Source organism: Ictidomys tridecemlineatus, chromosome 2 (assembly GCF_052094955.1).
Source record: "Ictidomys tridecemlineatus isolate mIctTri1 chromosome 2, mIctTri1.hap1, whole genome shotgun sequence".
Taxonomy (NCBI): domain Eukaryota; kingdom Metazoa; phylum Chordata; class Mammalia; order Rodentia; family Sciuridae; genus Ictidomys; species Ictidomys tridecemlineatus.
The window spans coordinates 207,166,059-207,390,091 of NC_135478.1; the positions used below are offsets into that span (position 1 = coordinate 207,166,059).

Here is a 224,033-nt window from a genome sequence, read left to right on the forward strand (position 1 = left end):
GAGTGTCATGAACTCAATAGCTTTCTTCACCACACTCTTCTCTTTTACCATGACTTTTTTTTTTATACCAGAGAGTGAACCCTGGGATGCTTAACCACCAAATCATATCCCCTACCATATTTTTTTAATGTTTTACTTTGAGACAGGGTCTCCCTAAGTTGCTGAAGCAGACCTTGAACTTGAAATCTTCCTTCCTGAGCCCCTGGAGTTATAGGAGTACACCACCACGCCCAGCTTCATCATGATTTTCTACCTCACCTAAGGCCCAGTGCTATAGAGATGACCAACTATGGACTGAACCTCTGAAACCATGAGCCAAAATAAACTTTTCCTTCTCTAAGTTGTTCCTGTCAGGCCTTTTGGTCACAGAGATGAAAAACCTTAATGAAACAAATGGATAAAGAAAATGTGGTACATACACCCAATGAAATATCATTTGCCTTTTTAAAAAAAATGAGGAAATCCTGGAATTTTTAATGTCGTGCATGAAGTTGAAGGACATTATGCTAAATGAAATAAGCCAGGCACAGAGAGATCTCTCTTACATTGGAATCTAAAAAAGGCAAACTCATGAAAGTAAACAGTAAAATACTGGTTGTCAGAGGCTAGGAGAAGAGAAAGAGAAGAAAGTTGTTCACCAAGGGCACAAAATTTCAGTTAGACAGGAATTTTAAATATCTATTTCACAGCAAAGTGTCTATTGACAATAAAAATGTATATTTCAAAATAATTAAGAGAGTTCATTTTAAATGTCTCACCATAAAACAATAAGTGAGATATGAATATGTTAATTAGCTTAATTTAATAATTTTTTATTTTATTGACACACCAAAACATCATATTATATCCCATAAATGTATATAATTATGATGTATCAATTAAAAATGATATTAAAAAAAAAGAAATGCACTCTCAGGCCTTAACTCATACCTACTGAACTACATTTTCATACGGTCCCCCAGTTAGGGGCTGGGGTTGTGGCTCAGCAGTAGAATGCTCACCTAGCCCGTGCAAGGCCCTGGGTTCGATCCTCAGCAAGACATATAAATAAATTAGATAAAGGTATTATGTCCAACTACAACTAAAAAAATTTAAAAAGTATCCTCAGGTTATTTGCATGTAAATTAGAGAGTTAAAAGCACCCAGCACTCCTGGGGGACATAGTATAGGAGAAGGAAAACAAATTGCACAAAATAAATCTTTGTTATGTCCATCCTGATGTTCTATTTACTGGGATTTCCTTAGACCAAGAAGGTATCAGTTCAGGATCTAAGCAGGAAAACAGAAACCACTTAAAGTACTTTCAATGGAGAGAATTTAATACAGGGACTTGACTACTTATGTAATGGAAATGTTGGGAAGTCAATCCAGAGACTAGCAATAATATGAAGCCACTACTGCCCCTTGGCTAGAGGGACAAAAAAGATTACCCATTCCTTGGAGGCTGACTCCATGGGGAAAATCCATCTGCTGTCAGAGACATCACCTAAGTTAGAGAGGTAGAAAGATTTCTCCCTGCTTCCTGCGTTTGAGATTCTCATTGGTGTTTCTTATTGGTTAAACCCAGTCAGAATTTAGCTAACACAGGAAGCTAGCACAAGGATGAATCCTTCTGTATTGCAGAGCAGAAGAATAGCAAGATAGGCATTTTAAGATAAAGAGACCCAGCCTGGCACATAGGCCAAGAGCTGTTCCTCAGAAGGAGAATAATTAGTAATTAATAATTAAATAGGCTAATTAAATCATTTTTAAAAAAGATGTACTTTTTTCCCAAATCCTAAAGCTTGCTACTGTGATTGCTATGGGCTCCATGAAGTATCCCAGGAAGTCCTAGCCCCTTCAAGAAGTGATAGAGCATCCAGGTCGTATGGGCCATGTGCTAGAGCTGCTTTCCATGAGACCTGGGACAGCTAGAGGGCTTTGCTTGCATTGGGTCCCACTCAAGGCTGGCAAAATTTTGGGTTGCCACCTAGAGTAACTTACCCAACTGTGCTATGTATTTCCTTAAAAAAAACCCAAAGGCTCAACAAGCATCATGACTCTTTCTTAGTGAAAGAGAAAGCAAACGACTCACTTTTTACTTTGGAGTTGTCATAATATGCCTCAGACTATTGGCTTTTATTCCCCCAATTTAAAAATTCTTGTGTGTGATGCTGAGGATCAAATCCAGGACCACACACATGGTAGGCAAGTGCTCTACCAATGAGTTATATTCCCATCCCTCCATGCCCTTATATTTTACTGAGATAGTAGTCCCCTAAATTTTTGTGGAAATTATCTCAATTTTCCATCATGCATGTATTTTACCAAAACATCTAGGGTGGCTGCTATTTCCTGGTCTTTAGGTCTGATCAGCACTGTGTCATGAAGGAAGCAGTAAAGCATAGTTCTTGTGAGACAGTGAGATATACAAGGTCCCTGAGAGTGAAATTATAGCACAGAGACAGAAAATTGACATGATCCTGAATCAGATTGTGAAGATGTATTGCTTTCCTTATCATGTAAAATAAAACAGTGCTCCATGTTCTCTACTCATCTGACTGGGGAAAAAAAAGAATGGTTAAATATATAATTGCAAATAAGTGTAACAGCTTGTGTTTATTTGGTCCAGAAAAGAGACCAGATTCTGAATACCAGGTGTGAATGAAATCACCACCTTAAGCTTATGATAAGCCATTTTTATTCTACAAGACACATCTTTTTGTCTTCTGCTCAGATTCCTTTAGTCTTTCTGCTCTGCCATTCTCAAAATATCAGTAACTCCACTCATTCTGCAAGGTAGTTGCCATAGCTACAGGAATTGCCTCCTCACCATCTATATCCAGAGACAAAAAAAAAAAAAAAGTTGAGTCAGTATCTGGTGTCCCTTTCTAACAATGTCTTACAAGATGGGCTCATTGTGGATGTCCACTTGAATTCATGCTGAATTTGCAATGTCCAGCTGGACTGGGTTAAGGAATAGACTTTATTAGGGAAAGGGAGTGCTTATAAGGTCAAGAGAGACACACTACCTCACAGAGAGATGTGCTTGGACCAAGGTGCTGCTGGGCCTGTGGTATAAGTCTGTGTTGCAGTAAAAGGTCCTTTAGTCCTGTGAGTATCTCTGTGTGAGAAAGTAAGAAAGCCCAGAGCATGAGAAGTCCTTAGCTGGTCCAGACTGCAGGGCAAATAGCTCTGTCATTTGACCCATATGATCCAGAGGATCCAACACTTATTGAAGTATTGGCAATTGATTGAAATACTTCAAGGTGAAATACTTCAAGGAGCCTGTGGCAATTAATATTCCTCCTTCCTCTATCAGGAAGGACTATACCCACGTTCAACTTCTCCAGCTCAGTAGAAAAATCCAAAGGCTGCTTGTTTGGACGGCAGTGTGGCAGTTTACAGTTCTCTGAGAATGCCAGATGCATAGAACTTAAAGAATTGAAGTCAAGGGCTGGAGTTGTAACTCAGTGGTAAAGTGCTTGCCTCACCCACCTGAGGTCCTGGGTTCGATCCTCAGCACCACATTAATAAATAAAAATAAAGATATTGTATCCATCTATATCTAAAAAAATTAAAAGAAATAAAGAACTGAAGTCATAGACCAGGACATTACAGTGCTGCCTCGCAGGAGAAGGGATCCACTGCTACCTGGGTGCAGTCCCCTTGTTGGGAGAAGGAGGAACCCCGGATTTCAGCTCCCTTTTTATCCAGACCACCCATATGAGCTCTTGCTCCACAAAGAGTGAGAGAAACTTCTCCAAAAGTCCCTGTGTAGTCTCCCTGTTCATCTTTGGACCAGGCCCTTATCTCATACTCTCTTATAAAGCAATTTGTGGCAGGTAGGATGGAATCATCATGACAGATTAGATTAATCAGTGCCTTTTGAGGTAGAGAAGGGAGAATATATGATTCCTCCAATACCTAAACAAAATCAGTGTTCTGTTAGCAAGATAGGAGAGCAGGCCATGACTCTTATGTGGCTAATTGTGCCTGCCAACCCTCAAAGCCCTCACTCTGACTCGTGGATCAAGGAAGCATGTGGTCAGGAATTAGTGTCACCTGCAGCTAGTTGAATAATGGAGAAGTTTGGATATTTACCTTTCCCAGGACACAGTTATCATGGCGAGTGGTCATTGGTCCTTCAGGAAAAGTTAAAAGGACTACTCCCAGAATGTATTTTGAGGTCACTATGATGATCTCTGGGAATTGACTTAACACTGGGAATTGACTTTGACTTTCTATCATGATGGCTCTCGTCTACCTCGTTTCAATCTTGATGTTTTAGCACTATAATTTTTAAAATTGTATTTATGCCAGTAAGGTAAGATCTTAGTAAACTGTTTCCCTTTACATATTAGGCATTCCAAGATCAATCAGAAACCAGCAAAAATCCTAGAAAATTAGACCAGTCTGATTAGCATGCATTTCTTGCTACACATATGGTAACTCATTTTACCTTTCCAGAGAGTAAAATGCCACTACTTGACCTTGGCTACCTGGAATCCCAGGGTGCCTGCTAAATCAAGAAACTTGTTTGAACCAATACTGCATTTCTAGTACAGTATTCCCTACACCCATACCAGGTCAGTGTTTTCTGAAGTGGGGCTGGGGATAAATTTGATGGTAGAACACTTGCCTAGCATGAAGGAGGCCCTGGGTTCAATCCCCTGCACTGCAAAAACAAAACAACTGAACAAAGAAGCACCAGAATTCCACATGGGTGTGCATGCACATATGTACACACACACACACACACACACACACACACACACACACACACACACATACACCAGTGTTTGAGACAGGAGGTTTCTTTGGATAGTCTGGAAGATCATGATTAGAAGTTGGGTTCTAGAAGTGAGTTTCCCTTAACAAATCTGCTTCTATTTCTTCTCTCCCTAAGTCTTCTGGTTCCCTCTATATGACTCCAAGATATGCTTTGCCAACTTAACTTAGCATAAGCCACTCATTGTCTAGGTTTTCACCCACCAGTGAGCAAGCAGTGATCACCACTTACAGATGTTATACAGGCAAGCTGAAAACAGGATCGCTGATAAGTGCATCAGTATTTATATTATCACCTGTTCTGAAACAATGCTCCTCTCTCTACTCTCAGAATCCATCCCTCATGTCTTCAAGTCTTTGCCATTGTAAGTTAGCAAAATATCCTCAGGGTTCATCCATGTTGTAGCATATGACAGAGTTGTCTTCTATTTGATGTTGAATTATACCCCATTGTATGTGCATGTCCTGTTTTGCTTAGCTGTTCTGTCAGTGCTCATATGGGTTGCTTCCATGTTTTAGCTCTTACAGATAATGCTGCTCTGATTTGGGGCATAAAAATATCTTTTAGAGGGGCTGAGGTTGTGGCTCAGCCGTAGAGCTCTTGCCTAGCATGTGCAGGGTGCTGCGTTCAATCCTCAGCATCACATAAAAATAAATAAAATAGAGGTATTGTATTCAACTACTACTACTAAAATTTTTTTTAAATATCTTTTAGATACCCTGTTTCCAATTCTTTTGAGTATATACCTGAAGTGAGGTTGCTGGATCATATTTTAAATTTTTTTAGGAACTGCCATAGTCTTTTCCACAGTATTTGCACAATTTTACGTTCCTACCAGAGAGCACAAGAATCCAGTTCCTCCATCTCCTTATCGACACTTATTGTTGTCTATTTTTGGACACTAGCATCTAATACGTATGAGGTGATAATTCATTATAGTTTTGATTTGTACTTTCTTAATTATTAGTGATATTGTGCATCTTTTCATATACTTATTGGCTATTTTATGTGGTTTTAGTTAGTTTTTTTCATCAGTGTGACCAAAAGTCTGATGAGAACATTTTTAGAGAAGGAAAGTTTATTTGGGGCCCATGGTTTCAAAGGTCTAGTCCACAGATGGCCAACTCCATCTGGGCCCAAGGTGAGGCAGAACATCATGGCATAGGAAAACAGCTCAGGATATAACAATCAGGAAGTGTGGAGAGACTTTGTGCCAGATATCCCAAAGGCACACCCCCATAACCTACTACTCCTCCAGCCACACCTGACCTGCATACAGCTACCACCCAACTAATCCATTCAAATGGATCAATGCATTAATTAGATTTAGACCCAACCATTTTACCTCAAAACTTTCTTGTGTATCACCTCACATGTGAGTTTTGGGGGAACACCTCATATCTAAACCATAACATATGTCTTCTTTAGAGAGATGTCTATTCAATTCCTTTCCCACTTTTGAATCAGATTGCTTGTTTATTTCTTATTGACTTTTAGGAGTTCCCTGCATATTTTAGTTATTAATCCTTTATCAGATAATGATTTGCAAATATTTTTTTCCATCCTGTGGGTTTCCTTTTAACTCTTTATAATGTCATTTTTATGCACAAAATTATAATTCTGTAAATTCTAATTTGCCTATTTTAAAAAATTTTGTTAACTGTTCCTTTGGTATCCCATCCAAGAAATCATTGCCAAATCTAATGTCATGAACCTTGTGCTTTGTTTTCTTTCTTTCTTTCTTTCTTTCTTTCTTTCTTTCTTTCTTTCTTTCTTTCTTTCTTTCTTTCTTTCTAACAGCTATTCTCTCTCTCTCTCTCTCTCTCTCTCTCTCTCTCTCTCTCTCTCTCTCTTTTTTAAACTGGAAATTTAATTTAACCTGGGGTGCTTTATCACTGAGCTACATCCCCAGTCATTTTTATTTTTATTTGAGACAGAGTCTCAAAAAGTTGCTGAGGGCCTTGTTAATTTGCTGAGGCTGGCTGGCCTTGACTTGTGATCCTCCTATCTCAAACCTCCCATGTTGCTGGGTGGGATTACAGGATATGCCACCAAGCCCTGCTGTGTTTTCTTCTAAGAGTTTTATAGCCTTAGGTCTTACATTTAGGTTTTTGATCCATTTTGAGTTAATTTTTATATATGGTGATAGTTAGAGGCTCAATCTTACTCTTCTGCATATGAATATCCAGTTTTCCCAGCACCATTTGTTGATGATTTTTCTTTCTCCATTGAGTGGTCTTGGCACCTTAGTTAAAAAAAAAATCTCTTGACTATATATGTAAATCTCTTGGCTATATATGTAAAGGTTTATTTCTGGGCTCTCAATTTTATTCCATTAATCTATATTCTGTTTTTACGTCAGTAATGCATTGTTTTGATCACTGTACTCTGGTAGGAAGTTTTGATGGTGTCTTCTTATAAGGGCCCTAATACCATTCATGAGGTTTCCCCCTCCAGACACCACCACACTGGGATTAAGGTTTCAACGTATGAATTTTGGGAAAACATAAACATTTACCAAATGAAAAATGGCCAAGTGAAGGGAAAAAGGAATAATTTTCAAAGTTTCTCCAAAATGCTTGCAAAATGGATCTTTTAGATACTCTATACCTCAGACTGCTGTTTGGCTCTTAAATCAAGAAAAAGCAGAGATGACCCTACTCCCAAACATTGCCACCTCTGTGACTCAAACCACTGCACTGTGTCTTGACATCATTGCAGTCAGATTGTGTGGACCACACAAGACCCTTCAGACCAGTGCTATGGTATCTGTCTTCCCTTCCTCCCTGGCAGTGATGTCCGTGCTCTGCTGTGACCTCAGGGCCCATTCACTCAGCTGTAGAAATCATAAAATGTAAAAGCCACAGTGATCTCCTAAGGTCCCCTAAAAGCTCCTCACTGGTCCTTCAGGATTGGACCTGCTCTTCTCTCCTTCCCAACCTAATCAAGCCTCATCTGTGGTCTCATCCATTTGGCCACCTTTCCTTTGATGTCACTCTCTCCCTTTTCCTCTTGCAATCTTATCAGAAAAGCAAGGTGGGGAAAAAAACAATCTTTTCAACTCATCTGTCCTCTTATAATTAGGAATTTCCCGTTAGTGGCCAATAGCAGTGGGCTGTCTCACCACCCAGCACGGGTGGCGGCAACTTGGAGAAGTTATTTGCTGGCCTCAGCTGCTTTTGTTTTATAACTTGCCTTGTACCTTTGGCAGACCAACCTGATGTTTTTCTAATTATAAAAATAATAAGGCATATTTGGAAAGTATAGAAAAGCCAAAGTAGGAGAAAAAAAATGAAAGAGAAAAAAACATACCAACACCTATAATCCTATAATCCTGCCACCCAGAGGCAGTCCTTATTAACATTTTGATATATTTCCTTCCTGGATTTTAAAGGCATTTTTCTGTAGCTGAGATCATGCTGTATACATAATTTCATGTTCTAATTTTTTCACTTGTTACAGTATTTTCCCATATCAATAAAATTTGGTTGAAAACATTAAATTTTTTTTCCATATTAGTTTTTATTTTATTACAAAAGCAGTACATGCTCATTGTAAAGAATTAAAACAATTCAGAAATATATAAAGGAAAAAAGCAAAAATTTCTCTGTACTCTTCCTTTTTCCTCTCACACCTCAGAGGAAACCACTTTTAGCAGTTTAGCTTTTATCCTTGCAGCCTTCATACTGTTTTGTGTGAACCCTGTCCCTCATTCAAAACAGCTTTAAAAAAAAATGCCTGTACAACTAGCTTTTTCACGTTATAATGCATCTTGGAGACATTCCCTTATCAGTATACAGGGATCCACTGCATTTCAAGAGAGCTCCAAATAGTCCATCTATTCCTCTGTTAATGGACATTTCGGATATTTCTAGTCCTTTGTCCCTCTGTCTGTATGTACATGCGGAAGCATTTCTTGTATGTACTATTGAATTAGTTGGATTTTCCAAATAAAAAAACCAGTAGGATAGATACAGATATATATGAAAGAAGTTATATGGGAATTGGCTTATGTAATAATGGAAGCCAGGAAGTTCCACGTCTGCCATTTGGAAGCTGGAGACCCAGAAAAGCCAGTGGTATAATTCAGTCTAAGTGTGAAGGCCTACAAACCTGGGGAACTGATGGTGTGAATCCCAGTCCAAAGCTAATGACTGAGGGGTGGGGGAATAAGAGGGGAATCTTCTGATATGAGTCCCAAAGTCTGAAGGTTCATGACCCAGGTGCTCTGGTGTCCAAGGGCAGGAAAGGATGGATGTCTCAGCTTCAAGAGTGAATGAAGGGGGGCTGGGGATGTGGCTCAAGCGGTAGCGCGCTCGCCTGGCATGCGTGCGGCCCGGTTCGATCCTCAGCAGCACCACATACCAACAAAGATGTTGTGTCCGCCGAGAACTAAGAATAAATAAATGTTAAAAAAAAAAAAAGAGTGAATGAAAGTGTCTCTTCTCTCTCTCTCTCTCTCTCTCTCTTTTTTTAATCTGTGCCCTCAATGAATTGGATGATGCCCACACACAATCATGAGGGTAGATTTTCTTTACTCAGTCCACTGATTTAAATGCTAATCTCTTGCAGGAGCACCCTCACAGACATATCCCAAAATAAATATAGCCAGGTACTTGGGCATCCCTTAGCCCAGTCAAGTTGACCCTTAAAACCCACCATCCCAGTGTCCTAGAAATGATAATTGTGTGACAAATAATATGTGCATCTTAAAATTGTGATAAATGCTACAAAATTGCCCTTGCGTGCGTGTGTGTGTGTGTGTGTGTGTGTGTGTGTGTGTGTGTACGTACGCTGGGGATGGATTCCAGGGCCTCACACATACTAGTCAAGTGCTCTACCACTTACTTCCAACTTTAGCCCAAATTTGCCTTATTTTTTTAAAAGGATTCTTATAATTATAGCCATACCAATAATGTGAGTTGCTATGAAAATCTACCATAGTGATATGCTGGTGTGTTACTTGATAACCTGGGGGTTAAACTTGGGTGTAGACAGCAGAACCTGGCTTAGGTTAGAATCCCAGCTCTGCCACTGGCTAGCTGCTGCTGCTGTTTTTCCTCTTCCTCTTCCTCCTCTTCCCTGTCCCTCTTTTTTGATGGTACTGAGGATTGACCCTGGGGGCATTTTGCCACTAAGCTACAACCCCAGCCCCATTTTTCATTTTTTATTTTGAGATATGGTTTCGCTAAGTTGCCCATGCTGGCCACAAATTTGGGATCCTCCTGCCTTAGCCTCTTGAATCACTAGGATTACAGGCATGCCACTGTGCTTGGCCTGGCTAGTTATTGTCTTTGTGAGTTACTTAGTGTGTTTATGTCCTGGTTTTTTCATCATCTATAAAATAAAAGTGATAATGATCATAATCCTTTTCAGCTATCTTGAACAATTTTAAAAAATGAAATAATGCATATAAGTGAGTGTACAATAAATGATAATTCATTATTCCTCGAATTTATTAAATCATTCCCCTATTGTTGGCTATTTAAAATTCCTTTTGACACTTTCTTCAAAGGGCTTTAGACATTTTAGGTATACATTGAAAATAATTTGATAGTTTTTTAAAGTTTGGCTATTTATTTCATACTTAAACAATTAACAGTAAATAACACCCATGACCTCAGTCACTTTTTATAACTAAGCACACCTTTGTGTACATCCACACATAGACAATTTTTATAGCAATATGTGCCACCTACATGTATACCCATTGCTTCAGGCTCAATTGCATAGGTATTTTGGGGCAAAGATGGAGAAAGTTATGACAATTACATCACGGAGCAGGCCCAAGGCCACACAGAATTTGAAAAAGCAATATTAACCTGAACAGATTCCATATTGTTTCTTTGCAGTTCCAGAAGTCGACCCAATAGTCTGGGACCTAACATTGACTTCTGGCCCCTTCAGACCTCCCTGATGATTTTCCAAAAGGCCAGTCAGTCTCCTGGACTCCCCCAGTGTGAGTTCCTAACCTCAGAAGAACTGAGAAAGTGCCAACAACTCTTGAATAACGAGAGTGAGTGGCACACAGGTGGCTTCCTGCATTGCCGAGGCTGTTTATGGTGTGTTCAGATTCAGCCCAGAGGTATGGGACTGGAAACAGAAAGTCAGCCTTGGCATTGGGCTGTCCCATAACAGTAACTAAATGGATTGCCAGAGTCACATGTGTAAAAAAAAATAGCCTAGTTTACAAGCACACAGGCAGCCTGGCCTCTGCTTTTTGGCATGCCTCGCCTCAGGCATACGGGTTATAGGAAACCTACCCACACATGCTTGTAGCTGAGCAAGGGCTTCGGGACTTTACAGTATAGGGGAAATTCTCATGTAGTGGAAACATTCTCATGTAGTGGAAATTTTGCCCAAGTAGGAGCCAGGCCAGGGCTGTACTTAACCTATAGCTCAAAAAAGGCAAAGGGCCCCATCTCTCTCCATCAGTCATTCAGATTGACACCTGTGTCCCACTGCCCCACTGTTCAGTGATTAGATCAGTTCTCCCTAAGATGCCCAAGAATTTCTTGCATAATTATTGACAGATACACCATGCAATATACAACATGCATAACTCTGCATCACTAGAATTCAGACAGATGCTTACAAATGCTTTTCTTTCCAAACTTTAATGATACTCAAAGATCCTTCTCTGAAACCATTACATGTCATTGCATTCGTAGGAAATTTCTATACTGTTAGAGCATATTTAAATAAACTAGAAAGGATTTGGGGTCATTGATGTGGAGCTTGGTGGAAAAAATAATTACGTTTTCTTTTTATTAAAGTATAAAAATAAAGATAAAGTAATTATAGAACATATTAAATCCTGTATTTGTATGAAATTTTCCAAATAAAATATTTTCACATTTTTAATGAGAAACCTGAGCTTGCTTCCATGAACACAACTTTTAAAAATATTTATGATGTATTTTATTTAACCTAATATATCCCCACTATTATGATTTCAACATGTCATCAATATAAAATTTACCAATGGGATACTTTCTTGTTTTCTTACTAAGTCTTTGACATCCAGTGTGTGACAGGGTATCCCAGTTTGGACCAGTCATAGTTCACGTACTTGGTGGCCACATGTGGCCATTGGCTGCCTGATAGGACAGCACCACTCTGCAGTGAAAATTGCAAATATAGCAGGACCATAATTTTTTTTTAAAGAGAAAGTGAGAGAGGAGAGAGAGAGGGAGAGAGAGAGAGAATTTTTAATATTTATTTTTTAGTTCTCGGCGGACACAACATCTTTGTTGGTATGTGGTGCTGAGGATCAAACCCGGGTGGCACGCATGCCAGGCGAGCGCGCTACTACTTGAGCCACATCCCCAGCCCAGGACCATAATTTTTTAAACATTCTCTTTTTATATGCTTGGAATGGCTATAAAGAGTTATCAGTAAAGATTTTTATTGATCTATTCAAGTTATTGGTAATTGTTCATCAATGAGAAATTTTGCCCAAGTAGGAGTTAAAAAATTTCAAAGCATTTTTACCCCCATTTAAAATCAGACCACAGTTGAAACTATCTAACAGCTCTTTTTGAAATTTCTTGTGATAAGGTCAAGGTTTTCAAGCCCACTTAAGTTTTTCATATGTACTGTCTTGATAATGCTACCACTCTAATTAGTGGCTCTGGCACATGCTGTTGGAGCAATCACTCCATGGCTGACTTGGATACCATACAAAGGGCACACAGGCACAGAAGGACAAAGTCCAGCATGAACAAAGACACAGATTTGGAACCACAGCCTGCTGCTGCCCCGCAGCTTGGACCTCTGACTTTCATCTAGCTAGATACCAGCGACAAGGGCACTTGGAGCATACTCCAGAATCTCCTCAAGCCTCTTCATTTCCACCTTCTACACAGCCAATTTGTAACAGCTCCTGATATGGACATTCAGGTAGTGGAGAATTTTGCCATGGGGTTCCAGTGCCAGGTTTCACCCATTTTTCTCACTCTCGTTCCAATCTCTCTCTATCCCCACTCGGATGGGGCTACTCTCGGAGAAGCCCAGATGCTGGTGACAAACATGGACTGCCTGAAGGGCTTGCCCACCTCGAGACCTCATCATCTTCAAGGGCTGCCAATGAGACTGAGCCCTGTGACTTATGTGGCCCTCTCTCAGGACACCCAGATTGTGAAAGATCCCTTCTTTGCTGGTTTCTTGCTAACAAAATCCACCACTTTGTAACTTTGTGATCTTGGGCAACCATTGTGATCTTTATATGTTGAGAGCCACAGCCGAGTCCGAATGGCCCTTGGCCCTTGGTATTGGTTGAGAGGCAAGCCGTTAAGATGATGCTGGATTGATTTGGTTGTATATTAGACCTTTACTGTCCCACTCGGCCTGCTACTTTGGAGTTCTCATGTTACTTTGGAGTTCTCGTGGGGATTCCCGGAGAATTCCCATTGGTTGGGGAAGTGCGGGAGGAGGGATTTCCGGTTGTTGGTTCCTGGAGGAGCTGCGTGGCGTTCGGGAGAATTCCCGGGGAGCGTGTGTGGAGTGTGCTGGTGGAGTTCAAAAATAAAGTTTGTTCCTGCTTCAGTGGCTCGTGATTTGTGCTCAGCCAGACTGCGGCATTTATACATGTTGGTTCCTCTCTCTCTCTCTCTCTCTCTCTCTCTTTCTTCCTTCTCTTGCCCTTTCTCTCTCTTCTCCCTCTACTTTCTCTCTCTCTCAATGGTTTATTGAAATGCACACCATAAAATTCACCCATTTAAGGTGTATAGTTCAATGTTTTTTAGCATATCCACAAAGTTTTGCAAAAACTTCAGTGTCTTGTCAAATGAAAATAATTGTATATAACTTCATACAATTGTTGTGAGGGAGAAATGAGATTATTAATATTTACCAGCATATGGCAAACTCTCAATAAATGATCATTAATATTTTCATGATTAGAATGACAAGGATGACAGATAAAGGGGAACAACCAGGAATTTTCATGTTCCTCCCACACCCTCTGAAGCCTGCCCTTGAGGTGCTCAAGCTACCCCAGGATTGCAGTGGGACATGACAGCTGCTCAACAGCTGCTCAGGCTGCAGCACAATTCAAGGCAGGAAGTGGAGAGAAATACCATTTCTTACAAAAAATTCATGGGGAAAGAAATTCAAGTGGGCAGTAGATTTGATCAGCTCCTACCTGGTCTCTTGGGGACCCAAAAAGATTTACTTTCAATATTATTATAACAACAATACTATTATTACTGTTTTATAATCCTCTTTCCAGAGGTAGTATGACAAGTTTAGACTAGAAGAGATTTCGAATATCCTCACCACAAAAAAACTCCTAAATGTTTTTATACTAGTTACCCTAAATAATGTACACATGTATTGGAGCATTAAACTACCCCATGCCGGTTGTGGTGGTGCACACCTATAATCCCAGCAGCTCAAGAGGCTGAGGCAGGAGGATCACAAGTTCAAAGGCAATCTCAGCCACTTTGTGAGGCTCTGTCTCAAAATAAAAAATAAAAAGGGCCAGGGATATGGCTCAAGTGGTTAAGCGTCTCTGGCTTCAATCTCCGGCACCAAAAAAAAAAAAAAAAACAACAACAACAAACTGAACTCCATTAAAATATACAATTATTATGTATCAATTAAAAACATAAATACTAAAATAAATAAAATTTAGACTATATTTTTAGATTATGTATATTTTTGTTGTTGCTGTTTTAAGAGATTATAAGAGTGTTGCCATGTTGCCCAGATGGTCTCAATAGATATTTAAGTTACTTCATAGTTTTTTAAGAATTATTTTGACTGTAGTGGATGTCATCCACAGTCCCCTCATTCTCCTCGAGGACTGAGGCACTCATTACCCAGCTGCCAGCAATTTGTCTGCTGATGTCCCTATCTGGAATCGTCCTCAGCTAGGTGGACTGTCTGGTATCCAATAACTGAACCCATTAATGTGCGTTTGGAGTGGGAAGTTCAAATGCCTGACCCCCTTGCTTCAATGGCAAGATTCCAAAGGCCCATCCCAACTTCAGAACTTTCCATGAGATTGGGTAAAGACTCTCATTGCAAGTGCTTCACAGCTTAAATTTCTCCTAGGGTTCAGCCCCACCTGACAAGTTCAAAATCCCTCCTTACAGGTATTGATAGCATTTCCCAATAATCTTTGCACACAAGTCTCTGTCTCTGAGTCTATTTTCTGAGTAACCTGATCTAAGTATATTTGTTTTAATCTTTTTTTGTTAACAGATTTTACCAGAATTTCTTGATTCTTTTTAGTAAAGAAGTAGATCTTGGAGGAAAAGTACCTTGACAAATCTCCTGGGGTAAGATGTATGACTCACTGGGAGGGAGTTAGCAGGTAGGAGGGGGGTGGGAGTGTGGTGGGAGGGTTGGGGGTAGCCATTTTGCTTAAAGCAAAGGGAGAATTACTGGGTTTGCTCTGGACTAGGGCAGACACTAGTAAGGAGAAAGAGGAGGGCAAAGGAGAAGCCAAAGATATGGAGAAGAGCCAGAGTTCTGGACAGAAGCTGGGGCTGCTGAGAAAGGGCAAAGGACATTTAAGAAATTGGGTGACATTGTGTGGCTTCCATGGAAACCTCTCCTGTCTCCCCTCCACAGTTACCAGTGAACCCAGCTATGTTAACAGCAGCTCTGTGTGTGCGAAAGTCAAAGAAGGTGTTCCCTCTGAGGCGCCTGTGCAGCTGAGAGTGCAGATGAAGACTCAGGATCTAAAGACAGAGGTGGCGTGTGAGCAGGTCCCGGAAGGCTGGGGACTCAGTGGATGCAGGAGGCAGACACGGCCTGAGCATCATCTGCTCCCTGCAGGTGTAACTCTGGTAAGGAACGTGTCAGTGCAGGTTTGCAGGCCTAGGGGAGCCTGGGAAAGGAAAAGCACTACTTTCTGTCATCTCTCTCCCTTCTGGATTCCCCAGCATGAAGGCTGAGATGCTCAAGTGGCATGAAGCACCGTAACATCTAAGGGGAAAGAGTCATCCCGGAATTCAGGGAAGAGTGCTTCATTCCATGCTTCCTTTGACAACTATATTTAGAGAGAACAGCTTCCACCCCATTCACTTAAATTAGCCCCTTGCCTGGTTTGTCTGTTATAGTCATGATTGGCATGTTCCCATGGCCTCAGGTTCTGTTGTGATTATAATCCTGGTCAGTTTTATGCGATACTTTTTACCTTCCTGTCTTCAGAGGCAAAATAACAAAGTAGGTAAGAGCTTGGGTCCTGAAGCTGGATGGTATTGGGTTTCAAATCTACTCTACCTGACCTTCTAAACATTCTGAGCCTCTGCTCCAGACCTTAAAATGGGCTCTGCTATAGTTGAATCTGAAGAGTCCCCCAGCAAACAGGTGTTGAAAGATTGATCCTCTGCCCACAGCACTACTGGGAGATGGTGGAACTCTTAAGAGGTGTCACCTAGTTGGAAGAATTTAGGTCAATGGGAGCATGTCCTTGAAGGGGAGACTGTGATCCTGGTTCCTTTCTCTGTCTTTGCTTCTCAGCTACCGTGAATGAATAGAGCTCTTTTCCATGTGTTCCTGCTGTGGTTTACTGTGCTGCCACAGGCCCAAAGTAACACAGATAAGTAACCATGGACTGAAATCTCTGAAACCAGGAGATAAAACAAACCTTTTCTCCATTTAACTTGATTATTTCAGGTATTTCATCATAGTAACAGAAAACTAACAGGCTTCTAGTAGAATTTGCCTTAAAGGGCAAAGAATAAAGGAGGTAATCTATGTAAAGCATGCATGGACAATATGAACATTCAGCAAATAATGGTTATTATTATTTTTATCCTTTTTGTCTGCCTACATTCCACGGCTTTAATATTCCCTGGTGTTAGACATTTAGATAGTTTCTAGTTTGGGTCAATTAAAAATAATAACCCATTTTGTTAGGTAGAGATTGGCACATAGGATAATTCAGTACTTTGGATTAGATTTTAACTTTGTACCCTTTAGCTAATTGATAACAGTCACATACCTGTTGGTGGTTATGTTAAACAAATTAGTACATATAATGTGCTTAGAGGAGTGTCTGCTACATGACCCACTTTATAGAAGTGTTAGGCAGTGTTATTTTTGTAATTATTCTTCCACTGGTCCTCCTAAGCTTTCCCTCCCACTACTGGGCCCTCTTGATTGGATTTCAATGAAATGCTGATGATCTTGCTGTCTCTGTCAAGTGTCCCTTTCCCCAAATCCTGCAGGGAATGAATCAAATTTACATCATCTAAAACTTTGGCTAAGAGCTGGGAATATAGATCAACGTGCCTAGCATGCTCAAGGTCCTGGGTTCCACCCCTGGTACTGCAAAAAAGGAAAAAAAAAAAAAAAGACACTTCAGCTAATTTGGACAAGAGAAAGAAACCTCCCACAGAGTACTTAAGAGTGCTAGAGCTCCACGTTCAGCCTGAGCTCCATTTCTGCCACAACATTTACACCTGTCATTAATATAGCCTTTGTGCCTGAGAAACAGTCTGATGGTACCTTCTCCCAGAACATTTGTTCCCTGTTCCAGGGAGGAACATCAGGCTGGTACTGAACAAACTGGTGAAACTAAAAACTGACCACAATCCTCTCCTATGGCTGATTCCTTCAGTTTCCCTTTGCTTCTTATTACTGGGGACATCTCAACAGAGCAGGAAACCATAGGCTTCAAAGCCAGACAAACCTGAACTCACACCTGGTTCAGACACCTTCTGACTGGGTGGGTAGTTTGGGCAAGTTACTTAACTTTCTGAAAAATGGGGATAATCCTTACCACCCAAGGTGTTTTTGTTTTAAATTGTGGTAAAACATACAAGATGTAAAATATATTACCTTCGCCATTTTTAAGGGTTCAGTTCAGTGGCACTAAACACACACAGTTGTTTTGAGGATGAAATGAAATAATGTAAGTAAAACCTCCAGCCCATAAACTGGAGCACTGTGCATACTTAATGAATGTAGTCCTCTTCTTTTATGATTTCTCCCACTGAGCATGCTCCACAGGATTGTGGAAATGAGCAGGAATGCCTCGGTCAGTTTGGAGTTTAAGTTCAAACTCTCCTCCTGTCCCTTATGATAGCCCTGATCTGCCCCATCTGTGGCGTGCTCATCCCAGAGTTGGTTCTATGTGGGAAGAAGAGGCAAAGGGGCTGGCAAGCTCAGGAAATCTGTTTCCTGAGAGATCTGCCCCCAAAACCCGTTATCTTCCTGGGGAGGAGGAAGCAGTCATATCTGGGGCTTTCCAAACAGCTGAACTAGGCCAAGGGGTGAAAATTAGAGAGTCAATCAGACTTCAACTTAGTAGAAGAAGGTCATTTCTATCATTTGCTTGTGAACCTATGACATGAGAGGTCACTCTTTTTTTTTTTTTTAAGTGTTTGTTGTTTCTTCTTTCACTTTTTGGTGTTGTCAAAGCAATGTAACATGCAATTTAAAAATAAATTACACTGAGAATCTTTATAACAATAAACAGCAGTCACCATTCTCTTCCCACTCAGCCAGGTTCTCTCTGAAGGGTAAATCGAAGGCTATCAATAGACATCATGGCGTGAATGTATACTGAGCCTATTGATTTACTATGCTTTAATTTTAATTTTGTATTTTTACTGTGCTGGGGATCAAAGCCAGGGGCTCATGCATGGTAGGCAGGCCCTCTACTACTGAACTATACCTCTAGCCCTTGTACTTTAATTTTATTGTTTGTGCAGTTCCCTTCTCTACCCACCCTGAAGTTAATATTTATCTTGGTTTTTCATTTACTTTATCTTCTATGTAGCATATTCTCCAACATCCTTGCAAGCCAATATTTTCATATAAATTTATCAGATGATCTGCTGTGGTTAGATGCTCCTCTGAGTGCAAAAGCAATAATGTTAAGGAAAAAAATATCAGTTATGAAAGAGGGGGTATCACTACATATATGATAGACATGGAAAAGATAAAAATATTATAAGCCACTTTATTCAATAAGTTGCACAACTTAGAGAAAATGGACTAATTTCTTGAGAGACACAAATATTAAAACTTAAGAAGAGGGCTGGGGTTGTGGCTCAATAGTAGAGCACTCACCTAGTATGGGTGAGGCACTGGGTTCGATCCGCAGTACCACATAAAGATAAATAAATAAAGATATTGTGTTCACCTACAACTAAAACATATTTTTAAAAAAAACTTAAGAAATTGACAATCAAAAGCTGTATATCTATTAAAGAAATTGAATTCCTAGTTAAAACCCTTTCCATAAGGAAAACTCCAGCCTTCTCCATTTAAGATGATCTTCTGGTGAATTGTATCAAAGGTTTAAGAAATAAATAATAATAGCAAGTCTATATAAACTCTTCCAGAAAATAAAACACTTTATAATTCATTTTATGAGGGCAGTATTACCCTGAAACCAAAGTCACACAAATAATTTAAAAGAAAAAAGCAAATATTAAAGGTTAATATCTCTCATGGACATAGACATAAAAATACTTAGCCAACTATCAACAAATCAAATCCAGCAATATATAAAAAGAACACTGTATCAGTATTATTCAAGCTTCCCCCCAGGAATACAAGGTGAGTTTAACATTCAAAAACCAATGTAATTTACCATACTAACAGAATAAAAAAGATTACCACATGATAATCTCAATATGTATAGAAAGAGCATGTGCTAAAATTAAAACCCCACTCATAAAAACTTTCACCAAACCTGATAACAGACGTCTACATCACACTGCAGTTTGTTAAGCAGCAATATGAATAGCTCCTGTCCCCTAACAATATGAGTTTATTACTTTTCCATATAATTTAGTGGGATTTGAGATGGGAATAGAAATAAATCTACATGTTTAATCTGCCATGTTGAATCTGAACAAGATTTCACTGCCTCTGATCTTTTCCTTTCTCTACTCCTGTGGTCGTGGGTTAGGCTGTCATCCCTCTTTCTGGATAGTTACAAAAATTCTCTAAATGGTTTGTCCAGTAACATCATCCTCTGATTTCTTCTCTGCCAGGGGGACTTGGTATTAAAATGTGAAAACCTGATTACATTGTTTCTTCTCTTTAAATCCAACAAGAACCCCTCTGCTGCTTTTAGAGTAACTTCTAACAGGCTGAGCAGGGTGGAGGGAAGGAAGAGTTTAATTTTGAAGATTTCAGAACATGGATGATTTCCCAGAGATGATGTCCAGTCACGTCTTAAGAAAACAACCCTCCAAACGTGGCCTTCCTTCAGCTTCTGGCTCTGTCTTTGCATTGCTTCACGTTACAGTCACATTTAAGACAGGTGTCTTCCTTTCCATCATTTCTGCTCTTGTTCATTTCTCAACTTGCTGAATCTGGCTTTTGACCCCACCCCACCAAAGAAACTACTCTACCAGGTTATTCATGAATACTCTTCTTTAAATTTTTAAACTTCATTTTGAAATCATTTTTGAGAGAGAGAGAGAATTTTTAATATGTATTTTTAGTTTTCGGTGGACACAACATCTTTATTTTTATGTGGTGCTAAGGATTGAACCCAGTGCCCTGGGCATGCCAGGTGAGTGTGCTACCGCTTGAGCCACATCCCCAGCCCCTCGTTTACTATTTTTTAATGTTGCAAAAATAGTACAAAGAATTTCCATATACACTTTACCCAGCTTCCCCAAATGACATTATTTATAACCACCATATAAAGAACAAAACCAGAATATTAACAATGATCAAATTATGTTGACTAATCTACAAACCTTAATTCAAATTTTCTCAATGGGCTCACCAATGGGACAGAATGCAGTCTAGGATCATGTACTGTAGCAGATTGTCAGGTCTCCTTAGGTTCTTTCTGTCTGTAATAGTTCCCAGGCATTCATTCTTTCTGTTTGTTTGATTTGATTTTGAACATTTTTGAAGGGTACTGCCCAGTTGTGTTGTCGAATATTGTTGAATGATTTGAGCTTGTTTGAATTATCCATAATTAAATTAATTACTATGGTAGGCAGGATAATGCCTCTTTTTGGAGTGGGGATACTGGGGATTGAACCCAGGCATGTTCTACCACTGTGCTATATCCCTAGTCCTTTTTATTTTTTATTTTGAGACAGTATCTCATTAAGTTGCCCAGGTTGGCCTCAAACTTGCAATTCTTCTGCTTTAGCCTCCTGAGTCACTGGGATTATAGGTATATGCCACTGTTCACATCCAAACCCCTGGAACCTGTAAATATGCTGGGTTCCACTGTAAAAGGGAATTAAGGGTGCAGATGATTAAGGATGCTAGGTATTAAAATGCAACAAAATTTGAAGTAAGGTTTATAGATTAGTCAACACTATTATATCAATGTTAATATTCTGGTTCAGGATACTCTGAACTATCCAGGCAGGCCCAATAAAATCACAAGGGTCCTTATAAGTGGAAGAAGGAAGCGGAAAGGGGAGAATGAAAGTGTGAGATGAAAGTGTGAGAAGGACCCAGCCTGATATTGTTGACTTTGAGGACAGAGGAACAGGGCTATAAGCCAAGGAATATGGGAGGCCAATAGAAGGTGGGAAGGGCCAGGAAATGGTTTCTCTCTTACAGCTTCTAGGAGGAACACAGTCGTGCTGACAGCTTGATTTTAGCCCAGTGAGACCCATTTCAGACTTTTGACCTTCAGCATTATAAGATAATAAATCAGCTGGGATGTAGCTCAGTGGTAGAGTGCTTTCCTGTCATGCACAAGGACCTGGGTTCAATTCCCAATATGGCAATAAATAATGGATCTAAGATAATAAATTTGTGTTGAGTTATGTTTGCATAATTTGTCACAGTGGTAAAATCAAATTGATTTTGATATCTGAAAGAGGAGTTCTGCTGTAATGAATGCCTAAACTGTGGAATTGGACAGTGGGAAGAGGCTGGAAGAATTATGAGGTGCATAATAGAAAAAAACTGGATTACCTTAAGCAGACCCTTAGTAGAAATAGTAATGATTGAGGAATCCAAAAAGTGGGGAGAAAACAGGTATCATTCAGAGAACAAGTCAGTCAGAACAAGCTGCTGTAGAAATGTGGATGTTAAAGAGGGCTTGGAAGGAAATGAGGAACATGTTATTGGAAACTGAAAGTAAGGGAATCCTTGTTATATGGTGGCAGAAAGCTGAGCAGAGCTGTGTTCTGTACTCATGTGGAGAATAGAATTTGTAGGTGATGAGATTGGCCATTTGGATGAGGTTTCTGATCTTCTTGCTATTTCTAGGAAGCTATATGGAAAGAAATTAATTGAGGAAAGAATTTTTAAACAAACAGGAATGAGAATTGGGTTATTTGGGAATTTCTTAACCTATCCAGATTGCAAAAGATGGTAAAATTGACAAAGTATTGTAGAGAAAAATCCAAAGGTGTGGCTGGACAAATTTTGCTTACACCTCAAAAAGATCAAAAAGTTGGAGCACAGTGAGTGTGCATCTGCTGGACATAAAGCCTAAGTGTCAGACTTTTGATCTGACACTTGAACTTAGCATGCAGAGGGAAAGTCTGTCATAAGTCTGTCATGATTAAGTGTGTTTGCAGTGCTTAGAATTCATTAATCTAGAATTGTTTGCTGTGAATTAATTAATCTAGAATTGTCTGCTGTGAATTGATTATGTCTATTGCAGTGCTTTGCATTAAGGATTTTCGTTTTCTTGATTGAGAACTATAGAGGGGGTGGGGCTGGGGCTCAGCAGCAGAGTGCTCGGCTAGCATGTGTGAGGCGCTGGGTTCGATTCTCAGTACCACATAAAATAAATAAATAAAATAAATGTTAAAAAAACCTTAGGTGTCAACAAAGAAACCATAATAAATTTTTTAAAAAGAACCTATAGAGTGAAATTTTATTGAGTGATTTGATGAATAAAACATTGAAAAGGGCAAAAAAAAATGTTGGAGCACTTTATCCACAGAAGACCTTTTAGAGTATGTGAGGCCGTCCTGACTGCCCAGAGCTGCTGTCATGGCGGTCACTCTGTGGGGCTTCTTTTCCATCTTTGCCCAGAGTTTGGAAGTACCCAGGGCTGCAGTCAAGGGATCGAGAGAGAGTGGAGTCAGCCTAAGAGATTGTTTCGAGATTGAGGGGGGTGCAGTTGTTCCAGGGGTGAAGCCTCAGGACTGGATCTGAGTGCTTATAGACAGAGAAGAGCACATCGGCTTTCTTAAGACAGATTGGAGTTTTGGGGTTCGTGATATATCTTCTGGGTCTTAGGTACTGGAAGTTATTTCTCCAGTTTACAAGTTTGACAGAGCTGATATCACTTCAAAAAGAAAAATGAGAGCAATATACATGAATTATATCAAAACATCAGAAGTGGTCAGACTGCCCTATCCTGTCCAGTGAAATCTTCAGGTCCACAAGGGGGTAGGAATGACGATGGGATGAGTTAGACATCATTACCCTAAGTAAAAGTATGAAGACAGGAATGCTATGAAAATACTTTGTGTTCAACTAGTGACTTGAAACATTGTGCTCTAATGTGCAATATGAAATGAATTGCATTCTGCCATCATGTATAACAAACTAGAAAAATAAATAATTAAATAAAGAAAAAAGAAATCTTCAGGTCCACCTTCTTACTTTATTAAAAGGGAATCATGGGGCTGGACAGACTTTCTTATGAATCCAATGGTTATGATGATGGTTCTTCCATTATTGATATTTGTGCTTCTGCCCAAAGTAGTCAACACAAGTGATCCTGACATGAGACAGGAGATGGAGAGTCAATAAATACGCTGAATTCCAACATGAATTGCCTGATATATCTGAGTTCATGACAAGACTCTTCTCTTCAAAATCACCTGGCAAATCTAGCAGTGGCAGCAGTAAAACAAGCAAAAGTGGGGCTGGCAAAAGAAAGTAGTCCGGTCTTTCACAGCAGGCATTTGCACAAACACAGTGACACTGGGTGGCATCCAAGTTTTGAGGGAAAACCATGTGAAGCAACTGGTATAAACTTGAGTCATCCTGAAAGTTGATTTCTTATAACTGTTGTATATGCTAACTTGTTAACAGATGTTTTATACTTGGTACACAAGAAAACCCAACTTTCATTCTTTGTCTATATGAGGTCAATATTGATGTCACAGTGTCCTATAGAAAATGACATTAATAAATTATATGAAGACTATAAAGGGAGAAAGGGAGAGGGAAAGAGAGAGGGAGAGGGAGAGGGAGAGGGAGAAGGAGAGAGAGAGAGAGAGAGAGAGAGAGAGAGAGAGAGAGAGAGAGAGAGAGAGAATGTGAGCCAGTCATAGTTGTACATGCCTGGAATCCAAGCAGCTCTGGAGGCTGAGGCAGGAGGATTCGAAAGTTCAAAGCCAGCCTCAGGAATGTAGGGAGGCCCTCAGTGACTTATCAAGATCCTATTTCTAAATAAAAATATAAAAAGGGCTGGAGATGTGGCTCAGTGGTTAAGCATCCCTGGGTTCAATCCCCAGTACCAAAATAAAATAAAATAATAGAAAAAAATAAAATAAAGAGTATGTAACTCATACATAAATCCTCTCAGCTATTTTGGCAAACACTAAATGTGGAGGAAAGATCAGGGAAGGACCTGTGAATAAGCCTCTTGCCTGATGGAGTGAATCCCCAAGACATATACAAGAGATCCTCTAGCTTCTTGAGAATATTATTCCAGCAGAAATACTGCCAACTTGAATTAAAAAGGACAGAAAGGATAAAGTATTAAGAAGGTTAGTGGATCCCCAAAATTCACTGGTAAGAAATAGATTGATAAAACTACTCAGCTACAAACACCAGCTACGTTTCAACAAAAGGAAAGATGACTCAGAGAGGGCTGAGCTTTGAGTCCCAAGAAGGAAGCCTTGAATTACCGAGGATTATTCCTAAGTCTGAAAACTTAATGTTATTTGTCTGTAGACTTTGAAATTTTATGTGACTGGTGATTGCTCAGTTTCTTCCATTTTCTCCCCATCTTCAGTGGGAATGCCTGCACCTATGACCTGATGCCTGTGTCTCCATATTTCGGACCCAGATAAGTTGTTTTCTAGCTTCAAACATGCACAGGTGGAAAGGAATTTTGTTCCAGGATGGACTAGATCTACAGTCTCACCCATGTTTAATAGAGATGATATTATATGTGATTTCTGAGCTGATGATGCTTAGATGACATTTTGGACTTCAGTATTAGTTAAGAATTTCCGGGACCTGGGAAGTGAGTATCTTGCAGGTGGGTCAGATTGGATCTTTGGGGAACAGAGGGTGAACTCAATTTTGTTATATCAGAAAAGGAATCTAACATAAGTGTCAAATGATACCAACAGACACTTATCCTTTCATTTTTTAAAGCCAGAACATTTATTGGATGGTCAATTGCTGAAACTTCCAAGAGGAACTGGATGCTGTACAGCTGCCGTCTTGGGTTTAGGAGTTGTTCCTTCATGGAATCCACGCCTGAATCTGTGGTGTACAATTTTTAGGTGCCTCATTAGACCAATCCTGGTGGTATTTCCTCTTTCAGCCTTGGCACGCCAGTTACACTTTCTCTTGCACTTGGCAGGGTAGCCACATTTGCCACAGGTCGACTTCTAAACGTGGTAGGCCTTAGAGCCCCAGCGGTGACACAACGTGTGCATCTTATTACGATGTTTTCCAAATGACAAGGTTCCCATCATCATCTCACTTCTGTCACAGAAACCAAAGAATCCAATAGGTACTTTTTGACCTGCAGCCTATGATACCATTTCTAGTCTCTTCCATTGGCTCTTTAGCCCCACATATTCCTTTTTACCCTTATTTTATTGGTACTTCTTCTCAGTCTTTATGGTAATTCCTTCCTCTATTTGTCCCTTGAATGTCAGGACAGTTCAGAATGCAGTCCTGCTCCTTCTCTTCTCAGTGAAATATCATATCTTTGGATAATTCAATCAATTCCCTCAATATCTATATGTACCTCTACCCAAGCTTGTGTCTCCATCCCAGACCACTCTCCTGACCCCTGATCCATTTAATCGTCTGCTTTCAGAGTGTCTCTGTGTGGGTGTTCCAGGAGACATTGCAAACTCATCCTTTAACCACACCCTACTCCCTGCCCACACATCCAGCTTTTGCCTTTCTTTCCCGCCTCCCTCCCTCCTCCCATACTCCTCCCACTCAGCACCTTGGCACCCTCAGTTCTCACTTCCTTGCTGAGCAAAGCCAGCATCCCCTTGCAAACTGCTACTCCGTTTAGCATGCCCTTCTTTCCGTTCTCCTTCCAGGCTGAAAGCTGATGGTCCCTCAGGACTTACTTCAAGGAACACCTACTTTGGGGGGGGGGGGATTGCTCCCTCCTCTTGATATTTCAACCTGGCTTCCTCTTCTGCGTTGCCTTAACAGCCTGACTACATGCATTTACTGGTATGTGCAGCCAACACGAGCATTGACTGAGCACCTCTGGTACTCCTGACACCACACTCGGCTCCAGGGTACAAAGGAGAACAGGATTCTGTCTCCATCATCACACCGAAGTTTAAAGAAGAAAACAAGGACTCAGGCAATGCAATGACACTTGGTATTGCAACTCAAGGAGGGTTGGGGAGGGGAAGGGATGTAGAAGATGGAAGTTCAGGCGGTGATGGATGAAGCTGGAGAAAGAAAGATGCTTTGGGGAACCTCAGGATTCCTCTAGAATTTAGAATGAGGTGGTTAGTGGGGGTGAAACAGGGAACAGGTTCGCAGGTGCCTGAGCAAAGGAGGTGAGAGTTGATCTTGGGGAGCCTTTGCAGGCACTGAAAGGGGGCCACTGTGACTGTCATTAGGAAAACGGATTGGAGTAGTCAAGGAGGGACAGAGATAGAAGTTACAGGTACCAAGTGAGAAACGATGCCTGGTGCTGGAGATGATGAGATATTGGGGAAAATATTGTTAGGTACATATGGATATTGAGGGAATAGATTGAATTATCCAAAGAAATGATATTTCGCTGAGAAGAGAAAGAGCAGGACTGCATTCTGAATTGTCTTGACATTCAAGGGACAAATAGAGGAAGGAATTACCATAATAGATATTGTTAGATATTAGAAGAGAGGCAGAACTTGAGGCTGACACGCAGAGACTCAACATTTTTGTCTCTGCCACTGAGCTGTCTTGTTCAACTTGGCATCCACAGCAGTAAGGAAAATGCCTGGTACCTACTAGGCCCTTGGCAAATATTTCCTGAATTCCATTTTTTAAAATTGTGGCTGCATTTTCAAAATGGAAAATTCACATAACTGATGTAACTAGACAAAATTTGAAAATGAGATTGTACCGGGAAGGCCCAGGTGGCAGTGGTAGCTGTACTTGGGAAATTTCCAGGAGAGTTGTGGGTCTACTATTCTCTTGGCCTCCTCTTTGATGCTACAATGAAAATTGCATTTAATCATCTTCTATTTTTCTCAGAGTGAGAAAATCCTCTTGATTGGTGAAAACAGCTGTGAATTAGCATCAAAAGACCTTCTGAAGTAATTCTAAGAAAACTTCTCTTTTGCCTGAGAATCTTACCAGCAGAGGCCTATTTGGTTTCGTGGGTTCTTGGTATTATCATGAGGAAAGTTTTGGCTCAGGATTCAGACATGGTTGGTATAGATGGGAGCTTTGCAATCTAGTAGAGGGGCCATCAACCAAGGATAACTGGCTTAGAACCCAGGTCAACTACTTATCCTATGAGCTTGAGTAGGTTATTTCATCTTTCTCAAGCTCGTCTATGCAGCAGAGTCAACTATCCCTACCTTGTACTCAATACACCTCCTACACTCACTGTGGGCCCCCTGCAAGATATTCCCACCTTCCTCCAGCTTTAGGTATGGGCAAGAAGGTCAGTTGTACATTTCATCTTCAAATGTAGCTTGATAGGATTTAGTGCCTTCCTTGTGGGGCCATTACGTTTGGGGGTGCACTTTAATGACTAAAACTGTGGATGAAAGCACAGCTCTGAGCTAGGAAATGTTTTACATTGGTGGAGGTCCATGGGGCAGTTGTTATTCCTAAGCAATAATGACATGAAACAACCATGAATAGAGCCGTCTCTCAGTATCTGCAGGGGATTGGTTCCAGGACCCCTGTGGATCCCCAAATCTGTGGATGGATGCTCAAGTCCTTTATATAAAATGATGTAGTATTTCCATAGAACCTAATACCTCCTCCATATCCTTTGAATCATCTCTAATTTGCTTATAAAATGCAATATAAATGGTATGAAAATAGTTGTTATACTCTATTGTTTGGGGAGTAATGACAAGAAAAAAGTCTGTACACATTCATTTTTTTTTTTTTTTTTGGTATCAGGGATTGAACTCAGGGACACTCAACCACTGAGCCACATCCCCAACCCTATTTTGTATTTTTATTTGGAGACAGGGTCTCACTGAATTGCTTAACACCTGGAGATTGCTGAAGCTGGCTTTGAACTTGCAATCCTCCTGCCTCAGCCTCAAGCCGCTGGGATTACAGATATGTGCTACCTTGCCCAGCTTACATTCAATTTTTGTTTTTCTGAAATTTTTTTAACCTATCATTGGTTCAATTTGAAGATATAGAGCCCACAGATAGAAAAGGAAACTGTACTTCCTTTCTATTCTCTAGCACAAATCCCATGGATGCTGTCCATTGACACAGCTTTAATCTCTTCCTGGTATTAGTCAGTGTGGTCAGAGAAGAAGGACTCCGACTAGGTCAAGCACCAAGTCTTAGAACTGTGAATTTGGGAGTGAGGTCTGTTTCAACTGTCCCAGGAGAGGGGCATCAGTGGTACCTTCAAAGGCAGGCAAATAGGGCAGACAAAAAAGCATATGTCACCAATGGTAATTAAAAGTGACTAATTTAATAAGCATTTATTAAACACAAAATATATGTAGCATAAAGAATTAAAGTTTTATAGTTTTTTTTCTTTCTTTTTTCATTTTGGTTTGGTACTGGTGATTGAACCCCGGGGTTCTCTACCCTTGAGCTCCATCCTTAGCCCTTTCTTTTCTTTTCTTTTTTTTTTTTTTGAGACAGGGCCTCACTAGGTTTCTGAGTGTCTCATTAGGTTGCTGAGGCTGGCCTTGAACTTGGGTTCCTCCTGACTCAGCTTCCTGAGATGCTGGGATTATAGGTGTGTGCCACCAGCTGGTCTATCTCCATCATAGGCACAGATCTCTTAAACAGGAGACACAAAACACCATTAAGAAAAACAATTGATTTTGTTTCTCAAAATTCACCATGAAGAAACGGAAATGACCAGCCACAGAACAATCCACATTTATACTACATATAACCCACAAAAGACACATATCTAAGAGGAATAAATAACTCCTAAAAATCAATAGGAAAAAATAAACAGTAGAAAACTGAGTAAAAGGCTTGAATAGAAACTTTGCAAAAGAAGTTATACAGGGCTGGGGTTGTGACTCAGCAGTAGTTTGCTCACCAAGCATGTGAGAGGCCCTTAGCACCAAATAAAAATAAGTAAACAAAATAAAGGTGTTGTATCCAACTACAACCAGAAGATAAATATTAACAAAAAGAAGTTGCACAAATGGTCAGTGAGGATATGGAAGCATGCTTAACCTCTTTAGTCAACATGCAAATATGAATGACAAATACAGGACACTGCACTTGCCACCAGAATGGCTATGATTAGAGACATGATAATACTAAATGTTGACAAAAATGGTGAACCGACCTCTTAGAGAACTGGAAACACTGAATATACGCATGCTTGATGATCAAGCACTTCTACTGCTGGGTGTCTACCTAACAGAGTTGTGTGTTGGTGTACATTCAGAGGAACTAACTAGAATATGCGAGCATCCTTCATAAGCAGCCAAACTGGAAATTTCTCCAATGTTCAGAATAGAAGAAGAGATTAATTGTGGCATGTTTGTAAGCTGTAGGAATGACCAGCAGTTACATATGTTATGGTTATTCTATGTCAAACAAAAGAAACAGGACACAAAAGAATTCATCCCATAAATTTTCATTTATATAAGCTTCAAAACCAGGTAAAACTAGTCTTTGGTGATAGTGACCTTTGGGGAGGATTGGGTAGTAATGATTGGAAGGTGACCTGAGCAAGGGACTCTGGTGTGCTGGTGACATCCTACTTTTCCATCTGAGTGATGATTATCCAGGTGTATCAATTTTGAAATTGGTTTAAATCCTTACCCTAATCAGTGAGTTAATCCCTGATGGGATTAACAAATGGTAAGTGGAGTGTGACTTGAGGAAGTGGTTCATTGGGCTCATGGCTGTGGGATATACATTTTGTATCTGGAAGGTAGAGTCTCTCTCTCTACTTTCTGAATTTCATGTGAGCTGTTTCCTTCTGCCACACTCTTCTGCCATGATGTCCTGCCTCACCTTGAGCCCTGGCAATGGAACTGACTATGGACTGAGACCTCTGAATCTGTAAGCCTCCAAATAAACTTTTCCTTCTCTATAATTGTTTTGGTCAGATCTTTTAGTCTGACCAAAACTTTTTTTCACAGTTGTGAAAAAGCTGACTAAAACAAATATCAAACACCCAACTTAAAGAACATTTACCTCATCTAAGAAATACTTAATGATGCTTCTCTTCCATTCCCTGCTCTCCAAACTCATTAATGACTGGCATTTAGATTTTATAAGATATTGTCTTCAGATTCATGCCTGAAAATATTTTATATAACTATATAAATAGCTGGGCATGGTGGCATATGCCACCATGCCTGTAATCCCCAACTGCTGGGGAGGCTGAGTCAGGAGCATCAGCCTTAGCAACTTAGTGAGATCTCATCTCAAAAAAAAAAAAAAAAAAAAGAGCTGAGATGTAACTTAGTGTTAAAGCACTCCTTGGTTCCATTCCTAGTACTGAAAAAAGTACATATAAGTTTGATGATTCTTTTCCATTTTCCTCTATTTGTAACAAATCTTAAGGAATATACCTTATTAGACTGGATTGGGTTCCCCAGAAGTGGTCCTATGGGCAGGGATATAAGCCCAATATTTTATTGGAAAGTGATCTCAGGAGTCAGACCCTATTGGGAAAGGGGAAGTGAGACAGGTGAGGAAAAGAAGCTAACATGGGATGTGATAGAGAACAGGGCTCTTTTGTGGACTTTGAGGATATATTTTGCTTTGGGAAGATAGTGCAAGACATGCCTCACCTGGTCCCAGTCAGGTGGTTATTCTACAACTCTCTGTTGGTTGACTGAGGGCTACTCTTGGGGGTCTAAGTGTCCAAATTTCTGTCACTTCCTTAGTTAGAGCAAGGCCAAGAGGAAGCCAATACTGATATGTTATGTTATGATTTGTCTTGGAAAATTCTGTCATTATTGCTTTGAATATTTTTTCTCTTCCTTTTTTTTTCTTCTGGTATTTCCATTTTGCACATCTGTACCTTTTGTAATTGTCCCACAATTCTTTTTTTTTTTAAAGAGAGAGAGAGAATTTTAATATTTATTTTTTAGTTTTTTGGCAGACACAACATCTTTGTATGTGGTGCTGAGGATCGAACCCCGGCCGCACGCATGCCAGGCGAGCGCGCTACCACTTGAGCCACATCCCCAGCCTTGTCCCACAATTCTTGAATATTCTATTTTATTCTCTCTCTCTCTTCTCCTTGTTGATTTCAGTTTTGGAAGTTTCTGTTAGCATATCTTCAAGCTCACTGATTCTTTCCTTAGTTTTGTCCAATCTACTAATAAGCCCATCAAAATTACTCTGCATTATCAGTATTATCAGTAGTGATTTCTATGATTTTTTATTCATTTTTAGAATTTCCATTTCTCTGCTTACATTACCCATCTTCTCTTGCATATTGTTTACCTGTACTTTTGTCATTAGATTCTTCTCATCATCATAGTTATTTTAAATTCTGGGTCTGATAATTGCAGCATCCAAGTCTGGTTCCCAGGCTTAGGTGGTTGGAGGAGAAGAGTCCTGTGATTAGATCTCAGCCTTTGGAGGAGCCAGTGCTCCTGGGTCATGACATTTAAAAGTGCCTCTCAATGTCCATTACCTGCCTAGGTATGATAGGAGGGAGAGAGGCTGGAGGTATTTTTTCTCCACCCAGTTACGTTCTGGTTAAATGGTTTCTCTTGAGTGTGATTATCTTCAGGAAGAACAGAATGTTCTGGGCATACTTCAAAATGGCTACTTTCCCACTCCTCCCAACTGGAAGCATGAGAGAATTTCTCTTGTATTTTCATTGTGAGAATTTTGTAGAAGTAAAACTCAGCTGGGTGCGCATGCCTGTAATCCCAGCAGCTCTGGAGGCTGAGGCAGGAGGATTGTGAATTCAAAGCCAACCTTGGCCAAAGTGAGATGCCAAGCAACTCAGTGAGACCTTGTCTCTAAATAAAATACAAAATAAGGCTGCGGATGTGGCTCAGTGCTTGAGTGCCCCTAAGTTCAATCCCCAGTACTCCCCAAAACAAAATAACAACAACAACAAAACATTTTATGTATGAATGGATCTCAGTTTATTTATCCATTCACCTGTTGAAGGAAGCATTGGTTGCTTCCAGTTTGGAAGATTATAAATAAAGCAGCTATAAACAATTACTTGTAGGTTTTGGGGTAGACTTAAATGTTCATGTCAGTTGGATAAATACTTAAGAGCATGATTGCTGGAGCATATGTTAAGACTGCATTTCTGTTTTAGTTAGCTTTTTCGCTGCTGTGACCCAAATACCTCATAAGAACAATTAGTGGAGGAAAGGGGGGTCACGGTTTCAGAAGTCTCAGTCCATACACAGCTGGCTTCATTCGTCAGGACTTGAGGTGAGGCAGAAAATCATGGCAGAACAGTGTGGTAAAGCAGCTCAAGACATCACACCAGGAAGCAGAGAGGGAATCCACTCGCCTGATACAAAATATATTCCCCCAAGGCACACCCTCAATGACCCACCTCCTCCCGCCACACCCTACCTGCCTTCAGTTTCCACTCAATTAATCCCTATCACTGATTGGGTTAAGGCTCTCAAAACCCAATCATTTCACCTCTAAGCTTTTTTGCATTGTCTCATACATGAGCCTTTGGGGAACACCTAATATCTAAACCATAACAGTGTAGCTTTGTAAGAAACTACAAAACTGATTTCCAAAGTGTCTGTATCATGTTACATTTCTATCAGCAGTGCATGAGAATTTCTGTTGTTCCTCAATCTTGCCAGAAGTTGGTATTGTTAGGTTTATACCCATTCTAAGTATATAGTGGTACTGCATTGTTTCTGTGGTTGGTTTGTTTGATTTGGTGGTGGTACTGGGTTTGAACTCAGAGTCCTGTGCCTGCTAGGCATGAGCCATACCACCCAGCTGGATGCCTGGCCTTCATTGTTGTTTTAATTTGCAATTCCTTAATGACAAATAATTTTGAACATTGTTTTATATGTTTGTCCTCCTTTTCTAAATTCATTTTAAATATGATCACTGTTAAAGAAAATAGGATAACGTGTGTGATGTTTATAACATATGTAGGCAAAAACCTACGACAAAATTAACATTTGAAAAGAAGGGTAGGAAGAAACTGGTTTGTATTTCAATTAAGTTCTTATATTAAATATGAAGTGATATAATATCAACTGAAGATAGAGTGATGAACTGAAAATATACATTGGGGGCTGAGGATGTGGCTCAAGTGGTAGCGCGCTCACCTGGCATGCATGCGGCCCCGGTTCGATCCTCAGCACCACATACAAACAAAGATGTTGTGTCTGCCAAAAACTAAGAAATAATAAATATTAAAAATTCTCTCTCTCTCTTAGAAAAAAAATTAAAAGATATAAGATGGGTGCTATGGTTTAGATATGAGGTGTCCCCAGAAGCTCAAGGGTGAGATAATTCACGAAAAAAAAAAGAAAGAAAATATACATTGGTAAAATAAATAAAAGAATAAACAAGAGGTCTCCCTAAAAGTCAATAGTAGAAATAAAGTGTAATCATAAAAGAAAAATAAATTCTCAATCCAAAAGAAGATAGGCAAGTAAGAAAAAGGAACAAGAAACAAATAGAAAACAACTTGTAGGGTTCAATCCTCAGTACTAGGGGGAAAGAAAGATGAAATTATCAGACTAGATGAAAAATGAAGCTTCAACTACAAGAGACACATTTTAAATATAAATACACATATAGTTGGAAAGTAAAAGGATGGAAAATGATATTCCATCCAAACCTAACTATAAAATATTAAATATTTGTTCAAGAAGTGTGATTGTGTGTAGAAGCAAATGTTTGCCGGTGTGTTCTTAAGTGCTTACTTTGCAAAAAAGAAACACCAGAAAGAGAAATAAAAACTAATATAATCAAACTGTTATCCAGAGGGGAGTGAGGGGAGGGGTGAGGTTGTGGGGATGGGAAAGACAGTAGAATGAGACAGACATTATTATCGGTTACATGCATATGGTTACACTACTGAAGTGATTCTGCACCATGTACAGCCAGAGGAATGAGAAGTTGTGCTCCATTTGTGTACAATGTGTCAAAATGCATTTTACTGGTGGGGCTGTGGCTCAGATGTAAAACACTTGCTTAGCACATGGGGGGCACTGGGTTTGATCCTCAGCACCACATAAAAATAAAGTTATTGTGTCTGGCTACAACTAAGTAAGCCAAAATATTTTTTAAAATGAATTCTACTGTCATATATAACTAATTAGAACAAACAAACAACAAAAGACTAGGAATGGAACCACCATATGACCTAACTATACCGCTCCTTGGTATTAAAGGCATCATACTAAAGTGATACATGCATACCAATGTTTATAGCAGCACAATTCACAATAGCCATACTATGAAACCAGCCTAGATATACATTAATGGATAAATGGATTAGGAAATGTGGTATATATACACAATCAAGTTTTATTCAGTCATTAAAATGAAATTATGTCATTTGCAGGAAAATGGATGGAACTTGAGATAATTATGTAAAACAAAATAAGCCAAACTCTGAAGGTTGAGGGTATGTTTTCTCTCATATGTGGAAGCTGGAGGGGGAAAAGGAAAAGAAGGGTGGAGTCAGGATCTCATGAAAATCAAAGGAAAAAGTCTAGAGGGTGGGAAGAGGGGAGGGATGGGGGGAGTGCTGGGGAATGATACTGGCCAAATTTTATTGTTATATTGTGTTCATGTATGAATATATAACAACAAATTCCATCATTATGTACAATTGTAATGCAGCAATACAAAATGTGGAAAGAAAAAAAAACAAAACAAAACATTATCCATGCAAGAGGACAAGGGGAAAGCACCAGACTGGAATAACCATTACTGTGAATACACTGTTTTATTTTTCAATTTTGCAATGTGAATGTTTTGTGTGTTCAAAATAAAACTACATAAAACCCCATGACTTTCCACAGCAGTATGCAGACATTTAATACACAGTTTAAACATAACAGACATGAATGAGCCTAAACATATATCGGTAGAGCCATTACAAGAGAGGAAAAAATATTACAAGTGACCTTACATTATGGTATTTTCTTCAGAGTATGTTCTTAGTACAAAGAAATCTTTTTTCTTTTCTCCTTCCTTCCTTCCTTCCTTTCTTTTTTCTTTTGGTACTTGGAATTGAGCACTCAGGTGCTCTATCACTGAGCTACATCCCCAACTCTTTTTATTTTTTTATTTTGAGACAAGGTCTCCCTAAGTTGCTGAGACTGGCTCTGAACTTGCAATTCTCCTGCCTTAGTTTCTGCAGTCTCTGTGATTATAAGTTTGCACCACCACACCTGGGCAGAAATTTTAAATTTTATTAAATCTTACTGTAAATAGTAATATTGGCATTATTACTTGGAACTATTTTACATACATCATATAATAGAGCAAATAGATAATTGTCTTTTTTTTTTTTTTTTTTTTGGTGTTGGGGATCAAACCCAGGGCCTTGTGCATGCAAGGCAAGCACTCTACCAACTGAGCTATGTCCCCAGCCCAATAATTGTCTTAATATTATTATGAACTAATATTTTCAGTGTAAGAGAAAAGTGATATAAGCATACCATCGGTAAGTTTTTTAAAAAGTAAATAATTGTGAAATTAAATTTGAATTGGAAATATCTGTGTTTTCAAAAAATACTTCATAGCAATGTCCATTGACACCCCCAGTAGTAATGATCACTGCTAGTCTCTCGTTTGTGGTCTATAAACACCATCCCCCCACTAAAAGGAAACTTTTTATAGGAATACTGATTGCTAGTATGGGGTAGGAGTGAGCCTGAGACAATTTGTTTTCTTTTGTTACAGAAAACAAGAGAGCAAGACACATGAGCCATAATGAAGACATACAAAACAAAAACAAAAACAAAAAAATCCAATGCACTATACAATTTAAAATGGTTAAGATGGGGCTGGGATTGTGGCTCAGGGGTAGAGTGCTTATCTAGCACATGTGAGGCCCTAGGTTGGATCCTCAGCACCACATAAAAATAAATAAATAAAATAAAGGTATTGTTTCCAAACACTTCCAAAAAGTAAAAAAAAAAAAAAAAAAAAAAAAGTTTAAAAATAATAAAATAAAATGGTTAAGATGGTGAATTTATGTTATGTGTGTGTTAAAGGTGGATGGTGTCCCCCTCAAATTCATATGTTGAAATCCTAACCCCTCTTGGAATGTGACTATTCAGAGATAGGGTCTTCGTCATTAGGGTGAGCCATAATCCAATATGACTGGTGTCCTTATGAAAAGAAGAAAGGTGACCATGGAGAGACAGGGAGAGAACCAGACATGCCTGTGCAGAGAGGCATGTCACAACACAGGCTCATGCACAACAAGATTGTGTCTATAAACCAAAGAGAGAGACCTTAGCAGAAACAGACCTTCCAGGCCCAGGGACACATGACTCTAATGCGAGCAACTCAGGATGTTGAGATAAGAGGATTGCAAGCTTCAGAACAGCTTGGGCAACTTAGTGGGACCCTGTGAAGAAGAAGAAGAAGGAGGAGGAAGAGGAGGAGGAGGAGGAGAAGGAGAAGAAGAAAAGGAGAAGAAACCAAACCTATTGATGTTGACACCGTGATCACCTTGATCTTAGACCCCAGCCTCCAAAAACATGAGAAAATGAATTTCTGCTGTGTCAGCCACCCAATCAGTGGTATTTTATTATGGCAGCCCCAACAAACGAATACAGTGCATTTTTGCCACAATATCAAAAACAAATACACACACAAAAACAAACAAACAAAAACAAACAAAAACCCTAAATTGACTCTTTAAAAAAAAGAGAGAACCTATCATCACAAGCAAACAATACTACATATTGGCCACAGAGTGTCTGGGAGCTTGTGGAAAGTGATAGAAAGTGTGAGGCACGTCCACAGGTGACCAGCATATCCAAGTGCGTCCTAATCTCAGCTGAGCCCTCAACACTGGTGGGCGGCCCTTTTGTCTATCCTTGTTTGGGGCTCTCTCCCAGACCAAGCCTTCACCTGACCAAGTCCACTGAACTATGTGGACTGCTAGGGCTTTCTCTCAGCAGATAACTTAGTGGAGAAAACAGGGACCAACCAACTTGCATTCTTCTTCCCCTCTGAGCCTTCTACAAACCCTCCCTTCCATACCCTCTCCTATCCTTTCTTCTTTCCCTCTACTTTCTCTCTCTTTTCCTCCCACAAATTTGTATGTGTGTGTGGGAGGGGGGGTGCTGGGAGTCAAACCCAGGGCCTTGTACGTGTAGCAAAGCTCTCAACCACTGATTCATTCCCCAGGCTCCTCCAGCAGCGCCTCACCATGGACAGCCCCATTCTTTGTGGCTTCCTAACCTCCTTAGGATACCTCCTCCATCAATCCCTCCCCTATTCTTTCTCTCTTTTTTATCATAACTTCACCCTCCCTCTACTGGCTCCTTTCAGATGTATATAAATAAGTTCAATCTCCCTCATGCCTAATTCACTCTATCTTGACCCTAAGCTTTCTCCAGCTACCTCAAACTCTCCTGTATTTTCTTTTTATACACCATTCTTAATGGAATCCTCTACTCTTACTCTCTTCTTCATTTCCTATTCACTCGGCTGTCCCATGAGTTCAGTCTTCTGCTCCCATTATTGCACAGAAATCATCTGGCCATGGCCTTTCAAGATCTTTCGCAAGTGCTGGGTGCAGTGGCACACGCATGTAAATCCCAGTGGCTTGGGAGGCTGAGACAGGAGGATTGCAAGTACAAAGCCAGCCAGAGCTATGGCAAGATGCTAAGCAACTCAGTGAGACCCTGTCTCTAAATAAAATATAAAATAGGGCTCAGTGGTCAAGTGCCCCTGAGTTCAATTCTTGGCACAAAAAAAAAAAAAAAGAAAAAAAGAAAAAGAAAGTTTGTTCTTTCACAAGCTGTTGGTTGGCTTCCTCCTCCACTGCTGGGCCTCATCCACCTGTATTCATGGATAACTGGCATCTGAGGCTCAACCCACACACATTCTTTTTTTCTCAAATGAGATTTTCTTCCTGAATTCTTTATTTTTGTTAATAGAGCTACTGTCACCCAGTTATATGCTTCAGTACCATATTTGGGTTTGGGATGTTGTTGTTGTTTGTTCAGCAATTTTAAATAGTTGTTTTCATTAGGCAATACATCCAAATGATTCAAGATTCAAAACATTCAAATTGTAAACACTGAAGAAACTGGGGCATGGTGGCGCATGCCTGTAATCCTAGGAGACCAAGGCAGGGGAATCATGAGTTCAAAGGCAGATCAGCTATATTAGTGAGACTCTAAGCAATTTAGCCAGACTCAAAGTGAAAAATAAAAAGGTCTGGGGATGTGGCTCCATGGTAAAGTACCCCTGGGTTCAATCCTTAGTACAAAAACAACAATAAAAAACTACCACCACTAAAAAAGCTCTCTCTCAACAGACCAATAATGTCATCTATTTCATGTATATTACTCTAGGGATATATATATATAAGTATATATAAGTATATGTATGTATATATATATATATATATAAGTATATATAAGTATATGTATGTATGTATATATATATATATATATATATATATATAGAGAGAGAGAGAGAGAGAGAGAGAGAGAGTTGTGCAGCCCTTAATGACAGAGACAGCTTCTCAGAAATGCATCATTAGGTAACTTTATGGTTGTGTGAGCATCACAGAGTGTACTTAAAACAAATAAGATAGTTACAACATCACTAGGCAATATAATCTTAGGGGGCTACTGCTATGTATGTGGTTTGTCATTGCCTAAAACATTATGCAGCACATGGTGCTCTCTCTCTCTCTCTCTCTCTCTCTATATATATATATATATATATATATATATAATTATATATATAATATATGTAAAATATAAGTTACATATTTCCAGTTTTTTTGGGGGGGGTACTGGGGATCGAACTCAGCAACACTCAACCACTGAGCCACATTCCAGCCCTATTTTGTGTTTTATTTAGAGACAGGGTCTCACTGAGTTGCTTAGCACCCTCCCTAAATTGCTGAGGCTGGCTTTGAACTTGTGATCCTCTTGCCTCAACTTCCCAAATTGCTAGGATTACAGGTTTGCATCACGGCACTTGGTCCTCATTTTGCTTTCAAAGATGCAAGTGATAGTTGGGTATGGTGGCCAAGGCCTGTAATCCCTGCTACTTGGGAGGCTGAGACAGGAGGATCACAAGTTGAAGGCCAGCTTTAGGACTTAGACCCTGTCTCAAAATTTTAAACAATTTTTAAAAAGGAGTGGGGTTATAGTTCCAGGATAGAGCACCCCTGGGTTTAGTCTCCAGTGCTACAGAAAAAAAAAAAGAAGAAAGAAAGAAAAAGGCAAGTGATAACATACTGCATATACATTTCTTTCAGTTGTGTTTTTCACACACAATCTTGGATCACAATTTTTTCAATGATTGCAAAATCTGGCTCTATATTCTCTCCTTTCTTCTTACTGTACCTTTTTCCTTCATCACCTGTATACTTAAGTCACATTCAATCTGATGATGCTAGAACAGACATGGTGAGTTCTCACCTGAGTTTTGTGTACAGCGTTTCTTTACCTCGAGGTATGCAACCATGCCATGAAATCCAAATCCTCCTGTTCCTTTCTTGGTTCAATTCAAATTACTAACTTTTCTGTGAAGTCCTCCTGATCCCCACTGTTGGCTGAGCAAGCTTATAGGGAGCCTAGCAAGACACCTAACCTGCAAACTTGAAGGAGGCGTTCACCCTCAGGTTCTTGCATCGTGAAGTTCTTGCCCTTGGAGCCTCCAAGCATGGGCATCTCCCTAAATTCTGCACCCTCTGTTCCTTGCTTGCATTTCCCTAGTCCAGCCTTGCCATCACAAACCAGGCTTCCTCTAAATCTTGAGAGCTTGACTGGTACATCTCTGATAGGTAGGTTCTGTTTCTGCCTCCTTCTTGGCTATTGAAGTATGATGTTGATCTTCTCACTACAGCTCACAGTTCTCTGGGGGTGGCAGCACCCCTGGCCCTCTCTGATGCCTGACCCATAGCCCTGAAGATGCAGATGGGGATTCATTAGAATTCTTCAGGTTGAAAGGAACTGTCCATCCAAAATCCTGCTCAAAGTTCTTTTCAGCAAAAACAAGGCAATTTATGAGGAGCTACCTAGGAGACTATGAAACCTACAGGCAGGGCTGGGGTTCTGTGGGAATCCTGAGAAGAGGGTGTTTTCTCTCTCCCACTTCCCCCACCCCTAGGCTCCTCTGTGCATCTGCATTCTTCCTCTCTCACTACTGACAGACTCTCTCTGTTTCCTAGTGTGGTGAAAAATGGCCTCTGCCTGTCTGCCTATAGCTCCCAAAGCCACCTAAGTTGTAGCTCAAATTGTGTGTGTGTGTGTGTGTGTGTGTGTGTTGTCTTTTGAGGGGACACGTCCAATTTTAGTTTCAAAATCACCATGAAAGGATCCAATTGGCCCAGCTTGAGCCAGGAACCTGCTTCTGGACCAATCATCTGTGGCCAGAAGTCACTGAAGGTATAGGGCAAACACGGGACCTCAATGATGTTCACACCCTTACCATCATAGCTCCATCAAGGAGCTCAGCTTCTAGTCTCTGTGTCTCTCGGCCAAACATTCTAAATTCCTGGGACAGAGAACACACTGAACATAGCTCCAGTCAGATGAACACCAGTAATGGGGACTGTGGGGAGGGAAGCTCTGCAGTACAGGCATGAGCGGTGGGGGCCACCTCTGTGAGTGGGGGCAGCTTGCAGAGAAGGGGGACTTTGTTGAGCTGGTGAGTTACACCTAAAAGTGACTGTTACGAACATATTTGTTGAACAAATAAATGGAATGATGAAATGACCTCATTTTAAAAAGAGTAACAGGGGCTGGTAGTTCAATGGTAGAGTGCTTGCAGAATATGTGCAAGGTCTGGGTTTGATCCCCAGCACACACACCCACACACACCCACACACACACAAACAAAATATCCCCCCAAACTGTCCAAAGCTTTCAGCTAGGAATTATGGTGTTATTGGAAAACTCATTCATTCCATTATTCTCAATATGCAATCCATCTCTACACCCTAATGAAACTTTCTGCCCAACATTACTCCAATCCTTCTCTCCCCTTTATTCTATTACTCCACACAGTTTGCACTCGGCCTGGTTATTCTGCTACCTTCCCTACTCTTCCATGCTGCTGACATTGCCAGAGTTTGATGTTTTCTATTTTTATTTTTCTATTTCTTTTATAAAACATTGGTCATAACCAACTAAATTACTTTTGTGCTTCATGAGTGGGTACTGTTCTGCCATCTGAAAGCCCCTGGTGATGGTTAAAAGTGTAACTCTGAGGTCAGGCTGATGGCTTTCAGAATGGCTCCATTTCTTACAATCTGGGGTTGGGCAAGTAACCTCTACACGTTCTTGTTTCTCTCCCTGAGAATGAAGTGAGGAGGGTGATAATATGCCTCTTAGTGCAAGTACTGGGTGTGATGAGGAAAGGGCCAAAGAGGGAATGCTTTCTGAGAGAAATGGAATTAATGATGAGACCTTAAAGAGTAGTAGGAATTATTCAGATGAAGGTTCTAGTCGGTAAGAAAGAAGTGCAGAAGGCTGTGGGTAGAGGGAGCAGTCCTTGCAAAAGTTGTGAAGTGGCAGAATTCTTAGACTCATATGACCTGAGAGCATCTCAGTTTGATGAGAAAGATCTGTGGCAGATGAGGTCACCAAGGGGCCCAAAGGCACCTCAAAAGAATTCTAGAGGTTAACTTAAGTGTAATGGGATCTCACTAATCATTTTAAACAGGGAAATAACATGATTTACTTTTTTAATCTTTTATGATTTTTTTGTTTTGTTTGTACTGCTGGGGATCAATCCAGTCTCATCCAAGGTCTTGTGCATACCAGACAAGGACTCTACTTCTGAGCTATACTCCAGCCTTTGATTTACTATTTTGAAAGACCATTCAAGCTGTAGTGTGGAGAATGGATAGGAGAGGGCAATTCCAGAAGCAGGGGGACCAAGAAGAATCTATCCACCAGAGAAGACAGCATCCTGAACCATGGTAAGAAGTGGTAGAGAGAAAGTTTAAAAGCTCAAATTGTCTGGGAGGACCTGAGCAAGAGAGGAAGGGATAATGGATCATTCCCAGATTTCTGATTTGAGCATCTGGGTAGTTGATGGTGACACTGTCTTAGAAACCCCAAGATAAAAGCACATTCAACTTTAAAATTTTCTGTGCTGGGGTGAATGCAGGGTCTTGCACTTGCTAGAAGAGTATTCTACCACTGAGCTATACCCCCAGCCCAATATATTTCATTTTGGGATGTTAGATTTTGAGGAATTGAAATCTTCTTGAAAATGTATGCTTCTTAATTTTGTTAAGCTGTTTTCTGATACCTGTAGGATGTTGAGTCCCTAATACTATGGCTCTTGCACTATGATATGCATAAAATCACCAGGCATGGATGGCTTAGGGATGTTAAAAATGCAGGTTCTTGGCGCAGTGGCGCTTGCCTGTAATCCCAGTTACTCAGGAGGAGGAGGCAGGAGGATGACAAGTTCTAGGCCAGCCAGAGCAATTTAGCAAGACCTTGTTTTAAAATAAAAAATAAAAAGGACTGGGGATGTAGCTCAGTGGTAGAGCTACATTCGATTTCCAACGTGGGGGCGGGGGAAGGGGAAAAATGCTAGTTGGTATCCTAACGAGCCAAGATTCTAACGATACCAATTGGGGAACTACGTTTAAACCACGAGTCTGAGTGATTTTTATGGAGGTGGTCTCCTGCTTACTTTTAAAACAAACAACAAAACTACCCCTCATGTCTCCAAAATCAGGTTGTGCTCCCACTGTCCATTCATTTGTCAGGCACTTGCTTGGGGAGTCCCAATTGCTTCATACAAAACTACATGAGAGCAAGAGCAATGACGTTATTTATTTATTTATTTTTAGTATTTTGCGTTGCTAACAGGTGTATCTTAAGCGCACCCAGAACAACATTCGGCACATAAAGGGCTCCCTAGAAATGTTTGCTGAACGAATGAGTGAATAAATTTCATTATCTTGCTTTGTATAAAAACTTTTGCTTTTAAACATCTGGGTAGGGCTTGAAAAGTCACTGCGAAGAGAGGGTGAGAGTGCAAATGGCCCGACAAAGCGGAGAAAAGTGCGAGAGTGAGTGCCTTTCCGATCGTCCTGACACACTCCGGAGGTCCTAATTCCTCGGGCTGGGGGCGAGAGATGACACTCTTTTCAGATCAGCAACCATTTTATGCTTCATGCACCCCTTCTCTGCGGCGACCACGTTTTGTTCATCCAGTCGCTTTCATGGTTCCGGCCCCAGACAAACGTATGCAGTGACAGGAGACTTCAAGGAGTAGGCGGGGGGACGCCAGAAACCTAGCCGAAAGCCCCCTACCCAACCCGCCGCGGAGGAGCAGCGCCGACCTCCTCATCATGGCGGCCGCGGGCGGGGAAGCCGAGCCGTGCGTCGCGTGCGTGCCTCCTCCCTCCCCTCCCCCTCCTCGGCGGCGGCCGCGGCGGCAGAGGCGGCAGCGCTCGCCATTGCCGCTGGTGGCAGGAGGCTGCGAGGAGCCGGCGCGGTCGCAGTCTCCACGGCGCAGGCCCACGGTAGCGCAGCCGCTCTGAGGTGAGTGCCCTACCGCGCAATCTCCAGCTATTTCAGCCCCGGCGCAGCCGCAACACGCCGCCCGCCCGCCGGCCGGCCGGCCCGCCCCGCAGCCGGCACCCTGCCGCCCCCGGCTCCGGGCCTGGGCCCCCGCTGGATTCGGCCCGCCTGGGGCTGGGGGCCCCGGCCCGGCCCAGTCAAACCGCCACCCCGAGGATGCGCAGGCCGCACTAGGCCCCAGGCGTCCTGGCGGGCTCGGGAGGGAGGCGCTGCCCTCCTGATAGCTCCAGGGTTCCGGCCTGCCCTGCCGCCCGAGGCTCTCGGGGCCGCGGCCTCCTCCCCGTGGTGGAACCCAGAGCCTGGCCTTCCTGCGGGCTCGGGAGCGGGCGGCCCGGGAGAGCGCGCCGGGCCTGGGAGCGGGAGGTGGGCGGGCTGCGCGGGACCGGAGCCGCGGCTCGGCGTTCTCCCCCTGGGCCCTTCCCTGGTCTCGTTCGGTGGCGGCACGGCCCGGCGGGACCGGGCGGGGCGCGGGAGCTGCTGTCTCCTGCGGGAGAAGAGGCTGGCTGAGCTGACGACCTCCGAAGCTTCCCTCCCGCCGGGGTGGCGTGGGCTTGTTACCCAGGTGGACTGGGGGACGCTGGAATATGGCGCGTTGCCCACCTTCTTGCAAGTTGTTAGGAGGCGGCCCAGGCGGCAGTTCGAGGAGGAGGGCGCAAAGTCCTTTTGTACGCAGAAATAAGGAGCGACATTGTGTTTTTTTCCCCAGCAGAGATGTGACCATGGCGGGGTCTCGGTTCTTCCTGTCCCTGGGGTGGTGATCTCTTGGGTAAGGGAGGGGGGAGTGGCGCGCCCCTCCTAAGGAACTGAATCTTTGCCACTGGAAAGACGGGGCTCGGAGATGGTCTTGTGCCTGGTATTATTACTGTATTCCCAGCCTTTTGAGGGAATTAGAGGGTTTGCCATTGCATGTTATGCACTTCACTGTACCGTGATGTCCACCACTTCTCTCACCTGTTGTGTTGTTGCTTCTGGTCCCGAAGTTTCTACTGTGCATCTAACTGTGCCCACCAAAACTTGAAGTTATTTTAAAATCTTAATGTTTTTAGGGCTTCAAATGATATCTGCCAACCATTTGGAGGAGCTGTTGCCTGTTCACCTTCCCTTCTTCCAATCATTAAGTTAGAATACTGTATATTAATTGTTTGCTCTAGAGCTGGTGTCAGTTGTGCTGAATTCTTTTTGTGGTCCTAGAAAAATTCACATATTAAAAAAGCGTTTAAAGGATATCATTGCATTGGGAGAAAGGTAGTGTGAGTGAGCCTGTCAACCTGGACGGTGTTCAATAGTATGGGTACAGCTTTTGTAACAGGGCATCTTCTGTGCTCACAGTGGTCCTTTTCCCGTTCATCTCAGCCTTGTCTCTTAAAAAATTCATATTATTATTATTATTATTAGGCCTTGAACAGTAGGTTATTGGATTCTTCTTCACTCAGGGAAAGCTTTGGAGATGTGTGTGTGTTTTGGTTTCTTAATTCAGTAGTATCCTGACTCCCTAGAATTGTTTGAAAGTTCCTGACAAGTTATCCTATAAATTAGTGAAAAATTGACTAGTTTTATCTATGCATCTGAATGTAATTTCCTTGTGAGTGCAAAAGACAACATACAATTACCATATGTAATATAGTTTATTTAACTCTTGGCTCCTAAATTGTGTGCAGAATTTTTTGTGTCTGGGGACTCCTCCTGCCGCATTTTTCTTTGGTGCTGGGGATCATGCTCAGAGCCTTGGGGCATGCTAATGCTATACCACTGAGCTACACTCCCCAGCCCTGTTTTTCTTCTGTTAGAACACTTTCTTTCAATAAGGTCGTTGACTGAAAACAAACAAAACAAAAATCTGATTAGAATAACTGTTTAGTTAATCCTTTGGCTCACCTTATTTGCAATATCATAGTCTCAACACTCAGCATAAAGAAGGGAAAATGACCTTTTGCTTAATAGTGAGTAGTCCATATTCTCATTAGAGAGAAAAAGGAAAAAAAATCTCACGCAAATAATTTATTGCTGTGTTTTAAGGAAATTTAGCTTCTGGAGTTAGTTATAGTCACCTAAGGGACTATAGGAGTTATGAATGTCCTTGTCCAGATACAGAGGGAATAAAAGCAGAAAGGATTTCAGTTTTTCCTCCCAATTCATGTGTAGTCCAGTGGAATCCAAAACTGGAATTTTTTTTTTTTTTTTATTAAAGCATAGTTATGCAACCATTGCTGTTTTAGTTAGGGTGTTGAAGGCCAACTTCCTACAATTAAAATACGAGTTTACATTGCCTGTATACCAGATTTAACCAGACCTCTGGGTTGTTTTCAAGAAGCATTTTAAGTGAAGTACCCAAAAATGGGTGATTGAGAAATTAAGCTTTTTATCTAGGATTAATTTTTTACAACTTTTCTTATATGTAGTAAGGCATTCAGTAAATGTTTGTTGGGGAACAATAATGATGAATGACAATTATTGAAATTAAGCTTTTTTCATAAGTATTTGAAAAGGCATGATGAATTTTTGTTTGGTGGGAAGACTATGAACCTCAGCCTTCAGAAGCACACACTTCAGGAAGTTAATGTGTATGTCAACTTCTGTCAGATGTCTTTAGACAAGCCCTGTGCTTGATGCTGAAGCAGGCTTATTCATCTACTCCAGGTTGAAGGGTGAAGGGAAACTGTGGGTTGTTGAGTTTCACAAATACCTACTCTAACCTCAAGAGTTTATATGCATCCTTTCTGGGTCTGTAATCAAGGCCAGTCCAGGAAATGGGATATTTGAGAATTGAGATGTGTATGTGTGACTATATATGATGCTTATTAACATATAGAAATAGTATTTGGAAAATCCATTTTACAAAATATCATTCTTTGGTTTCGTAAAAAACATTTCAGAAACTGTTCAATGCTAAGGACATTTTCTTTCAGCTCTTTCATGTTTTCCTTGAGAGCTAAGGCTAGTGTTTTCAGCCTAAGCTTACCCATGAATGTTGAGTAAAATAGCCATGAGAAAGAAACCCACTTGTTAAATTTCTTTTAGAAACATTTTATTTAGTCCAAGTCCAGTGTTTTTTGAGTCTCTGGATACATATTAATTTTTGTGTTATGTATCATATAGTTACTTCTTTATTAACTATGGGGGTACATTATCCACTTTGTTGGGTGTTCAGTTTAGTGCTTTTATCCATCAGTATTTTATGGTGAACAGGCTAGAAGAGAAATAATAAAGGTAAAATCTATTTTGGTGTTTGCAAATTACAACCACATTGAGTTATTGGAAACTTTTAATCTCAGAGTAACAAAAATGCTTTGTTTGAGATTATTTTTAAAAATTTTTTTTAGTTGTTGATAGACGTTTATTTTATTTGTGTATTTATATGTGGTGCTAAGAATTGAACCCAGTGCCTCACACATGCCAGGCAAATGCGCTACTGCTGAGCCACAACCCAGCCCTGTTTGAGATTATTTTATGTAGCATGGACAAAACTTGAATGAGTTTTAGACTGCTCAAGGAAAATAATGGGATTATATATATCTTGGAATATATATATATATTTTTCTAAAGTGCAGTTCAGAGGTAGGCTAATGTGTTTTCAACTTCATGCAATGCAATTTAGTTGCTGAGATATTAAAAAGGTTTCATCCTGTTTTTTGTTTTTTTTTTTTTAAAGCAGGTTACAGGTTTATTTTTTAGTTTTTGGCGGACACGACATCTTTGTATGTGGTGCTGAGGATCGAACCCGGGTCGCACGCATGCCAGGCGAGCGTGCTACTGCTTGGCCACATCCCCAGCCCTCATCCTGTGTTCTTTATGCCTAAAATGTTCTAAATATGTGCATTTATATGATATCAAATTAAACCTATGAACTGAAGAAATGCCAGAAATACAGCTGTTTAAGATGATTGAATATATTAAGGAACAAAATTAGTTGCAGTTGTGGCAGGCCTACTACATTTGTGATCCTTTGAGGCAAATCTGTATTCTGTCACTGATGTCACTTATTTAAAAGAGATAATTTGACCATGAGGGATCTTCTGAATCCCAGACATCTGCTTTGGCCAACCACAAATGGTTTAAAATTCCACCTGCACCAAATCATCAGGCAATTTCTTTAAGAAGCCATGTCTTGTAAAGAAGGTATGTGTGTATTGAGGAAGAGTTGGTGGGGAGAAGAGGGAAAGGGAAAGTGACATCTGATTAAAAAAAAAAAAAATTGGTGGGGATATTTGAAAAAAAATTGTAGTTGTGGATGGACAGAATGCCTTTATTTTACTTGTTTATTTTTATGCGGTGCTAAGGCTCGAACCCAATGCCTTGTACGTGCTAGGCAAGGGCTCTGCCACTGAGCTACAGCCTCAGCCTAGGGTGAAGATATTTTTAAACCTACTTTAATCATTTTGGTGATTTAGAGTATCTCTTGTTTGTGGTAATTGCATTTTTTATTATATAAGCAGTGTATTTAATTGGGGTTTGCTGGTTTCTGTGGTTAGAAATGTGAAAAGTTTGATAATTTAAGTGGACATTATCTTAAGATTTCTTAAAGTGGTGCCTGTTGGATAAACTATATGAGCCTTTTTAAGGCATCTTTGTGAAGGATGAACTTCAAATGCTTGTATGTTAAGACTTTTTTTTTTTTTTTTGAGAGCTTGTATTTTAAAGTCTTTGCTCTTTAGAACTTAGTCTGTTTTGTTGCTGCTCCTGAATGCTAATGTGGTTAGGCTGGCAGCTAAACCTACAAATAACAAGAGGAAATTAGGAAATGTCCCCATGAAACATTGCTTAAAGCTATTAAAGCAGTGGACTAGAAATGGGGAGCTAGGGATCAGGAGACCTAATATTTGTTTTGTGTTCAGAAGAGAGCGAGGCATACCCTCCATTGAGAAATAACCTCCTTATGTGTGTCCTTTTTTTAGAGTTGTGCCATTCATTTACCAAACATTGATTAAAGACATTGAACATTCTTGGCATGTGCTAGGTGCTAGAGTCACAAGTGAACTGGGGGCCTTGTCTAGGAAAGGATAAAGATTGGGCTGTTCTAACTATAGTATAACTTGTTGAAAACCAAAATAGAATAAAGAAAGAGTGGTGTGGGATTGGGAAGAGAGGGAGGGATACCTTTTGGGAAGGGGTCAGTGACAGGGAAAATCGGTGAGGTTAGGGATCACTTTTTTCATGTAGGAGAGGTTTGAGGCCTCTGAAGGAAAAATAGCCGTTTTACTGATAGAGAAGAGGAGGCTACAAGAAGGCCATCAACAGTATAATTTGAGAAATGGCAAGTAAAGTTTACTGTAGTTGTGAGTACTAGAAAATGGAACCAATAAAGTTGTGGCTTCATAGGAAGAGTTTGTAATCGCATGCTCACAAGCATGGATTTTATTCTGTAGGTATTTTGGGGACTATATGAAATTTGAGTAGGAAATCTACTCTGATTTTGAATTTTTTAAAGTAATAACTATTTTTTTGTTGTTGTTAATGCTGGCCATTGAATCCAGGACCTTGCTCATGCTAGGCAAATGCTCTTACTTTGAGATACACCCCCAATTCTTACTCTGTTTTTAAAAAAAGATGATGTGAAGATTGGATGGGATACCTTTGAGACTACTAAATTGTGATTTAAGAGGAGATAAATTCTGGAGATTATTTTTTAAATTGTCAGGTTTTGGTGGTATTTGAGTACAAGATTATAATCTGGTTAAAGGATGAAAATGTATTTAAGTTAGAGAATGTGTAGGAAGAACAGAATTTGAGGAGGAAGATAATAGGGCATTATTCCAGATGTGTTCAGTTTTCGGAGAGAATGAACTGACTGAATCGAATGTAGGGATTAATTAAGAGATTTGCATTCATCAGCATGTCATATGGAAACTGTAAAAATAGTGTAATATTAGAAGTGAGGAAAAAACTAAGGGCAGCCTTGGGAACATCAACATCTGAGGGTCAACTAGAAGAGGATCCTAGAGGGAAGTTGATGAAATTGTGAATAATTAATAGAATGATGTAGGGCTGAAGAAGCTGAGGAGAGGGATTAAGAGAATCTTAAGGGCTGGAGATGTGGCTCAAGCGGTAACGCGCTTTCCTGGCATGCGCGGGGCGCTGGGTTCGATCCTCAGCACCACATAAAATAAAGAAATTATGTCCACCGAAAACTGAAAAATAAATATTAAAAATATATATTAAAAAAAAGAATCTTAAGAGGGATGTTTGCCATGTGAAATACTACCGAGAACTTACTGGGATAAAAATTGGATTTGGCATTTAAGAGGTAAAAGAAATTTTTCAAAATATCCCTATATGTATGTATTATGCATGTATTGTTTTGCCAGGCATCATGATAATTTAGACAATATATTTCTAGAGCATTACTAAATATGGGTAGAAGGCCTTTGAAACCCAATTTAATAGAAGACCAATGCTTAGAAATAGGTTTTGTTTTTCCCTTTCTCTTAGGGGAATGGCAGCTTGAAAGTTTCAGGAGATGACCCCCAGTGGGGACTGCCTAAAAATCTTTTCTCCCCATTGTTGGGCTTTTGTTGTTTAATTTTTTATTAACACCATCTTGAAAGCCTGTTTCTAATTCTGAGAATTAGAATCCATTTGAGTTGCTAGTCTCTTAAAATACAAATTCCTCTTGGAGGATTTTGAGGTTTTATGATATTAGTATGTTAAATATAGGGATTTCATACCTAAGATTTATGGTTCTGGGGTTCAAGAAAATATATTTTGACTGCATGACTCTGAATCTCTTGAAACTGCATGAAAAATTTGTACAAGTACCTGTGCAATAATGTGGGGACAAGGGTTCCTTCTCACTTTTACAAGATTCTCAAGGAGCTGGGCCTCATGGTGCACACTTGTAATCCCAGTGGTTTAGGAGACGAGGCAGGAGAATCACAAATTCAAAGCATGCCTCAGGAATTTAGCAAGGGCCTAAGCAATTTAGGGAGACCCTTTCTCAAAAATAAAACATAAAAAGGGTTAGGGATATGGCTCAGTGATTGAGTGCTCTGGTTAATCCCTGACTACCCCTTACCACCACCACCACCACCAAAAAAAAAAAAGATTCTCAAGGAGCTTTTGACACAAAAGTTAAGGGTCTTTTCACTAACATTAATGATTAAATAAAGTGTTGATTGTGTTAGTTGGCTGAAACCAGTTATCTTTACTAGTGGAATAAATCAAGGGAAAGAAATTTTGAGTGAGTGTCTAGGTGAGGAACTTTTGGAAGACATGAGGCACCTCTTTTTTGTAGGGGCAAGTACCGAGAATAGGGGCACTCAATCACTGAGCCACATCTCCAGCCCTATTTTGTATTTTATTTAGAATCAGGGTCTCACTGAGTTGCTTAGTGCTTTTGCTGAGTCTGGCTTTGAGCTGGTGATGCTGCTGCCTCAGTCTCCCAAGCCTCTGGGGTTACAGGCACATGTCACCGTGCCTGTTTGATTCACCTCTTAGAGATGGGAGTAAGGACCACCAGGAGGAAGATAAGGGGAATGCTAAAATAAATCTTAATAACCAGTTTCAGAATTTTGCCAAGTATTTTATTAGAGTCCTTATTTTTTGTTTATTTGTTTTTAATACACGAGAACTCATACTAATAGATGACTCTTTATGCTCTATTGATCCAGTAGGCTTTGGGGGTGATTTAATGGTAACACATTGTAGTGTTCACATACAAGAATGATATGAATAAATGGGTAATCTTAAACTGAAAACTTGTGTTATTGAATTTGTAAGTAGCTTGTTTGTGGATTACCTGTTTTGACACATAATAATTGTATACGTGTGCTACAGTGTAATATTTTTACTTATATTTTTACAATTGTTTTAAAGGAAAAGTGTGTTTTGAAGGAAACAGGTTACTTCATCAATTATACTCGCAGACAAAATTCATTTTTGAGTTAGGAGTTGCTTATATTTCGGAAAATTTCAAAGGTGTACAAATGTTTCAGTGATATGGGATAAGATAAAGAAAAAGGAAAAACATTTCTTATTTAGTTTTTCTGACCCAAAATGAAAGTACTGTTGAACTATTTTGTAAGGTCTTTCTGAAATACAACAATTATAGAATACCTTGAGATCTAAGGTGATTTAATGGAAACACATTGTAGTGTTCACATTTCTAAAGTCATGAATAAAATGTAGGTATTTAAAAACATTTTTTATAAAATATTCCATACTATAACTTATTTGATTTCTACAATATTTCTTTCTGAAACTTTAGATAATTGTTCATTTTTAGTTTCTTTCTGAAGTCTTTGGATCTTTGAAATCAGATTGTGAGACAGTTTTGTCTGCTAGTCCCTAGTTGCCAGGGCAGTGATCTTCAAACTTTTTTTTTTTCCTTGAGCTATACCATTAGCACAATCTCCACATTTTTAAAAAAAATAATTTTCAGTTGTCAGTGGATTTTTTATTTATGCACATGCGGTGCTGAGGATCAAACCCAGGGCCTCACACGTGCCAGGCAAGTGCTGTACCACTGAGTCACAACTCCAGCCAATCTCCACACTGTTAATTGCTAAACTTATAGTTAAAATAATTAATATCAGTTGGCATTGTTTTGTAGGATATCCTATGAAAGTATTAGTAAAAGCAAGAATGATATGAAATAATGGGTAATCTTAAACAGAAAACTGTTATTTAATTTGTAAGTAGCTTGTTTATGGATTACCTGTTTTGACACATAATAATTGTATACTTGTGTCTACAGTGTAATATTTTGACTTTTATATACAATGTACAATGATAAAATCAGTAATTATCGTATCCATTACCTCATTTATCATTTATGTTGTAAACATTCAAAATCCTCTCTTATAGCTATTTTAAAATATGCAATTAATAAATAACTATAGTGACCCTACTATGCTATATAGAACACAAGAACTTAATCCTTTGATACTATTTATGTACTCATTAGTTAACCTTTTTCTATCCCTTTCTTCCCAGTACTCTTCCTATAGCCTCAGGTAACCACTATTATATTACCAACTTCTATGAGATCAACTTTATCTTCCACTATGAGTGAGAACATTGAGTCTTTTCCTTTGGGCACTTGTGTTTGTTTTGTCTTTCATTAAACAATTATGACAATTTTTGGTAATGTTTCTTCCTTATAAAAGTGGCCCATAAGGGGCTGGGATTGTGGCTCAGCAGTAGAGTGCTCGCCTAGTGCTTGGGGGGCCCTGGGTTCGATCCTCAGCACCACATAAAAATAAATAAAAAAGGGTATTGTGTCCAACTACAACTAAAAAATAAATATTAAAAAAATAGCCCATAAGTCATAGAACCAGCCAAGATTTGCTAAGTAAGAACAATGTCATAGAATTAGCATCTTGACCCAAAAGCTAGCTTCAGGTAGTAAATCCAAAGAAAAAAATAATAATCCTGATATATCACCAATTACATGACTTAAAATTTTTGCCTTTTAAAATTCTTGACTCTAAAGTTTCTCTTAAATAAGAATTCCTTCTATAATCTGAGTCTCTTGTAAGACTATAGACTGTATATTTTATATAGAGACTATAACATTTTATACTATATATTTTTATATATTGTAATTTAGAAAGGCATGTAATATGTGCTTATTGTAAAACAGTAGAAGAGTAATGGTTTTACACAAAATTAGTATTTTAGTTGATTTATATGATTATATACTGTATGTATGCATATATAAAAATATAAAACAAAATAATACAGTGCATACTGTCTTGGACCTAAAATGTCTAAGCACATTTGATATTATCAGCCTTTTTTTATTCTGGAGATTGAGCTCAGGAACACTTTACCACTGAGCTACATCCCCAATTCCTTTTTTTTTTGGAGAAAGGGGCCTACTAAGTTCCTGAGGGTCTTGATGAATTGCTGAAGCTGACTTTGAACTTTGATCCCCTTGCCTCAGCTTCCCAATTCACTGGGGTTACAGGTGTGGGCCACAGCTCCTGGCCCACAATCAATTTTTGTCCTGAAACATTAAAAAAATTTTTTTTTTTTATTGATAGACCTTTATTTTATCTATTCACATGTGGTTCTGAGAATCGAACCCAGTACCTCACTCAGTGCCAGGCGTATTACCTGTGAGCCCTGAAACATTCTTAATGGGGCAGTTACAAATCTATAGTTTAAAATTTTCTCTCAAATACACATTTACTTGAGAAATGCTTGCTATTTATTCCATGCTCTGTGGTTTTGCTGAGGTAAGGATAACTTTGGAGTAAGGGTGTAAAGGCTTGCTAATGAGAGCTTACTGAGTAAATAAAGACTGAAAGCTAAATCCTGGGTTAACCTCAATTTCATTCACATATTAACTTGCTGCTTCTCCACTCTGGCATCATACTTCCTAAGCAAAGATTTGTATTTGCAGGGTAATTTCAGAAGTGAACATCTTATTTCAGTATATTGTTGGTCTTTCGTGTAACCCTGGGACCTTCTGAGTTGTTATCCCCATTGATAATAAATTAAATATTATTATTAGCGGTGGTATAATATAGTTATGTTAAAAATACCTTTTTTGGGAGGTTGGGGTTGTGGCTCAGTGGTAAGTGCTCGCCTCGCACATGTGGGACCCTGGGTTCGATCCTCAGCATCATATAAAAATAAATAAGTGAAATAAAGGTATTGTTTCCAACTACAACTGAAAAATAAATATTTTTTAAAAATACCGTTTTTAGGAAGAAAATCTTTGGAAGCTCAAAAGACTTTATAAAATATAAATGTTTTTATTTCTATGAAATATGTAATTCATATTCCCCCAATGAAGTGATATATAATTTATGTGTGTATATAAAATTCTAATTTTACATATAAAGTAACTGGTCTTTCTCAAAGCTTCCTAAAGATTTTTATACAGTAGAATCCTCTTTAGAACTATTAATATAACCCAGTTTTCCTGACTACTCACTTAATTCTGTATTTAATCCTTCTGATAGCTGTTTAGTTTTTGTACAAAGTGGTAACCAAATCTTGGGTAACATTTTTCATCTAAGTGCAGTCATACTTTGGCTTAACAATGGGGACGCATTCTGAGAATTGCATTGGTAGGTGATGTTGTTGTTTAAGAATACCATAAATTGTGCTTACATAAACCTCGATGGTACAGCTTCCTTCACACCTAGGCTATATGGTAGTGAATCTCTCCTAGGCAACAAGCCTGTACAGCATTTTACTGTATAGAATCCCAGTAGTTGATTATAATAGAATGGTGAATACCTGTATATCTAGATGGAAAAGGGACTGTAAAAATACTACTTAAAAGAGGGTATGGGGTTGGGGTTGTGGCTCAGCGGTAGAGCACTTGCCTAGCACGTGCAAGGTCCTGGGTTCGATCCTCAGCACCACATAAAAATAAATAAATAAAATGTATTGACAACTACAACTAAAAAATTAAGAAAAAGAGGTTACATCTGTATCAAACACTAGGGAATGGAGCTTTCAGGACTGGAAGTTGCTGTGGGTGAGTCAGTGAGTGGTGAGTGCATGTGAAGTCCTAGGACATCACTATAGACTATTTTATAAACACTGTATACTTAGGCAACACAAAATTTATGAATTTTTCTTCAGTAATAAATTTCTCATACTTTCTATAACTTTTTAATAAACTTTTTACATTTTAACTTCCTGACAGTTAACTTAAAACAAACATTGTACAGCTGTACAAAAATATTTTTTCTAGGCTGGGGCTGTAGCTCAGTGGCTTGCCTAGCACCTGTGGGGCACCGGGTTCAATCCTTAGCACCACATAAAAATAAACAAATAAAATAAAGGCATTTGTCCATCTATAACTACATTTTTTTTTCTTTTATGTTTCTATTTTTGTGGAGTTGAAGAATAATGTAAGTTGAACCCAGGAGTGCTCTACCATTGAGCTACACCCCTACCCTTTTTAATTTTTTGTTTTGAGACATGGTCTCACTTAATTTCTCAGGCTGGCCTGGAACTTGTGGTCCTCCTGTGTAAGCCTCCCAAATTGGTGGGATTATAGGCGTGCACTACAGCAGGGGAATCAAATTAAAAATTTAATTTTTTACTTTTAAAACTTGTGTTGTTATTTAAAACAAATTAAAGAAAAAAAACTTGTGTTGTTAAAAACTAAGCCACAAACACACATGTTAATCTAGGCCTATAGAGGGTCAGGATCATCAATATTACTGTCCTATCTCCACATCTTTTCCCACTGGTAGGCCTTCAAAGGCAAGAACACATGTAGAACTGCCATCTCTTAAGATAACAATGCTGCCTTCTGAAATTCCCCTTTAAAGACCTGTCTGTGGCTTTTCTTGAGGAGTTGTCACTCTTTTCTGAAATGTGTCCAGAGGGCTTGCTTGGTTTGTTCCTTTAATTCATCATAGATTTGCGTGTTAGCACCATTAGCATTCCTTTCTATTAATAAAAACCTTTTGGTCTTGGTGTTCATGGTTTTGAACTTTAGGGAACTGGTTGAAGTCTGCAAAAGCTTTAAACCCTTGACTGATTTTTTAATCTTTTAAAGTGTTCTGCAGTTTCCTTTTCTCTTGCCTCTTCTTCAGCAGTGTATTCCTATTCCTTATTTATGCTTGACAAGATATTAACTCAGTGTCTTGTAGATGTAGTGGGAGGTAGAGAATCTGGGAATTAAAAAGTATTGATGTTTTGTCTCAGATTTTGTTTTCAGTTTTTTTTATATCTGAAAAGAGTGAGAGCAGTAGCTAATTTTCACATGAGTCCACCAGGAGGATGGATTGTCATCTCTGAAGTTTTATAGCCAAATGTTACTCAATGTCCTTTAAATAGATAGTCTTTGTTTAATATTAATTTAGTGCTTGTGGTACAGTAGTGATTCTTTTAGATTTGCACTGATTTGAACTTTTTAACTAGAAATAATGATGTTCTTATGAAATAATTGTTTTTCTTTAAAGATAAAAGATTGTGCAAGTGTTCTGCATCAATATGCATACTCAGATTTGGCCAACCATTGGAGATTCAGGATTCTATGTACACTGCCTATTCTTGGATACCTGGAATACACTGCATCACAAAATGAACTTCCTTTTCAAACTTGCCCTGTTCCATTCTTGGTTACCTCAGTCAATAGTGCCATTTCATCCAGTTTCTCACAGCAGACTCCTTGTCTTTCCATATTATATAATCCTGTTCTTTTAACCTTCTAAATAAGCTTAGTCTGTCCTCTTCATTTTTACCACTACATTTCTATCTTAGCTGCTTGTTGTCTTTCTTGGACACTTGCAAGTAGTCACTTGCATCCAGTGTGACCAGCCACTCGTACATTAGTGCAGCCAGAATGAATTGATTTTTCTAAATACATAGGTCTGGACATGTTATCTTGGAATTTAGGATGAAGATGAAGTTGCTTAATGTGGCTGTGCTAAACTTTTGGACCATTTTGTACCAACCATTTTCCCTAACAGATTTTTTTTCTGTTTCTTGACTAGAAAGCCTTTTATTTCTTCTCTATGTAGGAAATCTTATAAATTTTTTGAGTCTCTGCTCAAGCATAATTTCCAAGTTATACTTGATTTCCCTCATTTTTTAGCTTTTTCCTTATGCATTCATTTATGCAATTTTATCTTTATTGCATATTACCCACCAGAATATAAGAGTGGATAATGTGCTTGTGTTCATCTTCAGGCACCAGACTTACCAGGAGATAGTACCTGACACATAACAAGCTGTCAGAATTATTTGAATGATTGTAGAATCCTCACAAAACTAATTTGTATTATTATACCTTATTGTTAGGCTGTTGTGGCACCATCTAACATTTTATAATTTTAGGGACTCATGGTGGAAAGAGATTCTAAGCCAGCTGTGTTGCTTAAAAGTAAAGTCATCAGTCACTCCTTGAACACATCAGTCTGACTAGTCTTTAACACATTTAGGTGGTTAGAAAGTATAATTTCAACTGAAATTTCTCCTTGGAACTTTTATCTACTGATCTTACTTCTTTTTTGGGGGTGGGGCTTCCAAAAACATAATTTCCACTTTCATTGTAAAGTCTTCTGAACTCTGTTTTAGTGTAAATATCCTTATAGCCTCCTTCAGCTTTCTGGGATAGGGTGTGCTTGAAATATGAAGTTTGGGGGCTAAATATAAATACCTTCCTTAACAAATTACAACAAACTTATTGGTTTAAAACAAAAATATATTCTCTCACAGATCCAGAGACCCTTTGTTCAGAATCAAGGTGTTTGCAGGGCTGTGCTCCCTCAGGAAGCTCTAGGGAAGAGTCTGTCTTTAATGCTTTGTGTAGTTTTTGGTGGCTTGCTGTCACTTGTGGCTACATTAGTCAGGTGTTTGCCTCTATGGCCCCATTTTCTCCTACTCTTCTGTCTGTAATCTCCATCTGTCTGAGTTTTATGAGGACAGTTGTTGGTTTGTACCATTTTGTGACAATATAATTTCAGGATCCTTAATTTAGGGCTGGGGATATGGCTCAGTGGTAGAGTGTTTGTCTAGCATTCATGAGGCCCTGGGTTCAATCCTCAAAAACAACCTTATTTGATTACATCTGCAAAGACACTTTTCCCAAATAAGGAAACATTCATGAATTCCAATGATTTAGAACATGGCCATGTCTTTTTGAGAGCTACCATTCAAGCCATTACCAGGCTACAGGCTTAAATTATGGTAATACCACCTACTGGTTTTGCAACCTTGAACATGTTGCTTAACTTTTGAGTCTGAATCTCCTTAAAATTTTAAGTCAAGGACAATAATGCTTTTATCACTAATGTGAAGATATAAAGAAAATTCATGTGAAGTACTTAGCATATGGTAGCTAATGCATTAAATGTTGCCTTCTACGTGTCTAACTACCCAGATTCTACTGTGCTTGGTCAGCATCCCTGGACATCATGTGTGTCCTAGAATCTCACATGAGTTGCGAGACTGATCTGATAAATGCAGGTTTTCTTATGTTATGGACACAATTTAGCCAACTATGATGCTGCCCAAATTTAAATTTAGGATTATCTGTAGCTGCACTGCATCATAGGGCTTTATTGAACTTAGAATTGGTTAAAATCCCCAAGCCTTTTTCATTTATGATTAAATCTATATTGTGTAGTGGAATTTGTAGGTTCAAGTGCATATTGCCAAAAATTACATTGTATATCACAAGTGCTGATAATATCAAGTCATAGTACCTAGTGCATATTGGGAGCTAAAGCTCCCAATTTTTTAATGCTGAGTTTTTTAAAATATATTTTTTAGTTGTAGATGGACATAATGCCTTTATTTATTTTTATTTTTTATGTGATGCTGAGAATGGAACCTAGTGCCTCACACATGCTAGGCAAGGGCTCTACCTCTGAGCTCCAGCCCCAGCCCCAGCCCATGAATGCTGAATTTAATGTTGCTTGTGGTTTAAGAGATATTTAAATTTAGCTCCTTTGTGCTATTCAGAGAGTATTTTTTAAAACAAGTGCTGTGATTAATGTAAAAAGAAAAAAAGTTACCAATGGAGTAGCAACTATATCAGTTAATGTTGGGCAGTTGAATGGCATCACTAGAGTCTCCTGTGAACAAGATGCTCTTCAGGTAATCAATGGCTGATCACTTCTGGTTAATAGATTGTTCTTGATTATGTCTTCAAGTGTGAGATGTGTGTCATTATTAATGTGACAAGTGTGTATCCAGTGATTTTTCAAATCTATTTTCATACTAGCATTTTTTGGCATTTGAATTTGAGATAAAAGACTAGAGAAATCAGTGATGTAGAGATGGATTTTTGAAAATATCTAGTCCTTCCCACCACTGCCTTGGTACAGGGATTGAGCTCAGAGGTACTTCACTGCTGGGCTACCTTCCCAACCCTTTTTAAGTTTTTGTTTTGAGACAGGATCTTACCAACTCTTTGAGGCTGGCCTTGAACTTGTGATTGCCTCAGCCTCTGGAGTCTCTGGAATTACAGTTGTGAGCCACTGTGCCTGCCTAAAAATATCAAGTTGTGAGTAAGTATTACATGCATGTGGTTAAGAAGACAATGTAAAAAGGAATACAGTGCAAAGCGACTTTCTCTTCCATAGTTTCCCTTTCTGGAAACCATCACCCCTATTTTTTTTTTGTCCTTCTAGATAGGCTAAACAAAAATGTTTGTATCTGTCCCTTTTAAAAACAAACATGAAGCTGGGCATGGTGACACACACCTGTAATCACAGCTGTTTTGGAGTCTGAGGTAGTGAATTCAAGTTCAAGACCAGTGTTGGCAACGTAGTGAGACTCTGTCTCAAAATTTCAAATAAATAAATAAATAAATGAAAAGGATAAATCTCTTCTTAGTTAAATTCCCAGTACTGCCATAATACAAAAATTAAACATAGAAATTATAGCATATATACATAAACAAGTGCTTTCTTAAAAAGATATAGAATTTTTTAAAATGTAGGACCAATGTAGGATTTCAAGGGTTTTTTTTGCCCTTTTTTGAGAATCAGGGAACCAAATTCTGTTTACACTATAAATTAGGTTTTGTGGGATCCATTTCCAAGAGAATTGTGAATGAGCTAGCTCCTGTGTAAGAACTCTTTTTAAAAGGCTGACTCAAATTTATTTAGAAAAGAATAAATAAAAACTCACCAATTCAAATTGGCTTAACACAATACCTTATTATTGCTTGGGCCTTTTTCATGCTTACTAAATGAATTACTCTTTTTGATTATATTGACATCAATAGGTCTAGTTTGTCTAGGAATAACTAAAATATCTAGGAATAGAAAGGCTATGGCACACATTCTGCCTTGGACTATTATTTGTTTTTCTCCCTCTTGTATTTTAAGCCAGTAATTCTTTCTTTTTTTTTTTTTTTTTTTTGTTTTTGGTACCAGGGATTGAACTCAGGGGCTCTGGGCCACTGAGCCACATCCCTAACCCTATTTTGTGTTTTATTTAGAGGGTCTCACTGAGTTGCTTAGTACCTTGCTTTTGCTGAGGCTGGCTTTGAACTCGCAATCCTTCTCAGTCTCCTGAGCTGCTGGGATTACAGGCGTGTGCCACCATGTCCAACTAAACCAATAATTCTTTCCTTTTCTTTCTTTTGGGGATTGAATTTGGGGGCATTCAACCACTGATCCACATTCCCAGCCTTATTTTGTATTTCATTTAGAGACAGGGTCTCACTAAGTTGCTTAGTGCCTCATATTAGCTGAGGCTATCTTTGAATTCATGATCCTCCTGACTCAGCCTCTGCAGCCACTGGGATTATAGGCTGTAAGCCAGTAATTCTTAATCTTTGGTCTCAAAACCCTTTTATTCTCTTAAAAATTATTGAGGACTTTAAAGGGCTTTTGTATATGTTGACTACAGATATTAAGACTAAGAAATTTAAAAAATGTTCATTAATTGATTTTAAGATAATAGTAAATTTATGCATGTTGAAAGGTGTTTCTATAGCCAGTGTGGTAGTGCATGCCTATAATCCCAGTATCTTGGGAGGCTGAGGCAGGAGGATCACTATTTCAAAGTCAGCCTCAGCTATTTAGAGAGGCCTTAAGCAACTCAGCAGTCTCTTAAGTGAAATACAAAACGGCTGGGGATGTGGTGCAGTGGTTGAGGGCCCCTTAGTTAAATCCCTGGTACCAAAAAAAAAAAAAAAAAAGATTTCTACAAAGAAGTTTTCTGAAACAAGTTAGTGAGATTTTGTTTTCAGTTTTTACAAATCTTTTTAATGTCTGGTTTGAGAAGAAATAGGTGGATTCTCATACCTACTTTTGCACTCATTTTTTTGCAGAATGTTGATTTGGTTAAAGTAAAAAAAAGATATACCAAATATGTAGTTAGAAAAGAGGAGTATCTTAAGAGCCTTTTTTTAAATATTTATTTTTTAGTTTTAGGTGGACACAATATCTTTAGAATTGAACCCAGTGCCTCACGCATGCTAGGTGAGTGTGCTACCACTTGAGCCACATCCCCAGCCCTCCATTTTAGATTTTTATGCTTCTTGTTCTTTGATGTTATGCCCAAACTCATCAGCAGTGATTTCTCTTTCTTCCTTTCTTAAAAAAAAAATTTTTGTAGTTATAGTTGGACAGAATGTCTTTATTTATTTGTTTATTTTTTTGTGGTGCTAAGGATCGAACCCAGTGCCTCATCTAGGCAAGCACTCTGCCATTGAGCCCCAGCCCCAGCCTCAGCAATAATTTCTTTAAAGGTGAGTTGTAATATGGAATATGAAACCATAACTGTACTCTGTTATGCCCAAACTTACTGGTTTGTCATGCACTTTGAATGGCTCTTTTAACCTATGCATGATTTTGTAATATTGTAGCATTGGTCATTGGAAAGTATTAGTTCACTGAGTTGTACAGATCTTCTAAATGCTGATGCAGAAATTATATTAATATTACCAACTGATTTCATAAGAAAAGCCTTTTAAGTAATGAAAAGCTATCAAGCTCACTGTGGCAGATAAGTTTTCCAGAATTCTAATTATCACTTAAAATATCAAATTTCATCATTGACAACAAATATTGCTAGTGACAGGCTGACTTTTAATTTTTGAGAAAATGTCAAATACCCAGGTCTGATCATATAATTTGTGTGACAGCCACTCTTTCAAGTAAAAATAATATTCCTTCAGGAAAAAAGTAGCTAATTTTAGCTTAATTCAGAGAATGGTGCCCATATTTTTGTGACCATCATCATACTTCCACATGTAACAGAAATACTTTGTGCATGTTCTGTTTGTTGAACAGAATAAGAAAGACATGAACTCAAGGGTGAATATTTAATAAAATTATTAATTTTTATTCATTGAGCCCATTCATAAATAAAATAAACTGCCTTATCCTGCCTTTTTTTGTGAGCACATGATGGTGAAGAGTATAATAGCTATTATATTGTGGTTACTATAGTAGTTAGTAGCTGTTATCTTAAATTGTGCTGTCAGTAGTTTTACCCCACCATTGCTTTGTATCATAAGTGTAAATATAAACACAGTGGGGGGAAGGCAACTAGCTTTTAATTATTATGAAAATGATGTAGATCTCATGGATCCCTTGAGAGTCTGAGAGACACCCAGGGTTTTATGGTTCACTTTGAGAACTGCTATTGATGTTTTCCTGCAGTTCCTGATCCAGAACGTGACATGGAAAAGGTGCTCAAAGAATATTTACTTAATGAATGTGATATGCTGGCATTTAAACATGTCAAAATTTGGTGAATGAAATTATGTAGACTGATGTCCATCCAGGCAGTTTGACTGAGCAGCTTTTCCACAGATATTGTTAGAATAAAGTGAACAAATGGAATGTAGGTGATGTGTTGGCAATGCAAATGATGAAATAAAGAACTCAATATAAGGTGATAGTACCTACAGAGCTAACACTTTGAGCCTTGTTAGGTTGCTATTAGTGAGTCCTCTGCTTTTTTGTCTTTAGTGGTGTAAAAGAGGATTCTAAACAGGATGGATTTAACCTGAAAAGCAAATTTCAATTTCAATAGGTCTCTGCTGTGCTTGATTTTATTTTTTCAAAGTGGACTACAAAAGGTAAAATGTGAACAAATAATTTCATTTTCCCTTGTGAGTTAAATAAATTTTGTTGTTTTTCTTCTAATTCATTTTTAATTTGTTGGACTTGCTTTCTTTTTTCCTCTCTCTTTTTCTTTTCTTCTTGTTGGGGGAAGTTGGTTCAAGGAAACCTTTTTCTATAACTTTTTATATTCTTTGAATTTGAGGAAATTGCTTCCCAAATAAGAAAGTCTGACCACACAAGGTAAATTGTCATATTATTTCATCCTCATGGGAATTAAAGTATAAGATTAGGTTAGGACATTGCTTTAAAACAGGGGTTATTGGTTTTCTGTTCTTTTAAAGGAAATAAATTAACAAAGGGAATGGTCACATCAAATACTTAGAATACCTTTAAAATAGTTTAACAAAACTGTTGTAGGAATTTTGAACTTTGACCTCATTTTTGTCTTAAATGGATTTTAAATCAATATCAGGCAGGGGTGGGGGTGGGGGAGGATGGTATAAACCTGTAATCCCATTTATGTGGGGAACCTGAGGCGAGTTTGAGGTCGGCCTGGGCAATTTAAAGAGACCTAATCTCAGAAATTTTTAAAAAGGGATGCTGGGTTAGCTCAGTGGTAGACTGGCCCTGGGATCAATTGTGAGTACTGAAGAAAAAAACCAACAATGTTAAATGCTGAGGACCAACAAATTATTCATCTTATGTTGAACAACAGCAACAACAAAAATTAAATATCTTTTAGTTGTCAATGGATCTTATTTATTTATTTATTTATTTATTTATTTATTTATTTATTTATTTATTATATAAAATTGTAAAACAGCCATATAAAGACTATAATCCTGGTTTAATTGATTCCTAGTTGAATAAGGAAAGAATATGGATGAATACTGCATATCAGATATACATAGATATTGATGATTTATTTCTTAGTATAGAAGCACCATATAGGTGGCATCTGGGAAGAGGTGGGTCATATTGTTTAGTGTGTCTTAAAAATTAAAGATTTTTCTAATAAGCGTAGTTACCAGGTAGATGACACTTATCTCTTTAAACATTTAGAGCTATTTTGTTTTTAACCATTTTTAATGTAAAAAAATTGGAAAAGAAGCCTATGATGAGTATCATTGTTCTGTTTAAACTGTAATACTATGTACTACTTATAATTTTATCTTTTCTTGTCAACTCAACATCACCATGAAAAGCACTGATGACTGAATTCTGTTGAGATTTCTGTTAGCCTCTTGTGCACCTTTAGTTAGATCTTTATCAGCATTCCATGCCACTGCAAGGAGAGAGTTGGAAGAGCATGATAAAATCTAAAGGCAGTTCTCACCAATGGCAGTAGTGGGAAAGGCCACCAGCAGCCTTGTCTCTTCATTGGATGAAGCTGACCCACCCTCCTGATCTCTTCAGTCTCTTCCCGCCAGTACATCCTTTATGTGCATGTGTTAAACGTTATATGATTATTAACTAAATAATGTACATATTATATGTAAACTGTATTTTAAGAATATACCTATGTATAAACTATTATATATAAATGATAACACTATATAACTAAAAATATTCGGCATCATGGTGAAATTATTGGAAGAGTTCCTGACTACAGTTGAAAAACCTTCTACTCGACATTTACTATGATTTCTAATGGGAACGTTTTAAAAACTCTTTTTAACTTTATATATCTTATTTTTTAAAGTAGTTTTATATTTGTAGAAAATTTTGAATGAAAAATATGGAGAGTTCCCTTCCTATCTATTCTGCTGTCCCCAGTTTCCCTTAACATCTTACTTTAATGTAAATTTGTTACAGTCAATTAGCCGATATTAACTAAAACTCATAGTTTACATTGGATTTCTTTCTTTGTGTCGCTGTCTATGGGTTTTGACATGCATATTATATATCTGTCATTTGTTACAGTGTCATTCAGAATGGTTTCACTACCCTAAAAATCTCCTATACTCTCCTTCCCTCCTTACTTGCAAACCCTTGGCAGCCACTGATCTTGTTACTGTCTCCATAGTTTTACCTTTTCTGAAATGTCATATAGTTGGAATCATACATTTGTAACCATTTCAGATTGACTTCTTTCTCTTAGAAGTAAGTTTCTTCCATGTCTTCATGGCTTGATAGCTTATTTTCTTTTTAGTGCCGAATGTAATGTCCCATTGTATGGATGTACTATGGTTTATCCATTCACCTACTGAAGGACATCTTGGTTGCTTCCAAGTTTTTGTTTTATTTTTTGCAATTATAAATAAAGTTGCTTTGAATATTTGTGTGTTGGTTTTTGTACGGATATAAGATTTCAACTCATTTGGGTAAATACCAAGGAGTACAATTGTTGGATCATGTGATAAGAGTATATTGTAAGAAACTGCCCCACTGCCTTTCAAAATGGCTGACATGCACGTTTAGCTTGCACATGCTTTTCAAAAACACATTTTTCAGGTACATAAAGGAATGATTGCCTTGTGATAGGATGTTGTTCTTCCAAGAAATTGAGGTTAGTGGGACTGGTATTTCCTACATAAATAATACTGGTTGGTTGTACTTTGTTCTTGTGTGTTTTATGTTGTATTTGTCTATCTTTTCCTTCTTCCATATTGTTCCTACTCTCTTTACTGTATTATACTGTTTCTCCTGCTTTGGAAATCGGAGGACTACACTTGTTGGAATAATGTACACATTTAAAAGGCAAAGTAAGACAAAATTAAAGTCCTTCCCAAGGTTCTCTTGGCTGTGTTGTAGATATGGTTGAGATTGCAGCATTAGGTAACACATTGGATTATTAATTTCATGATATATAATCTAAAGAAATAGAAATAAGGGAGTGGTATGTTACTAAAACCTGCTTTCCTTTGTAATTTGTTAATAATTTTTAATACTATGATATAATAGCGTTTTTTCCCTACATTTCTCTACCCCTAAGCTTCTGTTATAGTGAGAAAGAAATCTATAGAATAGCAAAAACCTCTTTATAATTCAAAATTTAGTTTTTTGCCGTTTTATAATTCCTTTTGTGGGTGTATTTCTCCATACCCCTAACTGTTGTAGAATTATGGCCAAATGTCCTGATCCAGTTTTTCTTTCTGTTATAAGCTTGTGGATCTCATGGTTCAGAATCTCCTAGAATGAAATGACTTTGCTATCTTTGTGTATGCTAGTTGGAGCCAGGATGCATGCAAGAGCCATGTCTCCAGTGCCCCCAAGTGGTTGTCTGGTATTTGCATGAAGACATCTAGTGGTGGGAGAACTAATTCACTACTTCTGACAACTCACTATGTCTTCACACTCCTGTTAGAAAAATAATCTGTTCTGAATTCAGCCCCATCTTAACTTCTCATCCATTTCTTTTATTAGGGTCCCAAATTGTCTACTTTCTCTTCCTTGTAGTAGTATTTTAATGAGAATGATCCTTTTCAGGAAGAGTCCTTTCTCTAGATTTAAACATCTCTTATTTCTTCCAACTATTCCTTATAATACTGAGCCTTTTCATAGTCCCAATGAAATACAATGGGGTTTTTCTACATCTTTGAAAAGTATAGTACTCAGCACTAAATACAAGTTGGTTGTTATCCACATTTTGTGTGTGTTGCTTGTAATGCTTCTTTCCATACTAAGTTTAGTGTGAATCAGTTCCCCCTGATTTTTTTCTTTCCATGATGATGACATAAGCTCATCATCTATATTTTTCTGTAGAGACCAAAGTTCAGAAATGATATGTTCATGTCTATTAAAATTTATCCAGCGGCTCAGTGGTAAAACACTTGCCCAGTGTTCAAAGACCTGGGTTTGATCCCCAGCACTGGGAAAAAAAATTATGAGCCAGGCATGATGGCACACATGTAATCCTTGCAACTCAGAAGGCTGAGGCAGGAGGATCACAATTTTGAGCCAGCTTCAGCGACCTAGCAAAACCCTAAAAATAAAAAAAGGGGGCTGGGGTTGTGGCTCAGGGGTAGGGTGCTCGCCTTGCACATGCGAGACCCTGGGTTCGATCCTCAGCATCACAAAATAAATAAGTGAAATAAAGGTATTGTGTCCAATTACAACTAAAAAATAAATATTAAAAATTAAAAATAAATAAATAAAAAAGGGCTGGGGATGTGGCTCAGTGGTTAAGCAACCTGTGTTCAATCCCCTTTACTTTGCCCCCTCCCATTATGTTAGATATTCATATTATTCTAGGCTATTGGAGCCATTTTGGAATTGATTTTATCCCTAAGGGTAGACTTTACTAGTTACCTGTCTACTTGGTGAACATACCTTCACAAACTGCCCCTTGGTACTGTTTTTTTTTTTTCCATCTACCTTTCTCAGTGGGCTGCTTCCATTACCTCAGTGGATATATTTGGCTAAACATGAACTCAGTAGAAAAACATACATCTGCAAAGCCATCAAGGAATGTGATATGCTTGAATCATGTAGAACTTCAAAAAAACATGATTCTTTATTTTTTGACATTTAATAGTTTTTATTTATTAGTTTTAATTATGCAGTATTCTTTTGATATTTTGGAGCCAATTCATGGGTGCTTTCAGTTTTCTGTAAACTCTTTGTATGTATATGAAAAGCTCCAAGGCCTAATGTATTTGTAATTTCTAAGATAAAATGACCTTAGGCTAATCAGTAAGATATCTTAATAGTCTGGGACCCAGTTTCCCAACTGCACAAAGAAGTACTTAATTGATGTGCTCTGTGGCCTTCTAGGAAGTCTCAGCAGTACTGCAGGGGGTAAGGAAGAAGAATGGTCATTGCTCTCCATAGTCCCCATACCCCGCTCACAGGAGAAGTTCCACTTTTATTTATACTTTTGAAGTTCCATAGAGGAGTCTATTTAAAGAAAGAACTTTGTTTAAAAAGAGAAAAAAAAGAAAGAAATTGTTTCCCAGAGGACATTGGGCCACTTTGAAGATCACTATGTCTCTGACTCCCTGAGTTTGGACACCTCAGATTTTTTATTAGGTGAAGAGAAGTGTTTATCTTTTTTTTTTTCTTTCCCAAAACTGGAAATAGCCACTATTAGGAAAGTAATTACATACTTAAATTTCTATCTCACTTTAAAATATTAAGTATGTAATTACTTTCCAAAAAAACCTCTTTATAATCCAAAATTCTATTCTGCATAGACAAAAGAAAAGCATTCTTAACAGTTTCTGTGTATCTTTCTAGATTATTTTGTTCATAGTCATATCCATACTTAAAAAAAAAGTCCATACTCATTCTAGCAGATTTTATCATTGGTTTTTCCATTTTCTAACATTGTGGATATTTTTCTACGTCAGTACGCACAGGTCAACTTTATCCTTTAAGACTTCTGTAGTCGTCTTTTGTTTTAATAATTTGTAGCTTTACTAAAAGCCAATATTCTGTCATACACAATAAAGGGAATCTGTTATAAAGCATAACCCTAGTTTTACTTATGCATCGGTACGGGCATATTCATTGTGTTTTTCAAATGGCCACTCTTTGGGGATATTATGATACATGTTGCTTTTTCCGGTTTCTTCCCTTTCCTCCGGTTTTACTACATACCAACACCCCAGTAAATGTTATCCCAGGCAAGCTACAGATGGAGATAGCCCTTTTCTTTAGGCAATAGCTCTAATTTAATGTTCCCTTTAATAATTACAAGTCTTTTCTGAAGAACAAAATCTTGGCAGCCTGAATTATCCGTGACACTTTTATTCTAGCATATTACTGCTGGTGAGAAAGGCAGTTGATTTGTTTTGACCCAAGTGAGCTTAGTTCTAAGAGACCTGGAAGGTGGGTGACAAGCAGCTTTTGGTTTTTTGACAGCCAGCTGCAGGATGCCCATTGTGGCCAGGCCCAAGTGGCTGCTGATAAATGTATATGGTAAATTATATTTGATGGTCTCTTTTTCCCCTTCTGTTTTTAAGAATTTCATCAAAGATCACATTGAGAAAATGGTAGTGAGAAAAATATTTTTTATCATCTTAGGATAATTATCTTCTTTCCCTTGTACAGTGCTCTATACTTTTTAAAATACATATTCTAAACCAATAAAACATTTAGTTATGGCAGTTTTTAAAATTGGAAATACAGTGTTGTAAATGGATTTAAGCAGTTTTAGTTTCTTTAGAAAACTAGGGTAACATTTTAGCAATCTATGCCTCTTTGAGTTTAGGGATATCTTTTATAGGTTAAACAAATTCTAAAATGGAGATGATGTTCCTTATTTTTGGTGAAGTTGTTTTAATTTTACATTCCTAAATTTCATTCAGTCTTGAAATGTGTGCTTTTTTACTTTTCTTTTCCTTATCTGAAAGTAAGACAGGCACCCCCTCACACTATCCTAAATTTAATATTGTTTAATAATTCAAAATAATTTATTTTAATGAGTTACAAAGTAGATATGGAGATATTAATTTTTTTGAATGGGTACAGTTCAAATTTATATGTCTGATACTTTTCGAAGTGTTTATATCTTAAATCCTTTAGAAAGGTTTGTTATTTACATTAAAGTATTTAGGGGCTGGGGCTGTAGCTGTGTGGCAGAGCACTTGTCTAGCATGTGTGAGACACTGGATTTGATCCTTAGCATCACATAAAAATAAATAAAGGCACTTTGTCCATCTACAACTACGAAAAAATTTTTTAAGTATTTAGGTACTATTTATCTTTGTCTTCACATTTATTTCACATATTTGTTTTCTTGTCCAAGTAGTTTGGGATGTTATAATTTCTCGTTCCTTCAACCCTTGAATATGAGTGCTTATAGTAAGCCTTGAACAGTTCTAGGTATAGGGATAAAACACTGAATAAGACAGAAAAAATCTTTGCCACCATGAGCCTACTTTCTAGTGGGATGAGAAAGAAGATAATAAATAAACAAATTTATACTTGGTGTGATGAGTAATGAGTGCCATAGGGAAAAGGATGTCAGCTTGAGATTGTTTCCATACTGATCAGATGATTAAGCCTCTAAAGTACCAAGGCTGCAGATGGAAACCTGGGCTGGGTGTATAAGGAACTTTTTGATTGACTTGATTATCAATTGATATGTAATTTGAATGGATTTCTCTATTGTCTGTTCTCTTTAACACTTCCAGTTTCACAATTGTGTTTATACCTCTTAGTCTAGTTCCATTTATTATTACATAGTACTTTACAGTTAAACATTTTCACACTTCTTTCTTTCCTTTATTCTTTTATTTTTTTACAGTCCTGGGAATCAAACTCAGGGCTTTTCACATGCTAGACAGGCGCTCTACTATTGAGCTATATCCCTAGCCCTCACATTTCATTTATTTAAAATGGTATAGCATAATAGTCAAGGTTTAACCGTTTGAAATAGCTAATGTTTATTTTGTACCTACAAAAAGTAATTTCACATTGTTTAGTCTAATTCTGTGCTATACCAACTTTGAAAAATAAAATGTGAAAATATTTTAAAATATAAAGCACCATGCACATTGCTAAAGCTTAAAATTTTTTCTGCCATTCACTTCCAGTGTGCCCTAAAACAGTTACTTAACCTCACTGTCATGTCGTGTGTCACCATCATAATACCTCACAGAGTTGCAAATATTACATGAGATTGTATATGTAAAAGTACTTAGAATAAGTGCCTAGCACATAATACCTCACAGAGTTGCAAATATTACATGAGATTGTATATGTAAAAGTACTTAGAATAAGTGCCTAGTACATAATACCTCACAGAGTTGCAAATATTACATGAGATTGTATATGTAAAAGTACTTAGAGTGCCTAGCACATAGTAAGGGCTCAATAAATGTAAGCTGTTACTACTATTACTACCCTGTAAGACAGACATTATCATTCTCAGTTTCATAGATGAAACGAGCTCAGAGTTTATGTATTTTCCCAAGCTTTTATAATGAGAAATCAAGGGCTGGGGATATAGCTCAGTTGGTAGAGTGCTTGCCTTGTACACATAAGGCCCTGGGTTCAATACCCAGTACAAAAAAAAAAAAAAATCTTTAATGAGAAATCAAAAGCAGACATTGTTAACTCCAAGTTCTGGCATTTTCCCCCTTCTGTTTACAATACAGTTATCTCTTATAAAGAAGGAAGGGAACACCAGGTTCAGTGGTGCATACCTGTAATCCCAGCAGCTCTGGAGGCTGAGTCGGGAGGATTACAAGTTTGAAACCAGCCTCAGAAACTTAGTGAGACCCTGTGTCAAAATAAACATTAGAAAGGGCTAAGGATATGGCCAGTGGTAAAGCGCCTCTGGGTTCAATCTCTAGTATCCCTTTGCCCCAGAAAAGGATGGAGGGAGGGGGAATATTTTTATAGTAATTTGCAGAGCACGTTCTTTAATCTCTCCAGCATTTGTGTAGCTACCTTGTTTTGGTGGACTGTCTTGACATCCTTAAAGAAAATAGCAAACAAATAAAATATGTAATTGTGATCTAGTGTTTTTACCATAAAAAAAGTTAATAGTGCCCCCTGCATCCTGGTACTGGGCATTGAACCCAGTGCCTTACCACCAAGCTGCATCCACAGACCTTATTTTTTGAGACAGGGTCTAAGTTGCTGAACCTGGCTTCAAATTTGTACTCTTCCTGCCTCACCCTCCAGAGTCACTGGGTTTTATAAGCATGCACTACTGTGTCTGGCAACAGTGATAGTTCTATAAGTGATTTGAAAAACTAATGATCCTAGATAAAGTTGAACTTAACATTTTTCAAAATACAAGTATAATTCTTTTTTTTTGGGGGGGTGGGTACCAGGGATTGAACTCAGGGGCACTCAATCACTGAGCCACATCTCCAGCCCTACATTGTATTTTATTTATTTAGAGACAGGGTCTTACTGAGTTGCTTAGCACCTTACTGTCGCAATCCTGCCTCAGCTTCCAAAGCTGGTGATTATAGTCATGCACCACTGCGCCTAACACAAGTTTAATTCTTAATTGTGTTCTTTAAAACAGGGCCTAAAAGTAGCTAGGAAAAACAAAACAAAAATAAGCCGCCAATTCACATTCTACTCAGCATTTCCATTTAGATATAGTCATCTAGTCGGCATCTAAGCTGTTTTTCTGACAGTCATTACTATCTTGGGAAAATGATAGATCTACATCCAGTTGCTCAAATCAAAAACTCTTTGAGTCATTCTTGACTCCTTTTTTTCATTCTGCCTTTCATTCAAATCATCAGGAAATCTTGGCATCTCTATCTTCCAAACATGCAAAATATCAGTGGTTTTTACCACTTCTACTATTATTCCATGGTCCAAGCCACACTCATCTTTCAGTAGCTTTATAATTTGTGTCTGCTTCCACTTTCCACCCTCCCTTAGTCTGTTCTTATCTACCACCCTAAGTAACCCTTTAAAAATGTAAATCAGATCATATCTCTCCCCTGCTCAAAACTTTCTAAAGCCTTTCCATCTCATTCTGGGTAAAATCCAACAGTTTTAAGTGACCCTCAAGGTCCTACAAGCCTGACTCCAGGTATTGTCTCTGACCTCACTTGCTACTCCTCTCAAGCTTAGTGCCTTCAGGCACAAGATCCATTTTGCTGTTCCTCTGTCACTTTAAGTGCACTCCTGCCTCAGTGTCTTGGCATGTAATGTTCTTGCTGCCAGCAAGAACACTTTGCCCTAGTATTTCATGCTGTCTCTCTTACTTCCTGCAGATTTGAGTTCAGATGGCTTGTCAGAAAGGCATTCTCTGACTAGTACCCTTTCCTGCCCTGTCTCCCTAATACAGCTTCATTATATTTTCCCTTGGCACTTATTGCTCCTAAAAAGACTATTATTGGTGTGTTTGTAGTTTATTTCCCACCTGGCAGATATAAAATACAAGAAGTCAGGGTTGATTTTTGTTCACTGCATCAATGTTTGACACACAGTAGGTGACTCTCATGTATGTGTTGAGTGAATGAATGAACTTCTTGGCAAGTCATTATTTCAATTCTTTTTCTTCTTTCACTGCATTTGATCTTGTTGACCTCTCCCTTTTAGCTTCAGGACACCGTTTCCTGCTTCTCCTCTTTCCTTTTGACATCTCCATTTTATCATACTCTTGCCTTCGATATATCCCTTTGAATATTCCCCAAGTTTCCTTGCTTTTGTTATTGTCACACTTTACACATTATTCTGGTAAATTTTATTCGTGTTCTCTGCTTTCATTACCCACTTCTGTTGATGAGTGGGCAGCTCCTGTAAAGGACCATCAGGTACTATCTTCCAATGCAAATCTGTACTTTTCTTGTTTGTAGCCTGGTTAATGAACCAAAGTCAGAAGGTAGGAGTCATGCTGAACATAACCTTTCCTTACTGTTCACATCCAGTTCACCAAGTCCTTGGGGGTTTTCACCACCAAATAAACATTTCACTGGACTTTCAGTTTCCATTGTGTTCTTTCAGCCCCCTATTAGTCTTCTTCATGGACTACTGAGTTAGTCACCTGACTAGTTTGACTGCCTGTAGACTCAATCCTTCCTAAACCATTCTTCACACAGTTGGAATGTTTGCAAAACTCAAGGCAGTCATTCATCCTTAGCAATGTTTCCATCAGGTAACCATGAAGGTGGCTGGGAGTTATTCAGAGGGCTTTTGTGACCTGTGGTTGTTTACAAGTGGAATAGGTGGTGCTGTCTCAAAAGCACTGCTTACTAAGTTTCAAGTTATTTGTAATATACTCTTCTCATTATTGTTTTTAATAAGTACAACTGTCTTGTAAGGTTACAAGCAGTCTTTTTTTTTTGGCAGGGGGTGGGGATACTAGGGATGCTTAACCTAGGAATGCTTAATCACAAAGCCACAAACCTAGTCCTATTTTCCTTTTAAAGACAGGGTCTCCATGAGTTGCTGAGGCTGGCCTTCAACTTGCGATCCTTCTGCCTTAGCTTCCCAACTGACTGGAATTATAGGCTGGTACCACTGCATCCACCTATTACAAGCAGTCTTGAAATCTTTCCTGCACTACAAGGGTTTTTTTGTTTTTACTTTCTTTTGTTCTTTTTGTGTCATTAGGAAGAGATCTTCATAATATTGGGTACCACTGAACTATAGGAGGAACTGCATATTACTTTACAGAGCACATAAGCCTCCACCATCCAACACCCACCTATCCCTGCCAGCTGTTGCTTTTTGTGCTCCTGTGTGGCACTGTTTTCTCTACTCAGAATGCTGCCAAATCTCAGCAGCACCTCTAACGTGGCTCCTCCAGAGATCTTTTCTGATCAATATTAAATCCAAATTCTTCCCAAAGCCTTACATCATTTTTCCAAGTTGTCTCTTCTTATCTCCACTTCCTCCCACTTTTCACTATGCTCTAGTGGTACCTTTTGCCTGGAGAACGTTTCTCCTAAGCCCTTCACATGGCTGCCTTTCATCATTCAAGTTGCAAATTAAATGTGCCTAACAATTACATTGCTTTGTGGTACCTTCTGCATAGCACATACTACTTTTTGAAATTCTTGTTTATTCTTTTATATTTTTATTGTTATGGGCTCCTTCTATCAGAATGTAAGTTCCTGTAGCTCAGTGGTAGTTTGTGTAGCATGTGTGAGCCCTGGGTTTGATTCCCAGCACTGCCAAACAAAAAACAAAACAAAATTTTTTTTTCTTTTTTTTTTAAGTTCCTTGAGGTTAGGGACTCTGCCTTCTTGCTCATCATTAGTGTCTCTGTCCTAGAATCTGGACCTCAATAAATTTTGTTGAATGATCTATTTACCTGACTTCTCCTTTGAGCCTTGCTCTTCCCTCCATTATCTTCCTTAGCACTTAACACATTTGTCTTACAAAGTCTTTGTTAGGGTTACAATCTCTGATGTTGGGTGGACTGGCAGGCATTGTAAATGAGTAGGACAACCCAGGAGTGAACATCCTGAAGAGAACTTGCTGGTTGATAAGGAACAAGCAGGGTCTGCTCCCTTTTGCAGTCAGTTGTTGCCAGGCTAAAATAATAATAATAATGGTTAGCATTTATTGATAGGGCACTCTGCTGAGTGCTTTACTTAATTTCATTTAATATCTTATAAGGAAGGTATTAATATATTATCACCATTTTACAAATAGAGAAAGTGAGGTACACAGGGATAGACGGGCTGCTCAGGCTGCCTCTCATCAAGTGGGAGATGAGAAGAGACGACATGGAAAAATGATATAAGGCTTTGGGCTAACAAATGACAGAATTGTTTCCCTTTATCCACCACCCACCCCAGTGCTAGGGATCAAACACATATGCTAGGGAGGCACTCTACCATTGAGCCTTATTCCTAGCTTCCAGAACTGTACACATATTTTTTAATCCAAGAAGTCTACAGAGCAAAGCTTTATATACAGTATTGCTTCCTGAGGTTCCCAACCTTCCTGAGTTTTTGGGAAAAACCAGAAATCTGGAATTTTATATTATCTTCTAATTTTTAAATGTTTGACCATTCATTTACATTTAAACAGTGACCAAACAAAAACTATTGCAGGCCAAGCAAAACACGTATGTGGGCTTTCTGCATCCTGCAGGCTGCCATTTTGATGCTTTAGTTCACATGGTATGTCTCTGATCAGACCAGAAGCTTCCTGCATGTATTAGTCAGGATTCTCTAGAGGAACAGAATCAACAGGAAATATGATTATAAAAATAGGATTTATTAGGTTGGCTTACATGACCAGAAGCTGGATAGTCCACAAGGGCTGTCGCAGGCAGGAACTAGTAGCTGCACAGACCAAGTGGCTGAAGCTTCAGAACAAGAGGGATCAATGGTGTTACCCTAGGCTGAGACAGAAGCCTTCTGGAGAATCACTGGCAGAGTCCGCTTTGATGTCTTCCAGGTGATTACAACAGTAATTAAGAACCTGTTGAAGAAGAATGAAGTTAGCATCTACTGTTGCTTCCTTGTTCCAAGTTTTATTCCATCCAAGCCACCATCCTATTGGACGTTGCTGCCCACACTTAGAGAGGGTCTCCATTTTGCTATCCCACATGCCAATCATTCCCAGACACACCTTTAAGCCTCTTAATCTCCAGCCACTCTTAATTCAATCATTCAAATTGACCATTACACTGCCTGAAGATCTGGCACTTTGATGCTGAATGGATGGTTTCATGAATGTATGCAGCAATTGTTTGTTCCTTTGCTTCTCTTGCTTGCTCCACCGTGAGACAAAATATTGCCTTATGTTTCTATAGCATGTTTCCATTACAGTGTGTTTTTATATATGTTATTTGATTGTTTAAAAAGCCTCAATTGGTATTGTCACCACCAAACTTAGAAGGATTTTTAGCCCTCAGTTTCACAGTGGATCAAAGAGAGAAATAAACCAAGAAATGAATGATAGGCTGGCTGTTCAGACTGCCTCATCAAGCAATGCTGCTGTTGTTGCCCCACAGACCTTAGGCTCAGCTCATGTGTGAGAAAGCTTTGAAACATTCAGTATGTTTATTTTAGATTAGTGAGTGTACTATTCATAAGTTGTGTTTAATTTGTGGAAAATACAGTAGATGTTGGGGTTTTGTCATTAGATCTTCATACATTTATATGTACTTGATTTCCAGTGATTGGCCTGGCCCCCATTTTTCATGTTAATTTGTGTTTCCCTGCTCCGGAATTTATATAACTAATAATCTATAGTGTCTTTCACACTTTAAAAATTCAAAAAATAATTTTTATAAAGTAGTATAATGATTACAAACAAAAATTTGTATGCCCAATTCCCCTTTCCTTAAAAAGTCAGCCCCTTCTGGGGATGTGGCTCAAGCCGTAGTGCGCTCACTTGGCATGTGCGTGGCCCAGGTTCGATCCTCAGCACCACATACAAACAAAGATGTTGTGTCTACTAAAAAAATAAATATTAAAATTTTCTCTCTTTAAAAAAAAAAGTCAGCCCCTTGTGCCACTACCATCAGTTAAAAAAAATTAGTTATAGATGGACACAATACCTTTATTTTATTTATTTGTTTGTTTATTTATGTATGTGGTGCTGAGGCTTGAACTCAGTGCCTCATATGTGCTAGGTGAGCACTCTACCACTGAGCCACAGCCCAGTCCCCCCACCACCATTTTTTAAAAATTTAAACCATTTTGTTCCTCTACTGGAAATAGAGTGGATACATAGTGAAATCATTTAATATTTGTGAAGAAGAATATGAAATCAGTTGACAGGGTGCTCACAGAGGATTTCTTTGGAAACTTTATGAATAACATTTATTTCTGTGGCTTAGAAGCATGCTATCAGGCTTCTCAGTTTTCTGGCAGCAGTCCTCAAAGTAGCTGTATCCCCTTATATGGCAATGGTGTAGAAGGTGAGAGGAGCAGGAGGTATATTAGAGGTACCACAATGTGGTAACTGCTGGTGCAGTTTGAACAACCACTTCAATGCAGTATGCATATCATTTTTATAACATACATGATAATGTATGACAGTAGTTAGGGAGCCTAAGCAAATGAAGCTTAGAGGGGCTGGGTTGTGGCTCAGAGCTAGAGTGCTCGCCTATGACGCGTGAGGCACTGGGTTTGATCCTCAGCACCACATAAAAATAAAGTAAAGGTATTGTGTCCACCTACAACTAAAAAATAGATGTTTTTTTTGTTGTTGTTTTTAAATGAAGCTTAGAGACTGTTCTTCAATTAAAAAGGGTGAGTCTCTGATGGAACAGATGGAGCACTTGATTTGGAAGCAGGAGATATGGATTTGAGTTTTGCCATCAGCTAGAAATATGACTTTGGATAATTCAACTTGGCCTTTCAGGATCATAATTTAATCTGTAAAATGAGAAGCTCAGAATACGTGATCTCCAAGATTTTAGGTCTGCAGCTGGTTAAGGAATGCTCTGTGGCCAGTTGGATCTGACCATTTATCAAGATAAGAGGGCTGCAGAGGCAACGTGAATAGTTGCAGATTTTTCAGCCAGGTTTTGTATACACTGACAAATCAAATAACCATGGAGAGTTTAAGATGAATACCCTCAAGTCTCTTGTCTCTCTCTTCTTCCATTCCTAGCCCCATCCCATTGTCCAGAGATAGTCTTTAAAGATGGTTTCATCATTTGTTTTTAGCTTCTCTGTGGTTATTTCCATAAGGCTAAATAATATTGTTTAAATTTCTATTCCCTCATTTATCAACCTTAGGCAATATTTTTGGCTTTTTTTAATGTGAAAAACAATAATTTAATTATTTTCTATCCTCTCTTTATCTATCATTATTTGATATTATCTTTAAAGTTACTTGTTAATTATCTTTATAATTTCAAAAGATAAGCTTTTTTTTAAAATTCATCAATTTTTGTAGGGTTTCTTAGCCTGTCATTTTGGAAAATGGGGTTTTATGCCTCAACACTTCTCTCTTTCTATATTCCACCTTCTAACAGCTTTTTTTTTTAAAATATTTATTTATTTAGTTAGTTATTGGCAGACACAACATCTTTGTTGGTATGTGGTGCTGAGGATTGAACCCGGGCCGCACGCATGCCAGACGAGCGCGCTACCGCTTGAGCCACATCCTCAGCCCTTCTAACAGCTTTTCTGACTTTCTTTCCTTCTTTCTTTCTTTGGGTCTTGCTGTGTTGCCCAGGATGGCCTCTATCTTCTGGGCTCAAGTGATCCTCTTGTGCTGCTGAGACTGTAGCATCAAATCATACTTTGCTTTTAAATATATGTTTAAATATAAAGTCAAGGTTAATGAGTTAATATTTTTTATTCTGTCCTCTAACATCAGGTATTATCTACATATCATTATGTTTGGATTATTGTTCTTACTACATGACCTTTCTATATCTGCAGTAAGAGTGTGTCCAGAATGATAACTGTATGATTACTTAACATTTTTAATATCCTTTTTTTTAAGAGAGAGAGAGAGAGAGAGAGGGAGGGAGAATTTTAATATTTATTTTTTAGTTTTCGGCGGACACAGCATCTTTGTTTTTTTGTATGTGGTGCTGAGAATCGAACCCGGGCCACACGCATGCCAGGCGAGCGCGCTACCGCTTGAGCCACATCCCCAGCCCTTTAATGTCCTTTAAAGGTTTAAAAAAAAAGGAAAAAGGCTATGTATTTAAAACTTAGCCTAAAAAACTTTTGTTTATTCAAATAAGTATCCAATAGATATTTATTGAATACCAAAATTATCATAGCAGTGTTTTTCTTTTTCCTTAGAGAGAGAGAGAGAGAATTTTTTAATATTTAGTTTTTAGTTTTCGGTGACACAACATCTTTATTTTTTATTTTTTTAATTTGGTGCTGAGGTTCGAACCCAGCGCCCTGCGTATGCCAGGCGAGCATGCTACTGCTTGAGCCACATCCCCAGCCCCAGTGTTTTTCATAATAGTGAAAAATTGGAAACAATCTAAGTGACTGACTTTAAGGAATTAGGAAAATACAAAGAATGCTCTGTAAACATTTTTAAATTAATGGCAAATTTTACTCCATATTAAATGAAAAATATTTATAAACAGTTTGTACAATATAAGCTGTCTTTTGTTTAAAAGCATCAAAACAAAACCAACTGTATGAGAAACTGGAGTAGGGGTAGTGGGTGGATTCCTGAAACATGTAAACCAAATGGTTAACTTGTAATGGTGGTGGTTAGAGTTTCTGTTTTCTCACACCTGTATATTTTCAATAACCTCCCCTCATAAAAAAGTGTGTGTCACTTCTTTAAGAATGCGTGTTTTTTGAACATAATATATAAAGTGAGAGTTGAAAACTCATGCTAAAATAAAATAGGAGTATCTGATAAGAATTAGTAAAGATATGTTGAATGAATAAGATTGAATTACAGAGATTCCTAGATCTGTGTCATTGGCACTTATACTTTTATAATTTGATGCAGAAGTAAGTCTTTAGTTCAGTTATCTCAAAAGAAAAATCATGCATTGAAGTGTTCTGCAGAAGCTAGGAAACAGCTTTCACTGAATGTCAGTTGTGCAGTGACAGAACCAGCAGAATTGAGGCCCGCCACAGAAGCAGCCAGGCAACAATGCTGTGTTTCACAGTATGCAGGGTCTGAATGAAAGTGTCCTTTGTGCTGATCTCAGACTGAGAGGCGGGATTTGGGGCAATTTATGTTATTTCTCCTTAATGGAAATTGAGGCAGCCTCTAATCCTGCTATCACATGACAACTACTTATTTGATTTTTGGTAATTTGGGAGCAGCTGTGGATAAACGATTATTCTGTAATAATAGCCAGGCCAGCTGCATTCTGACCCGATCACAATTGCTTGGGCACAACCAGACTTTCCATCCACCATGTTTCTAAACCAGGTATAATTTTGTCAAGTCACCTGCTTTTTAATTGATATTTGTGGCTACTTAATAAGCACCTAAATGTTTGGGAATGCATTTTCAAATCCTTTTTATCATAGTCACCAACATTTATTAGGTACCTACTGCATTCAAGGCACTGTGCCAGACACTGGGTTATAAACCATGTGCTGTTCCACGTGCTTTCCTCTTTGATAGATGGGTCAGTGTTGGCTTTGTTTTTAGCAGACCAAGTTACAGTGTAAAGAAAGAATCTGGTGCAGAGTCAGCTGAGAGCCAGGTTTCTTTGGTCCCAGATTCTTCCTGTATTTGTAGTCTTAAGTGTTCATTGATGCCTCCTTGCCATGCCATGTGCTTTTGTAGGCTCTTGCCTCTGCCTGCAATTCCCTTCTTTCATTCCAGAGCCCGAAGAGTCTTGTCTTCTCTTTCAGGATCCTGCTCCACATCCTGGCAGTCTTCATAGTGTTCCTTTAGCCCTTGGCAGTTTGCTCTCACTATAATAGGATTTGTTCTTTTTTTAAATAGCAAAGCCTACATATTTAATTTATTGATTCAGTCTTTCAATATGCACTTTTTTTCAAAAGCTTTTTATAACCCAAGGGCTTAAGAATATGTTTGAATTAAATAACAGGGAATTCAGTAGGTAGAGTATTTGGTGAAGAGTAGAAGAAAGCTTTATTTTTGATTGTGAACACCTACAAGGTGGGGAGCAGGCAAGATAATCTTTATCTCTGAAATGTTGAATTATTATGAAAGATAGATTGGTGGGAATTATTTGATGAACCTCTTCTTTTAGAAATTCCTAGTAACAACCATATGTAGTGGTCTGTGATTAGAAATCATTTTAAAACAAAAACAGAATATAGAACTTCCCAGAGTATGGTAGTAGTCACAAGCCACATGTAAATTAATTAGATTTAAAATTAAATAGAATTAGTTATATTTCAGTGTAGTCAGTGTCTACTGTTTTGAACAGTGCCAATTTAGAACATTTCCATCATTGCAGAAAGTTCTGTTGGGTGTTGTTAGTCTAGAAACTGTAAGTTGGCGTTTTAAAGCATTTGGTGAAGTAGATTCACTTAACTTTTTTATTTGTTCCAGTTGATGAATGTGAGAGGCAACCTTAAATATCTTATGCTGTCTTTACATTTTTTGCTTTGGTTGTGGCACCCTCTAGTGTTTTATCATTGTTATAACAATACTATCATGAAATGGTCTGTATGTCATTTGAGTTAAAGAGCATTAAAATATTTTGAAAAACTCATTATGTGTATGTATTTTTCTAGGGAAAAGCGATGTAGCTTTTACTCATCCTCAAAAGGGTCTATGATTCAGAAAAGATTAAGAACTGTTCCCTGATAGACATCTTTGTGTAGTCAAAACTCCTTGTGTGATCTGTAAGCATTTTTTTCTTCCAGTATAAAAAAAAAATCATGTAACTTTTGGCATTTTTATACTTTACCTGTCTTTGTATGTGAAATACTGTTCTGATAAGCTATACTTATACAGCACTCACTGTGATGCATGTCCCATTTTAAGCCCTGTTACAAATAGTAGCTCATTTGATCTTTACATTAATTCTATGAAGTGGATGATATTATTCTCCCCATTTTAACTAAGTCACAGAAGCCCAATGAAAAGGTGCCAATAAGTGGGAAAGCAGAGATTCAAATTCTGTGTTGTGACTCTAGAGTCTCTTCTTAACCATCCTGCTATAGCAGTGAGGATCGGGATTGAGATGGAATGGACCCTTATACACAATGGGTCCCTTGTATAATAATAATTAAATCACTTCTAGCCAGTGCTGGAAATTATAGACAGCATCCAAGCCTTATTTTCAGTACATATACATAGACCTACATATACTACCTGCTGCTTATCCACAGTTTTATTTTCCATGGTTTTCATTATGGTCTGAAAATATCAAAAAGAAAATTCCAGAAATAGGGGCTGGGGATGTGGCTCAAGCGGTAGCGCGCCCGTCTGGCATGCGTGCAGCCCAGGTTCGATCCTCAGCACCACATACAAACAAAGATGTTGTGTCCGCCAAAAACTAGAAAATAAATATTAAAAATTCTCTCTCTCTCTCCTCTCTCACTCTCTCTTTAAAAAAAAAAAAATTCCAGAAATAAACAGTCTATAAGTTTTAAGGGTTTTATGTTTATCCATAAATGTTTGAAATTTTTGGATAAATGTTTGTATCTCCTTCCTTTTCCGTCTGTACCCTCTTCTCACTTCTTAACCCGTTTCTCTTTTTATGAGTGATTTTATACTCTTTAATTTTTTAACGATTTGGAACTGATTTTGTACTATACTTCATCAGTGTATGGAAACAGAAACAGTTTCTGGAAATAGAAGCCCTAATGGTGGTCTTCTAAAATTGGGCTTAGACTCACTTCTTTATTGAGAGCATAAGAAGCCCAGATTGTTGTTTAGCAGTGTTCTAGGAGTAATTTCTGATGAGGATACACAGTTTCTTTCCTTTGTATCAAGCAGTGCCTAGAAAATGTATGAGGGTATTTCAGAAAATTTAATTCCAGGTGTTGGAAGACTGAAAGAAGAATAAAGTATACACTGAGATAATCCATACAGGAAACAGCTGCCACCCCTAGGGGTAGGGGAACAAAAAGAGAAGAACCTAAGGAGCTCAGAGAGGACCCCACAAGGCTGACAGTCTGACTTCTGGGTGGGATGCTTTCCAGCTGGTGCTCAGCCACCAGGGACAAAGGAAGGACACAGCTGGAGTTGGGGGATACAGTGTCCTCTATTATTGGAGCAATGCTGATGTGAATGAAATACCTTCTCTCCTCTTCCAATCTCCCTGTGCAAAATTTTAAGAGGGAAGCTGGTTGGCAAGTCTGGAAAACTTCCTTGACTGATCCATCCCCCAGCTGGGTATAGAGCCACTCAGAACAAGTATAGTTGGTCTTCTGCTTCCAAGAGTTCCACTTACATGGAATCAACCAACAATGGATCAAAAATATTCAGGAAAAAAAATGCACCTGTACTGAACATATGCATACTTTTTTCCCTTATCATCATTCTTTAAACAATACAGTCTAACAATACTTTGCATATTATTTGCATTATGTTAAATATTATAAGTAATCTTGAGATGATTTAAAATATTTATATGGGAGGATGTGTATAAATCCTAAGCAAATGATTCATATGTCATATTGAAATCATATATTTTGGTGTCCATGCAGGGTCCTGGAACCAATCCTTCATGAAATTTTTAAAATTATAGTTGTAGAAGGACACGATACCTTTATTTTATTTATTTTTATGTGGTGCTGAGTTCCTCATACGTGCAACTGAGCTACAACCCCAGCCCCTTCATGAATATTAAAGGACAACTGTTAGAAGTCTTGGAAATGGGATACACACACATACACACATTGATTATATAGAATTAACAAAATTATATCTATAATAAAATTAAATATGTATAGAGAAACTGTAATTTTCTGGGTTTAGCTTTAGTAATTAAAGTGCAACCAGTCACCTCCCAATTTTTTATTAAGGGACAAATTAAGACATACTTTAAGAGACCTGTGGACCCAACAGTGCCTTCAATGAGCTTACAATGTTTTGTTGTTGTTTTTGGTACCAGGGATTGAACCCAGGGCACTTAACTGCCAAGCCATATCCCTAGCCCTTTAAAAATATTTTATTAAAGACAGATTTTGCTCAGTTGCTTAGGGCCTCACTAATTTGCTGAGCCTGGGTTTTAACTCATGATCCTCCTGCCTCAGCTTCCTGAGTTGCTGGGATTACAGGCATGTGCCACCATGCCTGGCACAATATTGTTTTAATAAAACCATCCACTCATCTTCAAGTCATCATGAAATTGTATGGTAAATCTTGTTCTGTAAGAGCATCATTGTCGACCAGATGGTCATTGTTAATGACAGTTTACAAATTTAATCAACATTAGTATGAAAAATGTTGTGATTACAGTCATATAAAATTCTTTTAGTTTCAGATACTCCAAGTTAAATTAGTCTTATTCAAGATAAGGCAATTTCTAAACTCTAATGGGGCTGTTCTCTTGGTTCTTAGCATGAGAAGGGTTTTCCTAGCATATCATTTGATTTTAATTTTCAAAAGGATCAGTTTAGAAAGCAAAATTCATTTGTTTTTAAAGATCATTTTGTTAAGGGACTGAGGTTGTGGCTCAGAGATAGAGTGCTCACTTAGCATGACCCTCAGCACCAAATAAAAATAAAATAAGGGTATTGTCCAACTACAACTAAAAAAAAATTTTAAAAATAAAAAAAAGATCATTTGTTAAAAGTCATAATTCATATGATAAAAGATCAGATAGAAGATTATAAAATTTGCTACACTCTTCCTACCCCCAGTCCCTATTACAGTGGCAGTTACTTTAACATTTTATTTATAGTTTTAACTATTTTGTTTATTAGGGTTATCAAACAGTAATACCTCCATAACTCTAAAACATCTATACTATTTTTTTCTTGATTTATCACACTTGGGCATTATTGACTTCCTTCTATGAAATGTAATGATTACTTTAGAGTATCCTATTTTTAAAAAATTTTTATTAGTTATTGATGGACCTTTTTTATTTGTTTGTTTATATGTGGTACTGAGAATTGAACCCAGTGCCTCACACATGCTAGGCAAGTGCTCTACCACTGAGCCACAACCCCAGCCCCATTCCTTCTATTTTTGATAGTTACATTGTAAATTAAATTTTCCTGTTATGATAGGATATTCGGCTTCCTTTACTATGAAGGAAAAGACATTAATACTCCTGACCATTGCTCCACCTTTCTGCCCCTACCTCCTGATTTCTGTCAGCCTTATCTTCGCTTTTATGTCATTAACTTTTACATTGTTTGGTATCACATTTAATTGTATTTTGGTCCATACTTGGAGTTTGGAAATGGAAAGCAATAATTACACATATGACTGTGACTTTTCTTTTTCTTTCTTTCTTTCCTTTTTTTTTTTTTTTTTTGTAAGTGCCTAGTCAGGAGGTTGGTTTGGTTGTGTTTTTTTTTTCCCTTCAACAATTCAGATATTACACTGTGAAAGAGAATATTCCCTCTCAAGTAGATTCTTCTAGTCATAAACTCCATTTCTACTCAGAATTAAGCCATATTTCAACTTCTGTTTCCAACTGACTTTTTTGTGCAGTTTACTTTTTTTCTGCTGTGGTGTGAGGTTTGATCCATTACTCTATGTCCTACAAGAAGCAAATTCTAGGGTTGGCTTCAGGCTTTTTTGTTCTGTGGAGTGTAATTTCTGTCTTAGTGATAGTTTGAATTCTAGATGTGTCCAAGAATGTAAATTGAGCCTCTCTGGGTTTTCCTGGGTAGGCACATTGCTTGGTCTGAGATTTTTCCCTTAGGCAGTTCTTACAGTTTTTCTTTTGGTATGATAATGCTATCGATTAGACTAATGCTTTCTTTTACATTTAATTATACTTTGATTAGATTTCCTAACCTGTTCTTTGCACTTTGATTTTTAAAAATACTCTACACATAATGTTATCCATTATGTGTGGATTAGACTAAATTTAGCTCCCTTGAACATGTCTCCAGACTCAGCAGTTCCCTAGATATTATTGACCACAAGTACCAGGATTTGCTGGATTAAGAAGTCTTTTTCTGCACTCTCTTCCATTATCTTCAGTCTTACCCTACCTGGCTTACAAGGGCAAAAGTAGATACTCATCTCTACTCAGACCTTTAGATGAAGCACATATTGTACCCCAGGTGATTATACCTCAGGCTTAGGAAGAAGTTTTAATAAAGTGGTTATACTCTTTTATTTGAATCCATATGCATTACCAGTATTTTCATCTTTTCACATTGGTTCAGAAGAATCATTGACAGGTCCATCCAAGCCTCTCTTTTTTGGGGGGTGGGAATAGAGGTGGGGGTGGCACTGGGGGTCAGTGTTGGGGATCTAACCCAGAGCCTTGTACATGCTAGGCAAGCACTGTGCCACTGAGCCACACCCCAGCCATGATCCTCTCCATTTCGTGAGTTATCACAAAATTATACTAGGAGTATTGGTTTCTTGTAGTTTCTTTATTTTGTGTCTAGGAGAACAGTATTTCAGTTGCTGGAGTTAATATAATATAGGGCTTTAGGGTGCAAATCTTTTGAATACAATCAAGAAAACCATCCTCAGAGATGGGTGTCTAATTTAAAGATGAAAAATTGAGGCCTGATGCTTAGGAGACTAGCCAAGGACATGAGTCAGGAAGAATAGAGTTATAAAGACACATGGATTCTGGCATCATCATAATTAATGTTGAGTACTTGTGTGCCAGGTACTGTGTTCCTGACTTTATCTGGATCATCTCATTTAATCCTCACGTCATCTTTTTGAGGATAGGTACTGTCATTTTTTTCCCCCACTTAAAAAATGACAGAATTGAAGCTTAGAGGTAACTTGTCCAGGGGTTCTATATATCTGGGCAATAGTCTATGCTGGTTTTTTATTTTATTTTTTTTAAATATTTTATTTTTTAGTTATAGTTGGACACAATACCTTTATTTTATTTATCTATTTTTATGTGGTGCTGAGGATCGAAACCAAGGCCTCGCACATGCTATGTAAGTGTTCTACTGCTGAGCCACAACCCCAGCCCCTGGTTTTTAAAAATTCACATTATCTAATATATTTCAGCCTTTTAGCAATTCTCATCGGTTTTGCTAGCCAGAGAATCTGATTGCTTATGAATGAAAGCTAAATTGCTTCACTAAAATTGACTTAACTAGATGGAGTCTAATGATCTCAATATGTGTATGTCAGTCATATCTGGCTTTAGACAATCTGTTTAATTTATGAAAACATTGAAAGCAACATTTACAGATATCTCACTCTGGTTCAAAGAAACCAGAACACCCTTGCCTTTGCATTTTAGAGTGTGTAGAATACAAATGGTTAGAGAGACTGAAGGCTAGGATGAGGGAGGGAGGTGGAAAGAGATGAGGCACTAGGCAGAAGTGACAAGTCTGTGGAGCAGACAGCCCTATTGATTTATGCTGTGAACTGCATTTGGGAGCAAAGAATTGAAATCCATTATGCCAAGCACATAGCGTACAAATCCCTTTGAAAAGCAGTTTGATGCCATCTAATCCCAAATCATTTGAAAACAATTTTGAAGTACCCAGAATTCTAAAATGCCCTATGCAATTTGTCTCTTAGATTAGGAGAACAGAGAAATGGATGGAAAAATAGCACTTTATTGGTATTTTCTTCTCATATATTGTGTTTAACTGTGTGACTTAGTGTGTTCAATTACATTTTAGATAAGTACAAATCTGGGGGCGAGGACATATTCCCTTCGATTTTCTGAAACTTGCACCAAATACAAGATATGGATGAAATCTTGGGGCAGCTTATCAAGTATATCTCTTTAAAAAAAAAGATTTTAATAGTCCATAATGTCAGACTTTTAGAAATGTTCCAAATATGATACAAATAATTTTTGTAGTCTCCTTACCCAGATTTTCCAAATGTTAACATTTTGTCCCGTTTTTCTTCCTTTTATTTCTCTATTAAATAAATATTATTTTGCCATGTTCCTCTTAAAAAGCTTCATTTGGAAAAAGGAGGGTGTGATGGCGGGGGGAGATAACCTCAACAGGAAAGGAAGAGTGAGAAGGGGATTGGTGTGATAGCTGAGTGCTTCCTAATCTTTTTGGATTTGTGGAACCCTGTGGTTGTTTTATTTTGTAATTATAGTGAACTTTATATTGAAATACAGCATACTCCTTGAGATAATTAAATAGTTCCAAAGTTAATAATTACTATGTTAGAAGGATGAATTGTCATATGTGTAGAATGTAGTTTTAAAAAAAGGCAATTAAAAGAGCAAAAAGATTTGGGAATAGTGCAAGAATTAAAACAGAATCAAGAACAAAAATAAGAATCTGGGGGCTGGGGATGTGGCTCAAGCGGTAGCGCGCTCGCCTGGCATGCGTGCGGCCCGGGTTCGATCCTCAGCACCACATACCAACAAAGATGTTGTGTCCGCCGAGAACTAAAAAATAAATATTAAAATTCTCTCTCTCTCTCTCTCTCTCTCTCTCTCTCTCTCTCTCTCTCTCTCTCTCTCTCTCCTCTCTCACTCTCTTTAAAAAAAAAAAAAAAAAGAATCTGGTCATCTGCATGCAAACAGTTGACCTGAAGAAGAAAGACAGCAGGATGAAACTTAAAGTGATTACTCAGAGGAACAAAGGATTTTAGAAGTCCCCAAAGATGGAAAATGAGACTTATAATAGAGCAGAGTAAAAGTGACAAGAATTTAAATATATTATTATGTTCCTTTTAGATGTAGCCATAAAAGTCATTTGCCTGTATCTATATGATTGCAATTTCTTTTGGTAAGTTCTAGATATACAGTGATGTATATTATCACAATAGTCAAATTTCACATTTTTGTGTGGGTTTATATACATAAGGTTGTATATTCAACTTTTCAATATGGATGGGTCAAAATTTAAAGTATATGTCCTTTGACCAAGCAATTATATCTTCAAGAATTTATTCTTTTTGTTTGGTTTTGTTTTTGTGGTTGTGGGGATCAAACCCAGGGCCTCATGAGTGTCAGGCAAGCACTATACTACTGAGCCACATCACCAGTTCAAGAATTTATTCTTAAAAGCAATTATCAAATAGTGTGTACAGTTTTTAAATAAAGACAATAAAGGGCTAGTTTTTAAATTCTGTCCTGAGATTAATCTCATTCTTTCTATAGAAGTTAAACTTGTATAAGGATTTTGAAATTTCAAATTGTGGTAAAATATATACAACAATAAATTTATCATCTTACTCATTTTCAGATGTCTAGTTCAGTAATGTTGGGTACATTCATATTGTGCATCCAAGCTCCAGAACTCCTTTCATCTTACAAAACTGAAATTTTGAACCCATGAAGCACCTCCTCATTCCCTCTTCCCCTCAGCCTCTGGCAACTACTTTTCCACTTTGCTTAACTGTGATTTTCACTACTGTAACTACTTCATGTAAATGAAATTATATAGTATTTATTTTTGCCACTGGCTTATTTCACTGAGCAAAATGCCTTTTCCTCAAATCTCATCCAGGTTGTAGCAATGTGTCAGAATTTCCTTTTTTAGAAAATTAGTTTCAAATAGACTACTTTTTTTTTCAGTAGTTCAGGTTTACACAAAATTGAATGGAAGATACAGAGATTTCTTTTATAATCCTTGCCCTCATACATGCATGGCTTTCCCCTCTATCAACTTACTGCACCAGAGAGGTGCATTTGTCCTGGTCTATGAGCCTGGATTTACATGCCATTGTCACCAAATTCCAGAAGTATACATTAGGTGTTTACATTGGTGTTGTATGTTCTATGGGTTTGAACAAATGTATAATGATATGTATCTACTACTATGGTGTCATACAGAGTAGTTTTACTGCCTTCAAAATCCTCTGTGCTTTGCCTATTCATCCCTCTATTCCCCTTAATACCTGGAAATCACTGAACCTTTTACTGTCTGCATAATTTGCCCTTTCTAGAAGGTCATATAGTTGAAATCATGTGTTATATAACCCTTTCAGATTGACTCCTTTTACCTGGTAATGTTAATTTAAGGTTTTTCTATGGCCTGATAGTTAATTTCTTTTTAGTGCCAAATAATAATTTCATAGTTTGGATCAACAACATTTTTCTATCTGTTCATTTACTGAAGGACATTGTGTTGCTTCCAAGTTTTGGCAATTGCAGATAAAACTGCTGTAAACATCAATGTGCAGATTTTTGTGTGAACTTAAGTTTTCAATTCCTTTGGGTAATACCAAGAACTATAATTGCTGGATCGTATAGTAAGAGTGTATTCAGTTTTGTAAGAAATGCCAAACTGTCTTTGAAAATGACTGTACCCAGCAATGAGTGACAATTCTTAATCCACATTCTGGATAGCATTTAGTGTTGCTAGTGATTTGGATTGTACCTATTCTAATAGGCATGTAGTGGTATCTTGTTTTAATACCCAATTCCCTATTGGCATATGATGTTGAAAATTTTTTTCTATGCTTATTTATCACTTGTATACCTTCTTTGAGATCTCTCTTCAGATTGGTTATTTTACTATTGTTGAGTTGTAAGAATTCTTTGTTTATTTTGGATAACAGTCCTTTATTAGATATGTCTTTTTACACATATTTTTCTCTAACCTATGAGCTTATCTTCTCATTCTTTTGACAGTGTCTTACACAGAATAAATTTTTTTTTTAAAGAGAGAGGAGAGAGAGAGAGAGAGAGAATTTTTAATATTTATTTTTTAGTTCTTGGCGGACACAACATCTTTGTTGGTATGTGGTGCTGAGGATCGAACCCGGGCTGCACGCATGCCAGGCGAGCGCGCTACCACTTGAGCCACGTCCCCAGCCCCCATTTTTTTTTTTTTTTCTGGTTTTATGTTCTGTTTTGTTTTTGGTACTAGGGATTGCATATAGGAGCACTTAACCACTGAGTCACATCCCCAGCCCTTTTTGTTTTTTATTTTGAGATAGGGTCTCAGTAAGTTGCTGAGAATGACTTTGAACTTTCAGTCCTCATGCCTCAGCCTCCTGAGTCACTGGGATTACAGGCATAACGCCACTGTGCCTGTCTAGAGTAAAAGTTTTTATTGTTTTGAAGTCCAGTTTCTCAATTCTTTCTTTTATGTATCCTGACTTTGGCATTGTATTTAAGAAGTCATTGCCATAAGTTATCTAGATTTTTTTTTCCATATTATCATCTAGTCATTTTATACTTAGGTACATGATCTATTTTGAGCTTATTTTTGTGAAGAATAGAAGATCTGGTTGGGTACAGTGGTTGGTGTCTATAGTCCCAGCTACTCAAGAGGCTGAAGCAGGGGATTCCTTGTACCTAGAAGTTCAAGGCAGCCTGGACAAGACTCCATCTTAAATAATTAATTAGAATAAGGTCTGTGTCTTGATTAGTTTTTTGATGTGAATGTATATGTGTTCTAGCACCCATTCATTGAAAAGACTAATTTTGTTGAAACTTCATATTGACTTTGCCCCCCTATAAAAAAATCAGCTGACTGGGACTTGGGTTGTAGCTCAGTGGTAGAGTACATATCTAGCATATGTGAGGTTCTAGGTACAATTCTCAGCACTGAATTTAATAAACAAAAAAAGTCCATCAACAACTAAAAAATATATTTTAAAAAAAATCAGTTGACTGTATTTATGCATGTCTATTTCTAGGCTCTCTGTTTTTGTTTCATTGAACTAATTGTTCTTTTGCCAGTATCATACTGTCCTGATTTCTTTTCTTAAAGTCAGATGGTGTCAATCCTCTTACTTTCTTATTCTTCAGTATTCTGTTGGCTCTTCTGGGTCTCCAGCCCCTCCGATAAACATTTGTGTGTGTGTGTGTGTTGGTGGCAGCCCGGGGCAGGGTGGGGCGGGGGTGAGTATTGAACCCAGGGATATTCTACCACCAAGCTATGTCCCCAGCCTTTGAACCCAGGGGTACTCTACCACCAAGCTATGTCCCCAGCCTTTTTGAGATAGGGTCTCGTTAAGTTGCTTAGAGCCTCTAAGTTGCTGAGGCTGGTCTAGGATTTGTGATCCTCCTGCCTCAGCCTCTCAAATCACAGAGATTACAGGTGTGTGCCACCATGTCCAGCCTCTCAGTATAAATTTTAACAACAGTTTGTTGATATCCACAATAGCTTGCTAATATTTTGTTTGGGATTATGTTGAATTTAGAGATGAAGTTGGAAGAACTGACATGTTGTTTGTCACATCCTGAGCAACAGTTTATTTACAGGTAACCAAACTGGTTGATAAGGGGATTAGGAAAAAAACAGACACAAAAGTAAAGAAAAAGCTAGGGCTTTTCGGTCCAGTCTGCTTCTGGTGGAGGAAGACTGACCATGAGCAAGCTTGCACGTTTACTATATAGGTTTAAACTTCAGAAGGATTTATTGTGAGAAAGCTTCTTCAAGAGAAACAAAACCAGGGGCCTTGTTGTGGCTCAGTGGTTGAGCACTTGCCTAGCGTGCACGAGGCACTGGGTTCGATCCCTGGCACCACGTAAAAATAAAAACAACTAAAATACAGGTATTGAGTCCATCTACAACTTTAAAAAATTATAAGATAAACAAAACTGAAGCTGACGGTAAAAGCAGCCCAATTAGAACTCTACCTCCAGGCAGCAGACATTTGAACCCAAAGTTTTGAAATAATAAAACTCCTTGGCTAACAAAGAATTTCCCTTTGAACAGGGCATCACTATACAACTGGGCAGTTTTCTGTCAGGACCTTTGCACTGAGAAATTCCCTTGTCTCAAGAGAGATGTTGCCTCTCTCTTTGGGCAGTTCAGAGACCCATAATTCATTTGTTACTCCTGATAATTGATAGTATTGAGTCTTCCTATCCATCAATATGGAATATCTATTTATTTAGTTGATTTCTTTCATCAGAGTTTTATAATTTTCCCTGTATAGATTTTGTACCGATTTTGTTAGATTCATACCTTCGGATTTCATTTTTTGTGGGTGTTAATATAAATAATATGTTTTAACTTCAAATTCCATTTGTTCATTGCTGATGTATAGGAAAATATTGACTTTTGAATGTTCATTTTGTATCTTGCAACCTTGCTATAATTACTATTAGTTCCAGATTTTTGTTGATTGTCTTAAATTTTTTACATAGAAAAATATGCCATCCATTAACAGAAACAGTTTTGTTTCTTCCTTCCCAATCACAGTACTATTTGTTTATGTATTGTCTTATCGAATTAACTAGCATTTCTAGGACAATGTTGGAAAAAGTATTGAGAGGAGACATCCTTATTTTTTTTCTGACTTTAGTGGAAAAGCTTCCAGTTTCTCACCATTAAATATAATGTTAGCTGTAGGTTTTTTGTAGATGTCTTTTAACAAGTTGAGGAAGTTCCCCTTTATTCCTAATTTGCATTTTTTTTTCCTTTTTAAGGCTGAATAATATGTGGTATGTATGTACCACATTTTGTTTCCCAATCACCCGTTGATGGACACTTGGGTAGCTTCCACCTTTTGGCTATTGTGAATAATGCTGCTATGAACATGGGTATACAAATCTCTCTTTGAGACCCTGCTTCCAATTCTTCTGGGTAAGTACCAGAAGTGGAATTGCTGAATTGTACAGTAGTTCTATTTTAAATTTTTTGAGGGACCAATATACAAAATATTATATGCAAGAATTCACGATGCTGATGTTTATAACATCAAAATTTTGGAAGCAGCCTTGCTTCATCAGTAGGTGATTGGTTACATAAATTACAGCACATCATACAATGACGTATTCTGTAGCTCTTTAAAAACAATATGGTAGATCTATAGAGTGATTTTTCAAAATTTATTTTTATTTATTTATTTATTCGTTTATGTATTATTTATTTGCGTGCCTCACATGTATTAGGAAAGTGTTCTACCACGAGCCACAACCCCAGTCCCTCTATATAGTTTTAATGTGTTAAAATGTCCAGATATATTTTAATATGAGAAAGGCAAACAATATATATAATATGCACATTTTAATTTTAAATCTATATACATATATCTTGTGCTCATTTTTTTTTCCAAGAATAATGAACTAGAAAGGGAAAGGAGATTGTAAGTACAGCAGGAGAGCAAACTTCACTGCATTATAATTTACTGCTTCAGTTTAGGGTTTACAAAAAATGTAGCTTTGTAAGCAGAGAAGTCAATTTGAATAAACGTATGAGGGGGTTAACTCCCATTTTCTTTGAAATACAAAGAAAATGTTAAGTATTTGACTTATTTACAGTTTTTATGTCCATAATGTCAAATGCTAGTCACTGGGATATTTTGTTTTCTTTTATGTTTTGCATTACTAGGGACAGGTCCCTAGGACTTTGCATGTGTTAGGCAAATGCTCTGTCACTGAGTTACATCCCTGGCCCTTTTTATTTTTATTTTGAGACAAGATTTCACTAAGTTGTTCATGGTGGTCTTGAACTTGTGATCCTCCTGCCTCAGCCTCCTGAATAGCTGGGATGACAGGCGGGTACTATCATGCCTGGCAATTTTTGTTGTGTTCTTATATTTTTAAAGTCTTTTTGTTATTTGTGTCAAGAATATTTGTTAGTTGTGACGTGAGATATAAAATTATCACAGTGAATTTCCATCAAAATGGTTTCACATAAGGAAAACGTCCTTCCATTAAAAAAAAAAATTTAGTTGTAGATAAACACACAGTATCTATTTATTTTTATGTGGTGCTGAGGATTGAACCTAGTGCCTCACATATGCAAGGCAAGCACTTTACCACAGCCCCAGACCCCCTCCATATTTGAATAGTGCTTTCTGTTTCCCGTGGCTTGGTGTGATGAGGTAAGTAGTGAAATCAGGCTTGTCAAAGTCCTTTTGTTCTTTGGAGAAAGTATCAATCTTTTTCTTAGTTTAGGAATCATGCTACATTACACGCTGAATTCTGTTTTTTGTTTTGTTTTTCTTTTATTCTGGCAGTAGATCTTCATGGAGGAACACGGAGTGACTCAAACTGAACACATGGCTACCATAGAAGCCCATGCAGTGGCCCAACAAGTACAACAGGTCCACGTGGCTACTTACACTGAACACAGTATGCTAAGTGCTGATGAAGACTCCCCTTCTTCTCCTGAGGACACCTCTTATGATGATTCAGATATTCTCAACTCGACGGCGGCTGATGAGGTTACAGCCCATCTGGCTGCTGCAGGTAATATTTGAACTGGGATTTTTGGTTTTTTTTCCTTTACTTGTGGTACCATTCTTATCTGAAAGATTTAGGATCAAGGCAGGCACTCTCACATTTATCTTCATCACAATTTTTTTTTTTAGCGGTGCTGGGGATCAAACCCAGGGCTTCACGCATGCTAGGTAAGTAGTCTACCACAATTTTTTAAGCCTTGCATATAATTACTGGGACTTGATCTACAGTCATTTACTATTAATGTATGACTTTTGTTTTATTGTCTTATCCCATTCTGAAGGTCTTTGGTACCAGGGATTGAACCCAGGGGCGCCTAACAACCACTGGGCCACATCTCCAGCCCTTTTGTTATATTTTATTTAATCAGAGTCCCACTGAGTTGCTTAAGCCCTGGATAAGTTGCTGAGGCTGGCTTTGACTCACGATCCTGCTTCTGTCTCCCAAGCCACTGGGATTACAGCTGTGTGCCACTACGCCTGGCTCTCTTTTGGCTTTTAACTGAAGTATTTATTCCATTTATATTAAATGTAAGAACTGATATATTTAGATTTAAATTTGTCATCTTGGGGCAAGGGATGTAGCTCAATGGTAGAGTGTATGCTTAACATGCTCGAGGTCCTAGGTTCAATCCCCAATACCAAATAAATAAGTAAATTTATTATTTTTTATTTAACATTAAATCTTTAATAATTTGTCTATGTAAATCTTTAAAAATTAAATAATTTCTTCACCTATTTATTTGACATATTTACTACATGTTTTATCTTTGCTCACCTGTTATATTTACCTTTCTGTTTGGCTTTCTGTTTTTTGAGTGATTGAAAAGTTTTCTTTCTTTATCTTTCTTGTTAATTTGGAAGATATATATGCTTTTACTATTGATGGTTCCCCTTGAAATTAAATCATACATCATTCATTTATCAGAGTCTTATATACTTGGTACTTTTGTCCTTCATGGGGATATAATTTCATTCCTGTGTTCCTGTCTTATGCTATTATTATCTGGTGTATTCATTGAATATTTTAAACCCCACAAGATATTGTTTTATACATAGTTGATATTCACTTTTTTTTTTAAAGAGAGAGTGAGAGAGAGAGAATTTTAATATTCATTTTTCAGTTATTGGCGGACACAACATCTTTGTTTGTATGTGGTGCTGAGGATCGAACCCGGGCCTCACGCATGCCAGGCGAGTGTGCTACCGCTTGAGCCACATCCCCAGCCCGATATTCACTTTTTCTATGTCTCCAGTTGCCTTATGAGATCATTTTTCTTCTGCCCCAAGGACATCATTTAGTACTTCATTTAGTATGGATCTACTAGTAGCAAATTCTGCTTTTGCTTATCTGGGAACGCTTTCATTTATCCTTCAACTTTGAAGGATATTTTCTCTAGGAATGAAATTCTAGATTGGTGGTTATATTCTTTTCTAATATTAAAGATAGCGTTCTACTGTCTTTTTTTTTTGAGAAGTGTTAAATATTCTTTATTTAATATCATACATAAACCACACTAAAATGCCTTTCCATAAGGAAAGAATAGCATTTTAGATACAGGGAATTCTAATTAAATTGGCATGGTCAACAAAAATATAAAGTAGACACTGCTTCCTTATCTTCAACCACTGCCTTTAATAGGCTAATGAACACAAATTGAAACAAATGTAAATCATGCTTGGTTCTGAGAGAGTGAAGTGATTTCCCCCATATTTTAAACATATTCACATAATCAGTTCTATAAAACTAAATATAAAACCAGTTTTCAGATGTCATTCACCATTTTTGTGAAATACTGAACGTTACTAATTAAGTCCAACCACAACGTTAAACACAGGAAACAGTGATAGAATTTACTGAAGTGGGAATATAACCAAAATATTAATTTAACTACAAGTCAGTTTTACTTAAATCAGGATTGTCCAACAAAAATAATTTTGTCATTCATTCATGATCCGATTTCTGGTGTATCACATCAATTAAATTATGGTGCACATAAAAAAGCCAAGAGACATTTCTGTTTTGTAATAAATAAGGCAGTAGCTATTCCTCATTAGTGGCTTTTTTGAGGTAAGCTATTAGGTCTGCCCTTTCTCCCTTCTTCTTAATGCCAGTGAAGATCATTTTTGTTCCAGGGATGTACTTTTTGGGATTCTCCAAATACTCCATCAGTGTATCCTCTCCCTAGGTGATGCCTTTGTTCTTGTTGGCATCTGTATAAGAGAATCCAGCAACCTGACCTGTCTTCCGCCCAAACAGACCATGGAGATTTGGCCCAGTCTTGTGCTTGCCTCCCTTTTCCACCGTGTGGCACTGGGCACACTTCTGAACAAAAATCTTCTTGCCTTTCTCAACATCACCCATTTTTAATTCGCTAGTGCAAAGAAGGTTCCCGATCAGAAGCTGGACGTCCCACTCTCTCGAGTTCTACTGTCTTTTGGGTCCCATTGTTGCTATTGAGAATCCAACTGTTTCTAATGTCTACTAATTCTTTGAAGGTTATCTCCCATATTTGTGCCTCCCTACTAACTGTTTTTAAGATTTTCTGTCTTTAGTTTTGTGATGTATCTGGCTCTGATTTCTTCTCTTTAGGATTCTTTAGATATCTTGAATCTGAATTATTATCTTTCATCAATTCTGAGAAATCTGAGCCATTACATTTTGTTTATGATTCATTCCATCTCTTTCCCTTTATGACTCCAATTAAATTTGTTAGTCTTCCTCACTGAATCCTTCATGTCTCTTGCCTTTTGTTCTGTCTGTACCATTCTTTTGTCTTTTTATGCTTTATTCTGTGTAGTTTGTTCTGTCTTTTAATTTATTAATTTTTTTCTTAGCTGTATCTAAAATGCTTTTAAATCTGTTCACTGAATAACCAATTTTGATAATTGTTAATGGTTTGGGCTGTTTTTTGTCCCCCCCCCCTCCCTAGTTTTAGATGTTTATTTATTCACAGTGCTAGGGATCAAACCCAAGGCTTTATGCCTAGGCAAGTACTATACCACTGAGTTACATCCCGAGCCCTAGAATTTCTAGTGTGTGTTTTTCCCCTTACAAATCTGCACTGTTGCAGTTTCTAGCTATGGTGGTGGTGGTGGTGGAGGGGAGTTTTTAAATCCCCTTGAATAAAGTAAACACGATTTTACAATTTATCTGGTAATTCAACTTTCTGCAGTACTTATGGATCTCTGTTGTATGCTATTTAATGCCATTTCTTGTTTATGTTGGCTTGTCTCTTCATATACTAGTTATATTTGAATGCATGCTGGATGATGTTTTTGGAAACTTATTTTTAGAAATAAATTTTGAGTCTAGGATAATGTTAATTTCCTCTTGAGATTTTTTTTTTGGGGGTGAGTGGGGGGTTGGAGTATTGGGGATTGAACCCAGGGACACTTTCCCACTGAGCCACATTCCCAGCCCTTTGAATTTTTTATTTTGAGACAGGGCCTCATTAAGTTGCTTAGGGCATTGCTAAGTTGCTGAGGATAATCTTGAATTCTCAATCCTCCTGTCTCAGCCTCCCAAGTCTCTGGGATTAGAGTCTCTGCACCCAGCTTACAATGATTTTTGTTTGCTTCTGCCAAATATCTGAGGGCAGTGGGAATCCTGGATCATCTTAATCCAATTTAAGGTTTTGAGACTTTCTAGAGTACTAAGTGACTTAAAGCTGGGCTATATTTTATATTATTCTATTTATATTGTAATAGCACCATAAAAACTATGCCTAGATGGGTCTAGTGTTATATAAAGAATAAATACCTTAGAAGATATTTAGGAAAAGCTGGACAGGAAATCAGTGCTCAGGAGTGGCAAAAATACTATCTTTATAAATGAATGCTGTATTTAAGGAGAAGGAGACGGATACAATGAAGAATGAGTAATCTTATATTTTCAGTTATTATCTAGTGTGTTAATTCTGGAATGGTGATTTAAAAATAAGGCTTAGAGCTGGGGATATAGCTCAGTGGTAAAGCACTTGCCCAGTATGCATGAGGTCCTTGATTTGAACCCTGGTACTCCCACCCCCGCCCCCAAAAGGCTTAGTGGTGTAAAAGATGAGACGTTTAACATATGTTTTGTGAAATTCATACACTTCCCAGAAGAGGGCATCCTAACACAGTGAATTTAAGTCAATGTTTTTCCTATAAAGGAAGATACTGCATTGTCATAGTGTTAAGACATGCATATTCCCTAAGTTCAATTCCTAGCACTGCATTTAAAAAAAAAAAAACTTAGGATAAGTACTGTAGTTTAACACTTTCATGTGACATGTGTGGACACTGAGGGAGAAAAGATTTAGTGTTAACAATAATTATTGAGGAACTATTACTAGAAGACAGGCAAGAACTTGCTCCCAAGGAAGCTCTCAGTCTAGTGGTGGAGGAGGGATACAAATAGTAAAGTGATATAATTTCAGTGAACATTGAATGCTCTGAAGAAAATAACAAGGTAAAGTAATGGTGAGAGAAGGTGGGCTAGTGAGTGGTTGGAGAATGTTCTCTGGAGATGGTTGTCATTGACAGGCAGTTAAGTATCAACAAAGGAAAGGGCATTTCAGACTGAGGAAATAACCAGAGCAAGAACTCACTAATGGGAAATAGGAAGGAGGACGAGGTGGTTGGAGCTTTGTAAGCCAGAAGAGAAAATGGTGCAAGAGGGAAGGTGTGAGTCAAACCACACAGGGTTTAGGAGCTGTGTAAGGTAAAGAATTTGTAGAGACTGCAGAGGCCATGGTTAATTGCCTGGGCTTGCATTTGAATCCTAACTCCACTTAATGCTAGCTAGAAGATCTTTCTGAGGAGTGAGTCTGTAGCATGCATCATATTTGAAGGAAACCCAGAAAAGGTAAATGACCATCCATCTTACCACATTGTACCTCAAAAATGCTTCTAATTCTCAGCAGCCCATTTCTCTCTCTCTCTCTCTCTCTTCCTCCCTCCCTCCCTCCCCCTCTCTCACTCTCTCTTAAAAAAAAAAAAAAACTACTTGAGGGTATATGCAGGAGGGGAGCTAGAGGGCCAAAGATAGACTAAATACTGTCTTTCCAAATCAGTGTATTAACTTAAATTTTCATACACAGTGGTAGAGCAAAATGGGAACTTTAGCAATTTAAGAGCTGACAGGCTGTGGTTTTGCATGCTGACACCCAGCAGCTCTGCTTACTGACATTTAACCATAGGGGCTTGTAGCCGCTAACAGGTACCTTACAGATAACAGCAGTAGTGGAAGCAGGAAACAGTAACAGGGACAGAACAATTCCCTTTTAGGCTTAGTGCAATAAAAGTCCCTAAACTATATGAGCTACAAGTCCCTGGGCTGTTGACAAGCTTCATCCATATAAGAAATGAAGAATGCACCCTCCAAAAAAATGACACCAACTTTCTTGCCTGTGTGTACCCAAAACGTGCTTATGGATAAAAGTTAAAACCCTACTTTGATCAGGTTCAGACTTTGGACTGTGCTGCTGCTAATAAAGTGTTGCTTCCAGATCTCGGGGTCCTGACCCTTAATTCCCACTACACTAGAGTACCTGTTGATTCTCATCCCCATATTTGGTATTATTAGTCTTTTTCATTGTTCCCAATCTAGAAGGTATAAAATAATATCTCGATGTTGGTGTTTTTTTAGTTTAATTTAATTTTTTTGCAGTTTTGGGGATTGAATCTAGGGCCTCAAGCTCACTTTGGCACCTTTTCTACCACAGAGCTGTGTCCTCAGTCTTCAGTGTTGGTTTAATTTGCATTTCTCCAAAATAGAGTCTGTTTTTCCACACAGACAATTAGCACCATATTTTTGATAGTCTATTCTTTTCTTACCCATCTGCTCATATGGTAGAATGTTTATGAACTTTTCAATTCATTTTTATTGGCTTGTCTATCCCTGAGCCAGTTCTACACTTAAAAACTATACCTTTATAGTGACTATTTAATTATAGTTATTATTTAATATGTGATAGAATGAGTGTCCTCTCTTCTTAATATCTTTTAGATTGCCTATTCTTGGCCATTGCACTTCCATTTAAATAATAGCTTCAATTATCAAGTTCCCCAGAAGCCCTTACTGGGATTTTCATTTGAATTGTGTTGAATTTATAGATTGATCAAATTAAGCAACTTTATTCATAATAGCTTAAAATTGGAAATAGCCCAAGTGCCATGGATTAATTAAACTAGTTTATTCTTACACTGGAATACTACTCAACAAGCAAAAAGGAACAAATAACTGAATGGATGAATACTAAAAACATTTTTCTAAGTAAAAGAACTTTACTAAAGAGGATATATGTTGTATAATTCTGTTTATTGAAGTTCTAGAATAAGTAACACCAAAGTAGCGTGAAAAAAATCAGAAAATAGTAGTACCTTTGGGAGGATTAGAAAGGGGCATGAAATAACCTTTTTTATTTATATATATACACACACACTATATACTTGAGTTTGTGTATTTCATTATATGTAGATTTTACCTCATGAAAAAATGCAAAAAAAAATATTGAATTGTAGCTAATGATATGCCTGCTGAAGTATTTAGAGCTATCATTGACATTTGCATTTACTTTGAAAGGCCTTAAAAGAATTTGGATTGGTGAGTGGATAAATATATGTAGTGAAATGTTAAAATTCTTTTAACTTTGCTTAATGTGTGGAAGTATTCATGATAAAATGTTGGATTCCTATAACTCAATAGAAAAATGAAGAAGCTAATTTTAAAATGGGCAAAGGACTTGAATAAATATTTCTCTAAAGAGTTAAATAGATGGCCAGCAGCTATATGAAACAATGCTTAATGTCGTCCAAGAACATCAAGAGCTGCAAATCAAAACCACAATAAAGTAGCACCACACACTTGTTAGGATGGCTGTTATCAAAAATATGAAAGATAACTAATTTTGACAAGGTACGAGTAATTGGAACCCTTTTTTGGAGTTTCCTCAAAAAATTCAAAATAGAAACTGTTGGATATTTACCCAAAATATTTTAAATCAGGATCCCAAAGAGGTATCCCACGTTCATTGATGCCTTGTACACAATAACCATGATGTGAGAACAATCTACATGTCCAGTGATGGATGAATGACTAAAGAAGATACAGCATATATGTACACAAAATGGAATATTCAGCCATGTAAAATGAAGGAAATCCTGCTGTGTGACAATGTGGATGCATCTTGAGGACTTTCTGCTAATTGAAATAAGCCAGTCACAAAAGGACAAATACTGCATGATTCTACTTTTGAAGTATCTGAATAATCAGACTCGTAAAAGCGGAGAGTAGGATGGTAGGACTAAGGGGAAGGATATCTGGGGAGTTTATGTTCAGCAGAGTTTCAGGGCTGAAGGATGTAGCCTAGTGGTAGTTTTTGCTTAGGGTGTGCAAGGCCTTAAGTTTCATCGTTAGCGCCACACATGTGCATGCATGCACACACACAAAGATAGCTTCACTTGTGCAAGAGGAATAAGTTCTTGATATCTGCTTGTACAAAATTATGCTTATAGTTAATTAATATTGTACATACTTAAAAGTTTTGTTAAGGTAGATTTTAGTAATGTTAAGTATGCTTACTATAATTTTGTAAAATAAAACATTGGGAAAGAATGCATCAGTAAGATTTCTTTCTGTACCAACTGAAAGAAAGCAGTCAAATATTTTCAGCTTGCTTTTGGGAATCAAGTTTGGCTGATTAGGCTACTAAACAACATGCACAGAAGCTCATCTGGATTTTCCTGAAAGCTTATTTTAATTCGTTCACTTAGAATATACATGCTGGTATCATTGTGAGCAATTCAATTTAGATTTATTTAACCCTTCTAGAGGGTTCACTAATTAGGATAAAGGTAGAACACCTTTTTAAAAAAAAAGAAAAAAGAAATGTATTTGATATATTGAGAGTGCAGGTATCAGAGACTCTCATTGTTCATTAGGGTTACCTTTCATCCACCCTGCAAAACACACACACACACACACACACACACACACACACACACAATACACGAGTTTTAGGGCAAGCCAGACCAGATTTTATTCTGATTTCCTCCTTAGAGCAGGGAAGTTTTCATCTCTTTTCTGCCAGGATGCTTTCATCAACTTGACCTAATGGCCAACATCTCCCCTTTTGGGCAAAATTCCCAAAGATAACAAGAAAAGTTTTCAATTAAGGATGGTATTCTTTTACATATTCCTCTTATAGGTGATGTTGTTGCAGTTTCGGGTGTGAGTGTTTTCTCTTAGTACCTTAACTTGGCTGAGTGCAAATGAAAGTAATTTGTCTCGGTTTTGACAAACCTTCATCTTAATGCCACAGTTTGTCCTAGCACCTCTGAGAATATTGCCATTACAGACCAGGCATGCTGGCAAAACAGCTTTATACAAACTTCAAGCTGGTGTGTGGTGAGGAGGTATAAGTCATTTGTGCTGTAAAAAGATTCATTGTAAGTTTTAGTAGTAAATTGCAGTATGATTCATGTTAAACAATAGTGAAGTATATTGTTAGTATCAGAAACATTCCATTTTCCCTGACAATATATTAGGAAAGAAATGCTAAGTTTTTTGTGAATCTTTAATTGCTTTCTGTCTTATACAGTTGCAGGCTTCAATCTCAGCACATACTTAACTATTTCAGGTCCTGTGGGAATGGCTGCTGCTGCTGCTGTGGCAACAGGGAAGAAACGGAAACGGCCTCATGTGTTTGAGTCTAATCCATCTATCCGGAAGAGACAGCAAACACGTTTGCTTCGGTGAGGGATCCCTTATCCCTATTATTACCCCCCCTAAAATGCTTCATGAATAGATGACAGGGTTCCTCAAGGACATCAAGAGTCCTTAATGACATATTTACTCTAAAGTACTATTATAAAATTAAAGAAATGAAAATCTAGAAATATGATTTAAAAGATGTGTTATATTCCATTAATTCATTCAGAGAAAATTTGTATGCTTTCTGTGTGCCAGGCATTATTCTAGGCATTGAGAATATATCAGTGAACAAAAAATTCCCTTAAAGAGCTTATATTCTGATAGAGGGGGAAAGAAGAGAAACAAATCATGTTAGATTGACTATAAATGTAGTAGAAAAAAATTAAGTGGAGTAAGGAAAATTACTGTAAGAAAGGAGGTGGGGAGATATAGTAGTTTTTCTCTTATAGGGATGGTCTGAGAAATCTTTTTGATAAGTCAATCTTTGAACAGAGACCTGAAGGAACTGAAAGAGCAACCATGTTGAAGTACAGGGGAAGAGCATTTCGGGCAGAAGGAATATCAAGATCCAAGGCTCTGAGGTGGGGACTCGCAGTCATGTTGAGGGACAGTTGGGGAGAACAAGAGAGGAGAGATGGTAGCATGCTGGAGGAGAGCCCAATCATGAAGTCTTACCTTCTTATATTAGTGTTTTAACTCTTAACTCAGAGTGAGGTGGGAAGTCAGTGAAGGCTTTTGACCAGAGCAAAGATGCAATCTGATGTGAGTGCTTAAAAAAAATCACTCAAACTACATTCAATAAACTGAATAGACTGAAAATAGACTGGGTTGCAAGGATGGAAACAGGTTATTGTAGTAATATATATAGGTCAGAAATTATGGTCTTAAAACCAGTGTTGTAAGTTGGGCACAGTAGCACACATCTGTAATCCCAGAGACTTTGGAGGTTGAGGCAGGAGGAGCACAAGTTTGAGGCCAGCCTCAGCAGCTTAGTTAGACACTGTCTCAAAATTTTTAAAAAATTTTAAAAAATTAAAAAAGGGCTGGAGACGTAGCTCAGTGGTAGAGAACCCCTGGGTTCAATGCCCATTACAACGACAAACAAAACAGACAACCCAATGTCAGAGCAGCAGAGGTAGTAAGAAGTGGTCAGGTTCTGGATATATTTCAGAAGACAGCTCAGCATGATTCCTTGATGGATTGGATGTGGAGAATGAGAGAGAAAAAGAAATGAAGAGTAACCTCAAGATTTTTGGTTTGATTACTGCGACCAATAGAGATGGCATTTGCTGGAGGAGGAACAGGTATGGGAGTGAAGGCAGGGCAGAATCAGTCCTTTTGATTTGTTAAGTTTGTATATCTCTTAACCATTCAATGGTGATACAGAAGAAGCAATTGGATATATGAGTCTGGAATTTAAAAGAGAGTTCTTGACTGAGCATTATATACATATAGATAGTGTTTAAAACACAGAGACTAGGAGTTGTGTGTACCGAGACCTGACCCACTCTACCCTTTTAAGATTGTAGAGATAAAAGGAAGCATCAAAGAAGTCTAAGAAGCAACCAGCAAGTCAGGAGAAAAAAACGAAAGAGTGGTATCCCAAAGGCCAAGTTCAAAAAGTGTTTCAAAAGGATAACCTATGTCAGCCCTATCAAATGTGATTGAATAAGATGCAAATTGACCATTAGATTGATCAGCATAGACCTCATGATTAAATTTGTTGACTGTTTTTCATAGGAATGAGGGTAAAAGGATTGAGGAGAACAGAAAGATAGGAATTGAATATAGTGAATATAAACCATTCCTTCAAGGAATGCTGCCAGATTTATTGCTGAGTATGTGGTCTTTGCTTACCAGTACCTTGAAAGGGTAGACTAGAACCCAGAAGAATTATGAAATGTAGGACTTTAGAATAATCTGCCCAGGCTTCTATTTCATCCATTGTTGCTATACTGTAGTCGTATCTGTGGGTTTATTTTCTAAGGTTTGTTACCTGTTGTCAACCATGGTCCAAAAAATAGTAAGTGGAAAATTCCAGAATAAATAATCATTGAGTTGGAAATAACTTTTACTTTATAGTGTATTTTTATAATTGTTTTATTTTATGATGACTGTTGTTAATCTCTTAATTGTGCCTAATTTATAAACTTTATCATAGGTAAGTATGTATTAAAAAATATATTTAAAAACTATATATATATGTGATTTGATACTATCTGATGTTTTAGGCATCCAGTGGGGGTTCTGGAACATATCCCCCACAGAGAAGGGAGGAATACTATATTTGCAAAGAGAAGGAGGGGGAACTATTATATTTGTAAAAGTTCTTACTCCATCAAGTTGTAAATTCTGGAAAGACTAAGAGTTATTGTTTATATCACAATGGAAATCTGACACTACAATGTTTTTTAAATAATATTTTTGGATAAAATTATGTCTGTGAGAAATAAAAAATGACTGTCAATAAAAGAAATTAGAAGCAAGTCATTTAAACCCCTTCATTAAGCATAGACATGATATAATAATATTTGTAAGAGGAGATCTCAGCCATAATCCTTGAAAGTAGCAATAGATGGTGTTGGTTAAGATTAAGAAGAACCCACTTGAATCAAAATGTGAAATATGATATATCAAGAACTATGTAATGTTTTGAACAACCAACAATTAAAAAAAAGAAGATTAAATAAATAAATAAATACATTCATTATTTAAAAAAAAAAAAAAAGATTAAGAAGAATACTGCTGTGTTCAAAATCATCCAAGGCAGGCCTGGGGATGTGACTCAAGCGGTAGTGCGCTCGCCTGGCATGCACAGGGAGCTGGGTTCAATCCTCAGCACCACATAAAAATAAAATAAAGATGTTGTGTCCACCAAAAACTAAAAAATAAATATTTTAAAAAATTCTCCCTCTCTCTCTCTCTTTAAAAAAAAATCATCCAAGGCAAAATTTTTGTATCACCCGGCTCATTTTTGTTCTTTAGGAGAATGGTCTAAAGAGGCTATCACACCTCACACTCCTTTTTTCACATTTAGGTAAAACAATGAATATCTGATCAGAATTACTTACCAAGTAAGTTTGATTTTTCTTTGTGTCACTATAATTTCTTTTCTTTAACTGCTTTTGTTCTCTTTTCATTCTGATTCAGGAAACTTCGAGCCACATTAGATGAATATACAACTCGAGTGGGACAGCAAGCTATTGTCCTTTGTATCTCACCCTCCAAACCCAACCCCGTTTTTAAAGTGTTTGGTGCAGCACCTTTGGAGAATGTGGTAAGTCAGAACTAAGCTGTGTGCTCAGATGCCCTTTGCTTTGTGTGGGTGTTGTCTTTTGATCTTCTTTCCAGTACAGTAGTTAGCACTTCTGTATTCTTCTTGTCTAGGGATAGAAGATGGGAACCGGTTTTCAAACCTTTTAATGCAGATTAAAACAAAAAGGATTATTAGTGTTTCTACTTTCTATAACAAGGTATTTTATCTCGTCAGATGCAACAGGAAAAAGATAATGTTTTGTTTATTAAGAAACCAATGCAAGACTTTGTAAGAAAATGAGTGATTTATGTCTGAAACAAATGCTAGATAGTTCTAAGGTGTCAACTTTTTAAGGAAACCTGGGAGGTTTTTGTTTTGTTTTGTTTTGTTTTTGACCAGGGATTGAACTTGGGGACACTGGACCACTGAGCCACATTCCCAGCCCTTTTTTGTATTTTAATTAGAGATTGGGTCTCACTAAGTAGCTTAGCGACTTGCTTTTTTGCTGAGGCTGGCTTTGAACTCATGATCCTCCTGCCTCAGCCTCACAAGCTGATGGGATTACAGGTGTGTCCGGCCGGCAGCATTTTATTGACCAGATAGCATTTCTTCAAAGAATTAATTTAATACTCTGCTTTAATTGAGAAATACATTTGAAAAATACGTTGCTCAGGCTGGTCTCAAACTTGTGGCCTCAAGCAGTCCTCTGCCTCAGGCTCCTGATGCTGATACTAAATGCATGTGCCAACTCACCCACCTTGAGTATTTTTATTTTATAACTATCTATAGTTAATTTTCTAAAAATAGTATTTTGCCTTTCCATACACATACAACATCAACTACTCTTTCTGTGGTCTTTAATCATTAATAGAATAATAATCTGACAGGATTTAAATTACATTTGTTTCTGTGACCCTAGAATTAAGATGCATATTAGGACTTTTCCTTAGAAGAATATGATAGAAGCCATCTAGTTCAAATGATGCCTGGCAAGCATTCCTTACCATCACACTTTTAATAAATAAGAAATTTGGACATGGATTTTCCTCTTCAGTATTTAAAATCTTAAACAGTGCTACTACTAATAAAAGTGATAATGTGATCTATGAAAAAGACTCATCTGGAAGACCCAGAACAACATTTCTGAAAATTAGTCACTGAAAAATCTAAAAAAAAAAAACTCTTGGGAAATTGTTGGCCTCCTCCATAGAATACAAAAAGAATACTGTCTGTATAAACAAGATGGACCAGACTAAGATTAAAAAGCAGTGTTTGATAAAATATAGGTTAAAAATGCAAATATCAGCAAAATTAGAAGCAGTATGCAGGAATTAATAAAATGGGGTTTATCTATGTATCTAGTTTTCCAGACAACTAAAGAAAATTAAAAACAAAACGCCGAGTCAGTATGCAAAAGATAGAGAACAAGGGAAGAAATTTAAAACAAGAAAGACAAAAACACAAAATATAGAGCAAGGAAATATCAGCAAGGCCAACTAATTCTGTTTTAAGCCATAAATATGAGTGGTTTAAACTGCTTTGTTAAAAAACAAAGATTTTCCTTCAGATTAGAACAACAATCCAAATCAAAACTGTAATCAATTTATATGAAATGTTTATAGCCAATCAAAAATATCAAAAGTAACTGCAAATGATGCTACCAATGATTATACCAAGAAAGTATAATCATTAGTTATTAGGGAAATGTCAGAATCACAATGAAATAACACTTTATACCCACTAGGATTAGAGTAAACAATAATGAGTGTTGGTGAGGATATGGAGAAACTGGTGAAAATGTAAAATGGCACAGTTGCTCTAGAAGTCAATTTCACAGTTTCTCAAAATGTTAAAAGCAGACTTATCATGTGCTCTAGAAATTCTACTCCTAAATTATACCCAAGAGAACTGAAAATATGTTCATAAACAAGCTTGTATACAATGTTCATTATTTATAGTAGCCTAAAAGTGGTAACAACACAAATATTTACCAACTGATGAATAGATAAATAAAATTGGTGTATCTATACAGTGGAATATAGAAGTGGATATGTTGGTGGAAGCCAAGAGGTTGGGTATCTACAGGGAAGGGGTCAGGAACCAGGGAATATAAGCTAGGCAGAAGCTAAATAAGGCAAAGAAATGGAGGCTCCAGCCTGCTTACAACCTTGACTTTATCCCAGAGGAACCAAGAAAATCAATTTGTGAGATTTTGAGCCATTAAGTTTGTGGTAGCCATAGGAAACAAATATGTATGGTGTGAATTATATCTTTATAAAGCTATTTTAAATGTAAAAGTAAAACCAGGCAAAAATGTGTCAGACAAACATCTATAAATCATGGCTGGGTATGATGGCTCATGCCTGTAATCCCAATGGCTAAGAGAAGCTGAGGCAAGAGGATCACAAATTCAAAGCCAGCCTCAGCAACTTAGCAAGGCCTTAAGCAACTCAGTGAGACTCTGTCTCTCAATGAAATACAAAAAAAGGGCTGGGAATGTGTCTCATGGTTGAACACACCTGGATTCAATCCCTGGGACCAAAAACAAATAAACAGATAAATAAATAAATCATGAATCTCAAGGCAAAAATGTATTAACTGAGAACCAGAGGTTATTTAGTATTGATAAACAGTTTAAAATTATAACGAACTTTTTATTTTTATGCCTCAGGTACCATTAGAGCAAAACAAGAAAATCAAAAAGTTTAAAATGTAATAAATGAAAAAAGGGAAAATTCCAAAATGGTAGTAAGAGCTTTTATTATCTTTGCCAGAACAAAGACACAAAATATAAATGAGAGTATAAAAATTAGAACAATAGAACTGGTAAGGTCGTTATAAAAAATACATAAAAGAATAAACAAACACATGGAAGAAATTAATGAGTTAACCAACAGAAAAAAATATAAGAGGGAGACAAAAGGAAATTGATGTAGAAATTCAAGAATTAAACTCAAGAATTGGTTCTGTGAAAGGTCTAATAAGATAGAAAAACTTCTTGTATATTAAGGAAGAAAAAGGGAGAAGAAAAATTTGCAGCCTTAGAGATGAGGTATAGACAGTTAATGCAGGCAGCCCCCAACTTCAGATGGTTGGCTTTACCAATTTTTTAGCTTTACTAATGGTGCAAAAAGCATATACAACCATTCTCTGTCTTTTAGACACTATTCAGCTTATGATGGGTTATTAGAATGTAACTTCATTGTTAAGTCAAGGAACTTAAATCAGTAAACTTAATCAATAAATACTGATAAGAAAAAAAGGAAGTTATAAGAAATATACAGTAAGGACATTCTATATATATTAATCCTGTTCTTTAAAAAAATTTTTTTGTAGTTATAAATGGACAGAATGCCTTTATTTTATTTGTTTATTTTTATGTGGTACTAAGGATCAAACCTAGTGCCTCACACAAGCTAGGCAAGTGCTCTGCCACTGAGCTACAGCCCCAGTCCTTAATCCTGTTCTTATAAATTAAAAACTCCAGCTAAGCAGCAAAATGTGATAAGAAAAAATAGCCAAAACATATCCAAACCTCAGCAGAATAATAAAAATATTAACTGAAACTTCAATAGAGCAATAAACATATAAAATTGGAAAAGTAACTAAAGAACTATATTCCTCAAAGAACTACTAGGCCCTAATTATTTTGGTTGACTTTTTGTTAAACCTTTTTGTTGTTGTTGTTTTGTTTTGTTTTGGTAGCAGGAATTGAACCCAGAGGTACTTGACCACTGAGCCACATCCCCAGCCCTTTTTATTTGGAGACGGGGTCTTGCTAAATTGCTTAGGGCCTCACTAAGTTGCTGAGGCTGGCCTCAAACATGCAATTCTTCTGTCTCAGCCTCTTTTTTTTTTTCTTTTTAAATTCTTTTTCTTTTTTTTTTTTTTTTTTAGTTGTCAATGAATCTTTTGTTTTATTTATTTATATGTGGTGCTGAGTATCAAACCCAGGGCCTCACACATGCCAGGCAAGTGTTTTACCACTTAGCCACAATTTCAGCCCTGCCTCAGCCTCATGAGTCACTGGGATTACAGGTGTGCTGCATCACCTCAGAAGATTTCTGTTAAACTATTAAGTTATGAGTAATTCTCTGCTATGTTCAGTGGTCCTGGTATTCCCAATGGTGTTAAAGAACTAGAGCCTATTATTTACGGTAATCAATTATGCAGCTTATTTTATCACATAATTTCACATTAATAATAGTTAAAAGAAATTATTTAGATTTTAGATCTTATAATATTAATAGCTAGCAATTATAGAGTGCTTACTGTGTTCAAAGTATAATTATAAACACTTTGTGTTATTCATTTAATAATTTGAAAACCGGGTTATTTCCATTTTGTTCCTCTGCCTAAACTCATCATAAATTTTTCTTTTGCTCTTCTAGCTGGAGGCTAATCAAAGTTATAGAAAAATTAAAATGCAATAGACCTGTTTATTTTTGGAATATAGACTTCAGATTCGAAACTGCTTTTTTTAAAAAATTTTTAAAAAAATTTTTTTTTAAATTTTTTAAAATTTTTTTTAAAAAATACTTTTTTTTTTTTTAAGTGTAGATGGACACAACACAATACCTTTATTTTTATGTGGTGCTGAGGATCGAACCCAGGCCCTGCCCATGCTAGGCGAGCGCTCTACCGATGAGCCACAATCCCAGCCTGCTTTAAGTATTTGTTAAGAAGAGACTGAAAGATGTACTAAGCCTTATAATAATATTGGATTTTTTAAAAAAAATTTTTTGTAGTTGTAGATGGATACATTACCTTTATTTTATTGATCTTTATGTGGTGCTGAGGATCAAACCCAGGGCCTCACATGTGCTAGGCAAGTGCTGTATCACTGAGCTGCAACCCCAGCCCAATAGTATTGGGTTTTTAAAATTTCTTTTCTAGAGTGTTATTTATTTCTACATATTGTACTTTGCCCATATTACCTCCTTGCCCACAGTTGGAGTGTGTATTAAGCCACTGGGAACAAAATTAAATGGCTTACAACAACTGAAAAAAAAATTTTTTTTTAAATAATAACAGCGGGGCTGGAGTTGAGGCTCAGTGCGCCTAGCATATTCAAGGACAGAGTTCCATCCTCAGTACCACATAAAAATAAATAAAATAAAGGTTAAAAAAATAAGAATTCTTTAAAAAAATAACAACAATTGTAATTTACAATAACATACCTGTTTTATTCTGAGCACTTTTTAAGTGTATGATTTTTTTATCATTAAAATAACTATATGATATATATATCTGACATTATCTGTGCTTTATAGTGGAAATTTAGGGTTTGATACCTAAATATTTTAGCCAAGCTAATGATTAGTATTCTTAATATAAAAAGAGCTCTCAAAACTCAATAAAAGAACTGGTGTAGTGGCACAGACCTATAACCCCAGTGGCTCAGGAGGCTGAGGCAGAAGGATTGCAAGTTCAAAGCCAGTCTCAGCAACTTAGCGAGGCCCTAAACAACTTAGCAAGCCACTGTCTCAAAATAAAATATAAAAAGAGCTGGAGATGTGGCTTAGTGGTCAAGTGCCCGTGGGTTCAGTCCCCTTCATTGTATTGTATTTATATATGATAATACTATTTTCCAAGATGCATGCTCAAGTGTTTAAGTATCACAATGTCTGTAAAATCCACCTTAAATGGCCACACAAAATATTGTGTTCAGAAATAATTGTGTATATGCATGTAGATGGTAGGTGAAATAATTGTGGACAATTATTGAGTCTTGGTAGCAGATACAGAGCCACTTATTTTTACCATTCTTTCTACCTTTGTGCTTACAAATTTTCATTTAGAAATTATTTTGAAAAAATAACACCATCTACTCAGGAGACTGAGGCAGGAGGATCACAAGTTCCAGGCCAAGTTGGGCAGTTTGGCGAGATCTCTCTCATAAAATTTTAAAAGGGACTGGGGACATAGCTTAGTGGTAGTCTCTCTGGGCTCAATCCCCAGTAAGGGTGTGTGGGGATGTGGGTGGAAGGCAAAGATAAAAGGAAAAAGGGCCTGAACCAAAAGGGAAAATACAAATGACTAGACATAAAATTTCAAAGAAATGTGAATTAAAACAAAAAGCCGTCTTGCTTGATTCATGTTACCAAACATAGAAAAGATGTTTAACCTACAGTACTGTCATGTCAAACATTTTACATTGTTATAATTTTTTAGAGGGCAGGTTGGCAAGATAAAGTACCCCAAATGCCACTTTTAGCTGAGTTTTGTTTTTATAATTGTTCTAATTTGTTCTTTTTAGTTATACATGACAATAGAATGTATCTTGACATGTTACTCATATATGAAGTATAACTTCCATAATGGCAGTTGTACATGATGTGGAGTTACACTGGTCATATATTCATATAAGAACATAAGCAAGTTATGTCTGAGTCATTTTATTCTTTTCTATTTCCATCCCCCCTTCCTTCCCCTCATTCCCCTTCGTCTAATCCAATGAACTTCTGTTTTTCCCTACCCGCCCTCCATTGTGTGTTAGCATCCACATATTAGAGAGAACACTCAGCCTTTAGTTTTTGGAGAGTGGCTTGTTTCACTTGTAGTATGATAGTCTCCAGTTCTATACATTTACTGGCAAATGCCATACTTTCATTATTTTTTTAAATTTTTTAAAAATTTTAATTTGTTATATATGACAACAGAATGCATTGCAATTCATATGATACATATAGAGCACGATTTTTTATATCTCTGGTTGTATACGAAGTAGAGTCGCATCATTCATGTCTTCATACATGTACTTAGGGTAATTATGACCATTGCATTCCACTGTCTTTCCTATTCCTATGCCCCCTCCCTTCCCCTCCCTATTCTTTTCCTCTTTCTAGAGTTCATTTAATCTTCTCATCCCCATCCCAGCATATTATGAATCAGCATCCTTAAATCAGAGAAATCATTCAGCACTTTATGGCTGAGTAATATTCCATTGTGTATATATACCACGTTTTCTCTATCCATTCATCTGTTGAAGCGCACCTAGGTTGGTTCCATAGCTTAGCTATTGTGAATTGAGCTGCTATAAACATTGATGTGGCCACATCATTATAGTATGCTGATTTTAAGTCCTTTGGTATATATCAAGGAGTAGGAAAACTGGATCAAATGGTGGTTCCATTCCAAGTTTTCTGAGGAATCTCCATATTGCTTTCCAGAGTGGTTGTACCAGTTTGCAATTCCCACCAGCAATGTATGATTATACCTTTTCCCCACATACACACCAACATTTATTGTTCTCGATAATTCTGATTAGATTGAGATGAAATTTCAGTGTAGTTTTAATTTGCGTTTCTCTAATTGCTAGAGATGTTGATGTTGTTGTTATATAACCTTTAAAAATGTTTTCATTTACATAAAATGTAGAAGCATTTAAAAAGTAATAAAATCCCATTGCTCATGTACTTACTTATTCAACAAATAACTGTTTAACACTGTTAGGTACAAAGTATGAGATAAGGAGTCCATCTAAATCCTTTGAAGTTTCCAGGTTCAAAACTAGGAACCCTCAGGTCTAGGGAGAAACTAGAGGGAAGGACTGAAGCAGGGGAGGAAAGGAGTCTGTCACTGGGGCTAGAAGGAGAACAGGATGAAGCTGGCATAAATTCATGGACACAACCCAGTCCTGGCTCAAGACCAGGTATGCTCAGAATCACTAGTTTGAGGGCATCTTTGTAGTAGGGCAGCTCTTAGTTTTATACCCCCAATGACAATGTATTTTTAATGTTATGGGAGTTTGTAGATAAAGTTTTTATAAAATATATATGACTTCTTCAAGACTCCTCTTGTATCCAGAAAAGCTTCAGAAATACAAAAGAATTTTGATGTCTTTTCTGGGTCTGTTTCAATAAGCACATGCTGTGCCCAGAACTGTGTGTCTAACTACATGAAACATGTTGCTAGAGATGTTGATGTTGTTGTTATATAACCTTTAAAAATGTTAAAAAGTAATAATATTTTATGTTAAAAATATGCAAAAGACCTAGTCTCTGGGCTTAATAAAATCATGCACTCGTTGTATATAGGATATTCTGGAAACAACATTATAAGCGACACATGATTATTTAAACTATGGAAATTTAAAGGAGGAAGAGTTATGGCAGTAACACTGCCATAATTGGAATGCTTTTCAGAGAACATGGGAATGGAGTTAGGCCTTGAAGATGGGTAATAGTTGAATAAGAAGCATAATTAAAGACCCAAAGGTAAGAACTTGCTAGATGTAAAAAGATTAATGAGGAGACTGGCCAGCTAAAGTGGGAAAAGGAAAGTGGGTTGTATACAACAGGCCCCAGTTGTCTATGGGGTGGAGGATCCACCCTGAGATCCCCAGTGGATGCCTGAACCACAGGTAGTATTAAACACTGTGTATACTATGTCTTTTCCTATATATATATATATACCTATGATAAAGTTTAATTTATAAATTAGGCACAGTAAGGGTTGGGGTTGTGACTCAATAGTAGAGCGCTTGCCTTGCACACGTGAGACATTGGGTTTAATCCTCAGCACCACATATAAATAAATAAAAAGATATTGTGTCCATCTACAACTTTTTTTAAAAATTAATAAATAAATAATTAGGCATAATAAGAGTTTAACACCAGTGATAAAAATCAGAATTTTAACAATATATTGTCATAAAAGTTATGTGAATATGATCTTTCTTTCTTGAAAGAATCAAGAGAAATAGTAATATTTTAGAGCATATTTGACTGTAGGAACTGAAACCATAGATAAGGGGGACTATTGTACTGGGAACTAAGGAATGCTATTCACATAGTCTGTGCAGGTGAATTTGGTGGCAAAGTAAGTACTGGAAAAGCAGAAAATGTCTGAAAAAGTTGAAGTACTGGACTGAGAAGCTTAAACTTCATCCTATAAGAAGCAGGGACTTGTGGGAGTTTTTTTGAGAAAAAAGATAATTGATAGTAAAGTAGCTGAATATTCAGGTATTAGAGCTAGATAAACAGTTTGATTTCCAACAATACTCCTTATGATTGCATGATATGGAGAAAGTTATTTTATTAAGCCTCAATTTTATTATCTTTAAAGTGGACATAATACTATTTTCTTTCCAGAATTATTGTGAGGATTGAGACAACATATGTAGTGCTTAGTAAGTGTTCAGTAGATGGTATTTTATGATGATACATGTTTAGGAAATTTTAAATATCATTAGTATATAAGATGAATTGGAGAAAGAAAGATTGGTACCTGATTTTGATTTTAAGTGTTTTTTAATTGTAATTGTAAAACCAGTTAGTTATTACATTGTTCAGTGTCCTGAGTTATCTGTCCTCTGATATTGGGATACATCTTAATATTGCTGTGGCCCAGGCAATATGGAGGCACAGTTGTCACTCCTGCACATACATGATTGTTATATCTGGTCACATACTGCAACACCTTACCTTTTTAGTCAGCAAATCATTTAGTTCCATCTGAGAAAGGAATGTGAGTCTTGATTGTGATATGATAACCTTCCCAATGACAATTTCTGCAAAGATCAAGAAGTACCTGACTCTTACTTGTGGTGACTTGGGAAAAGAAAATCTGAGATAATCTTAGAGAACTTTTAAAGAAATACAGTAACATCCATGCTATTGATGGCACAGAAAACAATATTGCACGAAAAAACACAGACAACAATGACTAAAGTAAGAAAACTTACTAAAGTAAATTTTTCTTTCATCCTCTTAGTTATAGACCTATTTGAAGGATCCTTTAACTCCAGAAGGATTGAGACAACATATGTAGTGCTTATATTATGGATCACACAGCCAATAATATTTACTTTTCCAGGTACTTGGGATAGAGTATGGAAATCTTTCTTTTTTAATCCTCATAATGAGGTATCAATAGGGAAGTATATCCTGACTCAGAGTCCTGTTTACTTAGCAAAAAACCAAGGATTGAAACATTATCAGAACTTCTGGGAAAATCTCATTTTCTCTTTATTTTATATCCTAAGATAATATCTTGAGGCTTGAAAGCAAGTTCATTTTGTCTCCCACCTTGTCACATTTCACAATTCCTTTGCTTCTTTGTTATCCCCAGAGTTGTCCCCCAGCCAGTCCCCTGGGTATTCTTCTAAGTGAATGAACCAATCACTGGTGGTTGTAGGATCCAGTGTCTGTCTCCCCTTCTGCTGGTGTACATGTTTGTACATTGTGCTGTTGCAGGGTTCTCTGTCCTTTGAGAGATGTTTCATTGGCAATGGTGAGAAATGGAGTCAAAGACCAATGTTAATTCAAACTGAGGCTAGAGCTAGATGGTTTTGAAGTTCACCTTGCTCACCAGTATAAAACAGAGTAACAAAAGGGAGGAGGGTTTGACCACTGGGGCTCTCTCTAGTCCTAAGCTTTATTGGTAATGGCATTTTTGACACTCTGCTATAATATATGCCTCTGTTTTTTGTTTGTTTGTTTGTTTGTTTCCTGATTCTCTTCAGTTCGACCTCTTGTGCCCTTGAGTCTCCTGTTTGGTAATCTGGTTTTGCAGGAAAATAGCAGCAGTTTCTTAGCAGGTTACTTAAGAGTTTTAGAAACATAAGTCTTCAAAGATCTTGAAAGTGATTTTGTAATTAACTACTACAGGTAGGTGTTTATCAACTGGCCTGAGAAATGCAGAATAATGAATACTATTCCTGTTAGATCTGGAACAGGTGATGGGCCTGTGTTGACTGCAAAAACATAATTTTTTTCTGAGAAGTAGTCTTTTTGTAAAACTTTTCCCACTGGTTCCTTTCCACTGTTGTTACCTGTAATTTCATCATCTTTTCATTTAATTCTGTTTAGTATGATGTCTTTGGGGCCAGCGAGTATTTTTACCTGCTAGTTGTAGGCGTGTTTGTTTCTAGGGCTCTGAAGTAGCTTGGGGAAGTCTGCCTCACCCACTTGCTTGTTGCTTGGCACAAGTCCTCTGTGGTTGTTGGGCATCTTGTTTACTTCTGCTGTTAATTCCCTACAGGTGCGAAAGTACAAGAGCATGATCCTGGAAGACTTGGAGTCTGCTCTGGCAGAACACGCCCCTGCACCACAGGAGGTTAATTCAGAACTGCCACCTCTCACCATCGATGGGATCCCAGTCTCTGTGGACAAAATGACCCAGGTAAGGGGCGGGAAGTGAAGAGGAGATGCAAAGGCAAGAGGCACTCATGTGGGCGGGCCTCTGATCACTTTTCCTTGGTGATTCAGAGACTGGAGTGTGATGGTGAGGCAGTATCAGCCTTGGAGAAGACATGGTAGTGCCAGAAGTATGCTCCCAAACAAGGGCATCATGTGTTCTCCTCCTTTTGTTGGCAGTTCTCTCCTTTCATTGGGACCTTTAGGTTGATAAAGAAACTTAGCTTGGGGCTGGGGATATAGCCCAGTTGGTAGAGTGCTTGCCTCACATGCACAAGGCCCTGGGTTCAATCCCCAGCACCACACACACACACACACACACACAAAAAAAAAGAAAACTTAGCTTGGAGTTGGTTTGAACAGGTGAATGTGAGATTGTTCAGAGTGTGATCACAATCAGTTGGGACAAGTTTAGTCTCAAGCTGAGTTTCTTTCCGTGAAAATTCTGAATACCACCACATTATTGCCAAGTAAAGCTCCCTTCCCCAGAGAATAAGAACACAAAGCTTCCAGGCAGAGTGTCATACACTTGTAATCCCAGCTACTCAGGAGGCTGAGGCAGGAGAATTGTAAAGTTTAAGGCCAGCCTGGGTAACTTAGGGAGATCCTGTCTCAAAATGGAAAGGGCTAGAGATGTAGTTCAGTTTAGTGGTAGAACACTTGAGGCCTTTGTTTCAAACCCTAAGGATTGCGGTTCAATCCTCAATACCATATTAAAATAAACAATATTGCCAAAAACAAACAAAAAAACCCACAAAACTCGGAAGGACACCTACTTGACTCATTCATTCTTTCCCTCTTCCTCTGAGACATCAGTATACCTCATAACTTTGTCGAAGGCTATCCCTTTTGTGGTTTTCTAGTTTTAAAAGTGATAGGTTAAGATCAACATTTTTTATAACATTTTCCAGTTTATTTCTTTATTAATTTATTTCTGTCTTGCTAAATCTAGTCTTTAGTTTTCTTCCCTTGACTGAGTCTCCAGCAGTATTTAACTGAGTTGATTTCACCTTCCTTCTTAAGTAGCTGCTTCTCTCAGTCTCTGTGACTCCTCACTCTCCTGAATATCCTCCTGCCTCACTGGCTGCTACCTACCAGCTCTTTTGCTGGCTCTTCTCCTTTTCTCTCCTGATCACTGTTTTTGTGTCCCAGAGCTAAGGCCTGTGTATACTCTAGTTTATGATCACTGAAATGTCTAGTACCTAACATGCTCAGAACAGGACCTTTGGTTGCCCTCACTCTCCACTCTGAACCTGTTCCTTCCCTATGTTACCTCTATCAGTTAATGACACCACCATCCATCTGATTGTAAAAGTCCCAGGGTAAGAATAATCCTTTGAGCTGAGGTGGTAAAACACATGTGAGGCAACAGGTTCAATCCTCAGCACCATATTAAAATAAACAAATAAAGATATTGTGTGTCCATTTATTAAAAATAAAAAAAAGAATAATCCTTATTTTCCTGTTCTACTTTCTACACCTACCCCCATTAATTTATTGGTAAATGTCAATTCACTTTTTTTTTTTTTTTGTATTACAGATTGAACCCAGAGGTTCTTTATCACTGAGCTACATCCCCAGTTTTTTTTAATTTTTATTTTAAGGCAGGATCTCACTAAGTTGGTTAGGGCCTTGCTAAATTGCTGAAGCTGGCCTCAAATATGTGATCCTCTTGCCTTAGCCTCCCAAGCTGCTAGAATTTCAGGCATGTATCACCATGCCAGCCCAGTTCATTTCTGAATCACATCCCAAATCTGATTGTTTTTCTCAATTCCCATCTGCACCCAGGCCAAGCCGTTAGCATCCCTCATGTCAGCTTTTTCAGTTGTCACTGATCTTCCCTATTGCTACCTTTGTTCTGCAATTCATTCTCATGTAGCCAACATAGAGATTTTATTTTTAAACTTACTTGTTTCAGTCCTTTAGTGGCTTTCCACTGTTCCTAGAATCAAATTCAAAGGTTTGAAGGCCCTTTTTAATCTTACCTCTTCCAAATTGTCCTTATCCCCTCAGTCAAGCCTGCAGCCATAATTTTGCTTTTGCTACTCCCTTTGCCTGAAGCATTGTCCTCCTAGATCACTGCAGGATTGACTTTTCCTTATGCAAATCCCTGAGACAACATTCCTTGATTATCCAATATAATCAAAGTTTCTCCTCCCTCCCTCCCTCCCTCCCTCCCTCCCTCCAAGTCACTGGCAAATACATTCCTGGTAGTGTTGTCTTGGTAGCACTTGAACTGCCCAAAATATCTTATTCATGAATTTTCACACTAGTTTATGGTCTGTCTCTCCAGCTAAAATTTGAGAGTGAGGACTTAAAGTTCTTGTTCTTTATTGCTCTTTATTACAGCTGCCCAGCACCTTAAATAACACACCATCTAAACACTAGTATCTGTTTAGTAAATAACCTAAGGATCAGAGCAAAAATGTATTCAGTGCAGTGACAGGTAACTGTATGGTGAGACCCCTGAGTAGAAGTGTACATTCAGTACAGACACTGATGGTGTTGCTCACAAAATGACACTTTGCTTCCTTAGGTTTGAAACAGCAACTCTGAAGTAATACCACATTTTATAAAAATGAAGCTAAATTGTATTTTTGATTGTTGGGTTTATAGACCTTTCTATGGACACTTGAAGGATCTCTAAATAATGGTTTGGTTTGGTTTGGTTTTTTTAAACTGTCCTTTCGTTGGTTGTTATTACTCTATCCTAGGGCCGCTCTGATAGGTTAAAGTAAAGAACACCAAAGGCAAATTTTTTTGCCTGATTTTTTTTGTGAAGAATCAACTCTCTACCTCAGATGTAAATTTAGCTAACTTTAAAGCTGACTGAGCCTCTGCTTTAGAATACTGTTAGGTAGATTGTTTCCTCTGAGGGGTGCTTTTTTCTGTCATGGTTATATTTGATGTTTAAAGTTGAAGAAGTCCAAAGTTTTGATTATACTAAATCATCACAGATACTGATTTTTATGAAAACTGGTTGATGACCACAGAAGACAGAACATTTCAGTTTAGTTATCATTTTGGAGGTAAAACATTGGAGTCTTGGTTGTTTTCCATTTCTGTGAACTGTACTCAGTAGAGTATGGTGCTCTGGTGGATCTAAGGGGCTCTGGTATTTGGTGTCATCAGTCACAACAGAGGGACACTGTTGGAGGTTTCTTGTCATCATACATTCATTTTCCTTTTTCTTCTCACCATATGTGATGACTAAGAAATGAAACAAACAGTGAGGAGGAGTGAGCAGAAAAAATTTAGAAACCAGCCTGAAATTTTCCTCTTCAACCTTTGTTATCATTGTTTGCTTTGTTTTCCTAAAATACTTCTTCTTAACCTAAGCTAAATACCTCTCTATTCTAATTGATCCTAAAGCTTTTTACTATTAATAGTAGTGAACCTAGACAGGCAAGGGTATGGGGAAGTAAGTGCTTCATTACACTGTTGATAGAATTGTAAACAGGTACACTTTCTAGAGGGCAGGTTGGCATTGCATAGCAAACTCTAAAATGTGCATGTTGTGCCCTCCAATTAAGCAAGATGCTTGATGTCTGTTTTTCCACAGCAATTATTTACAATAGGGAAATCTAGGAGCAATGTGTTTAGTTTAATTATAATAGTGGTGTTCAGTATTTACATGGAAGGAAGAACAATACAGCTCAAAAAACACTAGAGGTTTACTATTCACCAAATTATTAGATACTGAAAATGATAATTTGCTTTCTGTTACAGTAGAATAATACTTGTAATACCTTATGTTAACAAACTGGCTATAAAATAGCATTTTTTACATACTGCAATTTTAGAGGGTTAAGACTCTTTTTATTTCTTTTGAATGGCTAGATTTTTTATTTATTTATTTATTTATTTATTTATTTATTTATTTATTTATTTATTTATTTATTGTACCAGGGATTGAACTCAGGGGCACTCAACCACTGATCCACACCCCCAGCCCTATTTTGTATTTATTTAGAGACAGGGTCTCACTGAGTTCTTAGTACCTCACTTTTGCTGAGGCTGGCTTTGAACTCTCAATCTTCCTGCCTCAGCCTCCCAAGCTGCTGGGATTACAGGTGTGCACCACTGTGCCCAGCTAGATTTTTTTTTTAAGCTCAGGGTACCCAGAATTAAACTAATTAATTTAATTTTCTAAAATATATTTATAAAATGTATTCAGGTGTGTATATGTGTTAAACTTTTGAAGAGATATACACCAAAATATTTATAGTGATTATTTATACTTGGTGGTGTTATGGATGATTTTCCCTTTCTTTAGTGAGCATAAATTACTTTTATAATCACAGAAATGCAAAACAGTATTTTAATATTTTGTATTAAACTTGAATTTTGGGGGTGGGTACCCAGGATTGAACTCTAGAGCATTCGACCACTGAGCCATACCCCAGGGATATTTTGTATTTTATTTAGAGAGAGGGTCTCACTGAGTTGCCTAGTGTCTCACCATTGCTGAGGCTGGCTTTGAACTTTTGATCCTCCTGCCTCAGCCTGCCCAGCCACTGAGATTACAGGCAGTAGCTAAACTTGTATTTTTTTTAAGTGTAAGTTTGATGATGTTTCTGTTTTCTTTTACCAAAAGATTACTTTTCTTAATATTAGGGTAAAAATGCCAACATCTCTTTTTCCCCACCTTGCTTTTCTCTTAAATAGCTGCCGTATGTTTGAAGGCACATTCCTCAATTCTTTACTGGGCATATAATTTAACCTACCCTCCAGGGGATATTTATGTGTGTATGGTGTGTGTTTGTGTGTGTGTGGGGGGGTATATGTGTGTATGTGTTCATTCGTTGATTCAAGGAAGCAGAACTCAGTTATGAGCTATACCCAGAAAGAACAAAATAACTATAACTAGACCTAATTCTAGATTTCAGACCATTTTGGTAATTCGTGATTTCCTTAACATGATCAAATCCTAGAATTGTCAAACTGGACTGTAATAGAGGTAGACTTGGTTTAACCAGACATCTCTGTTAATTTTCTTATCTGCACTTAAAGCTATGGGGATGACTGATGTTTATGCTGATAACCCTAATTTATAAATATAATTCTATATATATGATCATGTGATGTGTTCTGAATCATTCAGAGAGTAAACTATAGTTGATATTATTTTCATGTTAGGTGGTTCATTAATTCTTCACAAATTAGAAAGTTTGCTTGTTTATTGGAAAGAATCATATACTAACTTAGAGTCAAAGGATCTAGTCTACAGTCCAAATTTTACTTGTTAGCCCAGATTCTCACTTTCATTTTCTGAGAAGTAATGCATACCTTCCTACATTTATGAAGTCAGTGGAAGAAAAAAAGTGAGATTTTGTAAGGAAAAATGCATCACTCAACTATTATTATTAACTTTTGGATAACCTGAACCATCTCTCACCCATGTTATATTAGGGAAAGTTAAGGAACTAAGAATTTTTATTTTTCTAAGCAATGAAGTTGGTCAATATAGGTGATAACATATATTGTAGGTTTAAAATTGAGGCATAAATAGAAAAAGCTATTTATTTATTTGTTTGTTTTTTTGTTTTGGGGAGGGAGGTACTGGGGATTGAACTCAGGACCACCCAACCACTGAGCCACATCCCCAGCCCTATTTTGTATTTTTTTAGAGACAGGGTCTCACTGAGTTTCTTAGCGCCTTGGGTTTTGCTGAGGCTAGCTTTGAATTCACCATCCTCCTGTCTCAGCCTCCTGAGCCACTGTAATTACAGGCATGTCCCATTGCACCCAGCCAAAAGCAATTTATGAAACAAAACTGAAACAGAAATAGAACTTAGAGTTCATATTGCCAATGATTTTTTCTTTTGTTCTATAAAACTATTTGTGATCACTGCCCAGGTTGAATGTTTCAGCTAATGCTATAAACATTCACTGTTTTAAAAGAGTTTCGGGACTTGCTTCAGAGACCCTCAAAACCATCTCTTCCATGGATAGAAATTACATAGAACAGAGTATCAGAACTTCTGTCAGAACTAACTGTCCTTCTTTTAGGAAGTAGCTCTCTATGGATTGGGGTGTTTTGTCTTTATTTTTTTTTTCTTTTTTGATAAAAGTATAATTCTTCATTGGTGAATAGAACATGTTTCCTGAAAAACTTTACTCTTATGTCTTAATTCTGATAATAGTCTTGGTTAACACACGCAAACATACACACATGCAGAGCTTTGTAATATTCTTTGTGATAAAACGAAAACTTAAGGCACCTTTAAAAATAGTGGCTGGAACTCAGCCTCTATCTCCTATCTTTCTGACCATCCTGTGTAAGAATTGGAGGAGGTTGAAATAAATCTTATTAGTTTAGGGTAGGGCCTGTAACTCCTGAATTCATCAACAATGAAATAATGAAGTCACCATTTTTAGAGATTTTGAAAGTCAGGTCAGCAAATTTTTCTAAAATCATTCAGATCAGTCAGGGCCTAGAGCTTGAGCTAATTGGAGCTTCTCAGATGTCGTTGTGCATAGGAATCACTGAAGAGTCTTCTTTAAATGCAAATTGGCCAGGTGATGTGATGCACACCTGTAATCCCAGTGACTCAGGACACTGAGGTAGGAGGAGGATGGCAAGTTTGAGACCAACCTCAGCAACTTAGTGATTGTCTCAAAACAAAAAATTAAAAGGACTGTGGATATAATTCAGTGGTAAAGTGCCCCTGGGTTCAATTCCCAGTACCAAATAAATAAACAAAGGAGTCATAGGTATGGAGTGGGACCTGACATTCTGCAGTTGCAGCAAGTTCCCAGATGATGCCAACAGTGCTGATTCTCAGGCTGTTTTGAGTTCAAGTAATTGATATTGCTAATGAAAAATCAGTTCTGTTCTCTCCCACACTTGAATATTATAGGATTCTTTTGTTCTAGGGAATCTATAAATCTTGGGATCTGTATTTCAAGAGATCCAGGCAAAGATTATTTTATAAAAGAATCATCTCTGGAAATACCTGCTCAGTATTGCTGGCTAAAATCCATTCATCTATCCCTTCTCCCTTCCCTGTGTAACCCCCCACCCCATGAACTTTCTGTTCTCCTCTTATTCTCACTGGGCAGTCTTTGCTCTTTAATATTCCCTTGGAGTGATGATGCAACAGTATAGTAATTCTTCACCAGTTTCAGAGAAACCTTCAGAAACAGCACAGCGATTTTCTTGGAAGAAGTTATCCACCAGACTTGACCTATTTTACTTAGGAAACAGTACATTTTAGGTCTTTTGAGGGTCTAGTTTGGTTTTGAAAAAGCTTACATATGGCATAGCTCTTCTGACAAAAAAGTAAAAAATATTATGCTAAGTGAAATAAAATGAGACACAAAAAGAAAATGCAGTCTGGGAGCTAGAGTTGTGGCTCAGCGGTAGAGTGTTCACCTAGCATAGGCGAGGCCCTGGGTTTGATCCTCAGCACCACATAAAAGTAAATTAAGTAATTAACAATATTGTATCCAACTACAATTAAAGAATAAATATTAAAAAAAAGAAAATGCAGTCTGATTCCACTTGTATAGGGTATCTAGAATTGGCAAATTGTAAACACAGAAAGTAGAATAGTGGTTACAGGGGCCGAGGTGAGTAGAAAAGAGGAGTTATTATTTTAATGGGTTTAGAGTTTCAGTTTGGGATGACAATGAAAAAATTCTGGAAATAGATAATGAGGATGGTTATTTAACAATGATCGAAATTAATGTCACTGAATTGTATGTGTTACAACAGTAAATTTTATGTTTATGTTATATGTATTTTACCACAATTAAAAAAAGTTTATTAAAAGAAGAGTTAGACAAGAAGTATTTGAGTTTAATTGTCCTCCAAGGTGGCTACACAATAGAATCACCTGTGAATTTAAAGTCCTGGTGCCTAGACCATACTCCAGACCAGTTAAATCAGAATCTTTGAGGATGGGATACAAGTATGTCTGATGTTTAACCTCTTCAGGTTTCATGTTATCTATTGTGGATAACAATGCTAAATCACCTCCCAGTGCTACAGTGTCAGAAAAGAGGTGTTTTTTTGTTTGTTTTTTGTTTTTTTACTGTCTGATATTATCAGAAAGTGTTTTTGTACATGACACCATGCCACATGCAGGATGAGATTTAAAATATATAGGTAACAAATGAAAACATAGGATGTATTCCTAAATAGAACATAGAATATGTTAAACAGAGAAGAATTAAGCTATATTCAGTAATACTAAAAGATGGTAATAGTCATATAGATTACATATTCAGGATACAACCATACTAGGGATATATTTACAGTTTATATGGCAAAGAATTAGTATCCAGGACAGATTAATATTTCCTTCAAATTAATAAAAAGATAATTAGAAAAAATATGCAAAGCATTATAAGCAGTGCACAGAAAGAAAAAAATAGTGAACATATAAAAATATTCTCAATTCACTAGCAAAAAAAACCATTTCCCCCACATCAGATGAACCAAAATAAGAACACTCAGTAATAGCCAGCTACAGGGCACCTGCCTATAATCTCTAAGTACTCAGGAGACTGAGGCAGGAGAACCGAAAGTCCTAGGTCAGCCGGGACAACTTAGAGAGACAGAGTTTGAAAATAAAAACTTAAAAGGACTGGGGAGGGGTTGGGGTTGTGGCTCAGTGGTAGAGTGCTTGCCTAGCATGTATGAGGCACTGGGTTCAATTCTCAGCACCACATATAAGTAAATAAATAAAATAAAGGCATTGTGTTCACCTACAACTAAAAAAGTTATTGGGGATGGGGGAAGGATGTGGGATATAGCTCAGTGGTAGGAACACTTGCAAAAGGTCCTGGGTTCAATACGCAGTATAGGATGGGAGAGGGGGATCTAGGTAATGGCAAAAAAAAAAAAGAAAAGAAAAGAAAAAATGGGATGGAGGGTGTGAAACAATGGGTATGGTAGGAATGGGATTGGCTAAGTCTTTCTGGAGGACAGTCTGGCAGTAGTTATTAAAGCCCTCAACCAGTGAGTCCAGTTTCTGAATTTCTCCTCAGGAAATGTACATGTGCACAAAGAGACATGGTCAAGCACTATTTGTAAGAGCAAAAACCATAACTATCAATAGAGGAATGATGAAATAAAATGGAAAACCTATACCATGGATACTAAGCAACTGTTAGAAAGAAAAACCATTTGACCTATTTATCCCACTCCTTAGCATATACCCAAAGACTTAAAATCAGCATACTGTAGTAATGCAGCCACATTAATGTTCATAGCAGCTCAATTCACAGTAGCTAAGATATGGAACCAACCTTGGTGCCCTTCAACAGATGAAAAGATAAAGAAAATGTGGTATGTATACACAATGGAATATTACTCAACCATAAAGAAGAATGAAATTATGGCATTTGTGGGTAAATGGATGGAACTGGAGACTATCATGCTAAGTGGAGTAAGCCACTCCCAAAAAACTAAAGGGTGAGTGTTCTCGCTGACATGTGGATGCTAACACACAATAAGCAAGGCAGGGAGTGGAGGTTCACTGAATTGACAAGGGTGAGTGCGGAGAAGGGAGGAGGATTGGGAAAGACAGTAGAATGAATCAGACATAACTTTCCTATGTTCATATATAAATATATGACCAGTATAATTTCATATCATGTACAATCACAAGAATGAGAAATTATACTTCATGTGTATATGATATGTCAAAATACATTCTACTATCATGATTTATAACTAAAAAGAACAAATAAAAAATTTTTAAAAAGAGATCATTATAGTTGTACTATGAGAAGATCTCTAGGACAAAATATGGAGGGGAAAAAGCAAGTTTTAAAATTTGTACACTATGGTACCATTGTGTTTTTCTGTAATCACATAACTCTGCCTATTCAGCATATATTTATGTAAATGTATAGAATTTGGCTATCAGGAAGGCTATTGATCAACCTAATAATGCCTCTGGCAGGAGACTGAACTGGGGAGGGTGAATGGCATGAAAGCCTGTGCCTTTATCAGTATCATTTTTGTACAAAATCATGTGCTACTCCCGCACATGATAACAGAAACTGACCAATCTGAGATTCTTTTTGAAAGAGAAGGTAGGACTTTAAGAGCATTTTGATTACCAAGAGGGAGTACTTTAATAGGTGGATAAGGTGTAAAGATAAGCGGCAGACATTTTGACCTGAGAGAAGTCTGAAGTCTCTAAATGAGAGTGTCTCCTTTGGCTGGCCCTGAATTTACTCATTCTGAAGTTACACTTCTCTTTCTTTCCAAACTGGCTCTTCCTGTAATATTCTATGGGAATGTGTTTTGTGGGACAATGAGATTGAGAGAAGCCAATGTGTCTGTTGGCAAATCTAGGGAAACAGTGCATCAGAGAAGGATACCACCTTTGTCATTTCTATGAACAGAGACTAATAGTACAAATATAAGTCCAGAGAATGAGCTAAGAAATTCTTTATAATGCCCTAAAAATGCTTATTTGAGTATAATTAGGTTTATCAACCTGGAAGTTCATAATTTTAAAATTAAAAAAATAACAATATTGTCTGAAATTTTTTTAGTTTTCCTTCTCTTTCTTCATATTCCTATTTTCCTGTAAGCTATAGAAAACTTAACCTTTCAACTTTGTTTGATTTGCATTGTGTTCTCTTTAAAAATTTATTATGCTTTTGTCCCTTGGTATCCATGTGGGATTTGTTCCAGGACCCAAAGTTGACTAATATTTACATCTCTTTTATCAAACAGCATGGTATTTGCATAGAACCTACGTACATTCTCCCATGTACTTTAAATCATCTCTTGATTACTTATAAGTAGGACAATGTAAATGCTATATAAATAGTTGTCTGTATATTATATACTACATTTATACTGTAGTCTGAATAATGACAAGAAAAAAGTCAGAACAGACAGATGAAATTTTTCTTCCTGAAAATTTTTGATCCATAATTGCTTGAATCCATGGATACTTAATTCAGATGTGGAAGAGCACAGGCCTCTTCAATAGAGAAAGAGTTGGGACACATTTTGCTTTGAAAGTCCTTTTCTTGGTAATTGAACCTAAAATGGACTTGAGGAGCCTTAAAATCCCAGGACTTGGGGGTAATAGAGCAAAGATAGAGGGTATGAGAGGAGAAGCAAAGAATTGACTGAATTTGCAAGTGGCAGATTTCTAACATAGTAATAATTGTTAGGCTTTTTTTTTTCTTTTGGTTCTAGGGATAGAACCCTGGACCTACCACATGCTAGGCAAGCTATACCGCCAGGCTTTTAGAGTTTTAGGAAATCTTATTTTAAAACATTTATAGTCCCCACATAATCTTTACTATTGACTGCCAGTCACATGAATTTGATATCTTTTTCTTTTCTGATTGTGCCCTTAGAAAGAGTAGTATTTTCTACTTTTTACTGGTTTGGATTGGTTTATTAACCAGACTGGGGCACTTTAGGCCTATATAGAGCTCTAAATCAGAGTGAAAGCACCAGAAAAGCTTGTTCCAGCCCAATTAAAGGACAATGGGAGAGGTTAGGCTTTATCTTGGCTGTTCCTGTTGATTGTCTCCCTGTGGATTAAAGACAAACCTTCCTTAACAAGCACATTGAGGAGCTTTGGTTTCCAAAACTCTAGGACAAATAATTAATCCAACTGGTAATGAGGACATAATGCTGAATTCTAGAAAGAAATCACTTAACTCTTTCTATACTAGACAGCTCATTTTTCCCTTATAATAGTCTCTTTAGACCTAACAATATTTATTTGGGACAGTGTAAAAATGGTCTGTTAGAGCCAGGCACACAGTGACACATACCTGCAACCCCAGAGACTCTGGAGCCTGAGGCAGAAGGACCACAAGTTCAAAGCCAACGTCAGCAACTCAGCAAGACTATCTCAAAATAAAAAAGGGTTGAGGATATGGCTCGGTGGTAAAGTACCCATGTGTTCAATCCCTAGTAGCAGAAGAAAATAATAATAATAATAAAAAGTTTAATAGAAAATAGTCTTTTCCAATGAAGTCAGATTATCTTTAAAAGTAAAAGAATCTACCAGGCATGTTGGCACATGCCTGTATTCCCAGCTACTAAGGAGGCTGAGGCAGGAGGATTACAAGTTTGAGGCCAGCCTAAGCAATTTGGTGGGATACGATCAAAATAAAAAATAAAAAGGGCTGGGGATATACCTCAGTGGTAGAGCACCTGTGGGTTCAATTCCTGGTACTAAAACAGTAACCAAAAAAGATCAAAGAATCCTCCATCCCCAAAATGCATAACTTGAAAAAGTGAAATTCTATAGTAAAAAATGCTTTTAACTCCTGTTTTAATATAGGGACAAATTTTGTATATTTGGTAATTGGTACTTGGAAAAGTTATGTCTGTCTCCAAATTAGAACTTGTAAGCTAGCAGATAATTTAACTCTGATTCCTTTGTTTTACTTGTTGCGGTTCTCCCTGAGGAAGTCACCTTCCCTTCCTGCTGCTTCCATTTCTCCTGCCTTTCATATTAGCTTATGCTTAGAATTTTGAAACATTTCTCATCCAGGAATTTATAGCATATAAAATGTTTTTGAGAAATTTTCTAGTCTGTCTTTTCTCTAATTACCCTCAAGTCACATTTTCTAAAATTTTCATTAGTAATGAACATTGTACATTTTTTAATGCTGAAGGATCCAGCAAAACAAGTTACCTAAACTACCTATGTATTGAGGGGAGGTTGGTGACAACTTGTTTCCTTAATGCAAAGGACTGATGCACATGGTTAATTCAGTTCCTTCTTGGTTCTAGCATTCTTTCTTTCTTTTGTTTTATGGTGGAGGTAAGGATTGAACCAAGGACCTTACGCATGCTAGGTAAGCATTCAACTACTGAGCTACCCTCCCAATCCTTGATTCTAGCTTTTTTTTTGTAGTTGTAGATGGACAGAATGCCTTTATTTTGAAGTGATAGAAGTGATAAAGTGCTTGCCTAGCATGCTCAAGGTCCTGGGTTTGAACCCTAATACTGCAAAAGAAAAAAAAATTGTGTTGGATTAGCATCATGATGTCTCTCAACCTTATATGTTTTGCATACAAAATTTGAAGAGTTGCTGTTTAAGACATCTTTTGGTTAAAAAAAAATAGAACATTTGTTTTCCTCTTGATAAAATTAGAAATATTAGTCAGTTGCCAAATAGCTATGATCTATCTATCTGGAGGATAAATAGTGTCTAAAAGACTTAATATGTCAAGTTCTAAATTTTATGACAGAGTTATGAATGCCATAGGAGTTGTTGAGGACAATGACATGACTGAAGTGATAATAAAACTGCTATTAATTCTGTGCACTATATCTACATATTTGTTATCATTGATCCTTGCAATTGACCCTGTATGTTTGTCAATATCATTACTATTTCACAGATGAGAACATTAAGATTTAGAAAGAGTTGGGATTCAGAGCCAACTCTCTGAGTTTGTGCTGATAAAAAGAGCTGATTTGAAAATTTGTTTATATCTCATGAAGAGTGTAGGACTTGTTGGGCATTAAAAATTGAGTGTTGGCATTGGAAAAGTAGCATGAGGAAATAGTCCAGCAAAGGAGCAAATCAAAAGGCAAAGAAGCAGGAGTGAGCTCAGCAGCTCATAAGACAGTATGGATACTTGCCTAGAGGACCAGAGCTACTGTGGGAATGAGTTTAACGTGAGGCCATATTGTGGTGGGCAAGAGGAGCTGGACAGAGGGGTAGTTGCTAGTAGTTTAAAGCCACATGAAAATTTTTTTTTAAGTGTTGAATCTGTGTAGCATTAAGGAAAACTGTCTGTCAAGGATATGTAAGATGAGAGAAAGACATGGGAGAACTTGAGTTACACAAGAAAGTCAACTTTCTGGTTACATTATCCTTGGGGTAGGAATTGGGGAGTGAAGGTGAAACCAGAGAAAAAGGAATGGGCACCACAGACATTTCGAAAATGAAAGAATTAGACTTGCACTTGGCGTCTAAGTGAGTATTAAAAATAAGATAACAAAAGATAACCTTCAGGTTTTGAGCTTGGATGGCTGGGGGAAGGGGTTTTCTACTGGCAAAAACAGAGAAGTTGAGAAGACAAGTAGTTGGAGAAAAGGTAGAGTAGGGTTTAAGTGAGGAGGCATAGGTCTATATGTCAAGGAACCAGTGGGTTACCAAAATTCTGTGGAAAGCCTGTTAGGAGGACCAAAGCAAGACTGAGTATGAAAGATCTCTATAGCCAGGTGTCAAAGTCACCAAGATCTTCAGAGCATAGAGAAGTAATGTGAGGGATCAGAAGTAGAGAGATCATCATATTAGAGAATGTATGGGCTCCAGTTGTATTTGAGCAGGTTATCAACCTTCTGTCCTCCACAACACATTCTTTCTGAAAACTTTAGAATTTTATTAATTTAGATTTAGTTATCCTTCACTTTTCATTTTCTCCAGACTTACCTAGGTATGATATAAAGGGTTCTCCTTTTTGAAGCCTAGTAATAGGATTAAAATAAAGGGGAACTTTTAAAAATCTGTGGTATCAGTTTATTTAATTTATGCATTTGAGAAAGCTGTTCTTTTGTATATGAAGAAGTAAAACTATAGTATATAAGGACTAAGCCTTTTTCTGCACTGTGTATCTAAAGCTAAAAAAGGAACACTCCCAAGAAATCAGGATAAGGGAAAAATGACTTTGAGATGCACTTTCTTAAAATAACTGGGTAAATGACCTCATGAGCCAGCTGATAGCATGGGTTTGCAAATGGATACTTTTCTATTAGCCTGCTGCCCAATGCTGCAGAGCCAAATATATATGGAGTATATGATTTCATATCCTGTAGGCAGGAGACTATCTGAGAGGGAATGAAATGGCAAGCTCCGTAGAGGAATTTACAGTATAAATACTGCCCATTAGACCTGTCTTTATTAGATAAATATTACTGATTTGGTTCATGGTTCATCCCTATTATATAACAATTTGTGTCATGTTCTTAGTAAAATAATACATGGTATTTGTTATAAGAACATAGAATAGTTAAATAAGATCTTCAATATTAAAGGCTACCATACTCCTCTCTCATTAATACTTAAGTATTTTTGTTCATTTGTTTGTTTATTTTTTGGTTTTATAGCTATAGCCAAGTCCTTGAGTCTGACTCATTGTTCAGAATGTCCTTTCTCTTTGGTTCTGTGCTGCAGAGATAGTGCAGACATGTCTTTGGAAGATGTAGGATGCTACTTCTCTGTGCAGTGCTGTAGACCACCGGGTCAAAAGGGGAGCAGTAGGTCTTGGAGGAATTCTAAGCTCATAACTTGAGGAACTGGTTTTCTTGCCAAAACTCATTATCAATTATGAAGAATATTTACAAAGCAGACCCCCCTCCTCAGCACACACCCAGAGTGTGTTCAAAGTGCAAGAAATAAAGAAGAATGGCAGGACTGGGGTTGTGGCTCAGTGGTAGAGTGCTTGCCTAGGTATATGTGAGGCACTGGGTTCGATTCTCAGCACTACATTATGAATAAATAAAGGCCCATTGGCAATTTTAAAAATATTTTTTAAAACAAAGAAGAAGAATCTTTGCAGTTGTCTCTGTGGTTTAAAACCTGTTTGGTCTGAATTCAATTGTAAAATAAAATCTTAATGGGTCTAGAGGTATAGCTTGGTGGTAAAGAAATTGTCTAGAATACACAAGACCCTTTGTTCAATCAATCCCCAGGGCCTGGGTTCATTCCTCAGCACTGAAAAAACAAAATTTTTAAAAATCTGATTGAAGTCCATAATATATTTAAAAATCATCCAAGCAACTGGGTGTGGTGGCACACATATATGATCCCAAGGATTCAGAGACTGAGACAGGAGAATAGCAAAAAGAGGGCTGGCCTGTACAACTTAGCAAGACCCTGTCTTAAAATAAAAAAATTAAAAGGGCTGGGAATGTAGCTCAGTGATAGAGCACCTCTGGGTTCAATCCCCAGTACCACAAAAACAAAAGAAAGAAAGAAAAAATCATGCAAGCTTCATTGTATCTATAGATAAGACTCACAGACAGTGGCCTAGCTTTTTAGAACAGTTTTAGTGTATTTCCCCCCCTTTATTAAGTAGAAAATCTGTTTATTTTCATGTGTTTTATAATCAACTACCAAACTGAATTCTCTGATATTTGTAGTAGTTTTTCATTTGATTCTCTAGAGTGATTCAGTCATTTCATCTACAAATAATGATGATTTGATCTGCTCCTCACTTCTAACTCCTCTCGTATCTAATTGCGTTAATTACCAACTCCAGGACAATGTTTAAAACAGCTTGACTTGGACATCTTCAAGTACATGGAAACCACAGAAGGGAAATTTGCTGTAGTGCCAGTGGTATCCTAGGAGGCAAAAATCAAACTTGGGGGTAGATGTGCTAGTTTTTTCAGGAACAGGTCTACAAAAAGAAAAGGGGCCCTTTACCAGCAAATCTACACTTCTCCATCACCCATGAAATGTAGTAACCTGTGGAAAACAGGGTGTTCTCAGCACTAACATTAGAAATTATTTGGGACCTTGGAGGAAGGTTTTATAATCTTAGAATTTGTTAGGGGAGATGGACATACCTGAGATGTCTTTCATGAATACTAATGATTACACTCTTCTCTTTCAGGCCCAGCTTCGGGCATTTATCCCAGAGATGCTCAAGTACTCCACAGGTCGGGGAAAACCAGGCTGGGGGAAAGAAAGCTGCAAGCCTATCTGGTGGCCTGAAGATATCCCATGGGCAAATGTCCGGAGTGACGTCCGCACAGAAGAGCAAAAGCAGAGGGTGAGCATTCCTCAGCCTGAGTAACCCATTGCTTTTCCATTCTGAATTAATCACCTCAAATTTTGTCATTACTATTTCTAAAACGTGTAAAAACATTTGTGTAATAGACCTATCCCTTCCAAGAAGTTCACTGGTCACTGATTTTATAACATTTCTCATTTGTCATTTCTTCCCTATAAAAAGACCAGGATGGGTCCATGAATTAATATTCTGTCTTCTTAGTTGCCTTTTGAAGCAGCTTTAATTTTATGAGGTGCTTGGGAAAACCCAAGAAACTTAAAGTGAAAATATTAATCACTTGCAGACATAGAAATATTAGTAAGAATCACTGTTGAAAAATACAAGTATGAATTAGAGAGAAATGAACTTTTCCAAGTGAGCCTACTAATAACAACACTTTGAGAAGAAACACTAAACTAGATAATAGATAACATCCCTATTTTTCTGCATTTTTTTTTAATTTAGCTTGGAAGTTTACTGAGATTCTTAATATATGATTCTTGACTAGAATAATGTTTCTTTGTCAGAAGTTTAATAAGAGTTTGGCCTTAGTTTGGAATAGGGTATAAAACCCAAAAGCTAAACTAGACTTTCACCAGGAAGGAAATCATTGGGAAACCTCCTTTAATATTTGGTGCTCAGTTTGCTTATTCCAGAATCAGTCTGTGGGAAATAATCCTAAAACAGTTTACTCTGCATAAGGTTTGATTTGGCTTGAAACATAAGCAGCTGCATTATTGGGTTTAGATACTATGGTACTTTGTGGTTTAATGTGCTTTTCTGGTCTTTTGGTGACAGGTTTCATGGACACAAGCACTACGGACCATAGTTAAAAACTGTTATAAACAGCATGGGCGGGAGGATCTTTTATATGCTTTTGAAGATCAACAAACACAGGCTACTACCACACACAGTATAGCCCATCTTGTACCATCACAGACTGTAGTGCAGACCTTTAGCAACCCTGATGGCACTGTCTCACTCATCCAGGTGAGTAAACCTAATGGTTACCAGAGAGGTGGGTCACTGGACACCTTCCCCAGACTGCAGGAAGTTTTCTTGTGCAAACTCTTGTATAAGCTTTATACACCTCCCCTAGATCTCTCTCCTGGCTAAAATTGACTTTTAAACAGTATTTTAAATTGTTTTCATTTTACTCAGTTCAGAGCTATGAGTAGCTTTCCTGGACATTTCCAAAATAAAACCCTTGGAAGTGGCTTCTTTTTTACTGTTTCACTGTCAGTAGCCAGGGAATATTCCTTCTGAATTACCTCTTCTGTGGCAAACCCAATTTATTGACAGGAAGGGAACTTCTAAATTTCAGATTGGGATGAGAGTAAGAAACCAGTTGACTAGCTCTGGCCACTGATTAGACATGTAATAGCTCTTCTAATACTGATCTATTTGGTTGAAATAAATTTCTGAAACTCATATGAGTCTCTGAGAAATAGTTTAGTAGCTGATTTTACATCACAATTACATATTAATCATTATCTGCTGAATTTGGGGTTCAGTGCATCTTAGTTCCTGAGGAGAGACAAGGCAGAGGGTCTAATCACTGATATCAGTTCCCGTGTTTTTCCTTAGGTTGGTACAGGGGCAACAGTGGCCACATTGGCTGATGCTTCAGAACTGCCAACCACAGTCACTGTTGCCCAAGTGAATTATTCTGCTGTGGCTGATGGAGAGGTAAGAAAGAGGATTCTGTCTATATCTGTTTAAATACCTAGATGATTAGGTGAGGGAGAGCTGAGGATTCAGAAGATGAAGAAGTAGCCTCTATGTCTATAACATTGTATTAAGTGTTTTTAACATCATGCTTTGACAATTTGGGGAGGGTATCTTATGCTGTGTTGTTTTTTTTTTAATATTTGTTTTTTAGTTGTAGTTGGACACAACACCCTTATTTTATTTATTTATGTTTATGTGGTGCTGAGGATCCAACCCAAGGCTAAATGAGCCCTAAGCAAGCGCTGCAAGCGCTCTACCATTGAGCCACAACCCCAGCCCTTACACTGTGTATTTTAATTGTAACAATTAAAATCCACAGGGCTAGGGATATGACTCAGTGTTGACCGCTTGCCTGTAGGGTGCAAGAAGTCCTGAGTTCAATCCACAGCACCTCAAAAAAAAAAAAAGTGAAAATTCATGGATCATTATGAACTGAACCTAGCTGTTAGAAACATGTAATTTTGCATTTACAATGTAGCATTTTATATAATACACAGTAAAAGAGATTGTCTCTTTAATACTTTCATGAGAAGGACCATTTGGGAGCCTGGTATGCCAAGAGTATGCAGTAATCTGATAGTTATGAAGAAATTAAAATTCTGTAGCTTTAGGCAATATAAAATTAATTAGAGACAGGTACAAACTACAAAGATATTTAGAATTGACTAAAGAAAGAATTTCAAAAAATATGAACATTGCTTATGGACATACATGTTGATTTTAAAATATACACTAACTGAGTGTGGTATTCCATTCCTGTAGTCACAGCCACTTGGGAAGCTAAGGCAGGAGGAGTACTTGAATTTATGAGTTCCAGACCAACTTAGGCAACATGGTGAGAACCCTATCTCAAAAGACAAAAACAAAACAAATTAAACTGTACCTCAGTGGTAGAGCACTTGTCTAGCATCTGTAAGGCCCTGAGTTTAATCCCTAATACTGAAAATAATAATAATAATAATAATAAATTAAATAAATAATTTTATGCTGATGGCATATGTAAAAATGCAAATGGTTTTAAGAATTTATTCCATTGTGTGATGGGACCAACAGTTGGTATTGGTGATATTAACAGCCATAGGTGTCAAAAAAATCAAAATGGAATATCCAAGTGATAAATATCTATGATTCTGCTGGCAGAAGGAGAAAACACCAACGTTCAAAGACATTAGAGACATGAATTTTAAATGGAACTATCAGTACATATATTCATTTTGAAATTGCACAACTCATTTTACTGAGTTTTTATTTTAATGAATGTCAGTTTAACTGAAATAGGGATAAGCTGGATAATAAGTAGGAAAATGTAAATAAATGAGTATATTCTCCATCCAGACATTCAGCAAACACTTTTGGCACCCTGTGCCAGGTGCAGGACAGTAAAAACTGTCCTTGCTGGTAAGGAGCACTAGGCAGATGATAGGAAAAGTCCATGCAGAACCATGACAGTGAGCTAGATCAGGTGAGCCCAGGATGCTATGGAACTCAGAGGAGAGAGCCTAACTTTGAACCATAGACTGATGGGTTTTCTCAGGAAATACTTCCTGGGGGAAGTAGAACCTGAGCTCAGACGAGGAGCATAACTAGCAAAACAAAAGACTCAAGGATGGGAGTTGGGTTCGTGTTGAAGGCAGCAACACATTCTATGCACTGCATTGTGAAAGCATGAAGAAGCCACAATTCAAAGGGCCCCAGTGCAGTGGATCTTTCAGGCATAGAAACTCATAGGCCTTCTCTGAGTATCTTTTGTCTTCAGGCTTGTAGCCCTTTCTTTAGGTCATAGTGACATCTAGGCATAGACTATCATATACTGGCTCCCCCCAACAGATAGGAGCAGAGAGCAACAAGGGTTCAAGCAAAGTACTAAGACTCTAGAATAGGAAGTTCCAAAGAGATCGTAGCACAAAAGCTAATTTATTCCTTACCTGCCATATTTCTGATTAGAAAATTCCCATTTTCTCTCCACATTTTGCTGTCATCCCTGTAAATCTTGTGCCATATAATTTTTCTTTAAATTATGTTGTCTATGGCTACATCCTAAAACTATTTTTACCACAATGCACTTGTAACTGAATGAGTCTATGCTGAATTGCTGCCACTGGAGAATGGAGATTTGGAAGTTGCCCCAGACCAACCTCAGATAAGAGCAGCAGCAATAGGATCACGAAAAGAGAGGGCTGGATCAGGACAAAGGAAGACTTGTGTAAGGGCCGTAGGTGACAGTGCTGCCAGCTTCAACAGCTATTTTTTTTTTTAATATCTTTATTTTTATTTATTTATTTTTATGTGGTGCTGAGGATCAAACCAAGGGCCTCTCGTGTTGGAGGCAAGCGTTCTACCACTGAGCTACAACCCCAACCCTCAGCAGCTATTTTGATTGGAATCACGAACCATCTAAGAATTGACAATGTAGCTTGCCATCTAAAGTGGCATTATTGGTAACAATGCTCGTTAGAGAAATGAGATCAAAGTGATCCTACCTGGGGAAGCAAGAGTTTTTTAAGTTTCTGAGTAGGCAGCTTTGCAGCTCTAGGATATCTCTTCCTTTGTAGTGAGGAGCCATGAAGGCTTGCTGGCACAGCCATCTGCCCAAGAGAACCAAGAACACACACTAAGGAGCTAAGGAATGTCTCCTCTGGGAGGCTTTTGAGAAACATGCTGAGAAGCACTGTCCTAATCTTAGGATGTAATTTTATGATTCACAGGACCAAACCAGGTTATTTTAAATGTTTTTCCTAGAGCTATGGCACTTTCTATGGATCTAGCAATGTGAAGCAGGGACAACAAGAACCCTCTGAAGCACAGCTAACATCCTAAGGTCTAGGAGTTCAAGGAGGTTTTAGGCCTGAACTAATTTATCACCACCACCCCCATATCTCTGCCCTGTTCTTTTTTGGTTTGGGGGGATGGTGATAATTAATCAACCAGTATTTATTGAGCCAAATGAATTAAAGTAACTATAGATACTGATATCCAGAACAAGAAGTCTTTCCATAAAAGGTATGTTACTAAAATCAGTGGTTCTTAACCCAGAACCAGAAGGGACATTTTGACAGTATCCGGAGACATTTCTGATTGTCATGACTGGTGAGGATACTTTCGGTAGAGTGCTTGCCTTGTTTGCACAAGGCCCTGGGTTCATCCCCAGCACCACACACAGACACACACACACACGCACACACACACACACACACACACACACAAAAGATATTCCACAGCATTGTTGGTAATAGCAAAAGACTAGAACCTGAATGTCCATTAAAAAATGGCTGCTATGTCAGTCATGGTATTTCTATTTAGTACAGTGCCCTGCAACCATTATTATGAATTCTGAATCATGAATGAATGAGGAAGTTTTCTGTGTTCTAAAATGGAATCATTTCAGAGACGTATTGTTTGTGGGGGAAAAAAGCAAGGTATAAAGGGTATGTAAAATAATCTGTCATCTTTAAAAAAAAAAGGAATAGGGGCAGGGCTTGGTGGCACACTCCTGTAATCCCAGTGACTTGGGAGGCCGGGGCAGGAGGATGGAGAGTTCAAAGCCCAGCCTCAGCAACTTATCGAGACCCTGCCTTTAAAACAAAACATAAAAAGGGTTATGGATATGGCATAGTAATTAAGCACTCCTGGGTACAAATAAACAAGAAGGAATAAGGGATAGGGACGTAGCTCAGCACAGGAAGAAGGAAATAGATGTGTGTATATGAGAGAGAATGCATATAAAGAGAATACCTCTGCAAAGATACATAGGAAAACAAACAACAGTAATCAATGCCTAGAGTACTGGCATTTCCTCTGACACAGTTTGAATTTATCAAACACAGCATGATGTTTTGAAGTATATATACTTTATGGGATATAGTGAGAACACAATGCTTTAAATAAAAATTTTTGTAACTACATTTATTGTTTATTTTTTTAAATTACCTTAATTTTTGAATACATAATATATTGATATAGTCCAAATTTTTAAAACAATATTTAAAAGTAAGCAGTGGAAAGTCTTGCTTTCTGTCACATATTCAACCCTGAGGAAGTTGTATGTTTTCTAGAATTTCTTTATGCAAACTTCAAAAGAATTTAAATATTTATTCTAAAACCCTCCTTTTTATACAAAAGACAACATACTAAAAAACACTGTCTGTACATAGTAGGTCCTTTGCTTTAAAAGTATATATTTGGCTTGAAAATAGCAATTTATTATAAAAATTACTTTTTAAACTCATAACTTTTTCATGGCTTTAATTTTTGATTGTCTTGTCCTTTCTGCCTCAGGTGGAACAAAATTGGGCCACATTACAGGGAGGAGAAATGACCATCCAGACGACGCAAGCATCAGAGGCAACACAGGCGGTAGCGTCGTTGGCAGAGGCCGCAGTGGCAGCTTCACAGGAAATGCAACAGGGAGCTACTGTCACCATGGCACTCAACAGGTGGAGGCAGGGGTAGGGGAATAAGTGGGAATGGCAGGGCTTTGTCTTTAAAGAGAAGCACTATACATACTCAGTTTGTCAGAATTGGCAGTTGGGCCTAAGATACCATGGGTTGATTTCTAATAAGCCCTCACCAAAAACATTGAACTTTTTTTCTTCAGGAATATTTAGGAAGGATGCTATGGAATGAGATCTAGTGAGAGGTGGTTTCTTCCTGAATTGTGTTGTTCCTTTCTTGGTTCTTTCTACTGGTTGTTGAAAGATTATCCCTATATTAGTCTTCTTTTTCATTCTTGACAAAATTTTAATTTCAACAGATCCAGACATTTTAATTAATGGTTAAGCATATGGTCTTAGAGCAAAATTACATGGGTTTGAAGCCTAGCCCTGTCACCTACTAGCTGGTTGTCCTAGGACAGTTTAATTGAACTCTCAGTGTCCAGGCTTTTCTCTTCTGTAAAATGAGGGTAATAACTGTACTTATGATAGTGTTATGAGAGAAGTTACTGCAAGTGAAATTCTCGGATGAGCGCCTGGCATGTAGTAAAGGCTGCAACTGTTGTCACTGTGGGCAGTTGCTATTAGTCTTATATAATCATTTAACTCTGCCATGCCAGCACTCTGCTAGATAAGGCTGAAAATAAGGTGATCCAGCACAGAATCTTTGCTCTTGAAGAAATCATACTCTTATTGAAGAAACTGATTTCACTAAAACAATCAGCTAGCCAACAGTATTAGACAGTAGTTCACTATTGAATTGGGTAGTACAGACTATGCACATTGTAAAATTCAGAGGGGGAGTCACCTCCCCAAAAATATAAAAATCAGTCGAAATTTAGATTGGTTGGAACAGATGGAGAGCCTTGATGGGTTTGTATAAAAACAGTGCATTGTATGAGGCTCTTCATGGTGGTAGTTGAGAAGAGGTCACATAGATTTGACCTGATCCCAGCTCCTCCGCTTACTAGCCATAAGCTCTTGAGAAATTTCACCCCTGAGCCTTGTTTCCTTCTCATTGTTATGAGGATAATATTCATCAAATAGATTCAATGATTCAATGAGATGATATACATAAAACTCTCATCAGGGTGTCCGACTCATTAGCACTTAGGAATTAATACCTATTGACATTTAAAATGTATTTTGAGATTTGTTTAGCATTGTTTATGGTGATTAGAAGATCAGTTAGGAAGAGGCAGTCTAAGTGTGCCTTGTTAAATCTGGAAAACTAAAGTAGTAAGAATGGGACTGCATTGAATTGCAATGCAGTAATGGCCAGGTGGATCAGGAATAAGACTGAAATACACACACACACACACACACACACACACACACACACACACACATTCTCATTCTCTCTCTCTCTCTCTCTCTCTCTCTCTCTCTCTCTCTCTCTCTCTCTCTCTCTCTCTCTCCCCCTCCCCCTCCCCCTCCCCCTCCCCCCACTCTCTCAGTGTTACCCGTGAGTCTCTCAGTGACCTGGAATTGAAGCTTTTTTCTCAGCCCATTGAACCATGTCACTCTTCAGGAACATGAAAGTCTTCTTTGGTAGCTTAGACATTGGCTCATTCTTACTCCTTCCTTTAAAAGAGTTCACCCAGATAAACTTCCTGAAAGGCACAGCCAGAGTGAGAACCATCCTCCCCAGTAACCCTTCACTGCAACTTCCGGTCTAACAGGCAGCATTAAAGACCAGCAAAACCTGAGCCTTCCACTCACACCCTGGATATTCCAGTGAAGTGTAGTGTCCTGGGAACTCTGTATTCTTAGTGGAAAATCTGAGGCATGTTCTGCTCCCTTTGCTGGGAGGACTAGAGCTTATTTCTAAAGGCTAAGGGGGGGGTAATGGTATCCCCTGAGGGCTTGTTAACAAACTAGGATGCAGCTGAGGTGGCTACAATGTTTACTCCAAAGGAAGGAGAATGTGGTTCACTGTGGCATGAAGGAGGAGTAAAGAGATGTTGAAATCTGTTTGCAATCAGATAGTCCAATGCCCCAGTGAGTCTAGGGGGTTGCAGGGGTGAAGAAACCAAACCTGGCAGCAAACACTATAACCCATGGTCTAATGTCTTAGGATGGTTGGATTGTTTCTCTGTGGATGAGACACAGTGGAATCCTTTATGCTCTGCACTTGTAGCCTCTCCATAGTTTGTTGTTGGAAGTTATCTTAGTGAAAAAACACACAGAGAAATCTGGTCTTTGTTCCTATGGTTACAAAGTGATTTCATAATCTGCCCCCTTCCAGCCTGTCTCAGTTTCAGGTGCAGATGGAATAAGCATGGTTCTCTAATAACCACCTGCACCTCTGCTGCACTGTAAACAGCAGATGCGGGCACAGAGTATGAAGGGGGAGGCAAGCTGCATGTAATGGCAGGTGGCAGACTAAGAAGGCAGAAGGACTCCTTCATCCGTTAGAGGGGAAGGGGATCAGGACAGATGCAGGACAGACCTGTTTTTCAACCATGTGTTGAAATAGTTTTGTGTAGCAAGTCAGAACAAGGGCCTAGGGCTCCACAGCTGCAGCCCACCCTGGCTTCATCACAATCCAAAGGGGCTGTGGAAAAATTATCATAAAAACTGAAGACTAAGTTAATTTAAAATTTCAAAATAAAGAATAAAACAGCACTTTTAGGAAGGAGGTAGGGAGGGGAATCAAGGTGAACAAATGAAAAGCAAAACATCACAGCCCAAACAACCAGAGAAGAAAGAAGTGACATCTTTTAATTATTGCCAAACAGTGGTAAATTTGAAGTTTCATTACTTTGCATAGCTATCTGAGACTTATGAGTTGCGTCCGCCTTCCTCTTCCTCCTCTTCCTGTTCCCCTTCCACTTCTTTTTGTGTATGGGTGTGGACACTGGGGATTGAACCCAAAAGCATTCTACCTCTAAGTTTCATCCTTCCAGCCCTTTCTAAAATGCTATGGTGTGGGGACGGTACTGGGAATTGAACTCAGGGGCACTCAACCACTGAGCCATCCTCAGTCCTATTTTGTATTTTATTTAGAGGCAAGGTCTCATTGAATTGCTTAGCGCCTTGATTTTGCTAAGGCTGACTTTGAACTCCTGTCTCAGCCTCCTGAACTGCTGGGATTATAGACATGCACCACTGCACCTGGCTCTAAAAATATTGTTTTGAAACAGGGTCTAACTAAGTTGCCCAGACTGACCTCAAACTTGTGGTACTCCTCCCTCTTCAATCTCCTGAATAACTGGGATTACAGATGTGTACCACCACACCTGATTTATAATCCCCCTTAAACAGGATTTCCTGCAGAGCCAATTCTTGTGTATGACCAATTTAGCCCTTGCGTGTAGAGATTCATGATATGGATTCATAGACTGGCCTACATTACCCTGGCAGACATGATGTCAATACTGAGAGAGTATTTATTGTGTGTCTACTGTGCATAGTGCTGAGACTCAGGGTTGTAGGGAAACAGATGTTTAGATCACTTTCACTTCTTAAGGAATTTAGAACTTGCCTTTCTTTAGCTATAGAGATGTGACTTAATAAAGAAATGAACTATATTTTTAAATAAAAATTTACTCTTATTTTGGATTGATACATAAAAATTGTACTCATCTATGAGGTACTCTATGATATTTCAATACATGTGTACACTCTTTGTTAAGATGAAAATATTGACTTAAAGTTAGAGACATTATTAAAATATGGCTTTACCATATAGACTGATAGTATTCCATAAAATGGAATGGATAGTGTAGATCACAAATTCTTTCTGCAAACAGTGGGCAAAGACTACATAACTGCTTTTCTTTCCTGTAGATAAAGGTTGGAAACTTAAAAAGATGATGGAGCCAGGCCTGATGGCACACACCTGTGATTCCAATCACTTTGGAGGCCGAGGCAGGAGGATTGCAAGTTCAAGTCCAGCCTTGGCAACTTAGTGAGACCTTGTCTCGAAATAAAAGGGCTGAAGATATAGCTCAGAGTTTGAGTGCTGGCCTGGCCCTGGGTTTAATCCCAGTGCCTAGGGGAAAAAAAAAAGAAAGAAAGAAAATGACTTTTGTCTAAAAACTGTAAAGTGGTAGCTTAAGGAAATATTAATCTCTGTTCACCTTTAAGTAAAGGTAATCTTTTTCTTCTACTTATGTTTGATCATTTCCCATTAGATCTAGTATAAATGAGTAGAACCAATGTGGAAATGATAGGCCTGCTAACCACGAGAAGTCATTGCTGTCTTTATGTCCTATGCTTTTTCTCTGGCTCCTGACCAGGGGAATAACTAACTTCACCCACCTGTCAGTGCATCGACCCCCATCAGACCACTCATCCTTAGTCATCACAAATTGTTTTTGGTTATTGCTGGGTTTTTATTTTTTTTATATTTGTTTGATTGTTTTGTTGCTGGGTTTAGATCTTCTTCTTCCATACCATATTTTAGAAAGAATTAAAGAAAATACTTCAAATACATAGAGCTTTAGGAAGACTAAAGGGCATGCTTAGGTACAGACATGCCGAGTCAGGCCTGGGAGCTGCCTCCCTTCACTGCCCCTGCCTTGCCCTGCAGCATGTGTCTAGGTTGGATACTTTCCACTTTCCATAAAGTCTCAGGTCAGAATTGTTTTTGTTTTTTGCAGTACTAGGAATTAAACCCAGGGCTAAGCTCCATCCCTAGCCCTGTTTTGTTTTGTTTTATTTTGAGACAGGATCTCATTAAGTTGATGAGGCTGGCCTCAAATTTGCCATCCTCTATGCCTCAGCCTCCAGAGTACCTGGGATTATAGGTGTGGACCACTGTATCCAGTCTGAATATAAATACTTTTATCATTAAGACATGATAACTAAATAATATGAAATTGGCTAGTAATATTATTTATTGATTAAAGTTTCTTTAAAAAAATATTTAGGACTGGGAATGTATCTCAGTAGGTAGAGTGCTTCCCTTGCATGTACAAGGCCCTGGATTCAATTCCCAGTACCTCAAAACAAAAAATTTTTTAAAACTATGTGAGGGCTGGGGGTGTAGCTCAGTGGTAGCATGTTTGTCTTAGCATATGCAAGACCTTAGGTTCATTCCCCACTACTGGTGAGGGGAGAGGAGGTCTGGCTGGTCATGGTGGTACTGGTCTGTAATCCCAGCTACTAGGATGGCTGAATCAGGAGGATCACAAGTTTGAAACCAGCCTGGGCAACTTAATGAGACTTTGTTGTAAAATTTGAAAAAATAAAAAGGACTAGAGATATAGCTCAGTGGTGGAGTTCCCCTGAGTTCAATCCTTAATACAATATAATAAATAACTGTATTGCAGTATGATCCTGATTATCTGATTAACATTTAAGATTAGAAAAAATAATTGCCATCTTTATATGATATTTAAACTTTTCTACTTACTAAAATGTTCCCAATTTTTGCATATGTACTGCTTTATTGTCAGAAAAAAATTAACTCTTCAATAGAGACATAAAAATTAAAAAGCAAGGGCTAGAGTTGTAACTCATGATAGAGCACTTGCCTAGCATGTGTGAGGCACTGGATTTGATCCTCAGCACTACATAAAGATAAATAAATAAACTATTGTGTCAATCTACAACTAAAAATATTTTTAAAAAGAAAAAAGAAAGGCCTTTCTTTCTTCTTTTTTAAAATATTTTTAGTTGTAAGTTAGTAAGAAGGAGAGAATTTTGTACTTAGAATTTTTTCTGCCCACTGAGTTTCTTTTACTGCTCCCTAGAATCCTGTAATAATCAAGAAGTCCTTCTGAGGAGAATTACTATGTCTGTTACCTTATTCATCTGCTGAGTTTCTTAGGATAAAGAGAGACAGTGAATTTTGTGCTTTGCACAGTCATAACATGTTTGCACCAACAAAACCCTGTCCACTCACACACCCCCACCTAGAGCCTGTGACTGCAAGATGCCTGCCTCTATGGCAGGAAAGCCTATAACTTCAGAGTAAAGCTGAGTCCTGGCTTATTTGGAAATCAAACCAGGTCTTGGCCCACCTCTGCAAAACTAAATAATACCACCTTTTCTGCTACATGCCCACTTCTGATATTCCCTCAATAACTGCAAATTGATACTTTCTATTTTACTATGAAGAATACTGAATTTATGTTTTTTTCACATTTTAACATCTCTGATATTTGTGAGGGTTTTTTTTTGTAATTTTATTTTATTTTTATTTATTTATTTTTGAGAGAGGGAGAGAGAGAGAGAGAATTTTTAATATTTATTTTTTAGTTTTCGGTGGACACAACATCGTTGTTTGTATGTGGGCTGAGGATAGAACCCGGGCCGCACGCATGCCAGGCGAGCACGCTACTGCTTGAGCCACATCCCCAGCCCCTGTAATTTTATTTTTTTTTATTCTAATTTGTTTTATATGATAGCAGAATGAATTACACATAGAGCACATTTTTTCATATCTCTGGTTGTATACAAAGTATGTTCACACCACTCATGTCTTCATACATGTACTCAGGGAAATGATGTCCATTTCATTCCCCATCTTTTTTACGCCCCTTACCTCCCTTTCCCTCCCTCCCCTTTGCCCTATCTAGAGTTCATCTAATCTTCACATGCTTCCCCTCCCAACCCCACTATGAATCAGCCTCCTTATATCAGAGAAAACATTCAGCATTTGGTTTTTTGAGATTGGCTAACTTCACTTAGCATTGTCTTCTCCAGCTCCATCTACATGACTGCAAATGCCATTAACATCTCTGATATTTGGATAACAAATTTTAATCTTATAATTTCCCCCAATTTTCCTTTTATTCTTTACTGGCACATAAAATAATAGTACATCTTATAGTTTGTAGTATCATAGAATCAAGAAAAGTGTATACTTATGCTCATAGTTAAAGCATACAACAAGGAAATGAAAGAAAAATGAGAAATAGGATATAAACTGCTAAAATACTGCTCCATCGAAACAGATGGTTAATGTCTTTCTATTCTACACAGGGTTTGCTTTACAATGAAAGGAAGTTTATTATTTCCTTGTATTTATAGAGGCAAGAAACTTAGGCATATAGTGATAATTTTAAGCCTTCATTTTTAGCCCTATCTATATATACAGAGAGGCAAAAAGAAGAGTTGGACTTTTCAGGGTATCAGTCACCATTTATTGTATTAAAAATCATGGAGAGAGGGGCTGGGATTGTGGCTCAGCGGTAGAGCGCTCGCCTAGCATGTGCGAAGCCCTGGGTTCGATCATCCTCAGCACCACATAAAAATAAAATAAAGATATTGTGTCCAACTACAACTAAAAAAAAAAAAAGCTGGGGCTGTAGCTCCTCGGCAGAGCGCTTGCTTAGCATGCCTGGGGCATTGGGTTTGATCCTCAGCACCACGTAAAAATAAACAAATAAAATAAAAGTATTCTGTCCATAAACAACTACAAAAAAATTTTTTTTTTTTAAAAAAGGCATGGAGAGCCAGGTGCAGTGGCACAACTAGGGAGGCTAAGGCAGGAGGATCACAAGTTCAAAGCCAGCCTCAGCAACTTAGTGAGGCCCTAGGTAACAGCAAGACTCTCAAAATAATAAAGAAAGAGAAAAAGAGCTTGGAATGTGGCTCTGGTTAAATGCCCCTGGGTTCAATCCCTGGTACCAAAAAATAAATAAAAGGCATGGAAAACTGGGTGCAGTGGCATACCTCTGTAATCCCAGTGACTCAAGAGGCTGAAGCAGGAGGATTAAAGGTTCAAATTTAGCTTCAGCAATTTAATGAGACCCTATCTCCAAGTAAAAACTAACCAGAGCTAGGGATGTTGCTCAGTGGTTAGGCACCCCTGAGTTCAATCCCCAGTACCTAATAATAATAATAATAATAATAATAATAAGTGAAATGAATGGATATAGCCAGGCAGTATAGCACACACCTGTAATGCAGCTACCCCTGAGGCTGAGGCAGGAGGATTGCAAGTTCAAGGCCAGCCTTAGTGAGACTCATCTCAAAAATAAAAAGGCTGGAGATACAGCTCACTGGTAGAGCACTTGCCTACCTTGTGCAAGGCCCTGGCTTCAATTTTCAGCTTTAAAAAAAAAAAAAAAAAAAAAAAAGTATGGATATAAACTAAATTGTTTTTATTTAGTTAAATAGCAAGTTCAGATTGCTGATTCTTCATATTATCTTCCATTCTTGGCTTAAAAGATAGTGTCAGTTGGTCAGCCCTGTGTTACCATAAAGAGGAAGAGAAAACCTGTGATTGCCAATCAAAATGGCTTTTGCATTGTGAATATGGATCACACCTTCCATTATGGCTTACAAGCACTCAGTTGATATTGATAAGAAGAGACACATAATGAACATCTTCTGTCCTCAAACACTCATTACCTGGGTTAAAAGAAAATTTCAGATTAGTTTTATAAATATATGGCTTGAGATTTTTCTAGCTTTTTATTATCATTTTAGAATTACTCCTGGCTCTGTCTGTTGCTCTGACTGGCATCAAGGATTTTCTAGTAGGCTTGCAGCCATGAAGTCAGTAGAGAGATCCACAGTGAGATGGTTTGTCTTGCTGTGGTGCTGTACCTTTATCTACTTGCATATCCCTCTCTCCTGTTTCCATACCCACAGTGAAGCTGCCGCTCATGCTGTCGCCACCCTGGCTGAAGCCACCTTACAAGGCGGGGGACAGATCGTCCTGTCTGGGGAAACCGCAGCAGCCGTTGGAGCACTTACTGGAGTCCAAGATGCTAATGGTAAGAGAGCATAAATATTTTATTGAATTTCTTCCCTGTTTCCACTTAAATCTTCCTGACATGACTAATAACAATCCCTTCAGAAAGAGGTTGAGCTTGGTTTAATTTTTTCTTTATGGGTAGGTATTCAATGCCTAGGAAAATTCTGGGAGCTCCTAATTCCTTTATAAGTAAGAGACTTGGGGTTTCCTGAAGGAAAACACCATGGTAATGGCTACCTATTTGAATTGTGTATTTAAAAGTGACTATTTTGCTGTGACAAGACTTGCTGGGAGGCACTTTAGAATTTGCTGTGGGGCACATTTTGTCCTTTACTCTCCTGTTGAGTAGAATAGATCAGTGTACTTTACTGCAGCAGAGACTCTCCTGTGGGCAGGTGGAATGTTCTGACTCCCTCCAGAAAGGCGCCATCATTTCACCTGCCCCAGGGTCAGGCAGCAGGCTGTGACAAAGGCATTTTTCTGGTTGGTACTGTGGGTTCTGCTTCCTGTTATATGTGGCCTCACTAAGGACATCTGGATTTAGCCAGTAACATGCCACCACCCTGCCCTTCTTTCCCAGCTCTTTGTCTTACTGGATATTGGTGAATATCCTGAATAAACAAAAAGGACAAAGTTCATAGAACTATGGTGGCAAAAACTTACAACTCCGATCCAGCTCTTTGGATCCACTTCAGCAGGCTCTGGGAGTCAGTGGCCAAGACTTGGGCTGCCCAGAGAAGTGCCTCAAAAGTCTGGATCAAAGAGGAGGACCAGCCCCAATCTGTGAGACTCTGTGCTTGTTTCTTAAACTTTAAAAGTATATAATTAAGCAGAAAATTAAGTACTCTTTGGTTTGGGGAAAATTGCTGCTTTACATCCTGGAAATGAAATAGATAAATAATATACTTTTATTTAGGCAGAAAGTTCCTTAACGTCATTAGAGGCTGACAGAGAAGTTCCTGGCCCCTTTTTTATGGTGGGTTCCTAAGATCTGAATACCCCATTAGTTGTTGGGAAAGTCTTTGAAGAAAGACAATACTGTATCCTCCTTTGGAACTGGGAAGATATAAAGTACTCTGTCTCCCTATAGAAGAAAAACATAGGAAGTACAGGGCATTTAGGGCTTCTGAGAATCATTTTTGGAAGAAAATCCAATACTACAACTACAACTTTCTTTTTCCAGGGGCCTAGGTACTTTCTTGAACTCACCTAAATGGGGCTGATCTTAGCCACAATACTGCAAGATAAAGCGTTCAGAATGAAATAGACCTTAGATGGAATTAAGGGAACATTCCTCTGTAGCTAGAATCCTACACCTATATTCTTGCTTTTTTTGTACCTCCTCTGAGTCCTAATCTACCCTGAATAAAGGTAGGACAACTAGCTGTGTGCATCCTTCTGAAGCTGTTGCTATTCACAATAGAACTGTTAAAAACACTTCCCTGTGTGGTCTTGGTAAGAGACTTTGTTACCCATTCTAATGGACTTGACCGGTCTGGGAGACAACAGACTGCTTTATAGTTCTGGCTAATCTCCAGCCTCACCGTTTCAGATGTGTAAATTCATGGTTAAGTCTAAGGACCCTCTGGGGTTCCAGCCAAGTACACCTGTTCAGCCATACAATGAGATTGAACCACACTTATTACCATTGATTACTAGAAGCTGCCTCTTTTCAGTAGCATTGGGTTATGTGAATCTATAGGTGTTGATTTCGTGTTGTTGGCTGAATTTATAAGAGAAAATTCTGGTCTACATCCTAAATGCCAGTAGAAGTTCCATTTAGGCATGGTAGCACATGTATAAAGTCCCAGCTACTCAGGAGGCAACAGAGTGAGACACCCTCAACCCCCCAAAAAAGGCCAGTAGTACCCCTGAAGCAGGCTATACTGTTTGTGACTGCCAGCACTCGCCAAACTTGAACCTTAAGAGTTGGACTTATCCCTTTCTCAACATAGCTTCTCTGAATTAAATCAGATTGCTACCTCCTGCTTTACCCCAGCAGCGTCAGGCAAAGGCCAATAATTTTATATACCCGTGTGAATCCAGAGAATTAATACAATGTTGGAGATAAGCCAGATAATTCTGATACTCCTTCTGTCTTCTAACATTTTCACCCAGAGTGCCACAATATTTTCTCTAGAACTAGAATCGTTTATTCTACTTAATTTGTTATCTGGCTATCATTTTTTTCATATTGTGTCCTGTTTCCCATCTTTGTCACTTCTGTAATGACAAACTTATGAAATCTGTCCATAAGGTTTTTCTTATTAGGAAGAATGAGATGATGAAAGAACAAGGTGCTAATTGTAAACATAGAACTTAGAAAAAGACATGCCTAGAAAAAATGCACCGCAGATTCTAGAGTATGGTTAAATAACAAACCAATTAGCAGATGACTCTTAAGAGCAATATGAGTATGATTTGGACCTGAAGCAGAAAGAGTTTGTGGGATACAACTAGGAGCAATGGAGAACAACTGCATGTGGAGCTTGATAGAGTCCCGTAACCAGAGAATGGTGGGTGAGGGTATGAAATTGTATCCTATAGTGTAGCATTAAAAGAATATGACTCTTAGCATGGGAGAGGCCCTGGGTTTGATCCCCAGTACCACAAAAATAAAATAACTCATGGCAGATGTTTAAACTTCTGGTACCAAGGCAAACCTGACAAAAACTATACTCTGTATCTGAAGACACCCTTTTTTCTGGACCCCAGCCTCACTCCAACACTGAAGAAACTACTTAACTCAAGCACTAACATTACTTCATTTCATTTACATTCTTTGTCTTTTTCAATAGAGATAAATAAGTCTTTTGGCGTCTTAGGATGGCGTTTCTAGGCTAGGTTTGGTTCAGTTTAAAGATTTTCACAGGTGTCTTTTCTTTGAAATAGAGATCAAATTGCCAGAGACTAGGAAAGACCCCTATATGGGTTCCTTCCTTTACTTATTCATTTTTTTAACATAATTTTCTCCATATTTTAAGATGTTAGACTCTTTAGCCTGTTTATCCCCTTTCACTCTACCATCCTCTCTTCAGGGACTCACAACCAACAAATATAGGTGTTCACTGTGGGGGCCTTTCACCACTCACCCAGACTGGGCCACCCACTGTGAGCATGCCTCAGAGAACAGGCCTGTAGACCTATTCTCCCTCTTATTGCAGCAAAAATAAATGTAAGAATTATATATGTACTTGGTCACTTCAGAAAGCCACTTTTACGTCTGAGATCTTGTTGCAGATTCATCCGGCTATCTTTTCTTCCCTAAAAATGAGATGGGGCAAGGGGCTGGGGCTGTAGCTCAGTGGTAAAGTGCTTGTCTTGCATGTGTGAGGCACTGGGTTTGATCCTCAGCACCACATAAAAATAAAGAAAGATGCTGTGTGTTCACTTACAACTAAATATTTTTAAAAAAAGAGATTAGAATCAACATTATTTTTTTAAAAATGGGGTAAAACAAAAAAGATGACCAAAGTTCATAAGTAATCAAGTCTCTTACCAAAGCTGCTAAAAACGTCTCAGCATTTTCTAAAGTAGCTGATATTCTTTCTTATGATGCTATAAAAAAAAAAGAAGGGACATGGACAGCATTTGCTTTGGACTTTTTATTTTTGGTCTTGATTATAAAAATCATTCATAATTTCACCTGATAGAATGCTTTTGTTTTGTTTTGTTTCGTTTTGTTGGTACTGGAGATTGAACTCGGGCACTCAACCACTGAGCCATCTCTCCAGCCCTATTTAGAGACAGGGTCTCACTGAGTTGCTTAGTGCCTGGCCATTGCTGAGGCTGGCTTTGATCTCGCTGGCCTTTAGCCTCAGCCTCTGTGCTACTGGGATTACAGGCAAGCACCACTGTACCTGGCTTGTTTTATTCTTATTTTTATTTATTTATTTATTTATTTATTTATTTTTAGTTGTAGTTGGACACAATACCTTTATTTTATTTATTTATTTTTATGTGGTGCTGAGGCTTGAACCCAGTGCCTCGCACATACTAGGCGAGTGCTCTAGCACTGAGCCACAAACCCAGCCCCTGTATCTTGTTTAATTTGTATGTTTATTTATATATATTATATATACATATATATATATATATTATATATACATATATATATTAGTGATCTGTGTTTTCATTTTTTTATGTGTTTGTCTACACTTATATGTTTCAGTATTTGCCTACAGATTTTTTTTTTACCTGTTTTTCTGTTGACAATCTTATATTGGAAAAACTCTTTACATATTAAGGTTGTAACACTTATGGTGCATGTTACAAATGAGTTTTCCCAGGTGTGTGTGTGTGTGTGTGTGTGTGTGTGTATTTGTTGTTGTTGTTGTGGATGAACCTATTTTTAAATTTGTTTATTTATATGCAGTGCTGACCCAGTGCTTCACGCATTCTAGGCAAGTGCTCTATCACTGAGCCACAACCCCAGCCCCTCCCAGTTTATTTTTATTTTACTTGTTACTTTCATATTATTTCCCTAATTATTTGTCTTTTGCTTGTATATTATGTTACATCTTTCCTACCCTCAAAATTAGATAACTAATTATAATTTCTATCAGTTCTAGGGTGGTCTTAATTTTTATTTTGAATACTATAAAATACCTGCAATTTCTTTTAGTATATGACATTAGGTAGTAATCTAAGTTGGTATTTTTTCCCTGCACAGCCCAGTTTTACCAGCACTATTCTCCATTAAGAAGGTTGAAGTCAGTTGGGATGCTGTGGGACACTCCTATAATCCCAGCAGCTCAGGAGGCTGAGGCAGGAAAATCGCAAATTTGCCTCAGTAATTTAGCAAGGCCCTAATCAACTTGGTGAGACCCTGTCTTTAAGTAGAAAATTCTTAATGAAGGGCTGGGAATACAGTTCAGTGGCAAAGTACCTCTGGGTTAAATCCCCAGTACCCCACCACCACACACACACACAAAAAAAAAAAAAAAAAAAAAATTGAAATTCATTCTTTTTACATTGATTTGAAATATCATTAATATCATATGCAAAATACACACACACACACACAAAGAATTAAGCCTAGGGCTGGGGATGTGGCTCAAGCGGTAGCGTGCTCACCTCGTATGCGTGCGGCCAGGGTTCGATCCTCAGCACCACATACAAACAAAGATGTTGTGTCCGCCGAAAACTAAAAAATAAATATTGAAAAATTCTCCCCCCCCCCTCTCTCTCATCTCTCTTTAAAAAAAAAAAAAAAAAGAATTAAGCCTAGAGGCCCTCTGCCACCAAACAACACCCCCCAGCTCTTTATCTATTAAGTCTGTTCTTTGTACCATAATATTTTATCATTGTGATGTTAGTATTAGCAATTAGTGACAGACTCATCTTTAAATTTGGAGAGAAAAAAATTATTAAAATTTCAAAGTGTTGGGCTGTGGCTGTGGCTTAGCAGTAGTGCACTTACCTGGTATGTGTGAATCACTGGGTTTGATTCTCAGCACTGCATATAAATAAATAAAGGTCTATTAACAACTAAGAAAAAAATATTTTTTAAAAAATTCCAGGAATTGGGGTTGTGGCTCAGCAATAGGGAACCCACCTAAGTGCATGTGAGGCGCTGGATTCGATCCTCAGCACCACATATTAATAAATAAATAATAAAGGTATTCTCCAACTAAAAAAAAAAAAATTCCAAAGTGTGTTTTAGAGGAGTGAACTTCACATTAATTTGGAAGTTCATTTAGAGGAATATAGCCCTATATAACCATTTTTATCCTCACAAGCCTTTTAGCAGCACTACCTACATTGTCCTGGTTTTGATCTGGGGTCTCAGTCTAACTTCATGCCCTAAAGGAAGGGAAATGGATTGGAGGGCTGTTTAAAAATTAAAACAAATAACAAGGCATTAACACCACACTTACAAAAAGGTCAGCCCTTCTCATTTATCTTCAAAGCAGCAGGTCCCTCTTTGTTCAGGGCAGACGCAAGTCGTCTGCTGAGATTCTCCTATGAGACTCTTCAACCTAAAATTTCCCACAACCAAGAAGCCCAACTAGTCTTGCTGTACTATAAAACAAATGTACATTTTACTACCCATCCCACTGCCAAATTAAACTAAATGAATTTAGAGATTCCTTTAGAAAACATATCTCTTCTTCACACTAAACATGTCATCACCTTTTCCCATCCCTGTTTTTCTTTGAGCTTATTAAAACTTTTAAAAATGTGTATGTTTAATCTCAACTCTGCATCATAGAATACCTTTTTTAAATGTTCTCTTTTTAGCAAAAGGGTAACAGAGAAGATGGGTCAGAACAAACATGAGGTTTATGGAAGGGAGCAGGATTCTTGGGTTGGGTCCTCACATGAGATTAGAATATACATTCCTATTGTTTGTATTTCTCTAGGATCCATAACTTTGATCACATGTTAAGTAGATAAAACACACTTTAACACACACAAAAAAAAAGATTATAAGCCTCTGTCAGTGGGGCTAGAATTGTATTTCAGTTGTTAGAGCAGTTGCCTTGCATATGTGAGGCACTGGGTTCTATCCTCAGCGTCACAAAAAAAAAACCTCTGTCAAAGAAATTTGTGATGAGGCTAGGGATGTAGCTCAGCAGTAGCTCAGTGCCAGGCCCTGGGTTCAATATCCCTACAATGTAAAAACAAAAACAAAAAATAGAATTTAAAAAAAAGTGGTGAGGGTCTTTTAACTTGTATATGTCTGGCAAGATGTTGAGAATAGGAGGAACAAGGGAGATAGAAGGACCTGTTAAGAGCTGGGTGCTCTTAACACTGCACAACTAATAAACTCTGTGATCATGGGAAAGAAAATTAACCTCTCCGAGCCTTAGCTATAAAATTAGGATAATGATAATTCTTTCATCATAAGGTAGGGTGAGCATTGACCAAAATGATTCCTGTCAAGGGCTTAGCATAGTGCCTGGACCATAGAGATGCTGCAAACAGGAAATTCTCATTTGCTATCCATGTATCCTGTATTCTTTGAAGTAGTTTAAGTTACAAAGAGTGTGCAGTACTGTTGTAGGTCCTGCTTTCCCTAAGACAAATCCAAATGCCTCTCTATGCAACTGAAGGATCTGTGCTCCAGAAGTAGATACTGTGGGAATAGGCCAGAAATCTTTTCTGCAATCTTGACTAAAAGAAATACAAGGTGACATTGCTTGAAGTCTCCAACTTTGGGTTCTATCACTGTCCTTGGTCTAGGGTTCCTGTTCTCTTCCAGTACATAGTTTCCTGTAGTTAGGCTTTTTTTACTTCTGAAGTGGTGACATCTCTCTGTAGATCTCAATGACTGCATTGAACTCTACCTTCCTTTGGGAAGACTGATTTGTTTTTTAACATTTTTCTTACTACCACCACTATCATCCATTATTATTATTATTACATGTTCTTGGTCCTAGCTTTTTTATAATAATAAAAATAAAATGCCAGCCCTTATTTTGATATACTATAAAATACATCTCTCATTCTACCTTTTCTGCTCCTCATTCTCAAGACATGACAGCATATGAAATTGTTTCCAAAGGAGTCAGTGGAGATGTATTAAATTAATTTAGGAAATAGATCCATCCATGTTGTTCACCAACAGGGTGCTGATGTTCTGAATTTCCAGTGTGCACTACATCACTTTTTGCCTTGGTATTTTAGTAGAATTTTAAATAAATAAAGTTTTATTTTATTAAATAAAGTTTTATTGTAAGAGTACATTTTCAGTCCATAACAGCCTTAAAAATGCTGTTGCATTTTATGATGTTTGTACCTTTAATCCAAAGGTATTAAGTTTAGTGCCTCCAAAGCTTAAAGCATGCAGCCTCTGATCATCAGTTTTTTGCATGAGCTGAGTCCCGGCATATGCACCCCCCTCTTGAAGGTCCTCAAAAAGAGCAGTATATGTGGAGCTCTTAGCTCCCCTTTTCCACTGACTCCCTTGTTAGTAGATGACTTGAAAGAAAACAAAGACACTAAGGTGGTCTCAATCAAATCAAGCTGACACATTGCCTATGTGCAGGAAAAAGCAAACCCTGATCTCTAGTGTTCTCTCCACTGCCCAATATGAGCTGCCTTCTTTCCCCTTCACTGCTTCTTGCCAGCCTCCCCAGTCTAGGAAGTAAAAGAAGATGGAAAACAAATGAAAGATGTGGTCTTTGTTATTCATCTAATTAAACTTGTACTTAGTATGGTGGCTATTTTGCAAGATTATTTTATGAAACTATACCCTTATTTATTCATTTGAGAAGTCAGAGTCATGCTAAATGTTAGAGAAGCAAATAAATATAAGATATAAAAACTTAAGATTTAACCGGGTAAAGATCATTGTATTGTCTTGAGCAACTAATAAAAATAAAAAAAAATAAAAAAAAAAAAGATTTAACCGGATATGGTGGTGCATACCTGTTATCCCAGTGACCCAGGAAGCTGAGGCAGTAGGATCACAAATTCTAAGCCAGCTTCAGCAACTTAGTGAGTCTCTAAGCAATTTAGGGAGGCCCTGTCTCTAAATAAATAAATAGATAAATAGGGCTGGGAATATGGTTCAGTGGTATTTAAAAAATAAAATTAAATAAAAACTCCATTTGTGGTAGTGCATACCTATAATCCCAGCAACTCAAGAGGCTGAGGCAGGAGGATTTGCAAGTTTAAGAACAACCTCTGAAACAGCAAGAACCTGTCTCAAAAAAATAAAAACAGCTGAATCGCACAGTACAGTATGTTAGCTACTAGTTACATGTGGCTATTTGAATTTAAATGCAAGTAAATTAAAATTAAATTAAATGTAAAAGGTAATTATTTAGTCACATTAATCAGTCACATATGGCCTGAGGTACTAAATTTTTTTATTATATACATATATGCACACACGCGCACACACACACATACACATACACACACACAAATACAAATATATACACTTTTTTTTTTTTGGTACTAGGGACTGAACCCAGATGTTCTACCACTGAGATATATCCCCAGTCCTTTTGTTTTAAAGCAGGTTTTGGCTAAGTTGCACAGGCTGGCCTCAAACTTGCAATCCCCTGCCTTGGCTTCAAAAGTCACTGACTGGGATTATCGGTGTGCCCCACCATGCCTGGCTATTAATTATGATTTATTCACATTTAAATTTAAGTTGATGCATGTACCTAGTGGCTACTGTAGTAGACTAAGCAGCTACAGATTATTTCCATCATTGCAGGAAGTTCTCTTGGATAGTGTTGATCTAATAGCTACCGCAGGTAGCCCTCTGAAAAGTTGTGTCCCTTCAGTGCAGGTTAGGGCCACACGAATCCTTCATGAGCCTTGTCTCCTAGTGACCTTTTCAGCATGGCTTTGCTTTGGGGGGAAAAAAAGCTACCCATGTGACTGCAGTAATCCGTAGCCAGTAAACAGCAGACAGCAGGGTTGCAAGAGGAACTGGACTATTTTTATGCCCTGCAGAGTCCTGAGCAAGAAAACCTGAGACCGGAGGCAGTGGCGATACCAAAACTCCCTTCCTGGTCTTTTTATTCATGACACAGGCCATTTGCATATTTTCATTTAAGATTTCTCACAAATTCAAATTTCTCCTCACGATTATAGGTGACTGTAGCTAGGTGCTCTCTATTCTAGAACACTCAAACAGCTTACCTTCTTCACAGCACTGAGGGGAAGAAGGGCCAGCTGGGTGGTCATTCTTCACTCCTGACACTTGTCCTCCTTCCCTTATTCCCTTCATAATGAATGACCTCCCAAAATCCAAAATGCCTTCCAGAATAGATCTTAAAAGGAAGTGGCAGTTCTCCTGATTCCCCAGTCTCTCCCATTCAGGGAGATGTAATTGTGACACTAATTTGGGGGTAGCAGACTATTTGTTGCTACTCTGTTTAGTGCCTGAGCATGCAATAACTATTAACTATCAGCCCTACTATTATTACTGTTGTTGATATTGCCGTTATCATTATTATTAAAACTCATACTGAAGGGGAAGGGAATCAGTCTTCAGAGGGTTCAGTCTTCACATTTCTGGGGAACCATTCTTAAGACCTGGGCCTGTAAGTTTTTGTTTGTGGGGAGGACATAATGAATTTCACACTGAGAATCTCTACTTCAGGAATTCTCTGATGAAAGTGTAGTATCTCTCTCAGTCACATGAGACTCAGAATTTCCAGGCCTTTCCTGTCATTCTGTAGGCATGACCCCACAGCTAAAGGGGCTTCCAGTTGGAGGATTCTTTCTCCTCCTACAAAGGTGCTAGACTGTGAACCTTCAGAAGGAGCAGCACTGCCCGGTGAGAGATCTGCTGTCCCTCAGCATAGGCTTAGCCCATTTTCTCCTTGCACAGTCTGCAAGTCCCAAGGGGATGTGTCATTCTCCCTCTGTCTTTATGAACTGGTGTGGTCTCGAACATTCATTATTTGTACACCAGGAATTGCTAATCTAGGCTCCACTGCTCAAAGATTTTAAAACTATAGAACAAAAGGGGCATAGCGGGCCTTCACAATGAAATGGTAGGCCACTAGACCTTAGTCACTATTCTGAGTATTCATCTGAGCCATGTCCATGGCCTTCAAATGTAGATTTGAGGTACTGTCCATATTAAAGGCTGGATGTCTCCAGTTGACTCCTCAGGGCCTCAGAAGGAATTAGTACCTATTGACAAGCCAACTGGCATGCCTTCATCTGCTTTACAGACTTTCATATATTTCCAGCTTGGGGAACATTCTATGAACAGGACACCAATCTGAGCTAGGGACATTCTGAGCAGAAGAATGAATCAGGGCTGCTAGGCAGAGTTTCCTAGAAGGTTTCTGTCATCTGGCACTTGAACACCAAGTTGAATGCTTCCGTATCTCATTCACCTTCCTCTTAGGTCTTCAGATCTTTCTGAGACTCAGTGTATAAAAAAGTCTAAAATGATTCCAGCTCCTTTAGCTGGGGGTCATGCCTACAGAATGACAGGAAACAGAATCTCAGTGCCTGTCATCAGCATTCTCTAAGGGACTTTGTATGTGTACACTAAATCCAGAGCCATAATTGGACAAGTTTAATTGGAGTCACTTTTGTGCAATTCATGGATGAAAAAGTAAGTTTTAATTGAGTGTGTAAAGGAGGCACTTGTCGCTGTTGAACTAGAATATCATAATAGGACATTCTTATAGAATTAAATTTTTAAGGTTCTTGAGTAGAGGAGACTTTCCTCTTTTTGTTTTCATTTCCATTAGGATTTTGAAGGAATGTCAGTGCACTGTTATTAACTCTAATAGCTTGCACATCGCAGCCAGGATGGTGTGGGGCCCTCTGGCTCTCAGGTTACCTGTATAAATATAGGGATTCACTTCCCAGAGCCCAGTTCTGCCATTTGCTTTAATAAAGAGCAAATGTGCAGAACCCAACAGCAGCAGACTGACAGAAGTAGTAATCTGAACAGGATAAACACGCTTCCTCTTTGTGTGATGTTCTCTCTCCATCCTCCTGCCAGGAGCAGGATATCAAATGAAGGGGGTTGTGGTTGGAGTCAGTAAAGTGAATATCTAAGTGGCACCTGCTTCATTCAACAGATCTACTTTCCCGGGGCCTCCCACTGCACATCTGTTCCTGACAAAGCCTCTTTTCTCCTCCTGTTGGTCAGACTGAGAGCAAAGGCCCAGCAAGGAGACATGTTGGTTTTGCTTTGTCATCACAATTGCCTGTGACATTATAATTACACCAAGTCTTCTATTAGTAAGACCCCAATTTAGAGATTTTCAGAGCCTAAGTGGAGTTTTCAAAATGAAATTGATAAAAACATCTTTGCCATTGTAAAGCCAGCAATTAGATCTGAGAATCATTGAAGGGGTCTCAATATGGAAACTGAGACACTGCTCTGAGCAAGACTACAAAGGCGTTGCTATCAGATTGGCTCACTAAAGAGGTGTCCAGCAATTCTTCTGACTTTACCTGGTCCAGCATCTCTTTACTGCTTACAGCTACACTGAATTGTTCTTAAATGCTAGTAAAGTTTCTCACATATGGGCCTAAGGGGCTGGAGAGCATTTAAAAGTTGAGGAAGTAAGCAATATAGGAAAGAACCATGATATAAATAAGGGAAATGTCTGGGAAATACAAAGTATCCAAGTTCAGACTGAGTTTTCATCCAAACAAAGGCAACTCTTATAGTGTTATACTGTGTGTGTGTGTGTGTGTGTGTGTGTGTGTGTGTGTGTGTGTGTGTGTCTGATGCACATTCATGATGTGGAGTCTGGCATAGTAGAAACTGGAAAGATTTAGATCATTATAATTTTTAAACTTGAATTAATTAAAATAAATAAAATTAAAAATTTAGTTCCTCAGTCACATCAGTCATCTTCAATTGCTGTGTAGCCACAATGTTGTACAGCACACAAATAGAATGTGTTCATTGTTAACAGGGAATTCTAGTGGATGGTGCTTTTAGAGATTGGTCTGAACCTCTTGAAATGTGTTGACTGCTTCAGGAGGTCTTGGAATTTCTATTTATCTTGGTGGAGGGGTGAAAAGAAATTTGAATGTTTCTGAACAACTCCTTCCAGCCATGTTACTACCTAGCCTGTTCTTCATTTTTTCATGTTTTAAAATGTTTTTCATCCAAGAATATCATCCTTAGCTGAGTTAAGTGGCAAACACCTATAATTGGGAAACTGAAACAGAAAGATCAAAAGTTCTGGAGCAGACTTGGCAACTTAGGAAGCTCCTATCTCAAAACAAAAAATTTTAAAATAATAATTTTAAAAAAGGACTAGGAGTATAACTCAATGGTAGAAAGCTTGCTTAGCATGCTTCTGGCTCTGGGCTCAAGTCCTAGCTCTGCCAAAAAAAAAAAAAAAATTTTTTTTTTTTTTTTTTGCATCCTTTCCCTACCCTACATCTCATAAAAAGAAATAAGAAATTCTGAATTATAGCAAATGAGAAAGGAATCTAATTTTAGGAATGTCCAATTTGAACTCTCTCCCTGATTTTTTTCTTCCTTTAGTCACTCCATCACTGTGCTTTTGGACCAGAGAGTTCTTTTCTCCTTAAACAGAACATGTAAATACTACATATATGAATTGTTCATTGAGTAGACAAAATGGTGTGTGGACACACTTCTGGGAGTAGAGCAGCGGGCTGCTAGCACCTGCCCTTCTTTGCAGCCCTTGGAACCAAGATGTGCCTTTATTCTTGCTTCCTCCTGTAGTCTGCCTCCAGTAGCCATTATACAGTTGCTCTGACTCCTGGGAGAAAGTCCATATTATTATTAATACCTCAAATTTGGACTGGATTTTTTCTCTCGGTAACTTAAATCTTATAAACATAATGTTACATATGCTCATAGGAGCCCTAAGAAATCAAAAGTGTGGTATACCAGTAATACCAGCTTCTTGGGAGGTTGAGGCAGGAAGATTGCAAGTTCAAGGCCAGCTTGGACAAGTTAGCAAGACCCTGTCACAGATTTTTAAAAACAAAAAGGGCTGGGAATGTAATTCAATGGTAAATGCCCTAGTTTCTAACCTACTACCACAAATCCCGATGTACCACAAAAAAAAAAGAAAGAAAAGAAAAAAGAAAGAAAAGAAAGAGGCCAAAGTGGCCTGTGGGTTTTATAAATGTAAATATAGACAAATCTTAGTCGTCACATACAGATTATCTGTCATGCAGATTACTCGTGACACATTTTAAATCCTTGGACAGTTTCTCTAAGCAAGCCAGTGTAAGCCAGGACCATCTCCTCCACCCCCAACCCAGCTGCTGGGTACTTAGGGAATACCAATTAGTCTTCATATTAGCTTAGGGAAGGCATAATTAGGAAGGTAAGTCTGCTACAAGAAAACCACATCACAAATATGAGTTTAGAGGGGGAAGTAAGGGGAACTGACCTACTCTTGCTTCAGCTCATCCAAGTTGACTGTAAGATATGTTTTATAAACATGTGCACTGTAAGCACTCAGCAAGCTGACATGTTTACCAAAGGATTTGTTAAACACCCCATGGGTGGACATCAGACATGCCATGCGAATGCCCTGTGATATGGGGTATGTGGGAGGCTGCGGAGCCGCAGCAGTTTCTGGTAGCCCAAGTTGCCCAGTGCTTTTTAACAGTTCTGTGTTCTTGTCAGGCCTCTTTATGGCAGACTGTGGAGGTTGCAAGTGGATCCTGACAAGAAGGCCGCAGGTGGGTTCATCTTTGGGGAAAAGAGGAAGCAGCTGAGGGTGGAGTAACTTCAAGCCTACCACTCCAGGCTCTGCTTCCTACGTGGATGGTGTAATTCCTCTACAATGCAGTCCCCGTCGTCCGTCACCTAGCTTTAGTAACCATTGAAAATTGGATATTTCTAATGTTATCATTCCTTTTTCACTGATTAGCTGGGGTTCTTTCATAAAGAACTTGTCCCCAGTGACAATTTGGCTTTGCCAAGTACATTCAGATAGGAGAGGGAGAATAAGTACTTGAGCAAGATGAATTTACTAGCCTCAGTGGACACCCAAATTCCAAGATGGCATCAGTCATAATAGCAAAGAAGAAACTCATGGATGTCAAGCTAGGGCAGCTGCCAAGCTGGACATTGATGTGGGATTTCACCCCTAGAGGCGTGGTTGGAGCCGTTCAAAGAGGTTACTGCCGTGTCACAACAATACGTCAGCGTGAAGAAAAAGCATCGCTGGAATTAACATGGTGCTGGCAGCTTACTGCTTTTCAACTACTGCCTTTCTTACAAGGAACACAAATGTGAGCAGTGACTCAGATACCACTGAAGAGGGGCCAGTGCACAGGGTACTCTGGACTCCTAACCATGACTGCCTTGCTCCAGTTCCCTCTGAGAACTTAATCATTGCTGTATCTTTTCACATCCTGAGAATCAAAGCCCAATAAAAGGGACTGGTTTAAAAAAAAAAAAAAATGAGGAAGCTTACTGGGATAGGCTTCTGTGTGACTCTCAAACCCCATAACTGTCCACAAATTTCCACTTTACTATCTGTCTTTAGGTATTGTACTACCTATAGCAAATGTCATTCTGACCTTGGTATGCTCTTAGAAAGTTTGAGATTAATAAATAATGCTTTACAGATTATGCCAAGTGAAGGGATTGAAAACCAAGAGTACATCATTGGAAGCTTCCTTGCCTTGTCTATCCCTGGTCAGATAGAAGAGGCAGGGCTGTGTAATGGGCACAGGAGAATTTGTTGTACCATTCTTGCTCATGCCTATTTGAAATTTTTCATAATAAAAAGTTTGAAAATAATAACAGAAAAATAAATCTCCATCCCTAACTTCTGGGTAACTCTTGTGTGGGCCTATTCTTCATTTTTGTACCTTACTGTTACGAGCCATTATATAGTGTGATGGTTTTCTTCTGAAGTCCCATCATCTCCGCTCTGCTTTCTCCTTAAAAGTCCTGGTACACACTTTGAACCCATTGTACCATCACTGGTACATGGGCTTTGGAGGCTTCAGATGCTGATCTTACCCTTCCACCCAGAAATCGCTTGTTGGAATTTACTGGGCACACCCTGCCCTTCTCTGTGCAGTCAGATCAGATGTCCTGAGCAGCTGCATATTCCACAAGCTTTAGTGGAATGCTTTTCTTTCCCACCATTTTCAGTTTAAAGCTTTCTTGGTCAGGTCAGTTGGCTAGAAGTTAGCTAGTTCAGCCCCAGCCCCACACTGAGAGCTCAGTCTCTAGGATAATAAACCACAATTTCTCTTTCTTTCTTTTTTTTTTTTTTTTTTTTTTTTGTGTGTGTGTGGTGCTGGGAATTGATTGAATCTAGGGCCTTGTGCATGCAGGGCAGGCACTCTACCAACTGAGGTATATCCCCAGCCCAACCACAGTGGTTTTAAGTTTTAAGGGTCAAAACTATGATTTCATAATGTTTCTGGGCATCTGCAGTAATTTCAAGAGGAAAATTATATCATAAAAAATGTGTTTTGAGGGCTGGGGATATAATTCAATTGATAGAATGCTTGCCTTGCATACACAAGGCCCTGGGTTCAATCCCCAGCACCAAATACACACACACACACACACACACACACATATATTGAGGTACATTTACTAATGAAGTAAAAATGAATTCAATTTTGACATTTGGCTTATAGGATGGTGAGTTGGGGGGTGGGGGAACACCAAGGAGTTCCTAGTAGTCTGCAAAAAGCAGGTAAAGGACAGAGTGACACTTTCCTAACCAGACAGAGTCACTTCTGTGAATGTTATCAACACCCCATCCTGCCCCCAACAGTTTTTCTAAATGTGTCTCTAGATTATCTAGCAAGATCAGGTGCTCAGAAGTGTCCAGCATGGCAGGGCACCTGTGAGGCTGCTCTTGGTTTCATGAGAATATTCAGTATTGCCAGATGTAAGGCATATTTTAATCCATAAATCCCCCAAATGCAGCCAAAAGCCTTAGACTTAGAAAGCACGGAAAAGGAAGATTAAATGTCCCAAAAGCAGCTGATATAACAGAAGCACAGGGAGGAAATGCTTTCTCTCTTGTCTTACTATGATAAGGGTTACCTGGACCTCCTTTTGATTTGATATTAACATTCTTTTTCTTTCCTCCCTGTTCTTGCCCTACATCTATCTGTTTTCCCTCTGGTCCTGATTCGTTACTCTCAGCCTGTCTACTGCCTATTTCCTGAACTAGTTTCTGTATCTGTTTTCCTTCTCTCTTCTTCCACTTCTGTACCAGTATCTCCTTGAGATCAGCCACTGATATAAATATTTCCCAAGCCTTCAAATGAAAAATTTCAAAAGGACTTTCCTCCTGCCTGTCACCCCTGGAAAACACTTGTAGATATCCTTGATGGCTCTTAAAAACTTTAGAAATTACTTAATATAATTGTTGGTATCATTCCTTGCTTGTTTATTCTTATACTTTCCAGTCACAGTCATCTAGTTCCCCATTTAAACCAGCGTTTTCCTGATGTATATAGTTAGCTTTCATCTCAATAAGCTACAGGAGGAATTTTACCATAAATTTTCCTTTTGGTTTTAAGAATTATTTCTGTTACACCAATCATTGTGTATATTATTTGTTTAGCTTTCTGTTTTTCTCTCACAACATCAGTATTTTTCTCCCAACTAAAAATATTTCCGTGGCCAACACAGAAGGCCTTCTGACTGAAAGAGTCAGTTACAGCAAACAATTCCCAAAGGTTCCTCAGCATGGGAGAACACATGAAAGGTCCATTCTTTCACAGGTTGCCTGTCCTGCCCTATGCGGAGGATGGGAAGAGGGTAAGCCATGGTGCTGGGTAACCAACCAGACCTGTAGCCTGTACCATTTGACTTACGCCTATGCAGTTAGTTTCTGGAGTTTAGAAATTTGTCAGTGGTGACATCATATCATATTGCCCCTGATATTGTGTGTGTGTGTGTGTGAGAGAGAGAGAGAGAGAAGCACTCTACCACTGAGCTACACTCCCAGCTCCTGATTATATTTTTAACGTTCTTAATATTGATGGGTGCTTTAGCCTTGATTAGTCATTTACCAGTGCACAGAATTAGCAACTACTTCGTCTCCATTATGATGCAGTTCCAGTGCCAGTTGTGACCACTGGCTTCATTTCAGAGAAGAAGCTGCCTGCTGGTCCATCTGCCTGATTCCATGGTTTTAGCTCTAATCTTTACGTCTTCAAAGGCCTTTGGTGAATGATGTGCTTCCTCTGCAAGTCACTCTTGCAAGATACATGCTACCTCTGCTTCTCTTCTGTTTCCTGAGAGAACATCGATGACCTCAACTAGATTTCCTCACACCTCCCATTCAAAGTCATCTTTGAAAAGCAGCTGATACTTACTGTAGACCTGCTGTATTCCAGGCACTATAGCAAACTTGACCTGTGTTGACAAATCTGGTTCGACAGCCCCGTGAGATTTGTAATTACCATTTTAAACATCAGAAAACAGAGGCTCACAAGGTATTAAATGGCAAAATCAAGATTCACATGTAGGTCTTTCTGACAAGGAAGGCTTCAATGGAAATAAAACAGTCTATTTTACTCAACCATGAAAAGAACTTCCATACAGGATTTGACTACAGCACCTTAAGAAATGTTGTCATGGGGCCGGATACAGTGGCACACTCCTAGGATCCCAACTACTTGGGAGGCTGAGGTAGGAGGATCACAAGTTCAAGGCCAGTCTATGTAACTTAGTGAGACTATCAAAAATAAAATTTTTAAAAAGGACTGGGGATGTAGCTTAGTTGGTAGAGTGCTTGCCTTGGGTTCAATCCCTAGCACCACAAAATAAAGGGTCGGGGTTGCTGGAGGTGTAGCTGAGTGATAGAGTGCTTGCCTAGCATGTATATGTGAAGCCCTGGGTTTGATCCCCAGTACCACAAAAAAAAAAAAAAAAATTCTTGTGGAGAAGTCAGACTTTACTCTGAAGCACAGTGAAAGGATTCAAGGCTCTTCAGTTTGTGGAGGGCCAGGCCAGAGGGATTGTAGTTCAGTTACTGAAAATTGTGAAGGCTGTGATCAATTGTAAGTTATATCAGGGCCTCAATAGTGCCAAAATTGCTCAGTATTTAACAACATAGTCCTACTGGCAGCTTAAGTAAACAGAGTTATAGAAAGAAAAGCAGTAACTACTTGGAAGCAGATCAGTACAGAGCTGGTGCCAGTGAATGGTGGAAACAGTAAAATCACAGGGTTGTGGGGCTGTGAGAAGATGTGGAAACTGTTGCAAGTGTAGGATTTAGTTTGGCAGGAGATAAATGTAGGCTGAGGTACTTGTACTGCCTAAGTATACGTGGTGTTTGGGGTACATTGAGGGATAAATAATGGTTGTAATGAAGGGAAATGGAGGATGTTTATGGGAAAGGCTTAGGTAAACTTGCTCAACTAAACAGTGTTTCAAGATTCAGCTGACTGATTTGTAGGTTTTAAAAATTTGATTAAAATCAAATCAGAATACTAAAAGGTTAAGTCTTAGGAAAATAAGTTCTTCCAAATAATAAATGCCACACATACATACATACATACACACACACACACACACACACACACACACACGAAAGAAAATTTCATTACACAGCAGGCAGATGACAAAACTCATCTCAGGAGAGGTCACAAACAGAGTAGATCAGCTCATGAATGATAAATACACAGAGTGTGCAAGGCTGTGACCCTAACCTTTATAGTTATGCACATTGGCGTCTACGGTCTACCACAGTGCTCCCTTGGTGCTACCATCCTGTACCACAGTAAAACCTCACAACCCCATTTTGCAGAACACAAGGCCCAAGCCCCTTGAGGTGAGCAAATGATAATTTATATTAGAAGATAAGGCTGGGCTTATGAGTACATAGCACACTCTGCCTCCCATGTAATATGACTAGAGAGGTCCAAAGATTATCCACTGTCCAAAAGTATATTCTCTATCACTTAAAATGCTTTAAGTCTCAAATCCCACTATTAGAGATAGAGAGACTGACCAACACCTCATAAGGAATAATCACCCTGATGAGAAGAGCCAGAAGACAAAGCAGAAACTTGTCTTGCTATCAGTCTCCCTGTAGGTTCTCCCCTGAAATGCAGGACTTGAAGAGAGGAAAGGTGTTGCATATACACAGTGTGGGAGTTGTGTCCAGAGCTGGCCTAGCCTGGGAATTTTCACATAAAATCTCTCTCTCTCTCTCTCTCTCTCTCTCTCTCTCTCTCTCACTCACACACACACACACACACAATCTATCAATTTGTACGGAAGTTTTGGAAGATCCCTCCTCAGGCTAAACCAGGTCAATCTCAAAGGAAGCAAAGATGCAATCCAGGTGATTGTGCCTGTCCAGGGGGGCAGCCGCACAAGTGTTGAGTTTTGAGTTTACATTTTAAGGGAGAATTGAAGGATTTACTGCTGTATTGAATGTGAAGTCAAGGATGACTTCTGAGTTTCTCAAGCAACGGGAAGGATATAATTGCCACTTACTGAGGTAAGGAGATAAGGGAAGACTGGGAGGAGTGTGTTTCACCATTTGGGCTCAAGAATGATACCCAACAGGTTTTTTTAAAAAAAGATCATTCAGGGTCAGTCCTCATTGTCCTTTGCAGGGAAGCATGGCTCTGGAGCCTGCAGTTCTCCCAGAGAGTTTGGAATGGCTGCAAGAAAATTCTTGTGCTGGGATCTGAAGTTTCTAAGTCACCTTTAACCTCTTTTTTTCCATTTTGGCCAATTTCATATGCCTCATCATGAAGCCTGAGATGAGAGGCAGCAGTGAGCCAAAGATGATGGTCCTCTCCCTTCTGGGTCCACTGGCCTGAATGTTAGATGTCAGAGGCACTCTGGGGCATAGAAAGGCTCCCAGATCCAAGGCCTAGACACCTAGATTTACCATAAATTTAGTTTGTTTTTGTTATTGTTGTTGTTTGAAAAGGGGTCTTGCTATGTCTCCCAAACTGGCCTCAAATTCCTGGGTTAGGGGATTCTCCTGCCTCAGTCTCCCAAGCAGCTAGGACTATAGGTGTATGTCACTGCACCCAGCTACTTTTATTTCTTTATTTATTTAATTTATTTTAGGTGCTGAGGATTGAACCCAGAGGGGCTTTACCACTGAGTGATATCCTGAGCCCTTTTTATTTTTTATTTTGAGACAGGATCTCACTAAGTTGCTCTGGGCCTTACTAAGTTGCTGAGGCTGTCTTGAACTTGTGATTTGTGATCCTCCTGTCTCAGCCTTCCAAGTTGCTGGGATTATAGGCGTGTACCACCACTCCCCGGCCCAGCTACTTTTTAAAAAATAAAATTTATATGTTTACTTTATTAATTTAAAAAAATGGATGGGGGTGCTGGGGTCATGACTCAGTGATAGAGTGCTTGCCTGGCATGTGTGAGGCCCTTGTTTTGATCTTCATCATTGCATATAAGTAAATAAAAGATTTGGGCTGAGGTTGTGGCTCAGTGGTAGAGCACTCACCTAGCTTGTGCAAGGCGCTGGGTTCCATCCTCACCACCACATAAAAATAAATAAAACAAAGGTATTGTGTCCAACTACAACTAAAAACATATTTAAAAAAAAAATCCACTGACAACCAAAAATTATTTTTAAAAAAAAAATGTATGGGATTTACTAAACTGAATGAATGCTAAAGTTCCATTGTAGCTTTGAAAAACTGGGATGCTGGGGCTGTGGATGTAGCTCATTGGTAGAGCACTTGCCTAACATGTATAAGCCCTGAGTTCAATCCCCAGCACAAAAAAAAAAAAAAAAGAAGAAGAAGAAGAAGAAGAAGAAAGTAAGTATTAGGGTGCTAAGTCTTAAGGACATTACAAATCTTCATGATGAACCCAGGGTTCTGCCAAAGGAGCTTGCTTTTGATTTGTAAAAGGCAAGGTCACCTACCCTTCTCAAGGTCCTAGCAGAAATCAAGGGATAAGTGGCCGTGTGAGGGGGCTTTGAGGAGTGCCACACACATGCCAAGGGAGTCATTTCTAGAGTTGTATAAGGTCTCCCTGAAAAGGAAAAAGGATAACTCCAAACCTTTAAAGTGGAACATGAAGGGCTTCCTGTTGCATTATCAATCGAAATGACCCAGAATACAATCTCGGATTAACATGCGCCTTTAGATTAGGGCTAATCAGGGACAGGCTGAGCAGATGCAGGGACAATCCCAGCCTGATTACTGTACCTCAGCATTTAATCATCTCTCTTCCAAGGGCAGCCACCCGACTTAGTGCATACTGGGTTTCAAAGCCTCCAGTCCCACCCCCTTTCCCTTGCTGTGGCCATAAAAGGCTGCTAGGTCAGAGACACTGAGGCGATTTAATCTAATCCCATGTCAAAATGTCTCTGTGTGAGAGAGGGAGGGAGATCTTAGAATCCCCACAGTAGAATGGTAATGTGTTTATTTAAGGTGGAGGGGGACTGAAACTGCATGTGGAAAACAGTGGAATGGAATTTCAAGACATTTGAGGTTGTGCAGTGACTTTGTGTATGGAATTTCTGAAAAGCTTTTAAGATATGTAATGCTGTCACCAATTTCTCACCCTGAGACAGCTTTGTATGAGACTCGTTTTATCACCCAGTTACAGAGACCAAATTTTCCCCTTCCCTGATGTATGTAATACATAAAATGGAATCTATAAGAAATTATTTTATTTGGACGAGTCCCAAATGTAGTATTTTTTGCACTTATATCTGAGTTGGGATCTCTTATTGTAACACAGCCTCATTCCCTTAAAACTCCCCTATCCTAATTACCCAGTCCCTAGAAGGGAACAAATTAAATCGAAGAAGTCAAGTTTCATTTATGAGCCTAGAAGACATTTATTGAGCACCTGCTAATTGTTAGGGACTCAGAGATCAATATCTTCCTTAAGGAATTTAGTCTGCTTGGCAACAAGAAATGCAAATAATGATAATGAATGTGACCATTGCCTCCATGGAAGTCTGTACAAAGTGCCATTGGGCCACAGAGGAAGAGGCCACAAGCCAGAGGAGGGCAGAGACTGGAGCTGACTATTGGAGGAAGAGTAGGAAACCTCTCAGGGAATAAGCTGAGGACAGTCACTCCAGGCAGAAGCTACAGTGTTTGGAGGACTTCAGCTAGTTCACCTGGTTGGCGTGTGTGGAGTGGGGATTAGTGGGCTTAACGGAGCAAGAGGAGCCAACATAAAAAGTTGAATGCAACCCTATAAAAGGGTTTAGACTTACAGCCCGTGGGCCATTAGAAACCACTAAAGAATTGTAAAGGGTAGCAACAAAATCAGTGTATTGTATTTGAAAGATCATTCTGATTACAGCAGTACTAGCCAATATATATCTATGTTTGCATTCAAACCTTTTGAAACATCTTTTCTGGAGTATATCTTCTGCGACACTAAAAAACATCTTTACAGCATGAACCCATATGCTAGAAAACCCAAAAACATCTTAAGCCAAGATGGAGAAGCTTTAACTTGAATACTTCTTTAGATTTTGAACCATCTTGGCTCTAACCCACAAGGTTGCTCACAGAAAAGATCTTCTTGATCACTGCATCAAGTTGGAAGCTTTTGAGACTAAATCAAGCCCAGTGGCAAGAATGACATGAGACATCCCTTGCTTCTCTTTTTGGTTGCTGTTTGCTAGCATTTGAGTTCTTTGGAAGATGACACAGATATCCTGGATTTGCTGCTAGGTGTTTGGGGTCATTGCACTAACTGCCTGTTTTGATCAGAGGAGAGTTTAAAAATGATGATATTAAAAGTGATATATTGGGATGAGGTGGGAGACCAAGGAGCCATGTGGTCCTAACATTTACTTAGGCCCATGTGATTGGGGACTAGGGCTTAGCTGTATATTGGTTGAAGCCAGCAGTTGGCTCCCTTTGTCTGTTGCCCTCAAGGCTATCTTGTTGCCAATTTGTGGCACACATGTACTTCATACTATGGGGAATGTGGAACAAACCAGAGACAGACCTGGGCTTGACCAGACCCAGGTGGAAAGACCCATGTACATGCCATAAGTGTCCACTATACTGTCCTGGTACCTAATGAGGAGGACATTAGGAGTATGGGCTGGAGTGGGGCAGGCCTCCAAGAGGAAGGACAACTAGACTGAGTTTTAATCTGAGGGTGTAGCTCAGAAGTAAAGTGCTTGCCTACCATGCATGAGGCCCTGGATTTGATCCCTAGCACTGCAAAAATAGTAAATAAAGGAAAAGGAGTCAGAGTAAGAATTCCATAGAGCGAACAACTTGTGCAAAGACCCAGAGAAAGGAGTGTAACTAACATATTGTGGAACTGAGAATAGGCCGGGGGTTGGGAAATGCCGTGAGCACAGAATACCTGTGAGAGGATAGGAAATGACACAATAGAGACAATGAAGATAGACCAAGGACAAGGACACTCTCCAAGCGTACCTGTAGTCCCAGCACTCAGGAGGCTGAGACAGAAGGATCACTTGAGCTCAGAAGTTCAAAACCAGCCTGGGCAACATAGTGAGACTGTCTCAAAACAACAGAAAGACCAAGGCAATTCTGAGCAGCTTTAACACCATGCCAAAACATTTGAACTATATTTTAGGCTTTGGGAATTTAATTAACAACATAGAGCTCGAAAGGTTGAGATTGGGGGAGTGATGTGTTATGGGAAGAGAATTTGACTGGGAGGGGTAAATTCAAAGGGTGATTGGTCAAACTCATTTTAGCTGGTACAGTGTACATGCCTATAATCCCAGCCTTGGGAGGCTGAAGCAGGAGGATTGCAAGCTCCAGGCCAGCATGGATAACTTAGCAAGAAAGACCTTGTCTCAAAATCAAATTTAAAGATTCCAGGTGCGATGGCACACCAGTGGCTTGGGAGGCTGAGGCAGGGGGATTACAAATTCAAGGCCAGTCTAGGCAATTTAGCAAGGCCTTACTCAACTTAGCAAGACTTGTCTCTAAATAAAATATTTTAAAAGGACCTGGGGATGTGGCTCAGTGGTAGAGTATCCCTGCGTAAAGTAACCCAGAACTAGAAGAAAAACATTTTCATCAAAGTAGCATATGGTTTAAATGTCAAAAGTGCTAGAAATAATTTCCCTGGTAGTGGATGGAGCTCCTCTATCCAGCAATTGTTTCCCTAGGCCTTCTATTAAAAAGATTCATTATACTGTCTGTATACTGGTATAGCATGGGTTCCGCACAGTAAAACACTAAAGGACTCAAATTTGTAGCGAATTCTGAGGCAGATTTAAAGTTGAGCAGCTGGCTGCTGTATAGTAAATTCCTGGGCATTCTCAGAAATTGAAAAATGGAATGTACACAGGGGACAGAAATACCATCACACCTTATAAGCACTGTATTGTAAGTGGAAGATGCATCATCTTAAAACTATATTTTAGGGGCTAGAGTTGTGACTTAGTGGTAGAGTGCTTGCCTAGCACATGTGAGGCCCTGGGTTCGATCCTCAGCACCACATATAAATAAATAAAATAAAAGTATGTGTCCACCTACAACTTAATTTTTTTTAAAACTATATTTTAAATTGACATACACCTCCCAAAAAAGGACTAAAAAAAAGGTCTGTAGGTCAGAGGTAATATTTTGGGTTTTTTTTTCCTGGTATGTATTCTCTCTACTCTAAAAAATAGTCTTATAATTTTTTTAGATGAGACATTTTCATAATTTTTGGATGACTTGGTATCTATACTATAATAACATAAAAATTGTTCATTGCCAAGATGAATGTACTATAATTACGATTACATTTCCCTTTTTCTTTAACTTATATTTTTCCTTCAAGTTAATGCTTATTATGGGGGTGGGGTGAGGGGAGGAGGAGGGTTTTTTCTTTCTAACCAGTAATCACCAGTTGTATCCAGGTCTGCTGTGAACCCCTGGGTATTCTTTCCAGGGTCACTCCATCTTCGCCATCCTCCACAACACTCTGTACCCACCAGGTTCCTGCAGGCCCTTCGCCCCATCCCTTCCTCCCCTCTGCATTCTGCTATGGACCCCTAAGTTCCACAGTGACTGCCTCTGAGTTCTCTCACTTGCATGGAGCACATTCTTCAGAGCTTCCCAAGAAAGTACATGGATAGCCAGGTTTTCCGGTCCTTATGCATCTGAAGACATTATTATTCTGTCCCCATGCTTAACTGATATGGGTATTGTTTCATGTGCTGGATGTAGAATTCTAGGCTGAGAACATTTTCTTTTTGACACTTGGAGGCATTGCTCTATCATTTTTTAGCTTGAAAAGTCTACGATGTTCCCAGTCACAAGTTCTTCATATATGACTTTTTTTTTTTTTCCTTTCTAGAAACTTTTAGGAGCTTTACTATCCCTGGTGTGTCTTAGTGTTTGAACCTTTTTTTTTTTTTTATTCTATTGTGTTTTGCATCAAGTGCCTTTTCAATGTGAATTGGCTGTTTGTTCAGTTCTAGAAATTTACTTATGTGTCTAATAATTTCCTACCTTTTTATTTTTTCTGTTTTATCAGAAATTTGATCTCATGTTTTCTCCCCTATTTTCCATCTTTTAATCTGTTCTACTCTCTGTAAGATTTCCTTAACTTATTTCTTTACCTTCTTTTGAAGATCTGTTTGATTTTTTTAATTCAATTTTTTTTCCTATTCATTTTTCATAGCATCTTTTTTTTTTTTTCCTTTCTTTCTTTTGAGTGCTGAGATTGAACCCAGGGCTTTGCATGTGCTAGGCAAGAACTCTACTACTGAGCTATACCTCAATCTCTAGCATCCTATTTTTTTTATGATACAGATCTCTTATCTCTGAAGTAGAGTTTGAGGGCATGTTTTGCTTTCTCCTGCTCCCCACATTTCTCTGCTATTCCTGTATACTTCTGTGTCCCTTAAGAGTGACACACGGAAATGCCATTTGTTGTGATGTGCAGGGAAAAAATGAGATGAACTACAGGACTTAGGGTTAGTAATAGGACAGCAGACCTACCTCCACCCACCAAATGTAACTGTAGGTCTTTTCTTGGGGCCTCCCAGGTCAGTTCCTCAAGACAGTGGTTGAACCTCAAATGTCCTGTCACAAAGGCCTGAGCTTTAGAGTTAGGGGTACGGGGCTGGGGATGTGGCTCAAGCGGTAGCGCGCTCACCTGGCATGCGTGCGGCCCGGGTTCAATCCTCAGCACCACATACCAACAAAGATGTTGTGTCCACCGAAAACTAAAATAAATAAATATTTTTTTTTTTTTAAAAAAGAGTTAGGGGTACTTACTGGTCCAGTCAGTCAGATACAAACTTTACACCAGTTCCTGTTTTTAGCCTCCTCCACCCTTTCTGCAGGAGCCTGCCTCCAGGTCATGAGTTCATCCCAAAGAGGTTGCAACTTCTACTTTCAAAAAGAAATCAGAACAACTTTATATATGCCCTGCATCTTGAAAACTATGTTAATATCCCTCTTATATGCTTACCCCATTTACTGTACTTCTAGTTTCAGAAGGAAGAAAAGGTCTGCCTCTGCACGTACTCAGCCTTAGTTAACTGGAATGGACTACTCTTCTCTGACATTGCATGCTGCTTTCTTGTTTTTTGTCTTTTTTTTTTTTTTTTTTTTTTTTTTTGGTAGTAGGGATTAAACTCAGAGGCATTTTACCACTGAGCTTAATCCTCAGCCCCGCCCACCCACCCCCTTTTTTTTTTTTTTTGAGACACAGTCTCCAAGTGCTAATAAGTTGCTGAGCTTGGCCTTGAACTTTCAATGCTCCTACCTCAGCCTCCTGAGTCACTGGGCACTACTTTCTTTATAAACTGTTCTCTCAGCTCTAAGTAATAGGATGATAGTTGAGGTTTGGGGTTTTTTGTTTGTTTGGTTTTTGGTTGAGTTGACCCCAAATGTATATTAAAATTTTATTGGTCTGTGAAATCTAAAACTCCGCAGCAGAGGCTGGGGTTGTAGCTCAGTGGTAGAATGTTTGTTATAGCCCTGGGTCCACTCCAGTACCACTAAACATACAGACAGATAAGTAAAATAAAGCATATATATATATATATATATATATATTCATACACACATATACATACACACATATACATACATACATTCATACATATATACTTGACTTTGAAGGTGACTTTGAAGGGAGGGACATAGATGGGACAGAGGCCAGATGACATAGGAGAGGGAAAAGTTTTTTTTTGTGTTTGTTTGTTTATTTGTTTGTTTTTTCTTACCAAGCTCAGAGAAACTTGAGATCAGGCAGGAAAAGTGGTGTATTAGACAGGTAGTATAGCAGAATATCAAAGAAGAGTAACGGTGGCCTGTTCCCAGAAGAAGGTGGTAATGGGAGGAGAGGGCCAGCAAGTGGGGAGGATGTACACCTGATGGGCCTATCCTTCCTAAAGATGGAGGCAGACACAGTTCTCAGGGCAAGTTGTAGAGGCCCCGCCCTGAGGCATGTTTCCACAATTTCTCCAGACTTTTCTTTCCAGAGAGTCTGTTTTGGAAAATTAAAGTGGAGTGAGAAAAGAGATTATCTGTGCCTGAAAGTTGGGTGATTACCTGAAGCTATCAGACAGTGACACTCTGGAGGATTAGCGTCCGTTGCCCACCCATCCGGCCAGCGTCTGGGAACCTGAGCATGAGTCCCACCAATGGTTTTGCCTTTGTCTCTCCAGGCCTGGTCCAGATCCCTGTGAGTATGTACCAGACTGTGGTAACCAGCCTCGCCCAGGGCAACGGACCAGTGCAGGTGGCCATGGCACCTGTGACCACCAGGATATCGGACAGCACAGTCACCATGGACGGCCAGGCTGTGGAGGTGGTGACATTGGAACAGTGACATGCAGCCGTATCATGGCATCATTTTCTAGTCTACTTCAAAATTTTTTACACGTTTGCAGAGGTGCAATCAAATGGAATTAAGTCTCACGACTTTGGAAGAAAAGTTTTGTTAACCTTTTTTTTTTAAAAAGGAAGAAAGGCAGCAGATTTTGGAATTGCATTTTTTTAAAGCACCACTCTTGATTTTCTGGGATTGGTGGAGTAAGAAACTGCATTGTCAATTTCACTGTCCCAAAAAAGCCAAATTATGGCAGGACTTCTTTCTGCGGAAACGTGTGTATACTTATGTGTGTGTATGTGTGAGTGTGAATATATGTATATGTGTACATATGGACATACACATTTACATATATATATATAAAGTATATATATACATACATATATATGTATATATATGTATGAAACCCGCATGGAATTATCTGTATGAAATCAAGGTGAGCTGTGGAAACAATTATCCACCCAGTTTAGTGGGTGGTAGGGTACGTGGCCAGATACAGTCACCTGGTTTTTGTTCATACCAGGGTTATTCGTTGAGCTACTGACAAACTCAGGCAGAGGTGACCATGCCCTTCACCAAAGCTGCCTCCCAGTGGCCGCTCAGAACTTCCCTGCTGGACTCACTTGAGGAAGGAGGTTCCAAGATGCAGTGGGATCCAGAAAGTACTTGCAAGGTCCAGGGATCTCATGGTCCGCCAGCTGAGACACTCCTCGGGCTGGCCCAGGTGCTGACCTTGCCACAGGCAGGTGAATGTCCTGAAGCTCCCACCAGGGACATAAGGGTTTTTCTCAGCTTCCCATCTCCTCCATATCCCAGGAATCCTCCTTGATCTTATGACCATTAAAGAGTTGCTTTGGTCTTACGGTCAGTCCTGAATTGGTCATGTATATGAACTGAAGGTAACAGAAGTATTAAGGGTCTGAGGAGTGCGTGCTAAGCGTGCTTGTGGGTGTGCGCGTGCATGGTAGGGGAGAGAATGGGAAGAGGTGGAGGAGCTAGAAGGGAAAGGAGGAAGGGATAAAGTCTTCATAGACCAGGGTACACCAATGGGAGCCATTTCTTTTCCTCTAGTTGTCATTTCTCTGCAATGAAAAGGGACACCTGGCTCAGGAAGGGTGGCCATCACAATGGGATGTGTCAGAAGAGAAAGGGTCTTCATACCTGGATCTGGCCCTGCTCTGGGAGTGGTTCTAAGAGGCCCATTTTCCCAGCTGCATCCTAGTGGCCCAGGCCCTGTGTGGCCCTCCTGCTCACAAGTGTGGATTGGTCTGGATGTTATTTGTCAGTTAAATTCTGTGCTTCCCTAGCTGCAAGCCCTGAGTCTCCTGTGGCTACATTCACCTGACTTTTTGACAGGCCAAATCCCTGCTCCTTGAGTATAGGGACAACTCTTCCTTCCCCCTCCCATGTCCCCCCATGTGTGATAGTGTATTTAATGTTTTTTTTTAAAGCAACATTAAAAGATTCTTCATGTCTTGCTCAGCCTTTGAGAAAAGTTTCAGATTCTTGTATTTGCTTGTTTTATATAAAACTATCCAATGTTCTTTGTATGTTCTTTTCTGTACGTAATGGGTGGGAGGGAGGGAAGGGAAATTTACATATGAACGGTCCTAGTTCTAATTTGTTATTTTTTTAATTATTATTTTTTATCATCATTGTGAAGCTGTCCAGGGGCTTTAAAGTCCGTGTACCTTTGTGGTGAGATAACTTCCTAATAGTTTGAAAAATTGCCAAGAAGAAAAAAGCAAAACCCCAGTAGCAGAGCATGGATTCTGTGTTGTTTTCCATTCTGTCTATACTGCCTCATTCAATAAATAGTTAAAAATGTGGCAACAGGAAGTGGAACTGTTCATCTCTCTAGGAGCCCTTGACCTCTTGGGCAAAAGACTTGGCTTATGCTTCTCAAAAGGTGCTTGTACTCAGAGTCAGTGGTCTTTGTTCTACATGGCACTAGAGTTCCAGGAGGTGGTCAAGGCTGGATCAGGGGCTTCTGCCATCCCCAGCCCTAGCTCAGCTCCATTTCATTTAATGTGTTTTCTATATAATGATGTTCTGGAAGAAAAATCTAGTTTGAAAAATACTAAAGATGGTTTGAAAGTCTTTATTCTGGAGTTCTTTTTATTTTTAGGGGTTAATTTGATATCCACGTTAAAAACCAAACCTCCATCTTGGGAGGCTCTCTCACCATGAGCTCTAATACCTGAGTGGATTATCTTTCCCCAGCAGAAGCTCCAAGTCATGAATTATTTTCTTCCATCCTTCCTACTCCGTTTCTCACACAGTTGACTAACTTAATTTGGCAATTGCTGCCTTTCCAGTTGTGTGTCCTGCCCCATCCCCAGCTCAGGCCCAAGTCTCTACACCTCCCTGACTGAACTCACGGTACCTCAGTCTGGAATGCCCTGTCCTGCCATCCCTCTTTTTGCTATTGAATGTCTTGGTCAGTTTCCTGGTGATAATGATTAGAATAATTAAATGGGAAGGTCAAGAAGTATTTTCCTTGAAGCCTGACAGTGGTTCAGTAAAGCCAAGTACCCTCCTCATCACCTTCTTGCACAAATGGCATAGTGCCACCTATTTTCACCAGAGAGGATGGACCAGAAGGAGGAGTGATTGCAGCCACCCAGGGAACAGCAAGGTTACCAATACACCTTCCTCTTCGGCCTGAGCCAGGCACTGCTTTTGTCACAAGCATTGTTAAAACTGTCTTTGGTGGATCTGAAGGAGACCTCCTCTTCCATTAGTGCCTAAGTCACCTACAGATGCTACAAACTGAGCTGCTCGGGCAATCAGGTAAGTAGGTAAGTGCAATGGATGCAACAGCAGCAGTTCAGATGGCAAAGGAGTGATGACACAGGCAGAGTGGAGAGCAGCCATCTTTGGTTTCATTTAGCAGTGCTGGCATTGAACCCAGGGCTTTGTGCATGCAAGGCAAGCAAAATGTACCACTGAGCCTCATCCCAGCCTGAAAGCATCTATCTAGAGCGGCAGACTCTCCTAAGTGCTGGCAGATCTTCCCTTCACAGGAAGGTGGGCCCTGCTGCCACATCTTCAAAATTTTCCAGAGAATCTAAGGAACCCAGGTTTTTATATGAAATCTCTTGATTTCATCAACAATCAAAAATACTTTACATGCTCTTCAGGTAAAATAAAGCCCATCTAGAGATCAGATCTAGTCTGAGGGTCAGTTTGCTTGACATAAATGCCTAGCTCGTGCCAGGTGAATGAAGCATTTCATTGGCCATAAAACAAGACAAGGAGACATCCGTATGAGCAAATTGCTGCCACCCAGGGAGATGAGGGGACCAGGGAGATGAGGGGACATCTGGACAGGGTGCCACAGAAGAAAGAATTCTATTGCCTCGTATCTCCTTCAGGGCCCTGTGAGTTAAGTCATCACTCAGGCTGCAAGCACAGATCTGCAAGCACAGGTGATGGTGGTGACCACTGGAGTCATCCAATCTTGAATGAATGAAAGAGGAAGGATACCATGCTGAGAAGAGCTCAGGCTGCAGTGACCCTGGGCCTCACTCAGGCCCAGCAGAGTGCTCTTCCTTTGTAAGACCCCTGAAGCCTCAGCTGCTAGCATGGCAGAATGGATCAGGCTCATGGTGGACCCTTTGGTGTTAGTACCAAAACTCATCAGAACAAATTGAGGGCTGGGGTTATAGCTCAGTGGTAGAGCGCTTGCCTAGCATGTGTGAGGCAATCTGGTTCCAGCACTGTGCCACTTGATATGCTTTTCTTATGGTCTGTGATGGATGAAAGCAGAGGATATAAGAGCATTCGTTTATATTTCTTTTTCTTTTCACTTTTTCTTTATTGGTGCATTATAGTTGTACGTAATGGTGGGATTTGTTACATATTCATACGTGCACACAATATAACAATATAATTTGGCCAATATCTCTCTCCAACACTCAGCTATATTTTTAAAATACTTAACTAATATTGGGAGAAAAAGCTAAGAAACCCCCTGCCCCATTTTAATGTACTTGCAAGTAAAACTGTTAACAGGGATAAGGATGTAGCTCAGTGGTAGAGGGTAGAGTGCCTAGCATGTGCAAGATTCCATTCCCCAGCACCAAAAAAAAAAAAAAGGTGTTAAAATTTAAATTAACTGTCTCAACTAAAAATTCTTCTGAATTTATTCACAAACTAACAGTTATAGCTTCCCATTACTAAATGGCTGCTCTTCCTTTTACTATGCAAAATGTTTTATCTCCTTATTTCTAATCCTTTACAAAATCCTGTAAGGAGAGAGATTCCATCTTGCAGATGTGGGAATTCACACTCGGAATCATCCCCAAGTGCACAACTAGCAAATGGAGGACTGGAATCATAACCTCAGGTGTCTGGCCCTGGCAGCTCTACTCTTTGTGCCAATCACTCAGGCAGATCACAGAAAACAAACTGCACATCAGGATTCTAAGTAAGCCTCCAGGTATATCTTGAGCTCAGCCCAGGTGCAGCCCCTCCCAAGGTCAGTGTGTTCTGGGACAGTCCTAGGGTTGTGCCACGGTCCTTGCCCAAGGCTTGCCAAACCCACAGCAGCTGCTGCTCCTGTTGCTTCTTCTTTTTTCTTTTTTAATATATTTTTAGTTATACATGGACACAGTATCTTTTTTTTTTTTAATGTGTTTCTGAGGATCAAATCCAGTGCCTCACATGTACAAGGCAAGTGCTCTGCCACTGAGCCACAACCCAGCCCATAGCAGCGGCTTATGAGCTAGGCCTTTTCATATCTGTATCTCCCCCATCCCCCGCCCCCCCCACACACACACACAGCAGTTATGGTGGCAGGCACACACCTATAATCCCAGCAATTTAGGAGATTGAGATGGGAGGATTGCAACTTCAAGGCCAGCCTCCACAACTTAGTGAAACCCTGTCTCAAAATACAAAATTAAAAGGCTGGGGTAATAGGGGCTGAGGTTGTGGCTCAGCAGTAGAGTGCTTGCCTAGAACATGGGAGGCCCTGGGTTCAATCCTCAGCACCACATAAAAATAATATATATATATATATATATATATATATATATATATATTTTTTTTTTTTTTAAAGGCTGAGGTAATAGCTCAGTGGCAGAGCACGTCTGGGTTCATTCCCCAGTACCAACACACATATACACAGACTTGAATGTAGCAGGAGCTCAACACATGGATGAGTAAACTAGTTTACTGATGGTTCCTTAATCAGAAAATTCAGGGAGCCTAAAACTTATATTCCCACACATTTCCATTACTCAAGACCTCCACAAAAATCCACTCTTGGTAATCATTAAATAATTTGATGTAAAAATAATGTTTGTTTATTTGTTTTTTGACTGCTGAGATGGAATCCAGGATCTTGGGCATGCCAGGCGTGCACTCCACTACAGAGCTACACCCCAACTTCAATAAACTGGCCAGGTGCTATCCTACCAGGGGTGAAAGGTAAAAAATGTTGATGCCTGAATGTTACCTTATGTTGGTCTTTAAAAACCCCAAGGCCCAAATAAGATTGGTTAATGATGAGTAGCACTGGGCAAAGTTGTTGGATTGTGTAATGGTCAGTTAGGTCTAAGACCTAAACAGCCTTACTACTTTCTTGTGTCCTTTTCTAGAAGACAACTCTAAAGCTAAGGAGAATAATGAAATGATGGCATTTGCCAGTAAATGGATGGAGCTGAAGAATATTCTGCTAAGCAAAAAAGGGCAATCCCAAAAAACCAAGGCTAAATGTTTTCTCTGATATCAGGATGCTAATTCACAATGACGAGGGGGAGCCTAGGGAAAAATAGAGCTACTTTCAATTGGGTAGAGGAGTGTAACAGGAGGGAAGGGGGTAGGAAGAAGAGTAGAATGAATATGACATTACTACCCTATGTGCATATATGATTACATGACTGGTGGGATTCTACATCATATACAACCAGAAAAATGAGAAATCACACTCTATTTATGTATGATGTGTCAAAGTGCATTCTGTTGTCATGTATAACTAATTAGAATTTCTTTAAAAAGTTTAACTCAAAAAAAGTGATGCCCAATTGAAAAACAAACTTTAGGGCTGAGGATATAGTTCAGTTGGTAGTGCTTACTTTGCATGCACTAGGCCCTGGGTTCCCTAGTACCACAAAAAAGAAAAAACAAAAAAACTTTAAAGCTGGAAGGATGTTAGCCTGCATCCGCTCATTCAGGCTGTGAAGGTTAAAACATGGAGATGTGGACGGGCCCAAGGCCACCTGGCTCTGCTCTCTCTCCTACTGGTCTTCTCCCCTTGCCTGAATATTTTAACTCACACCTTAAGTATCCTTACCAGAGCTATTTTTAGAGATACCAATGTTTAAGCCAAAGAAATCAATCTATAATTTACGAGAATTTCCTGAAATGGGTGCAGAAAGCAGAAAACTGTGCCAAGGATTGAACCCAGGGCCTCGATTGAACCCAGGGCCTCAAACACAAAGCGCAAGTGTTCTAGCACAGAGCCCCTCCTTTCCCAACGTCCACATCACCCCCTTTTTAGACCAAAAAATAAAGAAAAAATTAACTCACAAAGGGATCCGGCTGGGGATATAGCTCAGTTGGTAGAGTGCTCGCCTAGCATGCACAAGGCCCTGGGTTCAATCCCCAGCACCACCAAAAAAAATTAAGGGATCCTATCACACTATTATAGGATTCTCTACCGCGGTCTTAAGGTACATGTCTGTTCAGAAGCCGTTTCGCCACAAGGAAAGTTCGTGGTGTGCTATCAGTGTGATGACCTGGGTTAAGTTGTTTGCCACGTGTGAGTTCCTGGCCTCAGTTTCCCTTTGTCCACACCTGCCCCAACACTCCTGCAGGTCCACCGAGTACAGGTGCCCTGCCCGCCTGCTGAGACGGGAGGATGTCAGGACCAGGGAGGATGCCAGGACCAGCTAGGTCTCGAAACCTCCAAGCCCGGCACAGCAAGACCCCGCCACGTGGCCTGGGCAAACACGGTTTCACTCGCCGCTGACAGGGCGGGCAGTGGGGTCTTAGCAAAGCGCAGCCAGTATCCGCCGTCCCCGTCCCCCCCTGTCATGGTCACATGTCCTTCCGCAGTCCAATCAGCAATGGCCGGCCGACTGAGCCACTAGATTCAAACCCCAGGGTCCAGCAGCCTTGCAACATTGGAGCAGGGATCCTAAGGTCTTCCCCAGGGGGGGCGCTCTGCCTTTGTGTAGTGGCCAAAATCCGTCCCGGGTCATCAGAATGACTGCTGCATCCCTCCTAGTCCACCATCCCCAATAACCTTGTTTGTTTTTAAGTTTTATCGATATAATTTACATACCGTTAATTCGTTTGAAGTGTACCATTCAATGGTTTTTACTGTATTTACAAAATTGTACAACAATCACCATACTAATTTTAGAACATTTTTTATTATCTCCAAAAAAAAATCAGGCATTTTAAACTTTAAAAAAAATGAAGCAGGTTACATAAAAGATTTTATACAATGAAGTTTAAAAAAAAAAAAAAAAAAAAACAAGAATGAGAAGAAGTCAGACCAAAGGAAGTCCCACATTGCCAACTCGAAGTCAACATCGGTGAAATGATGAAGGTTTCCACTTAGCTCTGGCCTAGCAAAGTGTCTGGGTTCCTAGAAAGGGAATAAAGAACAAAGCACCAAGTACTCCTTTAAAAGCTTAAGATAATTCTAAGTTATTTTATATTCAAGTAACTTTTTTTTTTTTTTTTTTGGTACTGGAGATTGAACTCTGGCTTGACCACTGAGCCACATCACCAACCCTATTTTGTATTTTAGAGACAGGATCTCACTGAATTGCTTAGTGCCTTGCTTTTACTGAGACTGGCTTTGAATCTGCTATCCTCCTGCCTCAGCCTCCTGAGCCACTGGGATTACAGGCATGCGCCACTGTGCCCAGCTTGAAAAATAACTTTGATTATTTCCTTAGGCTTTGAAAGCCGTAAGTATTACTTTATATATATTACTTTAAAACATCTCAATTGCAAAGATATTCTGAGAGTTAGAATAATAAGGCATCTAAATGTTTATGTGCAGATCATTATCTGTGGGATGGGTGGTAAGCAAGTCAATTGGTGTAGCAAGAAATTGCCTGGACTTTTCCCTTCCCTGGGATTGGTGACCAGAGCCACAACTGACATTGGAACATGCTTTAGAAAACTGCCAACCATAGGAGCATGAAGCTGCAAAATGGGCCTGCTTCTGGAGAGCTCCCAGGTCCATTTGAGACTGCAAGGAATGGGAGAGGCTGTTAGGGTACTTCATCTTGGGGAAGCTCTTGAGAATTTCTGCCTTCCCTTCCTGTCCTCCAAGATGTGTCCACCACCCTCCCAGATCCCCAATCCCGGAGGATCTGGACCACAAGGAAAGAAAGAAAAGGTTCAGGAGGCAGACAATCCTAACACCCAATTCCCTGGGACTTGCCTTCCTCAGAGACTGAAGCTTCCATGTAGATGACTTAATGGTGGGATATGTTCACAGAATTATGGAATTCACCCAAAACGTCCTTAAGGGTCCAGCAAGGAGTCAACAGAAGATGGTAAAGTGGTGACTGTAAAAAATAAAACCATTTTGTGTTAAGAACCAAAGCATTCCATTTGCTCACCCAAAAGAAAAAAAAATCTGTTCTTGGGCTGGTGATATGGCTCAGTTGGTAGAGTACTTACCTTGCATGCACAAGGCCCTGGGTTCAATCCCCAGCACCACCAAAATAAATAAATAAATAAATAATCTGTTCTCATAAAAGTTTGAGACCCATCCACGTAACCTCCTTGAGAACATGGGAAATGGGCAGGCACCTCTGCCTGCAGCAACCCACACACACCATTCCAAGGGAAGCTGTCCTTTCTCTACACGTCCTCAAGGTATTCTGCCCCCACCCTGCCCCAGTCCACTTTTTCATAAGTGTGTAGGAGGCAGCAGGTTGGCTCAGATTATAAGGACCTCCAGGACAGGGCAGGAGTTGAGGCTGATTGGCCACATGCAGGAGACCCTCCAGAAACATCATTTGATGGATCTAGGCAGAGGCTCTAGCTGGGAAGAGGAAGCCTTAACTGTCATCTCCGCTGTCATCTCCCCATGGCCTGCTGCCTGCTTTTCCAACTGTCCTCTCACCTAGGAAACCCCAGCAGGGCCAGTGCAGGGGGAGGCTTCCATCCCTTGAAGTTTCAGCTCATGCCTGGGCCGACACCTGGAGAAGAGCCTTGAGAACCTGTATCCAGTAGTGCCTACCTCCCACTGCAGGACCAGCTCAGCAGCACCTGCAGATCCAGAAAAGGTACAACCACGATGAGCACAAGGTTCAGTGCAGTTTTTTCATCACCCTGGCACTCATCACAAGAATTGGGATCAGTGACAGCCGAATGATGCCCAGCACACAGCTAGGGGCCTAGGGACAGAGACCCCCCACACTTGGTTGAGGAACCAGCCAAAACGCAAACTTGTGGTTGTCATGATGACCAGGTTCTCTGTTCTAGTTCCCCACCTAACCCACCACAGACCCCAACACTTTGATTGATCATCTCCAGAGATGAAGAAGCCACCAAGTCCCTCACCACCAGCTAAGGAGCTCTGGGAGGCTGACAGCCAGGCTCCTCTAGCCTGTGCCCTTTGCTTCAGCTCCTGTTGAGGCCCAAGACCTCACCTTCTCCAAATGCTAACATCCTCATTCCCACCCAGACCTTTCCTAGGTAAAATCACCAGTTTCAGCTTTTCCTGGAGATAGCCGAGTTGTTTCCAGTAATGGAATGGACTAGATTTTCTGAATGGCTTTCCCCATGAAAACCAAATAAACTGGATCAAGGGTTTTGTTTTGTTTTGTTTTGTTCTTTTCAGTGTTAAAGATTAAACCCAAGGTCTGGCACATGATAGGTACTCTACCACTGAGCTACACCCCCAGTCCCCAAAAGATGTATTTCTATTTTATTTATTGTACCAGGGATTAACCCAGGGGCACTTAACCACTGAGCCACATCCCCAGCCCTATTTATTTTTTATTTTGAGACAGAGTCTCACTAAGTTGCTTAAGGCCTCATTTAGTTGCTGAGGCTGGCTTTGAACTTGCAATGCTCCTGACTCAGCCTCCTAAGCCACTAAGATTGCAGGCATGCACCACAGCACCCTGCAAAAGATGTATTTTTAAGTATCTCTTTAAATGTACAATAATAATCTACAAAATGAACCTGGATATCCAGGCTGCCAATGATCTGGTCCAATTCAGAGGCAGACCTTTCTGAAGAAGGTGTCAGAAGCTGACCAAGGCACAGGGATGTTCTTCTCCCTCTCGTGATGCATAAGCTGTGCCTCCTCCAGGTACATCCCAGGTGAAGAATTGCTGAACTGAAGTCGCCAAATCTTTCCTTCCACCTTCATTTCAGTTCACCCTGCTCTCCTGTTCTTGTACAGTTGATTTTCTTCTAACCTAAAGAAGATGTTACACTTGTTCTTCTTGGGTGTCAACTTGTTGGTTCAACCCTATCGCTGTACCAGCATTTCTCACCCTCAGCTCTGCTGACACTTGGAGTCAGATAATTCATTGTTGAAAGGGGCCATCCCGTGCACTGTAGGATGTTGAGTGGCCTCCATCCACCAGATGCCTGCAGCACCTTCTCTCCAGCTGTGACAATCAAAAATGTTTCCAGGTTTTGCCAATCATCCCCAGAAGGGGCAAAAAACAAAATCACTTCCCATGGAGACCCACTGTCCTGTGCTGACCTGGATGTTAACCACAATCTCTGCTATACTGGTGGCAAATGCCTGAGGTGGGGACAGGACACATCGTAGCATTGACGTGCAAACTAAGCCCACAGCCTAAAGGGCAGTGCCCAGGGCTTCATCTCATGATACCCTCTTGTGAATCTCCTGCCATCACGTGGCTATGGCTTGTTCCTCCTAAGCGCCATACTTGGCCACTCATTCCTCCTCCTACAGCCACTTCTTCCTTCTTGAGGCTCACTTTAGGTGCTACCTGCCCTCAAAGCCAGCTGCTCCAACCCAGTCCTGGGCTATTCCTTTCTCCAGTGCCAGTACCTGTCTGTACCATCCACCTGCCTCCTTCCTCAGTCCTCACTGCTCAGCAGGGCTGTCCCCAGGAGACCTACCTCCCTAGCCCCTTTGTTTGTAGCAGAGGTCAGCTCATCTCTCTTGGTGGCCTTGCCTCCAGCAGCACACCAGCCCTTTGCTGGCTGGCCTATCTGTGGACTCACTGCAGCTGCGCAAGGGTTGGGTTTAGCAGGAGCCTCTCATGGGTGGTTTGAAAGACAGTTTCAAGGACACAGTCTGTGTTCTAAAAGGTGCTCAAATCTCCAGCTGCCTGCCCTGGAAGGCTGCTGTGTGGAGCCTCCTCAGCCCTCCCGCTGGAGCCAGCTACCAGCACTGACCCCAGGACAAGCACCTCCCTTTATCCACGTCAAAGCCAGAAAGTCCATTTCATGACCTCAGGGGCCCATGGACTACCTGCACATGAGAGTCCCTTGCACTGTGGGAACCAGGACTCTGGGGAACCAGCCTCCTAGAAAGGCCTTTGGTCTAAGATCATAGCGTATGAGGAGCTGGGATGAATTCCCAGGCCTGAGGGACTCAACCCTCCCTGCTGCAGGGCCTGCATGATACCAGGCATGAAAATGGGAGTGAAATCACATGCTCTTGAGAGCTCCAGGTGGGGTGCAGGACCCTTCACAGGTGACTCCAACGAGGTCAGGGTGAGGGAGAAGTTGCCTGACTGCAGCTGGGGAGCACCGAGGCAGAGAGGGCAGGAGCATGACCAGGGTGAAGGGCAAGATGCCCGCAGTTTCCTCCTAGCCAGCATGAAGGGAAACGGGTGGGGAGCGCCAGACTGCAAGTCAGGGCCAGGTCACACCAGTTCATAACCCAGATAAGGAGCTTGGGCTTATCCCTGGGGAAGGGGTGGGGGGACCATGGCAGATTAGCCTGGAGGACAGTCAGTGGAGCAGGACAGGAGGCCCAGAGGGGAGGTAGTGGTGCTGGTGGTGGTAATGGTGCTAGTTTTCCCCCTATCCCCATGGGGCCACCCCACTTGACAGTCCTGCCTTCCCAGCATCTGGTTCTACACTTGCCCCCGGCCCCAAGCAACCATGACTCCCAGAGGAGGGCAGGAGTCCCTTCAGGGGCTAAAGGGAACACCCAAAGAAGGCCAGCGTCTATGGGCCACAGTGCCCCAGCTCCTGGCTGCGTAGCAGAGAACACAGAGATCACAGCCTCTGGGGGCAGCTGCCAGGGCTCAGGGTCCTGCCTACCACTCTCCTTGGCTAAAGTGCTTCAGCTTCCGGATCCTGTTTGTTCGTCTGTGCTCTGTCCATAATTGTGAAGATTAGTTGAAATCATGAAAATACAGCATACACCAAGTGCTCCCAAACTGAATCTATCCAAACTTTCCCCTATCCCTCAATGGTTTCTTTAGCATCAACCTGGGGAGGCTTCAGAATAATCTTAGCCCTGTCTGCTCCTCCAGGTCCCAAACCAGCCTGTCCCCTCAGCTGTACCAGCAAGTGAGGTGAGGCCAGTGGAGCTGGAGGAGGGGGATAGATGCCTCCATGCTTTGACTGTGAAATGCACTCTTGCTCTCATTACCGTGTCAGTTCGGTTTTGCAGAAGTCCTCAGCACTGTGATTAGGCACATCATTAACAATCAAGTCTCCTGTGGTTTATTACCACACTAAACCCTGCATCCCAAGCCTCCTTGTTTTGTTTTCAGGTTTAAGGACAAAGACCTTTAAGGGATTAGTCTCTGGTCCCCTTCCTGGGAAGTGTTTTCCAAGGACTTTCTCCAATCCAGCTGCTGTCCCTACTGCCCCTGACCCATCTGCCCACCATCCCCACTACCCTCCTTCCATTCTCCACTTAACCACAGTGAGACGTACCAAACACACACCTAATTATATGCCCTTCTACCCTGCTCAGGCTGCTTTTAGATTCAAGAACAATTATGGCCTAAAAATTGGTCTTCCTTTCAGCCTGGCATGGTCTCCAAACATCCATGCTTTCTCACCAGTCTCCTTCCTCTTCCTTAGTCTCACTCATCCCCCAGGGACCCCCAGCCATGCCCTTGACACACACAGCCCTCTTCCCTTGACCTCAGCACAGCCCAGCATGTGCCTGGCTGCTTCCCCAGTGTGCTCCCTGGGAGGGCAGTCCCCTTCTCCTCTGGGGTGCTTCTGAGCTACACAGGGCTAGGCCTGCCTGGAACGGTGAGGGACATCTGCCCCGTCCGCCCAGCTCAGATGCTGGAACCACTAATGACCCTCTAAGGGCAGGGGAGGGAGGAAGTGGGGGAGGCAGATAGAAGTTGGGGTGACAAAATCTCCCTGGAGAAAGGTTGATTGGGCCTGGGAATCAGTAGAAAGGCCTTTATATTTACATCTGTACTGTTCGCTGTTGGTCAAACTACACACACACACACACCCCTCCCAATCTGGCTCCTCTGCTGTAGGCACAGGAAAGAGACCTCAGGGCCCAGATTCCATAATAGGTCTGCCCAAGCTTGACCCTCTGCACACTGTCACTCATGCTCACCCTGGAGCTGGGTCCCAGGAACTTCCTGCAAACACGGGCTTTGAAAAGGTGGAAGGAACTCACTGGGTTAAGAGGCATCAGAGGTGGCAGAGCTGGAGTGGGTGGCACAGAGGTCCAGCCTATGGGCTACCAGTGCCCCAGGAGGCTAGCCCTGCCTTTATACAAGTGACTTTAACCCATATCCCCATCATATTTCTGGAGCCTTCGTCCCATCCCTCTCTAGTTTGAGCAAATTACCCAGTGTTTGTGGGTATATGTGTGTCCTCTCTGGTTGCCTTCATCCTCCCAGCCAGCAGTCCAAAGAACAGACCTACTTTCAAGTGTGTGGAACAGAAGACCCTCCTTCCTGGCCTCCTTCCACCTTGAGCAGGGCCTTCCCAGGAAGAGGTGAGAAGGCACATCCCCCAGACCTGGGCAAGGACACTTGAACTCCACACTCCCTCCTCCCCAAGCCCAGGCTCCCCTACCCCCAGTTACCTCACCTGCCTGGCCTTCTGATTCCTTTAGATCTGAGGGCAGCCTGCATCAGGGCTGAACCCCAACCCCTCTTGGTAGCACCATCGAAAGGCCAAAAGGATGGCATCCCAGCTGACTCAGAGACCTGTGACCTCAGGGGGGTGCAGGGAAACACAGTGTCACTTCCAACTGCACCTGCCCTCTGCCACTACCCAGTGGTCTGGGGATTACAGTCCCCTCCTTCCTGGTGAGCTGCATGTTCCAGTATGTGGTGAACCCTCCCTCTCTCCCTCAGCAGCTGAGCCCTCCACCATAGTTGGCAAGTCTAGAACCACCGGATCCCATTACCTCACCAGTGTGAGTTCTACCATTGCCAAAAATGGTGGGAGGCAAGCGACAGCAGGAGCAGACTGGGAAGCTGGGGAGGCCTATGCTGAATAAGAGATGGGCGTTAGGGCAGACCAGGCAGGGCCAGGAGGCGTCCACCTCCACAGCTAGGACAAGTCACATCTGTGGTTCTTCCTGCTCAGCTGCCTGGTATGGAAATCCATCCCCACAGTCGTCCACCTCTCCAGAGAGCATTTCCACTCTCCAGGCTCCTGATGGCAGGGGTCGGGGCACAGGTGCATCCTAGGCCAGGGACTTCTCTGCCTGGGCTCTGCAGTGCCTCAGTTAATCCAGGAAAACCGTTCCTGTGACATCCCCAAAGCCTGAAGCTCTCCAGCTGCCCTACCCCATGGGGGAAGGGCAGGTAGTTTCTGCACATAACTTCCCTCTTCTCTGTCAAACCCAAGGGAAAACCATTCCACTACCTGAGGTCTCCCTTCTGGGAGAGGTCTGGGCAGCCATGATCTTGCCCCCCCACCCCACCTTCCCGTGGGACTGGGCATGGCAGGAAAGGACCAAGCTAAAACTAGCTGCACACCCTACTCACACAGCATGCTCAAAACAGCACAGCCCACCCCCCACCCCCATGCCCCCAGCACCATGCACCCCCACCCCGCCTCCCAGGGTTGGCTGCAATCTGATTCCCAGAGAGGAAACTCCTCAGTCCTCCAGGAACTTACTCTAAGGATAGTACATTTTTGTGTCCCCAAATAAAAAGGGGACTCTTTTGTAAAGCTGAAGGCCAAGCTGGGAGAGCAGCTGGCCCACAGGGACCCTGAGATAGCAATGCCATCACCCCTTTGGTCCTTCCTGCGTGTAAGGCAGAGAGAGAGAATAGAGGACGATGGCTTGTAAAGAGCAGAGCTAAAACAGATCCAGGTTGTTCCTGAGCTGGGCAGGACCAGCTGCCTGGGGTTGAATACTGCGGTGACTCCTCTGCCCAGAAAGAAATCTGCTTGGCGGGGAAGGTCATAAGCCAGCAAGGGCAGAGCCCCTGAATCCGCTCCCTATGGTGAGTAGGCCTGTTGGCAGATATCAGCAGGAAATGGGCTTTCTTGGTCCCATATTATCCCCAAAGCCTGAAGATGTGGTCAGGAAGCTACTCCCCCTCCTCAGAGTGTGTGGAGGGGGTCCTTCCCTTGTCCCCACCAGTGGCCTTGCCATCTTGGGCCTCACCAGCCAGCCTCAGGCAGGCAGCCCCGCCCGCTGGTGATCAATGGAGCCAGATCACATTTCCAGGAGCCTGAGGCCAGCAGAGCTGGGGCAGGGACTGGGATAATGGCCTGGATTGAATAAGCAAATGGAGTGGTGGGGGATGGGTGGGAGTCCGGAAAATCCACTCTGCCAGGGGCCCTGGGGAGCTGCCAGCCCCAGCAGCTCTGGAGAGCAGAGCAGGGGGCCCAGGGAGGAGTCCTTACTCAGGCACCTGGGAGTGGCTGTTCTAGAAAAATATGGAAAAACAGGGCAAAGTGCTTCCCAGATAAACCTCTCCAACAAGCCCTGGTAAGGCTGGGTGGATAAATCCTTCAGCCATACCACAGACTGCAAGCGAGGATTGGGCCCCCTCCCACCCCAGCACGGTGGTTGGCAGGAAGGTGCCTCTATGGGGAGAGCAACCCAGCTGCGGTGGCCTCTACTCATATACTTTCACCCAGAGCTCGTCTGAAATCAGCAAAAAAGAGATGAACCAGAAAGTGGTTATGGCCTGGGTTGCTGGGTGCTGGGACAGGCCCTAGAGGTAGCAGGGCTGGGAGGCACGGAACTGGCTCTTTGCTAGAGCCCACACCAGCACCAGCTAGTCAGGGCTCCACAGAGGTACTGACCTATGCAGAGGCAAAGCCATGGGACAAGCCACAGGGTGGGGGGATGGGAAATGGGAGCCTGTAGGGGACCACCCAGGGGCTGAGGTCTAAGGATGGAGCCCCCTAGAAGAAATACCCTTCCCAGTCAGGCAGAAAGGGTCAGAAATGTGGCCAGACCTTCCAGAAGTTCCAGGGATGCTCCAGATACTGCCAGGGCCCCTCTCCTTAGGGGCAGCTCTCTGTCTAGACCAGCCACCGTGGGTAGGAGCAGGAGTAGATAGAACCAGACCCTGGATATGGGGGACGGGGGGCTGGACCAGAAGGGAGACCCAGCTGCCAAGGCATGGCCCCCTTCTCTTCCCATCCTGAAATAAGCAAGCAGCTCCTTTTTCCTGGAGGTATTTTTGCAAAGGGACACCAGAAGACACCCTAGGAGACTGAGGTTAGGCGTCTCCTGTTTGGTAGCAGCAGAAATAAATGGCCTGACTCCTCTACAGTGATGTCTATAGAGCACCCAGGCAGATGATACTGGTAGCTCAACCATGTTCCTGCTGAGCAGCCAATTGGACCCTGTCATCCAATTGCCAGGCTCAACCACACAAGTCCCTCTGCCCCATCACCTGCACCCACTAGCTCAGCAACCTAAAAATGACTCTTAATGATTAAAGTAAGTTGCCAGCTCTTGCCTGAAGCCCGCCAAGGAGCAGCAGCTCCATCAGGGGCTGGCCCAGTGACTTCAGTGTCCCAGGTCAGCTTGCTGACATCTTGCTGAATGCCAGTCACCAGGGCTTCACATGGGGACAGCCAGGCTTGCAGGCTTTCTCTAGCTTTGAGGGACCAGGTCCAGGCCGCCCAGCCTCAACCTCTGCCATCGGGGGCAGCCTTCGCACCCAATGTCAGCCCTAACGGTGGGGTGTGTGCTTGCAGCACAAAGTCCACCAAGAAGGCCAACTCCATACAAGGTGTGTTATGGTGACAAGAGTCACCTGTCCCTGTTCTGCATCTCACCAATGTCTTTAGAGAGGTTCTCTTCTCAGAGCCTCAGATTCTCCATTTATAAGATGTTTTATAAATGGTACACCCCATAGGGTGGTAGAGAGCCATAAGATTACATATATAATGTCACCATAAGATTACATACATAATGTCACATGGATAGCAGTGCAGACTCAGTGAGACATAGCCCAGATCCAGGGACACAGGAAAATATCTAGTGTGGATGTGAAGGAACACTCCCCCTGCCCCAGAACACTCCAATCCAGCCCCACCAAATCCCCCCTTCTCTGAGGGCCATCTAGAGATAATCCATTCCATGAGCGCCTCCAGGGACAGCGACCTCACAAAACATGGAGGTTGACTATAAGGATACCCCCACTGCCTAGAGCTGCCTTCCTCAGAACATGCAGCAGAAGGCCAGGACCCGTGTTGCCACCCAAGGTCTCACCCCAAGGGTGTTCTGGGAGCCAAGCTGGGCCTCCCCAACCTATGGCATCACTCAGGTCAGCCCTACAGATGGCGACCCCCACCCCCACCCAGCATGGGCCGCTCCATCTGCTGGCCTAGCTCAGATTGCCCTACTCCTACTCCACTGTGGCCCCAGGCAGTGTAAGGCGATCTGGCTGCCCATGGGGCTGGGGCTGCCTCACCCAGCAGCAGGACCAGATGGGCCATGGAGGCTTGAAGACACACACCAGGCCCCGACAAGGGTGCAGAAGGAGGCGGCCGCTGCAACACCTGCTTTTCCCATATTGGCACTGCACATGATTGCTCAGAGCGGAGAGACACAAGCAAAAATGTGCTAGTGCCAAAATCGGCCAAGCAGATGGGACTGGCACAAGCCCTCTGGGGACACACTGGGCAAGGTCTTTGCATCCCTGCACCCCTTGAATCAGCGTCGTCCAGGCCCTCTCGGAAGCAGAAGGTGAGGCACTCGCGGATCTGTCTCTGCTCTGTTTATGGCCCTTCGGTAATTCACTGACTGAGACTGTTCACAGTGAATTCTACCAGTGCCATACACAGAACAGGAGTCAACTCTCCAGCCCGCTGACCCTGAGGAGAGGCCAGCTGCCCCCAACTCCGGCTCCCAGTTCCCAGCAGCCTGAAGCAGAAGGTCCAGCTCCAGACCTCCCAGCCTGTCTACCCACTTGGGCCCCCACCAGCTCTGCAACTGTGCCCCCACCACTGCCACCAACCACAGCTCAGCAGCCCTCCTCACCTTTCTTTACCATCCTGACATGCCTTCTCAACCCAAGGTGACCTTCAAGGACACAGACAGAGGAGTGGAGAAAGGCAGATATGGCTTCACAAAGGGTGGAGCAAGAAAGAAAGCCTATCAAGGCATTCCTATCTCAACCCAAAGGCCTGCGACCATCCACCCTCACCTAGGTGGGGGTGGGGTGGAGGTGGGTCCAGACAGTTCATCTTTTTGTCAGTCCAGCCCTGAGTAGCAAGCAGTTGCCAGATCTTCTCTCTACCTATCATGACAGGCCCCACCCGGCCCCAAATGAGCAGTGACAAGGAGGACATCTAAGATGCCTCTCCTGCCTCTGAGGCCAGACACCAGCAGCCCCAGCTCCAAAAGCTTTGGTCTCCAGCAGCCCCCATCCTCAGCTGGCCCTGCAGCACAGGCAGAGCCCCGGGGTACATCCAACCTGCTGCTCATCCTACCCTCATCCCAAACCTGGCTGGGCTGAGCATCACGGCTGCCTGGCTCGGATCACAGCAGAAGGCCAGCAAGAGGGCAGGAGGGTGAGAGGCCTTTGTCAAGGAGGAAGCTTGGAGGAGCTGGAGACTTGCTGCCCTCTGGCAAGGGGAACAGCTTCTGGCTGGCTGAGGGGACTGCAGAGGAAGGCAGAGGCCAGGGAGTCAGGGGAGGGGCAGGAGAGGTTGCATCAGTGGTTGCCAGAGCGGCTGCCTCCAGAGAAGTCACCGTGGAGGCTCCTGCCTCTGGTGCCAAACACCCTGGGGAAGGAAGGGAGAGGAGGGGAGAGGGAGGATGGTTCTCCGGGGAACAGGCGCCCAGGACAGGAGGGCTAGGTATTCTACAGAGCAGGCACTACGGTCTCAGCCTGTTCCACACCAGCCTGGAGCCCAGGGGCAGAATGGCTAGAAAAACACCTTGGAAGGGTCAGAGTGAAAGTTCCTTGATCCAGAAACTATGTAAAACTTCTTGGTGACACAACCCCCAGGAACATTCTCCCAATGACCTCAGGCTGCCCTTAGGCAAAACCCTCAACTCAGGACTCCACCCTCCCACTCCAGGGCCTCCCGGTCCTGCTTCAACACAGGCCTACTGCAGGACTCTGATCCTCCAGCCCAAACATCTCCCCAGGGGCCAATCTGGCTTGATAAAAGTGGTGGTCCCAGGAAATCACTTCCTGATCTTCTGCTTCAGTTTTTCTCACTAAGTCTTTGAACTCTGCCTAAGAAAACGGGGACATCACCTCCTAGCCTGGAAGTCATAGGGGTGTAGCAGAGAATGTGGATTAAGTGGAGGTAGGTAGTTGTCAACAGGGTTTAGGGTATGACCCAGGAAATCACTCAATGGACCCCTTGAAATGTAGATTTGTGGGCACACCCAGAAATCTGCATTTCAGTAGAAACCCAAACAATGCTCCAACAAGGAAATGAGAATCCCTTTTGAACAAATGTCTTGAAAATTCCCAGGAAGTCTCAAAACCGGGGACCTAAGGAAACAGAATCCTGATTCCTTTCTTTTTTTTCTTTTCTTTTTTTTTTTTTTTTGGTGTGTGTGTGGGGGTGGTGCCAAGGTGGGGAGAGGTGATTTGAGGAAGAAAAAACAGAGATGCTTTGCAATCAAGAAGCAGGTCTCTGCCTGAAAACAGAGGACTGGATTCTGCTGTCCGGGCTCACTCCCAGTAGAAACCATAGGAAGAGAAGAGCCCTATAATAGAAAGTGGCCCGACAGGCCTGCTCCCTCTCACTCACTGTGGCATCTCTCTGGAGAACCCCGGTCCCCTTCCCTCATCTTTACAACTGATGAGGGTGGAGGGACAGCAAACAGCTTACAAAGCCAAATCCCCTCCAGCCTCCCGTTCTAATCAGCAGGACGAGGCTCCTCCCCTGCGCGGCCTCACCCCTCCTAACACAAATGCCGCAGAGATCAGTGCCGCAGTGCACCGGCAGCGCCACACCCGCCTCTGAAGCCCCGGTCCACCCAAGAGGCAAGCAGTAACTCTTGGACCTCAGTGGGGTGGCCTTGGGCCCTAATGAAGCAAGATCTCATAGCTCTCCGGGAACCGGGCATAAGGGAAGCTTGGGGACATAAGCAACAAAAGCCCCGCTGGAAATCTCAAAAAGGAAAGCAGGCCCAAGATTTGGGGCCAGTCCTTAGAGCAGCCTCTCCTGTCCTCCCTGCAGGCCACAACCCTGACCTTGAGATCAAAGAGACAAAAATCCACTTCTGGCAGTGGAAGACAGTAGTCTCCTAGTTCTGCGGGACATGAGCTCCTGACAATGAAAATAACGTCAGAGCTGATGTGCCAGGGAGATTTGCAGATGGGTGGAAAGGCTGGGGTCTGCCCAGGATGTATACTTTCAACACCTTACAAGGTCTCTGCTAGCACACCCTCAGCCCACTTAAGTTGGGCTCAGCCCCACCCTCCTGAACTCCACTTGGACCTTCTGACGCTTCTCAGAGTCCTCCTTTCCCTAAAGGTTTCTCTCCCCTGGCACCCACACCCAGGCGCAATGGGCTGGCCCCATGCGCGTTTTCTGTGCTGGTGGCTCCCCGGACTCAAAAGTCACAGGGCAGTGGGAATTCAGGTCTCCTTCTCTATCATGCAGCCCTGTACCTAGATAGCTCTCTGCATGGCTTCCACCTAACGAATATGGAGCCCAAGTTCGCCACCCACAACCACCTGGGGCCTGTAACCCTCGGTCTCCATCGAATGCGCTGGGGCCCAAAGGGCTGCGGGAAGCCAGGTCCTCAGACAAGCCCAGGGCGTGCCCCAGCCAATTTGTCTTCCTAAGGAGGTCCCCCGCAGTGCCCCAAGTGGCTTTCAGCTCAGCTCAGACCACCAGCGCCTCATTAATAATCTGGATTTTTGGAGTTGCGCCGGCTAGCTTCAGGAGCCACTGAGCCACGTTAACCCGCCTATGGAGAAAAGGAATAAACGAAATTCTCACAATGACACTAGCACACTGAAATTTTTTCTTCTTTGCGAAACGCGGACTCCAGAATATCCTCTATGCCACCCCCAGGAGCTTGAAGGGGCGACCATGAGCTGTGAAGAAAGTGGTGGCTGCAATTCCACAGCAGGAGTCCAAACCAAGGGCCTCCTGGACACCCGCCTGAGGCTGAGAGGTGGGCTCATCCACAGTGAGACCACACCCGCACAGCACAGAGGCCTCCCGACTCCAGCCCAACTGGCTTACTGAGGGACAGGTGAAAGGTGAAGCACTCTCGGCAGAGCTGAATGACCCGGAGCGAGGACCAGGGTCTTTGTGCAGGCATTCCTCCACCTACCCCGCAGAAGGGAAATCGGGTTCCCTTAGTCCTCAGGAGTCTTGCAAAGGCAGTGGGGTGAGGATGGGGGCGGGGTGGGAGGTTGATTAGGGCACCTCCCTCTCTCAGACCCTAATCTCTGAGCCCGCATTACCCGTTCGGCCACCGCAGGTATTTCTAAGTACAGAGTAGGGACACTAAGACTGGAGAAAAGGAAAGCGAATGACTCAGCCCCGGAAGGCTCGACGGAATTGGGCGATCCCTGACTGCACTGACCTCCTAGGATGCTCTGGCCGGCGAGGCGCCCAGGCGCGCCAGACGGCAGCGAACCTCTGAGCAGGGTTCAGGGGCCGCAGGTGCTGACCCAGCCCTAACAGGAATGGGAGCGGGTACAGGAGGGGGCGTCTCGGCCGCGCGCTCCCAGACTCCCAGGACTGATGGCCGACAAGTGGAAGCGAGCTGGAGGTCAGAAACCTGCTTTCCCCAGGGATAGGGCGGGGCTGGCCCGGGGCCACGGAAGCAGTAACTAACCTGCCACGAAACCCCGAAAACCAGCCGAAGAAAGGAGCTCTCCGTGCCGGAACGCTCCCAGCAGCCGGCGTCGCGGCCCGCCTCCTAGCCTTGCGCTTCCACCGGGGCCCACCAGGGCGGCGAAACGCCAGCGCGACCCCAGTCGGATTCCTCAGGGAGGTGGCGCTTGGGCCCGCGCCCATAACGCACGTCGCCAAACACAATCCGCACCCCCAAACTGTCGCTGCCCGGATCCTGGGTAACAGGGCTGAGCTCAGGGCACAAGCAACTGGGAACCCTGACCCCTGGATCTTTGCCCCGTGGACACCTCTGCCGTAGGAGCCCGAAAGGGCTAGAAGTCTGCACTGCCGCGTCATCCCCGAAGGCCGGCCGCGCAGAACTGCCTCCGCTGGCCCGGCCGCCCGCCCCCAACCCAGGTTCTAGCACTGCTGGCCCCGGGGCACCCGCCTCCACCTTCTCTTCCTTGCTTAGAGCAGGCTCCGCCCGGCCCCGCCCCGAACACTCACCTGCGCCGGCTCGGGGCTGGGCGCACTGCCGCCTCCCAGCTCCGCGCGGGGTCCACACGGGAAGAACAAGAAAAAAAAGGGCCCACGTTTGGAGCGGGCCGGATGGATGGAACTTGAGGCGCGCCAGGTTGGGCCAGGGCGGCGCCCCTAATCTCCACTGCCCGGGCAGGAGGAGGCGGCGCCCCAGCGCGGAGCCCAGAAGGGGAACAAAGAGGAGCCGGGATGGGGCCGCGCGCTTCCTGGGTGTCGGGTGACAGGTCTGCAGGGAAAGGCCCCGGCCGGGCCACCTGAGGAGCAGACGCCTTCGCGCGGCAGGCAGAATGCACCCTGGTACTAGGGCCCTAGAGGCCGTAGAACAGGGTGCACCGGCCTGCCTCCGACCGCGCAGACGGAGGGAGGCCGGCGGTCTTTCGGCGCGGAGGCGCTGGGACTCGACCGAGTGCAGAGATAATGACTCCAAGAGGGTTTTACCGCCCCCTGTGCCCCGCCCGCCCCCCGCGCCGTGCCATTGGCTCAGGTGCCGAGAGGCGGGGGAGGGACAGGAGGCGGGCCAGGGATGATTCACCTTGAATGTGGCTTGGGTTGGTGCGCCACGCAGGGCACGCCCGACGGGGACTGCAGAGACGCAAGGAGCCCCGCCTGCTCGTCCAACCCCTCTGGGTTTGGCCTCAAGGGGTCCCATCGCCCACCTTCTATCCCCGCCTCCTACCTTCGGGCTGGGGTTCCACTAGCCGAGGTGCGCGCCCCGACGCCCTGCCACTCCACCACCCTCCGAGCCCGAAGCTAGCCGAGGTGTGTGTAATTTAGCATGCTTGGAAATTCGATTCTGGGCTGGGGGGAGGGGAGGGGAGTTTGGCGGCGGGGCCACTGCGGGACCACTAGACGGATCTCACAGTCTCCCAGCAGAAGGAGGCTCAAGGCTGACCAATCTCAGAGGACGCGCCCAGACCTGGGGGTCCAGGACTGGAGTGGGAACAAGAAGCTCTCCACTATGTCCTCACCCACCTTTGCCCAGTTCTGCTACCTCACAGGTGTCTGGCCACCGCCGCTGGCGGGAACAAAGGCTGCTTGTCCCGGAAGGGGGAGGGGAAGGGAAGGCGCCCCCAGACCCGTTCCCATCTCCCTTTCTGCCCCCGCCACCACTGCGGCAATGGCTCCCCCGGGAGGGGGCGGGGCCGAGCGGGGCTGGGGCGCGGACACCGATTAGATCCTTCTCGACCACTGTTGCTCAGTTACCACCCGGAGTATTTGAAAAGGGGCTCGGGTCGGATGCTCCCAAACTGTCAGCATTGGGGTGACCTCTTCCAACATCCTGATCACCGGAGCGCCCCGCCCCTCGCCGCTGCTTTGGGCGTCCTTCCCAGTCGCTGCCGCGCCCGGCCGCCCAGACGACAGTTCAAAACCAGATTAAAATAAAACGCTAATCCGCCTTCCTCCCTTTTAGCTCCTAGTTGTTCCAATGGACCCCGGCAGATCTGGTGGCCTAGAAACCTCTAAAAGGCACGTCAGGGACTGGGGGGCCTTAGCGGATTCCTCCGCCAAACCTAAAGGCCCGTTGCGCTGAGATTGAAAACCGTTAGCACCCTGTCTTTGGCTCGCGCGAAGGAAGGGGTTAAGTGGAGGGAGAGTCAGTCTCCCCGCCCCCCGCCCCTGCTGAGCCGCGGGGGCCTGAGAGTGACCACGCAGATACTAACCCTTCTATACTCCGGATTCCTGGGCAGGGCCTGCTCCAGCCATCGATGTTGCGGATAGATGGGTCAGGAGACAAGACCCACCCCAGGTGGGATGGCCAGGCGAGTCTCGGTACCGGAATGTCCCTCTCCCCACACAGCCGAGAATGAGAGGTGATGCGCCAGAACCCGGGCAGAGGAGATAATGAAAAGGGCACAATCCAACAGACCAAAAGAGGGGGCGGTCCCATATTAACCCCTCCATGACCCACTCATCCTCTCCCATCCCCATCGCCCTGAGCCTTCCTGGCGGAGCCCCCACCCGCGCCCTACCTGATCCCCAGACCCTTAGGGTACTGGGCGGCCTAGGCGCTGTAAGCTCCAGAACACTGGCCACACTGGCTGCGAGCGGCCTCGGCTGCCTGCTGAGCCCCTTTATAGCGTGGGCCCCGCCCTCGGGGCCCCTCCCTTAGCCCATTCACCTGCTGTTGAGAACCAGACACCGCACAGCGGAAAGGTAGCCTCTGGCCTGCGCGGTCCGGCCGTCGAGGCTGCCTGCACGGGGGCGCAGCCGAGACGGATCTAATTTCCACCTTTTCTTAAATGCGCTGCTGAAAGTCGAGACGGTCTCGGCCTAGGAGCCAGCGACGCTTCCTCCCCCCCGCAGCTCTCGGCGCACCCGAGCCCCCAGCCTCACTCTGGGAGGGGCCGGGAAACTGCACCCGCAAGGGTCTCATGCATATTTTAGGGAGCAGGCTCGGGGGGTAACTGGAGCTGGACCTGGACGGTGAGAGGGCGGCCCCCGGGGACCCGATACCCAGGATCTCTTACGGCTCGGGGCTCTAGTAGGGGAAGAGGTGGCTCTGGCCGACCTTGGGTCCTCAACTTTCTTGGCCTGTGGAGCACACTTAACGCCCACAAGCAACCTACCCTCCTCCTGCAGTCTGATGTCTGCCTGCCAGCTGCGGCATTTCCCTCCTCCTAAAGAGATCCCTTTCCCCTACGACCCACTCTGCTGGGAGTCGACCCACTCTGCTGGGAGTCGTGCTCCCCGGGATGCGTAGTTTTGGGTTTCCTGACCCTCTCGCCAGTTTTAGGAAAGGTTTGCCTGTCCTTCCGGCACGCAGAAGGCTCAGCGCCTTGCCCTGGGGCCTCAAACACGGCCCTTCTTTCTTGCTGAGTGTCTTGTCCTCAGGCTCTCCTTCCTAATTCCTAACCCCAGCGCCTCGCCCTCTACATGTCAGTCCCCTGGTGTTGAAGGTGTTGGGCGAAGAAGTAACCAACTCACTTTCCTCTCTACGTGCGCCAGAGCTGGGCAGAAGGGTGTCTGGGATACCAGCCTCCTCTCAGGCCTCTAGAGGTAGTTCTGAGGGCTGGGGGTGTGTCTCAGTGGCCTAGCAGACGCGAGGCCCCGGATTCAATCCCTAGTACCGACCCACACCCACAAAAGTCAGGTAATTCTGACATGGCCTCTGGAATGGTGAGGTCCTCGTGCTAACCTGGGACCATATTGCACTAGTAACATAACTCCAGTGAAAAGAACCCCGAATTTTGTCCTTTTCTTTAGCCCCGTTTTTGCTTTGTCTTTCTGGACTATTTGAAGTGAGTGTGTGTTTTTTACCTTACGTGCCATTTCGAGCGATTCACTTCACCTCTTTGAGCCTCAGTTTCTCCTTTTGCAAAATGGTTAGAAGAACCCCGACCTCTCAGGGAGATAAAGAAAATACACGCGTGAGCATGCGATTACTTGGTGACCCTGGGATCCCTGCACCCTCGACACGCGACCATCAGCTGGTGCCCACCCCCCGCCGCGGTATTCCAGGTCCCTGGAGCTGCCCCCTCCTAGACTCGTCCACTTTGGTAGCCAGGATGCTGGCCTTTTGATTTTGGCAGAGCCCCAGGCCTCGGGAATCTAGATGCGTGTGGGTCGACACTTCCAGGGGTATTTGAAACCCAGCTAATATTCTAGTATATTTTTTTTAAGACGGTGTATCTGCATCTGTGCGTTTTTCTCCAGGCGGCAAAGGGCGCTGTAGGATTCTATTTGCCTGAGCCCGGGGGGTACTGTTCGAGCTGCCAGGGAGTGGAGTGGGATTTGGGGAAAGAATGAGAAATAGAAAGAAGACCGACAAAAGAAAGGCGATTCTGTCTTAAGGAATCGACCCAACTCTTCAAAAGAATGAGGAAAATATAAATGATCGTTATATATCCTGGAAAATATCCTGGGTGTTTAGTGAAAAGCGCAAAGGGCACGTGGGCTCCTGATTGTGTAAAAATATAAATGGGGCAAGGGTTTAAGCATGAGGTTTGTTATGCACAAAAGGGCTCCTCCCGAAGGACTGAAGACTTTTTTTTTTTAAGGACTTCCTTTTATGGCCTTCTGGACTGTTCGAAGCGAATGTGTGTTTATTATATGCTTGTATTAAATTTTCGATTTAAAAAAAATGCTTTGGGATGTCGAAGCCAGGACGGGTGGAGTCCGAGGGCGAGGCGCAGAGTGAGTGAAGGGACTGAGGCTGCAGCAGGAGGGAGCCGCCCGCGCTCTGGCTCTTGGGGGAAGTGCTTCCAGAACCTCAGTCCAGTGAAAGCTCGCAGTGGGAGTGAAGAAGGGGACCTGGCGGTTTCTCAGCTCTAGGTCTTTTCCCTTTCCCTATATGGGGACCCCCAGACTGAGTTCGATCCTGTGCCTCCGAGGCTCGAGAGTCCACTGCAGAAGATCCCCAACCGGAGTAGGACGGGCGGGATAGAGGGATGCATCCAACCCCAGTCGCCTCATTTTTAAAATAAAGCTAAAAACGCCCGCCGCTCATTTTTCTGGAGAAGTTGGAGAGGATGCGCTAGGGAAGGTGCACTAGGAGCCCGGCGTGGCCCCGCTTCTGCTTGGGTCCCTCCGATGCTGGAAGCGTAGTTTCCCCACCCGCGACCAGCTGGGACCCGGGAAGGGGCCCCCACCCTCCCGCATTCACGGTTCTCAGACTCCAGAGCCCGCCTACCAGCCCTGAGGCCCGGGGATGACGTCAGGGATCAGAAACACCGAGGTTCTAACCAGATTGTGTCTGCAGTTGGGGGATTGGCCCCCACAGCCTTCAGCAGATTATCCAAAGGTCGGTGACCCAAATATGGTTTTGGCCACAGGCCATGTTTCACTCCCTGTGTCCAAAGCAGAATTTAGCAGAATAATTCTGCCCCCAAACCAGGCAAATGCTTTTTCGGGCTGGGGATGCCTGGAGGAGTTAGGTCTTAAATGTTTCAAATTAGAATGATCTTCGTTATTCACCTTCCAACCAGGATTCGTTGGAACCAGGATTCCTGGTGCCTGCCTGAGCTTTAGTTTCTTCTGTGGAGTGGGAGCTCGCGCAGATCAGAGAACGACTGGGGGAATCCGTCGAAATTGTGTTCTTCCCAGCGCCTTGTGGCAGCAAAGCGCTTCTTGGGGGACAGTTCTTTTTAGTCTTGCCGGAATGAAGTTGCCGCCTTTCTAGAATGAAAACGTGCTCCTGCCCCAAGGGTTCTGTGGAGGGGACCTGCGTTCTGTCCAGGGCCGTCGGGTTCTTTCCTCCCCATCCCCACAACCCGGCTTTTCCCCTTGCGCATCCCCTCGGCGTCCAGCGTCGTGGGCGCGGACATCTCCTCCACGCCCTGCAGCTGCCAGCGCTCCCGTGGCTCTCAGCCCCGAAGTCTTGGGCTTTGGTTTTGACTAACTGCCTTAGTATCCCTCCCGGTTGCTCCCAGACCCTCAAACTCTCCCAGGGCCCCATGACCCAAATATGGTCATGCTCATTTGTGGTGGCCGCTGAGTCAAGCGGGCTAAACTGTCGTTTTCTTAGGTGAGAGATCCGAAGCCCAGCTAGGCCCCAAATTCTGGGCAGAGCCGCACCAGAGCCCAATTCTCTGGATGTCAGCTCCGGAGTCTTTCCACAGATCCACAGAGAACTCTTGGAGCCGGGTCAGGAAGAAATACTGCAGGGCCGTGCGGTGGCGCACGCCTATAATCCCAGAGACTCTGGAGGCTGAGGCAGGAGGATGGCAAATTGAAAGCCAGCCTCAGCAATTTAGCGAGGCTGTGTCTCAAAATAAAAATTTAGAGGGCTGGTGATATAGCTCAGTGGTGAAACCCTACTGGGTTAATTCCAGTACAGCAAAAATATTTTTAAAGTTAAAAATTAAAAATGATGGGGCTAGGGATATAGCTCAGTTGGTAGAGTGCTTGCCTCGAATGCAAAAAGCCCTGGGTTCAATCCTCTGTATCACAAAATAAAATAAAATAAAAATCTTTGAAAAAACTTTTTAAAAAATGGTGAGGGACCTGCTTGGGTGGAGTCCCGGCAGGTTCCCTGGGTAGCCTCTAGCTAAGGGGGCCAGAGGAACCTTAGGAACTGCAGGGATGTTCTTGGGGACACACCTGAGGGGAGCATTGCCTAGAAAGAGGATTATCCTGGGGATGCTGCTTGCAGGCTGACAGCCCCTCCTGCCTGGGGAGGATTCGGGGTTGTGGGTGGGAAATAGTCCTTCACAGAAGACAGGGGCAGGATCGAGGACCACTGCCAGTTGGGAGAGGTGAGGGGCTGGTAGCATTTGTAGCGTTTAATCAAGAGCAAAAATCAAGACTTTCTGAAGCTCTTTGATCTCTCTTTGATCTGCTCTTCTGGAACCTCCAACAATAATCGGAATCCAGCAGTTGGTAATCGAACCCTCGCCCAGTGGGAACCTGCTTGATAAGCCCTCCCAAGACCCAGGGCCAATGAAGCAGGTGGGGAAGCTCCTTCAGCAGCTGCCAGGCTGCTAGCCATTCAGAGTAGAGGCTGGGTGGACCCTGGCCCCGGCCTCCAAGGTGGGCGGCTTGGGAAACACCATTCCTTCAGCATGAGTCCCCAGTGGTGCCCCAGAGGGGCAAGGGCCCTATCTGTCTCCATCACTGTATCCCATGCCTTCCTATAGGAAGGTGCTGGGTGAGTCAGGGAACGCCAGGGTCCTGCTGTGAAGAGCCACTAGAAGAGTGAGACCCGTTCTCCCTGCCACACTGAGAGGAGGCACAGACTACAGGCAGAAAAGGGGCCAGCGCTGTCTCTGGTCTGTTCCTCTCCACCACAGCCTCCTGCTCTGTGTCACCCTCCTTGGCTAGCAAGGTCCAGCCTGGGTTTTGTCTTGGTAGATCATTTCCAGGGAGTCGGAGACTCTTCCGTGAACTTCTGGGCATGGGGGGCATCTTCTTCTCATTCTCCCTTCTCACAGGCATGAGCCTGGGAAGAGCTGATTCTCTGGCTGCGCTCCCAGCAGGTTCATCTGTGCAGTGAGGACCAGAAGGAAGCCCTGGAATTAGATCTGTTTAGCAGCACTGGTCTGGAAGTGCTCCTCCTGTCTTCCTTCATCCTTTCATTTTTCTTTTCCCACTCACACTGGGGAAGTATGCTCTAGCCATAGAAATGGAGGCAGAGAAGCTGGCCATACTTGGACTTCACACTAAAGCCCAGCTGGGCCACACACGTGGCTTCCACTATGCACCAAGGGGCATGGGGTGTCGGATGTCTCCTGCTGGTTAAATTAGCACATGAGGATACTCCAGAAGCCAAATGATCCAATCTTAGAATTCTGGATCACAAAATGGAGACTGTATGGGCCTTCAGGGGGCTGACATTCTACTTGAGATATGAAGATGTGTGTAGCTCCAGCTGCATTGAGAGGAACCAACACTGGCGAGGGGTTCTCTTTCCAGCCGGAGCTGGGTGGAGTGGTCTGTGATTGAAGGGCCACCAGACCCGGCAACTTTTGACAATGATCCTCTCCTTGGGTCCTACTCCCCTTCAGAGCCCTGCTGGGAACAGACACAGAAGCTCCCTACAGGTGGCAGGAGGGGTGGGTGAGCTTGGCTGGTGTCTGGGAACTCCTCTCCCGCTGCCCCCTCGCAGGCAGGGCCTGGGGGTCTTCCTTCACCACGGGCCTCCCTTGGGCCCAGGCCTTGGGTCCCCTCCATTTTCTGCTGGAGAGTCCAGGAGCTGTCCCCCCCTCCGCCCTCGCCTTCTCCACTTTGTTGTGTCCCCATCACACATGCAAGCCTCACCCCTAGGCCACCTGCCAGCTGATGGGGTCTCTGTAAGGAATTGATTTCTACAAGTCCCTAAAGTGTTTCCTTAGCAGTAAATCTCCTGCCACCCAGGCTTTCTGCTCCATGAATGATTTAGCACCTCGGAGGGATTGGAACCATCTTCCTGAGAGTCGGATGGAGGCCTGCAGCTGCCTCCAATAGCACCAGCCCCCCCTGCCATGGTGATGGATGGTCTCTTCTGCCCTAATGGGGAGAGGAGTGCAAGGGCTGTCTGCGAGGGGATCTGGCCATGACAGTAAGTACCCATCTGGCTCCACGGACTCCTGGTTTGGGGTCTCACTGATGGGCCAGCTAGCTAATTGCCCTCAGAGGTACCTTGCGAAAGAGCCTAAGTCTACCCCTTTGTCCTCAGCCCAGAGGGACCTAGGCTTGTTTCAGAGCAAGGTTTGTCTTTTCAATTCCTAAAGTGCTTCAGAGAAAGGCATTATTTCAAGTGCCCTCTTCCCTTGCTCTGGTTACAACACACACACACACACACACACACTCACACACACGTACCGTGTTCACTTTTTTTTTTTTAGTTGTAGTTGGACACAATACCTTTATTTTATTTATTTATTTTTATGTGGTGCTGAGGATTGAACCCAGCGCCTCGCATATGCTAGGCAAGCACTCCACCACAGCCCTACCATGTTCACTTTTATCAAGATCCTTCTCAGGAAGTTCATCATTATATCCCACCATCACCTTTCCTGCTACACAGAAAGCCCATTTTTCTCAGAATCCATCTGGAACTGACAGAGAACAGCTGGTCATTACTGGCCATATGCTAACCCTCCAAGCACACATGGGAATGATAGCTGGGTCTTGGTCCCTCCTGGTCTTCAGATTCCTCCCCACCCCCACCATCTTTCCTCTAAGCTTTAATGACCCTGGTTCTCTCAAGTCCACCCTTTTTGGGAAAAAAAAGGCGGGGACTTGCCAGTCAGCATCCCAAGGTCACCCACTTCTTCAATGGACGAGGAAGAAATGAAGAGGGTGGCCCCCAAAGAGGGAGTGGCCTCTGCCTGTCTGCATCCCTGACTCAGAACAGCTTCCTGCCCCTTTCTCCTCCAGAGACAGCCACTTGAGACTGTGGTGGGGTGAGCCTGAGTCTTCCACAGAGGGCGGGGCGCAGCATGGTAAGGGGTGGGCTCTGGTTGGTTTGGACAGCTTTGTTGAATTATGATTTACATAGAATAAAATGAATCAATCTAAACTCACAATTAAATGAGCTTTGTATCTACCTTTATCTGACCTACGAGAGCAGTACTGCACCAGCAAATGGAACATTTCCATTTCTCCAGGACTTCCCTCCTGCCTTTTGTGGTGATCCCCTCCCCCTACCACAACCCACACTATCACTCCAACCCCAGCAACTACTAGTCTGCCTTCTATCACTGTCATTTTGCCCAGATTCCATTTATATACAAGCATGGAGCATGTGACCTTTTGAAACATCATAGGGAAGTACCACAGTCTCTTTGACCATTCCTCAGTTAATCAACATTTGGAATGTTTCCACTTTTTGGTTATTTTTAAAATTTATTAGTTATTGATGGATCTTTATTTTATTTATTTATTTATATACGGTGCTGAGAATTGAACCCAGTGCCTCACACATGCTAGGCAAGCGCTCTACCACTGAGCCATAACCCCAGCTCCATTTTTTGGTTATTATGAATAAAGTTACTATGAACATTCATGTACAAGTCTCTGTGTACATATGTTTCCAACAGAGGTGGCACTGATAAGTGTTTAACAACGGGCTGTCTGGAATGGGGAAGCTCTAACTTGTAGTATTTGGGGGTTTCTGGGATGTAAATACTCCCATTACACCAATTCACAGCTGTGGATGATTCTAGTTGGGTGTGGTGATATCTCTTTTTTAAAAAAATATTTATTTATTTTTTTAGTTTTCGGGGGACACAACATCTTTGTTGGTATGTGGTGCTGATTATCCAACCCCGGGCCGCACGCATGCCAGGCGAGCGCGCTACTGTCCCCAGCCCGTGTGTGGTGATATCTCATGGTTTTAATTTGCATTTCCTGAGGATTGGTGATGCTGAGCACCTTTTTGGGTGCTGGGAGCGTAGGTGTGAGGGGGAGGGCCCGGCTCCACAGTGTGGTGAGGCAATGTTGGGAAGCAGGTGCTACCTGCAGGGCTCTCGGAGTCCTGGAAACCTGAGGCACTTAGGTCAAGGATGGGCGAGGAAGCAGGAAGCTGTCACCAAAGCCGGATGGATCACGGTTTAGACAGCTCTTCCCACTTTCTCATTTCCCCTCAGATCTCAGCAGGGCAGGAAGATCTGAAGCTTGAGGGGAGTGTGTGTTTTCCAAGTTCACCGAGAAGGTACTGGGCAGGGGCAAGTTCAGACCCAGGTCGCCTCCTGTAGCCCCATAAGGGGCTGGATGTTGGCAAAGAGCTTTCCCACACCATGTCCCTCTGATTCTCAGGAAAACTCTCAGTACAGGTGAGGAAACTGAGGTTCAGGGAGATCAAGGGACTTGTTCAGGACACACAGCCAGGGACTGGCAGAGCTCAGAAAAGAACAGAGTTTTGTTTTGTTTTGTTTTGTTTTTGTTTTGTTTTGTTTTGTTTTGTTTTGTTTGTTTGTTTTTCATACCAGGCTTTGAACCCAGGGGCGTTTGACCACTGAGCCACATCCCCAGCTAGGATTATGGGAGTGTGCGTCACGTGGCCTTCAGAGTATCTTAATTCTCTGGCTCCCTCATTTGTCCCTGGGGAGGTCATCTGACTTCCAGTATTCTAGGTGGAACTGAAGGCGTGTCCCCCACCCTGCCCTGGGTTCTAACAGGGACTTCAGCCCTCAAGCCAGTCCCAGCGAATTCTAGCTGAGCCGCGTCTGGAGAACTGCTGTCTCACCGTGGTGGTGGTGGTGACCTTGCCCGTCAGGCCTCTGCACTCCCCGCCTCAGGTGGCCCTCAGCCTTGAGATTAAAAATCCAAGCTCTCCCTCCTGGAGACCCTTCTCACATTTGCTGCACCCTGTTTTCATGAAGATGATCCATACCCAGCCTTGGTACCTGGCAGGCTGAGAGCTTGCCCTGAATTATACTCCTACCTGCAAGCCCAGACCCCATCTCTGATGGCCTGAGAGCCCAGGTGTTAACAGCATCTGTTTGCACACATCAAAGGCACTTTTTAAAATTTTATTGAATAAATGAATGATGGCATTTGTTCATGAGCATGGTATATCTTTCTGGACTGTAATTAATTTAAAAACCCAGGAGGAAGGGGATCACATTTTCCAGATAGGTGTGTAGCCTCCTCAGCACAGGCACATGAGGTTAGTGTCTTTACACCCTCTTTATGGTAGAGAAAATGGAGATTTAACAGCTCTGGTCATTTGGCCAGTCAGTGAGCATGGGTGGAGCCAGGACTCAGAGGAGAGAAAGCAGGGTCCAAGTGACTTGTTCAGGTCACAGAGGTCAGATCAACCTAGGAGGCAACCTGAGACTCTGGGTCCCTGACAGGGCTTGGCCCCTCCTGGCCAACTATGCCAGCCACACAACTATGAATTCCATTTTTCTCTGGAACTGAGTCTTCTAATGTAGTGTCAGCCCCAACAGAGCAAGTCACTGTGCACCAAAGAATGGGCCCAGGAGACTTTCTGTCCCTTGTGAATGAAACTGAGAAAAGAACAGAGAGTGAAACAGTTCAGCCTCACTGCCTTTGGCCTCTCAGTGGCCATTGGTGGCCTGTGGTGTAGCTGGCCTAGGCCACCGGAAGCCTGGATATCAGCATTCTGAGTCCCATCCACCCCTGGGAGGGTAATGCTATTCCATCAGTGTCCAGCTTCCTGAAGACCAACAGGACCTGTTTCATTTACGTGCTTGTTTGCTTGAGGCCCCCTTCTAGAAGAAGTCTGAGGAGTGGACAGTGGAAGACCTTGAAAAAGAGCTGTCCACACAAAAGGAGCAACAACCTCCCTTCTCCCAAGAAGGAAGGGGACAAAACCTCTGGGACCCCTGGCTAACGTGGCCATGGTGACTAAACACTCTCTACATGCTGACCTCAGGGTCCCAGTGACCCCTTAGGACACGTGGTGAGGTACAGACTGAGTGGCCTTGGCAGCTGCTTCCCCTGGCTCAGCTCACCCTTTCCTCCACCTGAATGTCCAGGGGACATGAGGGGACGGGGTCTTGCCCAGAGGTCGGATCCTGAGTTTGAGTCACATGAGATTCTCTTGCATTGAGAACCACGGGCTCGGGCTGGGGATGTGGCTCAAGCGGTAGCGCACTCGCCTGGCATGCGTGCGGCCCGGGTTCGATCCTCAGCACCACATACCAACAAAGATGTTGTGTCCGCCGAAAACTAAAAATAAATATTAACATTCTCTCTCTCTCTCTCTCTCTCTCTCTTAAAAAAAAAAAAAAAGAAAAAAGAAACACGGGCTCCACAAAGGCACCGGTGTGGGTGTGAGCTGCATTTGGGGTGGGACACAGTGGCCAGGTGGTTAGGCACCTGGACACCCGCCATGTGCTCTCAGGAGTCCTGTGTCTTCGGTCCTGTGGTCTGGGCCATTACGACCCTTTCTTCAGGAAGCAGCTCCCAGCCTGGGGAGGAACGGAGCTCGGGTGGGGCCAGCCCGGGGCTTGCCCAGCTGAGTCTCCCCGGGGCCTTTGGTAGGAGAGACTTCAGGGGCTGCAGCAGGAGCCTATTATCTTGTCTCTCTCCTTCCAGGCCCGTTCCATGGGGGCTTTGGAGGGGGGTAGGGAGGCTGGCAAAAGGCCACCTGAGGCTGCTTTTCAACAAAACTATCTGTGTGCCTGATCGAGTTACTTGTATCAAGTACACCACAACTTTTAATCCACTTTGTAATCAAACAGGGTATCACTGGGGGCCCCACAAGCTTTAGAGGACAGTGTCGTTCCACCCACTTTACAGGTGGGGAAACTGAGGTGCGGGGAAGATCAGAAGCCATCCATTTGAGCCAACTGGGCCATGGAGAACTCAGAGCTCTGGGCTCCAGGATCATCCCACATTTTTGCAGAGAGCAGGGTGGGGGTTCACCTAGGGGTTGGGGCCTTTGCTGCAGGCAACTCTGTTGCCTTTGATGAGTTTACAGTCCTTTCAAGCATGAAGTGACATCTACTAACTATGGGGGGTTTTAGGAGGCCAATTCACAGAAAATCGATTTCATCATCTGAGCATGCCCATAAACTAGAGTTTCTGCAGAAGCTTGCATCTTCTTTGGGTCCCACCCCAGACTGGATGAAGAATAAGCAACTAGTTGCCAGGGGTTCTTCCTTCTGCCTCCAGCCAAGATGGGCTCAGGGTCTGGTTGTAACTCTACCATCATCTCTCTGTGTGTCTTTGGGCTTGTGTGTGCCTGTGGATGCAGCTGTGAAACCAGGGGCAATGCTGGACCTTACAGTTGTGTTTGTTGTGCCTCGAAGAGATGAGAGGAAAAGGAACATTGCAAAGCAGAAAATGCTAGATCCCCATGAAAGACAGGAAAAAAGGCCACAAAACCACAGAGGTGAGGTAGCATTTCACAAGGCAGAACACAGCACCACTACAGGGCCAAGGGGCCTGGGCGCTGGGCCCAGAACTGCCTCTTTGGGCCTCAAGAGATTATTAAAATAAAGAGTTAAGCCAGTAGCTTCAATCCCAGCTACAGGAGGCCGAGGCTGGAGGATCCCAAGTTGCAGGCCAGCCTGGGCCACATAGCAAGATCCCATTTCAAAAAACACAAGAGCGGGTGTCAGAGCTCTCTCCAGCCATGGCATTCACAGGGTTCCTAGAGCTGTCTGGGGACAGGGTGGACATGGTTCCCTGGCAGTGTCCCCACACCTGGGCCCCTGAATACCCTTAGCAGAGGCTGTGCCTCCTTTGGGCACTTGTCCCAGATTAGCGGCTGCACCCATCCTTGAGGAACTCACAGGCCACCTGAGCCCCTTGGCCGACTGCTGGGAGCGGAGGACAGCAAGGAACAGGCAGACAGAATGGTTTCTAGATCTGTAATGGCCCTGGACAGAGGGGCCCTGTCGTGGGTCAGCATTTCCCTGCACTGGGGCAAGGCCTCCTTGTGCGAGGAGACAAACGTTGAGCGTGTACCAGGCCAGGAAGGGCCCCTTCCTGACTGTGTGGAGATGGGCATCAGTGGCCAGAGGGAGCAATTATGCACCCACTGAGTTCCACCTGCAGCTGAGGAAAGCATGGGCCCTGGGCCTAGGGTGCCAGGTAAGACCCCAAACACCAGTCAGATTGGAATTCAAGGTAAACAGTGGAAACATTTTAGTATAAGTATGGTACTGAACAGCCAGAGGATATAGGAATATTTTTTAAAAAAATAAGTATTGTTCACTTGAAATTAAAATTTGACTGGGAATCTTATATATTTTATTTCTAAATCTGACAACTGTACTTGGGGTCCCAAACCATGTCCGACCCCCACCTCATCCCTGCAGCCCAGGCAGCCAGGATCCCTGACCCTGTGGGCACTGGCAGTCCCTTGGAGTCTCCGGAACTCTCTCTGGTCCTGCTCTTGCTGCCTGCTTCTCTCTGCTTTTTGTCTCAGTCGGCCTGACGCTTGCCCTTCTGTCCCTTGCTGTCTATCTGGACCGTCCCTCCTCAGCCTCCCTCCCACGTACCCTGCTGCCCTACACGATGGCAAATCCTCAGGGCTCCCCACAGGGTGCTACCAGTGGTTGGGGTGGGTCTGCAGGTCCCCTGGGATTGAGCGGTGGTCTTCTCTGCCAGCTCCCTCCTCTCAGCGAGCTATCCTGTAATGAGATACTCCGATGGCTCGGGCCTGCAGGGACAGGAAGAAACCTGGCACCAGGCTTCCCATTTCTGTGCTTTCTGTAGCTTATGGAATGGAAGCCTAAGGCTCCCTGGAGGGAGAGTTGTTTTTAGCCCACCACAAAGATAAGAAATGGAGGCTAAAAGAGGTGAGGTGACTTGTTTACTGTGACACGTCCCCATCCCACGGTGCCAGGTCCTCGTCCCTTTCCCGGGTTGTGAAGGAACTGGGAGGTCCTCCTGCTGCCCTACTGGGGCAGCTGGGTGGGACAAGTCTGGCAAAGTTCGATTTCTAGTCGACTCTGCCCCACGCAGGTGGGGCCCAGGAGGCCAGCCATGGTCGGGCTGTTCCTGCTGCCTTCCCCTACCCTTGGGCAAGGGACGATACTTACCCCTTTAGGGCAAGGCTCCAGTTGGATTGGCCCCGACCTGCTCCTTGGTGCAGCAGGGTCTCCCAGGAGGCTGGAGGGCAGGATGGCAGAGCTGTGGCCTGGAGACCTGGGGTCTTCCTCACTGTGAGGGAGCGAGGCCTCATCTCCCATTCTCCGCTCACCCTCAAGGCTGTCCCCTTCATGGCTGCAGGCTGCCCCTTGGAGCGGGGCTCAGTCTGAGCACCTGGTGTTCCAGGTTTCCCACCAACCCCAGCTGACCCCAGGCAGAGGAGCCCAGGGACAGGGACCCTCCTCATGGAGAACATCACATGACCTGAGTTTGAGAGAAGAAGGCAAAAGGGAGTGGGGAATCGTGCCATGGGGGTGCCAGGCCTCTCACGCCTGTGCCATGGGTGTGCAACCCAACAGAATTTTTTTTTAAGTGCACTGAAATTTTGATTTTTTCCTTTTTCTCTGATTTCTTTAAAAACTAATCTTTCGTGTCCCCATCACTAGACTGTGGAGACCATGGCAGACAATGTGAACCCCAGAAAATCGCTAACCTGGAAGCATCATGATTTTCCTGTCTTTGTTCTAGGTGCATGTTGTTTTTAACGAAAAATGAGGCCTTTTTGTACATTCTGTTTCATCTAGTGTCTTACTTTTCTTACAAAGTGACCTGTTCCCATTTGGTTTCTTTCTTTTTGTCCTTCTGGAGGTTGAACCCAGTGGTCCTCTACCCTGAGCCACATAACCAGCATTTTTATTTTGAGATGGGACCTTGCTAAGTTGATGAGGCTGGCCTTGAACTTGCAATCCTCCTGCCTCAGCCTCCCAAGTCACTGGGATCACATGCATGTGCCGTCACACCTGGCTCCTTTTCCCATTTGGGAAAAATCATATTCTATGACAGTGAACAGCTGCACAGTATGACGATGACTTCATCTATCAAGCCCATCTTAAGTCAGGTGGGCAGTTTCCAATTCCCTGTGATCAGAAAATAGTGAATTTCTTTAGGATCCATTCCAAGGAGTGGTATCTCTAGGTCAAAGAAGGTGCAAATTGAAAATATTTTTGGTTCATGTTATAGAAGTTGCACACACTTGCTATCCTAAATTTCAACAAGCAGGGCATGAATGCAGTAGGTGCCCTGGCTCTGGGAGGGGTGGTGCAGGGTTGCAAATTCCAGTGGCCACTGCTGATTGGAGAGCAGAAGCATGGCAGGGCCGATCTAAGCCGGCTGGCCAAGGGAGCCTAGAAGATTCCATACTGGAAGAGGCAGGGTCCAGTCCTACTTTTGGTCCCTGCAGGTGTCCCTCCTCCTGCAGGCTGCAGGGACCCAGCACCCACCGAAATTCAGACAAGTCAGTATGGATACCTGGAGGCCTGGGGACCTGGGGCCCCTCCTTCTCCTCTGGGGCAGGGGTTCTTTGTTCCCACTTCAAGATCAATCACAGATCTAGAGGGGACTGTGGGAAATCAGGACCTCAGCCTGGCCTGAGCTGGGGATAGAGGATGCAGGTGGAAGGTCCATCATCAGTAGAGTAAGACTATCATGGGACTTTGAATGTCAAACTTTGCTTCCTCGGCAGACACAGAGGAGGAGGGGAGGCCTGGGCTCCTACTCTCTCATTTATTCCTACTGATCCATTTACTTCCACTGTTCTTCTATTTATTTATTTTTTGGTACTGGGAATTGAACCTGGAGTATTTAACCACTGAGCCACATCCCCAGTCCTTTTTTTATATTTTATTTGGAGACAGGGTCTCACTGAGTTGCTTAGGGCCTTGCTAAATTGCTGAGGCTGGCTTTGAACTTTTGATCCTCCTGCCTCAGCCTCCCAAGCCACTGGGATTACAGGCATGAGCCACCAGTCCAGGCTAACTTTTATTTATCTATTTATTTTTTAGTTATACATGACAGTAGAATGTACCTTGACATACACACGTGGAGTATAACTTCCCATTCTCGTGGCTGTACATGATGAGGAGTTACACCGGTCATGGATTCATATATGGGCATAGGAAAGTTATGTCGGATTCATTCTGTCGCCCTTCCACTTCTTACCGCCCTCATTCCCCCTCCCTTCCCTTCATTCTCTGTTGTCTGGTCCAGTGAACTTCTATCTCCCCAACCCCTTACTATGTGTTAGCATCCACCTATCAGAGAACATTCGACCTTTGGTTTTTCGGGATTGGCTTATTTCCCTTAGCATCACATCTACTCTTCTTCAGGCTTCCTACAAAGATCTGAGAAAAAGCTCCCAGGGCTGAGCGTGTCGCTCAGTGGCAGAGCTCCTGCTTAGCCTCCTCAAAGGCCTGGGTTCCACTCTCAGACCAGAAGAAAAAAGAAAAGAAAATCTTCAGTCCGACATGGTGACCCCTGCAATCCTAGCTACTCTGGAGGCTGAGGGAGGAGGGTCCCAAAATAGAGACCAACCTGGGCAATTTGGGGAGACCATGTCTCAAAATAAAATTTAAAAAAGGGCTCGGGATGCAGCTCTGGTAGAGCACGTACCTAACGTGGATGAGGCCCTGAGTTCAGTCCCCAGGACCACAAAAAACAAAATACCCTCCACCTTCTAAAGTTAAAAACATTTTGAAAAAGGACTATTGGTTTCCTTTGTCCTCCATCCCCCCACTTTACAGAGCAGGACACTGAACCAGAGGTCAGAGTACTTGGACCAGGCAACAGTGAGAGGCAGAGATGGAACCAGACCGAGGTCCCATGGGACCCTCCTCACCTGCGGAGAGGTTGCCCTTCAAGACCCAGCACTTCCCATCTGCCGCCCTGGGGCTTCCAGGCCCCTCGTGGAGGTCTTAGGGATGTGTCCCCTCCTGTGTTCTGGGGCTGCTCAGCTTTGCCCATGCCCACTCCTCTGCCTGGCCCTCCTTCAGCCAGCTCCTTTGCCATCCACCCTAAAGACTGTCCTGCTGGAGGCTTCCTGGCCCCAGCCACTGCCCCCCCCTGTGCTGCCTGGAACAGACCCCTCCTCTCTAGAGGATGGTGGGGGCTCCTCCTTCCTGAGGTTTGGGGCCTCACGTTGGAGAGGAGTGGCCTGGTTGGCGGGAGCCCCGTTTGCCTGGGCAGGAAGCCCCGGGAACAAGGTTGGGAGGAGTTGAGATTCTGTAGGTGTCAGCAGGGTCCTGGACATGAAGAAAGTGGTCTGGTGACCAAGCAGAAGACGGACTGGAGCCCAGGGAGCAGGTAAGAGGAAGCTCTGGAAAGCCCAGGACCTGGCATGACCTGGTACCCAAGGTCCCCGAGGACGCTGGCTGTGAGCAGAGGCAGGGGCATGCAGGCTGCCGGAGAGAGGTTTCCAGAGCTGACTCTTGGCTACCACCTGGGCAGCACTGAAAAGGAGTATTTAAAGCCCCATTTGGATTGGGGTAGAGCTCAGTGGTAGAGCACTTGCCTAGCAAGTATGAGGGGCCTGAACATCAAGTCCTAGCAGGTATGAACCGTGCCCACCAGCACCACAGGGGGAAAGGTCCCCTGTTCAGGTGTCCTGGCTTCTTCGTGACTGTCTGAGAGCCAGACAGCTGGCTGACCTCATGTAGACACGCCACGCCCTGACCCATGCCTGGGCCGTAATCAGAGCACCTGCCTCAAGGGATTGTGAGGGGGTCAAATGAGGCAATGGGTGGAGAGTGTGGGGGCCACCCAGTGCTGTGCACTGGCACCATCTGTCCCTGAGTCTCGTCTCTTAGGCCAGGTAAATGAGCACAAGGGTGCCCGCCTCACAGGACTGCTGTTGGGAGGGTAAAATGAGCCCGAGCAGCCAAGGGGTCAGCACGTGTAATCAGTGTGAAAAGCTGCAGTGCCTAGCAGTCTAACTCAGGGCCCCAGTGGTCAGCCCGGGACTCTGCAGTGTCACCCTGGGAGGGCCTCTGCTTGTCAGCCCAGGAAGGGCCTGCCCTCAAAGGCATGGTGAGGGACAGGGACCCACTAACCCCCAGCAGCCTCAGGAGCCCAACCAGCAGGGAGAGCTGCCCCCACCCCGCAGCAGGAAGCAGAAGAGGTGGGTGTGGATATGGGGAAGCCAGGCGCCTGGTCCCCAGCCAGCCTGGAGGCCCCAGGGGGCACAAGATAATCACAGCAATTGCAGAAAGACAGGACTTCCTGCGGCGGGTGGGGCCCTGGGAGGCTGGAGCGGCAGGGTTGACAGGGTGGCAGGAGGATCCTCTGGGCAGAGCTGCTGCCTGCCCGCGGGTGTGGAGTGAGGCCCCTGGGCCTGGAATCCTCGGTCAGTCGGCACTGCCTGGTGTCCCAGGGGAGAGGAGGAAGGGCTCCGAGGCCTTTCACACAAAGAAGCCCAGGATCTGCGGCGTGGGCAGCCTGGAAGTGCCTGTTTAGAGTTCAGGTTATCTTTGTTTACCGCGGAGGGAACATAAAGCCCTACGCAGGTATTAACTGTGCCCACCTGCGCCCAACATTAATTTGTTCCTCCAGAGATCCAGCCAATGGCGCCAGCAATAAAGGAAATTGCTTTTGAAGTTGACAGAGGCCGGGGAGAGAGCTCCAGGACAGGCCTGAGTTCTCCAGGTGGCGGTCGGCCCCTCCCTGTCCACCTGTCCCCCAAAGCAGAGGGTGTGTACCTGTCGCTGGGGAGCTGGGAAGAAGCCTCCACTCCTCAAGTGTAATTTTTACCAAAAGACTCTTTGCCTTTGGTCTCCCAGCCCCCAGTACAGTGCTATGCTGCGACAGGACTCCAGCGTTAGGGCAAGAGGAGACGCACTAAGCAGGATTTTCTGGGGACAGGTTCTTGAGCATGAGGCAGAGTGTGGGATCTTTCCCTCACTTCTTTGAGAAAGCACTCTGGGTAACAAGGATTGGACAAGGGGGCCCTCCTGTCTTGGAAGCACTCTGCTGACCTCCCATGATCAGCCTGGTGAGGTCCAGGAAGGCATTCCTGTCTCAAGGGAATTCTCTGCTTTCAGCTCCTGAGCTCCTACTTCCCAAGGTGGGAGGCCCTCACAGAGACGGATTATGGTCCCAGTGCTCACAGCGCCCTCTCCCAAACCCTTGCTCCTGTCACCCCAGACCCAGTTCATTTCCGTCTCCCAGAGTAATGCTGTAACAGTTACTACCATTGGCAACCACCACAGTCACCCATTTTACTCCCCAAACAACGGCCCATGCGGCAGGTCCTGTTGTCTCTTCTGGGGCCTTGCCTGTGACATTCAAGGACTCCACCACTGAACTCCCAACCCAAACCAGAACTTTCAAACAGACTTCGCTAAGTCTCAAAGGAAACAGAAGTGGCATCAACGGAAAGCAAGGATGTGTGTTCCCACCTTCTCCCGTCCTTAGCAGGTCCCCTGCAGTCTTGTGGCATCAATGTTGATTCTCAGGGTCCTTGTCTGTTTTCTTCTCTTTAAGATGGGCATGGTGGGTTAAATGGCAGCTCCAGTAAGGGACATCCATGTTCTAATCCTCAGCACCTGCAATTGGAGAAGGACCTTGTTTGGAGAAAGACCTTGTTTGGAGAAAGGGTCTGTGCAGATGTGATTTAGTTGACAATTTGGAGGTGAAATGATCCCAGATCATGCAGCTGGGCCCTAAGTCCAATGACAGAGGAGGCAGACTCAGCAGAGGAGGAGGCAGAGCTTGGAGTGACACGTCTATGATCCAAGGAACCCTGAGGACTGGTGACAACCACCGAAGCTGGGCGAATCACAAGGACAGATTCCCTCCCGAGTCTAGGAGTAAGCAACCCTTGCCAGCACCTTGATTATGGACTTCTGGCCTTCAGAACTGTGGAGAGGATAATTTTCTGTCATTGCAAGTGACCTAGTTGAGGTCATTTGTTACAGCAACCTCAGGGAACGGAAACAACCGATGTTCTGGGATGTCCTCGGTGCCCCCAACTTCCACCTCCACCACCTGCTGCTGACAGCCAGGTCTGTCTCTCAGGCAAAGCTCCACCCTGAGTTTCAGATCTCGGTTCCCTGTGGCCTCACAGAGACCTCTGTCTCTGTTCCCTCCTTAGCCATAGGAGTGATTTTCCTTATTCTTAATGGGCCCTTTCCACAGGACCCCAGTTTATGCTGATGAGGTGGCAAGTTAGGGCCCCTGATAGCCTGAGGGTAAGGCTGCTCACCAGAAACAAGTGATCAGAGGGTTGGGACACTCAGCCCCACACAATTCTGGAAGGGGGAACAGGTGCTGGGATTAAATGCAATTAAACTCTATAGATTCTTGAATGGGGCTGGGGCAGACAGCTCAGTGGTAGAGCGCTTGCCTAGCATTCTAACTCTGGGTTCAATCCCCAACATTGCAAAAATAAAATGTCCTCTTTAAAAAAAAACATGCGGTGTTCAGGATTGAACCCAGGGTGCTCTACCTTGAGCAGCATGCCCAGACCTTTTTAAAAAGTCTTTGAGGACACCTGCAATCCCAGCAGAACCCAGGCCAAGATGTGTGAGGATTGCAAGTTCAAAGCCAGCTTCAGCAACTTAACAAGGCCCTACACAACTCAGCAAGACCCTGTCTTTAAATAAAATATTTAATATTTTTTTAAAGACATTGTCTTTGAAAAAAAAGCAGGGGGGTGGGGGGTGGGGCGGGGCTGGGGATGTGGCTCAGTGGTTAAAGGGCTCTTGGTTTAATTCCTGGTGCAAAAAAAAAAAAGTTTTTGAGACAGGATCTCACTAAATTGCTAGGCTGGCCTCAGCTTGTCATCTTGCTGGGCATATGGGTGCATGCCTATAATCCCAGTGATTTGGGAGGCTGAGGCTGGAGGATCACAAATTTGAGGATAGCCTCAGCAATTTGGTGAGTCTCTGTCTCAAAATAAAAATTAAATAGGGCTGGGAATGTGCCTCAGTGCTAGAGCATCTCTGGAGTCAATCCCCAGTACCAAACAAACAAAGACAAACTTGTATTCCTCCTGCCTCAGCCTCCCATTGCTGGGATTAAAGGCATGCGAGGATTATACCTGGCTCCTCTTGAGCACTAAGATTTGATGAGATTCCTGCCCGGTTGCTGAACATGTGGAGGTGACGTGCCTGGAGAGAGGATGGATTCGGAGCTCTTTCCTGATCAATTATTGACTCACTAGGGAGAAAGGTGTGGGATCCCCCACTTATAACTGATGGGTCAGAAGTACAGGTGACCACCTGGGACTTGTGATTGGCATCTGAAGTGCGGCCAGTCTGTGGGACTGAGGCTCTGCAGGTAGACAGTGTCAAGACTGGGACTCCCAGTTGGTGTGCATCTGCTGGAGGGAGGCTTCGTGTTTGTGGTGGGGAACCCACATCTGGAGTCAGAAGTGTGTGTGAGAGTGTGAATGAGCAGAGTGTGTTTTCACCCCACACTGGGTCCTTTTTCCCTCTTGGAATTGTGGATAATGATTCCTAGGGCACTGATGGAGACTTGTTCTCGGCTGAGAACAGGAGAAGTAGGAGACAGACTCACAGACAAACAGATCCATCTCTCCCCCAGTTGGCAGCTGGGAGGTGATAGCTATAGAGCAAAGGAACTCGGGTGGGGGGACACACAGGCTAATAAGGGGGAGGAATATTCTTTTCTGGAAATGGGCAGAGATTTCCTAGGAAGTTACCATCACCGCATTTTTGTTCCTATTACGTTTTTTTTTTTTTTCTGGTCATCCTCATGGCAATTGTCAACTGTCATGGCACTAGGGGTGTGTCCTCTATGAGGCCAATCTGGGCAAATAAATAAATAGGAATGGTATTGCTCTGGTAGAATGCTTCTGGGGTCAATCCCCAATACCTCAAAAATAAATAAATAAGTAGGGCTACTGTAACAAAATACGTGAACATCTAGCGTTTATTTCTCACACTCATGCAGTATGCAGGCTTCAAACTGGCTTTTTTCATGATTCATTTTATAATATTCATTTAAATTTCTTTCTTGTCTTTCTTTTTTATTTTTGGTACTGGGGATTGAATCCAGTGGTACTTTACCCCTGAGCCACATCCCCAGTCCTTTTTATTTTTTTTTTATTTTGAGGCAGGGTCTCACTAAATTGCTAGGGCCTTGCTAAATTACTGAGGCTTATCTCAAACTGTGGTTCTCATGCCTCAGCCTCCAGAGTTTCTGGAATTACAGGTGTGCACCACCACACCTGGCCAGGCACTTACCTTGCAGAATGGGCCTTGCTTGGGGTTTATCTGGTGACTCTTCATGATTGAAGTCCTCAGGATGTGCATCTTCTGCATGAATGCTGGGTTCCCACCGTATCCTACCAGAGAGATGAAGTCTCAGGATGAAATGACTCTTGTCCGCTTTGTTAATGATACGTATTTTATGAGGAAATGCTTTGGCACTATGTAAATATCCTGTTTCTCACCAAACTTTCAATTAGTTTGTTCGTTAGTGTATTATGTACTTTTCAGTGCTGAGGATCAAACCTAGGGCTGCGTGCATGCTAAGCAAGTGCTTACAACTGAGTTATACCTCCCACCCTAATTTGTTTACTTACAGCAGTATAAATTCATGGATTCAGATTTTATTCAAGGATTCTCATTTGTTAATGTCATTAGAT

At 41.0% G+C, this 224,033-nt stretch overlaps 3 protein-coding genes, 1 long non-coding RNA gene, 1 other non-coding gene and 3 pseudogenes across 38 annotated transcripts; 4 read left to right on the forward strand and 4 right to left on the reverse strand.

The window, feature by feature from the left end:
- The first annotated feature begins 22,648 nt into the window (after positions 1-22,648).
- Positions 22,649-23,576, forward strand: LOC101964965 (endoplasmic reticulum membrane protein complex subunit 7-like; annotated as a pseudogene).
- A 1,457-nt stretch (positions 23,577-25,033) lies between these two features.
- Positions 25,034-25,353, reverse strand: LOC101957065 (large ribosomal subunit protein eL37-like; annotated as a pseudogene).
- Positions 25,354-42,995: 17,642 nt separating this feature from the next.
- On the reverse strand, positions 42,996-45,106 carry LOC144368790 (uncharacterized). The gene is made up of 3 exons (XM_078027876.1): positions 45,086-45,106; positions 44,359-44,553; positions 42,996-44,242 (listed from the first exon to the last, which is right to left on the reverse strand). Exons 1-3 carry the CDS (start codon positions 45,104-45,106, stop codon positions 43,382-43,384), a joined length of 1,077 nt encoding a protein of 358 aa, XP_077884002.1. The 3' UTR covers positions 42,996-43,381.
- Nrf1 (nuclear respiratory factor 1) lies at positions 43,590-179,787 on the forward strand. 15 transcript variants are annotated; one of them, XM_078040508.1, is made up of 14 exons: positions 53,355-61,610; positions 61,801-61,879; positions 93,388-93,544; positions 94,923-95,154; positions 95,277-95,315; positions 103,769-103,883; positions 106,993-107,119; positions 118,085-118,225; positions 134,815-134,973; positions 135,772-135,963; positions 136,561-136,662; positions 140,980-141,137; positions 149,688-149,812; positions 177,795-179,787. In XM_078040508.1, the coding sequence occupies exons 4-14, from the start codon at positions 94,932-94,934 to the stop codon at positions 177,956-177,958; spliced, it is 1,545 nt and encodes a 514-aa protein (XP_077896634.1). In that variant the 5' UTR covers positions 53,355-61,610; positions 61,801-61,879; positions 93,388-93,544; positions 94,923-94,931; the 3' UTR covers positions 177,959-179,787. The 15 variants fall into 15 exon arrangements, 14 of the variants coding, with proteins under 14 accessions (XP_077896635.1, XP_077896638.1, XP_077896636.1 ...); XM_078040515.1 differs by lacking the exons at positions 53,355-61,610; positions 61,801-61,879; positions 177,795-179,787 and adding exons at positions 91,711-92,214; positions 163,862-163,917; positions 164,332-165,025; XM_078040518.1 differs by lacking the exons at positions 53,355-61,610; positions 61,801-61,879 and adding exons at positions 91,713-92,214; positions 163,862-163,917 and having other exon boundaries at positions 177,795-178,001.
- LOC101960689 (cytochrome c, somatic pseudogene) lies at positions 96,998-97,518 on the reverse strand (annotated as a pseudogene).
- Positions 179,788-185,324: 5,537 nt separating the features above from the next.
- LOC110598734 (uncharacterized) lies at positions 185,325-203,599 on the reverse strand. 20 transcript variants are annotated; one of them, XR_013435339.1, is made up of 6 exons: positions 202,630-202,647; positions 202,321-202,445; positions 188,129-188,562; positions 187,062-187,207; positions 186,372-186,498; positions 185,325-185,561 (listed from the first exon to the last, which is right to left on the reverse strand). XR_013435339.1 is itself a non-coding variant. In XM_078040522.1 (6 exons), exons 1-3 carry the CDS (start codon positions 201,306-201,308, stop codon positions 188,363-188,365), a joined length of 804 nt encoding a protein of 267 aa, XP_077896648.1. In that variant the 5' UTR covers positions 201,309-202,274; the 3' UTR covers positions 185,325-185,561; positions 186,372-186,498; positions 187,062-187,207; positions 188,129-188,362. The 20 variants fall into 20 exon arrangements, 8 of the variants coding, with proteins under 8 accessions (XP_077896648.1, XP_077896652.1, XP_077896650.1 ...); XM_078040522.1 differs by lacking the exons at positions 202,321-202,445; positions 202,630-202,647 and adding an exon at positions 200,627-202,274 and having other exon boundaries at positions 188,129-188,367; positions 188,446-188,562; XM_078040526.1 differs by lacking the exons at positions 202,321-202,445; positions 202,630-202,647 and adding an exon at positions 200,121-200,615 and having other exon boundaries at positions 188,129-188,367; positions 188,446-188,562.
- On the forward strand, positions 186,583-186,655 carry Trnaa-ugc (transfer RNA alanine (anticodon UGC)). The gene has a single exon. It is a non-coding gene; the product is annotated as a tRNA-Ala (tRNA).
- Positions 200,996-210,083, forward strand: LOC144375454 (uncharacterized). Its single transcript, XR_013435348.1, has 2 exons — positions 200,996-201,418; positions 201,522-210,083. It is a non-coding gene; the product is annotated as an uncharacterized LOC144375454 (long non-coding RNA).
- Positions 210,084-224,033: the final 13,950 nt, after the last annotated feature.

Bases quoted from the DNA above. Each gene is read 5' to 3' on its own strand.
- LOC144368790 (XM_078027876.1), bottom strand. From the start codon at position 45,106: ATGAACGGGAAAAGGACCACT. The intron at 44,554-45,085 runs GTGAGCACAGAA...TCAGTTCCTTAG, and splicing joins TGAACGGGAAAAGGACCACT to GAGGGGCGCGCCACTCCCCC. The intron at 44,243-44,358 runs GTGGGCAACGCG...CTTCTCCCGCAG, and splicing joins TCCTAACAACTTGCAAGAAG to GAGACAGCAGCTCCCGCGCC.
- Nrf1 (XM_078040519.1), top strand. From the start codon at position 94,932: ATGGAGGAACACGGAGTGACTCAAACTGAACACATGGCTACCATAGAA. The intron at 136,663-140,979 runs GTAAGAAAGAGG...TTTCTGCCTCAG, and splicing joins CTGCTGTGGCTGATGGAGAG to GTGGAACAAAATTGGGCCAC. The intron at 163,922-177,794 runs GTTCATCTTTGG...TTGTCTCTCCAG, and splicing joins GACAAGAAGGCCGCAGGTGG to GCCTGGTCCAGATCCCTGTG.
- LOC110598734 (XM_078040521.1), bottom strand. From the start codon at position 201,308: ATGGGACCCCTTGAGGCCAAACCCAGAGGGGTTGGACGAGCAGGCGGG. The intron at 188,563-200,626 runs GTGAGTGTTCGG...TGATTGTCACAG, and splicing joins CCAGCCCCGAGCCGGCGCAG to CTGGAGAGAAGGTGCTGCAG.